General features: G+C 38.9%; 9 protein-coding genes across 13 annotated transcripts; 4 read left to right on the plus strand and 5 right to left on the minus strand.

Moving 5' to 3' along the window:
- Positions 1-49,985: 49,985 nt before the first annotated feature.
- Positions 49,986-83,634, plus strand: LOC307135660 (adhesion G-protein coupled receptor F1-like; the record flags this gene model as incomplete). Its single annotated transcript, XM_079832233.1, has 12 exons — positions 49,986-50,031; positions 52,801-53,277; positions 53,871-54,667; positions 56,383-56,447; positions 56,555-56,619; positions 56,863-57,060; positions 61,842-62,017; positions 62,235-62,405; positions 76,793-78,100; positions 78,356-78,397; positions 78,530-78,592; positions 83,626-83,634. 12 exons carry the CDS (start codon positions 49,986-49,988, stop codon positions 83,632-83,634), a joined length of 3,417 nt encoding a protein of 1,138 aa, XP_079688359.1.
- Positions 83,635-99,370: 15,736 nt separating this feature from the next.
- On the plus strand, positions 99,371-123,407 carry LOC307134971 (adhesion G-protein coupled receptor F1-like). 2 transcript variants are annotated; one of them, XM_079831082.1, is made up of 17 exons: positions 99,371-99,431; positions 102,649-102,755; positions 105,849-105,958; positions 107,713-107,761; positions 110,534-110,643; positions 111,232-111,296; positions 117,658-117,791; positions 117,900-118,094; positions 119,786-119,995; positions 120,098-120,238; positions 120,362-120,534; positions 120,626-120,796; positions 120,944-122,266; positions 122,559-122,600; positions 122,730-122,792; positions 122,889-122,952; positions 123,060-123,407. In XM_079831082.1, exons 2-17 carry the CDS (start codon positions 102,743-102,745, stop codon positions 123,143-123,145), a joined length of 2,949 nt encoding a protein of 982 aa, XP_079687208.1. In that variant the 5' UTR covers positions 99,371-99,431; positions 102,649-102,742; the 3' UTR covers positions 123,146-123,407. The 2 variants fall into 2 exon arrangements, with proteins under 2 accessions (XP_079687208.1, XP_079687207.1); XM_079831081.1 differs by lacking the exon at positions 99,371-99,431 and adding an exon at positions 101,706-101,806.
- A 4,246-nt stretch (positions 123,408-127,653) lies between these two features.
- adgrf3b (adhesion G protein-coupled receptor F3b) lies at positions 127,654-136,784 on the plus strand. Its single transcript, XM_079830531.1, has 15 exons — positions 127,654-127,788; positions 127,913-128,068; positions 128,174-128,223; positions 130,072-130,130; positions 130,280-130,416; positions 130,515-130,733; positions 130,819-131,052; positions 131,654-131,800; positions 131,987-132,186; positions 132,303-132,482; positions 134,018-135,334; positions 135,436-135,477; positions 135,569-135,601; positions 135,849-135,915; positions 136,200-136,784. Exons 1-14 carry the CDS (start codon positions 127,680-127,682, stop codon positions 135,885-135,887), a joined length of 2,922 nt encoding a protein of 973 aa, XP_079686657.1. The 5' UTR covers positions 127,654-127,679; the 3' UTR covers positions 135,888-135,915; positions 136,200-136,784.
- Positions 136,785-136,828: 44 nt separating this feature from the next.
- On the minus strand, positions 136,829-143,873 carry mep1a.2 (meprin A, alpha (PABA peptide hydrolase), tandem duplicate 2; the record flags this gene model as incomplete). Its single annotated transcript, XM_079832235.1, has 14 exons — positions 136,829-136,979; positions 138,524-138,710; positions 138,838-139,005; positions 139,442-139,888; positions 141,380-141,589; positions 141,974-142,120; positions 142,252-142,473; positions 142,593-142,768; positions 142,950-143,067; positions 143,150-143,225; positions 143,337-143,377; positions 143,530-143,583; positions 143,674-143,698; positions 143,823-143,873. The coding sequence occupies 14 exons, from the start codon at positions 143,871-143,873 to the stop codon at positions 136,829-136,831; spliced, it is 2,073 nt and encodes a 690-aa protein (XP_079688361.1).
- A 3,644-nt stretch (positions 143,874-147,517) lies between these two features.
- On the minus strand, positions 147,518-152,216 carry mep1a.1 (meprin A, alpha (PABA peptide hydrolase), tandem duplicate 1; the record flags this gene model as incomplete). The annotated part of the gene is made up of 13 exons (XM_079830900.1): positions 147,518-147,567; positions 147,651-147,824; positions 147,900-148,364; positions 149,617-149,832; positions 149,924-150,070; positions 150,146-150,367; positions 150,472-150,647; positions 151,157-151,274; positions 151,518-151,593; positions 151,716-151,756; positions 151,882-151,923; positions 152,014-152,038; positions 152,163-152,216. The coding sequence occupies 13 exons, from the start codon at positions 152,214-152,216 to the stop codon at positions 147,518-147,520; spliced, it is 1,806 nt and encodes a 601-aa protein (XP_079687026.1).
- A 3,630-nt stretch (positions 152,217-155,846) lies between these two features.
- Positions 155,847-175,598, plus strand: pla2g7 (phospholipase A2, group VII (platelet-activating factor acetylhydrolase, plasma)). 2 transcript variants are annotated; one of them, XM_079831149.1, is made up of 12 exons: positions 155,874-156,192; positions 156,664-156,806; positions 156,884-157,034; positions 157,223-157,316; positions 157,412-157,480; positions 158,004-158,175; positions 169,978-170,091; positions 170,192-170,283; positions 173,449-173,619; positions 173,702-173,850; positions 174,779-174,895; positions 175,113-175,592. In XM_079831149.1, the coding sequence occupies exons 1-11, from the start codon at positions 156,120-156,122 to the stop codon at positions 174,877-174,879; spliced, it is 1,329 nt and encodes a 442-aa protein (XP_079687275.1). In that variant the 5' UTR covers positions 155,874-156,119; the 3' UTR covers positions 174,880-174,895; positions 175,113-175,592. The 2 variants fall into 2 exon arrangements, with proteins under 2 accessions (XP_079687274.1, XP_079687275.1); XM_079831148.1 differs by having other exon boundaries at positions 155,847-156,192; positions 174,779-175,598.
- Positions 175,599-176,077: 479 nt separating this feature from the next.
- tdrd6a (tudor domain containing 6a) lies at positions 176,078-193,585 on the minus strand (the record flags this gene model as incomplete). Its single annotated transcript, XM_079832236.1, has 11 exons — positions 176,078-176,268; positions 180,071-180,125; positions 180,210-180,283; positions 180,406-180,463; positions 180,552-180,622; positions 186,903-186,957; positions 187,055-187,110; positions 187,260-187,314; positions 187,742-187,822; positions 187,958-188,082; positions 188,185-193,585. 11 exons carry the CDS (start codon positions 193,583-193,585, stop codon positions 176,078-176,080), a joined length of 6,222 nt encoding a protein of 2,073 aa, XP_079688362.1.
- A 30,068-nt stretch (positions 193,586-223,653) lies between these two features.
- sf3b6 (splicing factor 3b, subunit 6) lies at positions 223,654-227,899 on the minus strand. The gene is made up of 4 exons (XM_079832145.1): positions 227,735-227,899; positions 227,207-227,325; positions 226,961-227,099; positions 223,654-223,969 (listed from the first exon to the last, which is right to left on the minus strand). The coding sequence occupies exons 1-4, from the start codon at positions 227,762-227,764 to the stop codon at positions 223,880-223,882; spliced, it is 378 nt and encodes a 125-aa protein (XP_079688271.1). The 5' UTR covers positions 227,765-227,899; the 3' UTR covers positions 223,654-223,879.
- An 857-nt stretch (positions 227,900-228,756) lies between these two features.
- On the minus strand, positions 228,757-265,049 carry vsnl1a (visinin-like 1a). 3 transcript variants are annotated; one of them, XM_079831711.1, is made up of 5 exons: positions 264,776-264,939; positions 262,249-262,364; positions 258,661-258,827; positions 232,070-232,285; positions 229,039-230,672 (listed from the first exon to the last, which is right to left on the minus strand). In XM_079831711.1, exons 3-5 carry the CDS (start codon positions 258,820-258,822, stop codon positions 230,475-230,477), a joined length of 576 nt encoding a protein of 191 aa, XP_079687837.1. In that variant the 5' UTR covers positions 258,823-258,827; positions 262,249-262,364; positions 264,776-264,939; the 3' UTR covers positions 229,039-230,474. The 3 variants fall into 3 exon arrangements, with proteins under 3 accessions (XP_079687836.1, XP_079687837.1, XP_079687835.1); XM_079831710.1 differs by lacking the exon at positions 262,249-262,364 and having other exon boundaries at positions 228,757-230,672; positions 264,776-265,049; XM_079831709.1 differs by lacking the exon at positions 262,249-262,364 and having other exon boundaries at positions 264,308-264,788.
- Between the last annotated feature and the right edge of the window lie 23,309 nt (positions 265,050-288,358).

A 288,358-nucleotide genomic window follows, 5' to 3' on the forward strand; every position in this document is an offset into this window, starting at 1 on the left:
TCACGACTGGGCAAGGATCAGCCAGTCGTCGAGGTAGTTGAGAATGCGAACACCATGCTCTCTCATGGGAGCAATGGCCACCTCCGCAACCTTCGTAAAGACGCGGGGCGACAGGGACAGGCCGAAGGGCAAGACGCGGTACTGACATGCCCGTCCCTCGAACGCGAATCGCAGAAAGGGCCGGTCGAGGGGGATCGAGAAATGAAAGTACGCGTCCTTCAGGTCGATCGCTGCAAACCAATCTTGGGGATGGGCGCACCTGAAGATGCGCTTCTGCGTTAGCATTCTGAACGGCAGCCTGTGAAGGGACCGGTTCAGGAATCGCAGGTCCAAGACCGGCCTGAACCCGCCGCCTTTCTTGGGTACAATGAAGAACGGGCTGTAGAACCCGGACCTCATATCGGCTGGAGGGACCGGCTCCATCGCGTCCTTCGCCAGTAGGACTGCAATCTCCGCCCGGAAACGCCCCCAAACTTAGGGGGACGCCGGGCGAACTGAATCGCATAGCCGAGTCTGATGGTATGGCCCCGAGACGGGCTGGGAAGCTCTAGCCAGGCTTCCAGACACCGAGCAAGGGGATTAACCACAGACGTACCCGCAGCGGGGCAGCAACTCGGAATGCAGGGATCCGACTCGGACTGCATGGGAGCGGCCCGAAGTGGGATCTGAGTGTGCTGTGCAACACTTACCTGCGTCCGCGGAGGGGGCGTGCAAGTGTGGGGAGGCCGCTTGAGTGCGTCCCCACAGCCAGCGCCCCCTGCTGGCGAAGGGAGAGGCGTCTGAGGGTGGCGAGGCATGGGAGCGTCGACCACCGCCAAGCGCGCTCCCAAATGAAGGAGGAGCTGAGCGTGGCAAGGCTTTGTGGCGTTGCGCACGGTCTGCCTCACCTCCTTCCTCAGCGGGGAACAAGAGTGGCGAGGCATAGCGTCGCGCACTGTTGTCCACGCACCGCTGAGAAGAGGGGAATGAGAGTGGCGAGGCTTTGTAGCGTCACACACTGCCATTCTCGCCCTCTTGTGGGGAGGGGAATGAAAGCGGCGAGGCTTTGTAGCGTCACACGCTGCCATTCCTGAACTCCCGAGACCCAGAGGTATTGGAACTGCTCTTTTTTATTTGGGTACCACTGGCTGCTTTTTTTAACATCAGTGGCGGAACAGAATTACTAATGGTTTTCCACCCGGCCCTCCTTCGGGGAAGAACAGTTCCAGACCAAATCCGGGTCAATGGTGTTTGACAGATGAGAGAGCATAGACCACCCACAAACACAGTCTCAACATGCTTGTGATGCGATAGAGGAGTGAGGGGCCCACAGAGATGTACGCGGCAGGGAAGCCTCACTGTAATCCTCAGGCCACCCAGGCATATCAGCCAAAATAGTCCCCCCTCTGGTGCACCAGAAAAGAGACTAGATCGGGGTATAAGCCAAGGGACTCAACCCCGTTTGAGGCATCATAGTCTCGACCGCGCATCGGAGGCGCCGAGTGACGCGCGCTGAGTTGCCGTGGCAACCCGCGCTGTCACCCGGCAGCCAGACGGCACAGAGATGACCCAGAGCGCGTCGACGTGATCCCGTTCCCCTGAGAGAACACGGATCACCCACGAACACAGTCTAAACATGTTTATGCGAGAGGGATCGTGGCCGCCAGGACAGGAAACAACCGCATCCAGAAACGCACGAGTGGAATGACGTCTTGAAAAAGACGCAGTGTCACACCCGTGTTGCTCTTTTGTGAGAAAACGCTCTTTAAACAGTGCTGAAGCACCCAGGGGAAGACCGCGGCAACACACAGGTGGTAAGTGCAGTCCTGTGTTTGCGCTCACTGAAACAAACGCCCTCACCAAACCAACAGTTGCTGTGAGAACAGCAGTTTGTTATGCTGATGCAGCGGTGAATATGCGGTCGTGCTGATTGTGCCTTTTCGCCAACACAGAGCGTCCTTCTCGTTCTCTGGAGCATCGCTCTTGCAGATAGGCTCTCTTTTAGAAAAACAGTCTTGCTTCATCAACGCCGTTCGGCTCCGAAGTGAATGACAGCGTGCATTCGCTCTCGCTCTCGCTTCCTGTTTATACCCGCGGCGCGGGGCGGAGCGTGAGATGCAAATCTCGCACGCCAATGGCCCATTGGCCTGTTCTCTATATCTCGAAGCCGATAGGGGCTCCCTGAAGTGATCCCAATTCGTCGGTACGTCCGACGTACGTCGAACGGGACCGACTGAAAGGGAACTGGGATGTTCTCTTACATTACTTCAGGGTTTTCGTGCCTGGGGTTTGTGGTGGAACTGCAGGGGTTTGTGAGTTTAATGAAAAGTATTAAGTAATTAAATCACAATATTTTTAAATGAACATAAATAATTGTAAATTAAATGAAAATAAATTATTTTTAATTAAAAACAATCAAAATAAAACACTTACTAAAAACATTATTTGTTTACCTGCATGTCACATGACCATTAACCAGCATCAGAGAGAATTATTTATTGTTATTATTAATACTGACTTTATATTACAGTAATTGTATTACTGAAAATCTCAGAGGCTACTTAAATAAATATATTAGGTTAAAGAGGTTCAGCTGACAAAAAAGTAAGGGAATAACTGCCTTGCATGTAATTGTACATTTATATATGTTTGAATGACAAAAGCCTCCCAATACATGGTTAAATGATTCACAAAGTGACGATTCAAATAATAATGAATGTGTTCATCAGGACTTAAAAACCCTAAATTTGAAATGATCTTTTGTTGTCTTCCCAATATTATGTAAAATACCACTGTATTTGAAGGATAGAATTTGAAGGAAATAACTCTTCTCTGAAAACTTTCTCTGAAAAGTATTTTATACAAATTATTCTAAAACATGACAATGATACTAAATGATTTTAGGCAGCAATGTAATGTGACAGCCCAAATTGCATCTTTAGTCTGTAGGCCTATCTCATATTTTCCTAATGTCTTGTATCCTTTATCATGGTATCATGTGGATGGGAATATGTTTAGAAATGAAATGTAGATGTTATGCATAGTAAAACTAGACGTTGCAAGCTCCATATATGGTTATTTCGGGGAGGAGACGGGGTGGAGATGAATGTATGCACAATCCTCCACTGACTTAGTTTTATAAAGGGAATTTTGCGCAGGTTCTGTTATATGCATGGTTTTATAAATCTGAAAACTTTTGTGTGCACACATTTAGGATGAAATCTACAGAAAGTTTTATACATGAGGCCCCAGAGGTGTTTCAAATTACTTGTCCATGTATGTTCATGTGTTTATATGTTTTATTTCTCAATTTCTCAGATACTGGACAGATATTAAAGTACTTCACAGGAATCATTATGGTTTTCCTGCTGACCCATGAATGTGTGGAAACATTTGATTTTCCAGAAACAAGTATAGATATAGAGGTAAGGGAAGGTTTATTTAAACTACAGGAACATAAAAACAAATTATGCAATATGAAAAACAACAGATTTCTTAAATATTTTTAGATAAAAGAATAAATAAGATATTCATTTTCATTTACAATTAAATAGTTTGTACTCATTAAAAGCACATTTACAATATTTAACAAGGTATAGTATTTGGGTACAACAGGGCACACCTTAGGAAAAATGTGCTTTACACTACTCCCATATTGTATGGTTGCAGAAAAAATATGTTTGTATTGAACATTGATGGAGCAACAGGTTTTGTGTGAAATACATCATAAAAGTGGTTTATTTTGTTTAAAAATATAAATCACATGTATGAGGTGTCAAGGTGGGCCTTTTACCACAAACTGGGTAAGGCTCACAAACATGAGGCAAAATGTATAGTATTTTAAATAAATACTTAGCTTAGCTAAAATAATATGTTTTTAACAATACCAAGGAGTTCTGGCAGGTCACGTCAGTCAAGCTCGCATCAGCTGATCCACGTCTACCTATAGGAATATGATGTCTATCACAGCATACATACAGGTGCTGGTCATATAATTAGAATATCATCACAAAGTTGATTTATTTCACTAATTCCATTCAAAAATTGAAACTTGTATATTATATTCATTCATTACACACAGACTGATATATTTTACATGTTTATTTATTTTAATTTTAATGATTATAATAGACAACTAAGGAAAATCCTAAATTCAGTATCTCAGAAAATTAGAATATTACTTAAGACCAATACAAAGATGTACAAATACTAATACTAATACTAATACTAATACTAATACTAATACTAATACTAATACTAATACTAATACTAATACAAACTTGTTTAAGGTGTTAATTGTTGTCTTTTGGACAACTGTCCAGTCAGCAGTCTTCCCCATGATTGTGTAGCCTAGAACTAGACTGAGAGACCATTTAAAGGCCTCTGCAGGTGTTTTGAGTTAATTAGCTGATTAGAGTGTGGCACCAGGTGTCTTCAATATTGAACCTTTTCACAATATTCTAATTTTCTAAGATACTGAATTTGGGATTTTCCTTAGTTGTCTATTATAATCATTAAAATTAAAAGAAATAAACGTTTGAAATATATCAGTCTGTGTGTAATGAATGAATATAATATACAAGTTTCAGTTTGAATGGAATTAGTGAAATAAATAAACTTTTTGATGATATTCTAATTATGACCAGCACCTGTATATAAGTTCCCTCAGTATTATCAACAGCTATCATGTTTCTCAGATGCTAAATACCCTCCTCCATCCCCTGCTCCCCCTCTCGTCAAGTCAGGATTCGGCCTTTGAATCAGACTAATTCCTCGAATTATGTTGTATATAAAAATATTGAACATTAATGACATCTGCAATACATATATGTTGGTTCTGTTCTGTTTACCCTAAGTGGGGTTATCACTGCTCTTGCCCAGAACAGAACCATACCGCGCCAATACAAACTGTATGCTAATTTTGACGATAGTGGTCCTGACAGAAGATAATACTTGTGTTTTATTACATTTTTGCATCCTCATACTGTTTATTAGGGATGCCACAATTCTCAATATAATAAGGAACCGTTCGGTACGGCATTCACGGATCAATACACGCCTGTGAATTGCGTTTTTTTTTCGGTTTCGCATTTAATTAATTATTTTTCTACAAATTCTATAATTTGCCTCCATCCCAATACTGAACAACGCGACATACATTCACATCACACGTTCAAAATCAAGAAAGTTCATTATTTGCATGCGTTTTAAAGCCTTGCCGGTTTCATTCGCGTGCGCGGTTTTAACATGCACTTTTCAGAGCGCGCGCACTAAAAGCCTGTCAAACACGTGAATACTGAACTAAGTAGTCGTCTTACTGCGCTAATACTGTCAAATACACACAAGGTTAATATAAACACAGTCGGTTATGTCTAAAGTGAAAGTAAAATCGCAATCGTGTCTGTATATTAGATGTGTAGAGGTCTTAAACTGACAGCAGCGCAGACAGTGAACACGCTGTCCTTAAAGGGACAGTTCACCTATAAAATTGACATTATTTACTCAGTCTAATATTGTTTCAAACCTGTATTCAGTTCTCGATGACAGAATTTTCAGTTTTGAGTGAAATATCCCTTTAATGTTAATACAACAACAAAAGAGAGAATATCACTCACTGCTCTTGACTGAAAAACTAATACAGCTTTAATAAGAATCAGTGTATATTTTATAGTGAGGTCTATGTAGTATTTTATTTTTACATTCATTCATTCAATTTCATACTTAAATGCTGCTGAACAGCTCTGAGCTGCCAGTGTAAATCTTTATATATATTTATTTTATATTATCCAATACACTAGGAATGTGTACAAGGTTTTTTTTAACCCTTTCATGCATGGTGTCCACATTTGGGGACAGTTAATTTAACTCCATTTAGGGTTCATTAATCTTGGTAATTCTCTCCAAACCACTTGAGGGCAGTGTCAGTAGATTGACAGCAATATTTTAACAATGGCTACTGTCTTGTAACCCAAATATTCATTGCTTGGTGACATCATTAATCCAAGATGGCTGACAGCGATAGACATGTGCCAAATGCCCCAGGCATATCTGTGAAAAACTTTTACATAAGGAGGTCAATTGAGCTATAAAAAATATTAGTATGTACAGTAAAGTATGATGAATATGTTAGTATTTTAAAAAAATAAAATTTAGAGTAAAATGTCGTTTTTATACACCAAAAACTAACTGTCCACGTATGTGGACGTCTTGCAACAGTGGAGTCAGATTGCATAAAGTCTGATATCTGTACCCTGCTAGTATATCTGTTCTGTTTTTGCAAATATGTTTTGAATTGTCTTATATTGTAATAAAACAGACATTTAACAAATATATCAACATAAATAACCATTAAAAGTGACATTATTCTGCCCTAGATGCGTGTTCCGTCTACGCAACACTGACAGATAGCTAACAGGAGTCAGAAAAAGGGGCAGACGCAGAAGTAAAGTTGAGATTTTTACTGTAATGTTCTTTCCTCTTCTTTCTCTTTTTTGTAAAACTGAAACATGAAAAGACCACAGATGTCTTATTACAAAATGTTCTTAAAATAAACAAAAATGAATTTCCATTGTTTACAATATTCTCTTAACACGTATATCAAAGGCTACATACAGCTCCGCATACTGTTATTGCTGTTAACAAATTAGCATCACTGTAGAATAGTTCGTTTTTAAACTCAAACTTATGAATTACAAATATATATATATATATATATATATATATATATATATATATATATATAGTATAATACTGAAAAAGGGTATATATATATATAGTATAATACTGAAAAAGGGTAATAACTTACAGGCAAAGCCTTTCCAAGGCACAAAACGTAAAATAAACAGAGAGTAGCGATCTCTTGTCCAACCGCATGGAAAGAATCTGGAACACTACGGTTATTTCCTAGTTAACCTCTAACCTAAGCCACATGACCTAAACCAACCACTAAGAAAACAGCTCAATGTCCTTTTGCTGTTACACCAAACCGCCACAAGATGGTGCCAAGATATAATAAATAAATGTGCCATGACACTCCCCGCCTGGTATTGGGTGGATACCACTATAACCAATTGAGATAAAGGAATGATCACACAAGTAGACCCCACAAAGTATCAGTCCTCTGTTTGCATGAGAAGGACCGTTTCCGTTGTAGGTCTGAGGAATGTCTTGATTGTCCCATTCCTTGCAACTCTTAGTTCAACTGTTCTCACTTTTCCATCACTGCTGGCGAAAATCTTAGTCACAAGAGCCATAGGCCATTCGTTGCGCTTGGCTTGAGCATCCTTGAGAAGGACCACATCGCCCTCTCTTAGATTTCGTCGTTCCTTTTGCCATTTACTTCGACTTTGAAGTGTTGCAAGGTATTCTCGCCTCCATCTACTCCAGAAAGCATTGGCAAGATGCTGCACCCTTCTCCATTGCTGTCTGTGGAGGTCGGTCTCCTTGAAATCGCCTGGAGGTGAGACGAGTGCATGACTCTTTTGAGTTAGAAGCATGGCTGGTGTCAACAAGAAAGGTGAGTCTGGGTCTGTTGATATAGGAACAAGAGGTCTTGAATTGACAATTCCTGTAACCTCTGCCATCAGAGTAGATAACACTTCATGTGTGAAGCAAGAAGGACTGATCTGTTGGAGCATGGAATCCAGTATGCACCTGGAGACCCCTATCATCCGCTCCCAGGCTCCTCCCATGTGGGATGCGTGAGGTGGATTGAAGACCCAGGAACAACCTTCACCACTCAGGTACCTCTTTACACTAGGCTTTTGAGAATCTGTTAACACAATTTACAGCTCCTTACAGGCTCCTACAAAATTAGTCCCACAGTCAGAACGAATTTGTTTAGCAGGTCCTCGCATAGCAAAAAACCTTCTCAAGGCATTTATGAAGGTAGATGAATCCATGCAGTCAATCAGCTCGACGTGTATGGCACGAGTGCTCATACAGGTGAAAAGAACAGCCCATCTCTTACTTTGAGCTTGTCCTCCTCGTGTACGCCTTGCGACGACTGTCCAAGGTCCAAAAACATCCAGACCAACATACGTGAAGGGGGGTTCCATGCTTAAGCGATCGATGGGTAAGTCTGCCATCTTCTGCTCAGTTACCTTTCACGAAGCTTGTTGCACATGATGCACCTGTGTAGAGTGCTGTTTATAAGCTTCCTAACACCAATAATCCAGTACCCTGCATTGCGGATAGAAGATTCAGTAAACACACGTCCCTGATGCTTGACTCGTTCATGGTAATGCTTCACAAGCAGTTTTGAGGCATGACTGCGTCCTGGGACGATCAAAGGAAACTTCTCTTCGAGATCCAGAGTTGCAATCTTAAGCCTACCTCCTATCCTGAGAAGTCCTCTACTATCTACGTAAGGATCCAGTTTTTTCAGAGCGCTGTGCCTAGGGATGTCGTTACTTTCAGCAATGCAGGTAAGCTCTTCTTGGTAGGCTTCCCTCTGAACGCTTCTGATTACAACTTCCTCTGCTTGCGACAACTCTTTCGCTGTACGAGGCTTAGCACAATAGTGCCACGATCTACAGGATATTTTTCTGTCATCAGACGACTTGTAAGTCTGAGCGACATGTATGAGAGAAGCTATGGCTCCGATTAATGACCTCCAAGAAGAGAATCGTTCGAATCTTTGACATTTGATATAAGAATCGTCAGTGGATAGAGTAGTAGCGAGAGGACGAACCTCCGTGTCCAACTCTGGCCCAATGAGGTTGAATTCCTTTTCCTCCACAGATGGATTCTGATCCACTTGCGACAGGAAGGCAGGTCCTGTAAGCCAGGTGGTGGTGCTCAACAGGGCTGCTGGAACGGAGCGGGTGCCGTGGTCTGCAGGGTTATGCTTCGTAGAGACATAGTGCCATTGTGTTGGGCTTGACACTTTGCGGATACGCTGCACTCTGTTGGCTACGTATACGTTGAAACGCCTTGTCTGGTTAAAAATGTATCCCAGGATAACTCTGCTATCTGTGTAAAATTCCACAGCATCTAGAGTAAAGTCCGTCTCATTCATTATCGTCTCTGCTAACTCTGCAGCTAGAACCGCAGCTCCTAGTTCCAGCCTGGGAATGGTATGAGCAGCTTGCGGAGCCAACCTCGTCTTCCCTAGGACGAACCCGGTATGACATGCTCCTTCACTGTTGATGACACGAAGATATGCCACTGCTGCAATCGCTCTGACAGAAGCATCTGAGAAAATGTGGAGTTCCTTTCTCAGAGCCGTAGAGAGAGTAGTATGAACATATGGTCTGGGAATCTCAAGCTGTTTAAGATCTTGCAGAGATAACCTCCACGCATTCCATACTTCTTCCTTATCTTCAGGGAGAGGAGAGTCCCAGTCAAGAGCCTCACCTGAGAGTTCCCGTAACAGGAATTTCCCTTCAATGATGATAGGGGCAACGAACCCAAGAGGGTCGAAGAGACTGTTGACAGTAGCAAGTATCCCTCTGCGAGTAAAGGGCTTCCTAATGTCTGTTACACGAAAAGTGAATGCGTCCCTCTTCACATCCCAGCAAAGTCCGAGACTACGTTGGATGGGCGTAGGGTCGACTTCCAAGTTCAGATCTTTGAAACCCTTCGCATGATCTTCGGTCGGGAATGCGTCCATTACTTCCTTGCTATTAGAAGCGAACTTGTGCAGTCTCAAATTTGAAGTAGCTAGCATTTCTTTTGTTCGTGTCAACAGGTTGATTGCTTCTGCAGCTGTGGGTGTTGACAAAAGACCGTCATCGACGTAAAATTCTCTCTCTACAAAGTGTTTGGCGTCTGAACCATACTCCTCCATGCCATAAGCCGCTGCGCGTCGGAGACCATGAATGGCTACAGCAGGAGATGGACTATTTCCGAACACATGCACCCTCATGCGGTATTCGATGATCTTTTAGCTGGTGTTGTTGTCCTTGAACCAAAGGAATCGAAGGAAGTCTCTATCTTCCGCTTTCACGATGAAGCTGTGAAACATCTGCTCGATGTCTGCAGTTACAGCTACCAGCTCCCTTCTGAAACGTAGTAAGACTCCCAAGAGGCTGTTATTTAAATCTGGACCAGAGAGAAGAACATCGTTCAAGGAGATGCCCTGTGTTTGTGCGCTGGAGTCGAAGACAACTCTGATCTGACCGGGCTTCTGCGGATGGTACACCCCAAACATAGGTAAATACCAACATTCCTGGCCTTCTCGAAGCGGAGGGGCTGCTTTGGCATGGTCACGATCAAAGATATTCTGCATGAAGGTAACAAAATGAGACTTCATCTGAGGCTTCTTTTCCAGTGTGCGCAAAAGGGAGTTTAGGCGTGTCAGTACCTGCGCTCTATTATTAGGAAGTCGCTGGCGAGGTGTTCTGAATGGGAGTGGTGCAACCCAACTATTGCTCTCGTCCATGAACATCTCTTTGTGCATGATGTCCAGAAAGCGCCTGTCTTCAATGGACAAACCTACTTTGTTATCATCCTTTGATCTCTCAAAGATGGTATCCCCTATAGCGTAGTCATCAGAGATGAAGGTGTCACATGCTAGAGAGGTCTCAGGCAGAGGCTTGGTATCAAACTTCTCCTTGACGCTGAATTTGTTGGGACATGGAGGAAGTAGAGAAGGACGTCCATTATCAAGTACATGGGTGCGGTAAGTACTTAGTTCTGCAGACCTGTGTACAGCTCCTAAGCAAACATCTCCTTCTACGACCCATCCTAGGTCTAGTCTTTGTGCATAGGGTGCATTATTAGGCCCATTACGTTGCTCCCGTACTTTATGAACCTGAAGGATGTCACGACCCAAAAGAAGTAAGATTTGACTAAAATGCCATTTAGTTTTAGTCATATTTAGTCACCTGAATTGTTTTTAGTTTTAGTCTAGTCTTAGTCGACTGAATATCATAAGATTTTAGACGACTGAATCTACAGTAGATTTAGTCACATAAAATATAATGAGTTTAGTTCAACTGTAATACATTAAGCATTTAAGCCTTACATAACCGACTGTCACTTGAAATGGAAGCTTCAGCTTAAGTTCTGCCAGGAAGACTTAATCACTTCGTCACTTAACTTCATCTCTATCCAATCACGTCTTCATATTTTCTGTATAAAGGTCGTACTTACACATGTTTGAGTTCGCAGATGCCGATGCGACAACAACTGCGCAGATGCCGATGCGACAACAGATGACGATCCGGATGTTCCGTAGCGGTCGATCGCTGGTTCTATTATTTAATTAATTAAGTTAATAATGTGCATACAGTGGCATTCTAAGTCCATGTCAGCTATCATTCTGTTCACTTGGCTGTCGCGGCAACAGACACGAGTGCCTTCACTAAAGAGAGCAAAATTGCGCGTTCTGATTTAGAACAATCACTTTCATGGAGGACAATCTGGGCATGTTATCAAAAGACACGGCTGTGATCCTTATCGTCATCTGGCATCATCACTACCTCAGCATTCATCACAGCGATATATGATTTTGCATTCCGATGCCGATTGGGTGTAGTATTTACTCTTTCAATTTGGTCGCAAGCATGTTTAGCAGACACATGCATCAGACGCGCACCTGCTTGTGCAACGTATCGCTCGTGTCGTAACTTTCCATAGTACCTCGTAAATTATACGCACTACACGGTTACCGTTAATGATAGCTTTTTTTTTTAGATAAGCTGAAACCGAACAGATGGCACAGCATGTTAGCCTATCTCCCACGAACGCAATGGAACCTCAAACAAGAGTTTTAAAGCAACATGCACCCAAACGGGCTCCATGATTAACTGAGTAAAGTAATCGCGAATTGGCACAGCGTTATGAGATCGCTCGAGCTGAATTTAATTAATATGCTTAGAGTAGTTTTAAGCACTGCACTGGCATCAGTGCATTGATCTGTACACATTAAATGCTGCTAGATTCAGCTTTCCTTGCAAAGGCTGCAAGTTGTCACATATATGTATAATCGGAACTAACTAACAGTTTCAAGCTTCGAAGTGTCTGGGGCTGTCATCCAGCAGCGTACATGTTTTGCTCATTTACTGGGTATGTTGGATTAACTTCCCTTTGCGATCTGATATGGCTTCCCTCCTTAGGAGGAAGAACGTCTTGTGCTCCTATAAAGGCTGTCGTTGCATATTGCAGCATGAATATGCGCTATCTAAAAAATAATAATAAAAAATAAATAAATAAATAAATTAAAATTAAAAAAAAAAAAAAAACCCTATAGCATGTTGTGCTTTTGTCTTCTCGTACATCACGTTAATTTGACTCCATAGCGTTTCAGCTACTGTGATATCAGACGCCTCCATCAATTTTAGGAACTTTAGGATATCGTGTTCTGTTCTTCCTTGGTTTCGTGCTAGGACGTATGGCTACGATCATGAATAAAACTGAAATGTGCACTCTCGCTCATACTCACAGCAGCATATTCGGGCATATTAAAGGTTGCATTCATAACAAGGTTCGACTTGTCGTTCGACAGCAGCACAAATAGAATGTACATAAATTCAGTTACATAAAGATTGCGTTCTATATAGCTACTGAAATTGCAGCAGGGAAACACAAATACCCAATTCTTTTATGTCCAGTGAGCAGAGTGCGCTCCCTTTTAAATACTTAAAACCATTGAATGCTTCAGTTCAGCAAATTCTTTCTCTATAGCGAAAACTCTAGTCTTCCTACACTGCACTATGGATCTATTGACAGTCCCTCCAGAAAAACGCGATTATGCGATCACGTGATTTAACGCATAATCAGCCAAAGTCCGCATATTCATGCGGGGGCCGCATTTTTTCAAATACGCCGCACTTTCGCCGCATAAATTGCCTATTTCCGCGTGCAAAATATGCGGGGCTAGCATGATTTCATAATCCCTGCATTTTCGTTGCAAAAAAGTCATATATATTAGCAGAAAGTTGAAAAATGTCAGTCTACTTCACACAAGAGCCGCCATTTCCCCCTGTTGCCATGAGAACGTTTGGAAGTGACGTAATTACCCGACGCGAACGTCATCGAAAAGCTGCAAACCCCGTGGAGAAACCATAGATAGCGGAGAAACCATGATGAAGCACGCAAATTCCCATTTGCCAACAAAAATAACTGCAAAAGACCGCGCAAAGCAGTTTCCCAGTGTTTTACATGAAAGTGGAGGCAAATTATTTTGCACTCCGTGCAACTGCGTGTTGGACCACAGACGGAAGTCGACGCTGCACAACCACTTTACCACCGCCAAACATTTGAGGATGGTTGAAGCAACAGCGGAGGTAGCCAAGAAGAAGCAGCTCACCTACACCGAGGCATCAACTTCTAAAACAGTTGCCAGGGCTGAAAGAATCAAGGTCAGTAGCCTACAAGATTAAAGCACGTAAAATTAAGAAAATGTTGATAGTTAAATTGAAAACAAAATGAAACAGATAGAGGTGTGTGTGAGTGTTAATGAGATTTCCAAGTATGTTGTGTGTGGATGTAAGTTAACATTAGGTTTAGATAGCCTAACAGTAGTGTAATTTCCCATGCAAGATGATTGATTTTGCCATGAAATAATTATGTTTTATTTGTAGAAACACTACTGTTATGTGAAGGCTGACTGTAATTGATTCTGTTTTATACTGCAATTTTTTGTAGGTTACACTGTGTGTGTGTGTGTGTGTGTGTGTGTGTGTGTGTGTGTGTGTGTGTGTGTGTGTGTGTGTGTGTGTGTGTGTGTGTGTGTGTGTGTGTGTGTGTGTGTGTGTGTGTGTGTGTGTGTGAGGCACAATACAGCCCAATGATACAAAAGTATTTTTCTGTTTGTAGATTTGTGAAACCTGGGTTGCCACCTGCACTGCCATCAACATCCCACTGTCTAAGAGTGACCAACCTGCACTGAGGAAATTTCTGAATGAGAATGTCATCAATGGCGGCGCCATTCCAGGGTTTCACCAGCTTCAAGATATGTACTTGGGAGCAGTATATGAAAGGGAAAAAGAGGAGCTGAAGACACTTCTTGCAGGAAAACCACTTGCTGTGATATTCGATGAGACTCCAGATGTTGAGGGGAGATGTGTCCTGAATATCCTCCTTGCACCACTTGAGAAGGATCATTCTGGGAGGATCTTGGCCTATCTTGCAGATACTGTTTTCCTTGAGCAGTGCAATCATTCCACTGTATCTGTGGCTGTTGTAAGGTGCCTTCAAGAATACAGCATTAAAAACGAGGATGTGATTGTGTTCGACACTGATAATGCAGCCTACATGAAGAAGGCATTCACAGCAGCTCTGCAGTCGTTGTTCCCCAACTCACTACACATCACATGCATGGCACACATAATGAATCTCATTGGCAATGCCTTCCGCAAACCTTTTGTTCAGTTGAACAGCTTCATGCTAAGTTTCTCCCAGATGTTCTTCAATGCTGGTTCACGCAAGAGAAGATACCTCTGCTTCATGACAAACAAGCTTCCAAGAAAAAAGGCGGTCATGCCTCCAAACCCCTGTGCAACACGCTGGAACTCCTGGTTCTCTGCAGTGCAGTACCATGCACAGTACTTTGGACTGTACAAGGAGTTCATAGAGATGGAAATCGAGGTAAAAACTTCCTTCACATAATTCCTCAATACAATTAACACTTCCTTTTCTTCATCAGTTAACTTAGGAAGTGTTTTATATTTTTACAAATTAATTTTTTTTTTTTATGTAATTGCATTGAACAAAAATATTGTATGTTTGACCTAATTCCTCTATTTCTATTTGTGTTTTTTATTTATAGGTGTGTAGCAGAAGTGCTCCACAGTCTGTGGAGAAACTCCATGAGATGCTTCAAGACCCAGATCTAGCTCAGTCCCTGAATGTCCAGATCAACATCATGGCTGACAAGTGCAAACGCTTCCTAAGTCTTCTCGATGTCTTTCAGAGCAGACGTCCTGTGACCACAAAGATAGTCACTTATCTCGAGGATCTGCAAGTGTCTTTGCTGCCAACAAAGAATTGCAGTATGAGGCGTGTGCCGAATACTTTGAAGGGTTTGACTTACCACACACCACGAAGACACAGATCCTCTGCACAGTTGGTCAGGCATATGAAAACGCTGAAGAAAAGCTCACCAAGTACATGTCACACGGGCAGCCGGCCATTGAGTTTCTCCACGAGGTCAGGGTGTTTGACCCTCGCAACATCGCATTCCTAGATGACTCCGTAGCAACCTACAAGGCCATTCCAGGTTTCACTGCAGTGCCGGGGTATGAATTTGATTTTTACAAGACTCTTGGTCCAGCAGCACTCAGAGCTGCACCATCTGGCGTGGTAGATTTGGATGTGTTTTGGGATGGCCTACAGGAGAGACTTCCTGTGCTGAGTTCCTTGGCCAAACGGTACAAAGATGCTGTCTCAAACTCAGCTGATGCTGAACGCAGCAACAGCATCTACAAACTGGTGTTGTCTAACCGAAGAAGATCAACTACCAACCAAAACCTCAAAGCCTTGGTCTTCCTTTACCACAACCAACGAGTCCGCAGTGGAGCATTTGAGAGGGAGGAGATGGTGGAGGGGGAGGAGATGGAGGTAGAGGGAGAGGGGATGGAGGATGAGGATGGTGAATGATAGGCCAGTGTTAGAGGCCACACAGTTATAGTTCTCATTTTCACAGTGAACTGTTGTATCATCCAGGAGTTGATGCAACTTTACAGTTGTAAGTTTGCACTTTTTTGTTAGTATATTAGTAGTATGTAAGTTTACATTAACTTAAAGGGTTAGTTCACCCAAAAATGAAAATTCTGTCATTAATTACTGACCCTCATGTCGTTCGACACCCGTAAGACCTCCGTTCATCTTCAGAACACAAATTAAGATATTTTAGTGTAAATCTGATGGCTCAGAAAGGCCTCCATTGGCACAATGCACTTACACTCTCAAGACCCATAAAAGGTACTAAAGACGTCGTTACAAAGTCCATCTCACTACAGTGGTTCTACAATAACTTTATAAAGCGACGAGAATAGTTGTGCACAAAAAAAACCTAAATAACTATAATTATATAGTGATGACCGATTTCAAAACACAGCATCATGAAGCTTCGAAGCGTTATGAATCAGTGAGTTGAATCAGCGGTTCGGATCGCCAAAGTCACGTGTTTCAGCAGTTTGACACGCGATCCAAATCATGAATCGACTCGCTGATTCATAACGCTTGAAGATTCATGATGCAGTGTTTTGAAATCAGTCATCACTATGTAAGTCGTTATTTAGGTTTTTTTTGCACACAAAAACTATTCTCGTCACTCCATAAAGTTATTGTAGAGCCGCTGTAGTGAGATGGACTTTGTAACGACGTCTTTAGTACCTTTTATGGGTCTTGAGAGTGTGCAGTGCATTGTGCAAATGGAGGCCTTTCTGAGCCATCAGATTTACACTAAAATATCTTCATTTGTGTTTGAAGATGAGCGGAGGTCTTACAGGTGTCCAACGACATGAGGGGACGTCATTAATGACAGAATTTACATTTTTGGATGAACTAACCCTTTAAGAGATTGCACTTTGTGCATTGGAAGCACTCAAATGTCTGTTTTCTATAGCTACCTCTGTTAAACAGGAAATTATTTATAAATTTTTTTTGTAGCATATTCCTTTTGTAAAGCTACAGAACTGTTTGACTCAATGTTTTGTAAATTTGAGCCATGTGTTTAATGTCTTCAATAAAACAAGACAACTTAAATATTCCCAGCACTTTCTGTGATGTAGTGCTTTTTTTCTCTTTCTCATCAAACCGCAGTTTTTGCAAGTTCCCGCAATTTAATCGCATAAAATTGCATAAATATCCCGCATTTTCCATCGCATTTTTTAAGAAAACGTGCCGCATAATCAAGGATTTTTGCCCGCAACAATCACAAAAAAAAGCCGCATTTTTCTGGAGGGACTGTATTGAGTGTCTCACTTCATGGTTGATTGTATTCATTAGCAGGCTGATTAGCCAGAACAAGCGCTGAACCACTCGATCTTGATTGTGTATTCTGTTATGTAAAACTCCTCCATTGGTCATTGCATCAAATGTCTGCGAATTGGCTATGCTCAACACTGCAAAACGCATCGTAAATGCCAACATATGACTGTTTTTAAGACTAACACTATGCAGGGGAGTGAATATAGCGACGACTATTTGACACAGTCTGCACATGCTTATCGATTTCTGGCCACACCGTAAATGACAAGGCTCTCCTCTCTCACAGTAAGATTTTTCTCTTTACTAAAGCTGGCCCACACGGCGTGGCTATTGTCTTTGTGATATTGTCTTTGTGTCTTTGTGCAAATGAGATCCTCATGTCATACTGTGGGATCTCAGTGCATTAATGGCAGGCTGTATGATAATCAGACACACAAGAACTTGTCCGGAGTTTTACATCAACCCATTCAACTAGTGGAATTATTCAGGCCAAAATGTTATCATGGCGTCGGTGAGCATGTCAAACTAACTATTAAAGACATCAGATTTGATTCCAAGGTCAAAGGATTTTAGGATTGCGATATTTGTCTTATACTGCCAAACGTGGCCAAATTCACACAGTATTATCCTGGCTTAGGTATCCAACGATGAATCTCGCATTGATCTTTTGTCATGGGTTTGGTAGCTGTGCCGAGTTCTATATAGCTAGCTATGGTTTATTAGTTAGTAAAGCTTATCATTTAAAACATTCTTATCTTCTGCAAGGGCATCGTCGATGTTCTCAATCACATGCGCATGTTATGTATTTGTCATGCTGTTCTGGTTATTTTCTTTTGGGGGTTCTGTCAGCAGGTTTGACGGTTAGATGGTGTTCTATCAAGCTGTGAGCGGGAGCTACGCCAAGTGGTTAGAATTCTCCTAACTGCAGATGAAAAAAAAAAAAAAAAAAAAAAAAAAAACAAGCGTTCTCCAACTAACCGTGCATGGGACATTCTTCCAGATTGGTGTTGCTACGAACATAGTTCAATGTGTGGAGTTGGTATCCTCTACCAAGGACAGTACGTTTTGGGAGTTCATTTTAGTCCATCCTGAAGTCCGTTTTGCAGAGATGGACTAAAAATGAACTCCCAAAACGTACTGCCAGATTCTGGAAGATGAATTCTTCAGTGGTACAAGAGGATGTGGTGCTGGTCCTTCAAGAGTCATTCTCAACCTATCTGTCCATAAAGCCTATAAAAAAACCTTCTTCATGTATTTTACAACACTTCAGCTTGTGATTCTTATCTAGTGGGGGTCATTTTTTAGGATTCTTTACCTAACTGAAGTCTCTGAGATCCTGACACCTTGCACTTCTGGAGACTCCAGGTAGGTTGCAGCTCTGGAAAATGGTGGCGCTGGAGACTAAAGGGTTCCTGATGGTTTCACCCTTAATTCTTCACCTTAATTCTTAATTCTTTTGCAGTTAACAGGTGTCTTTTCTTCACCACCTGTTTTTGTCAGATCCTGCTGACCCAACGAGCATTTCACTGTCCAATGGTCATGCCTTAACTGCAATGTCTAGTATTGCATTAGTATTGCATCCTTCTCATGGGCATTTAATACTTTTTGACTTTTCAGTCTGAGTTAAATCTCTTTTTTGGCTCAATTTATCTGTAAAAGAAAACATGCCTAATAATTCTGCACACCTGAATATAAGGTGATTTTCATTTCCAGCCTTCATGAACAATTATATATCACTTATACATTATTAAATACTAAATCAATAGTAGTTATTAGGATTACTGTGGTTTGGAATTGGTCAAATGTGCCTGGAAAAAAAATATGATCAGAAAATCAACGTGCCTAATAATTCTGCACTCCCTGTATGTCTGGCCTAACGTGGCCTTATCTGTTGGTCTATCGAGGCCTGTCTATGTCTGGCCTAACGTGGCCATATCTGTTGGTCTATCGAGGCCTGTCTATGTCTGGCCTAACGTGGCCTTATCTGTCGGTCTATGTCTGGCCTAACATGGCTATATCTGTCGGTCTATCGAGGCTGTCTATGTCTGGCCTAACTTGGCCTTATCTCTTGGTCTATCGAGGCCTGTCTATGTCTGGCCTAACGTGGCCTTATCTGTCGGTCTATGTCTGGCCTAACGTGGCTATATCTGTCGGCCTAACGTGGCCTTATCTGTCGGTCTATCGAGGCCTGTCTAGGTCTGGCCTAACGTGGCCTTATCTGTTGATCTATCGAGGCTGTCTATGTCTGGCCTAACGTGGCCTTATCTGTTGGTCTATCGAGGCCTGTCTATGTCTGGCCTAACGTGGCCTTATCTGTTGGTCTATCGAGGCCTGTCTAGGTCTGGCCTAACGTGGCCTTATCTGTTGGTCTATCGAGGCCTGTCTAGGTCTGGCCTAACGTGGCCTTATCTGTTGGTCTATCGAGGCCTGTCTATGTCTGGCCTAACATGGCCTTATCTGTTGGCCTATCGAGGCCGTCTACGTCCGGCCTACGTGGCTATATCTGTTCGGTCTATTGAGGCCTGTCTATGTCTGGCTATGGAAGGCTAAACCAGTAGCGCAAAAAAAATAAAAAATAAAATAAAATAAAATACATTTTACCGTCATAGTACCTAACCGTCATTTTTCTATATTTCAGGAACCTCTGGATTCACGTCCGGTGTGTATTCTTTTCATCTACCATTTTGGGGGAAGGCTGGCCCCGTCCGGTGGATCTACAATCCACCTACTTTTGGGGGTCGGCTGCGCCCCTGCCTTTATCTTCAGGCAGGAATATGCTGATCCGCTACCCTCGGATTATAAACTATGGACGGGGCCTATGCCAAAACTTATTATGCTTGCTGGGCTGTCAATAAATGTATGCTTCATTCATCATTCTATCTCCCGAGTCTTTCTGGTAGAAATGGAAGCTTCAGCTTAAGTTCTGCCAGGAAGACTTAATCACTTCGTCACTTAACTTCATCTCTATCCAATCACGTCTTCATATTTTCTGTATAAAGGTCGTACTTACACATGTTTGAGTTCGCAGATGCCGATGCGACAACAACCTCCACCCTCCCCACCACCACCAGGATGGTTCCGTCCATACCTCAAAAGGGGGGTCGGCTGCGCCCCTGCCTTCATCTTCAGGCAGGAATATGCTGATCCGCTACCCTCGGATTATAAACTATGGACGGGGCCTATGCCAAAACTTATTATGCTTGCTGGGCTGTCAATAAATGTATGCTTCATTCATCATTCTATCTCCCGAGTCTTTCTGGTAGAACTGACATTTTGACATAATTTTGTTTTTGACATAAAAAATATGCAAGAGCTCAATTCACTTTTTTCTATATCTATATAGTTTTTATAACTTTGTATTTCTGTTTTAGTTAGTATATCATGTTAAGCTAAAGCTTCAAATAAGTTTGTTTATTTATTTTTTTTAATTTTAGTTAACATTTATTTAATTTAAAGTAATGAAGATTTTCTTTAATGGTTTTAGTGAACTATTATAACCCTGATACTTTATTTAATATGTGTCAAATACTTGTCTTTCCTCCTGACTATGAATTAAATGGGAATTAAATTAAATACAGTTTATTGTGTGACCAAAAACGAATATATAATGCGTGACTTTTAATTATAAACAGCTGGAAATACACCGGGACTCTTATTTTGAAATCTCGCCTTACTATTGCAGTTGCAGGAGCTCATTCAAGTTCAGATGAGGAGATAAAATATGTATTGTTACAACCGTCTAAAACATATTACTATATAAACATTGTAAAGTAAACATTGTCATTATTCATCAGCATTAGTTCATAAACAATTGCCTGGCATAAATGTGCGCTATTCATTGATTGTGAGCCGCTCTGGAGCGCTGGATTGGGGATGCGTGAGTGAGCCTGTAGCACGTGCAACAGCGCCGTGTTTTCCAGCCTTTAGATCAGTTCAAATCAAATGTGCACATCTGTTACACTTACACAGGATATCAGGTCTGACTGCATCTCTTTCCTAATCGTCCCTCCCTAACATTTTCGTCTCGTTTTTATTTGTTGACGAAAAATACAGTTGATTTTCATTATAGTTTTTGTCATTCAACACTGGTTTTTATTTAGTTATCGTCTCATTTTCGTCACTGAAAAAAGGTTGTTGACGAAAATTATGACGAAAATTATTTGTCAACGAAATTAACACTGTATTAGAGTTATCTTATCAATTCTGGTCAGAATATTACATGGCCATCGGAAATAATATCATTAATTTTATGTTCATTGATATGAGTCATATCAATGAACAAATGAGCACGGTAACGTACGATCAACAGTTTAATGCAACAACTTATGAGCATGAAGCACAAGACACGCGTTTAGATGAAAAATGAATACAAGACTTTATTGAGCTATTCTAAGACATACAATCTAAACTAATGAAAACACACACATACTCATTCATACAGTTTGCAGGAAAAGGGTGATATTTGTTAGAGGAGTTGAGTTAGCAGCTATTTCTTAAACCACGACCTGAGAGAATCAAGTAATTAAACCCTTAGTGTGTCTGCTCGACACAATTTCCATCAGCTCGGTCAGAAATGAAAGTTGTACCTGCGTTGTCGACTGCTCTTTGAAGCGCGGGCTCTTTTCATGAGGAAGGGCTGCGGCGCTGATTGGCTGGCGGGCGGTAGTTGCGTTTGCGGCTGGGCGCTCTGGTTGTCGAGGGTGGCTCCGCCGGGAGGAGCTTGTCTCCAGTTCCTGGTTGCGTTGAGTAAGGCTTCGTCGTTGCTGCGCAACAGGCTTTTTCTGCGTCTCGTGGCGCAACTGCTGTATGCGCTCACTGAAGTTTGTCGGCGAGGTTCAAACGGAGTTGTTGAGTTCGGAAAGAGCTTTGGTGGCTCTTAGTGCTGGTGAAACGTGCAGACAAGAAGATGATGAAGCCAGCACGAGTCAGCTGCAGCGTTGTCACTGCAAACAGTGGCTAGACGCACGAAACAATGTCTCAGCAAAAAGCAAAGTATCAACTGTTGATCCCTGTCTTAACAGATCCATTTGGTCCGCCCTTGGAGGTGTACCAGCCAATCAGATATTGTTGTGGGCGGGTCTCCCGCCCAGTGCTCCCATTCTCGCATATCATTAGCGTTTTGCCTCATGTGATAAGTGATAGCAGATTCCGCTGGCTTCTGACGAGCATTTCAAACGCATCTTTTTAATATTGCAAATGTGGTACATTATACAGAACTGTGCTCTGGACAGAAATATGGGTCATCATTTAACTATTTCATACATACCAAACAGCACGTTTTTCCCATATATGGAGGGCATGATGATAGCGATTATGATGGGGTAACTGTCTAGTTATGCATTAGACATCCCTGGTGGGACCAGGAAAATTTGTCTTCAAGAGATGTTTGTTTAAATATTTTGGAGTAGTCAATCCCTCAGTGTGAGGAAGATCTGTGTAGATCCGTTCTGACGGACAGCCAAGTTGCACTGTAATTGGGAGCACTGAAGCCAGGCAGTGAATCGGTGTGCAAACTCCCCCACGAGAGTAAAGAGACACTAGAAGGGGTCTAGTGTAAAATCGCACTATTTTGACTCTCAATATATTCCACTCCAAATAGGGGTACCCCAAACTTATTGATTCAGGTTTTTTTTTTTTTATCTCTTATGCATGTGCTGTGAGTATTTTATAATTATCTAATTTATTTTCTGTGTAAAGAACTTTGAAATACCATTGTGTATGAAATGTGCTATATAAATAACCTTCCCTAGCCTTGCCAAAACAATCACTTAAGCAAAGCCAACTATGTCATGTCAACAAATGGAAAAGTCAGCCAGCTGTTTATTATCATGTTAATTATTGTGCCTTTCGAACCAACACCAGGAGCGCTTTTTCTCCCAATTACATTTTACATTTTCTTCCGTTATTGAAAAACTGTTGCATCAATTAAAATCATTGGGGGGGGGGTGCTGTTTTATGCATAATGAGTTTTTTACACTGTTAAAGACTTGGATTCCCATGCTAAACTTGGACGTTTGATGGAGTATTTCTGTGCCAAAAATACTCCTTCAACGCAATAGCTGCGTGCGCTCGTGACTCTTTAGCTCCGCCCACATGATACGCCTCCAGCCGCTCGGTTTTTTTCTGTTAGACTCGGTACAACGTATCTTTCTTTTATAAATATAATAAAATTAAAGACTTTTCGGAGATATGAAGGATGCAATACTACTCTATAGGTACTTAATATTGACATGAGATTGACTGAACCTGAGTGTTTCACCCCCCCTTTAACAACCTCTATCTCAAAATATATTCAATAATTTTAGCGATTCTCATTTGCTACTTGAATCTACAACATTTAAAAAATAAATTAAAAAAAACATCAAATATTAGATCAAATTAGCACAGAATCTACTTTTGCATGTGATTTGCAGAATCAAATATCCATGTGCGGATGATTTGGAAAGTGCTACGGCATGTTTTTGTGCCATCTTGAGGTTTAGAGGAAAATAAAAACAAAGAAGCCTTTTACCCTGGTGTGCCTTTAGCCCCGTTGTACCCTATAGTAGACCTATAGTATAGTATAAATTAAAGTATGGAGCCCTGATCACATAATCAACTAACACTTATTGTATCAAAATACATTTATTGTATTATTTTATCTTTCCAGTTTAGCAACATAGATGGGCAACTGCATCATAGAATACCAAGAAGCTCAGGTCTGATTCACGGTTTTGTCTTCTACTTATACACACTGTCCTAATAATAGTTTGACGTTATTTATAGAAAAATCAAGGTACATTAATGTAATATGCTTTTTTGTGATTTTGTCTTGTCCTTTAACCCTAACCCTAACCTTTTAATTGAAAAGTACAGACCTGCATGATTATTAGAATCACGTAAATTTTCCTATATGTATAGTGCAGTTGGAGTTCATTGCGGTTTTGGAAGTGTATGTATCCCAAGCTGTGGTGATTGAACACATCAGAGCATTATTGGCCTCGATCACGTTTCCTCTTCTTTTGGACAACAGTACTGAAATTACAACTGCAAATATCACAACAGGTGAGCCTGTTAAACTGGTGATCAAAAGCTATTTACGTCATTCTTACTGCTTCATTTTCATCTTTAATGTTGTGTAAACATTCTGTTGTTAACCAGTTCTGTTATTTACATTAGTGTGCCAGCCAAATGTGACTGAATACCAGTGCGTGTGTGAAGATGGTTATGCATGGACATACAACAACTGCAAGACATATGAGGCCTGTGATGACATCAGTTTGGGCTCGTGTGGATGTATCAGTGGCATTCCGAGTGATGGAGAGATGTGTGTGCTGGAGAGTGGTAAGAATCATGACCAAACAAGCCAACTGCAAATGCACTGTAAAAAAAAGTTTGTTATTGTTTGTTAAAAGAACAATTATGGTAAAATGCTACAGTAAATTGGTTACCTGTAAGTTACCATAACATATACAGTAAAAAGTGTAGCTAACAATTAGGCATATCCCAAAACAAAATTAACATGAATTTCAGACCATGTAGATTGCAGAACATTGCATAAATATTGCCATAAAGAACTACAATAATAATCATTATTAATAAACTATCAATGGATAAAATGTTTTTATTTTTGTGGTCTAATGATCATCTAGTAATTGTGTCAAAAAGCAGAAATAGCATAATTGTGACTTCGCCTGTGAACTAAGATTAAGAGCGTCAAAGTAGTCATAGCCACAAAAATGGCTATATCCATGAGGCGCTGAAAAGTGGCCAGTGCCCTGTATAACCCAAATGGACGCGTGACAAATTTGTGTAATCCATACGGTGTCGTAAAGGCAGTTTTTTCTTTAGATAAAGGCGTTAAGGGGATCTGCCAATATCCCTTTATTAAATCCAGTGTCAAATAAAAACGAGCTGCACCTACCCGATCGAGCAACTCGTCAACCCTCGGCATTGGATATGCATCGAATTTCGACACAGCGTTCACCTTGCGGTAATCCACACAGAACCGGACTGAGCCGTCCGTTTTAGGAACTAAAACTATCGGGCTGGCCCAATCACTGTAGGATTCTTCTATTACTCCCATATCTTGCATCGCCTCTAATTCTTCCTGAACCACTTTTTTCTTGTGTTCGGGTAATCTATACGTCCGACTGCGGATTACCACACCGGGCTCTGTCTCGATATGGTGCTGAATGAGGTTTGTTCGACGGGGTGGGACCAGAACACATCCGAAAAAACTTCTTGCAACTGGGCTATGTCAGTGAGCTGTAAGGGTGAGAGATGATCTCCTCCCGGGGCCAAAGCGAGGGATGTAACTGTTGTGCTCACTTCTGGCCCGACTCCGTCTCGCTCCATTTAAGGAGGTTGAGGTGGTATATTTGATGTGCTCCGTTCCTTTCCGACCGAATTACCTCATAATCGAGATCTCCTATTCGTTGTGTGACCACAAAGGGACCTTACCACTTGGCGAGTAATTTTCAACTAGAAGTTGGGAGTAATATCAGTACTTTATCTCCCGGTGTATATTCGAGCATTTTAGTTCCACTATTGTATAGCCGGCTCTGTTTGTCCTGAGCCTGTAACAAATTCTCCATAGAGAGCCGCCCCAATGTGTGGAGTTTTGTTCTCAGGTCCATGACATACTCCTCCCAAGCCTCTCTGAGAACGTCTAACACCCCTCAGGGCTGACGTCCATAGAGAAGCTCGAAGGGGGAAAACCCGGTGGAGGCTTGTGGGACCTCGCGTACAGCAAACAAAAGGGGTTCCAACCATTTATCCCAATTTTTTGCGTCTTCCTGTATGAACTTTCGAATCATTGTCTTCAATGTGCGATTAAATCATTCCACCAAGCCATCTGTTTGTGGGTGATAGATGCTGGTGCGAATCGATTTAATGCCCAACGACTCGTAAAGTTCGCATAAAGTACGTGACATAAACGCCGTGCCCTGATCAGTGAGGATCTCCTTCGGGATCCCCACTCAGGAGATTAAGTGAAACAATGCGTCTGCAACACTCTTTGCCGAAATGTTGCGGAGGGCAATTGCTTTGGGGTATCGTGTTGCATGATCCACCAGGACTAATGCAAAATGATGCCCTCGTGCGGATCGCTCTAATGGTCCGATGAGGTCCATGCCAATTCTTTCGAAGGGGACCTGCATGAACGGTAGAGGGCGCTTTTGAAAGGGCCGGTGGATTTACCAGCTGACATTCACGACAAGCCGCGCACCACCTGCGCACATTAAATGCCCGGCCAAAAGAATCGGACCATTAAACGATTAAGTGTCGAAACTTGTCCCAAATGTCCTTCCATAGGATTACAGTGAGCTTTTCGGAACTAACAACTGGGTTGTATCTTGCCTTGTTTGAGTGTCTTGGGTCACTCGATACAACCTATCTTTCAAGATGGTAAAATAAGGATAGGAAATCGGTTGTAAAGGGTAGAGTAACTGTCCATCGATTGAGCGGACCTGAGAAATTTTTTTTTTTAATGACTCATTTTGGGACTGTTCCCGAGGAAAGTCATTGCGTTCAGTGAAGTTCAGCCTCTCCACAACGCTCAGTTCCTCTGCATCAGTACCCAGCGGTCCCAGCTCATTCTCTCCCACCTGTACAACCGCTCTCTCTCCCCACCGTGTTTTCTCCCAAGAGACATCCGCACATAGATACCCCAATAAACTACTAAATGGTGGCCAATTTGTTCCCAAAATCAGCGGATGTCTGAGGGGCTAACCGCCACCTCCACACTATATTTTTGTCCCCGAAATTGAATGACAGCAGTCATTAATGGATAATTCACCACATCCCGTGTACACAACGTACCTTCACCAAGCGGCTCTTATCCAATGCCAACGGCTGTATCAGACTTTGATGGATTGAGGTTTGGTTACATCCTGAATCCACCAAAGCTGGATAGGTACCCCCCCTGGATACTCACTGGTATCTGGTACAGCCCGGCTCGATCGGGGACAGCCTGTGGTGCGTCTGGGATCCGGATCAGTGTCCCCACCTCCATGACCGGACACCGATCTATAAAATGACCCGGATCCCCGCATCGCCAACAGGCCGGCCCAGACTTCCCCGCCGCCCCAGTGGCTGGAAGGGGGTCAAGGAATTGGTGTGGAGAGAAAGGGGACACAGGATCGGAAGACTGGTCACGGCCAGTCAGCTCTGCCCCTCTAGGCGGAGCTCGAGGTCCAGACGGTCGTTCCTGGACTGTCTCCGTTTGGATTATCACTTACCTGAAGCGTACTTAGCTCCTTGATCCTCTCACTGTCCCTGTTTCCAGTTCCTCGTCTTCCTCCGGTCTCCTCAAGACAGAACCTCCTACAAGAGAAAACGAAAGTTATTCAGTCCCTCTCATTGACTGTTTAAAATGTGTGTGTGGCTACTCACCATTTGTCATTCATAATCTTGTTCGGTGCTGCTTGCCATTTTCACTCAGTTTCCTGTTTCCTCATTTGTGTTAATAAAGTGTTTTAGATTTTGAATATTTACCAGTCTGTCCGATGTCCGGTGTTTCCACAAGTCACAAGCACATACAGCATGAATTGAGTGATGGTACAGAATAATGCAAAAAATATGCAATAAAACACCACAATTAACAGGGACACAAGGCACCTGCATGGTGATGAATTGAATGGTGAATAAACAATCTTAATTTGGTTCCTACCTGCAGGCCTCTGAGGTGAGAAATGTAAAGAGGACACTCTGGAAGATCCCATTTTTATGGTGTGGGAAGCTGCGCCCGCGGCAGCATGACTTTGTTTACATAAGATCTCGAGAGAAGGCAGAATGAAGGTTATCATCCTATTTAGACTGTAGTGATGGTCAGAGTGAGGTCGAAACAGATCTAGCATTTACAGAATTAAGTATTATGCATTATGTAATAATTTACTTATGGTGTGTGCTGCAGCTGTTGTCAATAGTTGGCTGCTTCATCTTTCAACAAACGTTTTTTTGCGAACTCTCCATTACACTATGCCTTGTTTACAAAACAAAATGCTCTGGTCTGGAAGGTCATTAAAATAAACCGTCCACTTGTTTCCGATGCTGGGATCCGTCCAAAGTCTGTACAGAGACGCAAACGAGTTGTCAGTGTCTAGTGTCAGTGATTATAATGGGTTCTATTTGCTTTTGACGCGATGCACACATCCTGTGTAGGCAAATGTCAATGCTCGTTGATGTCATTCTCTCAAGGCAGGCATATACAACTGAATTTGCCAGTTACATTACAGATCCTGAAGTATCAAAACGAGCCATTTTTAGAGTTTGATTAAATAAATGCTTTGTTTATAATGAGAATGTTTTAAGCTATGAAACTTGCAGTATATATTTTAATGGTACAAAGACCTCTTAAATGTCAAAAGATCAACGCAAATTTGATTTCTCATGTCATGACCCCTTTTAATCAAAGCTTGTGTCAATTGATTCGAAATTATATACAGCTTACCCGAGTGTGGCGGTTCAAGTTCTAACGTACAAGCTATTCTCTCAACGAAAGCAACCCCGCTTGATGAGCCTGTAATTATATCATTGGCAAACGTTTCACTGGGTTCTGTGTCTCGGGATCTGGGATACGTCGGGTGCTCCATTTGCGGCGTGTTTAGCAGCGATGGGCGGCGGCCGATCGTCACGGACGTGATCCTGTGAGGTGGCTGTCAGAGAGGTATTTATTAGTAAAAATCACTCACTGCTCAAATGCATGTTTTGCTTTAATACAAGATTTGTCAGGAGCTAATTAAATGAGGAATTTGGCAGGCAAAACAGATCATATCACAAGGATTTGTGCAGTGCGAAATATAGCAAGAGCAATTCGCCCCCACACGGTTCACCTCACATTCATTCAGGTTGTAAACTTGAACTCGCGATTTCGTCGCATGGTTCATAAACTGACGAATTTGGAGTTTGCATCGCTGCATTATTTTCATGGACTCTCTGAAGTTATACTAATAACGTTATGTGACTGACTCAAGAACAATTTCAGAGAAATCTGCACTCCACAAGTTAAGCATAACAAGCATATGTCTCAGCTGGCAATTTCACTCTTATTCATCTGTGTCTTCACGAAGCTAAGTAAATTTTTAACACCGTTTTAAAACTATCAGGTCATTGGCAACGTAATTGACAATGGTATCTGCATTGCTTAAGCTTAGTCGTTTTCAGTAAAATGCTAGGCTTATGGATCTGGATCTTGTTCTTGTCTCTATAGTTGCTATTTGTAAAATGTGCAACTCGTTTTAAGCTAAAGTTGCTATTGGGATATTGTCTTAAGCTATAGTTGAGATTGGGAACGCACTTGTTCTTAAAGCTATAATTAATATTGGAAGTGCTTGTTCTTAAAGCTATAATTAATATCGGAAGTGCTTGTTATTAAAGCTATAATTAATATTGGAAGCGCTTGTATTAAAGCTATAGCTAATATTGGAAGTACTTGTTCTTAAAGCTATAATATTGGAAGTGCTTGTTCTTACAGCTATAATTAATATTGGAAGTACTTGTTATTAAAGCTATAATTAATTTTGGAAATGCTTGTTCTTAAAGCTATAGCTAATATTGGAAATGCTTGTTATTAAAGCTATAATTAATATTGGAACTGCTCGCTTTTAAAGCTATAGCTAATATTGGAAGTGCTTGTTCTTAAAGCTATAGCTAATATTGGAAATGCTTGTTCTTAAAGCTATAGCTAATATCGGAAGTGCTTGTTATTAAAGCTATAATTAATATTGGAAGCCCTTGTTCTTAAAGCTATAGCTAATATTGGAAATGCTTGTTCTTAAAGCTATAGCTAATATTGGAAGTGCTTGTTATTAAAGCTATAATTAATATTGGAAGTGCTTGTCCCTAAAGCTACAATTAATATTGAAAATATGCCTTAAAGCTATAATTAATATTGGAAATCGCTTGTAGTTAAAGCTATAGTGTCTGATACATGCTTGTCTTAAAGCGATATAGCTACTGGAAAACAATTTTTTCTTAAGCTATAGATGTTGGAAATGTGCTTGTCTTAAAGTGATATCGTAAGCTATAGTAGAGTTTGGAAATGTGCTTGTTTTTAAAGCTGTAGGTGCTATTGGAAACACACTTGTTCTTAAGTTATAACTTTAGAACTTTAAAGTTAGAAGTTACTTTTTAGATTTGATTAAAGATTACCACTATTTTTACGGTGTATCAACTTACACAGATTACTCATTCACCCTTAGACTCAGGAAATAAATTTAAATCCATCCATCCATCCATCCATCCATCTTCTTCCGCTTTATCCAGGGCCGGGTCGTGGGGGCAGCAGTCTACGCAGAGATGCCCAGACTTCCCTCTCCCTAGACACTTCCTCTAGCTCTTCCGGGGGGGACACCGAGGCGTTCCCAGGCCAGCCGGGAGACATAGTCCCTCCAGCGTGTCCTTGGTCTTCCCCGGGGCCTCCTCCCGGTTGGACATGCCCGAAACACCTTCCCGGGAAGGCGTTCAGGAGGCATCCGGAACAGATGCCCGAGCCACCTCAGCTGACCCCTCTCAATGTGAAGGAGCAGCGGCTCTACTCCGAGTTCCTCCCGAGTGACTGAGCTTCTCACCCTATCTCTCAAGGGAGCGCCCAGCCACCCTGCGGAGAAAGCTCATTTCGGACGCCTGTATCCGGGATCTTGTCCTTTCGGTCATGACCCAAAGCTCATGACCATAGGTGAGAGTAGGAACGTGGATTGACCGGTAAATCGAGAGCTTCGCCTTACGGCTTAGCTCTTTCTTCACCACGACAGACAGGTACATCGACCGCAATACTGCAGAAGCTGCACCGATCCATCTGTCCATCTCCCGTTCCATCCTCCCCTCACTCGTGAACAAGACCCCTAGATACTTGAACTCCTCCACTTGAGGCAGGAACACTCCACCAACCTGAAGTGGGCAAACCACCCTTTTCCGACTGAGGACCATGGCCTCGGATTTGGAGGTGTTGATCCTCATCCCAGCCGCTTCACACTCGGCTGCAAAACATCCCAGTGCATGCTGAAGGTCCTGGTTAGAAGGGGCCACACGACAACGTCATCCGCAAAGAGCAGAGACGAAACCGCGTGGTCCCCAAACCTGACACCCTCCGGCCCCTGGCTGTGCCTAGAAATTCTGTCCATAAAAATTATGAACAGAACCGGCGACAAAGGGCAGCCCTGCTGGAGTCCAACATGCACCGGGAACAAGTCTGACTTACTGCCGGCAATGCGGACCAAACTCCTGCTTCGGGCATACAGGGACCGGACAGCCCTTAGCAAAGGACCCCGGACCCCATATTCCCCGAGCACCCTCCACAGGACACCGCGAGGGACACAGTCGAATGCCTTCTCCAAATCCACAAAACACATGTGGACTGGTTGGGCAAACTCCCATGAACCCTCCAGCACCCTGTAGAGTGTACAGAGCTGGTCCAGTGTACTACGGCCCGGACGAAAACCAGACTGTTCCTCCTGAATCCGAGGTTCTACTATCGGCCGTATTCTCCTCTCCAGTACCCTGGCATAGACTTTCCCGAGGAGGCTGAGAAGTGTGATACCCCTGTAGTTGGAACACTTAAAAAGAGGGACCAACACCCCGGTCTGCCATCCCAGAGGCACTGTCCCCGACCGCCACGCGATGCTGCAGAGGCGTGTCAGCCAAGACAGCCCCACAACATCCAGAGACTTGAGGTACTCAGGACGGATCTCATCCACCCCCGGAGCCTTGCCACCGAGGAGTTTCTTGACCACCTCTGTGACTTCAGCTTGGGTGATGGACGAGTCCTCCTCTGAGCCCCCAGCCTCTGCTTCCTCAATGGAAGACGTGACGGCGGGATTGAGGAGATCCTCGAAGTATTCCTTCCACCGTCCGACGACATCCCCAGTTGAGGTCAACAGCCGCCAATCGCCGCTGTAAACAGCGTTGGTAGGGCACTGCTTCCCCCTCCTGAGGCGCCGGACGGTTTGCCAGAATCTTTTCGAGGCCAGCCGATAGTCCTTTTCCATGGCCTCACCGAACTCCTCCCAGGCCCGAGTTTTTAACACCGCAACCACCCGGGCTGCAGTCTGCTTAGCCTGCCGGTACCTGTCACCTGCCTCAGGAGTCCCACAAGCCAACCAGGCCCGATAGGACTCCTTCTTCAGCTTGACGGCATCCCTTACTTCCGGTGTCCACCACCGGGTTCGTGGATTGCCGCCTCGACATGCACCGGAGACCTTGCGTCCACAGCTCCGAGCGGCCGCTTTGACAATGGAGGTGGAGAACATGGTCCACTCGGACTCAATATCTCCAGCCTCCCTCGGGATCCGGTCGAAGTTCTGCCGGAGGTAGGAGTTGAAGATCTCTCTGACAGGAGACTCGACCAAACGTTCCCAGCAGACCCTTACAGTACGCTTGGGTCTACTGAGTCTATCCAGCTTCCTCCCCCGCCATCGGATCCAACTCACCACCAGGTGGTGATCAGTTGACAGCTCCGCCCCACTCTTCACCCGAGTGTCCAAGACATACGGCCGCAGGTCAGATGAAACAACCACAAAGTCGATCATTGACCTACGACCTAGGGTGTCCTGGTGCCATGTGCACTGATGGACACTCTTATGCCTGAACATGGTGTTTGTTATGGACAAACCGTAACTAGCACAGAAGTCCAATAACTGAACACCACTCGGTTTCAGATCAGGGGGGCCGTTCCTTCCAATCACGCCCCTCCAGGTGTCACTGTCATTGCCCACGTGGACGTTGAAGTCCCCCAGTAGAACGACGGAGTCCCGAGTCGGAGCACTTTCCAGCACCCCTCCCAGGGACACCAAGAAGGCCGGGTACTCTGCACTGCCGTTCGGCCCGTAGGCACACACAATAGTGAGTGACCTATCCCCGAGCCGAAGGTGCAGGGAAACGACCCTTTCGTTCACCGGGGTAAACTCCAACACATGGCGGCAGTGGTGGGCCCACGGGAAGGTGTCCCCACGTCACTCCTTTGGGCTGAGCCCGGCCGGACCCCGTGGGGGAAGGCCCGGCCACCAGGCGCTCGCAAACGAGCCCCAACCCCAGGCCTGGCTCCAGGGTGGGGCCCCGGCTGCGCCATACCGGGTGACGTCACGGTCCTCGTTTTCCTTGTCGTCATAAGGGGTTTTTGAACTGCTCTTAGTCTGACCCGTCACCTAGGACCTGTTTGCCTTGGGAGACCCTACCAGGGGCATATAGCCCCGGACAACGTAGCTCCAAGGGTCATTCGGGTACTCAAACCCCTCCACCACGTTAAGGTGGCAGTTCAAGGAGGAGTAAATTTAAATAAATAAATAAAATTGGAAATGCTTTCTTCAAGCTATAGTCGCTATTGGAAATTTGGAAATATGCTTTTTCTAAAAGCTATAGACACTATTAGGAATATGCTTTTCTTAAAGCTATAGGCGCTATGGGAATTTGATATTATTAAAGCGGTAGTTAAAGTTGATAGAGGTGTTTTTGGGCCTTATCCTGATATATTGCTAAGATACGTTTTACTCGTGGTCACATGACCTCACATTTCTTATGTATCAATTTATTCCTAGCACTTCAGCATAATTCTAAGCACACTAAACTGATAGGAAAGGGGATGAACGGTAGCCTGGTTAAAACCAGACCATTCTCAGTGGTAACTGAGTTATGGTCTGGCAAAGCTTCATAGACAAATCATTTCCAAAGGGGTGTCACCAACGGGCGGCGCTCAAATGCCTCTTGGCGCAATTGGATAGACCTAAAACATCTGAAACTCTGGCCGTTTCTCAAAATGCGTTCTTGTCTGTACTTGTGTTCTCAAATGGGAAATGTCCCCGGTTTCCATTTCAGAAATCTGGTCACCTTACCTAAACTACATATTAATGTTTAATATATTATTTTTAAAATGTACACGAAAAGAGGCAGGTTGTTTTATACTTTGTTTTATTATAAATATATAAGATAATCAATGTAGGCCTAGCTACGCGTTGCCTGAACCACATTCGTGTGGCTATTATAATGTTTAAGATTTTTTTTTTTTATGAAATGAGGCAGTGGTGTTTTATGACATATTTCGTACTCGAACTTCTGACTTCCGTCCGTGACTTACCAAGTTAGACTCAGGAGAACGAACTCCCGAGGACGGGAGGACACTAGTCCGGTACTCTGCTAATGGACAAGCAGCGTTCTTGACAGTATCACTCAGTATATATGTAGTGCAGGCAATGCATATTATCTTCAATGCACGTTTATAACAAAACGAAATATAAAAAACCCAGCCTCTTTTCGTTTACATTTAAAAAAACACACACATAATATAGGCATAATATAGGCTATGATTATCACTGTAATAAATTAAATATGACAAAACACAACCCAGTCTCTTTTTGTTAAATGTCAGTTTATGTGTGATCATCAATAGCAATTATAAAAGTATAAGTAAAAGGTATAAGAAGCTATACAATAAATAAAGCAATTCAGTCAAAGTCAGCGCTAGGAGACAACAACGGTAAAGTTTAATATCTTAAAAATATAAAGTTATGAAACTTCACTTTGCCCTCAGACAAAACGATCTGTCTAGGAACAAATTATAGATTAATGAGAGCAAAGATCAGCCGAATCACATCTTATGTTTAACCACTACAGAGACTTCAGAGCCAGCGGCAGACGGCAGAAGGACTGGCCGAGGAAAGGCGCCTCTCGGCGGGCTCAATGAGCGATTGAGCGCCGCTGAACCACTGGAGCTCACAACTCCGAAAACGGCAGATCAAATTTTAAAAAAGGCACTCTCTTTATAAATAAACCACAGATTTGAGCTTTAAACAACTACATTCACGCCTGAAAAGGACTTAAAATTAAAAGGGCTCTCGCTAAGACCCATTCGTTTAGCCACCAAAGGGCCAAGCTGGTATCAGACTTTTGCCGAATCCAGTAGGTAAGACAGCGATAACATCTTTTTTAGATATGAAGGCTTCAAGTGTTGTTCTTTGCTCGGGTTTTAACGAAAAGGAAAAGTTTAAATCACTTAAAACAGACGCGATAGCTGATTCGAACGAGTGATGCTCCACGGCGGCAAATCTGCTTCAACGTCGCTGCTTTGTCGTCATCGTATAAAGCCCGCCCCAACGTTTCTAATTGGTGCCGTGATTTCTAGGGATTAGAAATGGGCTTGAATGGGCTCTTTGCCAGACTACTTGCAGAGCAAATCTAAATTTGCCGGAAGTTGTCTGGGTTTTCCCAGGCTAGATGAACGGCGTTTTATCTCTGAATCTGACTCTCCTTTTATGTCATCTATGTTAGCCTACCTGAGGAGTCATCCACAAGCTGGTCAGCAGGATCCATTATTTGCCTTGGTGTAGGGAAAGCTTGTGTCCAGAGCCTGGCTTGCCTCCTGTCTCCACCGCTATGCATACTGCAAGCTTCCCTCAGAGCGTTATAAGGCTCATTCTCTGTGCATAGAGGCTGCTACAACTGCAGCTTCCTCCATTCCTGTCTCTACATTTGAAGGCCATTCATGCGATTGTCTTCAGCTGCTTATGAACGTTTTATCTGGCCCAACGCTCGAGCCATCCATTAGAAAAGCTATGAGTGCTGCTCTCTGATCGTGGCTTGAGAAATTTAATATTATAGCTTCAGTAGCTGTTGATATATATTGTAGCGACTATGAGTCAGATAAAATAATAACTCAACGGGGAACTGAATTAAAATGAAAGACTCGAATGACACTATGTATTATAAATAATTCAGAATTAATGTTTACACCTTAACTTATTCGTCCGCCGATATGTAAGGACTTAAAGGGGGCTCTGTTAAAGGGAAACATGTATATTTAGCTCAAATGAATGAATTTAATGAATTCATAGGGAATTTTGAGAGTCTATTTTACAGCCGAGCAAATGACTCTTCTAGCGTTCATTTGAACGGGCCGTAAATATCAACTCTGCAGCGGATATTAATATCCGAACAATAGTGAAAAACTATTTAACAGCCAGGTAACTTAGATCGGCAGTTCAAGACATTAAATTGATAAGCACATAACACAAGAACAGTTATCTTTGAATACAAACGGAACTTTATTGATTAATCTAACACATCAAACTAATATCTAACATAAACACACACGCTCGCACATTCACACGTTGCAGAAAGGAAGAAGGTGAGGAAAGAATAAGTTCTAAGAGAGAGAAATTATGAAATCCTAAGCAATCTATGCATTTATGAAACATGACCTGAAGAAACCATTGATCAGTAATTTAACCTCCTATCGTTTCTTAGGCAGGGTTATTACATTTGATCTAATGCACCAGTTCAGCTTGGAATCAAAAAGGCGTTACTTGCGTTTGGGTTTCGCGTGTCATCTTACAAAGGGGGATTCCCTTCTCCTGGCTGTACAGGGATTTTCCCGGATCTTTGATTCGCTGAAGGTCTGGTTGACGTCTGGGGAAGCCGAACACGTGGCGTGTTGGCGGCTGGATGAAAGTCTTGTGGGCGTTGTTTGAAGTTGGAGCGCGCTGTTAGAAACTCGTTGTTGAGAGACTTTTGCGGCTAAACTTAACAGAACCCGAGACTTAACGGCAATAAAATAAACTTTAAGTAAAAGAAAGGAAAGTAGGAGAGAAAAGCAGATGGCCTGAATGAAATCGTTGTTAACCCATTTTCTCTGATGTTGGTCTGTCACGATAGTCAGACCGTCTCCTGGGAGCTCCGTTCAGAACTCACTCTGGTCAAACTGCTAGGAATCAGATCATCTCTGAACTGCGAACAGGCCGCGAACCAGCTCGAACCGAACTGGAACCGAACTTGAGCTGAACTCTGCACTGCTTCTGGTCTGAACTGTACAGAACTGTAGACAGAACTGCAGACAGAACCGTACACAGAACTGTACACAGAACTGAACTTTTCGTTCGTGTTCTGAGACTAAACTCAAACATTTGCCCATCCCCTGGATGGGTTCTGGCCAATTAGGCTTCAGGGGTGACTGTGTCTCCACCCCTCCCACAAAATTGGGTTATCTATAGAATTTAGTTTCCTGCTCTTAAGCAGAGAGTAAATTTAGACCTAATTTCTTACTATAAGGACATGACCAATTCTATAAAGATTTCATTCAGCTCATCTGTTGGATTATACCCATACGAACACACCGGTATCAAACACAATGCTTTTTCATCCACTCATTCAATAGTTACATAATTGCATGAATTGTGAGTAATATACATGCCTAATAGTCTAACTAACGTGTATTAGTTGTAAACACACTAACAAGTTATGTCGAAGGCTATTTGAATGAAAGTCCAATAATCAGTTATTTGATGTACTCCATAAGCTAACAGTTTCTGTGAGCTTACTCTGAGTTTTAGCTGTGTCGTGGAGTTAATTTACCGGTCATTGCAAAGACAGAGGTCTGGTTGTTTCTTTGTCTTGTGACAACCACGAGCCCTTTGTCCTCTTTTAACTGAGTTTGGTGGCGAGTCCATAGGAAGTCAGAACTAGTAGCTCTGGGCAGAATCAAGCCCCCATCTCCCTCGTGATGATGATGATTTCCCGGAGCTGAATTGTGCTTTGTTGAAAAGGATGTTAATTTGATCGAATCATTGGAAGATTAACTCATCTATATGTCTGCGTCCATAATTGCTACATATCCCCCCTTTCGTTAGGCGATGTGTTGGGATGAAGACATCGGCGAACGCTGTAGAAGCACAAGGAGAAGAAGCAGACACAATACACAACAAACAACAAGACAACACCTCCATGATTGGCCACTGTACTGGTGCAGGGCCTTAGATTATTCGAGTACTAACAGTTTTAAACTTTAAACTTAAGGTTAATTTGAAGTTTACGTTTTAACGTTCCTCGGTTTATCGTGTCGACGTAATGTAGTTTAACTTTGGTGTTGTTCTAATTTGGTTCGGTACGGTGACTCTTTGACCAAATTTTGTGTTTAACTTTTGTTTTGTTTGTTTTCTTCACTTCTAAATCGTACTAGGTTGAGACCGTTGTACCTTTCTTCATGACGTGGTGACATAATTTGTGGTACAAATGAGGTGACCTCTTAATCATGGAGCTCTCTAGCTCACATTGGTTCAAAGGTGGCCTGCCGATATTAGGCGTGGTGCATCAATCCCTATATCGTGACCTTGACCCTTATGGGGTAGACAGGCATTTTACCTAATAAAAGAAGAAGGAGAGGGAAGGAAGAGGTGAAACAAAACAAAACAGTTGAGTGTCTCTAGGTCTTGCCTACAACTACTCGTGCAGCTAAGGTGTCGTGTACCCTAACTTAATGAGAGGTGTTCGTCTGGTTGTTTGGATCTGGCATTGGCATGAGAGTCTTGTTCTTCGGCGTACTCAGTGCTGTGCTCGACTGAGTGGTGCCGAGGTGGGTTTTGTCGTCGCTTACCCACGTTAGATGCTCTGGAATGTGTGGGATGACGATGGTCTTTGGCATCTTTAGGGTTTCTTGAGAAGCGAGGCTGGTCCCATGGCTTTTCCCAGCGATTGGTGTGGTAGCTGTCATGGGAGTCACGTTCTCTGTACTCTTTAAGATGGACTGTGGTGTAGTCATGCCACTGGGTGTCGTCCAGTGCAAGGCTTGGGTCTTGGCTGACGGAGTTTGACACTGTGGATGTTTCCAAACCTTTCTTTGAGGCCATCTTTTGTTTGATGTAGGCCTTGTGTGTCAGGTCACGCAGCTGTTGGATTGTCATCGTGTCTGGGCAGGCCATGATGCCTAGATGACAACTCACTCCAGGGTGCATGTTTCTCAGGAAGATGGTTTTGAAGTTCAAATCCTCTTCAAGTTCAGGTTCGTTATATGCACCAAAGTAGGCTTGTCGGAAACGGCTGTAGTAGGCTTGGGGAGTCTCTTGTCGACCTTGTTTGGTTTCCCAGGCGATTAACAGTCCGTGTTCAGACTCAGGGCCTGTAAATTCTTGGGTCAGCGTCTCACGTAGTAGCTGGTAGTTGTACTTTACGTGAACAGGTTGCCGATCTAGAAAGCTTCGTACCTCGGGACTGGATGTGGCTCTGAGGAGGTATAACCTGTGTCGGTCGGTCACCTGAGGTCTTGCCTCTAGGTAGAAGTCAATATCTTGGAGGGAGGCCTGGATGTCGCGGCCCTCCGTGGAGTTTGGGTTGAACTGGGTGATGTTCTTAGCGAGCTTGTCGAGGTTTTCAAAGGTCATCTTTTGTGCAGGTTCGGAGTCTGCTTGGATGAGCTCTCTTTTGTTGGCCGGGACAAGTTCTGTGGTGAAGGCCGGTGACGCTTTGGGTTGCGGCCATTCACTTCTTCCGTTGTATGGCAGTTCTTGGAAGGAAGACTGTGTTCTACTCAGCAGTAGTGATGCTGAGGGAGTTCTATCCCTTCTTGGCTCTGGTCTCTGTTTGACAGCATGATTGAGTTCATATCTGACCGCGTAGAGCTCGTCGTTGGCGTCGTCTCGCTGTCGGATCAGATGGTCCATCTCAGTGCTGTACCTTTCAAGGTGGTCTTCCAGAGCATTGATTTTAGAGTTCTGGTTTTTAATATCAGCGTTGGCTTTCTCTAGCTGATGTTCAGCAGACTGGAGTTGGTTTAACAGGTGTTTATGTGCAGTCTTTGACTCTTGTTTGTCGCGTTCAGCGACTGCAAGGGCTTCTTGGAGCTTGTCAACTGGTTTCTTTGTTTCTTGCTCCACTTCGTCAGGCACCTTGAGTTTGTCTTGAGCTTTAGCCTTGAGCTGGTCTGTGCAGCGTTGAGTGTGCATCAGCTCTCTCAGGAACTCAGTGGTCTGACGCTTGAAGTCGTCCTGGACTTTCACTTCCAGCTTGTCTATGTGGTGTTGGGCACGTGTCAGCTCCTCTTGAAGGTGGATGATGTGCTTGTCGCTTAGTTTCAGCTGGGCTGTGAAGGCGTTGCTTAGGGAACAGGTGATCTTGGCTAGTTCCATGTGGTTGTTGTTCTGGCTTGAATCATGTGTCAGGAACCTTCTCAGAATCATGATTATTATTAAAAATAATAACAGTTCAATTGTCTTTGGTGTGAGGCAGTCTGTAATGCCTCTGAGACAGGCGTCCACATCTTCCCCTTGGGCAGTGGGGTTTGTCGTCTGCGACATGTTGGTACGCTGGGAGAAGAGACTGACACAGATCTGTGTGGGGTATAAGCCTATGTGTGGTGGAACAGCTAAGTGTCATTTCAGTGATTGTACCCCAATAGTGGCGTGTGGTGACGACTATGTGTTGGTCTCAGTGTAGACAGGTAGGCTAGTGATGTGAAGGCTTTGTCACTCAACTAGGTAAGGGAAAGAGAGAGAAAAGGGTTAAAACAAATCTCAATAGATTGAAACAATTTTCTTTTCACTTGGAGAATTTCTTTTTTTTCTAAAAAGAAAATTCTATCAATGAAAAGCTGTTTCCAAATCGTGATGCGAGGACTATGTCACTCAGCTTAGTAAGGGAGGAAGAGAGAAAAGGTTAAAAACCTATTTTAATTGAAAGAAACAAAAATAACTTTCACTGGGAGAAAAAGTTCTCTTTTTTCTATAACTACTTCCTATCAATGAAAATCTTTTTTCAAAACAGAAACAATATTATTGTTTATGTTACAGAGTAAAATAATACAATAACAATGCTGATACCTCTTTCCTTAGTCTGACAGGATTGACGCCACACACCTTACAGGCGGACCGCTTACGCAGGGATGCGTTGAAGGCGACGGTGGCTCAACACTTGTCTCTGTTAAATGAACTTAGATATGTCAAAATTTTAAATTGCGTTTACAAATGCAGGGAAAGCATGGAGAACAAAGGAGGGTTCGATTACCAATCAAATGCCTACTGGTTTGTTTCTCTGGGAAGAATTATCTTTCTCTTTCTTTTAGAAATGATCAATGATTCTTCCAGGCTTGTTCCCTATAAATATGAAGAATAAAATTGAATAGAGCAGGACAGAACAGGGAAGACGTGAGGAGAAGGGAGGAAAGCAAGGAGATCCGGCCCCACAAATGGCTCTGAAGCCTTTGTCTGACTACGAGTATAAAGTTGATAGTTGATGGTCAACTAATCACCCAAAATAAATATTTAGTCAATGAGGATTGTCTCTGATTTATTTTGAAACTCGTAGGAATCTGGCACTGTCTCCTATTGAGGCTCAGGTGTGTTACAAAAAGGGAAGTTAAATAAAGAGATAAATGAGTAAATAAAATAGAGTGGCTAAGTGAATAGCTACAATAGGAAGAGGGGATAAAGGAGGGTATAACGCAATAAAAATAATGAATAAGTGTGAGTCCAAAAGGTTTTGGTAATAGATATCAATTTAGTGGTTCACTTGAACTTCTAAAGTTCCAGACGAATACCTAAAGTAATTGGGTCTCAATGAGAAATTCTGAAAATGAGTAAATTCCAGAATAGTTAGAATAACTTTAAAATCATTTTACATGACTTTGAGGAATGAATCTTGAATTTTTTCTTTCATTAAATTCAAACTTAACAATTAATAATTGCAAACCAGTATCTTTCCTCTTCAAGTAAAATGTAGGTAAAGTAACTAACAATTGTGAACCAATATTTCCCTTAAAGTAGAGTATAACGTAATGTATTAGAAAGATAAGAGAAAAGTAAGAAAGACCAACAGTGTACATAAAGTTGAGGTGTTTAAATGTTTAAATCACTTTAAAGTGACTCAAACAGACACTGCATTTACACGTATGTTAATACGGTTGATACCTAAAACTAATGCTAAAGCTTTAGCATTTAGGCTTCAATGTAAACAACTGCTTCGATTAGCTTAGCCTGTAGCTGTTAGCTACCGTAAGGTTTGTTTACAAATATGGCTTCAACGCACTGCGCATGCGCTGGGTTTATCCGGAAGCGCTGGTTGACTTCCGTGCCGCAGTCGTGACTATGGCGACAAACAAACGCTAGCGGCAAACATGTGAATTGCAGACAGGGTAAAGTTAGGAGTAACTAGAAAAGTCAGCGCTTTTCACCCTGTAAAGTTACACATAAGTTTAGCACGTGCAATCGAGTGTATTACGTGAAACGTCGGCACATTTCATCAATGAAAATCAAAATAAGGAACACCACTCGTAGCTGGTTTTGCTCTGTGGGGCTTTTCACTCAGTTTGTTAAGAGTGAGATTAAACTTTACAGTTACAGTTCAATGTTACAGTTTTGCGCTGTAAATAGAACACTATTGATCTCGGCGGATCTATGTGCATATAGAACCACAGGGTTTCTTCTACTGTTGATTCTATCAATGTCAGCTTTACTTGGGTTCAAATCATTCTCCTTTAAATCACACTGGGACACGCAGTGTTTTTACGAGATGATATACACACCGGCAAGCTTTAACTGCTTAACATTAGCACAGGGAAGATATAGCTCTTCGAATTACAGTGGAACACGCACTGAATTAGCTATAAATAAGGCTTTAATACATCGATCAAGGAACACGCTTGATCTGACCGCGCTGTGAGGAGATTATTCCTCGCAGGGTATGTCAATTTATGCAGTTTAAGTTCGTTCAGTTCTCTGGCTGACTGATATACGTACAACGTTAGCTATTTAATGACACTGGAACACGCAATGACATCAATTCGGCTATAAACGAGGCATTCTAGAAATTAAGGAACACGCTTAATTCTTACCTTATCGTATAGTGTGAGATCTCAGATCTTAAATTACTCTAATGCAGTTTTAGAACAGGGACAGACTTGGGTTACACAGCGTTCCTCATTCATTCAACACAGCTTTCAAATAGGCGCGCGCGCAGCTTGCGTCACGAGCGCGCGCACACACAGACAGACGCGTCTAGCGGTCTGATCTCTCAAAATGTAATTCAAAGATAAAATCTCGATTTATATGCTTATAACTTAGGTTAAACTGCCCCGCGTTCTCCACCAAATAATGCGACTATGAGTCAGATAAAATAATAACTCAACGGGGAACTGAATTAAAATGAAAGACTCGAATGACACTATGTATTATAAATAATTCAGAATTAATGTTTACACCTTAACTTATTCGTCCGCCGATATGTAAGGACTTAAAGGGGGCTCTGTTAAAGGGAAACATGTATATTTAGCTCAAATGAATGAATTTAATGAATTCATAGGGAATTTTGAGAGTCTATTTTACAGCCGAGCAAATGACTCTTCTAGCGTTCATTTGAACGGGCCGTAAATATCAACTCTGCAGCGGATATTAATTTCCGAACAATAGTGAAACACTATTTAACAGCCAGGTAACTTAGATCGGCAGTTCAAGACATTAAATTGATAAGCACATAACACAAGAACAGTTATCTTTGAATACAAACGGAACTTTATTGATTAATCTAACACATCAAACTAATATCTAACATAAACACACACGCTCGCACATTCACACGTTGCAGAAAGGAAGAAGGTGAGGAAAGAATAAGTTCTAAGAGAGAGAAATTATGAAATCCTAAGCAATCTATGCATTTATGAAACATGACCTGAAGAAACCATTGATCAGTAATTTAACCTCCTATCGTTTCTTAGGCAGGGTTATTACATTTGATCTAATGCACCAGTTCAGCTTGGAATCAAAAAGGCGTTACTTGCGTTTGGGTTTCGCGTGTCATCTTACAAAGGGGGATTCCCTTCTCCTGGCTGTACAGGGATTTTCCCGGATCTTTGATTCGCTGAAGGTCTGGTTGACGTCTGGGGAAGCCGAACACGTGGCGTGTTGGCGGCTGGATGAAAGTCTTGTGGGCGTTGTTTGAAGTTGGAGCGCGCTGTTAGAAACTCGTTGTTGAGAGACTTTTGCGGCTAAACTTAACAGAACCCGAGACTTAACGGCAATAAAATAAACTTTAAGTAAAAGAAAGGAAAGTGAGAGAAAAGCAGATGGCCTGAATGAAATCGTTGTTAACCCATTTTCTCTGATGTTGGTCTGTCACGATAGTCAGACCGTCTCCTGGGAGCTCCGTTCAGAACTCACTCTGGTCAAACTGCTAGGACTCAGATCATCTCTGAACTGCGAACAGGCCGCGAACCAGCTCGAACCGAACTGGAACCGAACTTGAGCTGAACTCTGCACTGCTTCTGGTCTGAACTGTACAGAACTGTAGACAGAACTGCAGACAGAACCGTACACAGAACTGTACACAGAACTGAACTTTTCGTTCGTGTTCTGAGACTAAACTCAAACATTTGCCCATCCCCTGGATGGGTTCTGGCCAATTAGGCTTCAGGGGTGACTGTGTCTCCACCCCTCCCACAAAATTGGGTTATCTATAGAATTTAGTTTCCTGCTCTTAAGCAGAGAGTAAATTTAGACCTAATTTCTTACTATAAGGACATGACCAATTCTATAAAGATTTCATTCAGCTCATCTGTTGGATTATACCCATACGAACACACCGGTATCAAACACAATGCTTTTTCATCCACTCATTCAATAGTTACATAATTGCATGAATTGTGAGTAATATACATGCCTAATAGTCTAACTAACGTGTATTAGTTGTAAACACACTAACAAGTTATGTCGAAGGCTATTTGAATGAAAGTCCAATAATCAGTTATTTGATGTACTCCATAAGCTAACAGTTTCTGTGAGCTTACTCTGAGTTTTAGCTGTGTCGTGGAGTTAATTTACCGGTCATTGCAAAGACAGAGGTCTGGTTGTTTCTTTGTCTTGTGACAACCACGAGCCCTTTGTCCTCTTTTAACTGAGTTTGGTGGCGAGTCCATAGGAAGTCAGAACTAGTAGCTCTGGGCAGAATCAAGCCCCCATCTCCCTCGTGATGATGATGATTTCCCGGAGCTGAATTGTGCTTTGTTGAAAAGGATGTTAATTTGATCGAATCATTGGAAGATTAACTCATCTATATGTCTGCGTCCATAATTGCTACAATATATATATATATATATATATATATATATATATATATATATATATATATATATATATATATATATATATATATATATATATATATATATATATATATATATATGTATATATTATATATAACTTCTATCAATAGCTGGTTACATTCATCATGCTAGCTTCACGTAGATCAATTGGATCTTTACAATTAAATTCAGTTAGATTGCCTTCTCTCGAAACACTCTTTTGGATCCTCCATGGCTCTTCGATTTAGAAGGAAGAGCCAGGGAGGATTGCCCGGTATGGTCTGTTGGGGGGATTTATGCTACTCTCCAGTCTATAAAATAGGAGGATTGCCCCTAGAAGCTGCTGCTGTTCCCTGTTTTGGATTTCATGGAGCTCCCCATGATAATGAAGGGGAATTTAGAGTAGAGCCATATCGCCATTTTCTATTTATTTACTCGTATCATTAACTGTAGCTACATCCTCGTGCTAGCTTCACATAGATGAAAGTGCTTTTGTATCCTCTGCTGTCTCTTCAATTAGCTCGAAGAACCAAGGAGGATTGCCTGGTATGGTCTGTTGGGGGGGAATAGTTTCAGCTCTCCTAGTCCTAATTCATGTGAGTGTCCACTAATTCTGCTGCTGTCCCCTGACTCAATGCTATTTCATGGTGCTCATGAAAGGTCAGGAGACTCATCTGAACAGAACCATATTGCGATTAATTCGTAATTCAATCATAAGATTTCTAAGCATTTTAGTTGTCTAATTCCATCGTCTTGTTTTATCTCAAGAGGATTGCCAGGTGTGGTTTGTTTGGGGGGAATAGTTAAGCTCTCCCAGTCCTAAACTGTGTGAGCATTCCTTAATGCTGCTGCTGTCCTCTGACTCTCTGCTATTTCATGGTGCTCATGAAAGGTCAGAGGACTCCCTGAACAGAGCCATACCGCCAAAAACAAAATTTAATTCAGAATTCATCAACTGATTGCAATTCAATAAAAACATTTAAATAATTTTTATTGTCATGTGTGTTCTTGACTTTATGGATCTGGCAGAAATTGAGCGTCAGCGTCAGTTCTGGCAGACCAAGTAGTCAAGACACTGCTTACATGATTGACAACACCACGGTCTCATCAGCTGATTTGCATCCGATGGTTCAACTCCCCTCGCTGCTAATGGCTACGCTAAAAACAGGGCGCCTATTTAAAGCAGATTCAGTTTGCTCTTACTACTTGCTGCTCGCTGCTTTGCAACCCACTACCTCCCCACCTCCTCCTGTCGTGTATAACGTGGCATTTGTTTATGTCATTGCTGCTGCTCTGTTCATAGGGGGAATAGTTAAGCTCTCCCAGTCCTAAACTGTGTGAGCGTTCCTGACTGATCTGAACTGATTGCAATTCAATAAAACATTTAAAAAAAATGTATTGTCATGTGTGTTCTTGACCTAATGGATCTGACAGATATATGAACACAAAATATTTCATGTTTTGTCTGGTCAACTTCATGTCATTTGTAAATATGCATCCTTTCCTGTCATTCAGACCTGCAAAACATTTCAAAAAAAGTTGGGACAGGAGCAATTTAGGGCTAGTAATGAGGTAAAATGGTTAAATAATGATGTGATTTGAAACAGGTGATGTCAACAGGTGATGTCAACAGGTGATTGTAATTATGATTTGGTACAAAAGCAGCATCCAAGAAAGGTCAAATCCTTTAGGAGCAAAGATGGGCCGAGGATCGCCAGTTTGCCAACAAATACGTGAGAAAATTATTGAAATGTTTAAAAACAATGTTCCTCAAATAAAGATAGGAAGAGATTTGGATATTTCACATTCAACAGTGCATAACATAATTAAAAGATTCAAGGAATCTGGAGGAATTTCAGTGCATAAAGGACAAGGGCGCAAGCCTAAGCTGAACAACCGTGATCTCCGATCCCTCAGGCGGCACTGCATCAAGAATCGTCATTCATCTATAAGCGATATCACCACATGGGCTCAGGACTACTTTGGCAAACCTTTATCAAGTGCCACAATAAGTAGTTACATCCACAAATGCCAGTTAAAACTGTACTGTGCCAAAAGGAAGCCCTATGTTAACAGTGTCCAGAAGCGCCGTTGACTTCTCTGGGCTCGGAGGCATCTGGGATGGACCATCACACAGTGGAAACATGTACTGTGGTCAGATGAATCAGTATTTGAGGTATTTTTTGGGAGGAATGGACGCCGTGTGCTCCGGACCAAAGAAGAAAAGGATCATCCAGACTGTTTTCCAGCAACAAGTCCAAAATCCAGGGTCTGTCATGGTATGGGGTTGTGTCAGTGCCCTTGGCAAAGGTAACTCGCACTTCTGTAAAGGCACCATTAATGCTGAAAAGTACATAGAGATTTTGGAGCATAATATGCTGCCTTCAAGAAGACATCTTTTCCAGGGACGTCCATGCATATTTCAACAAGACAATGCAAAACCACATTCTGCACACATTACAAAGTCCTGGCTGCGGAGGAAGAGGGTACGGGTACTTGACTGGCCTGCCTGCAGTCCCGACCTGTCTCCAATAGAGAATGTGTGGCGCATTTTGAAGCGCAAAATGCGACAACGAAGACCCCGTACTGTTGCCCACCTTAAGACTTGTTTGCAGGAAGAATGGGACAAAATTACACCTGAAACACTTCATCACTTGGTGTCTTCAGTCCCTAAACATCTTTTAAGTGTTGTGAAAAGGAATGGCAACATTACAAAGTGGTAAATGCTTTACTGTCCCAACTTTTTTTGAAATGTGTTGCAGGTCTGAATATAAAGGATGCATATTTACAAATGACATGAAGTTGACCAGACAAAACATGAAATATTTTTTGTTCATATTGTCTGCAATGAAATACAAGTCAAAGTAAATTTAGAAATCACTTCTTTTTTTTTTATTTGCGCTTTCCATACTGTCCCAACTTTTTCTGATTTGGGGTTGTACATATATATATATATATATATATATAATGTTTTTCTTTTTTTACTTCATAGATACTAATGAATGTCTCGTCGGTCCATCTGTATGTGGTCCAAATTCCAAATGCACAAATGAAATAGGAAGTTACAGCTGCTCATGTTTGGATGGATTCACTGCAACAGACTCAAATCTCCCAATCAGCATCAATAACGCATGTAGAGGTAATTCCTAGAATCACTGTGATTTTGGAAAATAATAATCTAGCATTTTTTTTTTTCTATTTGCCCACACATAAATAATAAAAAAGATGTAACCCATAAGTGTTTATAAATGCAGCAATACTTTTTCATCTGTTTTTGTAATAAAGATGTGAATGAATGTCTGAAGACAACAGAGTTATGTGGTCTAAACTCTCTTTGCACCAACTCACTTGGGAGTTACAACTGTTCCTGCTTGAGTGGGTTTACTGTAACAAATAGAAATCAATCAGTCAGTATCAGTAACCCATGCAGTGGTGAGCATGAAAATATACTTCATAATTATTTATATGACATTTATTGTAAGTAAATTTGACAGAAATATCGATTCAGTCTATTATGACTGTTTCTGTCTACACTTTGTTTCTGTGAGTTTCTGAAAATGTTTTCAGTAGGGATGCAACAATACAGTTAGTCCACGGTTCAATACATACCTCGGTTTTTAACCACGGTTTTCGGTTCGGTTCTGATGGCTTGTCACATAATTTTTTTGTTATTCTATTCTTAGGCGACAGGAACAGCAAGAGAGGAGAAAAAAGAATTTGTTTTATTGCAATACTCTTTATTTTACTTAAAATAATTAAAAAACCTACCTTAAACTTAAAACTTTACTTTAAAAAAAAACCTTGTATTCCTAGTGTATTGTATAATATATATAAAAAAATAAAAAAATAAAAAAATATGTGTATATATATATATATATATATATATATATATAAGATTTACACTGGGGCAGCTCAGAGCTGTACAGCAGCATTAAAGTATGAAATTGAATGAATGAATGTAAAAACAAAACACCACATAGACTTCACTATAAAATATACATTGATTCTTATTAAAGCTACTGTATTAGTTTTTCAGTCAAGAGCAGTGAGTGATTTTCTCTTTGTCTTTTGTTGTTGTATTAACATTAAAGGGATAGTTCATTCAAAAAGGAAAATTCTGTCATCGAGAAATGAATACAGGTTTGGAACAATATTAGAGTGAGTAAATAATGACATCATTTTAGAGGTGAACTGTCCCTTTAAGGACTGCGTGTTCACTAGGCTGCGCTGTTGTCAATTTAAGACCTGCCTACATCTAATATACAGACACACGCGATGTTACTTTCACTTTAGACATAACCGACTGTGTTTATGTTAACCTTGTGTGTATTTGACAGTATTAGACAACAATTAGTCCTGTAATCACGTGTTTGACAGGCGTTTAGTGCGCGTGCTCAGAAAAGCACATGTTAAAACCGCGCACGCGAATGAGCAGGCAAGGCTTTAAAACGCATGCAAATAATGAACTTTCGTGATTGTGAATAACTATAGTGTTCCGTGAGTATAACTCTACCACTAACGTGTGATGTGAATGTATGTCGCGTTGTTCAGTATATTGGGATGGAGGCAAATGATAGAATTTGTAGAAAAATTATTAATTAAATGCAAAACCGAAAAAAACACAATTCACAAGCGCGTATTGAACCGTGAATGCCGTACCGAACGGTTCAATATTATATTGAGAATTGTGGCATCCCTAGTTTTCAGCTATGATAAAAGCTGCTTAAATACATGCTGGAGTTATTTATACATGCATTATATCCTTTGGCCTAAAAATAAATATTAACTGTTAATAATTTCCTTTGGTGAACTTTTGGTTTTCATATATTTCATATATTTAGGATATTTTCATTCAACGTTCCCTGCTGGTGGAACGATCTGCCCACCGCCATCCGAAATGCGGATTCATTGACAACATTCAAAAGTCAACTAAAAACTCATCTCTTCCGTGAGCACTTAACCTCCTAAAAAAAAAAAAAACTTTCTTTTCCTCTTTTCCTCCTCTTTCCCGCCCTACTCTAGCCTGTGCTACACTGAGAAATGTACACGGACTAAGTATTTCAGGCACTTGTTGCGCTCACTCGACTCTTCACGACCAATCGCTTATTGTACCCCCAAGTTGGAAGTCGCTTTGGATAAAAGCGTCTGCTAAATGCATAAATGTAAATGTAAAAATGTAAATATAACCCCCCCCCCCCCCCCCTTTTTTTCTACAGAGACTCTACCTTTGACTGAATATCTGATTGAAATTCAGATCAATAGGGTGGATAGCAGCATCACTGATCAGCTGAGGACCCTTCTGATGTCTTTCAATTTGCCCTACATGATCAGTGACAGCACTAACATTACGGAAATCAACATAACTACTGGTATGAGCTCTGTCTCTGCTTTGTAATGTTAACTAGTTAAGTTTAAACTTTATACATCATGAGTGTTTCTTCAGTCTGTGAGTCTGTTCTTCTGCTTTTCAGTGTGTTCATTGAACCAAACGCAGTATCAGTGTAAATGTGAGTGTCTGTTTGTTTGGCCAAATGACATGGGTCACTCATACAAGCTAAATTGCCCGTTTTTTACATCTAATGAAATGAATACTACTTTTGATTTTATTGAGTCGGAATTTATTTTCGTTAGAATCAGAAACCATTTTGACATGAACAAGCTTCAGACAAACTTGCCTTAAACTCTGACATTGTCTAAGAAAATGTATTTTGCTGTGAGTGTAGTCTAGCAACTCTCGGTTGACCTCAGAGCTGGAAAAACCAAACTCTGGTCAGGCCAATCACATCGTGTATAGAGTCGGTGGGCGGGCTTAACATAATGACGGAATGAGTTGCGGAGGTTCTTGGTGCCACAGGTAAACAAAGAAGCTGACGATCAGCGTCTTTCAAATCGGTTTTGGCCACGACTCTGGAAGACTTGGAGTTAAGCTTTTCTTTGAGGAAAGAACAAAGAACGGCACTGAAGTCATTCGTAAGAAAGTAGTGATGTGTCGTTCATGAACGATTCGTTCATTTTGAACGAATCTTTAATATGACTCGGGACTACCGAGTTGTCTCAGAGAGTGATTCGTTCATTTTGTGTTGACCGCGCATGCGCATTACGCTGAATCTGTACTGGAAAGAACAAAAATGATTATTTCATCTTTCGAGTCTCGAGTCTCGAGTTCGGGTTTGAGTCTTTCGTTCTTCCTGTCAGTCCCATAGAGTCTATGCTGTCAGTAGCGGAAACAGAAAAGATTTGTTCTTTCGAGTTCGGGTTTGAGTCTTTCGTTCTTCCTGTCAGTCCCATAGAGTCTATGCTGTCAGTAACGGAAACAGAAAAGATTAGTTCTTACGAGTCTTTCGGGTTTGACGTTTGAGTCATTCCACGTGACTTGTCACTGTATTGAACACTAGTTCACAACCTTTTTACTAACAAGCACGTAATTTTTTTTATATATAATTCTCAGTTAATATCAGACATATACAAATATGGGAAATATATTGACTATTCAAGTCTAACATCACAAATTCAAGTCAATTAGACTATTACTCATTTTGAATCAACTGTATTTTATTTTTCTCTATTGAGTTATTATTTTTTTTTGTTCTTGTGTTATTAATGAATAAAAATCAGTTTAAAAATGTTACCTAAACCTTTGTAACATAGCTTATAGGCCTATAGCACCTATATCTATCTATCTATCTATCTATCTATCTATCTATCTATCTATCTATCTATCTATCTATCTATCTATCTATCTATCTATATATATATATATATATATATATATATATATATATATGTATGCGTGTGTGTGTTTGTGCTATATGATTCAAAATGAGTAATAGTCTAATTGACTTGAATTTGTGATGTTAGACTTGAATAGTCAATATATTTCCCATATTTGTTTATGTCTGATATTAACTGAGAATTATATATATATAAAAAATAAAAATAAAATAAAAAAAATAACTACGTGCTTGTTTGTAAAAAGGTTGTGAACTAGTGTTCAAGACGAGAAGTCACACATGACAAAAGAACGAATGGCTCAAACGTCAAACCCGAAAGACTCGAAAGAACGAATCTTTTCTGTTTCCGTTACTGACAGCATAGACTCTATGGGACTGACAGGAAGAACGAAAGACTCAAACCCGAACTCGAAAGAACGAATCTTTTCTGTTTCCGTTACTGACAGCATAGACTCTATGGGACTGACAGGAAGAACGAAAGACTCAAACCCGAACTCGAGACTCGAGACTCGAAAGATGAACTAATCATTCTGTTCCCGGACTTGTGTCACATGGCCCAGCCCCAGATCAGAGTCAGACACAGACGAGTCGACAACTAACGTCTCGAGGAGTTCGAAAACACGAGAGGCGGAGAACAAACGTGATAAATATGAAGTTGCAAAAGAAAGAATGTCTTGGATCAGGAGGTGAGGTGAACTAACAGTTAGACTGCAATAGCCTGACCCAACAACTAATCAATTAATGAAACGTTTCAGTTTCTTATCATTTGGCTTTGGTTGCAGTACCGTATAGTTTATTTTTTTTATTTAGTTTTACAAATGTAATCAACATTTTCATAAGTACTAGATGGGTTGGGCTATTTAACATGTCATTTTAATTATATTTTTCTGAAATTAACGAAATGACTCGAAATGACTCGAAAAAAGGTTTGTTCATTTTGCTGAACGAGACTCAAAGATCCGAGTCAGTAAAATGATCCGAACTTCCCACTACTATAAGAAAGGAAGATGTAATCGGAGTTGAATCTATCAACTAACGTTAGCTCCGCTTCGGTTGGTTGTGGCGCTATCCAATTGCGTGCAGAGGTAATTTGACAGATAACCGTTTATCCCGCCCCTCGGATTGAGCCCTGTCAATGGTGAGTTTCCAGACCCAACATCTTGATGTGGGTCTGGCTTGTCAGACTAGGTGGGGGCAGCATAACTGTTGTTTAGGAAGAAAGAGGCAGCAAAGCATATACAGTATGTATAATTATTTAGTGCACCTTGTACTCTTTTGAAACAATTTTTTGTGAAATATATTTAATTGTACATTTACATTTCTAAATAAATTTGAAAAAGGTTCATAAAATGTATTGACTAATAATGTGTTTTTTTTTCTATTATTGATTGTTTATGGTTTGTTCAGTGCCAACAGTACCACCACCAACTACTCCTAATACTACAAATTTTCCTCCTTTTACTACTGCTGCTACTACGCTTCCCCCTACTACATCTGCTGCTACTACAGCTCCTACTACTGCTGCTGCTGCACTTCCCCCTACTACATCTGCTACTACTACAGCTCCTACTACTGCTGCTGCACCTCCCCCTACTACTTCTGCTGCTACTAAAACTCCTACTACTACTGCTGCTGCACTTCCCCCTACTACATCTGCTGCTACTACAGCTCTTACTACTGCTGCTGCTGCACTTCCCCCTACTACATCTGCTACTACTACAGCTGCTACTACTACTGCTGCTGCACCTCCCCCTACTACTTCTGCTGCTACTAAAACTCCTACTACTACTGCTGCTGCACCTCCCCCTACTACTTCTGCTGCTACTAAAACTCCTACTACTACTACTGCTGCTGCTGCACTTCCCCCTACTACTTCTGTTGCTAGTACAGCTCCTACTACTGCTGCTGCACTTCCCCCTACTACATCTGCTGCTCCTACAGCTCCTACTACTACTGCTGCTGCACTTCCCCCTACTACTTCTGCTGCTGCTACTACAGCTGCTCCTACTACTACTGCTGCTGCACTTCCCCCTACTACATCTGCTGCTACTACACCTCCCCCTACTACTTCTGCTGCTACTACAGCTCCTACAACTACTGCTGCTGCACTTCCCCCTACTACTTCTGCTGCTGCTACTACAGCTGCTCCTACTACTACTGCTGCTGCACTTCCCCCTACTACTTCTGCTGCTACTACAGCTCCTACTACTAACGCTGCACTTCCCCCTACCACATCTGCTGCCACTGCACCTCCCCCTACTACTTATGCTACTACTACAGTTCCTACTACTACTAATGCTGCACTTCCCCCTACTACTTCTGCTGCTACTGCACCTCCCCCTACTACTTATGCTACTACTACAGTTCCTACTACTACTAATGCTGCACTTCCCCCTACTACTTCTGTTGCTACTGCAGCTCCTACTACTACTTCTGCTGTTAATACACCTCCCCTACTACTTCTGCTGCTACTACAGCTCCTACTACTAATTCTGCTGCTACTACAGCTCCTACTACTACTAACGCTGCACTTCCCCCTACTACATCTGCTGCTACTACACCTCCCCCTACTACTTATGCTACTACTACAGTTCCTACTACTACTAATGCTGCACTTCCCCCTACTACTTCTGCTGCTACTACAGCTCCTACTTCTGCTGCTGCTGCACTTCCCCCTACTACATCTGCTGCTGCTACTACACCTCCCCCTACTACTTCTGCTGCTACTACAGCTCCTACTACTACTAACGCTGCACTTCTCCCTACCACATCTGTTGCTACTACACCTCCCCCTACTACTTCTGCTGCTACTACAGCTCCTACTACTACTAATGCTGCACTTCCTCCTACTACTTCTGCTGCTACTACACCTCCCCCTACTACTTCTGCTGCTACTACAGCTCCTACTACTACTAACGCTGCACTTCCCCCTACTACATCTGCTGCTACTACACCTCCCCCTACTACTTCTGCTGCTACTACAGCTCCTACTACTACTAACGCTGCACTTCCCCCTACTACATCTGCTGCTACTACACCTCCCCCTACTACTTATGCTGCTACTACTACAGTTCCTACTACTACTAATGCTGCACTTCCCCCTACTACTTCTGCTGCTACTACACCTCCCCCTACTACTTCTGCTGCTACTACAGCTCCTATTACTACTGCTGCTACACTTCTCCCTACTACATCTGCTGCTGCTACTACACCTCCCCCTACTACTTCTGCTGCTACTACAGCTCCTACTACTACTAAGGGTGCTGATCCATTTGTCCGTGCAACACTTCTGTCGCGCCGCACTCCACTTTATTCCTATGGGTGATGTCAAGCGACTTTAACGCGCACGCAAAGCATTCCGGGAAGGTGGCGCTGCATTTGAACAAATGTCGCGCGTCAAAAAAGCTGGCCGAAGCTCAACTTTATGCAAATGATCCGTTGAACGCAACGTGACTATCCAATAGAAGTAGAGCACATGGAGACGGAGGGAAGTCTCTCGCCGGTCCTTTGCTTTTCATTCCCCGCTGGCTCAAACGCACACCCATAGCGGTAAACTTGAGGAACGCCCATCAACATACACATGAGGGGAAGCGTCACAACACCACGCTTCAGTCGTGCCGCGAAAGTGGATCAGTTAGGTAACTCTGCACTTCCCCCTACTACATCTGCTGCTACTACACCTCCCCCTACCTCTTCTGCTGCTACTACAGCTCCTACTACTACTAATGCTGCACTTCCTCCTACTACTTCTGCTGCTACTACACCTCCCCCACTACTTCTGCTGCTACTACAGCTCATACTACTACTTCTGCTGCTACTACAGTTACTACTACTACTACTGCTGCACTTCCTCCTACTACTTCTGCTGCTACTACAGCTCATACTACTACTTCTGCTGCTACTACAGCTCATATTACTACTACTACTGCTGCTGCTACTACTACTACTACTACTACTGCTGCTGCTACTGTCGCTGCTGCTACTACTACTGTTGCTGCTACTTCTACTGCTGCTGCTGCTACTACTACTACTGCTGCTGCTGCTGCTACTACTACTGTTGCTGCTACTACTACTGATGATGCTACTACTACTGCTGCTGCTACTACTACTACTACTGCTGCTGCTACTACTACGGTTGCTGCTACTACTACTGCTGCTGCTGCTGCTACTACTCTTGCTGCTACTACTACTGCTGCTGCTGCTGCTGCTACTACTACTACTGCTGCTGCTGCTACTACTGTTGCTGTTACTACTACTGCTGCTGCTGCTACTACTATTGCTGTTGCTGCTACTACTACTACTGCTGCTGCTGCTACACCATATACTACTACTATTACTACTGCTGCTACTACACCTACTACTACTGAAGCAGCTACAACGGCAACTGCTGCAACAACAAAAGGTGTGTACTGTTAAATGCAAAACTGATTGCTCAAAAAACATTTGAAGACAACCCGTATAATATAACATTTTTACAGCTATTAGATGCCCAAAAACAACTTATTGTATGGACACATTCAAGATGCTGCCTTGTCTGGTATATTAAAACACTGCTATTTCAAAAGCTCTTACTTTTTTTTCAGTTCTTAAAATGTCAATGAGAGTAAATAAAAATTTTGATACCAGTCTCAACAGCCCCAATGAAGTGATGTACCAAAGATATGCAAATGCTATTAGGTCAGCGGTGAGTATTTTAAATTTCATATATAATATTTGTTGTTTATGGTTAACTTAAAATAATAAGAATTAAAGTTTGTGGGGGAAAAAATTAACTGAACAAGATATTCCAGTTCAACTTTCCAGTTTATTCCAGTTATTTCGTAACTGGTGTATGTTTAATACAATGTGTTTTTGTTTATTTCAGGTCTAGTCTAAATGTCTCTGATTCTTACTGTGTCATTTCGTTATGAAAACTACAAACTAACAGTTTTATCAATGTATTTCAGTTTTATCAATGGTCTTAGCATTGCTTACTTCTACTTTTCACAGATTGAAAATGGTTACAAATCTCTGTCTGTCTACATTGATGATTCAGTAAAAGTCACTAAATTCAGGTAAAGTCTACAATGTAAACTTTTACTAAAAGGTGCAAAATTAATGGTTTAAACATTACGTTAAAACAGCGTCTTCTCATTGTTGTGGTTTGTGTGTTGCTCCATAGGCCTGGTAGCATTATAGCAGACTATGAAATTAGAGTAAAAATCAACAGTCCCAACAGCCCTATAGGTACTAACAGCAATGATTTTAGATCAGTACATGAACTGGTTTCAGGAACTCTCTGGAAGGACGGAATCCCTGTAGCTTTAAATGCTTTTTCGGAAAGTGGTAAGGGACTGTATCTACTCTTAAAACATTTTATACAGTTCTATCACCACACCTTTGGTATTTATTGCTCATGGATTGTTATGTTGATTTACCAACATACACAGAAATGATAAGAAAGTTATATTGAGCTGTACGAATTTTCAGAACAAAAGAACCTGTCCACCGCGGAAAAATGGTATCCCTTTCAAAAGATGGAGCTTAGATGTATTCATCCAGAGTCTGTTAAGGGTGCAATGACATGGAGAGTGAATGACCAAGATCCTACACTAGACACCATTAGATACTTCATTTCACCTGACAGTAGCACTCTCATTGTGAACAATGTTACCGAGAGAGAAAATGGTGAGTCACACATAATTTATCTTTGTCGTATCAATGATATATCAATGATAGAGCATTTAATTTGGTATATTAAAAGAATAATTCAACCAAAATGAAAAAAAAAAAAAAATATATATATATATATATATATATATATATATATATATATATATATATATATATATATATATATATATATATATATATATATATATATATATATATTTCAATCATGACAACTCTCGGAGTGAAATAGAATCAACCAGCATTTTATTAGCATAGACCATAGAATGTACATAGGCTTGATTTTGGCGGACGAGATCTGCTACGCTACTACTGCTGCTGCTGCTGAGCAAATACATAATGTTCAGCTTAGTCAAGATAACACAAGGAAGGCTGCTACAGAATGATGTAACCCCGAGCAGATCTCTACAGGTGGCGCTGGGGAGGAGGTGGGATAACCGGAGTTCTCATAATTGCGCAGCGTGCGGATAGCTGCTAGGATACGGTATAAGTAAAGCCACGTAAATGAGGAAGTACCTCCGATTGGTTGGTGTCGTAGAACTGAATGAACCAATCTGCGATTAATAGAGTTTCATGATTGAACTTTGTATATATTCTCAACTTCATGTCATGAGTAAAACTCAAAGAAATGTCTTTCTTGCATGGAGCACAAAATGACAAATGTAACAGAATGTACTAGCCAATCATTTCCATACAAAAGTGAATGGACGCAGACCGTCAAACTATTTTTTTGTGACAAGAAAAAATCAATCATACATCTTGTGTACCATATTCCAGGTCTTCTGAAACCATAAAATCACTTTGTGTGATGAACGGACCAAAATGTTGTTATTCACCTGTGGTTATTGCAATGAAATTAGCTGAGGAAGATTTGATTAAGTGAATAACAGTACTTATATGTAAGAATTTTTTTTTTTGTAAGAGTACTATATATATATATATATATATATATATATATATATATATATATATATATATATATATATATATATATATATATATATATACAAATGATGGTGCTTTTTTGTCATTGGTTCCCCATTTACTTTGATTATATGGAAAAGAGTAGCCAGAACATTCTTTAAAATATTGTGTGTGTGTGTGTGTGTGTGTGTGTGTGTGTGTGTGTGTGTGTGTGTGTGTGTGTGTGTGTGTGTGTGTGTGTGTGTGTGTGTGTGTGTGTGTGTGTGTGTGTGTGTGTGAAAACAATAAACTAATTCTCTTGCAGGTAGATATTCTTGTATAATAGAAAGGGACACAATACCTTACATTCAGTGGCAAACTATAATTCTTGAAGAACGTCCCAATATGGTATTGGGTAAAAATGAAATAAAGTTTCAATGTGTGGACAAGATTGTCCTATTGACATGCTGTGAAGCAAGATATGATGTTGAGTGGATCCCAATTCCTTCTGGTGATGAAGTGACACCTCAAGGTTGTATATACAGGCAATATAAGCCGCGTTTCCACCGAAATTACCCGGAACTATTTGTACCAGGAACTTTTTTCCCAGGAACTTTTTCTCCCCCAGACCTGCTACAATCTGCGTTTCCACCGCGGTCTAATGCTGCCTTCACGTGCTATCGGAATTATCGTAAATACGAGTTTCCTAGGTAAAAATTGCACACGAACGCCCTCTGATGTCGTGTTTACCACTGGGAAGTTCGGAAATAATTTTGATACCCCAATTCCCGAGATGGGCGTGTCATAAGCGTTAAACATGGTGGCGGGAGCTGGACTGCTGTGGCAGGTGTGGTTTTATTGTTGTTTTTTTCCAAAACAGCTTGGTCGTCTTGTCTTGACATTAACGTAGTACATATTTACATGTAAGAGTAATCATATGAAGTGTATTGTATGTTTGGTACACAGCGAAAATAGCCTTCATTTGACTGAAATTACAGAATCAGCAGAAAGCGGACTATCTGTAATGTTTATATGGTTGTCGGTGCATGGGAGACTACAAATGATGATGGTTTTAATACGATTTTCCCAATAAATAGGCAAGAATAACCTGGTGTCCACCATGATTCCTGTTCACTCCGACAACAAAGCACTTGAATGCAACAAGCTCGTAATCACGACTTCTAAAGTGGGAATTAGGAAATTTCCGATAGCACGTGAAGGCAGCATTAAGTACCGGGGAGATTAGGCAAATTAGTCCGGTGACGTGGGAATGCGCGCGACTGCTTCTCCCAGTTACCGACGGACAGTAATCACTTTTGCGCGAAACTGTCTGCAACAATAACACGTGTAGGTGATGCAAGCAGCGCTGCTTTTGCTGATTATGTACACACATTACCAACACTGTTTATTTAAACGTGCACTTTCACCTGGTTTGACCATTTTAATGCAAAATGGGATGATGGGCAATCCAAAATCTGAATGTGTTGTAATAGCTCAATTCCAAAACATTTTCTATAAAAGGATAATGAGGTTTCAGTCATGACAGATGTGTGAAAAGTTAATTGAATGAAAACAATAGACTGAATTAAGCAGTTGAAAGATTAGGTACTAGACTGCAAGTATTTTATTTTTTATCACAATAACATCTCTTAACATTCACAAAAAAAAAAATCACGTGACTAGTATTACAATATGCTTCATTAAATGCATAATTTTAGAGACTTCTTCCTCAAATTTGAAATGAAGCAGGACCACACTTATGGCTTCACTTAAGTTGTGGTTATAAGTTATTATACTACATTCACATAGTTATACATTTAAAAATATAATATTTGGGGTTTCTAGATGTTTATGTGCATATTCAGAAAGACTTGCGAGCAGCAGCCCTTTTATTTGCTTCCTACACTATATGAATACAATTAGAATGTGGTTATATAGTTAGAATGTGGAAATTAAAGACACAGTGACATTTTACTTTATTTTAGACAGATTAGTTCTTACAAAATTTAAATAAAAGTGTGCAAAGACAAATAAATTACTAGAACAATAAAATGAAAATATAAAATGTGAAAACAACAATATAAAAAAAGTGTATTTTTCAGTAACCTTTCCAAGAGCTGTGCCAACATGTACAATATATAAAGTACAAATGTGGTAGAGCAAATGCTTCATTCAAGCGGCTGGTCATTGTGGCTACTTCTTGAACGACTGGACAAACTGTCCAAGAACAGACAGAAACCCGGTCTGAAAGTCCCTCTGCTGCCGTCTGCTTTCTTCCGCTTCTGACTGGTGGAATGCCAGCTCTTGCCTCCTCATCTCTCCTCGGCCTGGCTCTCCAGTAACAGCTGCATATATTGGTCAGGCTGTTCTTGTCCATGCTGAAGGATGGCCCGGTTAGCATCCTCCATGTCCCTCAGTGCATCAAAAAAGTCACAGTCCTTTTTCCTTTTCTCCAAGTAGAAAAATTGCACAGAAACACATGGAAATTAATACACAAGGCAACCATGAAACAATAGAAACCATCAATTAATTATTTAAAGTGTTTTCACTACAAATAATGAACAATTGTTTGCCCAGCTTGAACAATGCCCAGTGTGCAAATTTTATCATGGGCAATTTAAATTTACAATTAAAAACAACAAAACCATTCAGGATTACACATCAGTTTTTAAATATATACACATTTTTGTCAGCTTTATAACGTACTGGTGACCGCGGGGGAAAACACGCTGGTCTCCGTTGCCTGCGATTCATCAGGGCCACTCGTTACGTCTGGAAAAGCACGTTGAAAAAAGTTACTGCAACGTGTTTAAACACTGCAACGAGTTTAATAGATGATACAAAGATGATATATTTACCTTCAACCCACTCGGATTCCGGGATGGTTTCCAACAACGCACTAGCCGAGTCTTTCGTTACCGCTGCCCTAGAAAAGGACGGTCTGTGTCCCAGCAACGCGTCCAGGCGGTCATGCCACTTGTTGATACGCCGGTCGGAACCGCTCCGGTTGTTATGATCCTTTAATTTCTTGTAATCTTGTCTTAATTTCTTCAACTTCTCTCTGCACTGTTTTCCAGTGTGACTGGAACCGAGTCGATATCTTCAGGTATACCTTTTCATTACGGGTCGCCGTTTCTAGTTCCCGCTGGATGTCTCTCCGCATATATGCTCAATAAAGCCTGAACCTCGTCGTCGGTCCATCGGTCGAATTTTTTGTTGAACTCCATTGTTGCAAAAAAAATATTTACTGAACGCAAAACCCACGGAACCCACCTCGCAAAAGACTTGTAAATATGGCGGTGGAAAAAAAAATAGCTGCGAGAGCTCAACCAATCAGCATGTTCAGCGCCCAAGTCCCACCCCCGAAAGTTCGCGAACTTTTGAAAAGTCCCACCTCGCAAGCAGGGCCGTTTGGAGGGGGAAATATTTACCCGGAACTTCATTTAGACCCTGGTTCCTGCGGTCGAAACACACCGAGTTCCCCCCCAAAGTTCCTGGTTCCGGGGTAAAGTTCCTGTGGTGGAAACGTGGCTATAGTTATACACATTTACAGTTATCAGTTGCAGTAGAAAAAAATTTGAAATTATTTTATTTACTTTACGTTTTATGCAATCAGTGGATGGATGCATCACACTGAAACATAAAATCATGAATGGAAATTGTGAGAATGAAACCTTTACATGCCAACTCAAGGACCCGGTACTTAAAGAATTTGGTTATGGCTGGAACAGAGTCACAGTTCAGAAAGTGAAAGGAGGTGAAACTTTAATTTTGCATCCTTTTATTGGTGCAACACTTTCCTTTATCCATTTCAGTTGTAGAAATAACTGATTTTCTCTTTTTCTGAAACTCAATCAAATATTTTCTAATGGCAGAATTTAGCTGTGAAAATGACACACTTGGAGTTGGAAATGAAAATAATTTTGTGACAGGACCCTGTGAAAAAAAATGGGATGGCAGTATAATTTATCATTGTAGAGCTGGTAAATGGACAGAGTTCAGGAGGAACTGTATACTTCAAATAATTAGCATCCTTAAAAGAGAAGTTGAGGTAAGCTATTTGTCATCTTTTTACTGAATACTGGCAAAATAGTAAGCTGTTCATATATATATATATATATATATATATATATATATATATATATATATATATATATATATATATATATATATATATATATATATATATATATATATATATATATATATATATATATACATATATATATATATTATGTGTGCGTGTGTGTTTTTGTGTTGTAATTTAGGACTTGATTGTGGAGCAGATACCAGAGTTTGTGGCTCAGCTCAGTAATGCTGCAGTGCACAATAATCAGGAGGTAACACAGTCTCCTCTGACTGTCCAAACAATTGTTGGGATACTCGTAAACATTGCTAGTATCTCACAAATCATTATCATCAATAAGCCTGTTATGGAGGTATGTATATTTAAAGTATTGTGCAAATTCAACGTGTGTTCTATAAAGCTTATGCTTGTTGTAGCCTCTGAATTGAATACTTATAGCCTATAAAATGAGCCTTTTTTCTTGATAGAAAAAACAAAATGCCTTTATTTTTGTAACAACAATTGAGTTTCGGGGAATAATTAATTCAAATGGTATAAATATTCATGAGTCTATGAATATGATTTGCTTGTTGTGCAGACAATATTAACTTATAACGGAACCTTTAATCATGTAAAATTAACCTTTATCCAAATTGATTTCTTCATCAATTATCAATCTTACAAACTTTAAGAAACATTAATCTGCTTGATCAGGACAAATAATATTTCCTATGTTTGTACAATTTGTATTACTGAAATAGTAACAAGAAACGAGGGAGAGAGAGAGAGAGAGAGGTTTAACAAAACTTTATTATATCACAGAACAATTCATCATAACTTCACTCCAACATCTAACCTCAAATAAACAATATATATAAATAATCACTTAAAACATAGAGATGGAGAAAAAACAAAACAAAAAACAAAAAAAAACACTTTAAAAATGTAAAAACAGCATCATCATCTCCAACTTCACACAAAACATTTTCCACAGCCCAAATACTTGCAAATTCGAATACATTATTAACCATATTAAAGTATGAAAACTCAATATTAATTCGAGCAGCAACCAACCCTTTCAATACCATCTCTACATCAAGTGATCCAGTACCCAATATTTTATTCTTCCTAGTTATCCATATTGCCATCTTTGCTGATCCTAACAAATAGTTTATTAAACACACTTTTTTTCGTTCCTGGACATTATATTTCAGACCACTAATAAAACCTTTATGAGAAAAATTCACACCAAAACCATCAAACCAACTTTTTAAAAAGTCAAAAAGACCTCCTAATCTCTCACAATAAATAAACAAATGATCTACAGTTTCTTCTATTCCACAAAACGGACTTTGTTTTACTACTTCTGGATTCAGGTGCGCCACGTGTCTGTTCGTAGCTATGATACCATGAATTAGTCTCCACTGTAAATCTGCTGTACGCTTCTCTGTAGGAGGCTTGTACAGAGATCTCCAGCAACCCCTAAAGTCTGGCCCAAATAAATCTGACCACCTCCAAGCCTTGACTCTCTTCAAAACATGCCAATGGGACATTTTGACACACACAGAATATATTGTTTTTTTGCTGATGTCCTGAAACGGACATCCCAATTGTGGTGTTTTAAAAGTCAATATTGTGCCACTTTCTTCTTGGTACTCCTCCTTTGCCGCAGCAGACACTGAAATCAATGGGATCTTGCAGACTTTCCCTCTCTCTAGTCCTTGCTGAAGTTCTAAAGCTTTGCGGCAGACTCCTGGTAAAGCTTCATTCACTTCCTTCAGAAGCTGAGACAAGAGGCGTAGAGAGTTTATTCCTGTATCTTTCTGTAGTGATTCTGCCATTTTCCACCCTTTGTCATCTCTGAGATTCTCAATTTTTGTACATCCAGCTCTAATCAGACAGTTCCTCAAACCTCCTGAAGACAGACATTTCATCTGAATCAATGAATTGTAAAACAGAGGTTCCCCCATGATCCAGTCTTGTGGTTGATCAATTCCTCTGCTTACAGAAAAAGTCCTATTCCACGCTTGTAGCATGGAGCGATAGAATGGAGTCAAATTATTCAAGTCCAGTTCATCAGTTCTGATTAAAAACAGTTGCTTGTCATATTCAAGACTTGATGCCCTTCTCAGCAAAACACATGCCACATTGCTCCACTCTTGTCTCCTCCGCATACAGCAGCCTCTGTGCTGCTTGTAAACGAAATGTGTTAATCCGGCTTCTAATGTCCACAAGACCTTGTCCTCTTTCTTGAATTGGTAAATACAAAGCTGGCCCAGGAATCCAGTGTTGGCATGACCAGAAGAACTCCACCAACTTCCTCTGGATTTCCTTAATCAGTCCATCAGGTGGCTCTAGCACATTCAGCCTGTGCCATAACATGGAGGCAGCCAAATTATTTATGACCAAGACTCTACCCCTGTAGGATAGTTCAGGTAATAGCCATTTCCATTTAGACAACTTGGCTAACACCTTATCCAGCATACCTTCCCAATTTTTTTTTTCTATAGTTATCAGAGCCCAAGAAAACACCTAACATTTTAATACCTTCTTTTCCCCACTTTAACCCTCCTGGAATGTGAGGTATTCCACCATTTCTCCAATCCCCCATAATAAAGCCCTCACTCTTTCCCCAGTTTACCTTTGCAGAGGATGCTTTTTCAAACAGGGCTAAACTCTTACAGAGTATTTGAATATCTTCCTGCCCAGTTATAAAACAGTTACATCATCTGCATATGCAGATACGGAACATTTGAACTGTTCTGAAACATGAAAACCTTTCAATTTATTTCTTAAATCACCCAAAAGTGGCTCAATTACTAAGCTATATAGGTGCCCTGAAAGAGGACATCCCTGCCTAATGCCTCATTTAACAAATACTGGACTACTCAAACCACCCCCTACCTTGATCATTACAGAGGCCTTATTGTACAACAACTTTATCCAAGAGATCTTTTTTTTTTTTCAAAACCACAAACTTCTAAAACCTTAAAAATATATGCATGCCCAACCCGGTCAAAGGCTTTTTCTTGATCAATTGACAAAAGCCCGATATCACAGTTATTAATAGTTGAAACATCAATGACATCCCTTATTAAAAACAAATTGTCCATAATTGTACGACCAGGAATGCAATATGTTTGTTCCTTCTTCACCACTATATGTAAATATTTCTTAAGCCTATTGGCTAGACCAGCGGTTTTCAATAGGTGAGGCGCGCCTCCCCTGGGGGGCGCCCAAGAGCCACAGGGGAGGCGCGACGTGAAGAAAAAATAAACCATATACTCGCGTCGCGGTATACTGGGTAAAAGCTACGCGGGATACTCGCGTCGTGGTACAAACGAGTTGACTGATTAGTGACAAGTAGTAATGCTGACAGATTAAGCAATGGCTCCTTCTGGCTCAACGTGTGCACAGGTGCTCAAGGCACAGGCCTACTCGAAAACTGAAGGATTTTATGAATGGCACCTGTTTTCAACACAAACACTTTACGCAGAAAGAGTGTTTGTTGTACTTAGAAAAAACTGCAATACAATAATTTTTTTAAGGGGTAGGCTATGTTTATTTTTTTCAATCAATTTAAAATTAATTGGAGAATTAACTTGAATGTGCCTAATAGCCTATGTGTTGTAGCCATTAAATAAACGCATTTAGTTTCATATGTTAAAATATTATATGTTATTTTTTTCCATCTATATGTTGATTATGAAAAGTGAACACCATGAGTAAGATAGGATGCATCGGGGACATGGAGTGGGTCAGACATGATTGACCACTTCATTAAGTTTCGTTTTGTAGAAAGACTTTCTTTAGTTTAAAGTGAATTTCGTTTTGTATAAATTGTATCTTAATTTTAATAAATGTTTATTCAACAAATTGCCTGGATTTAATAAATAAGAAGCAAATATAGCCGCGATCAATTGCATTGCACGCGTGAACTGGAGCGCATCATAAATTCATATCTCATATCTCTAATTTTTTATTATAAATTAATCGAAACTCAGTTTATGCCTCATAGACATGAAAAATATTTAAGAAAGCTTTACATTTCTTTAAACGAAACTATTCAAAACGAAAAGAAATAGGCTAGCTAACGTTACTCAATGTAATCCGAATGGCCATGATGTGCATTTCTCTCTGTAGGCGTGTTCAATACGGAGATGGCGATCTTCAACTTAATTTTTGCAGCTGACACAGACAGAAAAGACTAGTGTAGGCCTACTAATACAAATCAATGCACGAAATCGAACTTTTTTATTTTAAATTTTTATTAAGCTTTAACAAAAACTGGTCGATCTCAGCTCGAATGTGGACTTGAAGCAGAGACTGGCAGAAATGCCGATCACGCGTTTCTGGTTGTCTGTGGAGAGCGAGTTCCCTCAGATCTCCACTAAGGCTATGCAAGTCCTAATCCCCTTCACCTCCACTTACTTGTGTGAGTGTGGGTTTTCCGCACTGACCATGATTAAAAATAAATACAGATCAAGGCTGCAGGTGAAGGACGACTTGCGTTTATTTCTCTCTGCAGTGCAGCCCCGCATCGAACACCTCTGCGCGTCAAAAGCGCGTCCTCATTGTTCCCACTGATATGGGCGGTTATTCAAAGTTCAAAATTAAAATTCAAATGACGTGAATGACACGTGCAAATGACGTGAATGACACGTGCAAATTACGTGAATGGTGCATTTTGTTTATTGTTTAAATCTGAATATGATTTTAAATAATTTTAGCCACATACAAATCTTGTATGTGGCTGAAAAAAAATTGTAATGCAAATCTTTTTGATCTGATAACATGCCTTCAATGCAGTTGACTGTTATGTGTTATGCGCTCCGTGAACAAAAAGCATTGTCGTTCATTGATCAGAGAGCTGTCCATTGTGCTGATTTTGTTCGAGACTATGTGCATTAAAATGTGCGCTTAAAGAGATAGTTCACTTTAAAATGAAAATTCTGTCATCATATACTCACCCTCAATTTGTTTCAAGCCTGTATGAATTTCTTTCTTCTGCTAAACACAAAGCAAGATATTTTGAAGAATGTCAGTAACCAAACAGTTAACTGGTCCCATTGACCTCCATAGTATATATATTTTTTCTTACTATGGAAGTCAATGGGACCAGTTAACTGTTTGGTTACTGACATTCTTCAAAATATCTTGCTTTGTGTTTAGCAGAAGAAAGAAATGTATACAGGCTTGAAACAAATTGAGGGTGAGTAGGCCTATATGATGACAGAATTTTCATTTTAAAGGGGCTATATGCGTTTTTCTGAAATTTAAACTCGCGACTGACACCTGTGGCCAAAAAACAGAACTGCTCTTATTTTCTGCTCGCTCTCGCAGCGGTGGTGACGTCACATCCGCAGACAGTGCGGGAAAAAACGACCCGCCAGAAAATAGGAAAAATAGGATACAGGCTTATAGGTGCACCCACTGTGAGCGGACAAGGTGTCAGTATGCTCATCAGGAGATGTTTGAGTCATAAATGGTCAAATAAAAAGGCTATTGTTACGTTTATTTTGGGGAAAAAGTTGCATATAGCCCCTTTAAAGTGAACTATCCCTTTAAGACCCAGACACAAGTTTCACACTTGTAACATTCAGCATGTTTTGTTGACTTATGGTTAGGCCTACTGATGTTCTGTGATTTTTAAAAGTAGCCTCAAATAGGCCTGCATAAAGTTGGAAGTTATTTGCTGTTGCAAAGATTTATGAATGCACTTCTTAAAAAAAAAAAAAGGAAATAAAATACAATATGAAAAAATATTTACATTTTATTAGTTGTTATTGAAACTCATCATTGCCAGGAACACACAGAAGATGGCATTTACTGCCGAGGCGTGTGTGGGTTAGAGCAGGCGGACAGGATTTTGGGGAAGGGGGGGCTCGGCTGTCCTTACCTACTCTAAGGGGAGGCTCACATTCACCCAATTTGAAAACCCCTGGGCTAGACACTTAGATGTAATTTTATAATCTAAACACATTAAAGACACTGGCCTCCAATTTTTCAACAAAGCCAAATCTCCTTTTTTTGGAAGTAGGGATAACACAGCCCTTTGACAACTAGTTGGAAGTAGTCCTTTTTCAAAACACAAATTACTTCATAAAAATCCATGCCTAAAATACACCAGAAATTCTTATAGAATTCTGCAGGCAGACCATCAATTCCTGGTATTCGACCTGTAGAGAGTTGTTGAATGGCTTCAGAAAGTTCATTAAACGTGATCATCTTCTCAAGCTTTTCTTTGTCCACATGTTCCAGTTTAGGCAACCCTTGCAACAGTTCATCCATTCCTTCAGAGTCACATTCAGTTGATCCAAAAAGTTCCTCATAAAAGTCAATAGTCATTTTTCTAATTTCCAATGGATTTGAAGTCAATGTCCCATTCTCACGACGCAAACAATTGTCACGGGGTGAGGAATCACACAACAAGGCAGGCTGAGTGAAAAAGGCCCGGAGGGTGGATTTTATTTACAGTGCGCGTGAAAAGGTGAAAACAGTCAGTGAGCCAGTGCGTGATGGCTGGTGATCCTTGTGCTCGGTGGTGCTCAATCCTCGTGAAAGTGGGTGTCCAAACGTGGTCCAGTGAAGTGGGCTGTCGGTCACTCGCTGCTTTCTGGGGGAGAACAACAAAGAGAGGTTAGTCCAGCAGTGCATTCAGCTCGAGACCAGAGTCTGTCTGTCTGCTCATCCATAGCTGCTTATATGCCTCCGGGCTGATGAGGTGCAGCTGTGACGATCAGCCCATGGTGATGACGTGCAGGTGTGTTGTTGCCAGGGCGACGCTGATTCCTCTGGGTGGACTCGTCACACAATGTAAAAATTTCTGTTGCGCAGCTTTACGCTCTAAATTAAAAAAGTAAGAAGTAGGAGCATCAGTATCTTTAATAGACATTATCCTTGCTCTAATCAAAGCACCCTTGACTCTTTCCTCCAAAAGAACTTTCAGATCCATTTTCTTATCCTTTAAACCCTTAATTATGCTTACATCATTGACATCAATCATACGTTCCATATCATGAATGTCTTTCTCCAACTGTATTATTTTCTTTTTTATATTGACCGTGGAATGACAAGAACACTCCTGACAAAATATCCTGAGCTTTGTTTTCCCAATCTCCCACCATTGAGTCAAACTTTCAAAATGTTTCTTGTTCAATTTCCACATTTCCCCCAAAAAAAACGAAATTTCTCACAGAAAGAATTATCTTGCAATAATTTAATATTAAAATGCCAATAATAATTTGGACGTGACTCTTTGATAATATTAAAATCAATTGTGACAAAATGGTCAGAAAAACCATTCGGAAAAATATTTGCATTCATGATTCTGTTGTTTTCATTCTTACTAACATATATTCTATCTAGTCTTGCACCAGTAATAGAAGAATCCAACATCTTAATCCATGTGTACTGTTTAATCATCTGGTTTCTATCCCTCCACACATCCATTAATTCAAACTCTTTGGTTAAATTGAGAAGTGCATGAATTGACTGTGGGTGAGACTCTTCTCCATTTCTATCTAATAAAGAATTAATGGTGCAATTCCAGTCTCCACCCATTATCACACAAAAATCATCATTTTGTTGTCTCAAAATATTTTGTAATTTTCTAAAAAGTTCTACACGATCTGGCCCTTTATTAGGAGCATAAACATTAATGAACAAAAATACAAACCCCTTAATTTCTACTTTAACTATTAAAACTCTTCCTTTTTCTAGTTCCATGGTTGACAAAACTTTCACATCCAATTTCTTTGAAAAAAGGATAGCCACACCCGCACTTCTGTTTGATCCATGACTAATAAAGCATTTTCCCTCCCACCATCTACAGTATACCAATCTATCTCATTGTTACAATCAGTATGTGTTTCTTGTAGAAATGTAACATTTATATTTTTTAAATTTATGATTTCAGCAACCATCGCTCTCTTGCTCCTGTCTCTTCCCCCATTGATATTTAAAGAGCCCACTCTTATAATCTCCATAAGAAGACTAAAAGTAAGAAGAGACAGACAGAAAAAGAAGGGTAGTAAAGTCACCTTAAGTGAAGTAAACCTCATTTAGCCCAGCTGAATTTACGTTTTGCATGACTTTTTCCTTTTCTAAGCTTTGAAAGTATCTTTTTTAACCGGAATCTTTTTCTCTGACTCAAGCCATCTTCCCCAACCCTCTTCTGCCAGTAAAGAACTGAGGTTTCAAACTTTTTCAAATCAGAAAAAAAATTCTTTACATCAACAGTTTTTCCAAAAGTCTCATCCATGAACTCATTTATTTCTTCCAACGAATATACTTGATCACAGGTAATCTGCGAGACATCAGATATATCTGAAAAATCAGATTGAACACTCTCATCATCATCTCCATCCTCATTACCCATTTCCTTATCAGTTTCCAACACTAACTTTGGTGAAGGAAAAACATCTCCACCTTCAGCCTTGGATTCTCCTTCCTCTCTGCTTTCAGTAACCATCTGATCTGATCTTCTCTCCTCACCTCTTCCTCACCTGTTCCTCAACAGGAACAACAATTAGTTCCTGAACCTGTTTACAACAAACTTTTACATCACTTACAACAGGCTTACCATTCACAGCACGTTTCTGCTTTTGAACATTACCAGAACTGATTTCCTTCTGCTCTTCACTTCTACACTGTAAAACATAATAAGTTGACTTTACTTAGAAAAAGTGAGGAAACCGATTGCCTTAAAGCTACACTGTGTGATATTTTCCCCCATCTAGTGGTGAACTTGTATATGACCATCCAGTGAATTTTAGTTTCTGTTCTGTTCAATTCCGATTTCGTTTTAACTCCTACGGTGGCCGATTTAGTCCAAGATTAATATGGCTTCCAGTTCGACCTCGTCCACATTCGACACGGTGCCTGTGGGATATTCTGTGCGCAGTGGGATGGTTGGAACTCAACTGGCCTAATTATTCGGCTAGAAAGAACTGCAGCTAATCCAGAGTGAACTTTTATGATAGTAATGTTTATTCAGTCATCCAATTGCAAGGCATAAACAGGTTTGCATGGATATGTACATAAATGTGGTTTCTGTGAGAGAACAAATTAGGATGGTAAATATAACGTTACATGATAATGACATGACAGAATATACACAGTTAAGAACTGTATAACTATACTTATAAGTTACATTTGTATAATGTAACCGTAAACCAGAGCTTATTGTACCACATATAGGCGCTAAATGCAGCTGCATTAAAAGGAGCGGAGCTGCCGCTGCTGTTAACAAGCGGTGTCGGATTACAAAAGTGTGTGCGCAGGTTTAGCTCTGTATAACAAGTGTTAATATGCCGATCAGACCTGATACATATTTCCATCAACATACATTACAAGCAAATATTTTCTATAAACGAATAAACATTGTTAATAACTGAATGACTATTCAAATAGGTGAGCATTACGCTATTGTATGTTGACACAAAAATACTTCTGAGGTAACATCAACTGAATTACATGATGACACACTCTGAAACACATCCACAATGACAATAACTATTATTACTTACGGAGTTATTAACGCACAGAAATACCACACAAGGAAAAACAGACTTTTGAGGAATAAACAAGCCAGGAAAACTCCGTATAACTCTGTTACTGGAGCTGCTGAGATGAAAACTCTCTGCGCATACACCAGACAAGTCTGAACAAGTTGACGCGCACAGTGTTAAAACCGGTTAAAACGCGAAAGGCGAAGCTTGAATTTACGGGTATGTCCCTCTTTGGCTAATGTACTTTCAAGATGGAGGGGCAACATGGCGACCACCGTTAGATCCCATTACCTTATGTATTTTCAATGGCATATTATAAACTTACGAGAATACTTTATTACTTGAAAGAAGTAAATATACATTAATGAGCACATATATTTTTGAAAGAACTAAGTGTTTTTAGCTAAGAATAGACTAAAAAAGTTACACAGTGTAGCTTTAAAATTTTCAAGCAAAGCAGAGTATTATTTTTTTGTCGGCTAAACTTAACAAAATTTGTACAGAAAACTTGTTAATGAAGTATACTTAACTCAAAATTATTAGTTATGTTAACTTGTTATTAGTGCTCACATTACTAGGAAAATATTAGGAAACCGATTGCCTTAAAATTCTCAAGTAAGCTGAACTTAAAAAAAATAAGTGAAGACAAAAAGCAACAACTGAACTCCATTCAACACTTGTTTATTACTTATCAATTGTCTACAGGTACTAAAAACAATTAAGTAAGCATTACTTAATTGCATTAAGCTGTTCTTACTTAAACCGTTTAAGTTTTGTCAACTTAATTCTATCTGGGATCTGAGGAAGTGTACTCCCAGAGTGCATTGTGGCTTCAATAAATTAATTGCTTCGTTTTACTATTTTTAGCTTTATTTTACTATTTGTCTTTTGTCAGTATAACCCCAATAATGACAGCAAGTAAAATAGTAAAGGTCGTATTAATAATAAAAATAAAAATTAATTAAATAAAAAAAAAACCTTGTTACCATTGTTGTGTTTTGCATGCTGAATGTTGAAGTCTGTGTGTGACACATTCAAGCATGGTCAAATGATATTGTGACAAATATAGAGAGATTATATCAACTCAATTAAAAGGTTATGCCATAAATATTAGCAAAAATAATGTTAAAAGATCATTATTTGACATTAAATATAGTTATGTTATACATCATTAATTGACATATATTATATATATATTTCCAGGCACATTTGACCAATTCCAAACCACAGTAATCCTAATAACTACTATTGATTTAGTATTTAATAATGTATAAGTGATATATAATTGTTCATGAAGGCTGGAAATGAAAAACACCTTATATTCAGGTGTGCAGAATTATTAGGCATGTTTTCTTTTACAGATAAATTGAGCCAAAAAAGAGATTTAACTCAGACTGAAAAGTCAAAAAGTATTAAATGCCCATGAGAAGGATGCAATACTAATGCAATACTAGACATTGCAGTTAAGGCGAGACCATTGGACAGTGAAATGCTCGTTGGGTCAGCAGGATCAGATAAAAACATGTGGCGGAGAAAAGACACCTGTTAACCGCAAAAGAATTAAGAATTAAGGTGAAGAATTAGGGGTGAAACCATCAGGAACCCTTTAGTCTCCAGCGCCACCATTTTCCAGAGCTACAACCTACCTGGAGTCTCCAGAAGTGAAGGTGTCAGGATCTCAGAGACTTCAGTTAGGTAAAGAATCCTAAAAAATGACCCCCACTAGATAAGAATCACAAGCTGAAGTGTTGTAAAATACATGAAGCCTGCTTTTTTATCGGCTTTATAGGTTTTATAGGTTGAGAATGACTCTTGAAGGACCAGCACCACATCCTCTAGTACCACTGTTTGAAGAATTCATCTTCCAGAATCTGGCAGTACGTTTTGGGAGTTCATTTTAGTCCATCCTGAAGTCAGAGATGGACTAAAAAGAGATGGACTAAAAATGAACTCCCAAAAAGGTACTGCCAGATTCTGGAAGATGAATTCTTCAAACAGTGGTACTAGAGGATGTGGTGCTGGTCCTTCAAGAGTCACTCTCAACCTATCTGTCCATAAAGCCTATAAAAAAACCTTCTTCATGTATTTTACAACACTTCAGCTTATGATTCTTATCTAGTGGGGGTCATTTTTTAGGATTCTTTACCTAACTGAAGTCTCTGAGATCCTGACACCTTCACTTCTGGAGACTCCAGGTAGGTTGCAGCTCTGGAAAATGGTGTCGCTGGAGACTAAAGGGTTCCTGATGGTTTCACCCTTAATTCTTCACCTTAATTCTTAATTCTTTTGCAGTTAACAGGTGTCTTTTCTTCACCACCTGTTTTTGTCTGACCCTGCTGACCCAACGAGCATTTCACTGTCCAATGGTCAGGCCTTAACTGCAATGTCTAGTATTGCATTAGTATTGCATCCTTCTCATGGGCATTTAATACTTTTTGACTTTTCAGTCTGAGTTAAATCTCTTTTTTGGCTCAATTTATCTGTAAAAGAAAACATGCCTAATAATTCTGCACACCTGAATATAAGGTGTTTTTCATTTCCAGCCTTCATGAACAATTATATATCACTTATACATTATTAAATACTAAATCAATAGTAGTTATTAGGATTACTGTGTTTTGGAATTGGTCAAATGTGCCTGGAAAAAAAATATGATCAGAAAATCAACGTGCCTAATAATTCTGCACTCCCTGTATATATATATATATATATATATATATATATATATATATATATATATATATATATATATATATATATATATATATATATATATATATATATTACTTCCCTTCTTTTGAAATCATACAACTATGATTTCTTGTTGCATTGCTGCATTAATAGGAAGTTAATTACTATAATATGAATGAAGTTCCAAGTGTCCAACCAAAGGGAACACTAATCACAATTATGGTGAGAGGAAGTGGAGGAAATGAGTGATAAGTCTATACAAAATTTCCCCACCTCAAAAACACTTTGCCCATCCGCCCGTCCGCCTGCTTGTTTTTTTGTTTTGGCAAAATGGTACTCAAACCAGTCAAGTAATGTTTACTTGAGTTTTCTAAGTAACGAAGGCATAGCATGCAAATAGTTCAGATTACTTAATTGTTTTAAGTAAGTTCAACAAATTATTGGACATTAAGTAAAGTTTACTAAAAAAGTCTTAGTAAGAAAAACTGTTGGATTTTACAGTGAGCGTCAGTAACACCTCCCTCTTGAAACTGTTCCAAACTATTTTCAACGCGATTCTCACTAATTAGCGATTTATCTTCACTGCTCCTAGTTTTTTCTATCACTGTATGCTCTGTTCTCCCGTCCGAAATATTACTCGGACCAGCCACACTCTCTTCACTTCTAAAAGGGCACGACAATTTTACATGTCCCATTGAGCCACATTCAAAACACTGCATTTCTCCAGCATTGGCATACACCATATACAACTTCCCATCAAAAACGCATCTAAGCGAAACATTCAGATTCTGTGAATTCAGAAACATATACACCTGTCGTCGAAACGACAACACATGCTTTAAAGCTGCACTCTTGCATCCGAGCCGGACCATTTTAATGCCGCTTGCAAACTTCCCAAAGCGAGACAGTTCTCTTTCTATATCCGCGTCGGGAATAAACGGCGGAACATTGGAGATCGTTACTTTTGTTGTCGGAGAAACCAAAGGTTGAACTCGAACAAAATTTCCACTTACCGTAATTCCGCTTTCAACCAATCGATTAACAAGTTGCTCATCTTTCAAAAACACCACTACAGCCTTGTTCATCCGAGACGCTGATATAATATTTCCATGTCCCACTCTTTCTCCTACATCCAGCAGTACATCTTCCACCGAAACTCCCGCATTACTAACACATCTAACCCCGTGTTTGAGTGACAAGGATGACGCTCCCACACTCAGGTGAGACGCCATCCCTCCCAAACATGAGGTCGGATTTCCAAATTCACAGTAAATTGAGAACTAACTATAATCCAATTGCAGATTGTCGCAAAATTTTCCAAAATGAGCTATACTTAAATAAGAGGAAAAAAAGAAATAAAGACAAGAAACAGTTTTTAAATTTCCCTCTCACCAACACGCTCACCCTCCCATGCACTAGCTTCCCACTTCCCAGCATGCACCAGAGAGAGAGAGAGAGAGAGAGAGAGAGAGAGACAACTTCACAGCCCTTTCACAAGAGACCTCAAGAAATTAACAGTCCCGTGAACAGGAATAATTCAGACAACCTTTTACACGCAGTTTGATTGTGAATTAAAATACTTGCATTACTATGGCTCCTCGTGTGTAAGTGTCTGAGTTCGAATCGTCAGGGAAGTTTGGTATGGATCTTCGGGTTCCGGGAGAATTTCTCTGAAGCTTAGGAAAGTCATTTGAGGAGGCTGCCGGTCTTTCTCTCCGTGGCGGAATGCAAAGAGTTAATGGTCAGTTCTCGTTCTCATAGATGAGATGACTGATGCCCAAAGAGTTGAAGGGATCCAATCACGTCCAGGGAGAAAGAAGGCACGAGTTTTCCTTTGTTCCTGGACCCCCCTCCTCTTGGCTAATCAAACGGGGTGCTCATTTTAAAGCTCTATTCTTAGAAAGCTGGTACTTTTGTAATAATGCATCTTGTTGTAATTTGTGAATGAGATTCGGTACAGTCGGGTCTCTGCGATAACAGCGATACCAAGAACTGTCATTCTGCGACTTGAGCGTACAGAGATACAGGATTACCACAGTTACTGGCATATAGAGTTTGATTCACATACAGTAAACATCCTAGTTATTCTAATACATCGTATAAAGATATTACATCAACAAAATATATATATTTAACCTGTTGTGGAGGCCGTTTGGTGAAAAGGCCCATATATGGCTGAATGGGTGTGTGTGTGTTGGACAGTTCAGTGTGCTCAGCTATGTATGTGTGCGCCAGAGGCGCGCATCTCTCGGGGCAATAACGCTCTCCAGTCTTCTTTGCGAGGCATTGTGGCTCCTTGGGTTGTTAATTAACTTAGATAGCCACATCAACACAAAGGCCTTTTGTTTACGTTTGATCTGATTAGGGCAATCACAAGATGATGTGAGGAGTTCAGGCTTTGGCCATCCTGCCAGATGGCTGATTGAATCAGTACTGTTACATTTTCATACATTTAGTTTTACATTACAGAAAGTCTGTTCATCTGTATATTATCATCATTGTCCCATCCTATGAAATACATTTGTTTTAACTAAACATGGTTCTATTTCATTTCCAGGATTTGCTTAAAACAGTGGATATCCTTGTTTCAGATAAAGCCGCTGCATCATGGCAAAGTTTGGCGAAAGAAAACACCAGCATTACACTTCTGAGCGCCATTGAAAATTTAACAGCCCGTCTCTCAGGTGGCAATTTTACGATTACTGCAACATCTATTGAGTTGAATAGAGCTGTAATAAAAAACTCATATATTGGGAAATCAAACCTGCCAAACTCAACTACTGAGATTCTGATACCGGAGGTTCCTAAAATGACCTCCTTAACCATCATTGTCTTCACAAATCTTGACAAAATCTTACCTAGTCGTGATGCAAGTAATAATGACAGTACGAAATCAGATGTGCGTATCAATGGAGATGTGGTTGTTGTTAAGGTTAATGAAACGCTTAACAACATATCTTTTGCGTTTGACATTACTAATCAGTCTTTGGGAAATCCTCAGTGTGTCTTTTGGAACTTCAATCGTGACGCATGGGATTCCACTGGATGTGAAGTAAAGCCCTCAGGGAATGAAACTGGAAAGATCACATGTGAATGCAATCACACAACCTCTTTTTCAATCCTAATGTCACCGTTTTCCCTTGATGATAACAAAGCCTTAGCCTATATAACTTACATTGGTGTTAGCATTTCAATGGTCAGCTTGATTTTGTGCCTCATTATTGAGACTATCGTATGGAAGTCAATGACAGGAGATGACACATCCTACATGCGACATGTCTCCATAGTCAACATTGCCGTGTCCCTGCTGATCGCAAACATCTGTTTTATCATTGGAGCTGCAGTCGCAGAACAAGAGCAGCCAACATCAGTGGGTCGCTGCAGTCCAGCGGTTTTCTTCATGCACTTTTTTTACCTGGCTCTTTTCTTCTGGATGTCAATTTCATCGCTGTTGCTCTTTTACCGGACAGTCATGGTCTTGTCCCAAATGTCAAGGGCCAAAATGATGGCCATTGCCTTCATAGTTGGTTATGGTGCGCCTTTGCTCATAGCGGTCATTACTGTTGCGTCGACAGGTGGACCACAAAATTACATCACAAAACAATATGCATGCTGGCTGAACTGGAATGAATCTAAGGCCCTGCTGGCATTTGTGATTCCAGCTCTCACTATTGTAGCCATAAACCTTATGGTTTTGATTGTGGTTCTGTATAAGATGCTGAGGAGAGGAGTTGGTGCCACAACTCAACCAGATGAGAAACATGCTCTGGTGGTCATTGCCCGATGTGTGGCCATATTGACTCCTATCTTTGGACTAACATGGGGATTTGGATTTTTGGTGTTTGCACTCCTCAATTCACTACAGGTATCAATTTCTTTCTTTCTATTTTTTACTTAATATTAAAGTTATATTTAGCTTTTTTTGAAATGCAGACTTCAATTGTAATGCAAATAATGCATTAATTGTAATATTCTGTAATTACAACACTCTGTTTTTAAGCCTCACAAAGATGCAAAATAAGTTATCTACAATATTGTTATGGATATGAAATTTAACAGTATTACAAGAATAATTATTTTCCCAAAACATTTTCCTCAAGTATTTGTAATACTTCTGCAGGGATTCTTCATTTTGGTGTTTGGAACACTTTTAGACAGCAAGGTATGAATTCATTTTTTTTTTTGCTTTTACAATTTGAAAAACCACTGTGTCAGAATCATTTTGTTAAAATGATCTTAGAGGCGTTCAGTTCTACTGCAGTGCTTTAACTCATTTTGTCACATATGGTTGCAGATCCGTGAGGCACTGGCAGGAAGGCTGTCACTAAGGAACCTTACCAGCTCTAACCGTACCAGGGTAAATGACGACAAAAAAATGTGTCTGATCCATTAGTTCTTCCTAATGAGAGATGTACTCAGTTTACAGCTGATATCTTAAATCTCTACATTACAGAGTACTAGTGCAGGACCATCATCTTCAAGCAGATTTGGTGTCTTTCAATTGATTAATAGGAGAAGTAAGTTGGTAAATTATTGTGTGTATATATATATTGAAGCAGGAAAAATGGGCAAGTGTAAGGATTTGAGCGAGTTTGACAAGGGCCAAATTGTGATGGCTAGACGACAGAGCATCTCCAAAACTGCAGCTCTTGTGGGGTGTTCCCGGTCTGCAGTGCTCTTCAGGGGTCTAGTGGAGTCCATGCCTCGATGGGTCAGGGCTGTTTTGGCAGCAAAAGGGGGACCAACACAATATTAGGAATTAGTCATAATGTTATGCCTGATCGGTGTATATATACTATATTGCCAAAAGTATTGGGACACCCCTCCAAATCATTGAATGAAGGTATTCCAATCACTTCCAATGCCACAAGTGTATAAAACAAGCACCTAGGCATCAGAGCTGCCAACTTTTCAAAAAATCATGGACTGAGATTTGGTGGGGCCAACGAAAATTTTGTCGCCGTACAAAGCAAAAATGTTTTGGCTCATTCAGCATCATTACCGTAATATATATATATATATATATATATATATATATATATATATATATATATATATATATATATATATATATATATATATATATATATATATATATATATATATATATATATATATATATATTAGGGCTGGGCAAATTAACGCGTTAACGCGGGCCATTAATTTTTTTCAGGTTAACGCATTAAAAATATTTAACGCAAATAACGCAGCGTTCGTTTTTATATCCATTTTTGCCTAGCGTGATCACGCTCCTATTCATGTAAATGCTTCCAAGTGCAACAAGACACGAGAACACGCTGTATGTCAATGTCAATGTCTGTGTGGCTGCGTGTCATGTTAGCTAATCGAGGGACACTCTGACACACACACACACACACTTGACGCACAGACAGACTCGCGTCAGTCTCCTGCTCACATCGAGTTCTCTTTTGCTCTTGAACAAACAATAACAACAACACAGAGAATTTTGAGTATTCTCATATTAGGAGCCTTAAAATAGTTAAATAACGTCTTAAATGAACTTAAAGAGTTGTGAGGAAATGTTCGTCAGCGGCCGTTCTTAAAGTGACAAGAGCACTGATGATGCCTGTCTGATGCCTGTAGCTTTAAATGATGATTAATCTATATTTCATTTATTATTTATGCAGTTAAGAAAGGTGTTTGATAAGTATTACATTTCTGTATATGTCTAAAAGGGAAGGCCACAGGTAAAAATAACATTTATTATAATGGGTTTATGTAAAGATTGTTTTAAGTTCACTTAAATTAAAAGTTGTTTTTTTAAAGCCTAATAAATGTTGAAATTAGGAGCTTTCAGTTATACTGTAATGTAACGTCATTAATGCACTCTAAAAATTGCTGGCTTAAAAATAACCCAAGTTGGGTTGAAAATGGACTAACCCGGCAATTGGGTTGTTTTAACCCAGCGGTTGGGTTAAATGTTTGCTTAAAACAACCCAATTGCTGGGTTAGTCCATTTTCAACCCAACTTGGGTTATTCTTAACCCAGCATTTTTTAGAGTGTGTTTCATAGAGACATTTGTATCAGTGATACTGGCCTTCATTCATAAAAAGATGCCATTCCAACACATTTAAAATATACTGTTGTTAAATTGTTTCTACATTAATTTGGAGAGTAACTGAAATTATTACAATATCAAAATATTAAAAACATAAAACATTAAAAACTTGCGATTAATCGCGATTAATTACAGAAAAAAATGTGATTAATTAGTTAATTTTTTGTATCGATTCCCAGCATTAATATATATTTAAATACACACACACATCAGTGGAAAAACACTCTCTCTGCATTAGCATTTGATTTGAATGGGGTAGTATTTTTTTTGTTGTTGTTGATTTATTTTTTGCCTTTGATAGATAAGTATAGCTTGATAATTAATTCTGTCTATTAAGACAAAATGCCTCTATATGACACTTTGTATATACAGTATATCATATAGACACACACACACACACACACACACACAATTTTAAAGCACTAGAGGCATGATTTTGTCTAAATAGAACTACTTTAACTTACAAGCTACTTAATTAAATTAATTTAGTTAAGTTACATTCAAGCTACCCTTTTGAAAAAATCGCTACACTACAAGTTACTATCAAAAAGTAGATTGCTTTTTTTACAATGACATTGTTACAAATAACTGAATAATTGTTCGTTTTAATATTTGGGGTTTCAAGCAACATAATGCAATGCAATTATGATTTAAAGGTCCCATGGCATAGCATTTTTCTATTATTTTATAATGTTTCCTGAGGTGTACTTATATTGTTAGTATGATTTTTACATCATAAAATGTCATAATTTAGAAATAAAAGGCATTTTTTCAATACTGATGTATGCCCTGTGGCTGAATGCCCTGTTTCAAGAGGCGTATCTGCTGTGAGACTTCAGTAAAAACGGCCACTGTTGTGATTGGCTGACATCTTTGCATTTGAAATGAGCGGAGGGGGCGTGGTTTAACGAGGTCTACGAGGCACGAGCAAGCACGAGCTGCTGCCAGAGAGACACGGATGGACCGGAGTTCACTTCACATCAGTTCTCAGCACGTCTCAGTCCAGTGAACTGTTGTAGTTACTAGAATATAATTCAGGTTATTCGTTTATTTCTAGTTGGAGGGACTGTCACTCATGTCAGAAAGTTAGTAACTTTAGTAAATTATGGATCAGCGCTGACTCGAGGCGCGAACCCTTTAAAACGATTCAGTCCGATTTGGTGAACTGATTCGGTTCACTAAAAAGAACCGGCACTAATGTACCAGAGACGGAGCGAACTACTAGCAACTACTGAGTTATGAGAGCGCTGTCAGCGGAAGTTTATTGTGTTTGTATCTGAGAGTTCTGAATAAACACGAGTCCCAGTCACACAGAGTCCGTCTTCCTCCTTATTCTACCAAATTTGTAACACATGCAATGTACCATTACAGCTGTCGAGATGAACGAGTTACGAGTAAGTGTTGATTATAGCATTATTTTTAGATATGTTCCTATCATATGAAAAGCGTCAGTGACGCGCATTGAGTACATGTTGAAGGCCGACCGGCCAGTGCAGCCCGAGCTTCGGCGTGCGTGAGGTTTATCTCTAAAGATGTTACTCTGCTGATGTTGAGCAGAAACGACTGTATGCACATTTTAGAACAGATAGACGCGATGAGGACGTACAAAAACACTGACTCACAAGATAGAAAACACGAAAACACCGTTCTGTCGGGAGAGAGAGAAACCGCAGCGTGTGCACGAATAATAAATAATTAGCTACACATAAGAAATCACTGATCACAGATCAGAAGGAACTGAAAAAGGACTTCTGTTTTCATTTGTACATCCAAACACTGAGAAACTGCCAGCATTCACTGGTTCACAAGCCATGATCTCTCGAGCGCTTGCATGGGCGTGCCAGATTCTCTGGGCGGAGGAAAGAGAGGTAACCGTTCCTGTTTTGACGGCAAAACAGGAGACTTCAAGATTAGCTAGTCTGGCCTGTCATTTTCTCAAAGGCAGAGAGAGACAGCCAGAACTCGGTTTACACCGATCAACATTTCTATCCACTTGGGGACAATATTCAGGCTAGGGGTACTCATACCCCTAGGGGTACTCATAGGGGTACTCATGTTGAAAAACCTCATAAAATGAAAATTTCATGCCATGGGATCTTTAAAATAGTATGGGGTGAATTCAAGGTTATTGGGACACTTTTTTGGCAAAAACTGTCAGAATTATTTGATTTTGTGAATCCGATACACACAATACTCAAAATCTCAGACTGGCTGTCAAAGAGCAAAATGGCTACAAATTTAGCATCAGTGCAGGAACAAAATGTATGCAACTTAAATGAAATACCCAGGAGTCAGGATTAGTCAGCATGCCGTGATGAAGCGTAGCATTCCGAACAGAACCGCTCTGAAACACCAGTCATGAGCTGCTCGTGTGAACTGTGTGCTTTGCTTGACTATTTCTTTTCATTTTGAATTATTTTGTTTAAAAATAAAAAAACACACTCCTAAACCTTGTGGAATATATATATATATATATATATATATATATATATATATATATATATATATATATATATATATATATATATATATATATATATATATATATATATATATATATTTTTTTTTTTTTTAAGTAACATACAAATAATTATTTACAGGTGTGAACAACATATCACCTATACCTTCAAGCAGCTCCAGTGGCTCAGATACTTTTATGAATTCATAATCAACAATGAACTGTGGTCTACATTATTAACCATAAAACAGCTTTTCCAAAGGCGCTTCCTACACTGCAAGTATGTAAACTGCATTGAAGAAATGTATAGATTTGATTTTTAATTAAGGAAACATTTGATAATAATGTCATTACAATTAATATGGTGTTCCTTTCTGTCTTATTTGTAAAATTAAATAAATAAATAAAAAAAGTTGTATATTTAACTGCATCACCAATAATGAAATGCCTCTTTATTTAACATTTAATTTGTAGTTGTTTTTTTAAGCCCATCAGCAAGGCCGTGCACATAGGAGTATCTACTGCCCTTTTCCACTCATGGGCTGAAGTGCCCCTCAAAAGCAGGCAGGGTAGGGTACTGTACATGAGCAGAATGGAGGAATGATATCAAATAATGGCTATCAATAAAATTTCCTTTAATCACTCCAGATCCCCTCCAGGGATTTTTTGCTTTCTTGCTTTTTCTACATCACAAGGACGTTCCGTTGTTATGAGAAAGTTTTCACTCAACAGTATGAGAACATCAGTCAAGTACAAAAAAACATCACAAGAACATCTTGTTAGATTGGATGTATTTGCTGTGTAGTTTTATGTTTGAGTTTGTGTTCTTTTTCCCTTGTGTTTTTGGTTTAGAAAATGTAAGCGTTGCTCTTTATGATTCCATGTTTTGGACTGTGTACTTCCCAGAGACTATTACACAGTTTACTGTACTACTAATTAAAATGTAAATCTTAAAGGCGGGGTGAAACACTCATTTTCAGTCAATCTCATGTCAATCTTGAGTACCTATAGAGTAGTATTGCATCTTTCATATCTCTGAAAAGTCTTTCGTTTTCGTCTAACAACACAAAGACATTTGAAGCATTTTTACTCACCGCCAGCTACCAACACACATCTGTGACATTGTTGATTTTGTGAAGTCCTGTGACTGCAGTGTAGCCGGCTTCCCTAAAGCGTTTGCTCTCTCGCTCTAGTCGCGCGCGCGCGCCCTTCCGGGAGAAGAGCCCGTACGGCCTGTACAATGACATTCGGCCCCATCTGACGTCACATATACCCATACTCTTTCCGAAACTTATGAGAAACCGGAAGGAGTATTTTTGGCACAGAAATACTCCATCAAACGTCCAACTTTTTTTTTTAAACTTTGTCCATGTTTAGGAGGGGAATCCAAGTCTTTAACAGTGTAAAAAGCTCAGTATGCATGAAACAGCATTTCACCCCACTTTAAAGTAGGCCTATTGTTTACATTACAGTTTTTTTCAGTCACTAACAAGTGCTTACCCATACTTCAGATAGTTTTTCTAAACTCTTAACCAGGGGCCCGTTCTTCGTACCTCGCTGAATACATCTAAGATGATTTGACAGATCCCAGATCTTTTAATCGTGATAACTGATCTCTGGCTAATTTGGTTCTTCAAACGAATTTGCGGATTGGATTAAAATATCTGGATTAAATGATCTAAGATTACTGAGCGTTCTTTTTTCCCCTGAAGAGGGCAGATGCATCGATACTCGAAACCACGATCAGCATTGCAGCGATTGGCTGGCGTCAAGACAGCAACGTAATGACATCATATAATTAAAAAGCCACCTGGCAAAAAACTTGACAAATTACACACAAAACCCCCACGAATTTCTGAACCTTTATAAGGAAACAGCCAAACGACCAAACCAACATAAAAGTTACAATAGATAAATGATAAATGTTTTTTTTTTTTTTTTTAAACATGATTACCAATTATTTATATTCACGATTTTATACAGTATTTGTACAGCCTTTACATTTTTATTTCAATGTTGTAATTTAATTTTTAATTTAATTTGAAGCAGATTTGTAACGTGACAGTTTTTAATTTCTTATGGGTCAAGATCAAATTATCCTCTCTTGCGCTGCATCAAGCCACTCCCATAATGTCCGTGATCACTTAATGCACGGCTCAGAGTAACTGTACAACATGTGTGTAAACCAATAAAAACAAAATTATATAAAGTAATTATTCCATCACAAATAAATCTCTCAATCAAGTGGCTGTGTCTATAGTATTATACACAACATTATACATTCTCATATACATATACAATATACAATTTTTATATTATTATTTAAAATTATTATTATTGCCCCTGGTTCAGTAATGCACTCTTGTAATAAAGTAGCAGTGGCTGGGACAGATTTTAAGTATCACCTCAAGATGCAATCTAATCCTGTTTACATGAAATAAGCCTGCTCCCGAGTAGGTTTAAGCTTACGGACCTGTTACTATGACAGCAAGTCCAGGATGAGCTTCGAAGAACCAAACAATCCAAGATCATGCCAAATCGTCAACAATCAAATCCAGCTAACTGAGTTAGCGAGGTACGAAGAACGGGCCCCTGGGCTCTGAACCGGTTCAAGGAACGAAAACGAAAACCGGAAACGAACGAAATTTTAAGAGGAACAAAAACGAAATCAAAATCAATTTGAATCGTTCTGAACAGAAACGTTAATTTGTAATGGCCATTAACTGGTTAATAACATTATTTATCGTTCTTTTAATATTTTAATTTGGCAGTGACAGCGTGTGACGTTGACAGATCAAGCGTGAGTGAAATGCCCGCGCACCAGTCATCTATGAATCTACCGGTACGCAAGTCAGTATAGAGCGTGCATTGTCATGCCTCAAGTACATTTCTTTCCCCGCTGAGGTCTACAATGAATGTGCAGGTATTGGAAGACATTCTTTTCGAACATTTAAATAAGCAGTACGGACTTTAAGCTCAAATAGTCTGATTTAGGCTAGTTTGTGGATTCCGTTTAAGCCTCCAAGTAGGTTACTAGCATCTATCAAACATTTTTCCTATAGTCTTTCAGATTGCCAATACAGGACAGGTCAGTGTTTTCTATATAGACGGTTGATGCTTCGTATTAAATGGTATGTTATATTGCATTAAATGATCAAGCTTTATTAGCTGACTGAATTTGATTATGTGATGCAAGGACGTGTTGCGCAGTGTTTGCTTTGAAATTACCAGTTGACGGTCAAGAGCGATGGTTATCCAGTTGATTTATTCTTTATTCATGCAATTTTTAAAACAAGTCGTGTTGAAAAAAAGTTATGTAGGCTACAAAGAATGTTATTACTCTTCTGAAAAGAATTGAGGCAGGCATAAGAGGCATAAGAGGGCCACTTTCGATTGTTTAACGTTCCATTAAAACAGTCTGCTGTTTATGCTTTGTAATTAATGCATGTAGGCCTATTTCTGTTGTTGTTGTTTTAAAAATGTTATGAAATAAATATTCAAGTTTAATTACCATGCCTATTATTATTATTGAGTGAAAAATAAGTCTATTTATACATATTTGTATAGGCTAAATTAAAATAACGTTATTAACCGGTATTTTTTCAAATCAAACCGTTTTCGGAACAGTAATGTTTATTGAGGAACGCAAAAACGGAAACGCTATAATATCGATTCTGCTCGGAGTGAACCGATTGATATTTTTTTCAGTTTTTAAGCCCTGCTCTTAACGCAGACTCACACCTACAAAACACAATTGGCCAAATGGATAATTTTCTTCTCAAAAACACACATTGTTAAATATATACTAACTCTTCATTTCAAAATAGAACACATCTTTCTCTGCACACACTAACTTTACCAAAACACTGGAAATCTGACTCAAAATGTAATTATTCTGTCAAAAGAATAACACTTGTTTTCACTTCACAAGGTGCATGCAGTCAATCAAAGTACACCAGGCAAAAAAAAAATAGCACAAAATGACTATCTAATCTCTGCGATCTTCAGGGTTAGGCCACATGTTTTCATCAACATCACATCTGATATTATCCAAGGCGATGCACCTGGGATAAAACCGCTTGGTATGTCGGATCCACCCTTGGCAATCATGAACTGTGATGTCCCTGCAGCCAGCATCCATGCCTTCAAGGAGGGACATCTGGTCATGTGGCTGATGGTCATAAACCTTCCACCTCCATGCAGAAAATAATTCCTCTATGGGGTTGAGGAAAGGTGAATAGGGTGGAAGGAAGAGACTTACCAGTCTTGGGTGGACTTCAAACCATGTTGTTATTGCTTGTGAATGATGGAAAGCCACATTGTCCCAGGTAATTACAAAGGTCCTCATGTTTTCACTCTCCTGACCCTGCTCTGGAACCAGGCGCTGGTGGAGATCATTGAGAAAGGCAAGGAGGTGCTCGGTATTATAGGGTCCAACCTGACATCTGTGAAGGAGTAATTTGCAATTGCTGCACACATGGTAATGTTTGCCCCTGTGTCCTGGCACATCAACTGTGGCCCTTTTTCCAATTACATTTCGTCCACGTCGACGCCTTTTGGCCAGATTGAATACTGCCTCATCTATGTATATGAATTCATGAGGGGCCTGGTTGGCCTCCAATTCCATAACTCTCTGAAACAAAGTTTATGTAAATCATGTCATTACTGTATACCATACTGTACTGTAACCTATTACTGTGTAGGTTACCTACTTGCAAAGTGCAAAGCTTATAGAACTGGACATTGAATTGAATATACACTATACCTGGACATATTGTCGTCGTAGCTCCTTGACTCTCTCACTGTTCCTCTCAAAGGGAACAGTGTAGAGCTGCTTCATCCGCACTCTGCGTTTGGACAACGTCCGCATAATGGTTGTGAGGCTGATGCTTTCGATATTGTCAAATATCTCATGGTCCTCCACAATTCTAGTTTGAATTTCATGCAGTTTTATGGCATTATTTGCAACAACCATTTCTACAATGGCAAGCTCTTGATCATTATTGAGGAGCTTTCCTCTTCCCCCAGAGGGTGGAAGACGTTGCATTCTTTAGAGGGACAAAAAAATAAAAAAATAAAATAAAATATTCGACATATGCATTACTGTATGACCTTATTGACATGTCTAGTGAGAAAAGAAACAATCCATGTAAAATGCAATACTTACCTGTTGGTTTGTTGAAAGATGCGTATAATGGAGGCAACCGTTGACCGCCTCAAATTGGGCTGCACTCTTTCACCAGCCTCTCTTAGTGAAAGGCCGTGGTTGATTACATGGTCAATGATAGTGGTACGAATTTCATCACTGACTACAGTTCGTGCAGCCCTTGGAATGCCACCACCACGCATTCTTACACCTCTACCTTGCCCTCTCCTTGGGCCTGCTCTTCTCCCTGGTCCTGCTCCTCTCACTGCTCCTGCATCTCTCACTGCACCTGCACCTCTCACTGCATCTCTCACTGCACCTGCACCTCTCACTGCTCCTGCATCTCTCACTGCACCTGCACCTCTCACTGCATCTCTCACTACACCTGCTCCTCTCACTGCATCTCTCACTGCACCTGCACCTCTCACTGCATCTCTCACTGCACCTGCACCTCTCACTGCTCCTGCATCTCTCACTGCACCTCTCACTGCTCCTGCATCTCTCACTGCATCTCTCACTGCACCTGCACCTCTCACTGCATCTCTCACTGCACCTGCACCTCTCACTGCTCCTGCATCTCTCACTGCACCTGCACCTCTCACTGCATCTCTCACTACACCTGCTCCTCTCACTGCATCTCTCACTGCACCTGCACCTCTCACTGCATCTCTCACTGCACCTGCACCTCTCACTGCTCCTGCATCTCTCACTGCACCTCTCACTGCTCCTGCATCTCTCACTGCATCTCTCACTGCACCTGCACCTCTCACTGCATCTCTCACTGCACCTGCACCTCTCACTGTTCACTGCATCTCTCACTGCACCTGCACCTCTCACTGCATCTCTCACTGCACCTGCACCTCTCACTTCATCTCTCACTGCACCTGCATCTCTCACTCCTCCTGCATCTCTCACTGCACCTGCACCTCTCACTGCACCTCTCACTGCTCCTGCATCTCTCACTGCACCTGCTCCTGCTCCTGCTCTTCTCACTGCTCCTGCACCTCTCACTGCACCTCTCACTGGGCCTGCTCTTCTCCCTGGGCCCCTTGCTCTTACTCTTCCTCGTCCAGACATTACAGTGTTTGTCTTTTTCTGTTTCCAAAAACATCACTCCTCAAAGTCCTCCTTTGTATAAGTGTCAATGTAATAGTCTAAGCCAGACTGGAATCAGCTGTGGTTGGCCCAATTTACCCAACATAAATCAGTTGTGTGTCAATTATTCAATTGTTTGTTTACAGTTTTTCTCAATTGCTAAAACACTAAACCCTATTGTTTGAACCAAATGCTCAGTTGCCTGAACCCACTGATTGAATCAATCACTCTTTTGGCAAAACCATAAGCACTTTTCACCTGTTTAGACACAACTTGTCAACACATTTTCATTGTGATGCACCCGTGCTGCAGAATGGTGAGCACAAGTGACAAAAGTCAAACACAATGAAAGCACAGGTGTCACCAGTTGAACACAACAACTCAAAATTGATCACACTTGTGGCTAATGATGTGAGGGAACATATAAGCCAGTTCAGAGAGCACTGGTTTGTGAGGTCTTACAATGGATAGAAATCTGAGAGGAAGAGTCCGTGTGAGAGGTGGTCGAGGTGGTCGAGGTGGTCGAGGTGGTCGAGGTGGTCGAGGTGGTCGAGGTGGTCGAGGTGGTCGAGGTGGTCGAGGTGGTCGAGGTGGTCGAGGTGGTCAGCAAAGACAAAGAACAGTAATATCTGATGAAATCAGAGCTACTGTGATTGACCATGTTCTTGTCCATGGTATGAGCATGAGGGAGGCTGGACAAAGGGTACAACCAAACCTTAGTAGATTCACTGTGTCCACCATAATCCGAAGATTTAGAGAAGAGAACAGGTAATAACTTTTTTTTTTAATTATAGCCTAGTATGTAAATGCTGACAGCAATTACTGTAAGACATACTATATACTGTATCACAGTATACTGTAAGTAAATATATGTTCCAGTACACCACTGTACCAATGTACTGTAGTATTGTAATGGAGGGTTGGTCTAACTGTTTGTAGGCCTAGTATTCCATGTATATTTTTTGTAACTCCATGTTCTCTTTTTGTAGAATTGAAAGACTGCCACATGGGGGTGGCAGGACAGGTATGTTCTCCCCACACCAAGAGACCCTAATTGTTGATATGGTCCGTGAGAACAATGCCATTACAGTTTTTCTCGATTGCTAAGACACATTTCTTGAAAGCTGCTCTCCTTTTCTCTAAACTGTGAACACAAAACCCAATTTTCAAGCTACATTCACAAAACCTCAGACTCTTCTTTCAAAACCAAACTTTCACCTCAAAACAGTCCAATCTGTGCTCAAAACTGAACTATGTTGTCAAATCGTGCCCCGCGTCAATCAAAATTAAAAACACTACTGAACAGTCACTAAACACTACGTAGAAAAATAGAAAACACAATGCTCAGGACATGAAGCTGGAGAAATAAATGTTTATTGTTCACTGTAGGCTAAATGCATGTTGCAAAACAAAAAAAAACCTGTTCATTTAGCACTTGTACAAAAAGACAAAACAGAAATCTTATGCATTTGCCACTTGTGTACAGTAAACCCATGTGAAAATAAAGTACAAAAATATACATGGAATACTTGGCCTACGAACAGTTAGACCAACCCTCCAATACAATACTACAGTATATTGGTACAGTGATGTACTGAAACATATATTTACTTACAGTATACTGTGGTACAGTATATAGTATGTCATACAATAATTGCTGTCAACATTTACATACTGTACTATAATGTCAAAAAAAGGTAATTACCTGTTCTCTTCTCTAAATCTTCGGATTATGGTGGACACAGTGAATCTACTGATGTTTGGTTGTACCCTTTGTCCAGCCTCCCTCATGCTCATACCATGGACAAGAACATGGTCAATTACAGTAGCTCTGATTTCATCAGGAATTACTGTTCTTTGTCTTCGCTGATCACCTCGACCACCTTGACCTCCTCTCACACGAACTCTTCCTCTCAGATTTCTATCCATTGTAAGGCCTCACAAACCAGTGCTCTCTGAACTGGCTTACTGTATATGTTCCCTCACATCATTAGCCACAAGTGTGATCAATTTTGAGTTGTTGTGTTCAAGTGGTGACATCTGTGCTTTAATTGTGTTTGACTTTTGTCACCTTGTTCTCACCATTTTGCAGCACGGGTGCATCACAATGAAAATGTGTTGGCAAGTTGTGTCTAAACAGGTGAAAAGTGCTTATGGTTTTGCCAAAAGAGTGATTGATTCAATCAGTGGGTTCAGGCAACTGAGCATTTGGTTCAGACAATAGGGTTTAGTGTTTTAGCAATTGAGAAAAACTGTAAATGTAGTGCCCTCACCGCCTGATGAGGGGAGAAATCAAACTCAATAAAGACGAGACACACGGAGCTGCTGCTTCAAATTCTCAGTCTGTATATTGTTTTTGGTTAATGCAATTATTTCAACATTTTTACATACTGATAACTGTTTAACATGAAACATCTCGTTCAGAAGAAAAACCACAATGTACATGTAAATACAGAATTACTCACATACAGTTTTTCATCAGGTTCTGTTTTCATCAGGTTCACATTTAGATGACTGTGTACATGACGTTATAGCACTCAATACTCACGTTTGACATTCTGCCTAGCCATTTAAACATATATACAATGTTCCATGTCAAAACTCTTTAACTACTTAAATAAACTCTGGATGCATTTGAAGTATCTACACTGTACACTGTACTTTGATACTTAACTGTTACATTGGCTATCAAAAGCACAAATCAGACAACGTTATGAAAATTCACCGTTTTCAGATTAGCATTAACACGTGCTACACACACACTAGGTGTTTCTCAATGTCAAGGATCCTTCCTCTGCAGGACTGATCCTTCCAAGTCACTTCCTTCAGAGGCTAGGCGAGGCTCCTCTTAAGCATTCGGAGAACAGGCAAATGGAACAGGCTAGCAAGTGCACGTCAGCCTCATTACGTCAGTGAAAAGGTCCGTTAGCGTCCGTTATCAATAACGTCATTTGTATACGGTTGTAATTTGTACTGGCATTTACAAGTTAAACTTTACTTATATTTACTACGGTTATAACAAATGTTTGGTAACGTAAATACTTACACTTGAAAGCATATTGCCCCGTTAATGCTCCGACTCTGCCAACGTCCGATAATTTGTATTTTTTTAACAAGATAGCAAAGCTGCGCGCATTGGATTGTGGGTGATTTGAGAATGCTAAGTGCGCGAAGTCTACTCGTATGCATCCTTTCCTGTATATGGCATATTTTTCGAACGAAGGACTCAGACCTTGGTTGAAATTCCGAGGATCCTCGACATTGGAACCGTCCTTCGACGGACGTCGATGACGTAGCATCCTCGGAATTCTGGCTTCCGAGGATCCTTCCTTGACATTGAGAAACGCCTACTGTTAACTTGAACCGAACTTTTAAACATACATCTTCAAATTATTTAAACATTTCACAGACATTTATCAACTTCACAATCTCATCATTTGAGTTTCTGTGACAATTTAAACATTTTATACCTGATGAGGGGAGAAATCAAACTCAATAAAGACGAGACACACGGAGCTGCTGCTTCAAATTCTCATCTGTATATTGTTTGAGCAGCGCGCGGCGCGGCCCCTCCCCCAACAGATGAACGAGACCAAGGCAAAAGTAATCAAGAATCGATCACCCATACCTCTATAGGCAAGATAAATCGTCATCAACAAATTCATATAGTAGTTATTCATTAATCACATTTTCTTATTGACAAAACAATATTGTTTGATAACACTACTTTTTATTTTTATTTATTACAAACTGTAACCACATAAACTGCGTGAAATTCAGCAGAAGATCATTGAGGACCATGTAAATTTTGAGGGTATAAACAGTGTCAGCCTCTCTACTGTTGATCGTGTCCTCAAGCGCAACAGACTGCGCATGAAACAGCTATACAGAGTGCCTTTTGACCGCAACTCAGACAGAGTAAAGGAGCAAAGATTCCAGTATGTACAGGTTGGCATACATCCAGACACATTCAATGTTGATTACTGTAGTGATTTACTGTAGTGGCCTAAATCACTTTCCATATCACTTACAGAACTATATCTATTTCTACAGAGGGTTTTTGAACTGGATGCAATGGAAGGACCCCATGAATACATCTATATGGATGAAGCTGGGTTTAATCTCACCAAAAGGAGAAGGAGAGGCCGTAATGTGATTGGCCATCGGGCCATTGTTGGTGTTCCTGGGCAGCGTGGTGGCAATGTCACATTATGTGCTGCCATCAGCAATCATGGGGTTGTCCACCATCATGCCAACCTGGGGCCCTACAACACTCACCAGCTCCTCATTTTCCTCAATAACATGCGAGATGCTCTGTTGGGGCAGCAGGATGAGCATCCCATCTATGTGGTTGTTTGGGATAATGTGAGTTTTCACAGAGCCCTCCAGGTTAGAGAGTGGTTCAATATGAACCAAGATTTTATCAATATTTTTTATCAATATTTGCAATAGTACGCCCCTTTCCTAAACCCCATTGAGGAATTCTTCTCCTCATGGCGGTGGAAGGTATATGAACGCCAACCTTACACCAGGGTAAATCTCCTGCAAGCCATGGGACTTGCCTGTGGTGACATAGGTGTGGAGGCATGCCAAGCCTGGATACGGCATGCCAGGGTTTTTTTTCCCCATTGCCTGGCCAGACAAAATGTGGCCTGTGATGTGGATGAAGTCCTGTGGCCTGACCCAGTACGGAGACATGATGCTGTGGCTGAATAATTCACTTGTATTTTTTGTACTTTATATATTTACAGTATACGTAGGCTTACTGTACACAAGTGGTAAGCACGTATGATTTCTGTTTGTTTTTTAAAGTGATACAGTACATGTAAATGCACAAGATTTCTGTTTTGTCTTTTTGTATAAGTGCTAAATGCACTTTTTTTTTTTTTTTTTTTTGCAACTTGCATTTAGCCTACAGTGAATAATAAACATTTATTTCACCAGCTTCATGTCCTGAGTATTGTGTTTTCTATTTTTCTACGTAGTGTTTAGTGACTGTTCAGTAGTTTTTTTAATTTTGATTGACTCGGGGCACGATTTGACAACATAGTTCAGTTTTGAGCACAGATTGAACTGTTTTGAGGTGAAAGTTTGGTTTTGCAAGAAGTGTCTGAGGTTTTGTAAATGTAGCTTGAAAATTGAGTTGTGTGTTCACAGTTTAAGAGAAAAGGTGAGCTGCTTTCAAGAAATGTGTTTTAGCAATCGAGAAAAACTGTAATATCAGCTGAGATATATTGTTTTTGAACTGATATAATTGCAGAAGCAGAGGTTTTTATACTGTATCTTAGGTTTGGAATTTAGTTTTTTCTATTGTGGGATGTTGTGTGTTAACATTCGTAAATACTACAAAAACAATCCATCATTTTGTTGGGAGGTATAGCTTGTCTGTTAAGAAAATGTAAGCAGTGTGAAAATGTGTTTACTGACTGCATATTGTGTGAAAACGACATGAAATGTGTGAATGGTATGGCCACAAAAGACTGATGCTGTGCTAATTGTGTTTAGAGTTTTGAAAATGTGACAACTGATTGGACAAACGCTTGTTAGCGACTGAAAAAAACTGTAATTGTTGAATTGTTGTAAATTAATTGTTTACATTTCAACTATTTTTATCACTTGAATTCATATAAACATAAATATAAACAGGGCAGGACAGTGGCTCAGTGGGTAGCACTATCACCTCAAAGCAAGAAAGTCCCCGGTTGGAGTCCAGTCGTAGCCAAGAGTTAAAAGCAGCGTGCAGCATGCAACAGAGGCAAATTAGCGATACTCAAGTGTCTGTGTGTGAGCCCGGTGATGGACTCGTCATCTGTTCAGGGTGTTTTGAACGTTCAGGAAACTTTCAGAAATAACGTTTTCATAACATTTTCAAAATTATAGAATTAACCAAGAAAAAACTTTCTTAAAAGGGGGCATATCATGAAAATCTGACCTTTTCTGTGTTTGAGTGCTATAATCAGGTGCCAAGTGCATCTATCAACACAGAATATGTTAAAAAGGACAACCCAGTAACTTTGTTTTGGTAAGCCTTTTTCTACAAGCACGTGAAAAAATTTGCCACTTAATCTGCACGTTTCCACACACAACGCTTAAAGGTCCCATGGCATGGCATTTTTCTATTATTTTATAATGTTTCCTGAGGTGTACTTATATTGTTAGTATGATTTTTACATCATAAAATGTCATAATTTAGAAATAAAAGGCATTTTTTCTATACTGCTGTTTGCCCTGTGGCTGAAGACCCTGTTACAAGAGGCGTGTCTGCTGTGAGACTTCAGTAAAAACGCCCACTGTTGTGATTGGCTGACATCTTTGCCTTTTATATGAGCTTAGGGGGCGTGGTTTAACGAGGTCTATGAGGCACAAGCAGGCACGAGCTGCTGCCAGAGAGATGGATGGAACGGAGTTCACTTCACATCGGTTCTGTCAGTCTCAGTTCAGTGAACTGTTTTAGTTACAGCATATACTTCAGGTTATTAGTCTATTTCTAGTCGGAGGGGCTGTCACTCATGTCAGAAAGTTAGTAACTTTAGTAAATTATGGATCAGTGCTGACTGGAGACGCGAACCGTTTAGAACGATTTAGTCCGATTTGGTGAACTGTTTCGGTTCACTAAAAAGAACCGGTTCAAAAGAAAGATCGTTCGCGAACCGGACATCACTAATGTACCAGAGACTGAGCTCAGCGATTGCTAACAAAGTTATTTATAGTAACTACTGAGTTATGAGACCGCTGTCAGTCAGCGCAAGTTTATTGTGTTTGTATTTGAGAGTTCTGAATAAACACGAGTCCCAGTCACGCCGAGTCCGTCTTCATCATTATTACCAACTTTGTAACACATGCAAAGTACCATTACAGCTGTCGAGATGAACGAGTTATGAGTAAGTGTTGATAACACCATTATTTTTAGATATGTTCCTATCATATGGAAAGCGTCAGTGACGCGCATTGAGTACACAGCGCAAACAAAGACACAACAGCAGTAATCGAATGTAATCCAGTTTATTGTGGGAATAGCTGGCTAGCCTAGCCGGATACCCTCACGCTTACCCCCCTTCTGCTTAATCTCGCGCCACGTTTGGTGCCTCCGCTGTGGGCGAGATGCAGTACTGGGGGTCGGGGATGTTGGAGGCCGACCGGTCAGTGCAGCCCGAGCCTCGGCGTGCGTGAGGTTTATCTCTAAAGATGTTACTCTGCTGATGTTGAGCAGAAACGACTGTATGCACATTGTAGAACAGATAGACGCGACGAGGACGTACAAAAACAATGACTCACAAGATAGAAAACACGAAAACACCGTTCTGTCGGGAGAGAGAGAAGCCGCAGCGTGTGCACGAATAATAAATAATTAGCTACACATAAGAAATCACTGATCACAGATCAGAAGGAACTGAATAAAGACTTCTGTTTTCATTTGTACATCCAAACACTGAGAAACTGCCAGCGTTCACTCGTTCACAAGCAATGATCTCTCGAGCGCTTGCATTTCTATCTACTTGGGGACAATATTCAGGCTAGGGGTACTCATATTAATGTTGAAAAACCTCATAAAATGAAAATTTCATGCCATGGGACCTTTAAGCCGCCTTTCCACTGCACACGACAAACGACAGCCGTTGTACCGGAAGTCATTCATTTCCAATGGAGTCGTACAGGGCTTGCGTGAGGTGCCGACCATCTGCGAATGCGGAATTTTCGGATACGATTTGAGTTGCGGATGCATTCAAATATTTGAACTTGAGTGACTACACCATATGCGACACGCCGACCGGATGTGATGTATTCCAAAGTTGTCCAATCAAATCAGTGTGCGCAAGTTGAGAATTATTAATCTTTTTGCTTATCACATTTTATTTTGTTTTAAAACATAAAAAAAATGCATAATAGATTAATATTACATTAGTAATTGAATTTTATTATTTTTAATGTCTTTATTTTCACTAAAATTTTTGGCGGTCATTTGTCCTATATAGCTGTTTATTGTTTGGCATTCAATTCATTTCACCATGGTGAATGTACGGAGGATAAAGGCTCTTGCTCTTGCACTCCTTTACTGGAGACAAAAAAAGAAATACCGCAAATCAGTGTGGGTAAAACACTATAAATAGCACCAGGGATTGTTTGCGCCGGAACACGCCTCCTTTTTTGCGCTGAACCGCCCAGGTAGCGCAAGTTCATTCACTAGTTTAGCGACGTGCTTCTGTGGAGGGAAAAGCGCGCTTTGCGCGGGTGCAAAATAGGAATGACACATGCGTCGGTGTACAAAGTCAATTGCGCTGGGTGCAAGATAGGGCCCAATATCTCACGATTCAAGTCCTGTTTTTCTGTCCAGATTCATTACTGATCTTGTACAACAGTTTAATAACATAAATAATAAGTTAATATTGAGTTGTTTTAGACACTATGTTGTCTGTTTTGCTCAGTTTTACCATTGAAAATACACAGCAGAACGGTTTTGAACGATCGGAATTGATTCAATGGACCATAAAGAGAGTCATTATTGAATGAATCACCGTTTAAACGAATCGAATGAATGAATGACTCAATATCAATTAGACATTTACCGCCACCTACTGGCAGTTCTTATTTGGAGAATAATTTCATTAATAAATAATTTCATATTTCCATATTAATAAAAACAAACATTAGATATAGTTCACCCAAAAATATTTCTTTCTGAAGCTACTTTTTGTAATGTCCATTTGACGACTTTAAATTATCTTTTGAGAGTAATTTCCCAGCCAAATTTGATGTGCGATTATTTTGTGATTAATTAGATTAATTAATCGTCACATTTTGTAGTTAATTAAATTGCAAATTTGAATCGCTCCCCTATTAGGGGTGTGACAGACACGCATTCATATCAAACCATTTTGGTACAGGACTTCTGGTAGAGTTCACATGTGTACCGAATGCAATATTTAATGGTTAAGTAGGCTTGTTTTACACACAGAACATAGGCTATACTTCAATGTCGTTTTGATGCTCTTTAATGTGATGTGACAGATCACCAGTTCAAGCGGCAGCGTGGCGCGCGAGTCCTATAGTCAAAGAATAAACATCAACATCTGAAGGTATGTTGAGAATACATTACAACTTACTGAAATGTATCACATGTCGTGTAATCGCTCGATCAGTGTTTCAACAGTGAAAAGATGTCAATAAAACAGCTTGTATACAATGTCACGTAGCATTATATTTACCTCAGGCAGTCATTCAGTGTCCACAGCTGTTAGTTCCCTAGAGAGAGATGAATGCTTTAGCTAAATATATGCAATATATTAGCCTATATTCATTATACTCATTATATTCTACTTAACCTGTTATTGATGTCTTGATTATTTATGTTTAAATAAATAAAATAAAAAAGATTAATGCAAGTTAATGCAAAAACTACCTTATGTGAAGTTTACATGTTTATATACAATGTGTTATTTGAGTGTTGATTATTATATCTAAAAATAAATAGTAACTGAATTTAGGCTAATAGTTTGGGCTCTGTTGTTAACCTTTATAGTACTGTGCAAGTAAGGGCTCCCTATATAGTTTACAGCATTAGCAGATATTTTTTTATCTTTAAGAAACTTTTAATTGTAATTGAATTAAATTAAGGACAGACACAATTGGTTCAGTAAACCACTATTTCAATAAAATTTGGATCAACTTGAGGGTGAGTAAATGACTGTAATCATTTTCATTTTGGGGTGAACTATCCCTTTAAGAATCCATTTGCCATACGGGACATACTGACATTTAATAATGTGTATTTAATAATGTGTATTCAGAATACAGTGTTATTAGTGATTTACAAGTCTCTGACTATGTAGGCTAGGGTCACAAGGTCTATCTCAGATTTATCTAAGTCTGCATCTAAAATTCCAGTGTAATGACATCATTGTATTTTCTGTTACTATATATATATTGCCATTTCTGATCTTGTGGGGGCTTTTTTTTTAATAATACGTTTTCTGTGAGGGTGTAGTTTGGGATTATGGTTGGGGATATAATATACTGTGTGTACATATAAAAATCACTATGTCTATGGAAAGTATCCATAAAACATAAAAACATGTACATGTTTGAAACGTGTGTGCGTGTGGTTCAGGACAGGTATACCCCACAATTATGTGAGAGAGAGATATGTGAAAATATGTGTTTTACTCTTGATAATGAAGCCCACAAGGCCTTACAATGTTTCTGTTAAAGTGCTGCTCTCGTCTTTGTCCACACAAGAGAACAAGGAAATAATCAAGAAAATTAAACTCGTCGAGCAGGTGAACCACAGAGTCACATTCTTGTGGTGACTTGCATAAAGTCAATTCCAGTCAGGGTAATTTTGTAGGTGGATCATTTGACAATGAAACAAAATCTCAGACCCTGAGACACAAGTTCAGCATCTCTTTATGGCTGTTTCCAGGTAGGAGTAACAAATCAGAGTGTGTATTCTTCTAAACTGCCTTTTTAAAATAAATTTGTAGAAAGAAATGCTTGATATTGAATTGACTTTTGAATACTGTTCAATGTTGTACTGCTGTGAGTTTGTTATTAATGTAAAAGAGCAGAAATTGGCCTAAATTCAGGTAAAATTCCAGTTTGTTGGTTAACTGGTGTGCAACCAGTATTTGTGCTTGCAATTTGTATCATTGTAATTTATAATTAATTAATCCTATTATATATGATTGATAAGTACTTCTATGACAGATTTGACCCTAAAATGTAGCCTAATGTAACATTTTGTTTTAAAAATTAGTGGATACAATATTGTTTTAGGAATTGCATAAACATTATGCCCACTGACAGTTGAAGTGAATAGCACTGATTATCTCTTCATCACAGCATCTGTTAGTGGATGGGATATTTTAGGCAGCAAGTGAACATTTCATCCTCAAAGTTGATGTGTTAGAAGCAGGAAAAATGGGCAAGTGTAATGATTTGAGTGAGTTTGACAAGAGCCAAATTGTGATGGCTAGACGACTGGGTCAGAGCATCGCCAAAACTGCAGCTCTTGTGGGGTGTTCCCGGTCGGCAGTGCACTTCAATTATAAAACAAACAAACACAAAACGAAAGTAAAATGGCAGTCCCTCACGGACAACTGCCACACACACACAAACATAAACAAAACACAACATAGATTCCAGGCCTGGTCTTCTCTCGTTCTTCACTGTGGTTGCTCCCCCTTTTATGCTCCTGGAACTCGAGGCCGGTGTGGTGCACAGGTGATGCTCATTAAAACTCGTCCTGTTTGTCACAAAAAGGATAGTAAAACCTGAAATTTCTTACCCTTTTTTTTTTTTTTGTGGATAATAATAATTCAATAATGCAGAAAGTTTTCTGTGAGGGTTGTGTTTGGGGGTAGGGTTAGGGATAGAATATGCAGTGTGTACTGTATAAAAATCACTGTCTATGGAAAGTCCTCATAATAAGACATGAAAACCTAAAATGTTGCGTGTGGTTCAGGTATACCCTACATTAAATTGTGCTGAATTGTGTTGTGGAAAAAAATTAGCTTGTGAGAGAGAGATGTGTGAAATATGTGATTTACTCTTGATAATGAAGCCTACAAGGTCTTACAATGTTTCTGTTAAAGTGCTGCTCTCGTCTCTGTTCACAGAGAACAAGGAAATAATCGAGAAAATGAAACTTGTCTATCAGGCGAACCACATGCAGTCACATTGTTGTGGTGACCTGCATAAAGATGCATTCATTCCAGCCAGGGTGATTTTGTAGGTGATCATTTGACAATGAACACAAGAGACACAAGTTCTACCAGAAAGACTCGAGAGGCCAGATGAAGTACAATGAAGTAACAAATGTATTAACAGACCATCAAGTATTATATTTAGAGTTTCTTTGGCGTAGGCCTCGTCCGTAGCTCCCATCTCGGGGGTAACGGACTCTGCATTTAGGGCCTGGAGATGAAGGCAGGGGCGCAGCCGACCCCTGGGAGGTAGATGTAGATGTATTCTTTATTGTCCTCAGTAGAGGAAATTTGTTTCCACAGCTTGTACCAGGAGCAACATTCAGCACACATAGTATACACATACTGCACATAATACACATATTATTGTACACATAAATAAACATGCTGCACAAAGATGGCATTAGCAACAAAAACCTATAAAAAATAAACAAATAAATGGAAATTATGCATTATGTAAATTTAGCGCTCTTATAGCTGAGAGTACAAAACTTTTCCCTAGGCGTGATTTTTTTTATGGGGCAACTGTCTGTATCTAAGGCCTGAGGGAAGAAGGGTGAAACATGAGTTGAGAGGGTGGCTAGGATTTTGTATTATAGTGTTTGCTCTACGAATGATAGCAATGTCAATAAAAGCCGACAAGTCGGGAGTTGGGAGACCAATTATTTTTGCAGAGATGTTGGTGATTTTAAGGAGCTTGTTTCTATTAGTTAGAGAGAGCATGGTGAAGTAGGTGGCACAGTACAGGAGGATGGGTTCAATGATACTACGGTAAAGGAGAAACAAGAGGTGTGGTTTGACAGAGAGAGTCCTGAGTTTACGTTTGACAAATAGTCTTTGTTGGCAGCGTCTATGAATGTCTGTGATGTGATAGCCAAAACTTAATTTATTGTCCATAATAACGCCAAGGTACCTGAAACTGTTGACAATTTCTACTGACTGACCATCGATGGGCAGTGAGAGGTGGAGAGTTTTTGACGTGTGTCAATAATGAGTTCCTTTGTTTTTGTAACATTGAGGAGAAGATGACTGTCTGTACACCATTGGGAGGATGGAGGTAAATGTTGGTGTCAGCATCTGCGAACTCAGACGTGTAAGTACGGATCTATTATGCTCCACGTATTAGGACATGATTGGTTAGGTCTGATTGTAATAAGTGACGTAACACTGAATCTTCCTGGCAGAACTTATGCTAGAGCTTCATTTCAGTTCAGTTCACACAATTTTGTATCGTACCGTTTTTAATAGCAGGGTATCGCGATACCTTTCTAGGACTGGTATATCATTCAATATTAGTCGTGATTATGATGTTGTTTTGTTTCTGTTTTTTCTAAATGTGAGTGTTGTTTTGAGTTCTTTTTGAATAAATACTATTGCTGCTGCGAATAGATCCACTCTCTCTACATTATTGAGAAACAGGCCATGACAAAAGGACTGACCAATTTCAAATGGATCTTGTGGCAGTACAAATTGTTCTCCTCTCACAGGGGGATTGTATTTCCGGAGTTTGGACAAAGTGACCAAATGGTGCAATGGCACCTATTGTATCTGTTAGTTTTCTTCTTTTTCTTCTTCTTCTTCTGCATTGGGAGTCTATGGCATAGGACCATATGGTAAAAAGTTAGAGGTCTGTCCAAACATTCACCACAGCAAATTTGAAGTCTCTGACTCGGTCCCTCTAGCGCCACCAACTGTCCAAAACTTCACTTACATGTATGCTAATAACTTTTGAACCATAAGGGCTAGAAACAAAATTCATTTTCCTCTGATTCCCTGGTTCAATGCATTTCAGACCAAACTTGGTATATGTCATTCCAAGCATGACCTGAGGCTATATGCAGTGTTTTGACGCAGTGCCACCTACTGGTCAGAAGATGTGTATTGTGCATGGTCCTGGTCCCATTGTTACATTTTTTCATTGTTCTCTGATTTCAGATTTTACAGATGCAATGTGTCTGGATGAGCCATACCTGTATAATTGTTCTGAAGAAATCTGTTGATGTGATTTTGACGTACATCAGTGAGAAACATGGCTGGACAAGGTACAATAGACCACAGATTATTTTTGGTTCACTGTGTTCGTCAGGAGCTCCACAGGGTCAATGTTCATGGTCGGGCCGCTTTGTCACTTCTGCCTGTGCCAAATGTTGGTTTCAATGGTTTCAGCAGGGGAAGTCTTGAGCAGTGATGGGAATAACGGCGTTACAGATAAACGGCGTTACTAACGGAATTGTTTTTTTCAGTAACGAGTAATCAAACGAATTACTGTTCCTCCCGTTACAACGCCGTTAGCGTTACTGAGGGAAAAAAAGCGGCGTTTGTCGCGTTACTATAATTGAGCTCACTGAAGCGCTTTTCATCCGAACAGGCTCTCTGTCAGTCGGACCTGCAACGAGTGTGTGTGTGTGTGTGCGCGCGCACCAGCCATGCGTGTTGGGGGTGGGTGCAGTGGTTCACATAACTGATGATGATTGGTGGGTGGGAGACAAGGTTGAAGTTGATAGGTTGAGTTCACACCTATTTTTTTCACGGTCTATGGTTCACACACACACACACACACACACTCACACCAATGACGCACACGCATATGCACATTCAGCGATGGTCCAACGACTTCAAAGGTAGCTTTCGCAAACTGGAAGTATAAGCGCTACTTTTCCCTTGTTGAGGTGAAAGGTAAGAATATTTATGTAACATGCAACTTATGCCCAGGAAGAAAGAGTCTCTCCACGCCGGTGGCAAGTGATTCTGAAGCGCCTCACATCATCATATGCCACAAAATTAGTGGCTAAAAACCCAGGTGATAACGTGAGCTCCACTACCAAAGGAAAGTATAGTACTGATAATATTTACACAATATTTACACTATAGTAGGCCTACTGATAATATTTACAATAATGCATTGAATTTGATAGGTGTCTCTTACATTGTCCCACAGCAACATTACAATAGTGTACATTAATGTACAATGTTTTATAATAATAATTTATTCCATTTAGTGTCCAATTCATTCATTTAACATATCTATTGGGGGCATCCAAGTTATTTGACATATTTGAACATTTGGGGGAAAAAAAAAAAGTAACGCAGTAATTACTTTCCCTGGTAATTAGTTACTTTTATAATGATGTAACTCAGTTACTAACTCAGTTACTATTTGTAAGAAGTAACTAGTAACTATAACTAATTACTTTTTTAAAGTAACGTGCCCAACACTGGTCTTGAGCTACAATGTGGAACATGTATTGTTTTCTTGCAGTACGTCAGAGTTTCCCAGACTAGGGTTTATGATGGAACTGCAGGGGTTTGTGAAATTAATGAAAACCTATTAAGTAATTAAATCATAAAAAATAAAAATAAATAATTTGATAATAAAAACAATCAAAATAAAACACTTACCATTTTTTTTATTTGTTTACCTGTGAACTGTGTTGAACTTAATTGTATTATGTATTGTTATAGTTTATTATTGACTTATTTTTATTATTGACCTAACTTGTTAACTTCAAATCTCAGGGGCTACTTTAATATATTGTCAAAGAGGTTCAGCTGACAAAAAAATCTGGGGAAATTCCTGCATTGCATTGTAACACCAAGTTCACTGGAGGCAAGTTTCAGAACCCAAGTGTAGTTTAATGCAGTGATTCAAAACAAAACATGAAATAAAGACTTAGCCTTAAATAGCATGGCAGAACAGAAAACTCAAACGGATTACAACGTTAATACAAGACAAAGACACATGGCAAACATGAGGGCTTAAATACACTGAGACTAAAGACTGGACAAGGGACACCTGTGAACAATGATGAGACAATTAGCCAATGACATGACACAACACATGAGGGCATGGGAATCACATGACAATGAAACACATGACAAAACCAGGAAGTGCATAGCAGTGAACAAAGCAAACTATAAGAAACAAGACAGTGAACATGGCAAACTAAGAACATGAAACAACACCCAGAACACACTGTTACATGCATGCAAATATGAAATGCCATGAATTTGTACATTTTAAAGACAGTGATACATGGTTAAATGACTCACTAAGTGATAATTCAAATAATAATTAATGTGTTTGTTATTATTATCTATAACTATCAGGACTTGAATAGATATCCAATTCTGAGAAATCACTTCTGAAAAGTGAAATGATTTCTATAAATCCAGTGATCAATTATTGCGTGGGATCAAATACTGTGTGGGTTTTCAGTGATCGGCACATAACTAGCAGCTGGTCTGTGTGTGTGCAATTCAATTCCACAAACCTGGAAGAACTTCTGAATGTAAAATGTAAAAGAGAGGAAAAAGATAATAATCTAACTACAAATACTTATTTTTTGGAATCTGATTACATAATCCTGATTACATGTAATCAGTTAGCCTACTACCCAGCACTGGCCGTGGTGGCAAAAAGGTGTAATGAAAGAAAAAGGTAGGAAAAGTTGGCACACCACAGCTCCAAAAATAGAGAAATATTTATTTAATGTTCTCACCACAGGTGATGTTCTGAGCCAAGTGGCTATTTGATGAAGACTGTCTGATGAAGAGCCACTTGGCTCGAAACGTCACCTGGAGGTGATCGAACAGTCCATTGGTGTTTTTATGTAGATTCAATGACACTTAAATAGGCTGGCTGGTTTAAATAGGTTATATATAACTGTTCTCTGAAAAGTATTCTAAAACAAGACAAGTATACTGAATGATTTTAGCAATGTAATGTGGCGGTACAAAGATAATTTATAGTATCTCATATTTTCCTAATGTATCGTTAAACATGGCATCACGTGGAATATTCATATTTTGGGGATGAGAAGGGTAGACAATCTTCCACTGAATGGGTTTTACATCAGATACATGTCACTTTACTCATAGCTGTTTCGGTTTGCGATCTCTAACCCAGAATAAAACCTGCTCCGGAGCAGGTTAGCTGTGTGGTATAAGCTACCATGGTGATGAACACTGCTAAAAACCAATCCACCGTCTTGAGCCTGAAAAACCAGAGTTTGATCAAACTAATCTTGAACTTACCTGCATCTGAAACCAGCTTCATGCAACAGGCCACTGGAGTGTTTCATTTTAAATGTCCATGTATGTTCATGTGTTAATATGTTTAATGTTCAATTTCTCAGAAACTGGACAGATATTAAAATACTTTGTGGGAATTTGTATGGCTTTCCTGCTGACCCATGAATGTGTTGTGGAAACAATTGATTTTCCAGAAACAAGTGTAAATATAGAGGTAGGGGAATGTTTGTTTATACAGCAGAAACATAAACACAAATTATACAATATGAAAAATGTATGGAGCCCTGGGGCCCGTTTCAGAAAGGAGGTTAAGTGAAAACTCTGAGTAGGTTAACTCTGAAATGAGGGAAACTCTGGGTTTTCTGTTTCAGAATGGGAGGTATGTCAAACCCGAGAAAGCAGGGTAAGTCAAGCCCGTTTCTAAAAGAGAGGTAACTTATACTCAGAGTCTGTTACCAGGGTAACTTACTCTGTGAACCTAACCTGGTCAGAAGCAGGTTTTCTTCGGTAAACCCAGAGTTTCTTTCAGTCTCCTCCCCTTTTTAAAGCACCAGCAGTGTTTAAATACTTTATTCATTCATTCAAACGCCACAAATGCTTTTCTTACTGAGTATTTTGGTTGTATTTCAAGTATAAATATAAAAAAATATATTAATTTAATCTAAATCTAAAGTAAGCAAAGTTTACTTAAAACAAATTAAATTATCTGCCACTTGACAAAAATACATAGTAAGAAAAGCATTTTTTGCAGGAACATTCATTGCTCATATTTTCATCATGAGGACACTGTCAAACTGACAAAAATGTCATGTCCTTTTATACAGGATCCCGACCTTCACTTGATAATCCTCTAGAAGTATCCTAATAATTAGATTTTCCTTTAGGATTTCCAGCGGTTGGATGCATTTATGACATATTCCCATCATCACATTTTCTGAAAACGGATAACTGTATGGAAGGATGCTGCCAGATGGTAGTACGAGATATATGCCATAACCACCACCACAGCTGTTAAATACATTTATTTACAATTTTTATAGTCATCTTTATTTCCTACAAATTCTTTATTCAATTAATATATATATTTTTGTGTCTCCATTTGCTCAAATAGCAAAAGAAAAACTCCACAATAGGGATTTCACAACTTTCAAAAAGGGAAAAATAGAGTGAGATTGATAACTGCAGTGAAAAGAGAGAAAGATGTTAATTTTCACCATCACTCCCATAGACACTGTATTAGAAACACCCTCACAGCAGCGGTATCTTGATTTTTGTAATTTGATGCAAAAGTAATATAATACAAAGTATTAGTGTTATAAATGTACATACATAAAAAAAAATACAAAAAACGTTGCAGGATTTACGATATTGATGATCGTTAAAACGCGTCATCACAGTCTGTGAAAAGGGTCTATGTGGGAAAAGCTGCTGCATTGGACACTGAATGATTTATTTAATATGGCAAATGTTTGTAAAGTCATTAAACCAACACCCATGAACATTTTATGCTTAAAGCTTTACCTGATTGAATTATGTTTTTTTTTTTTTCATTTTTAGCTGCTGCCACATTCTTTGTTTGCCTTTTGGATACCATGAAAATTAAACTTCATTAAAATAATTAAGAATTAAACTTACATATTGACCCGGAAGTATGCAAACGTCTTTTTGTTGGATGCTGTTGCCATGGTGAATCGTAATTTCGGAGCTCCATTGATCATGGCTTTTCATAGTTAGAGTGCATGTGTTTAACTCAGAGTCAGTCAACTCAGAGTTGATTAAACTACCTCAATTCAGCTGTTCTGAAACCCAAAACTCAGAGTTTCCCATCTCAGAGTAAGTCAACTCAGAGTTCAGGTTTAAACTCAGAGTTGGTTGAACCTCCTTTCTGAAACAGGCCCCTGATCACATAACCTACTAACATTATAAAACATTTTTTTATGTATTTCTGTGTTATTTTATTTTTTTCAGTTTAGCAATATAGACGGGCAACTGCATCATAGAATACCAAGAAGCACAGGTCTGATTCACAGTTTTGTCTTCTACTTATACACACTGTCCTAATAATAGTTTAATTAGTTAATAATAATAATAATAATAATAATAGTAATAGTTATTTATAGAAAAATCAAGGTACATTAACTTAATATGATTTGCGTGTGTGTGTGTGTGTGTGTGTGTGTGTGCATGTGCGTGTGCATGTGCATGTAGAACCGCAGCTTGTGAGTTGCAAGAACAGAATAATTGAAGGGTCAGAAAATGGTCATTACTGTATTGACTTAACTTTCAGGAAGAATGATGTCATCATATTAATAGGTGCCTTGTTGTACAACGTTTAATGAACTTGAAAAGAAAGTTCAGTGGGAACTAGGAGTTTCTAGAAGAGTACACAGCTTTTCTCACTGATGTTATTGATAAGGGGGATGCTCAAGCAGTCCCACAAGATCAAGTAGTTCAGGATGATGGTAAGGTGTCCCACACTATCGGGTATGCCATCCTAAAAAGAAGACGATTGGAGTTGTGCTGATGGATGGTTTTGTTGTTGGAAGACTTAGTAGAGCAGCAATGCCTGAGGAGACAAAATGCCCTGTTATCCTGCCAAGGAAACATCATATATCCAAACTTATTATGCAACATGTTCATATACATCTATGTCATGCGGGGAGACACCACATGTTGTCAACATTACGAAAAGGTATTAATGCAAACTCTGCTTGTAGAAAGGTAATCTCTGAATGTGTATGTCAACGTTTTCAAGGCAAAATTGTGGAACAAAAAATGTTTGACCTACCAAAGGAAAGGATCATGTTGCTTTTCATCCTTTTACCAATGCTGGTGTGGACTACTTTGAATTTATTGATGTGAAAAAAGGTTGTGGAAAGATATGGAGTTATGTTTACCTGCATGACCAGTCGAGCAGTACATCTTAAAGTAGCCAACTATCTGGATACATATTCCTGCATAAATTGCATTCGCCTTTTAATGTGTCATTGTGGGCTAGTATTGCATTCAAGATCTGATAACGGCACAAATTTTATTGGAGCAGAGAGAGAGTTTTGGAATACTTTGAAGACATTGGATCCAGCATACTTTCCTATCAGAAGGAATAAGATGGACCTTTAATCCCCCTGATGGATTACATCACGGAGTGTGCAAAAGGCTCATTCATCTTGGAAAGAAAGTGTTGTACTCTACTCTTCGACAACAATTCTTGTCTGAAGCTATTCTTAATGACCCTATCTCAAAGCCTTCTGATGATCCAAACGACTTGGAAGCTTTCACACCCCAATCATATCTTGCAGTTAAGATCTAAACCTCTTCTTCCACCAGGACTAGTTCAATATCTGTCTGATCCCCTTTGGAAAAGGTGGATAAGGGAGTATATTCCATTGCTTCAGGAACAAAAACAAAAAAATGAAACCACATAGAAACTTTGCTGTTATGTGATATAGTCATCATTGACCCAACTGCTCCACGTGGTTCTTGGTCATTAGGCAAAGTCCCTCAGACATATGCTGACAAAAGGGCATTTGTTCAGTCTGTACGATTGAAGACAAAAACAGGATTACTGGATAGACCTGTTTCCAAAATGTGCCTGTAGCTTGAAAATACAAAAGACTGATCTTCAAAGAAGAAGTGCACATACACCCCTTTTGGCTCATTTGAATAATTTAAGAGATAATTCCATGGCTGGTGTTTAGGAGCAAGTGTTTATGTAAATGTATCTCGGGCTTTCACCAGGTGGGGGCAGTATGTGCACAGAGGGTTTTGAAAGAGTTAGAAGGCTTGGTGGAGGGAACCCAAAGTTTTAAGCCACACATACACACGAAGCAACAAGTTGGATGTCCACCATCACCATCAAAGTATGTCATTGCCCAATGTGTGGCCATATTAGCCATGTTTCCAATATCGGGCTGAAAGCGAGCGTGTTATGGTGATGATACACAGGGCAACTTTTTGAGCAATGTTACTAGGCAATGTTGCCGTCAATGGGCAAAGACAGAGGGCCCATGACCGATCTAAAGTATCCAGATAGAAATTTGTTGCCCATTCCCAATGGGAAAGTGGCCAAGGAACATTGCTTTGTAACATTGCCCAGCAACATTGCTCAAAAAAGTTGCCCCATGTATCATCACCTTTAGTGTGTGCCAGGGCCAGTGGCTACTGTCACTTCCGGGGCTTGATCGGACCTCATTGGTGCTTTCTCGGGAGCAATGGCCTGGGGTTTTTGGCCCGCTGAATACCTTGGACCAACGAGAAACAACTAGGAACAAACGAGAGACCCTTATTCAAGATAGATTCTTCTTTTTTCATCAAAACTTTATCAGTTTAACTGACTTGTCTTGCTGGTATAATATTGATCTCAAACCTCCAACCTTGCTTGCCCTGTTTTCTTGGCGTCGCGGATTAATTGGATGTTGGCTTCCTGGATCTGTTGATGTTTCTTGACCTAGAAAATCCGAAAAATCTGAATCAGAATCCAATGGAAAATCAGATGTTGTTGAGCCTGAGGTCTATCTGCCATGTTGAAAGCAAACTTGTTTCTGGTGTGTTTGGCAATCTGATTTAAGCGAAGGATAAACAGTCTCATTCTTATAATCAAAAGTGTCTCGTCTGAATTTTTTATGTTTACTTAGTAGGCCGCAGATACACTGAGATTCTTGGTTATTCTCTGCTCATGTGTTTTTGAATCAACCTCCATTACTTTGTCCTGCTGATGGTCATAAATATGTTGGGTGAATGGAAAAACCGAAACAGATTAATAAATGCACTTGTTTTTTGTCTTGTTTAGATTTGTTTACCATTAAAATGTCAATGAAAATAGATGAACCTTTTGATACCTGTCTCAACGACCCCAGTGATGTGAAGTACAAAAGCTATGCTAAACAAATTCAGTCAGTGGTGAGTGTTTCATATTTTGTGAATAAAATGTAAAGATTGTTTATGCTTAATTAAAGTTGAATCAAATTTAATATAAAAAAACATTCCAAAAAAACTGTGAAGAACAAGATATTCCAGTTCATTTTGAACTCTTGACCTCTAGAAGGCATGCAAATGATTAATGCAAGGTTTATAATACAGAGTAAGATATATATACATATATATATATATATATATATATATATATATATATATATATATATATATATATATATATATATATATATATATATATATATATATATATATATATATATATATATATATATATATATATATAAAGAGAGAGAGGGAGAGAGTACTTTTTGAGTGCTTTTCAGGCAAATATATTTATTTATTTAACATTTCTTCCGTTTCATGTTAATAAAAATGTACACCATGGTTTAACTAGTCTTTTTCTGGTGATATATGACTAATTATCATGCTAAAATATATTAGATACATAGTTAACTGTCCAGATGACAAAGATATCATACTTTTATTTCAGTTTTATCAGAGGTACAGTAGGTGCACTTCCTAATGTCCAGTTGTTACTATTACTTTGTACAGATTGAAGACTGTTACCAAACTGTGTCTCCCTTCAGTAGGGGATCAGTAAGAGTCACTGGCTTCAGGTAAGGTCTACAATCTAAATTTTCACTCAAAAGGTCAATTTTAGTTCCCTTTCAGTCGGTCACTACGACGTACGTCGGTAATACCGACGAATCGGGATCACTTCAGAGAGCCCCTATCAGCTTCGAGAACTTAAGAACAGGCCAATGAACAATTGGCGTGCGAGATTTGCATCTCGCGCTCCGCCCCGCGCCGCGGGTATAAACAGGAAGCGAGAGCATCGCACTGACGTCATTCACTTCGGAGCCGAACGGCATTGAAGTTTACAGACTGCTTTCCTGATTCATTCAGCGATTACAGAGAACCTGAGAAGAGGAAGAGGAACGTTGTGCTGGTGTGACGGCACTCTCCAGCGGGACCGCGAACTCAGCTGCAGAGAAACAACTGCTGTTATCACAGCAAACCTGTTGGTTTTGGTGGGCGTTTCCATTATTGAGTGCAAACACAGGCTGCACTATCCCCTGTGTGTTGCCGCGGTTTCTCTGGGTGCTTCAGCACTCTCTAAAAGAGTGTTTCCTCACAAAAAGAGCAACACGGGTGTGACTGCGTCTTTCTCAAGATGTCATTCCACCCGTGCGTTTCTGGATGCGGTCGTTCCCTCTCGCCCGCTGACGGCCACACTCACTGCATCACGTGCCTGGGCTTACAGCACGCTGAGGCAGCGTTTGTGAATAGCTCGTGTTCTCACTGCGGGAACATGACTATTGCGGTGCTTAGGTCTAGACTCACCTACCTCCGGGAAGGCGGAGTCCCCCTCCCCATACCTCGATCTAGAGCTATCCCTAACCAGGATAGACCTACTTCGACGGATGGCCGGGGGTGACCTGAGGATTACGTTCAGGACAAACCGCCTAGTGTCCCTACGCAGGTCCCTGAACCCTCTGAAGCACCGCTGCCGGTGGCGCCCCCGGAAGAGATCGCTGGTCCCGCCCACGGGCGCCCAGTCATCTCTTTCGGAGCGCCCGCGGACGAGCAGATGTCGATTGCAGCATCGGAGGGGGAGTTCCAGTCCTCGGAGGATGAGGACTCGGCTGTACTGCCTCCCTCTGGGAGAGTGGCAACGGTTGAGTCGGACCCCGAGTTGACGGCTATGCTTTCCCGGGCCGCCGAAAAGGTCGGGCTTGTGTGGAACCCTCCACCACGTCCCGAACCTTCTAGGTTGGATGATTGGTTCCTGGGGGGGGGTCGCGCTGGTTCTCAGCGTCCCGCCCAGTGCCATTCTTCCCGGAGGTGCATGATGAGCTTTCCAGGTCGTGGACGACACCCTTTAGTGCCAGAAACAGACCTGGAGGCTCCTCCCTCCTCACTACCCTTGACGGTGGACAGGGCAAGGGTTACGAGAGGATCCCGCCGGTCGAACGCGCCGTTGCGATGCAGCTGCGTCCGGCGACCGGCTCCAAGTGGCGTGGTGATCCTCGTCTCCCGTCCAAAGCCTGCAGACTTTCGTCCAGTCTGACTGCGAAGGCCTACAGGTCCTGCGGACAGGCCACGTCTGCCTTGCATGCCATGGCGTTGCTCCAGGTGCACCAGGCCCAGGCACTCATGGACATGCACGAGGGTAGGTCTGACCCAGAGCTCCTCCAGGAGCTCCGGGCGGCGATGGACCTCGCCCTCCGGGCGACGAAAGTTACCGCCCGTTCCGTGGGTCAGGCGATGTCCACCTTAGTGGTCCAGGAACGGCATCTCTGGCTCAACCTGGCCGACATGAGGGAGACTGACAAGAACCGGTTCCTGGACTCCCCCATATCGTCGGCCGGGTTGTTCGGCGACGCGGTTGAGAATTTCGCCCAGCAATTCTCGGCCGCCCAGAAGCTGACGGAGGCTATTAAACATATCCTGCACCGGCTGCCCGCTGCTGCCTCCACCCAGCCGCCGGCCGCAGCACCTCCGCCTGCCCGTCGCCGAGGACATCCTTCTGCGGCCGCCCCCGCTCCCACCCCAGCCCAGCAGCAGCCTTCCACCGGCCATGGCCGTGCAGCCGGTCGCGGGAAGAACGTCCAGCCCGCTCAGGCCACTGCCAAGCCAGGTGGCAAGCGCCGTCGGAAGAGACCCTGAGACGGGCCGCCCAGAGATGGAGGAAACTGCTCGTCGGGAGATGGCTGCAGCACCACTCCTTCCCCCGGTGGAGGGCCGGGGGAACACTATTTGTATGTCTGTTCCGCCACTGGCACCCAAATTTTCAATAAAAGAGCAGTTTCCAACATCTCTGGGTGCCAAGAGAGCGCGTCTGGCGGTATGCGACGCTACCATGCCTCGTACCCCTCAGACACCTCTCTCCTCGCCAACAGGGGGCGTCGGTTGTGCGGATGCACACAATGTGCCTCCCCACGCTCGCCCGTCCCCTCAGCGGATGCAGGTCGTGTGTCAGACCCAGACCCCTGGACGGACCACTCCCATGTCGTCCTGGGGCCCCTGCGTTCCGCTGCGCTGCCCCGCTCCGGGTACGTCTGTGGTGCCGATGGTCCCGCTTGCTCGGTCTCTGGGGGCCTGGCTAGCGCTCCCCAGCCCGTCTCGCTGGATCATCCGCACCATCAGACTCGGCTATGCGATTCAGTTCGCCCGGCGTCCCCCGAGGTTCAGGGGTGTCCACTTCACATCTATACCGAAGGAGGACGCCCCGGTGCTTCAGGCGGAGATCGCTGTCCTATTGGCGAAGGACGCGATAGAGCCGGTCCCTCCAGCCGATATGAAGTCCGGGTTCTACAGCCCGTACTTCATTGTACCCAAGAGAGGTGGCGGGTTACGGCCGATCCTGGACCTGCGTTACCTGAACCGCTCCCTCCACAGGATGCCGTTCCGAATGCTAACGCAGAAACGCATCTTCAGGTGCATCCGTCCCCAGGATTGGTTTGCAGCGATCGACCTGAAGGACGCGTACTTTCATGTCTCGATTCTCCCTCGACACAGACCGTTTCTACGCTTTGCTTTCGACGGACGGGCATACCAGTACAAAGTCCTGCCCTTCGGGCTGTCCCTGTCGCCCCGTGTCTTCACAAAAGTCGCGGAGGCGGCCATTGCTCCCATGAGGGAGCGTGGTGTTCGCATTCTCAACGATCTCGACGACTGGCTGATTCTTGCCCAGTCGCGGGAGCAGTTGTGCGAACACAGGGACATGGTGCTTCGGCACCTCAGCCGGTTGGGTCTTCGGGTCAACTGGGAGAAGAGCAAACTCTGTCCCGCACAGAGGATCTCTTTTCTCAGGATGGAGATCGACTCGGTCACCATGACAGCGCGCCTCACAGAGGAGCGCGTCCAGTCGGTGCTGAGCTGCTTGAGTACGCTCAAACGCAGTACAGCGGTTCCACTGAAACATTTTCAGAGGCTCCTGGGGCATATGGCAGCAGCAGCCGCAGTAACGCCGCTAGGGCTGCTCCATATGAGACCGCTTCAGCACTGGCTACACGACCGAGTCCCGAGATGGGCGTGGCACAGCGGGTCCCTCCGTGTCCAAGTGACGCCGAGATGCCGCCAAACCCTCACTCCGTGGTCGGACCCTTCATTTCTATGGGCAGGAGTGCCTCTAGAACAAGTGTCCAGGCATCATGTTGTCTCCACAGATGCCTCACCCACGGGCTGGGGTGCCACGTACAATGGGCTTGCAGTATCGGGTCTGTGGACGGGGCCCCAACTGCAATGGCATATAAATTGCCTAGAGTTGCTGGCAGTTCGTCTTGCTCTCAGCCGCCTCAAAGGGTCGCTCAAAGACAAGCACGTTCTGGTCCGGACGGACAGCACGACGGCCGTTGCGTACATCAAAAAACAAGGTGGTCTACGCTCCCGCCGTTTGTCCCAACTCGCCCGCCATCTCCTCCTGTGGAGTCAGAAGCATCTGAGGTCCCTTCGTGCTATTCACATTCCGGGCCTGCTCAATCGTGCGGCCGACGAGCTGTCACGGTTGCCAGTGCTCCCCGGAGAGTGGCGACTCCACCCCCAGGTGGTCCAGCTGATTTGGAGTCGCTTTGGGGCCGCACAGATTAATCTGTTTGCCGCCCACGACACGACCCACTGCCAGTTGTTTTATTCCCTGACCGAGGGGAACCTCGGCACGGATGCACTGGCACACAGCTGGCCCCGGGCTCTACGCAAATATGCGTTTCCCCCAGTGAGCCTTCTTGCACAGACACTGTGCAAGGTCAGGGAGGACGAGGAGCATCTCTTCTTGGTAGCTCCGTACTGGCCCAACAGGACGTGGTTCCCGGAACTAGTGCTCCTCGCGACAGCACCTCCTTGGCCCATTCCTCTGAGGCAGGACCTCCTGTCTCAGAGACGGGGCACCCTATGGCACCCGCGTCCAGACCTCTGGAAACTCCATGTCTGGTCCCTGGACGGGACGCAGAGGTTCTAGGTGACCTACCGCAAGCGGTAGTCGACACCATCGCTTCCGCCAGAGCCCCCTCTACGAGACGGCTATATGCGTTGAAGTGGAACCTGTTCGTCGACTGGTGCTCTTCTCGCCGAGAAGACCCCCGGAAGTGTTCGATCGGATCTGTGCTATCTTTCCTTCAAGACGGGTTGGAGCGAAGGCTGTCTCCCTCCACCCTCAAGGTATATGTTGCCGCTATCGCCGCAAGCCATGACCTCATTAATGGTGAGTCCTTAGGCAAGCATGATCTGATCGTCAGGTTCCTCCTCTATACCCTCTTGGGATTTGACTCTGGTGCTGACTGCACTGCAGAGGGCGCCCTTCGAGCCTTTACAGTCAGTAGAGCTTAAGATCTTGTCTCTAAAGACAATCCTCCTGATTGCATTGGCCTCAGTTAAGAGGGTAGGGGACCTGCAGGCATTTTCGGTCGACGAATTGTGCCTGGAATTCGGGCCGGGCGACTCTCAGGTGACCCTGAGACCCCGGCCTGGATACGTGCCCAAGGTTCCCACTACTCCCTTCCGGGACCAAGTGGTGAACCCTTCGGGGGGGCAGACCCAGCCCTGGCTTTTCTCTGTCCAGTTCGCGCTCTGCGTGTTTATGTTGACAGAACGCAAAGCTTTAGGACCTCAGAGCAGCTCTTCGTCTGTTACGGAGGACAGCAGAAGGGAAAGGCTGTCTCCAAGCAGAGGATGGCCCACTGGATAGTGGATGCCATCGTCTTGGCGTATGAGTCCCAAGACGTGCCCTGCCCGCTCGGGGTTAGAGCTCACTCCACCAGGGGTGTAGCTTCTTCCTGGGCGTTGGCTCGTGGCGCCTCGCTGACAGACATTTGTAGAGCTGCGGGCTGGGCGACACCTAACACGTTCGCTAGGTTTTATAGCCTACGTATAGAGCCGGTGGCTTCTCGTGTGCTCGCTTCCCATAGTCAGCTTCACTGAGGTGCCCGTTCTAAGTGTCGGCTTGCTGCGCCATTCCCTTCCCCATGGAACGGATACGTGCGCTTATTTTCTCCAGTCGAGTTCCCCAGGATTGGCGAACCCTGTTGAGTCCTCCGCACCCCTCGGCAGTCGGATGTTGCGGAGCGTCCGACGCCAGGTCTGGCATTTGTATGCATTGGTGGAACTTGTGTCAGACTGGGTTCCGTATGTCGTGACCCCTACGGCGGTCCAATACGTGTATTCTCCACGGTACAGCTCCCTACGGCGAGCTCGTGTCTTTCCCTTGGCAGAGTTCCTCTGCCGTCTCAGTACGGTGTCGTCCCCCGCCTGCATTGGGCCGGGGCCACCCCAGGGACTTCCGTATGTTGAGCTGCCCACGGCCAGCCCATACGTTTCTTTCCACATGGTAACTCCCTCTGGGCATGATGTGGCTCCCGCAGCGTCCTTCGGGCACGCTTTCCCAGCGTTATCCAATAAGTCTGCTGAATGGGTCTTGCGGAACAGCAGTGTGACTCTCCCTGCGTGAATCTCCCCGCCCGCATCAGAACGGGGTCTGAGGGGCTCTTGCTGGGCACTGGTAGTGGTAGTAACTGTGGCGCTTTCCATAGGGATCCCAATTCGTCGGTATTACCGACGTACGTTGTAGTGACCGACTGAAAGGGAACGTCTCGGTTACGTATTGTAACCCTCGTTCCCTGAAGGAGGGAACGGAGACGTACGTCCCGTCGCCACAGTTCCTTCCATCACTGCATGGCCGAGTCACTGGTTCGGCTCCTCAGTGAAAAACATCAGTGCGATGCTCTCGCTTCCTGTTTATACCCGCGGCGCGGGGCGGAGCGCGAGATGCAAATCTCGCACGCCAATTGTTCATTGGCCTGTTCTTAAGTTCTCGAAGCTGATAGGGGCTCTCTGAAGTGATCCCGATTCGTCGGTATTACCGACGTACGTCTCCGTTCCCTCCTTCAGGGAACGAGGGTTACCATACGTAACCGAGACGTTTTTACTGCTTGTATTAATACAGTGTCTTCTCATTGTTGTGGTTTTTGTGTTGCTCCAAAGGCTTGGTAGCATTATAGCTGACTATGAAATGAATTCAACAATCAACAGCCCAGCAAATTTTGTAAATGCAAACATTAAGGTTGCTGAAATACTCAGATCCACTGGATTTCTTGTATCTATGGTTGCTGAAAGTGGTAATGTATCAGTATTTAATCTGAACAAAAAAAAATCTGACAGGGCCTACTAACCTTTAATAAAAACGTGAAAGATAAAAAAGGTTTATGGATTTATTTATTTTTTAGAACAAAAGACCCTTTCCCTTGAAAGAAAATGGTATCCTCATCAAGATATGAAACTGAAATGTAAATGTCCAGACAATGTTGTTGGTGAGATGAGTTGGACAGTGAATGACAGAGTTATACAACGGAATGAAAAATACACCTTTTCACAAGATGGTAGCATTCTCACTGTGAAAAACGTTGATGAGAAAGACAAAGGTGAGTCACATGTATATTTGTCCTATTAATAATATCTTACTTGTTGACTGTTCCTAGGTCAAGATTAAAGCTATGTGTCAGTTGTGCTTATGTGTTATCTTGCCCAAAGCTATGGAACAGTCTACCTTTGTTTATTAGGTCTGATTCCACTGCACTTGATATGAGTCAAAGCTTGAGACTTACAGTATTTGTTTGCTCTGGCTTATGAATCATGATCCATTATGTACTTTGTGTTAATTCAGAAATAAAAAGTTTCTTCCTTCCATGAAGCGCAAAATAAGAAATAATTGACCACTCTTTTCCATACAATGAAAGTGACCATGGGGACTACAAAATGACACAAAAAAGTACCATAGACTCGCATTGTGTTAATCTACCAATATTTGGCATTTTTTTAAGTTTTCAGCATCAACCAGTATAATTAGCATTACTTCATCTTTATTGGATAAAATGCCATTTCTAGTGTGCACAGACTTACTAGATTACTGTGTTTTTAATTCAATTTTTTTATTTTTTTATTATTATTTGTTTAAAATACTTTATAGCATAATCAAGATGTTGTAAATATTTTTGTTCACAGGGGTGAACATCGGCAGTTTTTATATATATTCACTAATTATTTTAATTGATTAGGGGAAACTGAATAGAATAGAAACTGATTAGAATTTGTGAAGGATCATATGTAATACATGCAATAGGCTACACATTATTTGATAATGTTCTATTCACACACACACACACACACAAGATTTTTACTAAAATGAATGAGCTGAATGAGATCAGTGAAGGGGAAGATTATTAGAATATGAAAAAAAAACGAGTCTTATGAACTACTTTTATAAAGCTTTCATGGTGCTATTTGTCATTTTGAAGCTCATTTACTTCATTCACTTACAAAAAGTGATCAGTACGTTATTTAGCTTTTCTTACACAATTTTTGGCCTGATTCAAGGTCTGAAGGGGTTGATGCTAGTTGCCAAAATTCAGAGCTTGAGTGCATATTTTGGACAGTCGGAGACCTAATTCACAGAAAATCAGGTAGTGTATGATGAGGGACAGACTCTCATTTTTTAGCTTTAGACTTTGATTCCATCCAGTCAGAGGATATTTTTGAGTTGATTTTAGAACACATTGTTTTCGTTGATTGTGCGTCTCCTAGAAACGAGGCGCATGTTTCTGTGTTATTTGTTGTGTTCTTAATGACTCAAAAGTCTAGTATGTGCTTCTCAGTTGTTTAGTGATGCCCGGTTTGTGATTAACCTGGCTCCGCCCTCCTACGTACTTCCGCTCAGTTTTCATTTTCCTTCAGTACTCCGTCTGGGATTGTGGTATATTCTCTGGTTTTCTCCAGTTAAATTTTAACCGGTCCAATCAGCGAACAGAGGGAGTAGAACGATGATGTTGATGTCGTGCTAGTTTGAGATGACATACATCACAACCAAACGTTAGCGATTGGTTATGGCAGATCCAGAGTGGCTCTGGGCAGATCCAATAGTTTTAAACTTCAACAGAGTACACACCTTCAAGGAAGTTAATGCCAATGGAGAGTGGCCAGACTCTTTGTACAAATGAAATGTCCGAGAGTCTGGTTGGACCAGGCTAGTTTGTGATGTCTATTGTTTTAAAATCTGTTCATATTTTAAAAGTTGTGTATACATTGTTTATATACTTTTTTTCTCCTTTACTTGCAGGTAGATACGCATGTGTCATAAAAAGGGACATACCTTTACCTTACATTCAGTGGGAAGATATAGTTATTGAACCACTTCCTAATATCATAGCGAGTAAAAGCGAAAGACAGTTTCAATGTATGGATCAGACTGTGGTACTGACATGCTGTGAAACAAAATATGATGTTGAGTGGATCCCTATTCCTCCTGGTGATCAAGTGACCTCTACAGGTTGTACTTACAAACAGACAATATATTCTGGAAGTTTTGTTGTATTCACCATGTTTTAGTTTTTTTTTTCTTAATGATTCTATTTACCTTTTATGGAATTAGACAAGGGATGCACCAAACTAACTCATAAAATCAGGAGCTCAAATTGTAGTAGTAAAGTATTTACATGCCAACTCATGATCCCGGAACTTCGACTCTTCTCTTATGGCCAGAGCAAAGTCACTATTCATAAAGTCAAAGAAGGTAAACCCTTAGTTTTCATCCTTTGATGCAGCAGAATGTTCTTTTATTTGTTTCAGTCTTCTGAAGAAGTGTTTTTTCACTTTTTTTCAAATATTAAATCAATGAATCAAATATTTACTCTAGAATTGCCCTGTAAAAATACATTTGGAGATGGAAAAGACGGTGACATTTTGACCGGACCCTGTGAGAAAGGCGAGGAAGGCACCATAACTTATCGATGTACATTAGGTTCATGGATGGTGATTAACAGGGACTGTATTCTTCAAGTTATCAAAGACATTGAAAAGAAAGTTGAGGTAATCTTCATTATGTATTGGTGAAAAAAATGAATAATGTCCATTTAAAATATTTCTGATATTTACAATTCTTCTTTACTTTGTAATTTAGGACTTGGATCCACGGGACATCCCAGCAGTTGTGGCTGAGCTCAGTACTGCTACAAAGAACAATACCAACGAGATCACACAGTCTCCTGTGACTGTCCAAACAATTGTTGGGATACTCGTAAGAATCACTGATACATCACAAACCATTATCATTCATAAGCCTGTGATGGAGGTAAGTACATTATGTATACGTGAAAGACAGTCAAATTGTGGCTAATCAACTTTTTTTTATCATGCTAAAATATTTGTACACAATCTTTATTTTCCCCTCTGATAAAAAATTGTTTGTACTAAACATGATTTTCTGTTTCATTTCCAGAATTTCCTCAAAACAGTGGATATCCTTGTTTCAGACCTTACTATTAAATCATGGGACAGTTTGAACAACGACAGCAGGACAGATAGCACCAGCATTGCACTTCTGAGAGCTATTGAGAATATAAGTGACCGTCTCACAGATGCCAATTTTACGATTAATCACGGATCTATTGAGTTGATTAGAACTGTAGCAGACAGTTATAGTGGAATATCAAACCTGACAAACTCAACCACTGAGATCCTGATACCACAGATTTCTAAACCCACACCCATAACCATCATAGTCTTCACAACTCTTGATAATATCCTACCTACTCGTAATACTTATTACTATTCAGATGTTCGCATCAATGGAGATGTGGTTGTTGTTAAGGTTGACCAAACAATTGACAACATTTATTTTGCGTTTGACATTACTAATCAGTCTTTGGGAAATCCTCAGTGTGTCTTTTGGAACTTCAATCGTGACACATGGGATTCCACTGGATGTGAAGTAAAGCCCTCAGGGCACAAAACTGGCAAGATCACATGTGAATGCAGCCACACAGCCTCTTTTTCAATCCTAATGTCACCGTTTTCCTTTTATTACAAAGTCTTAGCCTATATGACTTACATTGGTGTTGCTATTTCAATGGCCAGTTTGATTTTGTGCCTCATTATTGAGATCATGTGTAAATCAATAACAAGAAATGACATGTCATACATGCGACATGTCTCCATAGTCAACATTGCCGTGTCCCTGCTGATCGCAAACATCTGTTTTATCATTGGAGCCACAGTCGCAGAACAAGAGCAGCCAACATCAGTGGGTCGCTGCAGTCCAGCGGTTTTCTTCATGCACTTTTTTTACCTGGCTCTTTTCTTCTGGATGTTGATTTCAGCGCTGTTGCTCTTTTACCGGACAGTCATGGTCTTGTCCCAAATGTCAAAGGCCAAAATTATGGCCATTGCCTTCATAGTCGGTTATGGTGCTCCTTTGCTCATAGCAGTCATTACTGTTGCATCAACAGCAGGACCACAAAATTATATCATGAAACAATATGCATGCTGGCTGAACTGGAATGATTCTAAGGCCCTGCTGGCATTTGTGATTCCAGCTCTCACTATTGTAGCCATAAACCTTATGGTTTTGATTATGGTTATGTTGAGGAGAGGAATTGGTGCCACAACTCAACCAGATGAGAAACATGCCCTGGTGGTCATTGCCCGATGTGTGGCCATATTGACTCCTATCTTTGGTCTAACATGGGGATTTGGAATTGGAACGGTTGTGTCCCTTGAATTAGGCATTCATGTGATGTTTGCACTCCTCAATTCACTGCAGGTATCACTTTCTGTCTTTGTATTTTGACTTTATATTAAGGTTATATTTTGCTTTTTTAAATGCAAACTTCAAAATTGTAATGCAAATAATGCATTAATTATACAATTCTGTAATTAAAACGATCCATTTTAAAACCTCACAAAGACGCAAAATAAGTTATTTCCAATGTTGTTATTGAACAGCATTACAACAAGTATTATTTATCCAAAACATTTCCTTTTCCATTTTTCCTTTTTCCATTTCCATTTCCATTTCCATTTCCATTTTCCAAGTATTTGTAATATTTCTGCAGGGATTCTTTGTTTTGGTGTTTGGAACGCTTTTAGACAGCAAGGTATGAATAAAACATTTTAGCTTTTACAATTTGACAAACCACTGTGTCAGAATAATTTTGTTAAAATGATCTTAGAGGCGTTCAGTTCTACTGCAGTGCTTTAACTCATTTTGTCACCTATTGTTGCAGATCCGTGAGGCACTGGCAGGAAGGCTGTCACTGAGGAACCTTACCAGCTCTAACCGTACCAGGGTAAATGACAACAAAACAATGTGTCTGATCCATTAGTTCTTCCTAATGATAGATGTACTCAGTTTACAGCTGATATCTTAAATCTCTACATTACAGAGTACTAGTGCAGGACCATCATCTTCAAGTGGACCAGGTTTCTTTCAAATGATGCATAGGAGAAGTAAGTTGATAAATTGGTAAATTATTGTAAACTATATTATACAGTATGGTCTTAATATTAAATGTGTGCGTATAAATTTTAAGTAACATACAAATAATTATTTGCAGGTGTGTGCAACATATCTGGAGCCAGTGTTTTGTCAACGATATCTTCAAACAGCTCCATTGGCTCAGATACCTTTATGAATTCATAATCGACTATTAACTACAGTCTACATTATTAACCATGAAACGGCTTTTCCAAAAGCGCTTCCTACTCTACAAGTATATGTAAACTGCATTGAAAAAATTTACAGATTTGATATTTAATTAATGAAACATTTTATAATAATAATGTGATTGGATGGGTCTACTCTACAGATTTGCTATCCTGTTAGTGTCATTACATTTATGGAGTTCTATTCTGTCTTATTTATTTAAAAATAACAATAAAATTGTACATTTAACTGCTTTGCCAATAATGAAATGCCTCTTTATTTTACATTTAATTTGTAGTTGTTTTCTTAAGCCCGGCAGCAAGGATGTGCACGTAGGGGTGTCTACGTTGGGCAACTGCTAAAGATTTTCCACTGCTAAAGATCAACCTCATTTGCTTAATAGAGCAGTTACACAATCATGGAACACACTGGTCAAGAGTTTGGAAACTCTAAGGTTTTTAATGTTTTTGAAAGAAATCTCATCAAGGCTGCATTTATTGGATAAACATACAGTAAAAACAGTAATACTGTAAAATAAAAACAGTAATAACTGGTTTCTGTTGTAATATATTTTAAAATGTAATTTATTCCTGTGATGGCAAAGCTGCCATTATACCAGTCTTAAGTGTCACATGAACTTTCAGAAATCATTATAAGATATTTTCTTATATTATCAATTATATTTTGTTTTGTTTTTGATACACTTGATACACAGCTGTTCAAAATTTTGTGGCAAAAAAATAAATTAAATAAAAAATAAATTAATACTTTTATTTAGCAAAGGCACATTAAATTGATCAATAAGACAGTGAAGACATTAATGAAATTGATAAGTATTACAAAAAAGTTATATTTATAGGAAAAGCTGTTCTTTTGAACTTTCTATTCATCAAAGAATCCACAAAAAATATTAAGCAGCACAAGTGTCTTTAATATAAATAATAGTAAGAAATGTTTCTTTAGCACAAGATCATGTGACTGAAGAGAGGAGTAATGATGCTAAAATTCAGCTTTTGCCATCATTTTGCCATCATATTTTTTACAATAAACAATACATTTTAAAATATATTTCAACAGAAACCAGTTCATTTAAATTGTAATAATATTTCACAGTATTACTGTTTTTACTGTATTTTTGATCAAATAAATGCAGCATTGGTGAGATTAAGAGACTATCAAGTCAAGTCAAGTCAAATTTATTCATATAGCGCTTTAAACAATGCAGATTGTTTCAAAGCAGCTTTACAGTGTTAAACAGGAAAATAATGCAGCATAATTTTATTCAGCCGTCTAGCCATTCTGGATAAAACGGTTATGTCATCAGTTCATTTCAATTATCATACAATGACAGTGTGGGCTTTAGATCAGTAATTAGATCAGTAATTTAGTTTATATGGTTAATTTAGTTAAATAATTAGATTTATTTATTAAAAATTTAGTGTCCCCAACTATCTAAAAACTACTGTTTTTAAAAAACGGTACTATATAGGACTAAAATGGACTACAATTTATCAACTGTGCACAATTTATGTTGTAGAACAAAATGTGAAAAGTCCCTTAAAGTAATGCAAACTAGACAGCCTCAAGCAGCGGTGGACAAGCTCGTTGTAGACAGGGTGTAAGAATTAAAGCAGCTCACACTATAATAATAGATCAAACTCTTCTGCATTAATGCAAACTATATAATTTTCTTAAATTGTACCTGTGGATCATAATCCAGAAGATCAAACACTGTAAGAAACGATACTGGTAAAGCACCTGTGAAAATTCAACACAGACTTTTCTGTGAAGAAATATATTAAATGATCTAAATTTAGAATACAGAATTGTGAATAGTGCTAATATAATTATTCAAATTAATCAAAGAAATTGAATCACAATTGGTTAATTACTTATTTGACAATCTCTGTTGTAAATATCAATCCACAGCAGATTTTAATTTGAATATGAGCTCAGTGTGAATTTTGCATATCTCTGCTGTGTTCCTTTCATGTATACAAGATTATTGCTGGATTAGCCTCTGGTTTGACGTCAATGTAGGTTTAAGCGTGTGGTCTAAATACACTGGCAGAGATGTAAATTGTTGTGCTGCAGGTTAATTTCTACTGTGGCTGTGATGCACCTAATGAACCTGTTTCCAATTGAACTTCTTTTTAAAACACTCCCCCTCATAATCTAAGTGCTAAAGTTGATTTAAAAGCACTGTTTTTATTCTTATTATTTAATGTACAAGCTACTGCATAAAAACTATGTATTAAATGAGTAAATTAAGTGTTGAAAGCTGATATAGAATGTTGCAGTTCTGAATGGAATGCCACACTGCCTTTGAACATTATAAATAGAACAGTAATAGAATACAATAGAATAACGTGAATGATAGGAGAAAATTCACATTTTACCTGGTTTCTTCAATGGAATTATTAACCTTCATGGGCATGTTTCCTCATTTTGAATGTGCATGCAAAACAGATACATTTCCATTGATGCTTATTTAACAAACAAATATGTATGGAGAAAACAAGACACTTATTTGCATGTGTGTTCCCTAACAATAAATATTTTACAAACTTGTCTTTTATTAAATGTTTAACTAAATGTACGTAATTATCTTGAAATTATGATTTAAAAACCATACACATTAATAGTGGTACATGTTTATTATGCTTTTAATTCACTATACACTTTTACTCTGACTTTTCATAACATTACGCAACCGTGATTTATGTTCTCTACAACAGCCAAATGATGAGGTTCAGTGATTTCAACTGCTGAATAAACATGGTCAGTGTGTGTTACCACATATTACCATAGTCATGTGTGGGTTAGGTGAGCTAGATGCGGTAGTGGTCAGAATAACGGGGAAACACAACCACATCAACACACAACCGGGGTCGCAAGTTCCCATGTTCTCAATACAGTTCAACAGTTCAACTTGCAGCCGTAGTTGACTAACAATGCTTTTGGGAAACGCACTCCAAGGGTTTCAAACAACAAATCAAAACACAATTTTATATTAGTGTTTACATAAGAGAATATAAAATTTCCCCTTGAACTGAGTGCAAATATAATCTTTCAGATTGGAAACATTAGGGTTTTACTTCTCTAGTGTGTAGAAATGGGCACTTTTTAGTATATTTTCAATAAACAAAAAGTTCATTTGAATTGTCTATATGTACCACACAGCTTGAAAGCCTGAATTGGAACAATTTTATACACCGGCCACCTGGATATTCGACAATCAGTAACAGCAGAAATTCTTTCTAAAAGTCTTATTTCTGAAGGTTTATACATGAAAATGATTTATCTAAATCAGACACAAATGACAATCTAACCAAACATAGTTGGACAAGGCAGGCCTGCAGCTCTGAGCTACATTTGTTAGCCAAATCTCAATGGAAAGTCTGAAGCTATGACTATTGTGTGCTAACTTTTCCAGGTGGCCTATGGACGCGGGGAATGTAAAATGCAAATGTGAGAGAGAGCTTTGTAAATTAGCAAATTAGCTTTTGCCACCCCCACTGCATTTGTCAACTTTCCCTAATTCTCATTCAGCACCCACTTTCACTCAAGAAACTGGTCCTTCACAGGGAACATGTTGTTATGACAGATAGCATTGCTTAAAACTTGCTGATCCTCTCTTTTAAAAATGCAGATTGTAAGGTCAGTATTTTTTTTGGTTCGTATGTCCATATATTCTTTTGTCTATTATTAAGGTACAGCAGTTAAATAAGATTATTAAAGAATTAAAAAAGTCTCATCTTAATATATTCAATGTTCATAGAATAATCAGCTCACCAAAGGATTTGAATCCTCATTGTGGTTTTTTTTTTTGTGTGTTACTTTTATGTTATCTTACATATATATATATATATATATTTGTGAAAACAATTTCACTTAAGTGCAGTGAAAAGTTTAACTTTTAAGTTACTTTTAGAGGTAGGCATTCATTTTGACTGTCTTTTAAAAAAACTCAATGCAATCTCCCTAATAGGATCAAGACACTGTCTGGTGCAGGAATGCTGCTTTTTGCTGCAATATTCGTTTTTAGCCAGGTAAATTCATAAAAGCCAATATACAAGATAACAAGTAAAACAAATAGTGATCGCCTGACTGCTACATACTGTATAATCACCCTCAAAATTCATATTTTCGCTGATCTGACTGATGACCATGGTATTGAATTAATTTTTAAACACCACAGTCATCAGCTGCTCATTTATTTAAATATATTGTCTATGCTGTTCAATATTTTCTAACACATAAGAATTTGAATTCACATTATTGTCGTTACACATCATGATCATTTGTTTACAAAAAAAAAAAGCAGAACTAAAATACTGACTATCTTCTTCTTCTTCTGTTACCCAACAGACTTCTCATGTGGGTAAGTTTCCGTTTCACCAGACACAGTCCTTTCCGCAATAAAATCCACAAACTATATACATCACACACAAATAAAGCATGCAGCAAATTTATAATTTTACATTTTATGTTTTCAGAGTCCGTAGATGTGACACATTGGGCAGAGGTCATGATTGAGGGGAATAAAACCTTAAATGTTGCAGTCCAGCTGCCTGGTCTTATAGGAACCGTTCTAGATACAACAGGGGTAACTATCACAAATGCTGAAATTGCAGCAGGTAAGAGTTTTAACAACATCTATTTGTATGTGAAATGTTGGGTATCATTAAACTAGTCTGCCAGTTTACATTTCAAAACAGAATAAATATGCTGTAAAGTCATTATGATAATGTGTTGTTGTAGAGTGTGAGATAATTGGCCAAAATACAACATGCTGGTGTGGACCAGAGTACGTTTGGAGCAATCTTGTGTGTGACACTGTTAACAAATGCTGCAATGTGCAAACATGTGTGGCAAATATATCATCCGTCACGCCTATGTGTCTGCCCAAAGTGAATAGTAAGTTGTCAAAAATAGCACAAATTTAAGTTCATAATTTGCACGAGTGCACCTTATGGTGGACGGCTTATATTTATGATTGTTTCACTGCTGTGATCCTTATAGTTTCACTCATTGGCGTGCTCACTGGTAGCTCCGCAACAGTCACCACCCTGGTACGTGTGCATCTCCTCATTTGATAATTGATTACTTTTTCTGAAATGCATATCTAAACAGCTGCTATTAAAGTAATAGTATAATATGTAAGGGATATTGTACAGTAAACCGGTCTTATAGGGTCCTTATATTGGAATTTTTTTGCAGTAATGACCGATTCACTGACTGTACATTAGCCGGCTTTTTAAATGGCAACTTACCAAATAAATAGAAGTGAACACTAAATGTTGGTTTGCTATCTTAAAGCTTCCGCTATGGATAAAATGGTCCACTACAATGTACAAAACAATCAGTCTAGCAACAACATGAATATTGTGTCAATATCACTGATGATGGGCGCTTTCAAAACACTACTGCTTGAAGCTTAGAAACATTTACAACTCTTTTATTTGGTTTGGGGCTTGTGTCGAACTTGCCAAGTCACGTGATTTCAGAAAATGAGGCTTTATTATGTCATACTGTTTAGATGTTGGTTTCAAAACATTTCCAAATTTGGATCAAATATCGGAGTTATCGTAAATACGAGCTTCCTAGTTAAAAATTGGGCATGAATGCCCTCTCAAGTAGTATTTACCACTGGTAAGCACGGGGGGTCGTTTTGATACCCCTTTTGATACCCCTTTTTGATAAGTTCCCAGGTTGGACGTACTGTAAACTTTAAACATGGCGGGGGAATTTCCGATCACAGATAGCCTGTATATGTAGAATCCACATTTGACCGCTCCAGACACATTGACGCGTCCGCCATCTTGGAACGGTCAACATTTCAGATTTACTCGTAGTAAAAATCAATGAGTTTTCCTAGATTCATTAATGATCAATGAAATCATCTGCTGAAGTCTATTGCGTATATAGATATTTATACATGCGTACAACTACGGTTGCAGATGCAAAGTCAGCTTATTGCTTTTGAACAGTCATAGACCGGCTTTGACCGTTCCAATATGGCGGACGGCTTACATATAGCAGCCCAAAGAAACAGACACTCATGGTTTTAACCTATTCTTGGTTAAGCATTTTTTAATTAATTGTATGAATTTTAATACTTATGCGTGAATAATAAAAAAAGGAGAATCATATTTAATTGCATCTAATTGAACTATTTTGCCATGCCCTGCCCAAAACAAGCACTGTACAAACAAAGAATACACATTTTCCAGAACCGTCATTTTTTATTTTATGTGAGTTCGAGCCATGTCGATTCTAAATTGTAAAAGCTTTCACGTGCTTGTGTAACTTGTGACTACAACGTGTAAACTCTTATTTTTCTGAGAGCTACCACTTGTACCAAGTGGCCGTTGCACCGTTTCGAGTGATTCGTTTTGCTAAGCTATAGGTACTATTAATTCAGAGTTTGGAACACTTCGTTTTTTTTACCGCCACTAAATATCATAACCTATTAAAGGCACAATATGTAAGATTTTTGGATTAAAATATCCAAAAAAAACACTAGAACAATGTTATATATTTTTGTTGATTTGTGTACTTACATTATCACAACTGTTTCCAAGAATTTTGAAATCCATAGAAATAAGCCAGAATTTTAACCAGAAATTTGAAATCTCGTTTTCTTGATTTACCGTGAGTACCATGTTTTACCATGCCTAATATCGATCTAGCTTGACAGTGTGCAACAAGTGTCTCTTAGTAGTCATCGAGCGAATGATGCACGGATGAGTACTTGGAAATATCTACTGCTGGATGGAGCTAAAAACTCGACAGAATCAAGTATTCCAGAGAGCCATATAATAAAGCAAGATTATGCTAGAACCCTAGAAATGCAGAGGAGCTATTTCTTCAGTTATGACACGTCTCTTACTCTTCATTCTAACCCATTTGCTTTTCAGCTGCTGAATGCTTTTAATGTGCTAAATGCCTTCAACTCACTGACTATGGAAAGCAGCATGTGAGATATTTTTCTTAAACTTTTTAATTAATTTTACATTTTTATTTTATTATTTGAAAGTAAATCAAGTACAAAATAAACACTCCTTCATTTGATAACATCTACAATAGTTTTTCTAACCAAGATGTTTCCCCTCTTTTGTCTCACAGTCTCACAGGGGCATATACATACGCTCACAATTTCACAGTGTCTCTCAGTTCTGTGTTTTCCACCCTCAAAGTTCAAAACATAATTGCTACGTTGTTGACGAATGCAACCATTTACAGTCTCAATGTTAAGACTCTAGGTAAAACACTGCAACCACGCCAATATTTTCATCACTTGTTCTATCTATCCATTCATACCAATCTTTTCACCATCATAGTATTTTATAATCATTTACAGGAATGGTATACATGGAGGCACCTGTAGGAAAAGTGTGTTATAATTCGAAACAACAGCTGAATTGTACCAGTATGGAGGCTATGAGCAAGTGTGTGTGGCAGATGTCAAGAGGTGAAGAAGTGCCATTGATTCTGGGACCAGGGAGTGAAGTATCACTGTCAGATACTTGTACAGAACTGTCAACAATCACACTTCTGAAGACGAATGGATTCTGGTCAGGTGTGTTTTGCAATGCAATCATGAGTGGAATGAAACTGGCTTCCATTTACATAATTGTGACTTGTGTCATTTTTTGATATTCCAGGAAAATACATCTGCCTTTTTGTCAGTGGAAACATAGCTCACATGGCCATGGCACCTATTACAATTGCACTGCTACCAGAAGTCATTAATGTGACAAGCACTCCACAAACTGCAGATTGCTCTGCAGCAGCATCCACCAAAGTTAACATCGTATGTTCCATCGAGAACAGCACCGAAACCTACATGTCCCGGATAAAACTTGGAAGTATGGAAAATGTTGCACCAATTAAAGACGGTAAGGCTCTAATTATTATCTGTATGCAATTATATTATATATAAATCTTTCATGTGAAGCTGACTTTTATCTTTCATAGAGCAAATAATCCACTGAAGCTTCAAATCACATAAAGTTTATACTTACTTATTCTATAAAACTACATATTTGACAGGTTTTATAATCAAGCAAGGTCAAGTATTGTTAAATTGTGTCTTAGCTCCTCATTTGTGAAGTGCAAGCGATCAAAATCTGGCTTGCAGGGGCCCCAAAATGTATTTAGACGTAGTATGTAATGCTTTTAAGTCATGTCTTTTCATTAGATGACAAAATATTAAACTAAGGGATATTTACATTTATTTATTATAAAAATTAGCTGCACAAGCATATCAAAAAGACATTGGTTTTAAATGATATAATATAAAAATATAGGCTACTGTACAAAAAAGTATTTGGACACTTTATGGTTGTCAAACTTGAACATTCAAATGTGTGAAACTACATTTACAATCATCTAATTTAATGAAATCCATCAAATTTGGAGTGTGTTCACATACATGTTTTCATTTGCACCTGCCCATAACCTGTGAACACAGGTAAACATGTTACCCATTTTTTACAGAGCGCAATGGTATAATCAAGTATACAGCAGACTTTACTGTTGATTGTCTGGCAGTCGGCAAACCAAGTTCACTTGAGGCCAGTTGCACTTTAGAGAACAGTTTGAATCAGCTGCGAAATCGCACAATAAAAGTACCAATAATTTACCGTAAGTATTGTTCCTTGAATGCAATGTAAGTCGCTTTGGATAAAAGCGTCTGCCAAATGCATAAATGTAAATGTATTGAAAGTCATATTCCACTAATGCAAATGTATGCCATTTTACAAAACTCTTTGGAGGCTGGTAATGTAAAAATTCTAATGTTTGGATTTCTTTTTATTTATTTTTTTGCAGCCTCTGACCTGTTTTGTGCAGGTGAAACAATTGAAGAGAGAATATGGCCAAAAACAAAGAATAACGAAACAGCCATCATAGATTGTGTTGCATTTGGGAGACAGGGCACAATGAAACGCAAATGCAATGGAAATACTTGGGGTGAAGAAGTCTCACTGTGTGTTAAAGCAGTCCTGAATAATGTAGCTTTGCAAGCAAAGGTATGCAAATCTACAAGATCTGACTGATGCCGAGTGACCTGAAAACTTAAAGACACAACTATGGTATGTGAACTATGTCTTTAATGTGAAAATGTCTCATTTTTATCTCACTCCAGGATTTTGAAAAAGGACTTGGAGCAACACAAGAAGGCGCTAGGTTAATCTTTCAGAGTTTGAAAAATAGCACAACCGAAGAGAACGAGAACAGTTTTGGTGATGTCAAAACTGCAGTTACTGTTTTCCAAACTATGAAACTGGCATCAGCAAACATGCCACTAGGCGAGAACCTTCTTGGTGTAAGCATTTCAACCATTTCACTCACTTTTGACAGCTACCTTATTAAATAAGTATATTATATAATGAAGGAATTCAAGTAATACATATATAATAATATTTGTATTACTTGAATACTTATATAGTCAATGTAATATAACATTTTGAAAATCTGAGGTACCCATATTGACAGCAACATCTTCAGGTTCTCATAAAGGGGTCCTTTTATGTTATTTAACTTTTTTAACTTTAGTTAGTGTGTAATGTTGCTGTTTGAGCATAAAAAAAGATCCAAAGGGATATTTTATTTAACAGAATCCCCTTTTTAAGGACTACAACGAACGGCCCGTTTGGACTACAACATATTTTTTTCCGGATCTTGTGAAGTCACAATGTTACTCATTTAAGTAATCTCCGCCTGTGAAATTCACAAAAAAAAGATGCGAGGCCTGGTTGAGCTGCATTAGAGAAGACAGTGTTGTTGCTATGTTGACGATACGCTGTTTTGTCCACCCTATTTCCAAAACTCATTTGTTTGACCTTCCTAAGATTGACGAACTTAGAGTGGTTAAAACTTATTTTAAACACTGTTCCTGAACATTATAACCCCGCAATTTGTCTGTGCACCACACATTTTACGGAGGACAGCTACCAGAACCTAGAGCACAAACGCTTCTCCTGAAATGAACCATTTCCCACTTTGTCGGGACAATCTTGTTGTATTTGGATCACAAGTTATAATTATGTCTTATTATTTGTAGTTGCATTTTCTATTAACAGTTCCAATTATACGTTTTATGTTGTTGCTACAATGTAAACAAAGGGCAAAGTTGTTTGCCTCCGCTCGCCTGCTAGCCAACATTAGTGTTGATGTAGTGTTTACTGTAGCGTTTTTAAGCTATTGCTTTTGTAAGACTGTTCACCACCCCTTAGGAAAACTATCCATGATTTTGTGAGTGGTTACTGTTTGTATTACCATAGTTTTCCGACAAGTATCATGATTAAATTGTGTATAACTTTGTATCTAAAATGAATAAGAAAATTACAACAACGTAAAAAAAAGTCATGAAACACGTCATGCATGAAATCCGTTCTGCGTGATCCTCTTGTTTGTTAACATTCTTAAGTTTGAATCAGGCTTGAATAGGTTAGAAATTGACACCATCCTTAATATTGACTCCTGAGCATATGAAACTTGCGGTTATGGTAAGGGGTGTGAAATTTCCTGAACAGCGCTAAGCAGTGCCAATCACTGGGCCAGCTAACCAATCACAGCACATTTCGTTTTTCGGAAGGAGGGGCTTCATTAAAACAGGAACTGAACGCGTTCAAGCTGCCAGGCTCTGTAGAGAGGTGCTGTAATAATGTAAAACACGTGAAAAACAATGTGTTTTTATGAACAATCAAACAGGAAAGCATATTCTAGTACACCCCAAAAACAAAGGGCGTAATAGGACCCCTTCAAAGTCTGAAACGCAAATCAGGCTGTAACATAATCAAAATGGTTGTATACTTTGAGATATTTTCTGTTACAGTAGAAAATGTGTTCTCTTTAAAGGATTTCATTGACTCAGCCAGCAGCATGTTGAACGTAACCTGGGATGGGGGAGATGATGAAGAGACCGGTAAACTGGCCTCACAATATCTATCATCTGTAGAAGGCCTTGTACACAGCATCAGAATAAACAACAGTGAGGGCTACAACTCATCAAACATTCAGCTTCAAATCTGCCGAGGCGGCTCCTCTTGCAACAAAACCGTTTTCAATGTGGATGTTGAGCTGAACGCAACAGCAGCTATAGTGAAAACAGTAGGCTTACAGAGCTTGGCCAACCGCTTGCCAAAAATGGGTTATGAGGATGCAGTGTTTCCTAGCATAGTCGTATCCAGCACAGTTGAGAACAACACTCAGCAGTCGGTGAACATCCGACTGGCTTTTCCAAACGATGAGGGTGGCAGCGCCTCGATGCAATGCGTCTTTTGGAACGTCTCAGAGCAGAGATGGTCAGACGAGGGTTGCGAATACGTTCAAGGTCCCGGTAACATCGGCTACTGTAAATGCAACCATCTCACCTCCTTCTCCATGCTCATGTCCAAGCATTCAGTAAGCATGCCTTTTCTAGATCAGCTCACGTACATTGGACTGGGAGTCTCCATATGCTCTCTCATTGTCTACATTATCATCGAGTGTTTGGTCTGGACCACCGTAGTTAAATCCAGCCTCTCCCACTTCCGGCACACTTGTCTCATCAACATCTCTCTGTGTCTGCTTTTGGCCGACTGCAGCTTCTTAGCATCCTCTTTCCCATCAATCCTAAATGATGCCCTGTGCCTTGTTTTGGTGGTGGCGAAGCATTACTTCTTCCTGGCGATGTTCTTTTGGATGCTGTCTCTGAGCATCATGTTGTCATACCAGCTCATTTTTGTCTTCAGCCACGTTGGGAAAAAGGTATACATGATCATCGGATACACCATTGGCTATGTTTGTCCAACAGTGACTGTGGCGGTTACATACGTGTACTACGACAAAGCAACGGACATCCCATATTACAGCCCGAAAACGTGCTGGCTTACCTATCAGTCAACTATGCAGGGATCCATCCATGCATTTCTCTTTCCAGTTGGGTTCATCGTGCTGGCGAACATTGCTTCCATGATGGTGGTCATTGCAACAGTTTTGAAGCCGTCTGGAGCTGAGACCAACAAAAAGGGGGACAAAGATGCAGCAAAAAGCATAATCAAAGTCATTATCTTTCTCACACCTATTTTTGGTGGGACTTGGATTCTGGGGCTTTTTGTGTTTCTGATGGACGACTTCACACAGTTTATTACATACCTAGTCCATTACGCATTCACCATAGTCAACTCCCTGCAGGTATTCCCGTCTCTCCACAAAAATTATAAAACTTCAAATAGTACAACAGATCTTATTGAATCATATATAATTTATGCCTCTGTATCGTTTGTACCTTCTAGGGCTTCTTCATCTTGTTGACAGGATGTTTTGCAGAAAAAAGGGTATGCATTGTTATTGACATTAAAGATGTTTAGTACAGTTAGGACCACAGGACACTGACTTCTTTCTTTCTTTCTTTCTTTTTTTCTTCAGGTCCGAGATGAAATATTGAAAATAGTTCTGGGGGTAAGTTCTGGGGAACACATCAATTTTTTTTGTAAATGCCATGCCACAGCAAAACTAGGGGGGAAATTCCATTTGAGTGAAAAATTATAATACAAATAATAACTACAGAATATATTCAAATAATTTTTGATGTTAATATATATATATATATATATATATATATATATATATATATATATATATATATATATTTTTTTTTTTTTAAATAACATAATGACATATAACATGATTTCTCCCCCACCCACAGAAATCTGGAAAAGATCAAGCAACATCCACCACAAAATAAACGATCCAATCAAGTAAATGCACGCAAGGTATGTTTTAGATACAGCTTAATTCCCTTGTTTGATTTACAACCAGGAATTATTATATGAGGAAAAATTCAAGTCAAATCGCTTTTATTTATGTAGCTTTTTATACAATACAGATTAGTTTTAAAGCAGCCTCACAGGAAAAGATAACAATGTTAATGTTGCAAAATGAATAAATAATGAAACAACTTAAATTTCAACTGTAAAGCAGCTCTACAAAAGATAATCGTGTCATTATTCAGCTCATTTTATTTCAAATGTTGATTCGATTCCGATTTGTATTGCAGAAGGAGCACGTAAAACGCTATAGGACATTGATCCACCTCTGAGCCCACAGCGGAAACAAAAAGAGGAGAGGGAGCACAACTGTTTGGTGAAGATCTAAAAGTACTTTTTGTAAAGACTTAACATATTTGAAACAAAGTATAGGCTGTGGGTGTCCCTTTTTACTTACTGCATACATTTAGGAACAAATCAAGAGAAACCAAGAAAAAATATAATAGATGTTCGTTTTTGTGGTTTTAAAAGAACAATATAAGTGCTGCTGTATATATATATGTAGCGATTATCTATTGTTTTCTACCCTGATTGTTGTTGTTATATACCCTGATAGATGTCTATCTCTCTAAATGCAATGTAAAATGTGGTCATTTACCTTAGCTGTAATCTGATTAGTTTTAGCTCTGCTTCTATTTTGCAAAACATATAGAACTATGACATCGATTTCAATGTGCTATTTAGTAATTCTGACAAAATATCTGGTGAACTCAAGAAGCACTCTACTTGAGCTTGACAATAAGTTTTATTATGAATAAAAGATCTTAGGCATACTATTGTAAAATGATTCATCAATAAAAATACTTTTATCATTTATCATAGAGTGGTTATTCAGATGTCAAATATGATGAATATGTGACTAGTTCCGCCTGTAGATCACCGTTATAATGGCAACAGTAAGAGCTACAGTTCCTGCAGCACCACCGATCAAAACTCCCAGAATTCCTCCATCAATGTGCTGTTTCTCACAAGTGTCTCCTGCGTACATAATGGCCTGTCCAGAGACACATCTGCAATGACATGTAACATCTGCAGTCCCCATATAACCCACACAAACATAAGCCATTTTGTTTTTCTCTTTGTTTTATAATTACTGTGTTCACTTTGGTACTATTTTCACAAGCAAGGTGTACATTTTCAAAACTCTTAGTACTAATATCACAACATATCATCATAAGTGCACTTTTTTCAAACATTTCAGCATATTTTCAATTGTGTTAGTACAATACACAAAACCACAACGTATACTTTTCACTACACAAAATAACTGTTTCATCTATATAAATGTTTCATTCACAGTATGCCTCTTATAAAGCTCTTACTATCAAACTTTTGATTTGCATCTCTTCTCATTCAGTTTAATACATTTGTCTATTATTTAATCCAACTGATCTTATAGTTAATCAATGAATCATTTGGTTCACCTATAGATTTCTTTAGATATTGATTCTATAGAAATCATTTCTACTTTGTTTGCAATTTCCGATGTGGATAACCATATGTAATTAATTCATTACTTTTTACATTATAAACAATTTATTTTATATTATAACCACTACCCCACTACCACAACCTGGTAAACTCTACATTATGGGGACAAAATGTCTGTATAAAGATATCCTATATAAAAATATTCGAAATCCTTGTCCTTACGGGGACATTTTCTGGTCCCTGTGAGGAAAAAAAGCATATAAATCATGCAGAATGTATATTGAAAATGTAAAAATGTAAAAATGCAACAAGCGTTGTGTGATAGGTTTAGTGTAAGGGGAGAGAATATATAGTTTGTACAGTATAGAAACCATTACGCCTATGTGCACACTATGGGTATGAGTGTGTGTGTGTGTGTGTGTGTGTGTGTGTGTGTGTGTGTGTGTGTGTGTGTGTGTGTGTGTGTGTGTGTGTGTGTGTGTGTGTGTGTGTGTGTGTGTGTGTGTGTGTGTGTGTGTGTGTGTGTGTGTGTGTGTGTTGTGTGTGTGTGTGTGTGTGTGTGAGAGTGAGTGAACAGAGCAGAATAGAGTATAAGGGATGGATAAGACAGATGGCATCAAATACAGCATAATCAACTTAATCACACCTTTTGACCTTTTGAATAGATACTATTACAAACATTATGGATTCAAATACATAAGCTAGGTAATGTAAGCATATTTTTTTATGTGGCATCTGTAGCCTGTTACTATAGGTCATATGCAGTAGATAATTCAGCAACGAGGGTGATTTGAAACATCTATCTTGCATTGTTGCTGTTGAATGAATGCTTGTTAAAAGTACTAAACTGAAAGAAGATCATACTGTTGTGTTTCGGTGATTAAACCAAATGTTCTCATTACATATTACAATAATCTTGTGTTTGAAACAATGATTATATGGAATGAAAATATGTGCTACTGAATGAAAGCATTACATCAGGTTTTGAAAGAATGACTAGCTGTGATCAGTTTGGAATTTTGTACAAGGAGTTTTGAAAATGTACACCTTGTGAAAATAGTACCAGCGAATAAAAAAAAACTGTAAACACGCTGAGATAACTGTCAGATCTAGGTGCTCTAACCTGCATGTTGCTTTCCCCTGATGTATGACACATGCTCCTCCATTATGGCAGGGGTTTGGCTGACATGGGTCGCTGATCGCTCGTGGCACTCGGACTTTTGGGCTCTCAAAGCTTTCTTCTGCAGGCTGGGGGTTGCTTGAGAGTTCGAACTTGGTTGGAACTTCAGACTTTACAAGATGTGCCAAATGTGGTTGTTAAAGAAGAACACACTTTTAACAATTAACATTTATATTTATATGTATATATTTATCCCAAAAGCTGTAAATATTCTAATTATAGTAATGGGTGGGACAGTTCTGTATGATCAAAATTACCATCAAAATTAACAGTAATGATCAGGTCATCATTCTTGAGGAAGTCCCGTCTCTGGAGCTGATCGTGTGAGATGAAAGTGCCCCAGCCAAACTCTGAACCTCTGAAACACATGCAGCTTTCGTCCCATTCTTCAAACGTAGATGGTTTACTCCACCGCATGTCAGCATCTAAGTAAGGGATTTAATGGGTTCCATTAAATCATTCATAAGATAGATAGATAGATAGATAGATAGATAGATAGATAGATAGATAGATAGATAGATAGATAGATAGATAGATAGATAGATAGATAGATAGATAGATAGATAGATAGATAGATAGATAGATAGATAGATAGATAGATAGATAGATAGATAGATAGATAGATAGATAGATAGATAGATAGATAGATAGATAGATAGATAGATAGATAGATAGATAGATGATAAGATAGATAGATAGATAGATAGATAGATAGATAGATAGATAGATAGATAGATAGATAGATAGACAGACAGACAGACAGACAGACAGACAGACAGACAGACAGACAGACAGACAGACAGACAGACAGACAGACAGACAGACAGACAGACAGACAGACAGACAGACAGACAGACGCACCAGTGGTGAAGCTTCTGCTGTCAGACATTTGAAGTGTTGTGTCTGGATTTTGATCCATAGCCGTAATAGTCACCTGCCGATTTGCTGCAGGCCATTCTAATACTGCATCATTCTCACCAGAGAAAAGGTTAAAGGTAATCCCAACAAACTCTTCAGAGGAGTCTATCCTGCCATTTGGATAAACATTAATTCCATAAGCGTAACCCTCAGAGTTGTAAAAACGAGCACTCTGAACTCTGTGACCTTGTGGGATAGTATTAAGGAGGCTGGTAAAATTCTGAATCCTCCAGACAGCATTTGGGCATGATGTCTCAGTCAGTGTAATGTCATCTATAAAGATCCCTCCTGATGTTTTGTTGGAGCCCACAACACCCTGGAAGAAGTAACGGAACTTTTCCTCAACATTTAGAGTGACGTGTGCAATATTCCATGACTCATCCCCATCCCCTGAAGAAATCAAAGAGGTGCACAGTATTCAATATCTAATACATAATCATAGTATTGATAATATGTTGGTGATATCAGAAGAGATATTTTGATCCAATTGTCAGTAGTCAAGTCAAATCAACTGTTTACTCAAAGCAGCTTTATAGGAAAAACATGATGTATAATATGGTATCTTTGAAGAAGAGATAATCAGTGTTATTCGCTTCACCTGTCAGTTAGGCTTGTGCACAATTCAGAATTGAATTGAGAACGACTCCTGAATTCCAATTCAATTCTTGAATTTGAATTGATGTCAAAAACAGGATCTAGAATTACGATTCGAATTTGAATTAAAGGAAGCAGAATTGAAATTCAATAAAAATTCAAAGAAATGCCATTGAGGTCCGTTGCTCAGTGAGTTTGGAATGAATGAAACCTGCATTTAGGTCCGTGTACTTTTTCGTTCATTCGATTTTCCTTATAGAAACGGGTATTAAAAAACAAAAAACGGCTCTTTTTTCGTTTTTTCATTTTTTAAACAAAACGAAAAACAAAAATTCAGCTTGATTTTTAGTTTTTTCGTTCAGAGGTGGAAAATTAATAAACGGCTTGAATATTCGATTTCTAGACCTGGGCGGGAATTATACGCCCCTTTCTGCTGATTGGTCAGCCGAAGATCAAATTGTTTAGTCATCAGTTCTTCCTCAGTACAGCACAGCAGAATAATATTCCTGCGCTGCTACGGATCGCGTTTATGCAGCTACATTTCATCTTTTATTCATAAAAAAATCAGATTAACGAATGGCTCGACACAACCAGTCCGAAAAATGAGCCGTTTTTTGTTTTTTAATACCCGTTTCTATACGGAAAATCGAATGAACGAAAAAGTACACGGACCCATTTACAATAACTTTGTGTTATTTGATTACTTTGAAATGAAAATAACATTGGAATTAAACAACATTGAGGGGGTAATTTATTTCAAGAATTTGATCATTATCTATATTTTAGAACAAAATGTATGCAGGGTTGAGGAGTGACTAGTTACGTGTATTGAAATGATGTTATTACATTACAAAATTAATGTAATTGTATTTAGTTGTATTACTGAGGTAAAATGTGTAATTCAATAAGAAAATGGCTTTACATTGATAAAGTAATCCAAATAAAGTAATCCAAACCACATTTTTAATGGGTAACTTATAACAGTAAGCAATTACATTTCCAAAGTAACCTTCCTAACACTGAATGTATGTGAGATTCAACACTGAGATTCTGTTGTGCTGTGTGGAATTTCTTTGAATTGCCATGAATTTAATTCCACTGTCTGTCATTCCAATTCAAATTCCTGTTGGGCGGAGTCGATTCAATTAAATTTCCAATTCATGAATTGAACGGAGGCCAATTTTGAAATGCCGAATTTTGCACAAGACTGCTCATAATGTTATGCATGACCGGTGTATATTGCTTTACATGAGTGTACATACACAGTAACTTTTGGCCGTAACTGACCTGTGATTGTGTGAACTTTCTGGACTTTGCGATCAGTGCCAGTTCCATCATCCCTTTTGACCCAAATAATGAGCTGGTCACCTTCACTCATCCTGTAGAAGAACTCAAGGCACTGATAGTTTCTCTTGGGGTAAAGAATTCGAGACTCCAACAAAGCACTGTGTCCCTTAGCCTTGTTAGCGGTGTCAAACTTCATAAAATAGCCTGCATCTATAATAACAATAAATCATTGTTTATGCAAAATGGCAAAATAAAAAATTGTACTTATCACATTTTTAAGATAATTTCTTGAAACTGCAAGAGAAACTTGTGTTAATCTTGGAAATGTCAGTTAAACACAAAAAATAAGGTTGCACTTTATTTTACAGTATGACATGTACTTACAGCGTTCTTACCAAATTAAGTACTTGTTAATATAAGATAACTACATAGGTTAAAGTTAGGTTTAGGTTTAGGTTCAGGGTTAGCCCTAGTTATTACCCAGTTATTGCAATTACTATAATAAGTACATAGTATGTACATGGGGAACAGGACTGTAAAAATAAAGTGCTACCGAAAATTACTATATAAATAAACATGTTCAACTGAAATGACCTCTGCAGTGTCCTCCAAGTGTGTGGTCATTTGCATCTGTAGAGCTCAAAGTCTGGACCCAGTCAGCATCGTCTTCATCATACTGAATCATTCCGCAAATGTTGACCTGCTCAAAGGCACATTGATCCAGGAGAGTGTGGGTTGCAGCTGAAAGAAACCAAGTCTGTATGGCAATACTGCAAATATGGAACGTTTACTTTTTATATGTTTTTCATGCACAAAATATGGTAAGCATTTGTATTGTTTGTAAGAGGCAGTTGTTGAATATCCTAACTTACTGCATTCATACATGCGATTCAGCCTTTCCAGATCAAGAGCACTGAAGTCTAAGCGCTGTCCTATTACGTTATTGAAGGCAGGGATATTGGTGGTTATGGTGGGAATATCAGGGTCCTTGTTGAAAGACAGAGGCCTGTAGTGCATGATGGACTCATAATCATAGGGGGTGTTCAAATTGGTTATAAAATCATCCTCAAACTTAATGAAATTGTGCTCCTTTCCTGCACAAATGTGGATGACAAAAGGAAAGAGGCATTACATTTGCCCCATCCTGTTTTGCAATGCATGCGCAATCAAACAATGAAAAGAGAGATTTATGAAGAAAACAGATCAAAATAACCTGGAAGGATTTGATCCCACCAGATTTGAACATAGTCATCTCTGTCTGAACGAGACTGCTCATGGAGGAAACCCAGTGCATGGAGAAGTTCATGCTCTACGATGGCCTTGGTGTCACATCTGTCCCCTATGGAGACGTTCTGCCCTGTCTTTAAATCTCCCACAAATGACCAACATCTGTAACAATGACAAAAGCAAAGATATATTTAATATTGAAAATGGGACTTTGTAGTGATTTTCTTGACATTTATTAAACATGGCTGCATTTCCCAAAAGCATTTTGAGCTAATGGTGCCAATGCTTCTACGATTGCTTACGATGCTTTTGGGAAAAGCAGCCCAGGTTGAATTTGACTTACCCATCCAGCTTTGTGAAAGATATATAGGTGCTCTCTCCTTCATAGGGCTTAAAGTCCACACAAGACTTGAGACGATACATTTCCAATGCTTGAAGGATCACTCCTTTTGCATTAAGATCTAAACAAGTGAAGCTATATGAATATTCTCATCCTGGAATCAGTTTGTAGATTTTGCATTGGAAAATAATAAATAATCTCACCCAAACTATCTGTGAGTATGTATGGAATAGGAAACTCCCATCTTGCTTTTTCATCTAATATTGCATTTCTTCGTGGCTAAGATAAGAGTTCATTTAAGGAATTAAAATATTAAAATACGATAAAATAAAAACCAAAGGCAGTAGAAATTTGGACAGTTGACTTTTGTTTCTAAAAAGAAAGACTTACATCTCCAGCAATATCTCCTTCAAACAAATCTCTCTGGGAATCTGAAATGTTTAAATTAAATTTAAACTTTTTTTTTCTTATTGAAATGACAAATATTATATGTTTAATACGATTGTATTGCATATATAGCACTTAATATGCTTATATGGCAAACTTTGTTTGTTTGCTTTTCTAAAAATTCATTTTCACTAACCTAAATTGATTTCAAGAATGTCCTCCCGTAATTCACCTGCATCAACATCCTTGCCTAATATTTAATAAAGCATAAAAACTTGTAAGAAGCTCTATGAAGATAAAATCCAAATTGAACATGATCATTAAAATGTCTAAAATGTACCATATTGTGTTGGAAGAGCATGCACCTGCAAGGTAGATTGATTATAGATTAGATTAATACATTTTCATTGGATGTGTTTGCTTTACCAACACTCAAAATGTCAAGAAGTTATTCCAAAAATATAATAATAATAATGAAGTTTGAAATACCTTGAAAGTGAGAAGTACTATGAAGAGAAAGATTCTCCACATAGAGTCCATGTTAACTCCAGGAGATGACAACAGGGTTTAGCGCACTTATACAAACATACCAATAAAGTCAGAGTTAGAGTAGAACTTTGATCTGAGAAGCACAGACAATTGCCAGGTGAAGCAACACACGTGGATGGACCAATTAGTTAGTGGACTGGCATGTGTTTTGTAAAGTGTCTCTCTATACTGCATGCATCAGCACTTCTATATCCATCTTCTATCTTTATCTTTTTCTTCTTTATCTTTATGACAACAGTATCAGGATTTAAATCTCTCAAAATGGATAGATTTACTTTATGACTAAAGAGAGCCGCTCATAACATCTGATGAGCAGAGAAAAAAGTGATTCCGATTTATTTAGATTATTTTTTAGCAGCAATGTAGTATTTAATGGGCTACTTTACTGAGAAAAACACATCGATTATGCTTGAAGTGTTGTAGAAAATAATACAACTATGGAGCTAAAGCCATAAAAACACTTTTTTATGTTTAACCCTTAAAGATCCTGCGGTCATTGGAATGGACATCACATGTTTTTTGGTTTAAACCAATAAGATTTTATGTTTTTATAATATGAGCGCTGCCTGATTGGTCCCTGATCAACCAATCACAATAAAAGTTTGACCCATAACTTAATCTGATTGACCTTCAGGCATCACAAAAGTCAGGGCTGCGTTCAGCCCCGACAAAACGTTGCAAAACGTTTTAAACGGAAACGGTGCTGCGTTGAACACCCTGTTCTGTTGGCGCAAGAGTTGCAGCTACGGCAGCTGAGAAGGCCATTCTTTGTGTTCTTTTCGAGGAATTTTCGGAGTCTGATGAAAGCGATATAAATACGTGTTTAATACTGCAAAATACATGCAATCACTGCCCTTGCAGTCCAGAATAAAAGACAACATCACAATTCCATTTAATGAACTTTTTTTATCTCCTGGTAATCAATTCTAATTAAATTGTATTTTATTTCTAGTTCTTACTTTTTAAATAGCTTGTATTTTCTTTCTCGTTTTTATGTAAAGCACTTAATTACCATATGAAATTTGCCTTGCAATGAAACTAGAAAATATAAATAAATACATCGTCATGTTGATATATATACTGTATCTTTTTTTTACGACAATCATGCCTTCTAATTTCTTCAATTATTGCGTATACATACTGAGCTGCAGGCGGACACATTTGTAAACATCTTTACTTGGACACATTTTGCGAGCTGTCTCTTTAATACCGCGTGGTTTATATACATGGTGCTGCTGATTGGGCTGACATATTTGACACACCCACCAAACGAGAAAAAACGCATCTCAAACCCGTTGCACACCGTTACACACCGTTTCCAGGAAACATGACGTTCAACCGGAAACCCTAGCAAAACGTTGCGCACCGGTTTGAGCTTTGAGCGTGCCCCAGGCATGGCTAACCAACTAGACAGGAAGAGGAGGAGCTCCTTATTTACCTTTTATATGCAGATTTATGTTCATGGTAGCATCATTAAATTACACCTATTATAATCTTGATAGTATCAAGTGATAATATTCTCTTTCAGAGCTGTAGAACACAAGATTTATTGAAAGTTTGATGTCCATCCCAATGGACATTAGGTTTTAATAAAATTAAGTATTAATATTTTAATTGGATTTTATATCTTCAATGTTGTGACCATAAACTGTCATTCAGTTTTTCATTAGTTTTAGTGAAAAACAGAAATAGCAAATGTGAAATGAGTGAATACACCACAACACACACACACACACACACACTGATGCCTTGATATGCACACAATCATATATTTATCAAAACCAGCAAGTACACACAAACACACCCACAAACACACACAGACATATACACACTACTCCCACTCACCCACTGCAACCAACAAAAAAGAATCAAACTAGTTTTTTTGTTATTTTATTCTATCATCTTACCTTTTTTCTACATTACTATTGCATTGCTCATTGTTACAGTATGTGCTCATTTCAAAATCTTCCATGAAAATAAATTCCATTAAAAAAAAACAAGATTTGGGCATTTTAATTTCATGGTGACAAAAGCTTATGTGTAAAGGGGCTTTTTGATATCTGATCTGCAAACTCAAAATAAAAGATAAGAGGAATAGAGTTAAAGGTTTACTGCAGGACAAGATATGGAGATGAGTATAATCTCAGCACCCACTGCAACATAGGTGAATACAGTCATATCAGGGAGATTTCAGATAAGATTAAGATATTATCATGTTAACATTAAAGTGCACACAGAAAACAACAAGGCTTCAACTTGCATGCAGGTGTATCACTTCAGATATGAGTGAAATGTGTAATAAGGTATTCACAATTATTCACTGTGGTAAAATGACATTTAGCAAAAGAGTTTAATTAGAGACGATTATTTTGATGGTCCCTTTTGAACATTCTGTTGATGGCTAACTCTCATTAGAGTAATAGTAGACTGCCTAATATCTGCTAACTCTTTATTGTGATGGTCCTCCAACAGACATACTACTGACTATAAGTAACATTACAACTACATGTCAACTCATTCTAACCCTAACCCTACCAGTCTATTATACTCTATATACTCTAATGAGAGTTAGTACACCTGTAGGTGCAACTTTACTCATAGTCAACTGAATGTGTTAAATGGACCATCAACCAAGTGAAACCAGAGACTTTATTGGGAATGTTTAAAAAGTAAAAGCCCAGAGTGAGTATATCAAACACATTTTTGTAGTACTCATAATTCCATTTTAAAAATGTTTTAGATGACGTTCTCCACAATGCACACAGCTTTCTCTCTTCACACTGGCACCTGTTTCAAGAGATAAAGTAAATGCTTTACAGTTTCACAAACGTATCATACTGTATGTCATTTATCAAACATCTGATTATTAATTAGTTATTGGGAGTTCAAAAGGGTATGTATAGTTTAACCAATAAGCTTCAAAAATAAAGCTTGGCAACACTTTATTTTGATAGTCCCCTTTAGATATTTTACTAACTATAAGTATTCGTTGTATCTACAGTATGTCAACTAGTCTACTTAATATCTGCTATCACTTTATTTTGATAGACATTCTATTACATGTCACTTATACTAACCCTAACCTAAAAGTCTACTTTACTCTAATGAGATGTTGTTGACATGTTGCAAAGTTACTTATAGCAATTTTGCATTTTAAAGACGTCGAATAGCCATCCAAACACAGCCCTGACGTCTAGGCTAAAACAAGGCAAAATTTGGGTTGTCAGTGAAAATGGGCAGTCAGTCTAACCATAGCCCAAGAATAGACAAGTCATATACATTTTAGAAGAAGTACATTTAGAACATTTCAAAGAAATAAAACCAAACACCTTGTAATCACTGTTGACTTTGCTTACATGATGGAATATCATACATCTCGCAAGTTATTTTGGCAAAAACGATGTAACCAAATTCAAGGTTATTTTGCCTAGAAGTGGGTTACTCTAGCCGGCCTATATCGGGTCTATATTTAACCTACAAGGTGAAGTGATGGCTATTGCTTGCTGGGTAGTAGAATGTCTCAGGTGGACTATCGGAATAAAGTGTAAGATAAATCTTACTGCAAGTCCTTTAGGACTGAAAGATTAAAACTGCTGTATTTATGGTAACTGGGCTCACTTACAGACTTAGCGGCCTCAAACCATTGGTGCAACCGGAACTTCACTATTTATCAGGCTTGTTAAGTCTTTAAAGAGACACATAAAACCAAAGTATTAGACAATAACACTATTAATGTTCAAGACAAAATGTTACTCAGTGTAAACGTACCTTCAAAGTCAACAAAGATAATGAGGTCATCATTTTTCAGGTAATTCCGTCTACGTAAGTCGTATTGTTTTATGAAAGACCTCCATCCTATTGACTCTCCTCGATAACACTGGCAACTTGAGTCATAGGTCCCAAACTTTCTTGGATTGTCCCATATTAGTTGGTCTCCATTGACTAAGGAACAGGAAAACAAAAATAAATGTATATACTGTATATCACAATAGAAGCATCATAACAGTCAGGGCATACCTGTGGTCAGGTCAGTGGTGAGGCTACGAGCGGAGGACATCCTCAGCTTAATGTCTGGATCCTGGTCCATCACCACTATGGTGGCCTGGCGGTTCACAGCAGGCCACTGCATCACAATGTCGTTGTCACCACTGGCCAGATGGAAGTACAGACCAGTGTAGTTGCCTGTGTAATCGGAGTAGCTAGAAAATGGGCGTACTTGAATGCCATAACCGTAACCCTCAGGACTGTAGAAACGAGGGCTGTTCAGCACAGTGTTGTAGTCGGCTGTTTCCAGGATGCTCGAGAAGTTCTGGATGCGCCAGACAGCGGCTGGGCAGTGTGTCTCTGTCAGGCTGATGTCATCGATGAATATGCCTCCTCCAGAATTGGCAGGGTCTCCTTTCACTGCCTGGAATGCATAGCGGAATTTTGCCCCTATTTGCATTGGCACATGAGCAATCTTCCATGTTTTGTCTTCGTCAGCTGGGTAAAAAAAGCCTTTTGTTATCAACACATTCATTTTATGATGAAGGATTACGTAAAGGATCATTTAAGGGATAATAAATTAATACGTACATTATTTTGATTATTATACAGCTACTTACTAAATGAATACACACTGTAAAAAAAAGTTGCTGTCTTAAATTTTTAAGTACAATCAACTTGGATGTTTAGGTAATTTCAACTTAATAAATGAGTTGAATCTTTTGTATAACTTAAAAAAGCAATGTAAAAACATACAGAATGTTGTCATAACTTATTGATCATATCATTTTTTTATAGTGTATGAATACGTGGAGATAAATTGTTGATTTAAAATTATTTTAAAATCTTACATGTATAATATCTAGCTTTCCTGCAGTTACACTTACAAATTGGGGGTTTTCGCAGCAATGCCATAGAAGAACCATTTTTGGTTCCCCAAAGAACAGTTCTTAAAAGAACCATTTTAAAAATTTAAAGAACCTTTTGTGGAATGGAATGGTTCCCAGTGTTGGGAAGGTTACTTTGGTAATAGGTTATAGATTACAAGTTACCCTATTTAAAATGTAATAAGTAACGTAACTATTTCAATTACTTTATCAAAGTTATTTAACTGATTACTTTTGGATTACTTTTCAAAATTTCTAACAAATTTTTTCAACTGTTAATCATTTTCAAACATTTAAACCAGGCGGGGTTAACCTTACAGTAGATTACTGTCCTTAATTTGAACGCATAGCCACCACAAAAAAATCTGACCAAATCAGACTCTTTTCACTTTGAGATAATTCTGAGGTTAAATACCTATTTCTGGATTAAACGATTTTCTAAATTCCAGCACTGGAATGCATTTTTTAAATCTCAGACAAGCCTAAAGCTTTCAACGGCAATGTGGATTGATGTAATAGGCAGATGTGGTGCTCTGCAAATTCAAACAAGAGAGCCAATCAAAAGCATCAGAAGAGCATTGCTTTACTAAATGGCCTTTAAATGGCAGGAGGCGTTGTGCTCATTAAAAACAGGCAAAGCAACAAATTAATATTATTCAATATATCCTAGCTTTTTACAGAAAATATTCAGATGTAACTCCCTTTTTAACATTTTTATTAGTAACTGATTACGATTACATTTATTCTGTAATTAAATTATGTAATCCCATTACATGTAATTAGTTACAACCCAACACTGATGGTTCCACTGGTTCTTCCTTTTTAAGAGTTTAACATAGTAGTTCAAAAAGGAAAACAATTACCCCAGATTGTATGCAGTTTCTTTAATTTTCGCACGGTTCCTGTTCCATCATCCATCTTGGCCCAAATCACTAGCCTGTCGTTTACACTCCCTGTCATTTTGTAGAAAAACTGGAGGCATTGCAGCTTCCTCTTAGGATATAGGATGCGGGACTCAAGGAGAGCGGATTGTTCTGCCTTTCCAGTGGTGGTGTCAAAGTGCATAGTATATCCTAAATCTAAAAATCACAAGACAAAATGTTTTATTTGTATTGGCCAAACTTCAACTACAATGGAAAATGTCTATTTCAGGCAATGGAGATTTGTAACCTCTGCATAGTCCACTGAGAGTATGATCTTCGGAGCCAGGGGAGCTCTTCAAATGGACCCAATCGGCATCGTCAGTCAAACTCTGTACCATCCCACAAATGTTTATGTTTTCAAAAGCGCACTGGTCCAGCAGGGTAAGAGAAGATGCTGAAGAAAATAAATAAATATATATAAATATATATCTTATGCGTTAATATTAATATATTAATATTATTAACCTACAGCAGTTGTACATTCGATTCAGTCTGACAACATCCATCTCACTAAAGTCCAGGTATTGCCCTATGATGTTATAGAACTCTGGGATGTTGGTCGTGATGGTAGGAATACTGGGGTCTTTGTTGAAAGCAAATGGACGATAATGCATGATAGACTCGTAGTCATATGGTGTATTTAGATCTGTGACAAAACTGTCATCATATTTGTTGAAGTTATGCTCCATGCCTAGAATCGAAAACATTATGTGATAAGTAAAAGCCACATACAAAATTGTAAGAGTGAGTGATGAAAATGAAACACAGGAAATAATGCAAAACAAATGACCTAACCTTCAATGACCTGATCTAGCCAGATCTTCACATAGTCATCTCGATCCTGGCGAGACTGCGTATGGTAAAATCCCAGGGCGTGCAGCAGTTCATGCTCAATCACAGCCTTATGGTCACAGCCCGGCCCCAGAGAAAGCACCTGCCCGTTCTGTAGATCTCCAACATAAGACCAGCACCTGTACCGCAATTACAAGTCCTGTTAGTGTGATTTCCTTTGTTTTATAATATATTAGGATAAGTGTTGTCTGATGGCCGAATCCCATTTATAGGCTAAGCACCGTCATTTGAATGTTACAATGGTTTATGTTGGGTGCGTCTCAATCAATTCCCTAGCTCCCGAGCTTGTGAATCAGTATCATGTACACAAATTCAGGCTCTGGAAAGGACAGTAAAGGACACAGACTCACTACACATTGGGACACTGACTCTATTTCACTGACTCTATTTCAGGCAACGTGACAACGTCCTCATTGTACAACATCATAACTGTTATTTATGAACAACAGCAGAGCTGATATCTAGGGAGCTTACTGAGACGCACCCGTTGTTTATTAAGCAAAGCTTATTATTATCATATACAGAGTTCTTATCAAGCCCAAATTAACTGATTGTGTGGACCTGCTCAACATAAATATGCTGATGTTATAACGGAGATATTTTTTGCAATGTTTGGCTGCACACATACCCATCTCTTTTCTCAAATTTGATGAATGTCTTCTCTCCCTCATAGGGTTTGAAATCAACACATGACTTTAGACGGTACATTTCAAATGCCTGATGGACAGCACCTTTCGCATTAAGGTCTGTGTAAAAGGGACATAATTTATCCATTAAGAAAATAATAATTAAGAAAATAATTTATAAAGAAAACAGAGGTCCTATATTATGAGTCAAGATAGTAAAATCAATGCTAAAAGAGTGGCAAGCAACACTGTAAAACGCAAAATAGAAGAATTTAAATTCATTATATATGCATATTATAATTAAAACACAAATTAGTTTGTTTTGTTTTTGTACGATTTAGGAAATGACTGAATATCACTTACCCAGGCTGTCAGATAGAATGTATGGAATAGGGAACTTCCACCTGTATGTTGTGTTAATAAGACCAACTCGACCAGGCTGTAAAGGGATGTGGGATTATTAGACATTTTTTTAAATCAACAATAGATACTGAATAATATTATAAGGAAGATTTCAGCATGTGCAACAAAATGTAATTATAACATTGATTGTGCACTTACAGGTATAGCTATGTCTCCCTCAATCAGCCGGGTTTTTGCTCCTGACAAACAAGTTAAAAGAAATGGTTTAGTAATAAAATAATGCATTCAAACTCAAAGTATTACTTTGAATATACAGTAGCATCAGTGTTTTGTAATATAATGTATAAAAGTTGCTTCAGGTTACCAAGATTAATGAAAGGGTTGAAATTTGGTTCATCTTCAACCTCTGTAGAATAAACATAGTGTTATACATTTATTTAGACTAATCAAATAAAAATGTATTACTTATACAGTAATTAATTAAAATCAATCTTACCATGAACACGAGTTGAAACTGGAATCTGAAAGTCATGGCAGGAATACGGTTAATCCCAATGCATTTAGAGATAGCAATCACTAGATATCCCGATTAGTGCATATGCAAATATTATAAAGGTTAAATACAAAATACAGAAAATAACTTACAGCATGAAGTGCTGCAGCCAGCACTGTAAAGATGAGCAGCCTCTGTAAAAGCATACTGACAGTATGTGAGGTAAAAGATATTGCCATCGCTTAAATGATATATAGAGAACTTTAACCTTTGACCATGTTTATTGGAACAATGGATTTGAAGTGTCTCATTACTGCCAGTAGTTCTGTGATAACCCAAAAGACACATGTCTCCCATAATGCAGTGTATGCAACCCAATGCAGCCCAACGTGTAACACCTCAAAACAATCCTTATTCTAGTAAATGTTTCTAATTAATATGTACAGAATGAAAACAAAAAACAACTGGACTATTTATAAAGCCCAGAAGACTGAGGTCCATTTTATGAGTCAAGAAAGTCAAATGTGACCCTGGACCACAAAACCAGTCCTAAGGGTCAAATTTTTTAAATTGAGATGTATACATCATCTGAAAGCGTTCCATTTATGTATGGTTTGTTAGGATAGGACAAAAAAATCTAAATATTGAGAAAATCACCTTTAAAGTTGTCCAAATGAAGTCCGTGCACAAAGTAGTTTCATACATGGTCATTATGAATGACTGGATTCATCACAAGTTATGTTCACCCCAAAAAATTAAAATTCTGTCATCACCCTCAAGTTGTTCCAAACCTGCCTAAATGTCTTTCTACTGCTGAACACAAAACAAGATATTTTGAAGAATATGTGCCTAAACATGGGCCCCACTGACTTCCATAAAGTTCAAAATTAAGGGTCATTCCTGTTATACAGTGACTTTTCTGTCCCTATGATTTACTTACTCATATATTGTATAAAATGAGTCACATATTTATAAGAAATGGCTTAAATTATAAATGTAGGTCTTCTTTATCACTTAAACAGATAAAATAGACATTAAAAATACTATTTTGTATTTTACACTCCTTATTATTGATATATGCATTCAATTTTATCATGTCCTCAGTGCAAAGTAATCAACTTCCACAAGAACTATTAACCATGAAACGATAAAAATCTCAAAATATTTTTAGATTATGTTATAGAATAGGCTAAACTTAGCCTGGTTTTACCAGACTCTCGTACATAGGCTAAACTGCCTCTAATCATAAACATAAATCATGTTAAACTTTAGTTATTTTTTGAACAATTTTCTTAATTAACCATGTCCCTGAAGTCATCTTCCACCCTGTTAGGATGTATTTCTCGACTTCCAAATAAGACCACAATTCCATTTAGACCATTTTCAGGAAATTACATCATTTATTTTTCCTGCTGGAATTCAACCGTACAAAATGAAGTAAGCTTCAACTCTCACCTCTACCATTTTTTTTATTTTTATTTTATGTTATCCTGCTTGTCCCACTTTTAAAGTTCCACCCTGTTAGGCTATGTTAAGAATGTTTGTCCGGTCAAAAAAAATTCAAAACATCTGACATGGTTATAAAAGTTCTGTTTATCTGTAGAAGGTTAGCTAGCTAAACGTTGATCAGTCCAAGAGCTATGGCTAACTTAGCTTAAAATTTTCCACCCTGATTCCACCCTGTTAGGTCTATAAACCTAACAGGGTGGAAATTCTAATAGAATAAATTGTATTTAGTGTATATTGCAAATTCTATATACATATATGTGTATATATAAATATTATATATATAAAACAATATTATATAGGTGCAGTTCCACACATTACTGATGGCAAATCATGCAGGACAATGACGGAAAACTCATCCACTGTTATGGTGTTCCACCCTGTCATTCTTGGTTCCACCCTGTTACACTCTAAAAAATGCTGGGTTAAAAATAACCCAAGTTGGGTTGAAAATGGACTAACCCAACAATTGGGTTGTTTTAACCCAGCATTTGGGTTGTTTTAACCCAGCGGTTGGGTTAAATGTTTGCTTAAAACAACCCAATCGCTGGGTTAAAACAACCCAATCGCTGGGTTAGTCCATTTTCAACCCAACTTGAGTTATTTTTAACCCAGCATTTTTTAGAGTGTAGGCGGGTCATTTTTAAATAATAATTTGACAGCAACGTTAAATGTTTTTGCATACTTATTTTGAGAGGTGAGGAGCATTAACAGCATATACAGTATATGTTTTTGAACACATTGTTTTATTATTTACCATCCTGTTGACAAAAATGGGTACAAAAAGTACCTGTTCTTAATAATCAATACATTCTATTCATCAATAATAGTTGTTATTGTTTCAAGAATAAAAAACAATACCATGACGGCATAAGGGACATATACTATCCAAGAAAAGCTCATTATTGTTTGACATTTACATTATTAACATTTTGTGATAACTATCCCTAACAGGGTGGAACACCTTCACTGCCAGTGTCTGAACAATGAATCTACCCATAATTATTTTTTTAAGTCCCTGAGCTTGACCAATGTGTATTCCTGATAGTTAAACGTGTCACTATTTTGGGAGAATGCTAAAAACATGAAAATCATGTACTTTTCCCCCCAACATTTATGAAGCCAAAATGTTACCGCATACCATGAATGACCCTTATGTTTGTGTACCGATATTCTGTGTTCAACAGAAAAAAATCATACAGGTTTGGAACATAGACTGTAAAAAAATATGGACGACGCGACTCCATTGACTTCCGCTGACCAAAGTTGAAGCTTTCATAGGCCCGCTCACGGCGCTGACATCTTGGGACCGAGTCTGCGCAGTAGCGATCTCGGGACCGGAGTTGCGCAGTAGAGAGCAGGAAGTAGAGGCGCGATTATCAAAAGCCCGCCCACACTCTCACAGATGCAGAATAATTAATTATGTTGGTGTGAAATAAACAGTTATGGAAGTGTAGAAATGAAAGCTAAAGCTCCAATCTCCTCACAAAAATCCAGAAAAAAGTCTGTTAGTGCCTCAGTGACAACTTCACTCAGAGAAGCCGTCAATCTCAGCTGTCAATCATGACGTCACACCCCCGTTTTTATAGCATCAAATAACTCACTAAAACTAAACTTATTTAAAAAACGAACACTTGAAATGAAATTATTGTAATAAAAACTGCCTAAAATGACAGAAACCATCTTTAGGAAACAATTATTTGAAGTGTAATTAAATAGTTTAGTGTGTCTCGCGCCCATTGAAATACATGGAGAGGCGGGGTTTAGGAGCTATACTGGGACCGGCCACCGGGGGGCGATCGAGGCTCGAAAGCTTCAATTTCTGACTGGAGCACTACAGGCTTGGTTTGGAACAACTTGAGGATGAGTAAATGATGACAATGTTCCTTTTTGGGTGAAGTATCCCTTCAAGACAGTCAAGTTCGTTAGGCTATTCGTTCACTTGCCCAATTGACTCAACTATCATTCCAAAACCAAAGTCCTTTAATAAAATGTTAAAAATTGTCTACAAATCTACTAACAGCCTTTACACACTTTACACACAAATCTTCGGCTTAATTTCTCTCATCGTTTTACATGAAACTGACTCGCAAGTCTGGCATGATGAACTGAACGAACATGGCTGCTTTTTTACAGTCTGACTCTGCCAGTGCCAGCAGAGCAGATCCTCATTCACGAAAAAGTGACTAATTTCTTTCGTCATTGACGACATTTCCTAGTTTATTGCGGGTTGTCCACAAACCAGCTGTTTCGCCTGTCCGAATCTTGTTCAGACTCTGAAAAAGATCCTTACTTTCTGAACTGAAATGAAAAGATTTGTTCAGTAAAAGGGGCGTGTTCGTTTAATGAGTCCAACCAATGAAATGCTCCGTCACAACCCGCACTCGAAAGCTCTTTGAAAGCAGGAAAGCAAGCATGTAGTTTTTTTTTGCGAATCGTTCTTTCGACGAATCATTCATTTAAAAGATTTGTTCAAAAACACTGATCCTTAATCAGCATGATCTGTGACTCAGTTTACACTTGTGTCGAGTCGCGGTCAGGATGAGGCTCCGCCTGCTCAGTGGGGTTTTCAGCTGACGCTTAATGTTGCACTGCTAACGTCGATGTATTTTGTCGGCAGACACGTTCAGCTCACTCTGGTCAAGAAGATATATGAATGGTCAAAGTCAACGTCGGGTAAGTCATTACAAATTTGATTTAAATGTAGTTCGGCACTTTCGAATAGCAATGGCCAGTTATGCTAACTGTAAACAAGCTGGTTGTGTCAATGGGTTCGCTGTTTTGACAGCCACTTCCTATTACGTCACTAGTTTTCATAAAGTTTTTGCATATTTTTTTATAAGTGTCAGACCATTGCTTTAACTGCTTGTCTTTTTATTTATGTAAGCCGTTACAGTTGTGGACAGTAGCTGTTACACTAACACGCACAATGAACTCACATGAGTGGAGGGGGAGTACTTCTCTAAGAGGGGGAGTACTTCTCTAAGAGACAGTATCCATATGACTAAAAACCAAAATGTGGTTATTCACAAGCACTGAGTTAACTAAAAGGACACAGAACGGTGTCAACTGAGAGAGTCCGAAAGCTTGTTTGAGCATGTCATGACATTCCATGCCTTGACATGAAAACTGGTTCTTGTTTTTCAGGTTTAAAGTTTATTCCAAAGTGGAGTTGGTTGGGTATTTTCGCAATGGGCAATTCAAGTGGGCACAACGATATGAGTATCCCGCCAGGAAAAGGACCCCACCGAGTGGGATGCACAGACCTGATGGTGGGCCCCACAGTACATGTAAGTGAGCACTTGAATTGTGTGTACATGAATTGTCTTTGTGTCATCATGATATTTAAAATTTGTATTTCTTCAAGGATACGTTCTTGAGACTCTACTATCCATGCCAAGCATCTGAGAATCCTCACCTGCCAGACTGGGTCCCGTGCAGAGAGTATTTCAACGGCCTCGCAGACTTTATGAAGATTAACAGAGCACTGAGTGAACGAATTTTCAACTACCTCTTTGGTAAACATTTTTTTTATATATATATAGGCTATGCAGTGCTGGGGCTTTTGAAAATGTCATTTTTGTTGTGACACATTGGCAGCTTATCATGCCAGTGATGCCACTTCCTGACACTTTGAGATGTGGTTACAACATCGGTTGCCCCTGTTGTCATGCTATGGCCATTTATGTATGTTTGTTCACATTAGGGTCTTGTAAAATCCCAGCAGCCTGGAATGCATCATTTAAACCGGATGGGAAATATCCTGTCATTATCTTCTCTCATGGACTGGGAGCTTTCAGGTGTGGTTGATTTGAAGATGTAGGAGCAAACATGATCTCAATCCTTGATGCAGTATTTTACATTCCCACTGTGTTTTTCTGTGTTGTATGTTCAGGACAGTGTATTCAGCCATATGTGTTGAACTGGCGTCGCAGGGCTTCATTGTTGCAGCCGTGGAGCACAGGTGCTTGCTTTCTTTCAGTTGGCTATTATTATTAGCTGTAAAAGCTTTTTTGCTTTCCAACAGACCAGTATGTTGAGATAAGAGATATCCGCTAACCTCAAACTGACATGATCACAGTGACAGCTCAGAAATTCTCCTTGCCCTGTGTCACAAAAGGTTTTGTATGTTGTAATAGTCAAAGTGTGTGAGGAGTGTGCAAACAATAGTATAAACTAGGTCATCACATTCTTAACAGTGTTTACCGGTGGACTGACACATTACACAGGACTAACAGCAGCGACGGTGACACACTGCCTTTCAGGTTATAAAACTGGGATCGGAATTCAAACTAGTGTAGTGATAATTATTTAATCAAAATGGAACAATTCAAATAATTTGTAGTTTTAGGGAACAATTTTATTTATAAAGAGTAAGTTAGGTCGATGATGATGTGTCGAGTCTTACTATTAACTAGAAATGTATTTGTGTTGTCTTTGGCCTGTGTGTGTTTTTCTTTCACTAAAATTTGTCTTTTCAATTTCAGGGATGAATCTGCCTCTGCAACATTTCACTTCAGGGAACACACTGAGCCAGGAACAAAAAAGCATCCGTCATGTGACATCGCCAAGCCTGTGTCTGATAATCTGGAGGAGGTTTGGATGTACTACAGGCCGTTGAAACCAGGCGAGAATGAGTTTCCTCTAAGAAACAAGCAAGTGAGGAAAATCTCATTACTCCACTGATATCTACAACATAGTCTTCATATGCTAGTAGTCGGCCCTAGTCTAATATTTGTTGCCCAAAATGACCCCCGTGTTTGTGTTGTTTTGTATTGAAAATAGACTGGGTAAACCCAGCCTGATCTGCTGGCTGTAAAGGCCCTTTCACACTGGACGTGTAATAAAAAAGCGAAGCGGAAAAACGGATATTTCGTGTCCGAATAGTTCGCATCAAAACCATTCACATCAGCCGCAACGCGAGTTTGCGAGCTCCAGCATTACAAAACATTCATGGCGACAGCTGAGAAAACACGGACACTTCCTCATCCAGTGAAGATGAGCTTTTCATTTTATTTAAAATACAGAGAAGAAGGTTTTGGGTGCACCTAGTCTTAAAGAACAGAGAGTCTGAAGGGAAGTATCATGCTAATCTTGTACAGGAGCTAAAACTTTATCATGGCCGGTTCCGCACTTACTTCAATTGTCCGTGTGACAATTTGTGGAGCTCGAGAGAGAGAAGGTAGCAGCGCATCTGACGAGACAAACACACACTTCAGGAACCAATCGATCCAGAGCTGCTCTGTTTCCAGTTGAGTCACAATGTAAACATTTTGTGCCACAGTCGTACTTGATGGAAACGCATTCACTTTCCATAGTCGCGGACACAATTAGGTTAGAAAAAAAATAAACGAGTTTTAACTCAAAAGGTTATGTTATCGTTGTCTGTAGCCTACAGTGGGCAAACAGCTGCAGCTGCACAGCTGTAATCTCATGAGAAATGCGATACCTGGCCAAGGTTAATGTTGATTGAATAGCTAATGACATCAACTGGACATTTTCGTGACCTTTGTTTCCTTGTATGTGATTGGTTTAAGCCTTTTCTGTCGCTGCGAGTGTAAAAAAAAAACATTGTTTTTTCGCCGCAGCATGGCGTTCGGTGTGGAAGCACTCATTACACAAACAGCTGATCAAAAAATAAAACCATTGCGCGTGATTATTCGCGCGTCAAAATCGCGTCCAGTGTGAAAGGACCTTTATTTGAATTATGCTAGTTTATCACGCTTTTTGTGGTCTGATTGGTTGATTGGTCCAATTGCGCACAGTCATTTAATTTATGCTTGTTGATCATGCCTCTTGTGCAGTAGAAAATAAATAGCAGACTCCCTAGTTCAATGTTAAATCTTAAAGGTGCCCTAGAATGATTTGAAACAACATTTTAAATTGTTCTCTGGTATCTACATAGAGGGTATATGGCTTATATAAGGTCAATAATTGTCCAGATACGGTTTTACAGGTCCATTTACAACTCTAGAAATCTTCCCCAGGATGAAATGGTCTCTTTTTGCCTCATTTGGAAGGGTCATGAATATTAATGCAGAGTTCTACTCTGATTGGCTGTTTCACTGCGCGGCTCAATGATAGCAGGCACACTCTGACTGTCATGACGATAGAGAGATTAGGCATTCAACCTCATATGTTTGAGCCTGTTTCTGACGAAAATGCAGATTTTGAGGAACAACAACATGCTTTGAGATTGGAAATGAACGCTTCTGAATGGTAAGTTAAAGGGTTAGTTCACCCAAAAATGAAAATTCTGTCATTAATTACTCACCCTCATGTCGTTCGACACCCGTAAGACCTCCGTTCATCTTCGGAACACAAATGAAGATATTTTAGTTGAAATCTGATGGCTCTGAAAGGCCTCCATTGGCACAATGCACGGTACACTCTCAAGACCCATAAAAGGTACTAAAGACGTCGTTACAAAGTCCATCTCACTACAGTGGTTCTACAATAACTTTATGGAGTGACGAGAATAGTTTTTGTGCGCAAAAAACCCCTAAATAACGACTTGTATAGTGATGACGATTTCAAAACACGGCATCATGAAGCTTCGAAGCGTTATGAATCAGTGAGTCGATTCAGCAGTTTGGATCGCCAAAGTCACGCGATTTCAGCAGTTTGACACGCGATCCGAATCATGATTCAACTCACTGATTCATAACGCTTCGAAGCTTAAAGTCCCTGTAAAGGCAATTCTGAGATTTGTTTCTAAACACATTATAAATGTTAGAAATGTATTGCTGAAACACATTACAAAGACTGTGAACTATGAAGTACTGAATTCAGAAGTTAGACCGTTAAACAGTTTTTCACCGTTGCTGTGTTCAGGATTTTCTGGGCGGGGCTAAAACGGTGGCTGGATGACGCACTGGAGCCACCGAGCCTGGCTCCTCCCCTAACACGATCATAACTAGATCAAATTCGCATCAGTTCGATCGCGAGTTACTGTTAGTACTGTTGGTTACTATAGTCAACAACTTACATAACAGCTTACAAAACAAAAAACGATGAAGAGGTGGATTAATTTTGTGAACAGCAACCTTGATGGAGAGCTGAGGATCATCACCGACACCTACCTCTGCAGTGACTTTACACCGGATCGTTTTACAAACTTTCACCGGAGACAACTGGGATTCACTGATAATCCGCTGCAGAACCGACTATCCCCCGCCCAGGCCTTCATCCTCCCGTCCCGCCGACATCTGGTGCGTCGTGATCATAGACGCTCGTGATCAGTGAGTGTTGTCTTGTGTGCTACTGCCGCTTTCCCGCGAGTGGGCGTGGTTTCGGCGCCGACAGCGGACACACCCCCAGCGTTTGAGAGCAGAGAATGCTGCTCATTTTTTCAGGTTTTTGATAAGCTATTTTATGTACTTCCCGGATTTTTTTATGATTCAAATTTGGCTGGGTGGTTAATAACACATTTATCTGTGGTGTGAGGAACTCAGAACACATGTTTAGTTTTGACTTTACAGGGACTTTAATGACAGTCTTTAGTACCTTTTAAGGGTCTTGAGAGTGTACCGTGCATTGTGCCAATGGAGGCCTTTCAGAGCCATCAGATTTCAACTAAAATATCTTCATTTGTGTTCTGAAGATGAACGGTGGTCTTACGGGTGTCGAACGACATGAGGGAAAGTAATTAAAGCTACACTGTGTAACTTTTAGTTTATTCTTAGCTAAAAACACTTAGTTCTTTCAAAAATATATGTGCTCATTAATGTATATTTACTTCTTTCAAGTAATAAAGTATTCTCGTAAGTTTTTAATATGCCATTTAAAATACATACGGGTAGGGGTTCGAATGCAGGTCGCCATGTTGCCCCTCCATCTTGAAAGTACATTAGCCAAAGAGGGACATACCCGTAAATTCAAGCTTCGCCTTTCGCGTTTCACTCGATGGCACTGTACAAAATTCCCTGCCTTGTGCATGTGCGCGTCAACTTGCTCAGACTTGTCTGGTGCATGCACATAGAGTTTTCATCTCAGCAGCGTCCAGTAACAGAGTTATACAGAGTTTTCCTGGCTTGTTTATTCCCCAAAAGTCTGTTTTTCCTTGTGTGGTATTTCTGTGCGTTAATAACTCCGTAAGTAATAATAGTTATTGTCATTGTAGATGTGTGTCATCGCGTAATTCAGTTGATGTCACCTCAGAAGTATTTTTGTGTCAACATACAATAGCGTAATGCTCACCTATTTGAATAATCATTCAGTTATTTTTTTATCAACAATGTTTATTCGTTTATAGAAAATATTTGCTTGTAATGTATGTTGATGGAAATATGTATCAGGTCTGATCGGCATGTTAACAATTGTTATACAGACCGCACGGCAGTGCTAAAGCTGCACACACTTTTGTAACCCGACACCGCTAGTTAGCAGCAGCTCTGCTCCTTTTAATGCAGCTGCATTTAGCGCCTATATATGGTACAATAAGCTCTGGTTTACGGTTACATTATACAAATGTAACTTATAAGTAGGCATGTGCCGGTATCACATTTTCATGTTGCGATTAATTGCTGAAGCTTTTATCACGGTATACGGTATTATCACGATATTGAAATGTGTTGCAAAAAAGTGTTGTCATACTATAACAGGTTTAATAACTTTCTTATAACAAAAGAACCAAACATTTAAATACAATAAAGCAACACACACAAATGTATAAAGTAAACAAATATTTAAAACAGATTAAAGTGCAAAAGAATTATAAAGAACAATAGGTAACACTTTACAATAATGTCTCACCAGTTAATGCATTAACATTAACAAAGAATGAATAATTACATTTTTACAGTTATTATTCTTTGATAATGTTAGTTAAAAAAGCAACTGTTAGTTAGTGTTAGCTCAGGTCCATTAAATAATACAGTTACAACTTTTGATATTAATAATGTGTTATTAAATGCTGAAATTTACATCTAACTAAGATTGATACACGTTTTAGAAGTATTTTTCATTGTCAGTTTGTTAATGAATGAACTAACGTTAAATAATAGAGCCTTATTGTAAAGTGTGTGACTGAATAACAATCAGAACATATTCAAACAATATCTAGGGCATGTAATTTAGTCCAGATTAAAATATAAAATGTTTAAGTTTGAAAATGAATAGTCTTAAGTCTTTAAGTATTTAGGGGAAACGGCTGCATTTCTGCTGTTCCGTCAGCGCCCTCTGCTGTCAGAGAGTGAATGTGCACTTCAGCGTGTCTCCTTCACGCGCTCAGCCATGTGCTCATGCACATTGAGTTTGTTTACATCAGTGCGCGGTCCTCTTTTACATATTGTTCATTTTAAACGGTTGATGGGTAAAGTATTCTTAAAATGCATTCTAAAAATCTGAATAATTCGTAATAAATAATTATTCACGGTATTTTGAAGTGCCCACGATAACAATATTGTGCATGTTCATTATTGCGGTATATGGTATTACCGTTTACCGGCACATGTCTACTTATAAGTATAGTTATACAGTTCTTAACAGTGTATCTTCTGTCATGTCATTATCGTGTATATTTACCATCCTTATTTGTTCTCTCACAGAAACCACATTTATGTACATATCCACGCAAACCTGTTTATGCCTTGCAATTGGATGACTGAATAAACATTACTATCTGAGGTCGAACTGGAAGCCATGTTAATCTTGGACTAAATTGGCCACCGTAGGAGTTAAAACGAAATCGGAATTGAGAGGAACAGAAACTAAAATTCACTGGATGGTCATATACCTTTTCACCGCTAGATGGGGGGAAAATATCACACAGTGTAGCTTTAATGACAGAATTTTCATTTTTGGGTGAACTAACCCTTTAACCCTTAATCGCCCCTCAAGTAGGGTTTACGTTTGAGTCCCTTGGGGTCAGATAGACCCCAAACTTTTACAGAGCGATTGCATAAGGAAATATAATTTTTTTTTACATGGAAAACTATATATCATTTTTTTTATTTACTTCTCAACTATACATTTATGCTGTGTTTTTGTGGGTATTTGGTAGTTTTTTACCTATTTACTGCACAAATACTTAACTATGTCAAGTCAAGTCAAGTCAACTTTATTTATATAGCGCTTTTAACAATGTAGATTGTTTCAAAGCAGCTTTACAGTGTTAAACAGGAAAATAATGCAGCATAATTTTATTCAGCTGTATAGCCATTCTGGAAAAATTTCAAGTATCATACAGTGACAGTGTGGGCTTTAGATCAATAATTTGATCAGTAATTTAGTTTAAATGGTTAATTTAGTTTATTATTTAGATGTATTTCGATGTTTAGTTGAAAAATGTAGTGTCCCCAACTGAGCACGCCAAGCCAGAGGCAACAGTGGCAAGGAAACCAAAACCCCATTAGGTGACCTAATGGAGAAAAATAAACCTTGGGAGAAACCAGGCTCAGTCGGGGTGCCAGTTCTCCTCTGACCAATTAACAAACAGCGTATTATTATTATTATTATTCTTGCAGTTTTACAGCTCGGAGGTCATAATAGATCAGAATATTCGAGGGACCGGGGGCAACATGCTGGAGACGGGTTTATTGATGATGATGTTGATTAAATAATTATTAAAGTGCAATATTCGAATGATCGGAGGCAACACGCTGGAGACGGGTTTATTGAGATGCCGTGTCGATGAGGCAGTTTCAGGGGGAGTCTAATCACGGTCTCCCAGACACTTCGGGGTCCTGTGTTGGTCTTCTCTGGGCGCAGGTCCACCATCTGATCTGGATACGGCCCGGATCCAGCTGACTGCAGTAAACCTCGGGATAAAACAGAGAGACTAACATTAGCGTAGATGGCATTCTTCCGATGATGTAACGAGTACATCAGGTGTTATGGGAAGTGTTCCCGGTTCCGGCTGACCTAGTTAATGCAGCCTAACAATCATTTCATTGAAAAAGTGTTTTATGTGTATGCCACAGTAAAGAGATGTGTTTTTAGTCTAGATTTAAACTGACAGAGTGTGTCTGCTTCCCGAACAATGTTAGGAAGACTGTTCCAGAGTTTAGGTGCTAAATAGGAAAAGGATCGACCGCCTGCAGTTGATTTGGATATTCTCGGTATGATCAACTGGCCAGAATTTTGAGACCGCAGTAGACGTGATGGAGTATAATATGTTAAGAGCTCGCTCAAGTATTGGGGAGCTAAACCATTTAGTGCTTTGTAAGTAATAAGTAAGATTTTAAAATTTATGCGATGTTTAATAGGCAGCCAGTGCAGTGTTGACAGAACTGGGCTAATATGGTCATACTTCCTGGTTCTAGTAAGAACTCGAGCTGCTGCGTTTTGGACCAGCTGGAGTTTATTTATTAAGCGAGCAGGGCCACCACCCAGTAGAGCATTACAATAATCTAACCTTGAGGTCATGAACGCATGAACTAACTGTTCAGCATTTTGCATTGAGAGCATGTGCCGTAATTTAGATATATTTTTAAGATGGTAGAAAGCAGTTTTACAGATGCTAGAAACATGGCTTTCAAACGAAAGATTGGTATCAAAGAGCACACCCAGGTTCCTCACTGACGACGAGGACTTGACAGAACAGCCATCAAGTGTTAGACAGTATTCTAGGTTACTACTTGTGGAGCTTTTTTGTCCAATAATTAAAAATTCAGTTTTTTCTGAATTGAGTTGCAGGAAATTACCAGTCATCCAATGTTTTATATCAGCTATGCATTCCGTTAATCTTGTGAATTGGTAAGTTTCTTTAGGGCGTGAAGAAATATAGAGCTGAGTATCGTCAGCATAACAATGAAAACTAACGCCATGCTTCCTAATGATATCTCCCAGTGGTAGCATGTACAGGGTGAAGAGTAGCGGTCCTAGCACTGAGCCTTGTGGTACTCCATACTGAACTTGCGATCGGTGTGACATATCTTCATTTACTACTACAAACTGATAACGGTCGCATAGGTATGATTTAAACCATGATAATGCAATTCCACTAATACCTACATAATTTTCGAGTCTATTCAAAAGAATGTTGTGGTCGATAGTATCAAATGCAGCGCTAAGATCGAGTAACACTGATAGAGAGATACAGCCACGATCGGATGATAAGAGCAAATCATTTGTAACTCTGACGAGAGCAGTCTCAGTGCTATGATACGGTCTAAATCCTGACTGGAAATCCTCACAGATACCATTTCTTTCTAAAAAGGAACATAATTGTGAAGACACTGCCTTTTCAAGTATTTTTGACAGAAAGGGTAGATTTGAGATTGGTCTATAATTGACTAAATCTGTAGGATCAAGTTGCGGTTTTTTAATAAGTGGTTTAATAATAGCCAACTTAAAAGTTTTCGGTACATATCCTAATGACAAAGATGAATTAATGATATTAAGAAGAGGATCTATGACCTCTGGTAGCATCTCTTTTAATAGCCTAGTTGGTATAGGGTCGAGCATACATGTTGTCGATTTTGATGATTTAACGAGTTTAGCCAATTCTTCTTCTCCTATAGCAGTGAATGAGTGTATTTTTTCCTCAGTGACACTACAATGCTCTGTCTGATGTGATGCTGTATTAGACGGCTGCATGGTTAAAAAATTTTTCCTAATATTATCAATCTTCCATGTGAAGAAGTTCATAAAGTCATTACTGCTGTGCTGTTTACAATCATCAGAAGTTGAAGCTTTATTTTTGGTTAATTTAGCCACTGTATCGCATAAATACCTTGGGTTGTGTTTGTTTTCTTCCAAGAGAGTTGAGAAATAAGCAGATCTAGCAGTTTTTACAGCCTTTCTGTATGTGATCATGTGCTCTTTCCACGAATTACGAAATACCTCTAATTTTGTTTTCTTCCAGCTGCGCTCCATTTTTCTGGCTGCTGTTTTAAGGGCCCGGGTGTGCTCGTTGTACCACGGCGTTGGACTATTTTCTTTAATCTTCTTTAAGCGCAGAGGAGCAACTGTGTCTAAAGTACTGCAAAAGAGAGAGTCAATAGTTTCTGTTGCAACATCGAGTTCTTCTATACTATCTGGGATGCTGAGCAGATGATACTGATGAGGGAGATTATTTAAAAAGCAATCTTTAGTAGCGGCAGTGATTGTCCTGCCATTTTTAAAGCGAGGGGGCGGCTTTGCAACCTTAGCTAAATTAAGTATACATGATACTAAGTAATGATCTGAGATGTCATCGCTCTGCTGCAGAATTTCAACGGTATCAACATTTATTCCATGTGACAATATTAGGTCTAAAGTATGATTATGGCGATGAGTGGCTCCTGACACGTGTTGCCTAACTCCAATAGAGTTTAGTGTGTCTTTAAATGCTAATCCCAATACGTCTTTTCCGTTGTCAACATGGATATTAAAATCACCAACAATTAGTACTTTATCTACGGCCAATACTAACTCTGATAGAAAATCAGCAAATTCTTTGATAAAGTCTGTATTATGCCCAGGTGGCCTGTATACAGTAGCTAACACAAATGTTGAACGGGTTTTATCATGTACACTACATAGCGTTACATAAAGCACCAAAACTTCGAAGGAATTATATTTGAAACTAGACTTCTGAGTAATACTGAAGATATTATTATAAATTACAGCAACCCCTCCCCCTTTACCTTTCAGACGCGGCTCATGTTTATAACAATAATCTTGGGGGGTGGACTCATTTAAGGTAATGTAGTCGTCAGGTTTTAGCCAGGTTTCTGTCAAACAGAGCACATCTAGATTATTATCTGTAATAATATCATTAACAATAAGCGCTTTTGGGGAAAGGGATCTAATATTCAGCAACCCAAGCTTTATCAATTGTTCATCTGTATTATATATTTTTTTTATTTGTTGGACGTCAATTACATTTTTACTGTTGAATGGTTTTGATGTTTTTTTGTATTTACTAATTCGGGGAACAGACACAGTCTCTATATGATAATATCTAGGTGAAAGAGTCTCTATGTGCTGGGATTTATCTGACTCCGGTAACGTGAGACAGCTAGCAGACGGTCGGTCATAAATTGGCTCATTAAAAATTATTTTTTAATGAAAAAATCACTTGAATGATGATCTTAAATAAATATAAATAGTTTTTGGACATTGCTCTATGTGTTAGGGATAGAATACCGCCATCTGTAGGTTTGTGGAAAAACTTTAGGAATTATAGTTAAAGAGAGAGAGAGTGCAATGACCACATTATCCAATAGAGGTCCATAGAGAAGTTATGCAAAAGTTAAGCTGCCTTTCATCTTTCTTTTATTTGCCCTTTTCCCTCTCTTTCTCATGATTGTTCCATGTTGCATTTGTTCTCTAGTATTTGTCCTTCATTTATGTATGGATTTTTTTCAGATTTATGCCAGTTTTGTTGATTTTATTTGCCAGTTTCTATAAAAATGCTCTCTGTTGCAGTCACACACGTGTGTGTTTGTGTGTGTGTGTGTGCGTGTGTGTATGAGACAGAAAGTTCGTTCCACTTTGTGTTTATGCTCTAGGACCAGATCTTGATATAAATGTAGACATTTTCAGATTTATACTGGATTTAGTTGATTTTTTTTTACAAACAAAGTGAAAAAAAAACATTTTTTACATTTTCCCATTCATTGCCAAAATCCCCCAAAATGCTCCAGACACCTGTGTTTGTGTTTGTGTGTGTGTGCGTGTGAGTGAACATGCTTGTTCCATATTGCATTTGTGCTCTAGTATTAGTACTTCATTTATGTATGAAAATCTTTCAGATTTATGCCAGTTTTGTTGATTTTATTTGCCAGTTTCTATAAAAATGCTCTCTGTTGCAGTCACACACATGTGTGTGTTTGTGTGTGTGTGTGTGTGCGTGTGTGTATGAGACAGAAAGTTCGTTCTACTTTATGTTTATGCTCTAGGACTAGACCTTGATATAAATGTGGAAATTTTCAGATTTATACTGGATTTAGTAAAAAAAAATTGACAAAAAAAGTGATTTTTTTTTATTTTTTACACTTTCCCATTCATTTTCAATGTGGGGTCAATCTGACCCCGAGGGACTTAAACGGTAAATTTTTTTTTACACACCTTTAGAACAACCAAATAAAGCCCAGATTTTTTGTGCATGTTGAGATAGATTATGTAGGAAAAGTCACCGAGTCTCATGGCCCTGAGATGAAGGGAACACTTTTAAAAAATGGAGGAAAAGTCCAGTGGGGTCAGCTGGACCCCAAGGGACGATTAAGGGTTAAGTCTTTATTTTAATTAGGAACCTGCAAAATCATTACGTCCATACCAGAACTTCAGCCTAAACGATAGCTAACATATAGCATTAAATATACACATCAGCAGTCACAACTTTTTTAGCATTGTAAAAACATTTCAATTATTGTAATATGTCCCTGTATGATTTTACAATGATAGCTTCTTCACTTTGAATCACAAACTGAACTGGGTAGCGCTTAAATATGTTGTTTGTACAGTAACGTTTGACAGTAGAGTACTGATTTTATTAACAAATTGAATAGAAGCCTTATCAAATTACTATCGTTTCAACTTAAATGGTGGAGAAGGTGACGTTAGCTAGAAGGATCGAGTGAGCTATGTGTAAGCAACCAAACTAACGTAGTACGTTACATATCTACGGTTGTATTTTGTAATTTATGACAACACTGGCATGAAATAATATTAACCTTTGTCATTAGGCATACTATTTAGTTATGTAAGCTACTTGGATTATCCTATTGTTACTGTACTAGCATCTTGCGTTGGATCTAGACAACAACGGGGATATTATCGTTAATGTTGTCTCTCTCTAAGAAACTTTCAATTTAATCAGAAATTGTTTAGACAGTCAAGAAGTGGATAAAATCACTACTTACTGCTTGCAGGTATACGGTTGGAATTGCCCCTTTCTTCAGTGTCGGACGCTGAGCAAAGCCTGCTTGATATTGTCCCAGGTTTGAAAAACTGTCCGTGGTGAAAGGGGCTGAGCAAACTAACAACTTTGAATTAAATTGTTGCGGTATCCGATTATAAATAAACATCAACCATGCCTGTTGACATGTTTTATCTGTGGGAAGAGTATGAAACTTATTCACATCCCCTGTACAGCCTGGAACATAACATTTGTTTCCATGATCTGCCATGTTCGCTATCCTCTTTCGCCTGACAGCAAACATGTGCTTGCATATGCAAATGTTGGGGGCGTACATATTAATGATCTTGATTTGCCTATTTTTAAGGAGATTTACATATGAAGGAGGCAGTGGTGTTTGAGACTCACTGTATGTGATTTACATGTACTGAACTCCTGTTATTTAACTATGGCAAGGATAATTAAATGTTTCCTTCTAGGGCACCTTTAAATTGAGCTTGGTCTGGTGATAGCCAGACAACATTAAAAACCCACCAATAATCATTATGCAATTGGTATTAGTGTAAACTGTACTTGTTTGTCCATAATTACTGAAATAAATTATGGTCCTGGCTAGTGCGCAATTGATGAAACTGTGTTCCATGCAAATTAATCAAATTTCCTTTATGTTTCAGGTAAAGCAAAGAGCGAATGAATGTATCAGAGCCTTGGATATTCTCTTTGAAATCAATTCAGGAAAATCTGTGGAGAACGTCTTACAGTGTGACTTTGATTTGTCAACAATGGAGGTGAATAAATTGCTTGATCATATTCCGTGATACTTTATTTATTATAGTATTGTAAATAAGTGATGGAGAGCTGTTGGTAATGCACCTTTCTGCATTTCAGAATTCCATGGACTTGTGTAGAATAGCAGTAATGGGACATTCCTTCGGAGGCGCGACGGTGATCGAATGTTTGTGCAAGGAGGTCAAATTCAAGTATGTTTTGTGCTGACTAGCATGTCCAATACGTATCGTGACACTGTGGCTGCGTCCGAAACCTGCAAAAGCCTGCCTTTCGGAGGACACATTTCAAGGCAGGAAGGCATCAAGGCACGTCCGAATCGAATGTTAGCTTCACTTCCTGTCTCCTGAGATACCTTCATCTAATCGATTTTCGAAGGCAGCACTTATGTATCCTTCGCTGCTTTTGATATTCCACAATCCTGTGCTTTCCATTCTGTGACAGTTAGGCCGTGTGTCCACCAAAGTGTTTTTTCACGCAGCTGGCTGGTGTTTTCAATGGGAGCGCTACGTTTTTAGAACGCCATGAGGGTAACGACGCACTGAGCGAGTATTTCACGCTCAAGCACTGAGGAGTTCAGCGTTTTTTTACTGGTCGCCGAGTTGAAGAATGTTCAACTCTGAGTAATGCTGCATTCACACCAAACGCGACTAGAGCGTCAGGAGCGATTTCAATGGAAAGGCACGTTGACACGCGTCTGGAGGTCCTGCGGTACGGTAGATGCGTTTGCGCAATGCGATGGACGTGGTTCCGCCTCGATGCAAATTGAGCGTCTTGCTTGATATGCACGAGTGGTGCTTTCTGTGCATTCACGCGTTTGAAGCAAATTCACATCTGACCCCGAGTTGAAAAATTTGAACGCGTTAACCAATCAGGAGCCTGCTTGCTGCTATCACGTGGTAAAGTGACGTGATGAGAAACCCTGCATAATTTAAAATACTACTATTGTCACAAAATGTAGTTTTAAGACTTTTTCAGGTGAGAATGTAGTCATTTAAACCTCAAATCTGTGTTTTTTTTATAAAGAGAGCGCCTATTTAAAAAAAATAATCTTGCGTTTTTGGAGTTCAGCGCTCATTAACCCCGGCGAGAGCAGCCTTTCCTCGGCTTGTCCTTCTGAGCAGCTGGCTCTGATGTCCTGTAGTGGTTCGTCTTGTGTGGATCTAACAGGCGATCTTTGGTGTCATGAATCTATAATTTGTTGTCTGCCAAATCGTTTTGACTGAGGGCCTAGAGAAGTTTCATAACTTTATTTTTTTAAGGATATTTAAATATACATGCAGTGACGATAATGTAGGAGTTGCCTGGACCACATTCGTGTGGCTATTAATGTTTAATATATATTTTTTATGAAAATGAAAAGAGGCAGAGTGGTGTTTTGACATATTTCTCCTGGAGCGCCTTGAACGCACGTCTCTTTCGCTTCAAACGCTCAATTTACAAGCGCGTCCAATTCGCTGTGGACGCGCGAATGGATTCAAAATGTTCAAGCGTCCAACTAGACGTGATTTTGACGCTCTATTCGCGTTTGGTGTGAACACAGCATAAAGCGCAGCGCTCATCACTGTCACTTTTCACACAGCCGTCCAATCAGAGTGGAGGAGGGGCGGGACAAATACAACACCGACCAACCGCCACATTCTGCTTGTACTGTACAACGTCAGATGACAACAAGCAGTATAATAACGGAACAAAATAATTTTTAAACGAGCCAGAGCAAATACTTTACATTGTATCAGCATTTTTATATAGAATCAATACAGAAAAAAACTATCTGTGAAATGAGATGCTAGTAACACTTCCACGCATATTCCGTATCATAACAAGTAAAGAGTCTCAACTAAAAAAACGCTGCCAAAACGCTTTCAAGCGCCCACAGCGAGATGTTTTCAGCAGAGCGCCTATTGTTTTCAGCCGGTTAAAATGCTTTGGTGGACACGCGGCCTTAAGCTGGGGAAAAAGATGCCGTCAGAAAGTTGCGTTTGCTGGTCAGTTTGTGTGTAAATGTACGTTTTGTTTTTTTTACCAACATTTTCCACTTCTGATGTAATTTCTAGCGAGAAATTACTAATGTAGTAATTAAATATTTGTTTAGTTCTCACCAAAACTGTAGATCATTAAACGGTTACACTAAAGTAAAGTCTGTCCAAAATTAGTTTTGTGAGGTGCCTTCATGCACAAACGCTGCCTTACAAGCCATTGTCTGATAAGGCAGCGAGGCAACGAGTCAGTTGCCTAGGTTTTCGGACGCAGCCTGTGTTACAAGATCTTGTGGGTAGATAATTAGCATGTTTTGCAGGCTGTTTGTGAAACGATGCTTTCAGTCAGTGCGGTTGGCCAATATTTTATCCTTGACGCTGATGTGTGTGAAAACCTCTGCAAGTTTCCGTTTTTTTTTTTAGATGGATTTTTCATAAAACATCCCACACTACTTGAAAGCTTGTAAAATAGAAAGCTAAATAGAGCGAATCATTTACACAAAAAAAAGTTTATGAAAACATTATTAGCATTACATTCAGAGAAACAAAATACATTAATTAGCCACGAAAGGCATTTACTTTCTAAACAATTAATTATAGTAATATTAAAAGGATAGTTCTCCCAAAAATGAAAATTAGCCCATGATTTACTCACCCTCAAGCTATCCTAGGTGTAAATGACATTATTTTCATTTCAGACGAATACAATCGGAGTTATATAAAAAAAATTCCATTATAGTTCAAGCATTATAATGGCAGTGAAAAGCAGCCCAAAAAAGTTGCATCCATCCTTCATAAACTTACTCTACACGGCTCCGGGGGGTTAATAAAGGCCTTCTGAAGTGAATTGATGGTTTTGTTTAAGAAAAATATTCATATTTAAAACACGTTATAAAGTAAAATAGCTTCTGGCGAAGCTTGAGAAGAAAGTGTAACTCCTCTCGCAGTTCAAACGCTTATGCTATGTCCGACGTCATCGTCGCGCCAGTTAGGCTTTTTCCGTAAGTTGAATATGGAAGGTGGTCCGCCGGAAGCTTGATATTTTACTTTATAACGTGTTAAATATGGATATATTTCTTTCAAAAACCCATCGATTCACTTCAGAAGGCCTTTATTAACCCCTGGAGCCGTGTGGAAAGTTTATGAAGGATGGACACTTTTTTTTGGGCTTCATTTCACCATTCACTGCCATTATAATGCTTGGATTAGCCAGGATATTTTTTAATATAACGCCAATTGTATGAATCTGAAAGAAGAATGTCATATACACCTAGGATGGCTTGAGGGTGAGCATTTTCATTTTCGGGTGAACTATCCCTTTAATAGCGCTATGTAGCTTGTAAAGAGAATAATTATCCTCGCATCAACGTTGCCTCTTAGGTGTGGCGTAGCTCTGGACTCGTGGATGTTTCCCCTGGACGAGGAGATCTTCCCAGGAGTGAAGCAGCCAATCTTTTTTATCAACTCTGAAAAATTTCAGTGGATTGGGAATATCATCCGTATGAGGAAGCTGGACTCTGCCATCATTCCCAGAAAAATGATAACTATCAAGTCAGTAATTTTTTTTCCACCCCCAAGTAATTAATTCAGAAAAATTGGCTTAATTTAATTGTGCTTTACAATGTTTTGGCAGGGGGACAGTCCATCAGAGCTTCCCAGATTTCACCTTTCTTACTGGGAACTGCATTGGAAAGCTCCTGAAGCTGAAAGGAGAGATTGATCCACATATAGCCTTGGATCTTTCCAACAAAGCAACTTTGGCTTTTCTTCAACGCCACTTACGTGAGTTATTTACCTTATTTTTTTTTGTATGAATGGTTCAGTGTTTCAGCTTTTTCGTTGAATCTTTTGTAATAGACTACCGTTTAGAAGTTTGGGGTCAGTAAGATTTTAGAAACAATTAACACATGCAAGGATGTATTACAAAGACATTGCAGGAATAAATAGCATATAGTAGTTTGTACATAAAATGTAAATAGTTTAAAGCTACACTATGTAACTTTTCCGTCCACTAGAGGTCGCCTGTTCAAAACAAAGGCGTAGTTTGATGACTCCACGTTTGAGCGCAGAATCTTGGGAAATGTGGTCTTCAGCTCACAGCCGGTGGAAAACAGTCAGGATAGGACTCGGGCAGAAATCATGTTCATGGATGCGATTATTAACATTACTGTAGTGAAGCAGAGCAGGACCGAGTGTTGTGGAGCGGAGCAAGGCCGCAGGAGCGATTGAAGAGCGGGACTTTTATTATGACACGGTTGCCGGCGCCACTTCCTCTTTTCCAGTCATGAGTGAGGTAACGCAACTCTGTTTATCGTATTAGATATATCTAAGTGTGTTGAAAAGGAAGTTATGACGTTCGCTCGGTGGCTGCTATGACACTTGTTCACACTGCAGTGAGTAAAGTGTTTCACTGAATAAAACCGGAAACCGAGGGTGACGCATATATGACGCAATCGACAGGCGACTCCCTCACACGCATAGCTCACACATCCCGGTTCCTTGGTTAAAATAGCAATTTCTCACGATTTACAAATAGTTGGAAACATTTGGGATATTCTAAGTACTCAACTGAACAAAATATATAACACTGGCCTAGTGGTTTCTGGATATTTTACTGCAAAAAATCCTACATAGTTCACCTTTAAATCGAACCGACCCGAGACTTTTAAAAGGTAGTATATGTAATAATTTTTTTTACTTTATTTCCCAGCTCTGGACAGAGACTTCAATAAGTGGGATCCTTTAATTGATGGAAAAGATGACAACTTGATTCCAGGAACCAACATTGTTATACCACAATCATCTATTTAATCATCTATTTAATCAAGTAACATGAAATGTTTATCAGTACAATGATTTTGTAACGTTGCAAATGCACATGTAACCGAGTTGGGTGGTTACATGAGAACAGGGCAATCTATTTTTGAAATTTCATAAAAGGAGACTAAATATTGACTGCGGTGTATGAGTACGATTGAATTTGCACTATGGATTAGACAGTGATCTTATGTAATTTACATTTAGTATTTTTTTTTTTTTTAAAGGGCAAAACTACAAACTTCTGGAAGTTACCTGCTACATTTTAAACACTTCACCATCCTGTCATGTGCCTTAATGTTTTTACAACCATGTAAAGCAGAGGTTTTTATATCAATTAAATGTTTTCAGTGAATTCTGTGCCTGACAGAAGCAGACAACCATGTACAAATATAAGTACCACACTGTGAAATGTATTCATCATATCCTGTTTGTGTGTTGCCCTATATTGAGAACAGTTGTAACACATTATAGAAAACAACCTTATAGAGGAGTCTAAGATCATCTCTGGATCTGTAACTAAAACCTGTAATTTCCTGATTTGTAAGTTATTGAAATCAATTTTTACACTACTAATCTCTGGTCAGTAAGATATTTTTAAAGCTATAATGTAGGATTTCAATATCTCTCGCTGGATTCCAGTACAGCCACAAAAATGCACAATTTTCTTACGTATTTGTGATTTTGTTTATTAAACAGAATATCTTACCTTTGGTGTTTTTTTTTTTTTCCATTTACACAAAAAGTCTGAATAACAAAGAAATGTTCGTAGAAGTGCTACACACAAAGGGTGCATATTTATTAAAGAAAAATTTCAACCAGTTACCACAAAATGCAGAAAATTGCTTTTTCACCACAAATGTAAACTTTTAAGAGCATCTGAACAAATAACAAAATCCTTGGACAAAATATAATTCAAAAACAGTTTTAGAAAGCCAATGAAACGAAACAATGAAAGACTGTAATAAATTGAAAAACAAAACAGCCTTCATATCTGCAATGAGAAATCAGTGAACAGAAATGAAAGGTGAAAACTACAGCTCTACTCTGAACAAGAAGCAGTGCGTACTGTGCTACTATACGGTTTATGGTATCAAGTGGACAAAACCACTTATTACAAATTTAAATGTGATTAACAAAAAAAAACATGCACATACAAAAGCAACTCTTTCAAGGTACATCAAAGTTTACATTAGTCATGTTTCTGTTTTTCTTTTTCACTCTCCGGCTCACATACTTCTGCATGGGATTCTTGCAAAACACCAACAAAAATGACATCATCATCATCATCATCAGATGCATCCTTGACTTTCAGGGTCAGATGAGTGACTTGTGATTCCTCTGAGTTGGTGCAATCCGATGCATATGACTGCTCTTGTAAGCCTGTGAAGCAAACTACCATCAGTTCACAGTGGGGCAAGAGTTTACATAGGCCTGCAACAACTAGATCGATAATAAATAAATCGACAACGAATTTGATTAATCAAGTAGTCGGGTGTCTGCGTGCGGTGCCCGGGAAACCATCAGCCAGTCATGGCATTTTCCAGTAGTGAAGAACCCATTTCTTTGGACAAAACGCATACAGGAAATAGCGAAGGACACTGCGGGAAAGGTACATGATCCAAGTTACCCGAAACATGAAAATGCTTTATATTTATAAGCGCTTCAAACTAAAGTATAAGCGTTTATCGCGTCTTGCCCTGTCATGCTTTGACAGATGCGTGTGCTTAATGCCTCTGACAAGCGTTTTCCTCATGACTTGCAATTTGATAGCCTGGATGCCAGCCGAATTTAGCCCCGCCCACAAACTTTTTTGCTCGGGCAATTCGGTCTGGACTCGCTCCATAGAGGAGTAATTATGCCCGAACAGAAACTGTTCGGACCAATGAAATTGTCAGGGCGGGCTTTAGACGATGATGGACAGATGATAAACAGTAACGTAATCATCCACGTCATCGAAGGCTCTTGGGTTGAATTTGCTCTTATCCTAAACGGAGAACTTGTTCGTATATGCATTCACCTTCACTATTTCTCTCAGAAACGATGATCGTGTTGGTAAGTACTCTGTGTATCCTTAAATTATTTTATTACTGGCAAAGATCGTTTACACTCATCTTTTTCTTGTAACGTTACTTAATCCAGCGTGCGTGCAGACAGGGTTTCCAAGTGTTTTTGCAATGTCGCGCACAATTGCTACTCAAAACTATAGCCCAAAACAATAACTTTCCGGAGGGGTTCTCCGGAAAAAAATGGCGTTTGGTTGGCAAAATATGTTATTTTGGCAAGGTTGCCTGCTAAAATTCGCATTCCTGGGTTTATATAATCACATAATTGGGGTCGCTTCAACCCGCGGACATGGAGAAAAACACGGACTTGGCAACACAGTGCAGTTGAGTTCTGTTGACATTTGACAACTAACGTTACGCGTCGCTCCGTTGCTCTGATTGGTTGTGGGTCTATCCAATTGAGGTCTTTCCTGGCTCGGTTGAAACACGCCCCATAATCAAAGCTCAATGGAGCGGTACCAGACTCAAATTCTGACTAGAATTGAGTATGGCCACGCCAGGCTAGCAATTTGATGGTTATATCCCCATTTTGCATTTTCAAGCAAATCTTGTTAAACTTCACTGACTTCAATGAACGAGCGAACAGATCAAACAGACGGAGCGCAGACAGTTTTCATTGAGGATGGTAACTGAAAACTATGAATAGGAGCGCAATAATTCTGACTGAAATGCATATTTTGCTAAAATATCTGTTAGAAATTAAAGGCATAGTTCAACCTAAAATTACAATTCTGTCATCATGGAAGTCAATATGGGGACCATCAACTGTTTTGTTAGTGACATTCTTTAAAATATCATCTTTTGTGTTCAGCAGAAGAAAGAAACTCATACAGGTTTTGAAGTTGAGGGAGCGAAAGGATGACAATTTTCATTTTAGGGTAAACTATTCCTTTAAGTGTAGTTTTAAAAATATACATGTGTAATCATATTTATGAGAGCAGTAACAGTTAAGTCACTATTGTTGGAATATCCCATTAATGTAATTACTATATTCATACGAGTGATTTGTGAATGTGTGTGTTCTTCATGCCTCGAAAATTGAGCTTTTGTTCATAATTTAATTTATTAGTTTCTATTTCTGCTTTAAAATTGTAAGCGATCAGTTGTTTTTAAGTTTAGAATGTAATTGTAAAATGTAAAGTTGTATGCAGTGTTCATTGTGACAGACAATTTTGATTTAGTTTTAGTCATATGCTGCGTCCCAATTCGCATACTATTTGTTCTAAATAGTATTCGAAAAAAGAATTAGTATGTCCCCAATCGTAGGATATTGAAAAGAGTATTCCAAAGATTCCCAGATGGTTTACTATTTCCGGTCAGAATCCGAAGTGCAGATCGATGCGCACTCTAACGGCTGATATTGCCCACAACCCATTGCGAGATGGACGAGGATTCGATTAGAACTACAAACGCGGATAAAAAAAAGTGTTAAAAAACTACAAACATGACGGTTACGCGAGTCTGATGGTTAAGTGGAGAGGATTAGATAAAGTGGTTTGAGTGAGCAATTATCAGTATTTAACCTGACGAAAAGATATTTATTCAATATTATCCACATTATATTTCTCCTTCAGCAGCATTGAGAACTTTTGTAATGATACGTTTTGCCATTAACTTTGCAAACACATGAGAGGAGTCTCTGCATTAAAGACCCACGAAAGGCAGATCAACGAGCGACTATATTTCTCTCCGATACGGTAGGAAATTAAATTGAAAGTGGGGGATTTGAACTGTGACGATGATTGACAGGGCAGTTTAAACGGTGACGGGACGCACAGAGTCCGTTAAAGATGACGAAGTAGTATGTCCCAAAGCTTGCATACTCTTCTGCTACACACTCAAAAGTATGTACTTTTTCTTCACAAAAAGAGTACATACTTTTAGGACGTAGTATAAGTAGGCGAATTGGGACGCAGCAATAATCTTTTGACTAACATGCCACTTAGTTTAAGTCATATTTTAGTCACCTGAATTGTTTTTAGTTTTAGTCTACTAAATCTACAGTAGATTTAGTCTCCTAAAATCTAATGAGTTTAGTTAAATTGTAATACATTAAGCATTACATAACCGACTGTCACTTGAACTGACATTGACATTTTGTTTTTGACATTAAAAATACACGAAAGAGAGCTCAATTCACTTTCTGTTTTTTAAAAACAGCTATATCATTTTTATAACTTTGTATTTCTGTTTTAGTCAGTAGGCCATATCAGGTTATTTTTATTTCAGTTAACATTTATATAATTTCAAGTAATTAAGTTTTTTTAAATGGTTTTAGTTAACTATTATAACCCTGATACTTTATTGAATGTGTCAAATACTGGTCTTTCCTCCTGACTATAAATTAAATGGGAATTAAATTAAATACAGTTTATTGTCTCACCAAAAACAAATATATAATGCGTGACTTTTAATGATAAACAAGCTCGAAATACATCGGGACTCTTATTTTGAAATGTCTATGCCTCTGTTGCAGTTGCTCATTCAAGTTCAGATGAGATAAAATATGCATGGTTACAACCGTCTAAAATATTACTATATAAACATCGTAAAGTAAAGCACGTGATGTGCGTAACGGGAGCGGCGGCACTGGATCAGCATGTTCAAATCAAATGTGCGCATCGGTTACACACAGTGTTGCCAAGTCTGCGGGCTACTTTAACACCATCTCCGCGGGCTGTTTTTCATGTCCGCGGGTTGATGCGACCCCAATTATGTGATATTTAGCCCCGGGAATGCGAATTCTTGCAGGGAACCCTGCCAAAAACCCCCCCACACATTTTACCCCCCGAACGCCAAAAATTTGTTTGTATGTTAATCCTTTTTTTGACTATAATGTACAGCATAACTAATAAAGTGAGTGCATATATTAGTTTTCATAGGCTTTATATTACACATTATTTGGAAGACAACACTGGACAGGATTTGGAATAATATGGTTTAAAATAATTAATAAAAAACAAATAGATTTAAAAAAACATTTTTAAATGTAAATATTTTTGTGCAGAGTGTTTTTTGCAGCCCTAGGTCACAGTTCAACCAGAAATTGTCTTATCACTTCAAAGAAAAGTAGGGCTCTTTATGACACTTCCATTTAAATGTATACTTAAATTACTTACATGAAGATTCTTCAGCATCAGGATGGATTTCTGTGACCATCACATCTCCCTGAAGCTGAAATATTCAAAGTAAAGAAATATTAATCAAATAAAATAAAACAAAACTCAAATGTTTGTGGTTCAAGTAAGCTTATAATACCGTGCCATCAGATGCCGTGTCAGACTCTGCTCCATCATCACTCGTCAGAACAATAAGATCTTCAGTAACATCTACTTAAATAAAAAAGTCCATTGTTTCTATTAGAATGCTAAACATCCATTCTTTATGTGTTCAAATAGAAATGCTTTACTTTCAGCTATTTTCTAATTGAATAAGGAATTCAAAGATGACATACCATTTAACTCCTCAAATAAGGGATCTGTTTCAAGATCAGTCTCGCATGCATCCTGTACCTGCAAAAACATGATGAGAGGAATATACCTTCAGCCACTGGGTGGTGTAGGTCTTTAAAAAGACAAACAAGAGAAAAAGACAAAACACCTTATCATGGGGAGCAACATCAAGGAAATCCATCAGCAAGTCCACTCCAGTACTCATGTTGGCACCATCTTCTAAACAATCACATTTTTTTTTTTAAATTACACAAAAAAAAAAAAGTAAGTCACCTACTCTTCAATGCAGTTAAAATAAAAAAACTATTAAAAAGTTTGAAGGGTAACCTCTTTGCTCTCCAACTGAAGTATTCAAGTCATCTTGGGAGTCATCCTGTTCAAGCTGGAGTACAAATATATTAAGGGATAAATATTATAAGGGATAGTTCACAAAAAAGAAAACAAAAGAAAATGCTGTTAATTTATTCTCCCTCAGGCCTCCCTCACTTGTCCATCGTGGCACTACGGCCTCTGTCGTTTTGATATTTTATAGTAGTAAAAAAATCGTTTAGTTCAGTTAGAAAACTGAACGTGCAGCATGAGCCGAACGAACGAGAATCAGATTTCATTCATCACGAGTGAGAAGCTGAATGACAAGATGATCGCAGAAGATTTGGTTTCAAAGCAAAATGTAAAAGCGCCTATTTAAGGGAGTTTGTCATTGTACTGTTTTGTTTTTGTGTTTTTCATTTAATAATAATAGGCTAATTCAAGCAACCCGGCCCTGAAATGGTACTAATTCAAAACCGAAACTAAATGTGCACAGCTGCAGTTTAATTTCCATTTTTCAATGGGTAAAAAGGCGAATACATTTTGATTCTGTTATTCTATTTTCCCCAATATCAAACGAACGCAGCTTAACCCAAAATGCAAGCTCAGGCATGCACTTCTTCCATATAAGCTCTGGAGTTGTGCGCTATAGACAAAGAATACTCCGTTGCAGCCTTGCAGGGAAAACTTAGGCTAAGAAGAATAATAATATACTTAATAAATATATTTTATAGAATATATTACAAGATTATAGCCTAGCCAACAGTTGAATAGGAATCTAAGATAGTTGTTAAAAAAATATATATATATATATATATTTGAGTATTGTATTTCGCCCATTTCAAGGGGTATGCCAGGTGTGTGGAAGGGAGAAAAAAAAACTAAGACTCGAATCACAAATTTGAAAATCGAATACCAACCCACCAAAACGAATATTCAAATACAGCCATAGTCATTATGCGAAAGGAATCTCAAGCTCCAGACTGTCATTGAACATGCTCAGGACTGTTTGTCTTTGCTGTGGATTAAAGGGATAGTTCACCCAAAAATGAAAATTAGCCCATCATTTACTCACCCTCAAGTCATCCTAGGTGTATATGACATTCTTCTTTCAGATGAATAAAATCTGAATTATATTACAAAAGTCCAGGCTAATCCAAGCATTAGAATTGGATTCATAGTTGCTTTGTTTTCAGTCCATAAAAAGTGCATCTGCCCGTCAAATAACATGCTCCACGCGGCTCTGGGGTGTTAATAAAGGCCTTCTGAAGCGAATCATTGAAAAATTGTTGTAAGTTCCCCTGCCGATCGAAAGACTAACGCGGCCAGGTACGCTCGTCATGTCACGTACGCATCTTGAGTTTCACTTTCAACACTTTTCCACGGAAGGCGGTCGGCCGAAAGTTTACTTGATAAAGTTTTAAATATGGATATTTTTCTTACACAAACACATCGATTTGCTTCAGAAGGCCTTTATTAACACCCCAGAGCCGCGTGGAGCAGTTATTTGATGGACAGATGCAGTTTTTATGGACTTCAAAAACAGAGCAACTATGAATCAAATTCTAATGCCTGGATTAGCCTGGACTTTTGTAATATAACTCAGATTTTATTCGTCTGAAAGAAGAATGTCATATACACCTAGGATGACTTGAGGGTGAGTAAATTATGGGCTAATTTAAATTTTTGGGTGAACTATCCCTGTAATGTAATAATAATAAATATTGTAAATAATGTTCAGTTTCTTGCACAGACAGATCATTTCGGTTCATAAGACCTTAATGTATCATCAGATATTAATTTTGTTTTGCCAGTATGTTTTTTTTTTTTTACGGTAGCCTTTGACTTGCATTATATGAAATCACCAAGGACCATGGTTTCAGTTAAAAATCTTAACTGTTCTACTGAGAGAAAAAGAGTCACCTACATCTTGGATGGCCTGAGGGAGAGGAAATTTAAATTTTGGGGGGAACTTTCCCTTTTAAGATGAATTTTTATTTTATTATTACATTTTTATTTTTTATTTTAATTATTTTAAGTAATCCATCTCATCTCAGTCTTCCATCTTAATATGTGTACTTACACTCAGTACTTCAACAAGCGGCTCTTCTCCAAATGTATCTTCAAACACAAACAAGAAATACATGATACATGTCTTGAAATTCATTCAGATATCAAATAAAATCAGAACTTTTCATATGTATTCATATTTCATTCTGTCTTACCATATAAAAAGACATTCCTTTTTATTAAAGTGCATATATATACAGGGAGTGCAGAATTATTAGGCACGTTGATTTTCTGATCATATTTTTTTTCCAGGCACATTTGACCAATTCCAAACCACAGTAATCCTAATAACTACTATTGATTTAGTATTTAATAATGTATAAGTGATATATAATTGTTCATGAAGGCTGGAAATGAAAATCACCTTATATTCAGGTGTGCAGAATTATTAGGCATGTTTTCTTTTACAGATAAATTGAGCCAAAAAAGAGATTTAACTCAGACTGAAAAGTCAAAAAGTATTAAATGCCAATGAGAAGGATGCAATACTAATGCAATACTAGACATTGCAGTTAAGGCATGACCATTGGACAGTGAAATGCTCGTTGGGTCAGCAGGATCTGACAAAAACATGTGGCGGAGAAAAGACACCTGTTAACTGCAAAAGAATTAAGAATTAAGGTTAAGAATTAAGGGTGAAACCATCAGGAACCCTTTAGTCTCCAGCACCACCATTTTCCAAAGCTGCAACCTACCTGGAGTCTCCAGAAGTGCAAGGTGTCAGGATCTCAGAGACTTCAGTTAGGTAAAGAATCCTAAAAAATGACCCCCACTAGATAAGAATCACAAGCTGAAGTGTTGTAAAATACATGAAGGTTTTTTTATAGGCTTTATGGACAGATAGGTTGAGAGTGACTCTTGAAGGACCAGCACCACATCCTCTAGTACCGCTGTTTGAAGAATTCATCTTCCAGAATCTGGCAGTACATTTTGGGAGTTCATTTTTAGTCCATCTCTGCAAAACGGACTTCAGGATGGACTAAAATGAACTCCCAAAACGTACTGCCAGATTCTGGAAGATGAATTCTTCAAACAGTGGTACTAGAGGATGTGGTGCTGGTCCTTCAAGAGTCATTCTCAACCTATAAAACCTATAAAGCCTATAAAAAAGCAGGCTTCATGTATTTTACAACACTTCAGCTTATGATTCTTATTTAGTGGGGGTCATTTTTTTAGGATTCTTTAGTCTCTGAGATCCTGACACCTTGCACTTCTGGAGACTCCAGGTAGGTTGCAGCTCTGGAAAATGGTGGCGCTGGAGACTAAAGGGTTCCTGATGGTTTCACCCTTAATTCTTCACCTTAATTCTTAATTCTTTTGCGGTTAACAGGTGTCTTTTCTCCGCCACATGTTTTTGTCAGATCCTGCTGACCCAACGAGCATTTCACTGTCCAATGGTCATGCCTTAACTGCAATGTCTAGTATTGCATTAGTATTGCATCCTTCTCATTGGCATTTAATACTTTTTGACTTTTCAGTCTGAGTTAAATCTCTTTTTTGGCTCAGTTTATCTGTAAAAGAAAACATGCCTAATAATTCTGCACACCTGAATATAAGGTGTTTTTCATTTCCAGCCTTCATGAACAATTATATATCACTTATACATTATTAAATACTAAATCAATAGTAGTTATTAGGATTACTGTGGTTTGGAATTGGTCAAATGTGCCTGGAAAAAAAATATGATCAGAAAATCAACGTGCCTAATAATTCTGCACTCCCTATATATATATATATATATATATATGAAAGTAGGGCTGTCACGATTTGACCAAAAATAAAAACCTCAATTAATTGAACATTTTACCTAGGGTACGATTAATGAACGATTAAGTTGCTTTTTTTTGTTTTTTTGCCCTCATTAAGGTTGAGTAAGTTCCTGATTAGGTTTTTACTGTAAAAAACTACTATTAAAAAAGGTGGATTTTTTTTTTCTAATGAAAAAGTGCATTTCTTTGTGATTTTAAAATACTTGATTTTAGAAAACGTTTCACTTTCAGCAGTTATTGTCTATGGGGCAGATTTCTGTTTGTCGTACATCAGATACAGATAAAAGAACACAGTAGGCCTACATTACATTTATGTGTGTGAATTACTCATACGGTCTCTATTCATTATGAAGCTTTGGTTTGTACTTACTTCAAAGGTATTAAAATATATGCCTATAACGGTTGAGTTTCTAAGCTACTTTAGGTGACTTTAGTCACAGGACCGCGATGACACAAACTGGCAGGCCTTAAAACACATACAAATGACAAAACTTTGTGAGGACGCAGGTGAAAGAGGTCTGCCTTCAGGCTAGCCTTCATGCTTTGTCAGAGACGCAACACGGCTCGGCTCTCTGTGTCACAGAAAAAAGCTGAGCACTGAACGGAGAAGTTTTCCGTATTGTTGTTTTTGAATAATGCACAATTCCTTTAAATGTTCAAGCCTTTAAACACATTTACTTGACAAACTTTATGAGGACGAAAGTGAAAGCAATCTGGTTTCGGGGCTTGCGCGCGTCGTGTGTGGCAGCGCGTAGGCTATAAGAACGGCAATTAACTTACCTGTATAAACGGTGTAAAACATGCAGTTACTATAGTGATTTTGGGCATCTATAAACAAAGATAACTGCTCCTGCATCTCTCCATGTGCCTGCAAACTGCACTTGATGTGACTGACGGGGCGGAGTCACGTGACTAAAACCGAAATAACCGACATGGAGAAAAATACGTCGGTTAGAGGTTCTGAATTTCGGTTTCGATTAATCGTACAGCCCTAAAATAAAGGGATAGTTCACCCAAAAATGAAAAAATTGTCATTTACCTGTAACACTGTCATTCATCTTTGGAACACAACTGAAGGTCTTTTTGAAGAAATCAGAGATTTCTGTCCCTCCATTGACAGCTATGCTACTACCATAAAGAGATCGTAAAAGTAATCCATATGAATTGTAGCCTGACAAGCCAGACCCACATCAAGATGTTGGGTCTGAGAACTCACCATTGACAGGGCTCAATCCGAGGGGCGGGACAAACGGTCGTCTTTCAAATTCCCTCTGCACGCAATTGGATAGCACTACAACCAACCAGAGAGCAACGTGAAGTGGAGTTGATGGATTAAACTTTCGCCGTATCCAGGCGACAAAACTCAGAACACATCTTCCTTTCTTAAGAATGATTTCAGTGCCGTTCTTTGTTCTTTTCTCAAAGAAAAGCTGAACTCCAGTCTTCCAGAGTCGCGGCCAAAGCCAATTCGAAAGACCGCCATTCGCCAGCTTCGTTGTTTACGAGTAGCACGCAGAACCGCAGAAACTCTGCAGTGATGTGCCGTCATTATGTTAAGCCCACCCACCGACTCTATACACATGATTGGCCTGATCAGAGTTTGGTAGACTACAACCGCGGCAAATTAGATTTGCTGCCGCTAGGGTGCGTCTAGATTTCTAGGCTATATGAATTGAGCAGTTTAGACTCGATCGCTTTATATGATGAACGGATTGAATATAGATTTATTTCACATAGAAGCATTCATAAACATACATATCAGTTATGATAAACGGAAGCTCAAGCATGTTCGCTTGATGTGCGAAAACCAATGCGGTTCATTCTCGTGTGACACAGCACATTTGAAGTTCCGCAAGAACCAATGAAATTTGTTCTCACGCGACAAGCAGGTTCAGTTGAGCTTCTGATTATGTTCGCTGATCAATGTTTATATGATAAACCGATTGACTTTAGTCTTTATTCACATTTAAAGCAAACGTGTCTCTTCAGAAAAGTTGAGCTAAATCACTCTATTCATATGAATTAGTTTCACAATCTCTTTATGAACTTTTTGATGCGTCAAAGTGGTAGTTGCGTAGCTGTAAATGAATAGTACAGAAATCTCTCAGATTTCATTTAGAATATCTTCATGTGTGTCCGTAGACGAACTAAAGTCTGACAGGTTTGGAACAACATGACGGTGAGAAAATGGCGACAATTTTCATTTTTGGGTGAACTAACCCTTTAAAAATTATTTTATGCAAACAGACATCATACAAACTATAGAACATTCATAGAAAAAGTGTACCATGCATAATAACTGAGGTACCAATGCTTTGTAATAAATAGGTATATCAAGCAAGCTCACTTACCCTCAGAGTCATCAACCACAACAATTGAGCAGGATGCACACTCCTTGTCTTGAGGCTGCATTTATTTACATGAACACTTGTTGAGTCACTGCAAGTTATCTGATTACTCTCAGTCAATTGTTTTTGAATGGCAAAACAGCATCACACTGTACCTGGTCTGCAAGTTCATCAACTGGATCCATTTGGTCAATGAGCATTACCTCTTCACCTTGACATATTAAAAATGCTATTTTGAACAAAATTTTGCACTTGTGATTTACACCACAGTATAAAATAGTAATGCAAGTATATATCTTTCTTCTCTTCCTTGGTGGTATGTGATGCAATAATTCTGTAAATAGGTATAAAAACTCATACCATTTGGTTCTTCAGACTCTAAAGCGACTGTAGTTCCATATTCCATATCTTCTGCCTGATGTAAACAGATACAATTGGTTTCTACATGTGGTTCTATTCCCAACTGCTGAAAACTTTCTACTTACCCCAATTACACATACATTTACATTTGAAGCGCTGTTCTGCAATGAGGTACATGCTCCCTTGCTGAGATCTTGAATAGTTGCAATTTCAAGGGGGGGATTGGGTTCAGAAAAAGATAGAGAGAGGGAAAAATGCTGTCATCTTTTAAGGTATTGGTGGAGAACAATAAGAACGAGAAGTATGTGTGTCCTCTATTTTTTCCTTGAATAGATATAAAATAGATTAAATATAATACATACCAATTGGAACTGCAGCTTCAGTGCTCGAAGTCTGCCATTAAAACACTGTATGAGTAAATAATGCTTTCTAATTTCTACATACAAAAACTAAATACAAAAGTAGATTCCAGTGTTCCACACCTGCAATGGCTTCTCTGGTAGAATTTCAAAGATGTTAAGTGGATCTACTACCACCTCAGAATCATACTCCACAAGCAAAACCTGAAACACAGAAAAAAATAGCCTGAAGATGATTTTGAAGTTAGACAAGACAAAAACTGCAGCTGTACCAGAACAACAACAAGGGCAGCTCTCAAAACAAACATTTTGTGATTTCGAAGAGAAAGATGTACTCACCAACGCAGCATCTTCAGAAACTTTTAAAATGCGTGCTGTGCACCAATTCCTCCTTAAATGAGACCAGATCACACATTCTGACCCAACAGGCTTCTTCTCTGTCGATCGCCTCAAATAGCCCAAGTCTTTATTAAAAAAAAGAAAGAAAGAAGGGAGACCTCATGCATAAAGTGAACACCATATCTTTAAAAGTTGTACCACAAAATGTGTCAAAAATGCAGGCTTACCTGACTGAATGATCTCATTTGATGGTAAATCTGGCTCTTCAACAATGCATAATTGAGAATCAGTGTTATTCACCAAGAAGCTATCTATATTCTCTGTGGAAATACTAGATGTTGCTCCCTCAGAATGCTGTGGCAAAACGACAGGAAAAGGTGCTGGATCAACATCTGTCTCTTTAGCAAAGTCATGCTGGTTTGTGTCAGACGGACTTGTGGAATCTGAAACTGGTTCATCTTCTGTGATGCATGTGGTATCCAGGTTGCTTTGTGCTTCAGAGGGCACCATACTACAAGTATCAGGTAAGGCAACATTTTCAGTTGCCATCTCAAGTGGGCCATCCTGTGCTTCATTTTCAGCTTCTGTATTTGTCAGTAAATCAAGCTGCTCTTGTTCAGAAAGTTGCATTTCAAGAACTGAGGTGCACATTTCATTGTCAACATGCTCAGTGTCTGCATCAAGTGTAACTTCTGAGTCAATATTAACTTCAGCAGCCACAGAGTCATTGGCAGACACCAGTTCTGTTCCACTTAAGAGTTCAACTGATGGACTTTCAGGATGTTGACTTTTCCAATTGCTTCTCATGGCATCGTTGATGACAACACCATTACAATCCAGCTTGACAAAGTGTGGCGTTTCAGAGCTCCCCATTTTCTCAATAGTGATATTTAAAAGTTTGTCATTGACTAGATCAAAGAAAGCATCATCTGCCTTTTCATCCCAGAAACCCTTGGAAAGATCAAAACCTTCAAGCTGGCAGTTAAATGCCTGAGGGGGCACATCTGATACCTCGGGTGGAACTGCTTTGACGTCAGCCATATTGACTTTTGATTCATTTCCATAGTCTATGAAGGTAATGGATAGTGTGTCAAGGTCCCTAGATGTTACTTTAGCTCGATACCACAAATTGTCTTCAGTGAAGAGAGCAATGCAAGCACTTCCAGCTGGCACAGAGTCCTCACTCAAACTTAAATCTGATGCATTACCAGCATTCTGCAAAGCATCTGAAATCTCTTGAAGTTTGTCGATTGCCGCATATTGGCACCAGAAGAGCTGAGGACCCTTGATAAAGGAGGTGTATCCATTGATCATTTGACCAGATGATATGTCAGGGTCCTTGTAATGGGTACAGACCTTGATATCAGACGTCTGATGTTTGACACCAGTAGTCAAAAGCTCAGCTGCTGGTGCAACTTCATGCTTGCAGGTGGATCCCAGCACTACACCATTAACATCAAGTTTCACTTCCCACACGGCTCCTGACATTTTAACGAACGTGCACATGACCTTTTCAATGTTTTGATCAATTACTTGTTTGAAGTTGGGTGCAATTTCTTGGTCTACGCTGTCAACATTTAGCTTATGTACCGAGCAGTGGATGCTGTACCTAGGAAATGAAGCAAATGATTGATCAAGACGACATATTTTTGAGGCAGAAATCACAGCCGTGTTTCCAAAGTCAACAAATTCGACGTTGATTTTGTCAATGCTTTTTCGTACCGCTGCACGATACCAAGAGTTATCATCAGGAAACATTGCACAGACCAAGTCTCCCTCACGAATGTCACTAGAATCAATGTTTGCACACCTTGACTGGTCAGCATTCAACTTCTCTACAATTGAGTAAATTTCATCCTCTTCTGCTGCAAACTGAACAAAGAAGCTACAAGGGCTATTGCAATGAGAGATGAATACCTCAGCTTCTAGACCAGGTTCAATTAATTTCATTGGGAGTGCCGATTCTCTGAGAAGAGCCTGGGGCTTTGGTTTAACACCATCAGTTTTGTCAGATGTACAAGTGTGACGTACATCAGCTCTATCATTTGACTTTCTTTGTGGTGCATTTTGCTTCTGGGAATTGTGGGGTGTCCCAAAATCTCTTGTTGGTTCTTGTCTACCATCTGCCTGGAATCCCCATTTGCTTCGTGGCTGTTTTGACTCAACAACGCTTCCTTGTCGCGCTGCATGACTTTCCCGGTATTGTGAAACTTGATCTGTGGGATCTCTCTTTAGACCACTGGAACTTTCCTTTACAAGGGCTGCCGGAACTTGTGCACTTCGGTTCTTTGAACTATATCCTTTGAGTGGGCTTGGGTCATTTCTATGGATTTCATTGTGAAACTTCTGTCTGATCAGTGCATTCACTTGAGTTTTTCCCTCATAAAGTTCCACCATAAGCTTTCCTCCAGGTTCTTTTGCCACGATCAAAGCAGTGAAACAATGACTGTCCGCAAAATTCTGAAACCAATTTTCTACTTCACATGGCACATTTTCAGGCATATCTGACAGCCCACATTCAATTGCCTGCACTGGGACGGACATAATCTCTCCTGCTTCAATTGGAACTGGCAGCAAGTCTGATTTATCAACTTCCAATGTGTCGCCGTAATCCACAAAATTGATCACCACTGACGGTTTTGAAGACTTTATCTGGCCTCTGTACCAAAGTGCATCTGTGTATTTTGCGAAGCAAACTGTTCCGAAAGTCTGAGGACACTTGGTTACCTCTAGCTGACGGCATAGGGAGTTGACCTTGTCTGTAAGTTTCTCAATCTCATCTGAATTCCTGGCAAGATGGCAAAAGAACTGAGTGACACTTTTCACACAGGTGACACTCACTTCCTCTTCACATCCAGTCTTGACTCCGTGTGTGGAATAATAGTATGTGTCCAGGCGAAAGGGTGGAAGAGGAGCTCTCTTAGAGGGTGCACGATCAGCTAGGCGTCTCTGGACAAGGAGATTGCAAATGCTTTGGAATGGGGTCTCCAAGTCCACCACATTGAACACAACTTTCTGGGAATCATACATTACAGCAAAAATTGTGCATTTCAAAGGCACGTTCATGGATGCTGCTGTATCAACAAACTCTTGAAACTGCAATGTGGCTTCAGGGCTCCAGTCTAAAGCTGAGTGGGAAACCGGGTGGATCAGATTATATAAACTACATCGAAAGGCTTGTCCTTTCATCTTCAAAAAGCCTGGACTGATCTTTCGAAGATCTTCAATGGCAACCTTCTTTGTCTGCCCATAGTCAACGAACAAGACATCAACATGAGGCGTTTGGTGTTTTTGAATGACCAAGGCTCTGTACCATATCCCAGTTTCAGGATGACGAGCAACACATGCTGCTTCCAAAGGCGGCTGAAATTCACTGTGAGCATAGAAACGCTGAATATCTTGCATTTGCACTTCTAAGCATGCAGCATTTTGGGCTTTTTGACACCAGAAGTCATTTGGACTCTCAATGTAGGACACTGTTACCTCCAGTGAACTTCCAATCGGAAATAAGTATTCCTTGAAAACAGATGCACTTTCAGCCACAGCAGAAGAACTGGAAGGCGTCTGAGGTCGAGCGCCTGTCAAGAATATGCCAGAGGTGTGTGTGGTTTTTAAAACACAAGATCTTACAGCAGAGTTATCCACAAGGCTCTTTTCACTATCTGCCAAATTTGCATTGCACAACAACTTGCTCACATCCTTTTCTCCATCCAAACTCGGGTCTACCAACTGAACCATGAGAGTGTCTTGATGCTTTTCTTGTACCTGCAAATCAAGTACTTTGTCTTCAACAAGTTTTGAAAAGAACAATGTAGCCCTCTCGTCCCAGTGTTTCAGTCTGGATTTAATGCCATGGAGGCAGCACTTTATCGCCACAGCTGGCAGCTGCTGGAATCTCAGAGGCAACTGTCGGAGGTTGAAACAATCAACAAGTTCTGTGTTGCCGTAGTCAAGGAAGTATACTTCTGCTTTCTTGTCAATTACCTTATAGACAGCCGCTCTATAGAACACACCATCTTGGGCTTTAGCTGCACAGAGGAGACCAACAACAGGCTTCCTTATCAATCCTTCAGTGCTTGTTGGATTAATGTACAGATTTCCAAGACCATTCATTAGCTGATCGAATTCATCTGCGTAATTCTGAGTTTGAACCCAAAACTTTCCAGGGCTGTCAACGTGCTGCACAACAGCCAGATGTGAAGTGTTAGGTGTAAGACTTTCAGTGAAAAAGACTGGTTTGTCCCCTTTAAGGTCAGAGTAGGTTTCGTCAATGTGTGAGATCTCGGTTGTCTCCACAATCTTTTGAGATGATGGGCTCTTCTGAACAGCGAAGTCTGCAAGGGTCATATCAGAGTCCAGTGAACATTTCTGTTTCAGTTCAAACAATTTGTTGATGTTTGTGTTCTCCTCTCCATAAAGCGTGACATAGTGGACACCTTCAGAAAGGCTTTGATACTGAAACTTGGCAATCACGGTGCGGTTGAGCAGAAGAGATTTCAGGTAATCAATCTGTGAAGCTGTCCAACCAACACCTCTGTCAACTATTCCATGAAGGGAGCACACGTACGTTACGACAGGCATCCTGAAGAATTCAGAGGCAAGAGGCCTGACATTCTCAACTTGTACAAATTGTTTCTTCCCATAATCCACCTGCAAAACCTCAACCACATTGTTGGCAGACATGACCTGCTGCAGCACCGAACGGTACCACTTGCCGTCACTTCCTCTTGATGCGCATGGGCTGCCCAAATTCTCAGGTCTTGCAAAATTTCTTCCAACTCTTCCCTCGTAATGGCGAGTTATCTGTTCGGTTAACTTTTTCAGCTCCTGAGAGAAAACCTTAAGCTGACAAAATACTCGAAATGGACTTGTTACTTCTGTGACCATGACAGTCTCAACAGTATCAGTTTGCAGCTCTGGGTACATGTAAGCTTGCTGCTTCTCAATTTGCTCAATGATCTCAACTGGTTTTGGTCTAATGGAAGAAATTCTCTGAGGTTCTCCAGTTCCATTGTTGGCCTGTAAAGATCTTGCAACAAACTCCTTGAACTGATCACTGTACAATTTCTTTGCAAAGCCCATTTCAAACATCTGTCTGGACAGACAAGGAATGTCAAGAAGGAATGTTCGATGAGGCACAAGAACATCTTGAACGGAAGCATTGACTCTTCGACCACAAAAGGTCTTCATGAACTCTATGGCCATTGTTGACCATTTACTTTCAGAAGACAGTGGTAACACATTGGCAAGAACACAGAATTCAACTTCAGGGGGAAGATAGAAAAAGTCACTTTTTCCCCATGCTAGAGTGTTAACGGTGGCACGCAGTGTTCTGCCTTCATCGATTAAAAACACGCTGTACTCTTCAGTGTCTCTGGAAACTATACGGGCTCTGTACCATGTTTCATACACTTGTACGAGGCACAAGTCACCCGGGTTTCCATCGGATTCACAGAAACTCTCTCTGGGGTATTGAATCTCCTTTTTCAGCTGCTGATAAGCAAATTTCCGGTCTTGGTCAAAATTTCCCCAAAACTCTACCAGAACAGATGATGTGTTCATATTAACTCTGGTAATAAGTACAGGTACATTTGAACCTGCTGATGGGAGCCCCGGTATAGAACACATTGTGATTTCCTCTGTGACTCTCTCACTCTGGTGTCTAGGTGTATCTAGAAAGAGATGTGAAAAGTTACATGTATTAATAGTAGTCCATAATCAAGGCTCATATTTATAAAAAAAACATTCCCATCAGAGGTGTAATCCTGGGGCACATTACTGAAGAATCCTAACTTTAGAATCCCCTCTTATCTGTTTGGTAAACATGCCAATTTCGGTTAAGACCTCATTTAGGACTAAATCTATTACAGAATGACATTTCTTAAATGCATAATCGTATCTTAAAGGGTTAGTTCACCCAAAAATGAAAATTCTGTCATTAATTACTCACCCTCATGTCGTTGGACACCCGTAAGTCCTCCGTTCATATTCGGAACACAAATGGAGATATTTTAGTTGAAAGCTGATGGCTGAGAAAGGCTTCAGACAGGCCTCCATTGGCATTCAGTACATTGACACTTCCAAGATCCATGAAAGGCACTTAAAACGTCGTTACAAAGTCTATCTCACCACAGTGGCTCTACAATAATCTTACGATGCGACGACAATAGTTTTTGTTCCAACTTGTTCTCGACTTCCGTGTGTGCCTCCACGACGCATGCGCGAGAATATGACGCAGATCCGGCATTCGGACACATGACCCAGAAGCGATTTGTTTACGAGCAGAGGAAGACGCGCGTGTCTAAGCTGTTGGATTCTACATTGATCGTGCTTTAGGTCTCGGCGTAGTGCTCAAAATGGGGCTTAAGTGTGTATTTCATGGATTCCCGAACACCGGCGCTACGTCATATTCTCGCGCATGCGTCGTGGAGGCACACACGGAAGTCGAGAACAAGTTGGATAAAGGTGTTATTTTGATTATTTTTTTTCGCACAAAAACTATTGTCGTCGCATTGTAAGATTATTGTAGAGCCACTGTGGTGAGATAGACTTTGTAACGACGTTTTAAGTGCCTTTCATGGATCTTGGAAGTGTCAATGTACTGAATGCCAATGGAGGCCTGTCTGAAGCCTTTCTCAGCCATCAGATTTCAACTAAAATATCTCCATTTGTGTTCCGAATATGAACGGAGGACTTACGGGTGTCCAACGACATGAGGGTGAGTAATTAATGACAGAATTTTCATTTTTGGGTGAACTAACCCTTTAACTATGGATAGGAAAAGGGCATTACAGAAGCATCCCAGCTCAACAACAAAAAAAAAAATCCTTAACTTTAAATAACCCAACTGGTGTCCTAATTTCAAAGTAATTTGAAAGCCAACTGTGTATTTGTGTATTTATATATATTAGAGCTGTCAATAGATTTAAAATTGTAATCGTGATTAATCGCACGCTTATAATTAAATTAAGCATACACCATTTATCTTTTTAAAAACATACATTTTCATAATTTGCTATATCCAAAGTAAACAATCAGATTGAAGGATGATTCTCACAAAACTGTATTTTCTGCAAGCTTCAGGGATCATTGGAGACTCAAAAAGGACACCAAATATAAGAAGTCCATATAATTATATTATATAATACATTTATACACAACTAAAGCCCCCATGAAAACAAAAAACATTACAGAAAAAAAACTTTACAGAATTCAGTGTAAAGTATGTAGAGGTCGACCAATAGTGGATTTTACAGATAACTAGGTTGGACCACACTTGCCGATAACCGATTAATTGACCGATAGTTTTAAAAATGGATACTGGATAAAAAAAAAATAAGTAAAACAGTGCTGAACTTTATAACAAGAAATAAAAAAACAGTACTGATGCATGAAAATGTGCTAAATTAAAAACATATAAATATGAATATTAAAATGAGAAGTTCTAACAAATTCTTCAGAAAATAATTTAAACATTAAAATATTACAGGTCAAATTTGTTTCTTTACCTATAACCTAGAAACATGCATGTACATTTCATGCACGTACAAGTCCCTATGCAACAAGGATGTATAGCTTACATGAACTATATGCATTATGCATACATTTTTACAGCATGTATTAATATGACCAATGCAATTGTACCTTGATCATTCATGTTAGTTCATAGTAGGGCTGAACGATATGGACAAAATTTCATATCTCGATTTTCATGCCAGATATCTCGATATCGATACAATACGATATGACTACGCGTTCGGTGAAAACCAGAATCTGAATAAAAATGTGTTTGATTTAAGCCTACATTTCAAATTTTTGTGTCAGAAAATGTGTTTTTAAGCCTTTCGCACGTACGATCACACAGGTGTAATCAGTCTTGGCTGGTCCCTGGAGCGTATGATCAAGTGCATCACATGATCAACTGCTAAATTCAAATGTTGAATTTAGCCAGAGACAGGCCCGCTCAGAGCTGTCATACATCACAACTTTTCAGTGTTTTCAACCACATACTGTTTATTTTATTTTTCAAACATATAAATTCACATAAGTACTAAAAAAACAATACATTTAGAGTTTGTAAAATACACACTGATGTCTATGGAAGAGATAATAATTATCCTTTCCATTATAATTCGACACGTGTTATTCATATCAGATAAGCATTGTGTAAGTAACTTCAATGTTTACTCTATTCTATTCCCAGTTCACCAGCCACTTACTTTTAAGTATTTCGGGAGAAGTGGATGAATTCACGTGTTGTAAACATAGAGGTTGTAAATCCAACAGATCCGATTCTCTGAACTGCATCTGCGGCACAAACTAACACGGCGGCGCCCATCGCGCATACAGCTCAACTAACGTGATCGTTATAAAGGTGTTTAAACAACAATATACTTCCACTTGCATGTATTTGACAATCGGAATATCAGATATTTCATGCCATAGCTAACACATTTGTGAATATTCTGAATAAAAAAAGGAAAAATGACAAAAGCAGATCATCATTCATTCAGCGCTGTTGCTGCTGCGGTGTGTCACGTGACAAGCAATGACGCGTCACCATGGAAACTTGGAAATTATGTGATATTTTGTTTATGACAAAATGAGACGCGTTTCACTGTATATACATTCTTTATCGGATCAATTTTTTTTTTTAAACCAGGTCCCTCCTACTCGGTCCTAACTGTCACTCTCTCACTTCTCCCTCGCTCTACACACACACACACTCACTCACTCTTGTCGGGCCGGCTCGACGCACACACCAGCGCACAACAAAACGAAGTGAAAGAAAAGAAAGGACCTAAAGAGAGAGCGAAGGGAGCGAGTGGAGCAAAAAAAAAGAACAAAAAAGTAAGAAAATGAGTGTGCCACTTTATGATGAGTGGTTTTGCATTGAATTAATTATTTTTATTTCTCTCAGTTTTAAATATTTCTCGTTTATCTTGGCTCTGTTTGAGTGTGCCTTTCAGTATGCGCTGATACGAGCAGATATCCGATCATATGCACAAGTTAGGGGGTGTTTAGCAACGCTTGCAATGCTGGTGTCAGAGAGTTATACTCACGGAACACTATAGTTATTCACAATCACCAAAGTTCATTATTTTAATGCGTTTTAAAGCCTTACTGGTTAAACGTTTCATTTGCATGCTCATGCACTGTTTTAACATGCGCTGAGCGCACGCACTAAAAGCCTGTCAAACATGTGATTACTGGACTAAGTAGTCTTATCGCGCTAATACTGTCAAATACACACAAGGTTAACATAAACACAGTCAGTTATGTCTAAAGTGAAAGTAAAATCGTGTGTGTCTGTATATTAGATGTGTAGAGGTCTTACATTGACAGCAGTGCAGCCTATAGTGAACACGCAGCTGCTTGTCCTTAAAGGGACAGTTCACCTCTAAAATAATGTCATTATTTACTCATCTAATGTTCTTCAAACCTGTATTCATTTCTTCTGTTGAACACAGACAGTTGAATACCAGACAGCTGATGGTCGCCATTGACATCAATATTATATTTATGCATTTGGCAGACGCTTTTATCCAAAGCGTCTGCCAAATGCATAAATATAATATTGATGTCATATTATAATTTCCTACAATGGGGACCAGCAACTGTTGGTGTCCAACATTCTTCAAAATATATTTTAACAGAAGAAAGAACTTTATTCAGGTTTAAAACAACTTGAGCACCAGTAATTGATGACAATTTTCATTTTCGAGTGAACTCTTTAATTTTACATTTATTCATACAATTTCATGCTGCTGTACTGCTCTGAGCTGCCACTGTAAATCTTTATATATATATTTATTTTATATTATATTATATTATGCAAACATACACACTGCTGTTATTTACCTGTTAATGCAGCATCTAGTCAAAAAATGTATTACTTTATAATGATTTGAAAACAAGTACTGTAGTGTTCTGTATTCATACTGTTTCGCTGTTGTGTTTTAAACGCGCATCTGATGTGTCAGCTCAGCACTCTCCGCTCAGCGCTGCCTGCAATCTCACGTGTGAATGTAAACACAAGGCGTCAGTGAGTTATTTCGCCTCTAGAGGCCGCTCTCATGCTATATAATGCCAGCAGAGCAGACCCTTCTCAGAGCTCTTGTACTGTGTAATGACAGCACACCCTTCTCAGCCGCTCCAGCAACGGACGCAACACGGAAAAAGTATTGGTGTGGATTTTTGCTGATAACCGATTGTTCCACCAATCAACTATCGGTGCCGATTAATCGGCAAAACCGATGAATCGGTCGACCTCTAATAGTATGTGTACAGAGCAACAACAAAGAGATTGTTTTAATTTTAGACATTTTATGTAAAATGTCAATTTAAATGTTTACACACGAGACGCCAAAAAAACGTCCTAAATCAACCGCTTTGACGGCATTAAGTCAGTGTAGGAGTAACTGAATAACTTGGTTTATTTTGAGTCAGAAGAGTTAGACACATATAAAAATGGAATAACTTTACAGTTTTGCACTAATCCACAAGTTTCTAAACTGCTGTTTGACCGGTTCACTAAAAAGAGCCGGTTCAAAAGAACGATTTGTTCGCAAACCGGACATCACTAACGTACACATGACAAATCAAACATTATCCTTCCTTTCATTTTTTCACTTCAGATCCAATCCCGATACCTGAATTTGTATATATCGGCCGATACCGATACTATTCCGATACCAGAGCTGTGTTTGCATTAATATTATTATCATTATTGTTGATTTTATATGATGCTGAAATAAACTCCTCTCAACAGACAAGTATGATATGAACGTGTTAGGGATGAAATGGTATGGAAATTTCACATCACGATAATATTGACCCAATTTATCACGGTTGTCAATTTATATTTAAAAATCAACAAATAAATCAAGCAGCTCTAAGCACTTTTTAAAGTTAGATTCTGAGGGATTTCCTTCCTTATAATGTCCGTTGTCAATGGCAACGCATAAATCTCTAATATTATATCTCTAGTCTCTAATATATACAGGGAGTGCAGAATTATTAGGCACGTTGATTTTCTGATCATATTTTTTTTCCAGGCACATTTGACCAATTCCAAACCACAGTAATCCTAATAACTACTATTGATTTAGTATTTAATAATGTATAAGCAGGGCTCCAGACTTACTTTTTTCACTAGGAGCACAGTGGCCCCCAACTGAAAATTTTAGGGGCACAACCAGAAATTTTAGGGGCACACACCGTAAATAAACATGCTAACCAAATCTACTAATTTCCACTGTATAGCTAATAGGGATCGGTATCGTTAAGGTTTTAATGGTATTACTACTCTTACCCATACTGCTTATCGATCCGGTACTTTAACAGTATTCTTACCGGTTCTTTTTATTATACTTTTTTTTTTTTTTATAAAAAAAAAAAACATAATTAAGAACATAATTAACATGGCTTTATAATCTGAAAAGTAAAATATATATAGCAAAAGAAACCGCAAAGTTTGAACAAAAATATAAAACATCTATTTGTAAATGGACCAGTGTGCAGGCATTCGGAAGGTCTGCTAACATTAATATTACAGTAAAGAACAAACCTACAAAGAAATCTAATAAAGTAAATGAAATGTAAAATAACACTGCATAGTTTTCACTGTATAAATTGATAGATTAATGCTTATAAAAGCTAAAGTTATTAATTCAAGAGATGTGAATATTTTCTATTTGCCTTTTGTTCGATTCGAATCAATGGCTCAATCGTCAGCAGGTTTATTAGACGCTGCCCCTTTAAGACCGATCGAATGTAGAACTAATAATATCGTATTCTCCTATTTCTCCAAACTATTTACGCCCATTTAAGATATAAACTGTTAAAATAACTACTCTCCAATCCGGTCAATTTGACACCGGCTATTTGTTGTTTATTTGATGGTTTAGACGCGCACACGAAGCCTACAATATTAAGTGCAAGTCGGTCCATTTTGCAGCACACACACATAAGCCGCCTTGAAGTTGGAAACAGCGTCTCTTGCTCTTAGTTTTATTTGTGTACACTCACGATAACAGCAAAGGCCTGGACTCAGGGAACAGATTATTTTGCACTCCACTCCAAACGCTGTCTTCATTTCAAAAATATATATTTTGTTTATTAAACGCAAAGTTTTTCATTTCAAAAGCATTTCAAAATTCAGTTTATATGTCCAAAAAACGAAATTCCGAGCCAAAATAACGAAGTGGTAAAAAAAACGTTGAGTTACCACCATGCAAATTCAAACTTTTCGCTCGTCTCTGTATGTGGCAATGCGTCACAATAACCTGTCGTGTGTAAAAGTCGATCTTTCTTTACAGATGATGGTATGTTTGGACAGAAGACGAGTTCTTTATTAAACTCATAAAAAAACAATAGAATATAAAATGCCACAATTTATCATAACACCTCAAATGTGCCGCTCAAGTATAAAGTGCTTTCCTTGCCATCAGTGCTATAACACGCACGTCTCTTTCCATTAAAAATAATGGCGTGCGGTGGCTGGGATAGGCTACATAAACCTAACAACATACGTAGCATGATTTTTGGAATGATTTATCACGAGAGGAAAAAAAATGTTTTAGTCGCATAACATCAGTTAATGGAAACGCTGTCATTTCGCAATATTTTTTTGTCGACTTTTAGAAAATATCGCAAAAGTTTTGCGCAAATCTGTAATGGAAACGCGGCTACTGAGAAATGACAGCGCAAGGCTGTGAAGGGAAGGAGCTCGACGGAACACGGCTATAGGAATAGTTTTACCTCATATCATCTTTTTATAATTCTTGGAAGCCAAAATCGAAAATAAAATTAGATTAATATCACAGCACATCCCTAAAGTTTAAGCAGACTAAACTTCTGTATAGTTCTCTTGGCCATCGTCACTCATTAAGCTGACTGTGGTGTTGTGTTCGCTGCAGCTCCACGTGAGAGAGCTCTCGCTCGCTTTCTCTCTCTCTCTCGCTTCTGGATTGCGAATGGCAAAAATGCATCACGGACAAATTGTTTAATATTATCTCATATAGAAACGGCTGGCAAAGATAGAATTTGCCAGACATAACGTCTATCAATTATAATTAGTAAGTGTATTTTCTTAATTTCTCCAGTACCGACAGCAGGCAAATTTATTGGTCGCACATGTGCGACTGGACGTAAAATTCAGTCGCACACTCTCAAATTTTAGTCGCAAAATGCGACCCTTTAGTCGCACTCTGGAGCCCTGATAAGTGATATATAATTGTTCATGAAGGCTGGAAATGAAAATTACCTTATATTCAGGTGTGCAGAATTATTAGGCATGTTTTCTTTTACAGATAAATTGAGCCAAAAAAGAGATTTAACTCAGACTGAAAAGTCAAAAAGTATTAAATGCCCATGAGAAGGATGCAATACTAATGCAATACTAGACATTGCAGTTAAGGCTAGGGATGGGCATTTTTGTCAATTTCTCATTTCGATCATCGATAGGTCTCAAAAACGAGTACTCGGGGGCGGGGCATGTGCAGGGGGCGGGGCTTGTCCGTCATTGAGATAATGAAAACTTATGAAAATGGTTGTTGACAAATACAAACGTGACATGAAAACAGGTATATGAAAACATGAACATATAAAACAAAAATAATTGCTAGATTATTATGCATAAATGTCTTTGAAAAAGAAACATCTTTATAAAATGACCGTCTCAAATAACCAAGTCAGTAATATCGAGCATTGCCTTTGAGCTGAAACTGTGAAATAACACCACCCTGCAGAGCCTGCAAGCTGGTTAATAAACTCAACCAAACGCACCCTATATCAATATTAATATGAAGATTATTATGAACCTATTACGACATAAATCAACACAAAAGGACGTGAATGCGCACGTGAACTTCAGCGTGCTAGATTTTACAGGCTATGGTCTGAAACGGAACATTTTGAATGCGCTCTTCCCTTAACAACGCTGATACACGGACAACGAAAGCACACAGAAACTACATTTTATTAAAATCCTGTTCTCATTATAATGCTTTGACAGATTGACTCTTCAATCATGAATAAAATTAAGTGCATGATGTGCAGTGTTTACAGACATCACTGCGCGTTTTAAAACTCATAACGATAAACAACTTTAAATAAACTAGGTCTACTGTTAAAAAATATGAGAACAGTGTAGCACTGCTGCATTACTAATATCAATGATTCTGAGAAAGAAATAGCCTATCTAAAAAGAATATGACTGTCTCTAAACCATAATGTCGAGCATATGCGTTTGAGCTGAAACTGAAAAGAATGAACAACAAACGGTATAACGGCAGCGCTTTGCTATCTTATTAAGCTCAACCAAACGCTTCTTATATTAGATTAATCAGATATAGACAACATAAAAGTAATCTTACAACGTGCATCTGCAGACAAGGACGCGAATGCGCACATGAACTTCACGCGCTAGTCTGAGTGTTCTCGTTTCTCTGTGGATCAGCTGATACACGGGGAACTAAGCACAGATCATTACAGCATTCTAATTTCCATCGTGTTCTCATTATAATGCAATGTAGGCTGTGACAGATTGGCGCTGCACATCTTGCACTAACCATTCAATGATCACAGTGATTCGATTCCAGACATCACTGCAGTGCACGCCTCAGTTTCGCTTTATTTCGCCGCGGTCTGGAGGCGTGCTGTATAAAGCTAACCAATCAGACCTCCGGTACCGCGCAAAACGACGCAATAACCAATAAAAAAAAAAGAGACAAATATTTTTTTTTCAGGGCGATCATCGTTCTCATGATTAGGGCTGGGCGATATGGAGCAAAAAAATATATCTCGATATATTTTGCTATATCTCGATATACAATATATATCTCGATATCTTTACAGGAAAAATAACCCCCCAAAAACTACTGCAAAAACAAATATGCCAAATACCACAAAGTCTTTTTTTTTCATTGAAGTGCAAAGAGGTAGGCAGTTCATGTAGGAACAAAGTAGGGATGCAACAATACAGTTAGTCCACAGTTCAATACATACCTCGTTTTTTTTTACCACGGTTTTCGGTTCGGTTCGGTTGGCTAGTCGCATCAGATTTTTGCTATTCTATTCTTAGCCGAACAGCAAGAGCTTCAGGAGGAAAAAATACTATTTTTTTATTGCAATAGTCTTTCTTTATTTTCCTTAAAAGACTTGAAAAACCTTACTTAAACTTAAAACTTAAATTTTTAAAAACCTTGTACACATTCCTAGTGTACTGTATAATATAAAATAAATATATATTTATAAAGATTTACACTGGCAGCTCAGAGCTGTACAGCAGCATTTAAGTATGAAATTGAATTAATAAATGTAAAAATAAAACAACACATAGACTTCCCAATAAAATATACATTGATTCTTATTAAAGCTACTAGTTTTTCAGTCAAGAGCCGTGAGTGATTTTGTCTTTGTCTTTTGTTATTTTATTAACCACTAAAGGAATAGTTCACTCAAAAATGAAAATTCTGTCATTGATTACTCACGCTCAAGTTGTTTTAAACCTGAATAAAGTTCTTTCTTCTGTTGGACATAACATATATTTTGAAGAATATTGGAAACCAAACAGTTGCTGGTCCTCATTGTAGGAAATAATAATATGAATGTCAATCGCTACCATCAGCTGTCTGTGTTCAACAGAAGAAATTAATACAGGTTTGGAACAACATTAGAGTGAGTAAATAATGACAATTTTAGAGTGAACTGTCCCTTTAAGGACAAGCGGCAGCGTGTTCACTCGGCTTCCCTGCTGTCAATTTAAGACTTTCACGCATTTAATATACAGACACACGCCGATTTTACTTTCACTTTAGACATAACCGAGACTGTGTTTATGTTAACCTTGTGTGTATTTGACAGTATTCGCGCAGTAAGATTTAGTCCAGTAATCACTTGTTTGACTGGCTTTTAGTGCGCGCGCTCGTGAAAGCGCATGGCGCCCTAGGCTTTAAAACGCATGCAAATAATGCATTTTCATTCAAAAATAAAACAACTCAAATCAAGGGCATAGTAAGTAACCTTCTCCAGCAAGCAAGCCGCTCTCTCTCCGTAGTGTACAGTCGCGGGAGTTCTTGTCTCGCAAAGTAACGTTAATGCTGCCTAGGTAAACTGTATCTTGGATCAAGTGTTTGAGAACCAACTGTCGGCATTCATGGCAGTAGACATCTGTCTGCTGTTCGTCCGACGCCTTAAAACCGAGGTATCTCCATATAATGGAGCCAGTTGTTTTTAATACGAGTTCTGTAGCCTCCGAGCTGGTTGCGGACGCCGCCATGACAACACGCGAGGGGAGGGGGAACAAAAGCAAGGAGGCGGGGGGCGAGCGAGCGGGGGCGAGCACAGCACAGAGAAGGCAAACAAGCAAAGTGGCGGAATCAGAATTAAATATAAACAATGTATCGATATATACGATATGTCAAAATCCATATCGTGTTTAAAAAATATCTCGATATATTTTAAATATCGAGATATCGCCCACCCCTACTCATGATCGATGATCGCTGTCACGTTCGAGTACTCGATTACTCGACCACTGTTGCCCATCCCTAGTTAAGGCGTGACCATTGGACAGTGAAATGCTCGTTGGGTCAGCAGGGTCAGACAAAAACATGTGGCGGAGAAAAGACACCTATTAACCGCAAAATAATTAAGAATTAAGGTGAAGAATTAAGGGTGAAACCATCAGGAACCCTTTAGTCTCCAGCGCCACCATTTTCCAGAGCTGCAACCTACCTGGAGTCTCCAGAAGTGCAAGGTGTCAGGATCTCAGAGACTTCAGTTAGGTAAAGAATCCTAAAAAATGACCCCCACTAAATAAGAATCATAAGCTGAAGTGTTGTAAAATACATGAAGAAGGTTTTTTTATAGGCTTTATGGACAGATAGGTTGAGAATGACTCTTGAAGGACCAGCACCACATCCTCTAGTACCACTGTTTGAAGAATTCATCTTCCAGAATCTGGCAGTACGTTTTGGGAGTTCATTTTAGTCCATCCTGAAGTCCGTTTTGCAGAGATGGACTAAAAATGAACTCCCAAAACGTACTGCCAGATTCTGGAAGATGAATTCTTCAAACAGTGGCACTAGAGGATGTGGTGCTGGTCCTTCAAGAGTCACTCTCAACCTATCTGTCCATAAAGCCTATAAAAAAACCTTCTTCATGTATTTTACAACACTTCAGCTTATGATTCTTATTTAGTGGGGGTCATTTTTTAGGATTCTTTACCTAACTGAAGTCTCTGAGATCCTGACACCTTGCACTTCTGGAGACTCCAGGTAGGTTGCAGCTCTGGAAAATGGTGGCGCTGGAGACTAAAGGGTTCCTGATGGTTCCACCCTTAATTCTTCACCTTAATTCTTAATTCTTTTGCAGTTAACAGGTGTCTTTTCTTCACCACCTGTTTTTGTCAGATCCTGCTGACCCAACGAGCATTTCACTGTCCAATGGTCATGCCTTAACTGCAATGTCTAGTATTGCATTAGTATTGCATCCTTCTCATGGGCATTTAATACTTTTTGACTTTTCAGTCTGAGTTAAATCTCTTTTTTGGCTCAATTTATCTGTAAAAGAAAACATGCCTAATAATTCTGCACACCTGAATATAAGGTGATTTTCATTTCCAGCCTTCATGAACAATTATATATCACTTATACATTATTAAATACTAAATCAATAGTAGTTATTAGGATTACTGTGGTTTGGAATTGGTCAAATGTGCCTGGAAAAAAAATATGATCAGAAAATCAACGTGCCTAATAATTCTGCACTCCCTGTATTCTCTAATATTATCTCTGCAAATATATTCTCAAGCAATATTCTCATCAGTGTTCTATCAGCTATGACACATTTAAATCAGCATATTTCAGGGTTTTTCCTGCATTGAAAATTGTTTGGCGGCCGCCAAAACAAATTTTTGTCCTGCCAAAGCCTAATTTGATGAGTTATTGTGATTTATGAATTATGTAGAATAGATGCTGCGCTTGTGACTGAGTGACAGAGAGAACGATCAGAGCTCCTCCCCCGCGCACACTCGCTGGGTCTTCATAATAATCACTGTGTTAGCTGTTAGCTCTCGCTCATATTTCACATATTAATCCAAATCAAAAAGGTCAGAAGACCGAAACCATGTTGTATGAGGCGCCACGTAGGATTTAAATCAAACTTCGCTTATCAATACATACATAACACACGTGCATATACACCTATAAATTACTTGCATATACATGTATACTATTGGATGTTCAAAATACATATATGAAATACACGTGCACACTAATATGAAATCCACACCAATACATATTATGTTAGTAATGAATGCATACACACTTGTGAATAACTTGCATATACATATAAACTTGACGCACGCATAGACCTATAAATACTCGCATACATATAAACGTCCATGCATATACACCTATAAACACTCGCACACACATATACACTCACTGCACGCAGACACACCTATACACACTCGCACATACATATAAACGTCCATGCACATACACCTATAAACACTCGCACATACATATAAACTCGATGCGCGCATACACATCCATAAAACACTCGCGCACACATACAAAATAAAACGTGGATGCATGCTTTAGTTGTGTATATATTAGGGATGGGTCGCGATTTTCGCATATTCGATTAGTTATTTAATTATAGAATATCGAATAGTATGTGCGATTATCGTCCAAAAAAAATCCCCATGTTGTTGGTGCTGACGCGTTCATGTAACCAGAGGCGCTGCCAATAACGCACCTAAAAGCTGCCAGTCAGTTCTGTTCTCAGGGTGTTTTATACTGGACACGTTTGCTGCGGTCCGAGTCTGATTGTTCCCTCCGCCTCCGCAGTGTTGGTCTGGTTTCACACTTAACTTGAACCCTGGTGCGTTTGCGTTCATCTTACGTCATCACAAACGTGCACGGGCGTGATAGAAAACAGAACGCGGGTCAATATGGGCTTTTTTCAATTAATTTGGTGCTATTATGTGCAGCTGAGTAAACGACACTTGGGTTTACCGTATGTGTGTCGCTTGAAGGCGGCTTTGCTGCTTGCAAACAGACTCTTTTGAGGAGACGGTGAATTAGGGCTGTCAACGAATATTCTAAATTCGAATATATATTCGAATAGTTTTTAAAAAACGAATTTCGATGGTTGAAAACTAATATTCGAATAAATAAAAAAATGTGGGGAAAAAAACGCCCGCGGTAGTAGAGGCGTGGCTGTCTGCTTTGCGAGTGGGCGCTAGCGCGCCTGAAGCCTTGTGTACTTTGGCCCGTCTCCAGAGCGCGAGCCTCCGCTGACTGCGCGCGCTCCTCCCCAAACGGACGAGGTGTTTATATTTGACGCGCTCGCCGTTGTGCTTTTTTTTGAAACGACAGATGGCGACTCGGAGTAATTGTTCTATAAACTATCAGGAAAAGCGTCGAGAAGAAGTGGGCTAATGTACACAGGTGACTATTTATTTTAGTACACTTCACCGAAAACCACACTACAAAAGAATCATGTAAAACAGATCAAAATAAACCTTGATATAACTTGTGACATGAGAACAATATGTATGTAGAAATGTAACGTTAACTTATACAACTCAATTTATGATATCTAAATGTTTCCTAATTTCACTAAACACTTTAGTGAGTTTTCACTTAGTGTCGTGAACTTTTCTTTATTAAACGGCCTTTTTTATGCTTTTGTAGGCTCGTTTTGTAAATATAAGCAACTAATTTGTATGTGCAAACTGCTTTGCATCGCCCGCCACAAGTTCTCTGTCTGCAACACGCGAGGCCATAACGGAGAAATTAATTTTGTTCATTTGTAAGGACATGAGAGCGATCAGTGTCGTGGATGGGGCAGGCTTCAGGGAGTTCTGTCAAGCAGTGGAACCGAGGTACTGACTGAATAGATATTGCATGAATAAAGGATAAATGCACTGCTTCCACTGGTTTGATTATTTACCGTTTCATGTCAAGGAAAAGTTCCATGTTTACCACAGCACAGCTCGCTCAGAGCGTTCAATAATATGCGGTAAAACTTATATTAATATTTGTTTCAATCACTGAATGAAGCCTGCTATATTTGGGACAAGAGTCGCGACCTTAAATTGCTTGCACAAAACTCTTGATCAGCACTCAAAATGCGTTTGTTCATTTAAACCGAGCAGAGAGCGTGAGGGCGAGAGAGAGTGAGGTCTGCGGTCTTTAGCCATTAGTTGTAGGGCTGTAATCAACCAAAGAAAATCTTGGTCGACTGGAGTCCTGAAATTTTCGACTAAAAATCGACTAAAAATGACGTTAGGAAAAAAAAAGTTTAATTAATTAGCTGCGCACTGTGCGCAGTACTTGGTAGCCTTGTTGTCTGCATAAATTAATTATAAATAAACATAAAAAAACTAGTAGGCTATTTGCAGTATATTAAATAGTTTTTGAGCTGATTATTTTGCACTGAAATGAGTCTGACACACGAGTCTGTCAGCTCTGACAGCGTCGCATCAAGTGCACCTGTGCAATATCATAGCCTATGACTTCCCAAAATATAGTACTATTGTCAACTAGATATCATCACAAGAACTTTTGAGGAATATGCAACATAATTTAGACAATTGTTTTTGTCATATGTATCATAATAACTGACAGACAGTATAATTTCAGCCGCTCTGTGCAGCTCGAACGTTAGGAGCTCAGCTGAGCTCAGCTTCGCGGCTGAGACACGAAGAGACTATTAACTTAAAGCTTTTACTCTTAAACACAAAAGGCACGTCCACTTTAATAAAAAAGGAATATTTATTAAACAAGCCAGATCAAGAGCAGAAAAAACGCTCTCACAATTAAATAAATAATATAAGTTACAGAAAACTAGCCTTCTTCAATCTGTCTCTCTTCTCCAGTGGGTTGGGCTAATCCAAAAGTGAAAACAATGGGGGTGTTCTGAAGGCAGACTCATACCTGTGAAACAGGGGTGCTCTGAAAACACCCCCATTAGCAATTAGTGTTTTCCACCTGTTGAAATGAACGCGGCGCGGCAAAACTGATGAAATGAACGCGGCAAAACGGACAGTACAGATCCACTTTTGCGGCACGACTGAAGCGTGGTGTTGTGACGCTTCCCCTCATGTGTATGTTGATGGGCGTTCCTCAAGTTTACCGCTATGGGTGTGCGTTTGAGCCAGCGGGAATGAAAAACAAAGGACCGGCGAGAGACTTCTCTTCGCCAGTTGGTTGGGCCAATCCAAAAGAAGTGAAAACAATGGGGGTGTTCTGAAGGCAGACTGATACCTGTGAAACAGGGGTGCTCTGAAAACACCCCCATTAGCAATTAGTGCTTTCCACCTGATTAAATGAACGCGGCGCAGCAAAACTGATGAAATGAACGCGGCAAAAACTAATGAAATGAACGCTGAAAAAAATCGACCAATCAAAATTTTGGTCGAGCCAGAACGTATCGACCAATAATCGACTAATCGACTGGGAGATTACAGCCCTAATTAGTTGATTTACTTGTTTTTGTGTAGGTAATACGTTGTCAAATATGTTTAAACTTAAATAGACTACCTATATAAGTAGTTATGTGTCTTTGTATTCATTTGTCCTGTTATTGACGTAATGCGCGTCATTGATAAAATGCGCAACCAGATGTCCGAATAGTCCGAATATTCGTGCTGTTTTTAGAGGGAATATTCGAACGTCATTTTTGGGCAATTTTGACAGCCCTACGGTGAATTGCCATTAATTTGCTGCCCTGATTGCACTCTATGCGCGAGTACACTGCAGGCTCGCTCTCGCGATCGTATCCAGGGTAAATCATCAACACTATCATCTCTTACGTGTATGTTATTGAACTAATGACATTGTAATCGGCTAAAACGCATGCGCTGGTTACTTTCTTCCAGAACAAGTGCCCACCAGAGTGTTGTTTGCACATTCACGTGAATCGTGGCACCGCGCCGAGAGCAACCGAACTCCGGTTGTGTGTTCTCGGGTTCGGTACCTCAGTGCACACCAAGCTCTGTAGGTAAGCTTTCACATTAGCAATTTTTCATGCTAACCGTGCCCCATTCCGAACTAGTTAAAACGCCCTGAGACAACAGAAGAATAACACATCGTCTCACGCGCATGATGTAGACTTGTGGCATTTATCAGGTAACTTGTGGCGATGTCACATTACAGTCATATGTTTCAGCATGTTACAATAAATATATGGCTTGAGTTGATATAGCCTATTCCCTAATGAATTAAACAGTTTGTTATCCTACAGATTGAGAGCGTGAATGGTCTCTCTCCCTCTCTCTCTGTTTATACGCGTGTAGCCTTTACATGCGTGCATGCGGGGGAGGAGTTCGAAAAATCGAATAATTCCCAGCGATCGTCGAATATAATTTTTGCTTGAAATGCCCATCCCTAGTATATATGTATATGCGAGTGATTTCATATGTAGATGTGCGTGAACTTTTCAGTGCAAACGGAAGGCATTTCAGTGTAAAAGGAAGTCATTTCAGTGTAAAAGGAAGTCATTAATGGGGTCTTCCTCATGCAGATCGACATGAATTTCAGAGTGACCTTAATAGCTGTTACGTTTGTTAGTGTTTTATTTGCTTTTTCAAGGTGCAATGAAGACGATATCAGGCCTCTTAAGTTTTGAACTGAGTTCAGAGTGAGATTTTGGCGACGGCAGCAGGGGTTTGGGTGGGGACGAGGTTCTGATCTGAAAAATGACACTAATTTGTATAAATAAATAAATAAATGATATATTTTTTTATTTAATTTAACATTTCTGTGTGTGTGTGTGTGTGTGTGTGTGTGTGTGTGTGTGTGTGTGTGTGTGTGTGTGTGTGTGTGTGTGTGTGTGTGTGTGTGTGTGCATAGTATTAATTCTCGCATTTCTCTATTTCCAAGAAATATGTCAGGGAAGAGGCAAATTAATAATCCATAATAATTTGGAATATTTCTTTTCAGAATTTACTGTGTTGTAAATATAATTTATTCTGAAGCAAGAGTCTCACTAGTGTTCAAACAGCTTTGAGATATTTAAATCTGCATATCTTTGATATTTTTTCCTTTTTATGAAGTGCATTTTCCCATAATCTTATTAAATATAGGCTATGATTCAGCTTTCATTTTATATTCTTAAATTTGATCTATAAATAAGACACTGTAGGGCTGTTGCCAATCAAATTAAATCATTTACACTGAAAAATGTTATGAGATTGTTTTAAATATTTTTGAATATACAATTAAGAATATTTTTGAATATACAATTAAGAAATGTTGGAAAGAAAACACTAAACTAAACCACCAGTAGGTGGCAGAATGTAAACGTTGTTGTTGCGGGAATATCTAAATCTTACCCGGATACAGCAATGCTATTTTCTGATTGGCTGTTCGGTAGCTGTATTTTTTTATTTGATTGGCTGGTGCGAGCCGAGGCAGGGACTTCTGAACTCTATGTGGAACTCACTTGATTCCTCTCTAATAGCAGCGCAACTTGGTGGGCATTATCCTGGAAATTTCTCTGCGTGAAAAAATACAAGGTGTGGCGTGTGAACAGGTTGAAATGCGTGAGAGACTTGAGAGCCCTGCGATATACTTTGCCGGCAGATGATGTTGGCCTGTTATTGATGCTTTGTACAGCAGGCGCCGATGGCCGAAACAAAGTGCGCAATTCAGTTTCTGATTCTGACTGCAGTTGAGCAGAAGGCGACACATTCGATTCAACTGAATTAGCAATTGATCTTATAATAATAGTGGGCGAAGCAAGCACATTTCGCAAAATGCCAAAGTTGCAAATGCGGTAAATAGGCAGGTTACTTCCGAGTACACACAAATGACTTCCTTTTACACTGAAATGTCTTCCGTTTGCACTGAAAAGTTCACGCACATCTACATATGAAATCACTCGCATATACATATATACACAACTAAAGCATGCATCCACGTTTTATTTTGTATGTGTGCACGAGTGTTTTATGGGTGTGTATGTGCGCATCGAGTTTATATGTATGTGCGAGTGTTTATAGGTGTATATGCATGGAAGTTTATATGTATGTGCGAGTGTGTAAAGGTGTGTCTGCGTGCAGTGAGTGTATATGTATGTGCGAGTGTTTATAGGTGTATATGCATGGAAGTTTATATGTATATGCGAGTATTTATAGGTCTATGCGTGCGTCAAGTTTATATGTATATGCAAGTTATTCACAAGTGTGTATGCATTCATTACTAACATAATATGTATTGGTGTGGATTTCATATTAGTGTGCACGTGTATTTCATATATGTATTTTGAACATCCAATAGTATACATGTATATGCGAGTAATTTATAGGTGTATATGCTCGTGTGTTATGTATGAATTGATAAGCAAAGTTTGATTTAAATCCTACGTGGCGCCTCATAATGTTGCACGTGGCACATTCGGACAATTTGTTCATTTTTAATGCTACTTTTTAATATTGATATGATTATATACCAAAACAATTCTGTAAATAGTGTAAAAAATGAGGATCAAAAGAAACATCATACATCAAGAGATCATGCATAATATGAGATATCAAAATAAGATAATCAAAATATCTAGCATTTTTTAAATGTATTGTCAGTATTGCGCTCGCAGATCACGTGTGTGTCAACCATATATATCGATATATCGCCCAGCCCTAATTAAAATAATTTTCTCATCTTCCTTAAGTTTATCTAGCGGTTTCTGAACGATGTTGGTACTTGCTACCGGGTGACAACTAGGGCTGGGCGAAATATCGCATGACATTGTTAAGCGCATCACCTGCTTTCAGATGGAGCAGCATTTACTACACAGAGCCGTAGTTCACTGACAAGCTGAGCCATATCGCATTAATTATCACGGATATATCGCCTGCGATAATTAATGCGATATGGCTCAGCTTGTCAGTGAACTACGGCTCTGTGTAGTAAATGCTGCTCCATCTGAAAGCAGGTGATGGCGATTTACTACTAATCAAGGAACCGGCTTTACTGATGAGATGCGCTTAATGTCATGCGATATATCGCCCAGCCCTAGCGACAACACAAGGACTATTAATTAGGGCTGGGCGATAAAACGATAACGATATGTATCGCGATAGACACGTAATCGTAATAAATCGTAGACACGTAATATCAATAAAAAATGCGTTCGATAAAACGTTCGATCATTTTTTTTTTTTCTTCGTTGGAAGAAACCAGAGGTTGCATGAACAAAGGCACTCACTCTCTGGTAACCAAGCAACGTAGGGAGCTACGTAGGGCTGCTCGATTATGGAAAAAATCATAATCACGATTATTTTGGTCAATATTGAAATCACGATTATGTAACACGATTATTTCACATGACTTTGGGAATGTGTTGTATTTATTAAAAATACACCTTTCAACAATTCAATTGAAATTGTAACATTTGTTGTACTTTTTGAACTATTAAAATAAATAATATAACATATATTCAAATCAAAGTATAAAAGTATTCACGTAAAAATGATAACCACAAATAAATAAGATCAACAATATGGTTCGGCTATGCTTTTCATGTACGTCTAACATTAGTTTTCAGGTACAGAAATGTATCAAATGTAAAATAACATTGCATATTTGAGTGCATAAATTAAAGATTAATCCTATTAAACTTACAAAAGCTATTCAATCAAGAGCGGTGAGTGATGTCCTTGTCTTTTGTTGTTTGACATTAAACAGACAGCAGTAAAGGCTACTGCCCCTTTAAGACCTCGCGTCTTCTTTATCGACTGTATAAAGTTCACTTAAGGCATATACAGACTATGTCTGCTAAGATACTCATCAAGATGGACATGTTGACATACGTTTTGTGTGAGTTTGTCCGTTTAAGAGCAAGACTTGAAAGAGAACTCAATATTTGCGCGCTGAGAGACGTGTGCGCGCTCTCGGATGACACAGAGACACATTTTCTCACAGCGCGCGCGGCTTCTCATTCTAAACCTAAACCCTAAAGCACTAAACCCGGGTGATGACGGTGAAAACGACTGGTCATATTCGAAAATATGGCAGCACTCGCAATCTCGCATGCATTGAACAAAGTTTACAAAGAGAGAATTATTTGAAAAATATGAAGGAAAAAAAGGACGTTTACACGGCTCCCCTGCTCTCGTCAGTTTTTGTTTCTTTATTAGATTGTCATAGGTCACTCTGTTTAATTTTCAAGTGGTTAAACAAATTCGTGGTGTTCCCTTGCGTTGCAGCCACTACCATGTAGAAAATCTTAGCATGTTTCTGCTCGTCGTCTGATTCCTCGAAGCCAAACTGTTCCCAGACAACGGAGTTGGTTTTGCCTTTTTTGCTCACCAAACGCTGCTGTAACTGCCCTCCTTCTGCCATCTTTACTCGCGCCGAGTTTTTAAATTCCAGCGGATGATATGCACACGAGACTCACGACCTGAGATAGATTTGTGGGTTCGAGAGGGGCGGATGTGCGCGTGCGCGTTTCATTCAGAACGCAAGGCAAAATAATCGTTTTTTCTCGATTGTACTATTTTGGTGATCGTTGGGAGGCAAAATCGAAATCGAAATCGAAATTCGATTAATTGCACAGCCCTAGAGCTACGTACAGGCTAACAGCCAATCATGTAACTGCAACATGTCTGGTTGCGCCATATCGTGGTCTCGTGTTGGATTAATTCTTCAGTAAACAGTGGAGTGATGAGTGGAAAATGAGTGCCGCAGCGAGCGAGGAAATTGTTAATAAAACAGGAAAACAAGTCAGCTCGCCAGTGTGGCAGTTTTTTGGATTTCATAAGTCAGGGCTCTACGCTAACATTTTTCTTGAGGAGCACTTGGGCTCCTAATTAAAAAAAATTAGGAGCACAGTCAAAAATTTAGGAGCACTTTCTGATCAATAACACGCATTCCAATTATAACTTTCCCATTACAGGATGATCTTTGTCCCTTTAAATTAATGTCCAGGGGCCTTTTTACCATTATAAGAGCAATGTTTTCTAATCTTATTAAATGTATGCATCATCTTTAGTCAATTTCTTCAATTAAAATAGAAATGTTGTTTTTAAAATGTTAATTTAAACAATAAATTCAGTTAGAGCAATAAGACACAACCAGACTGTTACCAATCTAATTAAATCAGCATCAAAAGATCAATCTTTGCACTGTAGAAGTGGCACAGCAGCTCTATCTGAAGTGGTGTTTAGACACATTTACATAGACTTAACGCAGCTAATGGTTAAATAATGTTGTATGAATGTTTTAAATATAATTTTTTGAATTTAGAAATAGGCTATGTACCTACAAGTTAAACTTAAACTTAGTTAAAATATTTATATTTTAAATAAAAAGTCCATGCAAAGTATAAATATGAAAATAAAAAAGCCAGTAGGTGGTGTCAAGTCTGTGTCATTCATTCAATCGTTCAAACCATAGACAGTAAAATAAAGGTTCAAACGCAGATTAATTCGAATCGAACCGCTTGGAGATGCGCAACAGTTCTGGTGTAGTTTTAATTTTCACGAAATATACAGTATTGTGGCTAAAACGTTGTTATTTAATATCAACTTGTCTATAGGACTTTTGTACAAGATCAGTATCATATTTGCAATCATGCCAATACTCGGAGCAATAGCAATCCGTAACTTTTGGCGCTCTGGCGCTTAATAAACATAAGTTCTTGTTAGGGCTGAACGATTTTGGAAAAAAATCTAATTGCGATTTTTTTAACCAATATTGCGATTGCGATTTAATATGCGATTATTTTTTAAACTCTTTATCTTCTGTATTATTCAACAATACATCATTGTATAGTAATGGTGGAAATCTTGAATTGGTACCTCACGATCCGATTACGATTCTGGGAGTCACGATCCGATTCCAAAACAATTCTTGAACTTTTTCCTTATTAATTAATCTTATTAAATTATTAAAAACTTAAAAAAAAAATATTATGATATATGTAATAAGCTTTTTAAAATAACTAGGACATTATAACATTTTAATTAAAACAATTGCATGTTAATAATTTTAAATATATAAACTAATATAGCTGCAAAACATAAGCTAGTAAATCATAAAGAGGAACAAAAAACATATTACAAGCAATGAACAAAGAGTGCTTTCAGTATTTAAGAGTGTCTGAACTGTGAGTGATTTTTCTCTTTCTCAGCTTTACTGTTGTTTGATTATTAATCATGACATCATCATAGACAGCGGGAGACCTGCATTCACAATAATACACAGATCTCTTTTGAAATATAAGATGTTTTTGCCCTGTCTGTTTAATTCATTAAGACATTACTGACGATGTTTACATTAATTTTGCGTCATAAAAGCATTTTGAGACTCACACAGACGCGTGCTCGCGAGCACTCTTCACAAAGCGCCGCGTGAGCATTTGAAATGGAAAACCTTGTCAGTGAGTTACTTATTTTTTAATATACAAGCACACTGCATTCCTAACGACATGAATGAAGCCTTCGTTGAGCGTTTGTAAGGAAAATACCGGCGGGCGAGAACACACTCTGTAAGCGTGACATCAAAGCTAAGTTTTTCACAGCGCTTATCCTGTGCAAAGAAGCCTGCGAATGTCATTGCGATTCGCGCCGTCAACCTTTCCGGACGTTATGAAATATTATTTTATGGTTCGTGTGTGATTGTGTGTGTGTGTATGTGTGAGAGAGAGAGAGAGAGAGAGAGAGAGAGAGAGAGAGAGAGAGAGAGAGACAGAAAGAGAGAGATAATGGAAGCAATCAGAATACGGGTGTTTCTTAAACACACGCAGCGCCACCACGCACCTGCAGTTAAAATCTAAGCTTAGAATCGATCCAGAATCATTGGAGAAGAATCTTTTCTCCCACCTCTATTGTAGCCTATAGTATGAACAACACAATATTAGATAGATCAAACACAAACAGTTTTTTTCCCCTTTTAGGCCAGGCATATATGTGTAATGTGCCAAGTTGCTTCTTCTGCAAACTTTACTCTCGCGTGTCACGTGACCAGACTGTAATCGCAGCCTTTGCGGTTAGGAAATCGTGTTTTATCATATCGCGATATTATCGCAAATGCAATTAATCGTTCAGCCCTAGTTCTTGTGGAAGAACATTGCAGCCGGAGCTACTTCTCTCTGTTTATGTCTATGGCGAGTCACACGCTCCTCCGCAGCTGGGAATAAAATAGTCTGAATATTAACACTTATTAAATGTGTACCGTAGTGATTCATTTCATGGTAAGATAAAAACACGGTTTGGAAAATGTATTCATTATGTACTCACTCATATATATACTAGGGCTGGGTAAAAAAATATCGATTTCTCGATTTTAATCGATTCTCACCTTTACAAAACAATATCGATTCTTAAATCCCAAGAATCGATTAGTCATCCTGTTTTCAGTTACTGAATGAAATAAACATTGTAGCGCACCTCCCATCCAATAAATCGCTATAATCTTTGTGCTTTATTACTATTGATATAAAACAAAGTCTCAGATTTCAAATTATGTCTATTTTTTTACGGAATTCAAAAGCATAAATACCGCTTTGGCGCGAGATCGCTCTGCCGCAGCTCGGCTCAAGAGAACCGGCAAAGTGGAATGCACATGAACTGATCTTCTCTTCCGCCTTAATACCAGTTACAGCGCAAACTAAACATGAATAAGCATCTGAAAGTGTGTTAAAAGATACAGGATAACTTACTGAAATCCATATCATGTCACATGGAATAGCTCAAGTTTCAACCGCAGAAATGTAATGTAATGTGTAATGTCACATTTACCCTGTTTTTATGACAGCCAAATGTTTATATTTCAAAAAACTAATTGGAGTATAAATATGATTATGTAATTGTAAAGTTAATATTATAACTTTATTATTATTTTATTTAAAAAAAACAATTTAGTGTAATTTAAGTGTTTGTATACAAATCAGTTCATTTTTTACCTTCAATATTAGTAGGCTAATGTAGTACAACTGACTCCCATAGTTTACAACATAGTTCAAAGATTTGTTTTTCTTGAGAAAATTGGCCATGTATTGTACCTGATATATATCTAAAGTAACTGTGCGTTCACACCGCCGCCGGCGAGAGCGTCAAACTTCGCTCTGGCCGCCCTGCCATCGACGCTGTAGAAAGATTCGTGGACGCGCTGCCGCTCTGACGTAGATCGAATGCTTGGTCTTTTTTGAAACGGCATTTAAAGGGGCTGCAAAGCAAACATTCATGTTGACCGGCATTTGTGCTGACTGACCACAAGTAGGGTATAACCGTATAATATAACCTCATGAAATCATTTAAATATGAAAGTTTAAAAAAAGCAGATTGATGGAAAGAACTTAACAATTATAGTTACATGTTTGCTAACGAAATAAACCAATTAAAAGCCTTTTGTGTGGTGGATAAATAATGTTGCACGTCTTCTTATCAAACCCGCCGCACCAGCAGTGATCAACCTCCTCTATTTTGCTTAGGAACTAATGTGGTAGGAACCGAAGTTTACAGCGCTGCGTTCTCTAGAATCATCTCAAGCGGAGCACTACTACATTCCCATTGGTTGCCGCCGGCTGCCGCCGAACCGCGTCATAGCTCATTACCATAAAGTTGACCTGACTTCAACTCTCCTTGACGCCCAAATCGTCCAAGACGCGCTGCGCCGCTCTAGCCGGAGCTCGCCGCCGGGCTCCCATTGAGAATGAATGACTTCCGGCCACTTTGACGCTCTCGCCGGCGGCGGTGTGAACGCACAGTAATCGATATTGAATTGAATCGAAAATCGAATCGAATTGTGAAATTTGTGTCAATACCCAGCCCTAATGGGTCCATAACTAAAAGTTATGGACTGCAGCTGATAAAGATTAAATCAAGAACTCATACAGGGTTTTTTTTATTAATTTATTTTTGGTGGCATTTTTGCCCCAAGCCCCCGTTAATTTCCGACCTTGTTTATGATCGTCCAAATGTGGTATTTCTAGTTAATTTGGACTTGGCTGCAAAGATACATCAGCGCGAGGGGGTGTGGTAAGTGCGCATGGCGCACCCGCTCGGGTTTCACCTGGTAAACAATCTGTGAAGTGTAGACCGTCGCACACGCTTGCACATGCTCTGCTGGCAGAAGGCATGAAAAGCAGTCGATCGCAGAACGAAACGTAACAGTTGCTCAGTAGGGCTGTAGCGTTACACTAATCTCACGATACGATACACGATATTCAGCTCACGATACGATATATATCACGATATTCAGCCAATGATTCGATTCGATATAATTCGATACACTTACATAATTTTCTGAAAGATTTAAAGGGGACAGAGTGATTTTGGTGACATCTTGTGAGTGTTTCATTTACTTGGATTGAATTAACTGAACTGAAAACTAAAATCATCAATTACACAATATATGTCTCTGACTGGACAGAGTCTACAGCTTGCAAATGCTGGACAAAATGAATCAAAGATGTGCTGAGAAAATTAGTTCCATTTATTGAAACAGTGCAAACTGCAGCTTACAAGCCTTTGAAAAGGTAATAAAGTGCAGTATTGCAATTAACAATGGAGTTTTAAAAATTGCAGCAAGTGGCCTGTTCTGAACAGTTTCTTTGACAGCTTTTTTAGCTTGACACTGACACTTGGTATTTCCAGAGTATTTCACGTTTGTGTCACACAGCTTGCAAACCAACCGCGATGCTTTGTCCAAGTCATTTGAGAGCTACTTCTTAAAAATGAAAGTCACAGAGAGCTACTCATGTTATATAATACTTAAAACTCTTAAATAATGCATCATAATTCTCATATTAACAACTAACTATCCAAACTGTTTTACACCTGAAAGAGTATAGTAGTAGTTCCAGTAGTCAGTACAATACCACTATTTTTTTTAAATGTTTTATTATATATGATATATATGATAATCATCATAAAAGTAAATAATACATAAACATGTAAAGGCTGTATGCTGTTTAAAAGTAAACATTGTTTATAAATGAAAGATCAAGTGAAAAATAAGCAACCATTAATAATTACATAATTATTATTATTTATTTCATAATTATTATTATTAGAAGAGACGTATTATTATTACATAGAGACGTAGCTAAATTTACTGTAGGCTACAATCTGTAGTCAATCTCTTCACATTAAACCGAACTTTTATTTATTTTGACGGGTTGCCGTGATTACCAGTGTCTGTGTTCATGATGATATGACAGTGGGTTGCGTCTCGTTCAGCTCCCTAGTTCAGTCAGGGCACTGATCAGGGATCAGCCCATTGACTTGTGTCCTGATCAGTGCCCTGACTACTGAACCAGGAGCTGAATGAGACGCACCCAGTTTTCTCAAATGAAACTGTAAATTCTCATGAAGTGACGGTTTATGCGTTCGTGTCGGCAGAGACTACAAGAGCGAGTGCCCGTCATCCACACAGACACAGAACATGCAGGAGTTATATTTAAATAGTATTTTGCAGTTTATTATTTACAGACACTAGTATATATTCGGCTTCAGTCTGGAGCCCTACGGAAGCTATGGTGAGCTATTTTTAGAACAGACCCGCGGGCAACTCGTGTGGTCCTTGCGGGCGACTGATGTTGTTGACCCCTGAGTCTAAGTCGTCGCTTTCCTTCTTCTTTTTAAACCCAAAGTGCTCCCACACATCTGCTTTTAAGCATGAAGGTGCTGGATTTATATTCGCCGCCATTTTCTTTAATCTCCTCGCTCTGACTCCGTAAACAAGAAGAGGTAGATGTCGGCGTCTGTGTAAAGTTAGTAGTAACTTGCTCTACAGCGATACTAGCGGCTGGCTGACCAAATCGCTCTTCCTGCAACGCAAATGGAGGTAAACACGGGGATTTGAATGGGACTGTATCGATACTCGCGGCTTAAAAATCAATACTTTCTTGGGAGAAAAAATATCAATTTATACCGCAGAATCGATAAAATTGCTCAGCCCTATTGCTCAGTCAGTGTTGATCCACTTTGGCAGTTGTAGTTTTTATTCCGATTGTATTATACATCTATTCATGAGAATCGATCGGGTCACTCGCACCGGTGCGCCTAAATATTTTTTCGCAGTCGCACGCAGTAATTTTCAGGCGCGAATGCGCCCGAAGCGGTCGCTATGTAGAGCCCTGGAATATATTGTTTTATGTGAATGAGTAGGCTCAATGATTCTCACATCATTTTGAAACAAAAACTCTAGGCAAATACACACATTATTCAAAGGGCTTGTAAACGCATATCTATTGTGTGTTTTGTAGCCTTACTTTTAAAATTTTGTTTTTTAAAAAAATCATGCATAAACACTATTCTCTCAAAAAATGTTGCTCAGATATTATGGTAGCCCAGTTTGTGCTGAATACAGTGTTACACTTTTGCCATTAATATGTTTATAAGCAACTGAAAATAACACAAATGTCAGAGCATGTCAAAACTTCTAAAGGGCCCCAAAACAGCTCAGACTTCAGAGGGTTAAACTTTTAGTTTTACAAATCGTCACATTAAAAATAAGTATTATATTACTATAATATAATTTTATTATTATTATTATTATTATAAGTATAAGTATAAAAATTATATTTTGAGCTTTTAAGTGCTGGAAAAGTTTTTTAAAACATGAGACTGGTATTTCTGTCACTATAGTCTAACATTACTCTGTAAATGGACAAACATTTTACAAACAAATGTCAAGATTTTAGATAATAATGCATTAAGGTAAGTTTAGGCCATTTCACCATTTAAAAAATAAATAAATAAAAATTCACCTTAAAGTTACTTTACAGTCCAATAGTCTTGCACTGTGACTACTGAATTTATAAAAGTACAATTACTACATTTAGTTGATGTGGAGCCATACAAACTGCATTTATGGATTTAATATAACAAATTACACAAAATAAAATAAAAACCAATTCAAAGAACAATTACATTTTACAATGGTTTAGGAGATAAATAAATGACATGACTTAATGCATGAAATTCTATATAAATTTGATACATCGGTCTCAAAACTACTTTTCTTTGGGCAGTCACATCTAACAATTTCAATAAAATATATCTACCCCTGTATTTGGCAGCAGCACAGTAATTCAAAATGCGTGTTTATTTGCATGCTGTTCATAGAATAGGCCAAGCAGTTCACAAGGTTGAATTGAGTAACTTGTTTGCCAGCTTCATATTCATTCAACATTACAAGGATTCTCAAGGTTATGTTCATTTCAACTGTGATGGACAGGACACAGATTACACATTAACCCCCAAGTTTATCTCAAGGCGCCAGCTAAAGTTACAGCAATTTGACATTAACAGTATTAAAGTTACGAGGAAATTAGAAAATGTGCTTTTGGAAAGAGTCTCTCAGCTGACTTCACAGGTGAGATCTGAGCGATTACAGGCAACAGGTGCAGCCTCTGATTACCGAAACAAGAAATACAGAAGTCAAATAAAGTGATTTGACATTCTATATAGGATCACTAACGTAATCAATTGATAATCAGACATTTTCATCGCTAGATGCCTCAGGTCTGACAGGGTGCTGCAAAAGACAGCGTGAAAGAAAAACTGGCAAACGTTAACGTAACTGAATTCCGCATATAGCACAACAAAAAGCAAACTGACTTTTACATCCAAATGTATGACTAACAAAACTTTATCCCTAACGTTACACCAGTAACGTGAAGTTAGATTAAAGTTACATAAACTGAATAATATAAGTTACCATCCATAGTTGAGACTTTGCTAAAGTTAAAAAACGACAAAACAATCTCGACAAATGTCGATCATTTTGATTAACACAGATTTAATAGAAATGGTCTACATAAAACGAACATGTATTAAACTCACCAATTTAGGGTAGATTCCGCTTTTTTTCACTGTTGACCGACGACATCTTGGCTTCTTGTCAAGCGTCGAGGCGGATTAAAGGCACGCGAACCGAAACATGGATTTTTCACCCAGTGATACTTAAATTAGTTATAGAGAACAACTAAGATTAAGCTATGCGAAAATCAGAGAAGGCATACCATTTCAACAAACGATGTTTAAACGGAGAAATTAAGAGATGCGTGACTAGAAACTACTGTCGCTTTCGCGCCTAGTTCTCGCGCGTTTAGCTGATTGGCTCATTTATGGTCAGACGGAAGTGCATTAAAAACGCAGGCAACAATATGGCGTTTCCACCACTCGTTTCTGATGTGAAACTTCAAAATGCGCATAAAACAAATTGATTGAAACCATTGCTAATATGTAATGAGAATTAATTCCAAAACAATATATTGAATACTGGATTACTAAAAAAATAGATTGGTTCATTTCAAATACATTACATTATTGTATACAACATTTTAATATGGAAAATAGGGGTCTGCATTAAGGTAAAAATATTTTCCCTCATCTCTAAAGCTAGCTAAATTTTATTGCATAACCAATAACCAATGTCATTTATGCAATTATTTAATAATTTATATGCAATTAGAGACCAAAAAAACCCCACATAAATGACTAGCATTATCTTCAAATATAGTAATATATACATTGTTGTTATACACTATTCTATTGACAATCAGAGAAAATGTAAATGTGTTTACCAATCAAGACATTATATTCATTTTAATTTGTAAACACTACTTTTTAAACTCTGGAAGTGTGAAACTAGCGTAATAAAAATTTGCAATAAGACACCAGGCAGTTATATTAAAAAAGGAGATCACTAATTTAATAAAACAAATGCTGATGAATAAATGACATTTTATTCAATACCATAATAACAGAACTCACAGAAAAATTAATTGGGTCAATATATAACAAGACTTCAGGCCATGTCATGAACACTGTTCAACAGACATTAAAAAAAATTTTTTTTTTTAAAAACAAGCATTACTTAAAGGGGTAAAGTGAAAGAGATGGATGCAAGGTGGGGGAAACAACAACAGAAAAAAATATATATATGTTGACTATTTCGGTGGGTCTGTGTTTATCCCGTACTTCTCTTTGAGAAGTTTCAGCTGCTCCTCCTTTTTCTTTGTGTCCATTTTTTGGAAAGCCTTGGGGGGGGGAACAGAGAAACATTAAACTTTTGTATCACATTCTCATTGCTATTAACATGTCAAAGGAATAGAACAGCTTGGACACTCTGCATAATATTCATCTTTCTATTCCCACGAAGAAAGATATCATAAGTGTTTGAAACAGAAATGAGGATACATAAAGGACAGAATCTTAATCCTCTTTGGTGAACTACTAATTTAAGAATCCTTGAAGCATGATAACATTTTGAAATTCACGCAAAATCAAATTAGTGATTGAAAAGTGTTGGGTAATAACTGATTATGATCATCTAGATTATGCAATCAGATTCCAAAAATCAAATTAGATTATATTACATATTAAAACACTAATAAACAGAATATGTTTACGTTTTTTATTTATTAAATGATTATTTAATATTCTTAAAATGGCAGTAAATTCATTTATTCTCCCCAATTCTTTTTTAACTTTAAAATTTTTCAATCACAAAAGATGTGAGGAATTTCACAGACATTTGGAAAACTGAGAAGCCACACAGCATAAACAAATAGAATGGTGTTAGAATTAGTGTTTTGCTTTGATTGTTTTTGTTTGTTATAATTATTTTTTTTATTTCCTACAATTCATCATTTTATGATTTAATTAAGCTTGTCATAAATTTATGAACGCCCTGCAGTTCTTTCCCAAGTCCTAGTTAAGCAAACCCTGCCGTAATGTAATGTGCAATGCACTTCATTTTGTTGATTTCATTCATGTTTGAAATAATCAATAGGCTACAAGATTATACGATTCAAATCATTATAAACAAGTCAAAAGTAATCAAAAAGTAGTCAGGTTATATTACCTAAAATGTGAAATATAATTTACATGTACATTTCATTACCATCTACAATTAGGGCTGGGTGATAAAAGAATAACGATAATTATCGCGAAATAATTTTCCTCGATAAAACGATAACAGTTAGATAAATGCTCGATATAATGCTTACGCGCTATGCGTAATGCTGCACATGCGTTTTGCAGACCAGGCTTCTGGGTGCCGCATGCGGTGTTGTTGACAGTCACGGTGGCCGACAGGCTGACAGACTTGGAGCGGAGTGGAGCAAGAAAAATGAGCGATAGTGAAGAAAATTCAGCGCTCACGACCAGCTCGGAGGACACAGATATTTTGGCTATTTGCAATCTGACATAAAACAGAGCATAGGGATGTGACGGTGAGGAAATTTTCCCACCGGTTAATCGACGTGTGACAACACCGGTAATACCTGTTTCACCGACGCGGCTTTTAAATCACCAATTCTATCTAACCGAAAGTAACATGCACACGTCAGCTCTGGCTTTCATCGCGCTCTGTGAGGCCCTGAATGAATGATAGTTCGTCCGTAAATGCGCACTCTATGAGGCCATGGGTGCGTCTTAATCATCTCCCTAGTTCAGTAGTAAGGGCACTGATCGGGCATTGACTACTGAACTAGGGAGCTGATTGAGACGGTTCGTCCGTAAATGCGTGCTCTGTGCGGCCGTTCATTAGCTTATTATTTTTAATGAAAAACACAACAACAAAACAAAATGACAAACTCCCTTAAATAGGCGCTTTTACGTTTCACTTTGAAACCAAATCTTCCGCAATCATCTCAGTCAGCTGCTCACTCTCTGATGAATGAAATCTGATTAATGACTCACGGTCGGATCATGCTTTATTAAGCAGACACGTTCAGTTTTTATTTGTATTGTCTGTTCTCTAACTGAACTAAATTATTTTATTACTATAAAAAAATCAAAACAACGGTGGGGTGGTGCCACGGTGGGCAAGTGATGTAACCGGTGTTGAGTCTGAACACCGGCAATCGTAGCAAGCCTAACAGAGCGACATGCACATCTTATCATAGGTTCACCACACGGTAATAAAATTACTCTTCAATTCTTCAATTAGCTTCTTCGAAGTTCTTCCATATAGCATTGAGCCCAACACAGCGGTAAATATACATTAGCCTAATATCAGTTCACGCATAGGCTTATCGCCTTGTTAGTTGTAGAGGGTGACTTACAACAAGCTAACGTTACCAAACTATAATCACTAAAACATCGGACTTATGGAAAAATACATCGGTATCATAATGTTTGGTCTTTGGTGATTTATTAATAACTCAGCATCGCCTGTATTAAAAGAGAAATAAAATAATTTAATCCGATGTTTAAAGTGAATAAAATAGACTTGACAGCCCTTACTGGAGTTCCACAACTAATGAACTTTGTACTCTCTCTCAGGCCACCGCAGTTGTGTGTCGGTGAGGTGTGTGTGTGTGTGTGTGTGGGTGAGGCCAATCCAATGTAACGCAAGAGAGGGGGTACTCAAAATGTTTCTAAACTTAAAACACATTTTTGCCCTTTTGTGTTATTGTTTTACTACTTACACAATTATTTTAATTAAGTATATATAATTACATTATTGATATATAGAGTGTAAAAATGCTGACCACAGTTCCGTTTTTATTGTCAATGTAATTTATTTATAAGGTTTGGCATGCTGAATTCTATTTGTGTTTCTTGACAAACATTATCTTTAAAGCACTTTAACTTTGCATTTGCAGTCAGCAGAGCCAAATTTAAGATTTTACAATAGATATTTATTTCATATATTCTATTTATATTAATAATATTCTACTCTATTAATATTGATTTACCTCAGTTTTGATAAATTGTTCACCTGTTTGGGAAGTGTTTGTCATGTTTTGACAATAAAGGATAGTTTAAAACCACAGTTAACTCTGTTTTTTACATCTTTCACTCAGGAGTCAAAATATGCCTTTAAACGTTAAAGAAATAAAAATTAGACATTTATCGTGCTAATTATCGATATCGACTGATATGGAAAATTATATTGTGATAATTTTTTGGCCCATATCGCTCAGCCCTATCTACAATTTATATCATGTCATTTGTATTCAGTGATGGACAACAATTTGTGTGATTGTGATTGAATCAAAGGCAAAAACAGTTAAACTCACCCTGTTAGCATTATAGTACAATACAACCAAGTATCTGTTGCAGACGTTGAATCCAGAAAGGTGATCACAGGCATTTTTGGCATCAAAGATATCTTCATATACAACATAGGCCGTTCCTCTTGACTCTGGCGTGTTCCCACTGAAAGAACCACAGAACAATAAAATATAAACATGTGATTAATGACACACAATCAGTGTCTGTTAAGGATATGGGCATGTTAATGTAACAAATAAACTGATACTCACACTCTGATTTGACGAATTGGCCCATACTTTCCAAAGATGTCATACATCTCCTCTGCAGTGATCTTGTATGGAAGGTTACGTATATACAATATCCTGTTCACCTCTGGAGGTAAACGAATCTGAAACATGACAGCAAAGAGGAACATTGAGATAGACATACGTAGAAAGATATAGTTTTATATCATTAAAAAACAAACCACGCCACAAATCCTTCCAATGACATTTAAGTATGACGATTTAAGTATTTATAAATTTCCACATGGACGTAACATGGTAAATATTTTAAGCACGTTTCCATATTAAAAGATTGAATTCGAGTCCTAAATATGTCCAATAGCATATACCAAAGCAGGGCATATATTATTTGTATCATACCACCAGCACTAGCGCTTAATTGTTTGTCTTAGAGGTAACCGATCACTTTTATACCAGGAAAACAACAATAACCATCCATCTTGATCGTGCGGATTAGCCATTTGAGGGCCAAACTATCAAAATGACGGTAATTTGAACCAAAGCTGGACTTACATTCGCACGTTTAGCTGCTTGCATCGCCATGGTTGGATCTGTTTAAAGGACACAACACACCAAAACTTTGGGAGAAAAACGCTCTAATAATCTACAATCTGTAGCAGCTAGCACAAGCTATGTAGCTGCGCACTTTGCTTGCAACGTTTGTTCGCGCAGTGCGATGACGTTCTTCCGGGATGGCTGCGGTCAGGCTCCTTTGAGGTGACGTCAAACTGCGATTCTACTCGTGTAACTATAGATACAAGTTGCTCTTTTTGTGCTGCCCGCAAGGAAATGGCACTTCAAAAAAAAATTTTAATTTTGCCATTGTCCTTATACGTAGTTATTCTAGTTATATTTTTGGTCTATTACACACATTTTGGTCTGTTTGGTTTCCATAACGTGAACTAACAAACCAGCAAAAACATTACTACTACTACTTCATTATATTTTATTGCTTCTTACCAAATCACATTCATCGTAGTCAAAAGCCCCTTTTTTATTGTCTTTGCAAGAGCAATAGGCTATATCCAAACGATTTAATCTTCAAAAAACCCCAAAGCTCTTAAGACAGTAAATCTTGATTTATTGTGTTAAAGAATCCAGTAGTATTTTCTCGCGATGTAATTTTTTTGTTAACTATTTTTATCTTTTTTATAGGCATACTGTTTTAAGTCATTGTTCATTCAAGTAGATTTGCATTTGTTCTTTATTTACATACTTTTTGTGATGTCTTGGCAATATAAAAATCGAAATAACTGAGAAAAAATATTATATTAAATATATTTACTACTTAGGTTTTTTAATGTTAATAAACAGCACGGAACAATACATCCAGTTGAGCTGCAAATAAACTATAAAACGTATTGTGTAATTCGAATTCAACACTCTGCTTCCATCTAATGGATCTCTTCTGTTATCACAGTTTATTGTAGTCCAGAATGATATGGGTCATTTCTGTTATGCAGAAATTTCCATTTCCCCATCATGTATTGGGTGAAATAATAAACTTTTTTTAAAAAATGTATTTATTTTTTCTTATATCATAATATCAAAATAATAATGTCCACAGGCACTTCTAACATGAAAAACTGACAATTTGTTAAGAACTATCCCAGGTGTTTCTTGATTTTTTTTTTTACTTTCTCTAATTAAAATGATAGCATTTCATAGATGTTTTTACAGCAATTAAGTATATTGATTTTTAAAAGTTACTCCAAACTGCATAAAAGTTACTCGTATCTGTCCCGACATATATATGGTAAATGCAGGTAATACATTTCAGTATCTACATACATTCAAATCAAACTCTGACATTGAGAAAACATCCCATATACTCTTTTATTAGTTTAAACCACAACACAAGGAGTTAGTGCAGCCATGGCGTCAGGGGCACAATACATGCTACATGTACAAAATAACTTTTAAATTGGAAAAGTTTGCCATTGCATGAATTTGGTGCGGTGCCTACATAGGTAAACATTACAATGACAAAGGTTATGCTTATGTAAAGCTCTTGACACTGGCAGAATGTACTTTCAAATGGAGCACAGAAAGTGCATATTTAGAAATCGTGTCAGTGCTCAAATTGTGCAGTTGGTGCAAATGTCTGGATTTAAAAAGCAATAACGTTAGGGTAAACCTTTAAAACAATCAGTTGGAGTTCTCCTTAAAGAGCAGCATGTAAAAAAAACATATGAATAAATACAGTCTTGGACGCTTCAGCTGTCAAGAACGAGTTGGGAGTTCAAAATCATATTTAAACCTAATGACACAACTCAAAAATGATCTTCATAAATTCATTCCATGTCCGGGTCCCACATTAATCTGCACACTGATATGCAATTCATTTCAGTTGATGACGTTCTGAAGTGCATTCTGAAAATGCACAGCTATTTTTTATGGCATAATATTCTGACCATGAGAATGAATGTAAGGTCTCAGTGGTGGAATTGTTCTCACCGATTACATTCGGCCACATTAAACCCCCCTCACATGTGATGTACATGCTAGACATAGAAGGTGTAGTATACTAGCCTTTTCCCATCAATGCATCACTAATGCACGTCTAGTGCGCCACATTTGAAGATCTTCACAAAACCAGTTAATTATCCATCTAATTCTATTGCACACCTCGAATTTTCTTTTAAATAAGGCTTGTTATCATTCTTTATGCAGGATGCAAATGAGGGAAGTACTCTTAAGGCAAACCTAATGGCATGCAAATAAACTACATTTATATTCACCAACAGTACAAGCACATTTGAAGGGAAAAGTTCGATGGACATGAACTTATCTTTTTGTCCATCCAGATGAGAATTAAGAATCGGTTCGGTTGACATTACGCAGTATATGGTACACATTGTTAGCATCAGTACAATAAATAGTAGCTCGATTTAATACAGCACATCAATGATGCGCAAGCTCCAGTGGATTCAGAAGGTACTTTGCACACTTTTCACATTTTGGCAGTTAATTTCGACAATTTAATATATATGTATATTAATAGTCATATAATTCTATGTGTGCATGGCATGGTCTGTATGTATGTATGCGTTTGCAATGTATTTGTGGGTGTTTGTGTGGGTGCGTATGTGAAATTCGTTAGCAAAGAACATTCTCATGCACACAAGTGTTTCAAACACAGGAAGCGGATTCATTGAAAGGTAGTCCAAGCAACTTTTTTATCAGTGGAAATAGCTGCAAACTGAATGGAACATTAATCATTTGTGCAGTCCCTGGCTCTTTTCCGAGACGCTCATTTTTGCAGGTCACACTGCAGCAGTAATACAATGGACGGGTCACCCTTTGCTGCTTCTTTGAACTCATCCAATGAGATCTGGTCGTCGTTGTTCTTATCCATTTTACTGAAGATTTTGTCGACCCGCTGCTCGGGTGTCAGGCCGTCCTCGTTCATCTTCATCATGATAACAGTCCCCACCATCTTGTAGATTGCCTTGAAATGAGAAAAGCAGAACAATTTAGATTCAAATCTTTCGGAGAGTCAGAGGCACATCGGACTGTGGCAACATGAATCAGTCCCACTTCATTTCCTGTCCACGAGGGGGCGACTCACTCCACATAGAGCTGTGGTTCTCAAACTTTTTGACTCCTAGGCTCCCCATTGTTCACAGCAATTTTTGAAAGCCCTTTTTCTTTTGCAATTGTTTATAATTCTCTGGATAAGGATTAAGAATTATTTTTACCTACAATTTCTAGCTGCTTGGAATAAATAGATATAAAACAATGGTTTTCTCAAACAGCCGGCCTCAGCAAACTTCCAAGGGGGCCTCAAGATGACAAATAAGACAAAACAAGCATTAAAATATAAAAAAAACAAGACATATATTTTAATTCATCCCCTTTTCTTTGAATAACGAGGATTCTTAGTCTTAAAAAACCTGGCTATACACCGATCAGGCATAACATTGTGACCACTGACAGGTGAAGTGAATAACACTGATTATCTCTTCATCACGGCGCTTGTTAGTGGGTGGGATATATTAGGCAGCAAGTGAACATTTTGTCCTCAAAATTGATGTGTTAGAAGCAGGAAAAATGGGCAAGTGTAATGATTTGAGCGAGTTTGACAAGGGCCAAATTGTGATGGCTAGACGACTGGGTCAGAGCATCACCAAAACTGCAGCTCTTGTGGGGTGTTCCCGGTCTGCAGTGGTCAGTATCTATCAAAAGTAGTCCAAGGAAGGAACAGTGGTGAACCGACGACAGGGTCATGGCCTTGCCACAAGGCTCATTGATGCACGGGGGGAGCAAAGGCAGGTCCGATCAAACAGACGAGCTACTGTGGCTCAAAATGCTCAAGAAATGAATGCTGGTTCTGATAGAAAGGTGTTAAAATACCATGGAGACACTACCTTTAAACTTACAGGACTTAAAGGATCTGCTGCTAACATCTTGGTGCCAGATACCACAGCACACCTTCAGGGGTCTAGTGGAGTTCATGCCTTGACGGGTCAGGGCTGTTTTGTCAGCAAAAGGGGGACCAACACAATATTAGGAAGGTGGTCATAATGTTATGCCTGATCGGTGTATGAGATACCCTCATTTTAAAAGTGTTAAAGTGTGAAATGCATTCTCATGGTCGATTTCTAGACTTGGAAATTCATGTAAATTACCACATTAACACATTTTATAATGAATATTAATTTTTCTCGTTATGCCAAGCTCTAAAATATTTTATCCAATAGAAATTGTCCTTATATAATCCTTGGGGTTGACAACCACTGATATAAAATGAAAGATCTTTTTCTTATGTGACTTAAATTTAATTTAGTTTTGATTATCTTTCGTTGCTTTAAGCAAGTAAACAGGAGAACAGACTGAATCGAGTACCTCGATGATCTCAAGCATTTCAACTCGTGTGATTTTGCCATCTCCGTCCAGGTCGTACATGTTAAAGGCCCAGTTGAGTTTCTGTTCGAAGCTGCCTCGTGATGTGATGGACAGGGCACAGATGAACTCTCTGAAGTCGATGGTGCCGTCTCCATTCTTATCGAAGGTTCTGAAAGCGTGCTGAGCAAACTTTGAGGCATCACCATAAGGGAAAAACTGAAAAAAAGGAACAATATTATGATTAATCAATATTGTTTTAATTGATAACTTTCCATCTTGATTAGCCTTTTGAAAAATGCCTTTAAAATAACATGAATTAACATTAACATTAATTTCAAGCTAACCCTTGTGTAAGCTTACTTAATTCTTAAAGGGATAGTTTATGAAAATTATGTCATTAATGACTCATCCTCATGTCGTCCCAAACCGGTAAGACTTTTGTTCATCTTTAAAACACAAATTAAGATATTTTTTATGAAATGTGAGAGCTTTCTGTCCCTCCATAGGCAGCTACACAACTACCACTTTGATGCTATAAAAAAATCATAAAGAGATCGTAAAACTAATCCATATGAATTGAGTGGTTTAGTCCAGTGGTTTTCAAACCTGTCCTGGAGGACCCCCAGCCCTGCACATTTTGTATGTCTCCCATATTTGTCACACCCACTTCAGGTCTTGCAGTCTCTAATAATGAGCTCATGAGTTGAATCAGATGTGTTAGATGAGGGAGACATACCAAATGTGCAGTGCTGGGGGTCCTCCAGGACAGGTTTGAAAACCCCTGGTTTAGTCCACATTTTCTGAAGAGACTTGATCCTTTTACATGATAAACAGATTGAATTTCGGCATTTATTCACATATAAACATTGTCCAGCGAACATAAACAGAAGCTCAACAGAACCGGCTTGACGTGTGAGAACAAACCTCATTGGTTCTTGATGAAGCTCAAACATGCTGCATAACAGACAAGAATGAACTTCATTGTTGTTGCACGTCAAGCAAACATACTAGAGCTTCCGTTTACCAGAACTGATGTGTGCGTTGATGAATGTTTATATGTGAATAAAAGCCTAAATTCAATCTGTTCATCATATAAAACGATTGTGTCTAATTTTGGTAAAATTTAGACAAAATCGCTCAATTCATATGGATTAGTTTTACCATCTCTTTATGAACTTTTTGAAGCGTCAAAGTGGTAGTTGTATAGCTGTCAATGGAGGGACAGAAAACTCTCAGATTTCATCAAAAAGATCTTCATTTGTGTTCCAAAGATGAACAAAAGTCTTACAGGTTGTGAACGACATGAGGGTGAGTAAATTATGGAAGAATTGTAATTTTTGGGTGAACTATTCCTAGTCCCTGAGCTTGAGAAAAGCATATTCCTGAAAGTGTAATTTGGGATCAGTAAAGAAATTAATACTTTTATTCAGCAAAACCACAGTAAATTCATCAAAAGTGACAGTTACAGACATTTAGAATGCTACAGAAATGGCATTTTTTAAATTAATCAAAGAACCCTGGAATAAAAAAAAAATTATGGTTTCCACAAAAATATTAAGCAGCACAACTGTTTTCATATTTAGCATATTATAAGGATTTCTGAAGTATGCGAAAATTTCGAAAAGTTTCTGAAATCATGTGAAAATCATCATACATTTTTAAATATATTCAAATAAAAAACTCATTACTCAAGAAACCCTCCCTCGATCCTCAAACTCCTGCTAATTATGTTTAAGTATGTTTAATTATGTCTAATTACTCCTGTAACCATTACAATGGTTTGAGTCATACCTCACAGACAGATCTGAATTTGTGGCCATGGGTAGCTCAAGGTCCCTTTCACATGCGGTTGGTTGCGGGGTACCTCAGGTCTCAGTTCTAGGACCTCTCTTATTCAATCTCTACATGCTTCCTCTCTGTAAAGTCATCAGTCGCTTGGGAATTTCGTTTCACTGCTACACTGATGATACACAATTATATCGGAAACTTGACACTCATCGTCGTCGTCATCATCATTATCAACACTTTCTGCCTGTCTGGAAGAGATAAGGACGTGGATCAACCACAACTTTCTCCAGCTGAACAGCTCTAAGACAGAAGCCATCCTCATTGGTTCCCCTCATCAGATCAGATCATCCACCATAACCTGTTTTACATTTTCTGGCCAGGACATTCCTCTATCATCCATAGTCACCAATCTCTTTGTTAGGTTTGATCCGCACTTAACCTTTGAGGCCCACATTAAATATCTTTGCAAAACATCTTTTTTTCACCTCAGGAAAATAGCCAGACTCTGTCCCTCACTCACCCTTCATGATGCTGAGAAACTCGTTCATGCCTTTGTCTCCTCGAGACTGGATTATTGTAACACTCTTCTCTTTGGGATTCCTAGCAAGGGCATCCAGAAACTCCAGAAAATACAGAACAGTTCCGCTAGGATCCGGAAGAGAGTGCGTAAATATGAACATATCACATCGATTCTTCAGTCTCTACATTGGCTTCCTATTTCCGCTCAGATCGAGTATAAAGTTTCCCTCCTCACAGATCAGTGCATTCATGGCAATGCTCCCACCTACCTTAAAGAACTCATTACTCCACAGATCTCAGCACGTTCTCCTCGCCCCACAAACACTCATCGGCTCCATCCCCCTATGATTAAGACCCGCACCATTGGGGACAGAGCCTTCTGTGCCGCTGCTCCACGCCTGTGGAATTCCCTCCCTTAACACCTGAGGGCTCCACAAACGACTGATGCTTTTAAAAAGGGACTAAAAACGTACCTGTTTAGAAAGTCTTTCAATGTTTAAATGGTTTTTTAGTGTTTACATTTTTGTGTTAATTTCAGTTGAAACTTAAAGGGTTAGTTCACCCAAAAATGAAAATTCTGTCATTAATTACTTACCCTCATGTCGTTCGACACCCGACACATCTTCGGAACACAAATGAAGATATTTGAGTTGAAATCCGATGGCTCAGAAAGGCCTCTATTGGCACAATGCACTTTACACTCTCAAGACCCTTAAAAGGTACTAAAGACGTCGGTACTAAATCAGCGAGTCGAATCATGATTCGGATCGCGTGTCAAACCGCCAAACTGCTGAAATCACGTGACTTTGGTGATTCAAACGGCTGAATTGACTCACTGATTCATAGCGCTTCGAAGCTTCATGATGCATTATTTTGAAATCGGTCATCACAATATAAGTCGTTATTTAGGTTCATAAAGTTATTGTAGAACCACTGTAGTGAGATGGACTTTGTAACAACATTTGTAGTACCTTTTATGGGTCTTGAGAGTGTACAGTGCATTGTGCCAATGGAGGCCTTTCTGAGCCATCGGATTTCAACTAAAATATCTTCATTTGTGTTCCGAAGATGAACGGAGGTCTTACGGGTGTCGAACGACATGAGGGAAAGTAATTAATGACAGAATTTTCATTTTTGGGTGAACTAACCCTTTAATTCTTATTTGCTCTAACCTCTTTATTTAATTGTTTCCTTCCTTTTGTAGCCCATTGAGATTTTATTTAAAATGTAAAGTGCTTTATAAATAAAATGTATTATTATATTTATAATTATTTCTACATTGTAATAATATTTCACAATATCTTTTTTGTGCTTTCAACCAAATAAATGCAGCCTTGGTGAGCATAAGAGACTCCTTTCATAAAAATCGTTAAACCCTTTAAGACCTAAGGGTATTTTTACAATTAATTTTCCGCCTGGTGTTATTTACTAAAAAAGCTTGTAAAACATCAACCCTGTTGTGCACAGACAATTGACACACCTCTTTTTTTTTCAAGACAAGTTGCACTGTCAGTATATTTGTGTTGCATTGATGTCACCTGAATGTAAAATAAGTTATGGGACCATAAAGACAAATGAAAACATAAAACGGAAATTGAATCACTCAAATATTTATTGAAAACACACACAAATAAATAAAAGCTAAGCATATTTCCTCTGGAAAACAGTTTGTTCAAGTCTTTGGAGTCCTGGAACTCAGGAATAAACATGATAACTTATACAGAACCAAAACTATTTACATTTTTCCAAAAAAAGTCCAGCGCTTTTGGCCTCTTTGGATTTTGGATATTTACTGGTGCCAAGCCTCAAAACAGTTCCTATCAGGAACTTCTCCTCAAACTTTCTCCTCAAACTTTTTCCTCAAACTTTGTCCACAAAACTACTCAAAACTGCAGCGCGTCTCTCTCTCTATCTCCTCAATACTAGCCGTGCGTCTCTACTCCACAATAACAGAGCTGTGGTTCATGCGTAATGACGCACACCAAAGTGGATGACGGATCAGCCAGTCATTGGTCAAACCCTCATCCAAAATGGCAGCTAGCATCGCGCTAGCGGCAAAAATGACGGAAAATGTATAAATTATGGACATCAAGTGGATATATCTTGGATGTAAGCGTTTTGATTTATTGCTGAACAACTCCAAAAAGATGCACATGTTCCAGGCTGGATAGAAAACCTTCTGTAAAGGCTACAAAGACACCAAAGACACCCCCGTGATGGCTAGCTCGTTAGCTTTCTGCTGGAAAAAAACGGTAAGAAAATCGATAAAAGTTTCATGAAATAATATAGATATTTATCGGAGGTGCCGTGTGACGTCGTGGGCGATGCCGTCGGGCTCTGAGGGTTAAAAAAAATCTAGCATTTTTGGACACTAGCAGAAGTCCTTAATTAAGTAAAATTACTTTTTTTTAAACCAGAAGAGTTGAAAATGTGTTGAATCACAGGAATTCCCTAAATACTGTTATTTCTGTTGGTCAGAAATGCTCATCTTTATATTTTCTCCTATAAAAAAACTGCTTCATTTTAGGGATGTGAGGCTTTTCAACTGTCATTTTGTTGCATCAATCTAACACAACAGTAACTTCACAGATTCCACTATGTATGCATGATCTTAGTGGAAGGTGGGTGAGTGTATGTGTGCGTGTGTTATAAGGCCATTAACACCCAGTGCAGTGCCTGTCTCATTGCAGAAGAGGGCTGCAATGCGGACGTGAGCTGTGTAGTCTGTCTGTGCCATTACAACAAGTGCAGCACACAGCTCCTCTTTGAAGGAGGGCATCATTCCCCTTCTAATATTGTTACTCTCTCAGTGACTGACGGTAAAAATTACATTCACCCGTTCCCAATGCAGTCCCAGCCAAAACACTATTTGTCACCTATTGTGCCCAAAAAAAACACTGATTTCCAATCTAATGAGCAACAGGGGGAGATAAAGGGTTTTCATGCTGACGCCAAGATGCCGAGACTCAAATAAAGTGAAGATTTATAGGCCCCACTGACAACAGATATAATATATGGTGTTTTCTAACCCAAAAAGGGAAATGCAGATATATAGGAAGGTCTTTGCGGAAGCAATAGCTGAGAATTGGAATTTTATCACAAGATATTTGAGAAGCCGTAAATGATTTAAATGTTACCTAACCTCACATTTGAGTTATTTGACTGCTAAATATTAAACGATGGAATCACTGGAGTGTGATGGCAGGGCTGAACTAAGCTAATAATAAATTCTGAGCACTTAGGAACAGATGCCATGCTCAAAGACTGGGAAATGAGATTCTCATAGTTTGCACCAAATGAGAGAAAAGAGTGTGTGATTGTGTACCAAATGTGCCCGCAACAGCAAAACTTGAAATCACCTACATTGTGGGGAGCTGCAAATGGTCCTCATGAGGAAAATGGCTTAGTAAACATACTAAATAATGTCTTTATGAAAATATAAATATGCAGAAAGGTTTGTGTGTTTGTTTAGGGTTTGGAAGGGTTATAGAAAATGTCATTAGCTCAGTATAACAAAGTTGAATATTCTATAGAAGCAGCTGAGATGATGTGTTGGAGCTGGTAGATTTCCCAGAATGCACTATTGAGGAAAATATGTTATTTATCTTCTGACTTTATGCTCTTCTTCATCTCTTGGATGACTAGAGCGTCCAAATGTCAACATATAACATCATGATTATGGTAAACGTGTTCTTCTAAGATGCATTTAAGTTTATTTAGCTATGGAAAAAAATATATATATATACAAATGCTAAAATATCATGTAAAACAATACATTATTGAGCATTACCAAACTTGCATGAAACTAATAAAAACTCTCACATTACTGCAAAAAAAAATATTTATCATTTTCTTAATCAGTATTTTGGACTTTCCTTAGTAATACAATTTTTTTTGACACAATAAATGTACTTGAGAAGCAAATTGTGTAAAATATAAAATACTTGTTTTCAGATAATATACTGTGATTTATAATTGTATTATTTAGGCATAAACGTAACAGAGATTATACCTGAAAAAGAAAATAATAATATTTGTCAGTGTGGGAACAAAAAAGCTTAATACTATGGAATTATGCCATTTTACATATTGCATTGCTATTTTGCATATTACATTTCAAATTGAATATTTCTACCCATATTCTTCCATATAATTCAAGATGAATCCTCTGTTAACAAGTCTGTAACCCAAACTAAAATTCTAGCATTGTATCTGATACACTTTGCACTGCACATATAGTTGAACACAAGACACCAACCCACAAACAGCAGTGGTCTCTGATTTCATCCGAACTCAGGCAGCCAAATATCAAACAAAATCAAATGATCGACCACAGTGCCACCCTGTGAAGATGCAGCGTGCTCACATATATCAAAGAGTTCACACACTGTAAAACTCCAGAAAGCAGGAGCCCTCTGGGAAAGTACAGGTCTGGTCATAAGCCCCTGCCAGACTGGCACTGGGTGGAGAAGAGAGAGCTGAGACAGGAAGTAATGCACACTGTGATGTACCCTGCACACATGCAAAATGATTCTCTCATGGGGTTAGCCCTTCTGCTCCATATGGCCTTGCCCTTCACCAAAGTAGAGGAGAGCAAAAGAAAACAAACAAAGTGCAAGTCATGAAGAACTGGAGAGCTGCTGCTGGGCTGCCCGACCCCCTCCATAAGTTCTTCCGTGCGAATCTGGCAGGTTATGAAATGTTTCGTTATGTAAAAAATAGGGTTTTTTTTATAACTATCTAGGGCAAGGCTGTGTGATATTCTCAAATTTCACATTACATTAATATTCTTCTTTTCACTTGGTTTTGGATCCAAGCACAATCCGAATGTAGAAATAGATCTCCACATGTATAAGATCTGTCAGGGGACGTGTTATCACATGGGAATGCCATTCTCTGATGAGTCCATTAAAGTAATTTGCCATAATGCATATATAATCTCATTGTACAGTACTTTAAACTTACTGAACTTAACTAAAATGACAATTCTGCCATCATTTACTCACTCTAATGTCCTTCCAACCCTGTATTATTTTATTTCTTCTGTGACACAAAAGGAGATGTTTAAAAGGCTGCCCAATCTGCTTTTTTTTGTTGGTTTTTTTACATATAAGGAAAGTGGACAATTTATACTATTTTCCAAGTTCCAAAAAGGACCATAAAAGTAAAGGATCCTACAATTTGTGTATACACTAACGTTTAAAAGTTTGACGACAGTAAGGTTTTTTTTTGTAAGAAAATAATACTTTTATTCAGCAAGGGTGCTTTAAATGGAAAAAAAGTTATAAAAAATAAAGAAATGCATAATGTTACAAAATATGACTCTTTCAAATAAAAGCTTTTATTTCTAACTTTCTATTCATCAAATAATTCAATAATTAAGCAGCACAACTGTTTGAACATTGGTATTGTTAATATTAAGAAATCACCAAATCAACATATTAAAATGATTTCTGAAGAATCATGTGACTCTGAATTGCAACACAGGAACGGTAGTGTACACATTGAGCTTGACAGTATAAATCTCCATCTACTTTTGCTGTACAGAACATAGCAGCTCAGAAATGTTCCTAACATCTCCTTTCACAGAAGAAAGAATGAATTATGGAATGACATGAGGAGTAATTGATGATCAAATCTTCATATTTGGGAGAGCGATCCCTTAAATGTATGGATACATATACATACACTATATAGCCAAAAGTATTGGGACACCCCTCCAAATCACTGAATTCAGGTGTTCCAATCACTTCCATGACCGCAGGTATATAAAAAATCAAGCACCTAGGTTTGCAGACGCTACTACAAACATTTGTGAAAGAATGGGTCGCTCTCAGGAGCTCAGAGAATTCAAGCGTGGTACCGAGATGGTTCCATTCGTGAAATTTCCTCACTACTATATATTCCACCGTCAACTGTTAGAGGTATTATAACAAAGTGGAAGCAATTGGGAACTACAACAACTTGCCTGACTGCATTGTGCCGAGTGTAAAGTTTGGTGGAGGGGGGATTATGGTGCCGGGTTGTTTTTCAGGGGTTGGGCTTGGCCCCTTAGTTCCAGTGAAAGGAACTCTTAGTGCTTCAGCATACCAAGACATTTTGGACAATTTCCTGCTCCCAACTTTGTGGGAACAGTTTAGGGATGGCCCCTTCCTGTTCCAACATGACTGCGCTACAGTGCACAAAGCAAGGTCCATAAAGACATGGATGAGTGAGTTTGTTGTGGAGGAACTTGACTGGCCTGAGTCCTGACCTCAACCCCACAGAACACATTTGGGATGAATTAGAGCGTAGACTGCGAGCCAGGCCTTCTCATCCAACATCAGTGCCTGACCTCACAAATGCGCTTTTAGAAGAATGGTCAAAAATTCCCATAAACACACTCCTAAACCTTGTGGAAAGCCTTCCCATAGGAGTTGAAGCTGTTGTAGCTGCAAAGGGTGGGCCAACTCCATTTTAAACCCTACGGATTAAGAATGGGATGTCATTGCATGTGCATGTAAAGGCAGGTGTCCCAAAACTTTTGCCAGTATAGTGTATGTAACACATACATTTAAAACTCTGAAGGACCTTTTTCAAAATAATGACAACTGTAAGACCAGGAGAACAAACTTTCAAAACTGCTCTAGACGAGGGGGGTGAGTCTTAGTGGTTAACGTTCTGGGCTGTTAACTGAAACTGAATTGTGTGTTTGAACTTTGATTCATTAGCTACCACCACTGTATCCATATAAGACAATTAACCCCAAACTGCTCCAGGTTGACTGTCTCTGTAGAAAATAAATTGTGTAAGTCACTTTGAATGAATGGATCTGCTAACGAAATAAATGTAAATGAGTGCGAAGAGCAAAATAGAAGGTGAGAAAGAATCCCGGTGAGAATACAAGGGTGAGAGAGACAGCCTGCCCTTACACAGCTGTTGAATTAAACTGATGTAGGGTGTGAGGCAAACTGCACGACATTTAACAGTGCAAAAGTCATGGATTATCCCTCCAGGTGCAGACTAGGATATGAGAGTACCTGAACCTATTAAATGTGCACAGCAGAATATAATGCCTGAACATGCAGGATAGTAGCCTGACGTCGTCGTACTACGATTTTAGTCAGAATATGAGTCTGATACTGCTACATTGGGCTGTGATTATGAGGCGTGTTTCAACCGAAGCAGGAAATAAAATGCCTCTGCACTCAATTGACCTATCAGTAAACCCCTCCTATCAGTGAGCCAATGGCAGTTGAGTATCAGTTGCACGGCAACCGGAACTTGGACATCTTTAGGTTTCAGCGCCATAGAGAAACATTGGAAAATCCGAAGCTCTCATCGGTTTAATAGTGTTTATGAATGGTAAAATGATGTGCCTGGGGTACTGTAACACTGATTCCAGGAATCCTGAAAGGGTTTTATGGTTGTTATACTTTATATTTCTGTTAGTTTAGATGTTTAGTGGTCTGCATTATCTGTCTTACTAAGGAGGACTCCTATTTGATGGGTATTATCGTCCACAGGTAGTGAAAGGGAGAGCTCACGTTAGCAGTTTATCGGAGTTGTTTTGCAGTTTATTAGCACCCCCGAAAAGGCATATGGTCTGTATATGTTTGTTAACTGTGTGTGTTTTTATATCATTTGCTGTGTTAATGATAATGCAACTGAAAGAGAGAGTTTGTGAATGAGACATTAATGCGCACTTCTTATGCTGTGAAAAACGATGTAATAAACTTCATAAACCATCAGTAAAGTTTGACCATCAATCGGAGGGGGTACGCTACATTCTGTGTCCAAAAACATCTTGGGATAAGGGTTTCACGCTGACAGCTGTCTGTTTGTTTGTCCGAGTTAGCAACAGTAACTAGGGGGGGCTTACCGATAGGTCAATTGGATAGACCTACAACCAATCAGAGCAACAGAATAAGTTGAGCAACGCATAATTGTCAACAGAACTCAACTGCACGCACGCTGGAAGAAGTAGGAGAAGATGAGTGTAAACTGTCTTTGCCGGTGTTGTAAAAATAATTTAAGGATACGCAGGTACTTACCAACACGATCATAATTTTTGAGAGAAATAGTAAAGATGAGTGTATTTACGAACATGTTCTCCATGTAGTAAACAAATTCAACCCAAGCGCTCTTTGGTGACGTGGATGATTACATTACTGTTGATCATCTGATTGGTCTGAACAGCTCTGGTTCGAGCATAGTTGCTCCACAACGGATCAAGTCGGATCAGACCGAACTTCCCGACCTCAAATGTTGTGGGTGGGGCTAAGTTCGGCTGGCATCCAGGCTAGCACAAACAACAGCTTTTTTCCTTCTTTAGATTTTTTATACAAAATTGTGTCAATTTTATTATCTAACATTTGACTATTGGTCATAACAAGAAAACAATTAGCGACTCTGTATTGGCCAGAATTTTAATATCTTCGACTAATCAACCTCACTAATTGACTACTTCAACCATCATGAATGCATCAGTGTGTTCCCAATGAACGTGGCATTGCTACATACCACTAGTTGACTTACAGGAACAGAAGACAGCACTACAGGGTATAAGTGTTCTCTGCAAGAAATACAGATTCAGATTCTTCTGTTTGCCATCAGGCATGCACCAAAAGCACATTCCTATGTCACATGCCAGCTGTCCTCACTATCATCACACATATAAACCTCCACGATGAGCAACGGAGAGAGACAGCTGTTGAGGGCTCAGCATGCAGTTCAAATGAACTGGCTTCTACAGCAGGTCTGACCTCAGTGGTGATAATACTAACTGGGTGGATGGTAATGCCTGTGCTGGAAGACTGCCATATCTCAACAATACACACGTACGGTACATACAGTACCGAAACACTGCATACTGGTCAACATAATCAGACACTTAACCATAAGAAACAGCTGCTAGATTGTGGCAGCACTCATTTTGTATTTCATAATCAATGAGTTCTGTCTATTTATTTGAGCTGATTAATTCTTCATCAGAATACCTTTTATAGATACCTGCAATGTGCACTCTCTCTCAAACCCTTTGCTAATGACTATCCCGAGTTGGTTACTATAAGTCAGATATAAGGGCCCTATAAAAAGGAATTAGACCCTGGTAAAACATTTTTTTCACTTTTGCGGCCAAAACAGCCCTGACCCGTCCAGGCATGGACTCCACTAGACCCCTGAAGGTGTGCTGTGGTATCTGGCACCAAGATGTTAGCAGTAGATTTCTTTACCTGGGGTTAAAAGCAGTCTTTAGAACGACGATAACCCAAAATTAAAGGATTGGTTCACTTTTAAATAAACTTTTGCTTATAATTTACTCACCCCCATGTCATCCAAGATGTTCATGTCTTTCTTTCTGCAGTCAAAAAGAAATTAAGGTTTTGGATGAAAACATTCCAGGGTTTTTCTCCATATAATGGACTTCAATGGGCTCCAAATGGTTCAAGGTCCAAATTACAGTTTCAGTACAGCTACAAAGGGCTTTAAACGATACCAAACAATACCAGACGATGAATAAGGGTCTTATCTAGCGAAACGATAAGTTTCTGCGAGAAACCGAGCAGTATTTATGCTATTATTTTACCTCTTAACAGACAAACGTGATCGTCTCTGAGCTCCACCATAACTTCCGCTAAGTGAGGTCAAAATACGAGCATGGTCATAGATTTATACGTAGATTCCTCATTAGCGCCTGCACGGATCAGTAGAATGAGGCATCTACGATCGATATATCTATGACCACGTTCGTATTTTGACCTCACTTAGCGGAAGTTATGGCGGAGTTTTTCAAGTTTAGGTTTTTCATCAACATTTTCAATCAACAATTGAATGTTCATAGTTTTAGTTTTGACAATTAACACTGGTTTGTTGGCATTGTGTTGTCAAGTTTGCGTATACTACCCCCTGCCTGCCTTGGGTTGGATAGACAGGAAGTCCAGGCCCAAACTCACGTCATTGGTTGATGTGTCAGACCATAACGTTTTGAAAGCACCACAGTGTTTTCTTCAGGACAAAGACAGCTCAAGAATGGCTTATTTATTGTTGTCATTACACAAATTAAATTGAAAAAAAAGAATCCTAAAACATAGCAAGCTGTCAGCACACTAAAATACTCAGAAAAGTTATTTTGTCTCTAAATGTATCCTTTTTCAAGTATCATCCCTCGAAATATTCAAGCTAAAACAAAGACCTAAAACAAAAACTGACAAAAAAGAAACACACTTCTCCTTTTAAGATGAAAAATTATACACTTTATCACAGAATATTTTACTTCACAGCGAAATAAATGTACCAAGAAAATGAATTACACATCACTGGTTCTCATCCACTCCTCTGTACGAGAACATTTTAAAAGCCTTTTTCATTCGTTACAGCAAAGTGCTTCTCTTCAAGCGCATGAATCATGAATAAACAATGTCCTATAATTTATGCAACCTTGCCTTTCCACCCAACATACACACGTTAATTCACGACAGGCCAAGGAAAGCGTTCAGAAGGTGAATGCCACAAAGACATGATGTCATCCTCCTGTGGAGAAAATGAGTGAAGTTAAATAACTCTCTCATTCAGCAAAAGACAGTGCGCCATCTGTACTACGTTTAAATTAGCATGATAACGAGCATCGCTAAGCTCAGATATGGATTATGTAAACTAATGGTGGCATGTTGTTCTGGGTTTGGGCTGTTTTTACACTTGAGTTGGAACTAAAAAAAACAAACAAATCAGAACAACTGTATACCTATTGAATTGCTAATCATTGTCTAGTTTAATGACATGCTTTGGCAATAAATGCCACATTAACATAGGGATATTTAATGGAAATTATCTAATAAACAGTTTGCGTTTCTCCTAAGATGACATCTTTTTTTCTTTGCTGTCTATTAATTTTTTAGGTTTGGTTCTCGAAGCCAAGTTTGAATTGCCTGGGGAGGTTGCAATGTCATGCGAGTCATGGTACAGATTATCATATTACAGATTTGGATTTTCTCAGTTTGGTGTAGCTGCACTGTAATTCTTGATGTGATTAGTGTGCTTGATGTGTGCAAGTGGTGCAACTATGAGAATTACATTGTCAATGGCCAAAAGATCCACTGTGACCTCCAAAGCAACACAGTCATTGGGTTGCCTGAACGACTTGTTCGACTCTTTAGTCTTAAGGAAGTCCTGAATAATTAGGCTGGCAGTTAGACAGAGTGCAATGAATCATTCTAATATGCTGATTTTGTGCTCAAGAGAGACTTCTAAGGGGCTGTTTACGTGACACTGTTTTCAAATAAAACCGTAAAAACTTTTTATGCGTTTTTGCTGTTCATTTACACGACAACGGCGTATTGGGGGCCTAAAAATGCAAAGTTTAAACTGCAACTTTCGAGAACCGTTATCGTCTTTGTGTACACAAAACAAAATTTGAATTTGTGAAAACGGTGATGTCATGAGCATGCGTTTTACGTGTTTAGTCTACAATATAGGTGTGGGACCCCAAGCGATCCCATTGGTTCAAACTGCTTTTAATAGGTACTCTCTTTAAGCGCCTGATTATGAAGTTTGTTATGATAAATGCTGTTTCAACTATATTATAATGACCATTTATGTCTGTATTAGTTAGCTTATATACTAGCAGCATACAGATAAGCGATTAGCCTGATAGCTTAGTTTATACACACATTCGCACTTACCCTACATATATTCTCCATCATCTTTAATGTAACTAAATGTTAAATGTCCAAATATTTCAGTTAGAAAGAAAACAAATGCACGAAAAATACAAAAACAAGTGAAAACGAATTCACTTAATAGGCTATTATTATTATTATTATTACACTGTAAAAAAAAAAATTCCCATTAAATTCACGGTAAAAAAACGGCAGCTGTGGTTGCCAGAACTTTACTGTAAAAAATACGGCAGTAACGTTTTAGGTTTCACGGGACAGCGTCATATAATTTAAAGGTTTATATGTAATAATTACGGTTAAAAAACTTTTATTTTACAGTTCAAAACCATATCATTTAAAGGTTTATATTGTAATAATTACGTGTACACTATAAAAATTTGCGGTAAAAACCCTATTTCATTAACTGTTCATTCTGCTATGCACCTTTGATACTGACAAGCACCAATCACAGTGGAGATGAGAATCACGTGATGAATCAATGCTCATCACAAGAGGACAATACTAATATATAGAAGGTGCACAGTCATTCACACAAACACTAAACACCATCATGGTAACACAAATGAAATTTTAAAAATGCAATAAACATTAATTTAACAACATTATATGTAACATAAAACCCTAATGTACATAATTGATTAGAACAAACTAAGACGAAACAGTTATTTCAACGAAAATACATCAAATGCAAAGTGTCACGCAGGGAATTCTGTGAATGTCAATTTACGGGTTTTCACTGTAAATTACACAATGACTGGTTCTTTTTCACTTCCAAAAACTGTAAATTTAACAGTATTTTACTGTAAATTAAATGTAAGGTTAGTCACCATATATAGTACGGAAACTTTCTGTTAACTAATTAACTGTTTTTCACCGTAGCATTTTTACAGTCTTTTACCGTTAAAATCACGATGATTTTTTACAGTATATTATTATTATTATTTATTAACAGTTAATCAAGTGTAAGAAATTAAGTTTTATTATGCAGTAATGTGTTTTTGTACGCATTGTATAGTAAGCTACGCATATTTTAAATTAATATCATTCATATATACTTAGGATGATCATTTACTGAAAGTTTGGGGAGACCCGATTTCGAGGGAGGACCCGATTTGTCATGACACCGGTCCAGAGACACATTTGACACATTTGAAACATCTTTAAACCAGCAACAAGGTTGATTTAAAAAAATTATCTGGCAACTTATCGTGACAGACATGGTGTATAGACGTATAGAAAAGCGCAATTCATACTTCAGAATTAACTATGTATATCAAGTGACATTGCTAACTGCTGGCCTGGCATGCAAAATAAAGATCTGTGTGAAAGGGGATCGTTCTAATAACACTGTCAACTGTACAAAGAAAAAAACATTTTCATTTTTAGTACATCGTTGTAGTGTAAACTGCTTAATATTTCTGTGGAAACAGTGATACATTTTTTAGGCTTCTTCGATGAATAGAAGATCAAAAGAACGGCATTTATTTGAAATAGAAATTTTGTCATGTTTTGATTAATTTAAGGTGTCCTTGCTGAATAATGTCACTGCTTTCCCCCTCACCATTTTATCGCAATCAGAATACAGAAAGAAAATGCACCAAATTCCAAAACAAAATTGCATTCTTTGCTTGCCTTTCGCCTCAGCGATTTTACTTTCAGATGCAAAAAGCACTATAAAATCCATCATTATCAGTGAGTTGCAAACTAGAACATTTGATTATATAGCTAGCCAGTACAAACTAACCTCTCATTGTTGAGATTTTTCCCATTTGTATGATGCATTGCATCAAATCGGCTACAGATAGCCCTTAGGCCTCTGTAGTGCAAAGCCTTTCAACAAGCAGATAATAGGGTCTCAAAGGAGCAGGACTAGGTTAAGGTAATGTCCTAAGAAGGAGGGTTAGCACCACAAACAGAGCTGACTTCACTAACACGGGTCATGGATAATCACCCTCCCCTCTGCACTACTGATTGAATTATATGGGCAATGTGCCCAAGGGATAATTGAGCTTGGCTGGCACAACCCTTCCATTACTACAACAGCCCCCAATAGCATTATGTAAACACTTTTTATTCCTAACCGCTCACTTCGGATCAGATTCTGAATGGGAAGAAAAAACAAACCATTTATTTATTTCCATGAACGGCCAAGGTTGATTTAAAGGCTAATGCAGATGCAGTGCTGCTGCAATGCAATTTCCTTAATTTTCTGGAAATGACAGATTTGCTGACACTTCAGAGAACTGCTTTTCTTTTCAGTGCAATCAGACTTGATTTAAAACTGAGGGCTCAATAAGGTCGGCATTTGTAATGAGAGTTGAATCAATACACAGCCCAATAGTTCAGCTTCAGTGAACTTTCACAAATAAAATCAAGAATACAATCAAGCAAATTCATGCTAATACTATTTAAGTTGTTGCTTCCTTACATTGTGTTGACTGTTTATTAGGGGTGTAACAATACACTCATGTCACGATTCAATACATGATACTGATCTCACGATAGTTTAAACAAAGCTAAAATAAAGTCATTTGATATACAGTTAACAAAAAGTATTGTTCATTAAAATGCTAAATTTGGAATGGGGCTTGAATACAATGAAAGAAAGAACATACATACATAATTTGATAATTTGCTTAGCTAAAAAAAATACATAGTTATGTTAAAAACATATGCTTTGACTCTACATACATTTTAAAAATATATATATTTTATTTTTATAATAATTAACAAACATGGGAGCTCAAATGTGTGGGTTTCTGGGTTTACCATATTTGACGTGCCACTACCATAGTATCTGATGCAAAATTTTAACTATGCACAATCAGTGTTGGGAGTAACGCGTTACAAAAGTAATGCATTACAGTAACATATTACGCAGTAGTGTAAGGCATTACTAATCAATTTTCAGTAATATTTTACTCGGTACATGTTCAGTAACGCTTGCGTTACAACACACTTTCAGCGCAAAATGTAATTGTAAAAAAAAAACAGGACAAAAAAACAAACAAAAAACAGCAAGACCGCGAGACATTAACGAATGAAAAATGCACGTAAGTTATAACCTGTTCGTGGTCAGTCAATAGCCGCGTGTGGTGTCCAAATTTGTAAGTAAAGAAGGCTTAAAGGCTCATTTCAAAGAATAGCACAACGCAGAGCACGCTGAATATAAACACCTCCCCAAACGGACGAGGCGCGCACGCGCAGTCAGCGGAGGCTCGCGCTACAGAGCCAAACGAAATATAAACAAGGCTTAATGAATGAAGATGGCAGAAGAAGACTGTACATTCGCGAGATGGATGTATGCGCATTACTTCGAGTTTGTCAGATCTAAGGACAAGAAGAACATAATAGTCAAATGCAAATGCAGTCAAATGCAACCTTTGTCTAGAACCAAAATAACTATCGACGTCCCGAAATAGCACTAGCAATTTAAAAAAAACATCTCTTGCACCTTGTGCATGACGGTTTTGTGTTGTGCAGTGAACATCTTAAATTCAAAGAGAATAAAATACTGACAACAATAAGAAAAGAACAAATGTGCAACTTGTCATGGAATTAGAGTTTACATAGCCTACAGTTCTGTTGTGTCTAAGATAGACCCAAGCTATTCCCAGACTTGGATCGTTTGTGATTCTGTCGGTCATCCTTTCTTGCATTGTCATGAGCCTTCACTTTGCAAATTATATGCTATATTGTTACAGTCATTATGCTACATCATATCGCTTTCTACTGGATGTAAAATGCTCTGTAGTACATTATGTAATTTTAGAATGTTAAAGGGGTGGTAAACCACGATTTCACTATTCTAACTTTAGCTAGCGTGTAATGTTGCTGCTTGAGCATAAACAACATCTGCAAAGTTACAACGTTCAAAGTTTAAAGCAAAGGGAGATATTTGCTTTTAAAGAAATCAGTTTCTAAGAACTACAACAAACGGCCAGTAGGCGATTACAGACATTCCTCCAGGGTTGGTGACATCAACAGGCTCAATATTTACATAAACCCCTCCTCCGAGAATATTAAATAAGGGGGGGTGAGGCCATTTTGTATCGTGGCGCTGTTGTGGTATAGTTAGGCTGGAGTGGTGTTGCCGCGATGCAGAGGAAACGCTGTTATTTTCATCCGGATTGCAGGTCTGGGGTACTTGCTTTGTTCAGCCTTCCTTGTGGGACGGGGGTGCGTTTCAGAGCGTTTAACATACAAAATGTTATATGCACGTGTGTTTGAGACGGAGGGAAACAGGCGCGCGCGGGGCTCCCGCAGCACATCTCACGGAGGAAAACTTCCACCGTCTTCGCGAGTTCAATGCCGGATTTGAACAACGTCAGCTGCGTAAGACAAACACTGCAAGTGCGTGGATGCACGACACGCGTGCTGCACATTTCACGGAGGACAACTTCCACCATCTTCGCGAGTTCAATGCAGGATATGCACAACGGCTTGTCCTGAAAGCTGGATTTACAAACAGAAGCTGTTTACGGGCCACAACCTGTAAGTCTGATTTATTTTTCATCGATGTGTTTTCCTGTAATAGGTTGTAGCAAGGAAGTAAACAGATGACAACGCTATTCTGCAAACCAGTCTGTTAAATGCTCATTCATACTTAACGTTATCCGACGAACACCTAACGTTACAAACACTAACGTTAAAATCTCAACAGCGAACTTGGCATTAGTGTAAATTATTCTTTGATTAGAGCTTTTATGTATTGTTTATCTACAGGCTTGCTAAACATGGTTCTGTGTGTGATTTGGCTAACTTACTAGTAAAGCCAGTGTTTAGTGTTCGTTTTGGGTTAGTTCTTGCGACAGATATTTGGCTATAATCGTTCTAAAAATACAAAAGTAACAGTGCCATTCAGTAGCGATCACTATAGACCCGCAGTCTTTACTCTTGAGGAATGAACAGGTTCTGCTCGATCATCTTCACTAAAATGTTCTGGGTCTGATTCGGGCTCAGATTGGTATGGTTTTATTGACGCCACTGTTTCTAATACTGACCAAAGCACAGCCTCCAGGTAAGGGGCGTGACGTTTCCGACAAACGTGCACTAGGCGGTTAGCGAATCACAACACACTGGGCCAGCTAACCAATCTGAGCCCATTGCGTATTTTTAAGGGACTGGCTTCATACAACCCGGAAAGCATCAGACCGTTTTACAAGGAGGGACGGAGCAGTGTAGAATAATGGTCAAATATATGAAAATTAATGTTTTTTTTTTAAACTAAGCATGAACACATGTTACAGTGCACCCCACAAACACAATCAAGCCTTCAAAAGAATGTGTTTTACCACCCCTTTAAGTTCTAGTTCTGTAGTTATTGTGGTGAAAGTAACTCAAAAGTAATACAGGAGTAATGTAACGCATTACAATTCTGAGACAATAATATTGTAAGGTAAAGAATGACTTTTAAATAACAGTAACAAGTAATCTATAATGTATTAAAGTTTGGAAGTAACTTGTACAACACTGTACATAATACATATTGTCACATTTTTTGTGATGCGATATACCGTTGCACCCCTCTTAAACTCTGCTATTCCATCTGCCCTTTAGTGGTTGCAGTGGTTGCATTAATAGTGGTTAAGGTCCAAAGGTTGTATGTTCTGACCCCAGTGGCAGTGACCTTTGAACTGGAGAGAGCCACTGTGCCCCTGAGTAAGGCACTTAACCCCGGGTGAATATGTCAGATAAAATAAAATAGAAATCACGCAGAGTAAGAGGGTGGTACAAGCCCCCTTTCATGTGTCTGGCTTATCAAAAGCCCTGCTCTGAATGATGACGTATGACGCATTTCCGTCCCGACTGACCATAGATCACAGGGAAGCACAGTACTCTGCTGGCGGGAGACCTTGAGGTGACATTGGGAAGAGGAACACCGAGCTGCTGTAGTGACCCACGGCTAATCAAGAGACCCATCAGAGCATTTTCCACCCAGCCCTCACACGTCACAGGAAGTCACATGGGGCAAGGCTGCGGTCAAAACATAAACACATATGCTAGCCTTCCAGTGATGGTAAAGAAGAGCTCCTCCAATAGAAGCAATGTGTGTTTGTTTGTCCCAGCCCCTGTTCCCCAAGCCCCAGCATTCTTCGGTCTACAAATCAGAATGTGCCAATCTAGTCATCAAAATAAGTAATAAATAAAATAAAATTTCAAAACCATTTTAGATTATTTACATAGTACACCTCAATCTGCACACTGAAAATGAGTGACTGAAAACTGACTGGCCTGATACAGAAACACCGATTGTCTGACCAATGGAAGACAGGGGGTGTGTTTCAGAAAACTTGTTTGATGCATTATCTTTGCAATTCAGTTTGGTGATGCTAGTGACAAACATACATATTTCACCTTAAAATACTATAAAAGTAAATATAATTAGTTGAATATCTACAAGTTCTATTTGTACTAATGCACTATGTAACTTTTCCATCCACTAGAGGTCGCCTATTCAAAACAAAGGTTGTAGTTTGATGACGGCAAGTTTGAGCGCAGAATCTTGGGACATTTGGCCTTCACCTCACAGGCGGTGGAAAAGAATCGGGATAGAACTCGGGCAGAAATCATGTTCATGGATGCGATTATTAACGTTACTGTGGTATGAAGCAGAGCAGGACCAAATATTGTGGGAGCTGAGCAAGGCCGCTGGAGCGATTGTTAATAAGATGAACGCAACACACGCCTCGCGAGCAGCGGGACTTTTATTATGACACAGCCACAGCCGCCATTTCCGCTTTTCCGGTCATGAGTATGAGGTAACGCAGCTCTGATTATCATATTAGATACATCTGAGTGTGTTGAAAATGAAGTTATGACACTACTCTGTGCGTTCGCTCAGCGGCTGCTATGACACTTGTTGCACACTGCAGTAAGAGTAAAGAGTTTCTGCAAAATAAAACCAGAAACCGAGGGTCGTCCCGGTTCCTTGGTTAAAATAGCAATTTCTCACGATTTACAAATAGTTGGAAACATTTGGGATATTGTAAGTACTCAACTGAACAAAATATATAACACTGGCCTAGTGGTTTTTGGATATTTTACTGAAAAATTTTTTACATAGTGCACCTTTAATAACTTTTTTTCTGCTACTGCAGTAACCTCTGCCCCGTGCATGCCACACCTGTTATGCCCAATGGCCAAGGCACATCCGAATCCAATGTTAGCTTCACTTCCTGTCTCATGAGATACCTTCATCTGATCGATTTTTTCTAAGACTGCCTTTGATATCCCACAATCCTGTGCTTTCCATTCTGTGACAGTTGAGCTAATAAATTAAGATGGCATCTGAAAGTTGCGGTTGGTGGTCGGTTTGTGTGTAAATGTCAATTTTTGAGCAACATTTTCCATTTCTGATTCATTTCTAGCAAGACATTTCTATTGTAACAATTAAATATTTGCTTAGTTATCACCACCAATGCTCGCTCTATTTTGCTGTAGATCATTGAACCGTTACGCTGCCTCAGAAGTCTGTCCGAAATCAGTTTTGTGAGGTACCTTTGTGCGCAAACGCTGCCTGCAGAGTCATTGCCTGATAGGGCACGAGGCAACAAGTCATCTGCTTAAGTTTTCGGACATAGCCAATGACTCGAGAGCATCACTTTCTTGATATTATAGTCATTCTGCAAAGTACACTGTCATTATCAAAAATAAAGCTAAACTAATCCTCTGATATTAAAGCTTATGATTGCTTTTTAATGTGTGAGTCATACATTGCTTTGTGAGACTAACAAATATTCTTTTGATAGTGTAATTCCAAAACACTTTAACAGTTTAAAAAAGCCATTTTTTTGATTATTGTTATAATTAAATACATCAAGTGAATAAATGCAAATGAACTGATAGACTGAATGTAATGTCTTATCAAGAACAAGGTTCTAGGGGAAAAAAGGAACTTCATATTAAGGCTTGTTATCCTTTATAGGTCATCTTACAAGATCTGTGGATGGGGAATAAGATGGCGTCCTATTGATCGCAGGGAGGCAATTTGTCTCCTTCACAAAGACAACCTTGTGTGACACCAAGATCCTCCATCTTCTCCACAAGCTATCATTAAACAAAATGGATACTTCAATAAATCCAAAGTACGTAGATCATTCATTACTGCATCGCTACACAAGGGAAGATTCCACCCGTTTGCTGCTGTACTTAAACACACATGAACTATTGTTCAGCCTCCCCTGCCACATCTTAACCGTGACACATAGGATCCTTTAGGATGGTTTCATTTTATTACTGCATGTAATCTGATTTTGCAGCAAAAACCATGAATCCGTCCACATTCTTCAAACATCACACCAGCATCTACAATAGAAGAGCACTGGTGATGCCATGATAAAAAAAAGAACTCCTCTTGTTCTTGTGTGTAGCTTTGACCTCATGAAGGAATTTTCTGTCCTCGGTATTCAATTCTACATTTGACAGATAATCTAATTAATCTCAAATTCCCATGACACAGTTAAAGTAACATACTATTTAAAGTGATGTCTTCATTGTGTTATAAATGAAGCACTAGAAACTCCAGAAGCCTGCTTTGATTTTTCTGGTCTTTTTGTACATATAAAACAAGTGCAAAGAAAAACAGGTTCCGACAGCCTATGCACGTTTTTCATGCTCAGCATGGGAAAATGAAAGTGCATAAGATCATTCACTAATTTAAGAAAATCTCCTGGTAGTGACTGCAATTGGAGTCAAATTCAATGCTGTGCCTGCTTGTATCAGACCTGACTGTGTGTTTTTTATGTGTGTGTTTGATCGATGGAAAGGGGCAATGACAGACAACCATAAAACGAGTAAAAATCCCCATAAAATGTCTTAACGAACCCTTTTGTTGTTGTTGAAATGATTGTTACAATTCATTTGAAGTAATAATTATTATAAATTAAAAAATAATTACACTAATAATTAAAATGAATTTAAATCAATCAATCAATTTGACCCATTTCCTTGAAGAAAAAAATATCTGGGAACATTTTACCAAGGTACCATTAGGTACTGCATTAATTAACATTAACTAACAATAATCTTTGTTATGTTAGTTAATAAAAATACAAATGTTCATTGTTAGTTCATGGTCCATTAAATAATAAACAGAAAAAAAATATTGGTAAATTTTGAAATGTACAGTACATTAACTAAAATGAATGAAGGCTTTAGAAGTGTTTTTCATAATGTTTACATGGAACCTTATTGTAAAGCGTTATCTTTACACTAGCGATTTAAAAAATATTACACTTGGATTAAAAGAAGTTTAACCCATTCGTAATGAAGAAACCTTCACATTTTCACCCATCAAATAAAAGAAAGAAATCAACATGTTTTCCCAGTATTTACCATTAAGATGTCTAGCCACATCATTGTCTATGCCACACCAGGGCCGCAAACCAGATGCCATCCTGTCATTCCATATTCATGTGCTGTGAGATGAGATCTGGGTCGATGTTCGATCCACCACAGCCCTCCATTTGGCCACATGACCAAGGTCTGAGCTGTCTGCTGAGGGTGATGTAACAAACTGGAGTCAAACTAGAGCACGTTGGAATCCTCTGGTAAATCTAATGTTCCCTGCACACCCCCATCCCCCCTTCTACTCAAAAGATTTACAATCAAATTTTTGTGTCCAACCAACCACCACATCAATGCGTAGTATGTCATCGTTTTAACTGCCAATTAGATTTAACACACGCCACTGAAGTGCTTCATTCAGCACAAACCTAAAGTCCCTTACACAGCATCTCATCACTGTTGTCATAGTATTACCACCTGAAACTGCAGCAAACAAGCAACCCCCAGGAGACAAAGGGATCACTTTACTGACACCATGTACAGCCATCACCTCTGGATACTATTGGCAGATTAATCACAGAGGCGATGCACAGCGTTCAGCCGCAAGGTTAATAACTCCCCATGTACTGTAGTTAGTGTGGCACTGTTATAGTATGACAAGATATGCACTGAGGTATTGAGTAAAATGCTATAAATAGAAATGGGAACTTTGCCACATATTATCTCTTTAAATAGCCAGCCATTTTCATGACTCCATGTTCATTCCATTGTTTAGATTGTTACACATAAGGAATAATGTACAGTCATCCATTCAAACCAAGTAATCCTGTAGTCAACTGAATGGAGGGGTTTTATATCAAGTATCAAGGTATTATTTTCCCATGATGACTTGCTGACTCGTTATCCCAGTATTTCATGGCTACTTGCTGTATATACTGATGAATTTACATGAAAATATTTATAATTATAAATATATAAATTATCTACAATTATCATACAATCTCTGAAATCAAAATACATCTAAAATATTCCCTTACAGTGTAAAAAAAAAAACAATCAGCCAACCAAGAATATAAACACAACAACAATTTTATATAAATGTATATTTTATATTATATAGCATAATGTACACTACCATTCAAAATTTTGGGGTGAGCATGATTTTTTAAAATAAATTAATACTTTCATAATAATATAATTAATAAATTAGCATATCAGAATAATTTCTGAAGGATCCATCCCAGGAATAAAATAAATTATAATAAAACAGTTGTAACAGTGTTTCACATACTGTTTATACTGTATTAATCTTACAGACCCCTTAGTGTATATATTAGTGTATATATTATTATTATTATTTGCAACTCATCCAGCTCTTTGTGTCTCATACTGGTTCCATTTCCATCTGACCACTCAATACAACTATTGTCCAATCTAATCAGAATCAAGTATTCCAGAGAGTCTTATAAACACAAAAGGAACAATGATACATTTTGTTTAGTAAATGTTCATATATCGGGTCACTCCCATATCGGAATAACCTTTGATGCTTGTTTTACCTGCAACAGGCTGGTGGTTTTTTATATGATCTCCCGCAGCAATAGATATGGCCACATAATTTTATTTCAGTTCTATCCTGTACGTCTAAGTGGATAGATCTAACCCAAATGACGACTACAAACTGTATCAAATGTCTGCAGAAAACAGAGTGAGTTCAGAGGATGGTTTGTTTGTCCATAGAACTGATCTCATCCCCAGTCTAGTCTGGCAACCTATTATTGAAAAAGCATGAATCAGTGGAAAAAAGATGCTAAATTTAGCAACAAGACAATGCCAGCAACCTCCTAAGCTTGGTCCACACAAAGCATGCTAATTTCCAGGCACATATTATTGCCTCTATATACCATATAGAGGAGCTCAGATTATTGCCTCTAAATCTATAGAAACATTATATTAATACAGAGAATACCTTAAACCCAATTAGTGGTAAGGAGAAAAGCATTCATTTTAAATAAAATATCTGAAAACATTCACCTAGCATGCACAGTTATAGGTTCGTGCTGAAAATCCATATGAATACATGTAAATTAAAATAGCGTAGAGTTTTCCATGGCCGAGCAGCTGCATCCAAGCCTTACATCACCAAGTGCAATGCAAAGCGTCGGATGCAGTGGTGTAAAGCACGCCGCCACTGGACTCTAGAGCAGTGGAGACGTGCTCTCTGGATTGACGAATCATGCTTCTCTATCTGGCAATCCGATGGACGAGTCTGGGTTTGGCGGTTGCCAGGAGAACAGTACTTGTCTGACCAAGTGTAAAGTTTGGTGAAGGGGGGATTATGGTGTGGGGGTTGTTTTTCAGGGTTGGGCTTGGGCCCTTAGTTCCAGAGAAAGGAACTCTTAATGCTTCAGCATGCCAATATATTTTGGACAATTTCATGCTCCCAACTTTGTGGGAACAGTTTGGGATTGGTCCCTTCCTGTTCCAACATAACTGTATATTATATATATATATACAAAAATGTCCCAACAAGGGAAAAGATTTCCGATATTGCCATTTTTGTAGGGGCATTTTGTCCCCATTACATAGGATGTACCTGAACCACACACACACACACATATACAAACAATCACTCAGTCCGCAGGGACTCAGCGCCCTGCTAATGCAAGTTCATCCATTTCCTCTCCCTTGGATTTTAATAAAACTCTCTCACTGATATCTTTTTGCAAAAAATAAAAACAACCACGCTATCCCTGATCACTAAAAGGCTTGGCCTACAACATGTTTCTATTCTTTCTTTTCATTTCAGGCCAATTCAAACCATTGTGGTTTCTGTGCAGAGCTGTGAGACGTGTGGTTATTTACTCTGGCTGTTAGTAGATGATGTAAATGATCTTGCATAATGTCTTTACATAATTCATATTCATATTAAGCAGCAGGTAGTGTCATGTTATAATTGGAGCTGCAAATTAAGACTCAGCAGACATTGTGCTATATGCAGCAAAATGTTTCAAAACTGAAATGTATAACCTCATAAATCTAAATGACTAAACTACTAAAGAGAGTAGAACATGTCACAACAACTATTTGTGCTTGGCATGCCATAAAGAAGCCAGCTATATGAATAGCCAGCTAGCGTAGCCCTGGAGATCTGAATTGAATTTGGTGCCAGTTATACATCAGACTATCCAACTGAATGACTCAGAGGGCTCTTCCAGCCGCTTGTAAATCACATGGTGCATCTGATGCACTCCTCAATGACCTCTTCAGTCTGGAACAAGACCAACAAAAAGCCGGCACATGTAGAGAAATGTATGAAAGAGCGACTAGGGTCTCTACCTTAACATAAAGCTGCTGGAACTCATCCAGGTTGAGTCGGCCACTTGGACAATCCTTCAGGAAGCCTTTGTACCACTGTTTGAGTTCGTGTTCATTAAATTCTGTGTTCTTCACCAGGTCCTCCATTACCTCAGGGGTCAGCTTGCTGTTCTGTTTCCCCATGGTGTCTGCAAGGAACAGAAACATAAAATAGCTGTGATCTCACTTTGCCTGGAGCTGTAATTCATTTTAACTGCATAAAGTTTGTTCTACAAAAAGGCCATTTATGTCCCTCACATATACTACCATTCAAAATTTTGGAGTTGGTAAGAAGAAATAAGTCTCTTATGCTCACCAAGGCTGCATGTATTTGATCAAATACAGTGAAAACAGTAATACTGTGAGATACTATTATAACTGTTTTCTAATTTAATGCATTTTAAAATGTAATTTATTCCTGTTATGGCGAAGCTGAATTTTTAGCAGCCATTACTCCAGTCTTCAGTGTCACATGATCTTTTAGAAATGCAGATTTAGTACTCAAGAAACATTTCTTATTATTATCAATGTTGAAAACAGTTGTGCTGCTTAATATTTTTGTGTGATACTTTTTTCCAGGATTTTTTGATGAACATAAATTGCAGATTTTGTAACAAATGCGGATGAAACACTTTTATTTTATAAACACATTATTTGTCTGACAAAAAGTTTAAAACCGTACAAAATTCTGCGAATTTCACCTTCATAATCACCTTTAAAATCAACCTTAAAAAGGCACGTTTCATAGAATGGACCATACATTTGTTCAAATAAGTGCCTTAAATAAGAGTCTGGATCCTCCCATGGATTCTTCTTCAAACCGCCTATAGAGTCTTTCCTTGCCATTGTTGCCTTTGGCTTGCTCACTGAGGTAAAGCACAATTCTTTGTAAAACTGCTTTAGAAAAAAAATACACTACATATGAGGAAAAGTACTATACAAATTGAATTTGAGAAAATTGAATATTAAAGGGGTACTTCAGTGCTGGGAAGATGAATGTGTATTTAAACTGGGTCATTTATGTAGTAGAAATGTGAAATTATTTTTAAATGTGGTGCCTTCTAGACTGAGAAAAGACAGAAAATGTATTTTTGTCTCATGTGGATGAAAGACAACAACTCTCAGAATCCACTTGCTTCGCAGCTCAACGAGGTCACACCCAAAACCACGACTACTGGTTATCACTTGCCCACCATGACACCGCCCCCACCGTTGTTTTGATTTTCAAAGTAATAAGTAGTGTCTTTTCAATAAAGTGTGAGTGAGCCGAACGAAAGTCACGGCACAGATGCAGCCGGAGTCAGATTTCATTCATCACGAGAGCGAAGTAAGAGCTGAGCAGAGCTGAGGTAAGCGCGGCATTCATTCTCAGTGCGTGTCCAGTCTGGCGCATTTTCAGATCATGCCTATGGAAGCTTAACTTTAGGAATTCATTGAAAAGTTGAAACGCTCACTTTGCTCCGCACCGCTCCGTTATGAATGCCTGAGGCCGAGCGGCCGTACGCATTTACATTCTGTGAGGGAGATCCCTCCACTGTGGGCGGGTTGAAAACCTGCGGAACTAGCTCCTTCTACTGGCTGTAGTCTCTAGCCTCTGGCCAAAAAAATCCTCAGATGACGCGAAATGACGATATTTGCGTCATCTGAGGATTTTTTCCAGAAATAAAATGCATAATTCTCTCATCTCAGGGGGACATGGGGGGGGGAGTACGATAATTTGAATATACTACCGGGTTTCTACTGATTCAAAAGCTGTGTCCCAAATGGCGCACTATACACTATGCACTACACTATGTACGTATGGCACTATGTACTCAACCGTGTAGTGTATGTACTTTACATGGTTATCTTGTCTTTCAACATCGGAATCTGGTAGTGCCTCCCCCTCCACTAGGTAACACACTTCGTTTTTTCCGTCAATTTAGTGCATCATCCGGGTATTTCAACTTTTTCTTTTTGGAATTTTCAGTGTGAACACACTACTTACACTATTTATACTTAAAAACGTTAAAGAATAGTGCATAAGTATGCGAATTGGGACGCACCTAAAGCTTAATGCTAATCGCTGAAGTAACCCTTTAAGTCATTTTGCTAAGCGCACACACTAATATACTAAATGTATATAGGTGGAAATACTCATTTCATAATTAATATCATGGCTAAAGACTAAGCAAGCCATGCAATTCAATAAATATGATGGCTTGAGTCAGTCATTGTGGATTATATAATTTCATGCTGGCTGAATACATTTGAAGTAGGCTTAGATCAATCGGACAAACACGTCCACCAGTAAAAATGCTTCTGTTGCAGATTTTTTTCCTTGAAAGATACAGTCAAAACGTGGTTATGCTCCTTTTAGCACAGAGAAAATGAGAAAGCGCTGAGAGAACGTTCCAGCGTCAGTACATAATATCTCACTAAGGATGAGAGCATCTTCATAAGAAATCCCTAATTTCAGCTTATAATTATTATAACAAATTTGCCTGTGCCTTTGGAGGACGTTTAGTGTTCTATCCTGCCCACATTTGCTGGTGAGAGCAGCCCGCAGCCCTTTCCCCCTAGATGGCTCACACACAGTGTGTGCGTTACTGTCAGGGAAATGGGATAATTAAACAAAGTATCAATCACATAATTACCAAAAGGTCATCACATCCTAGCTTCAATGTGACATTTACTTTTTTTTTTTTTCAAAATCGAAAAAGCCGATTCCTTCTGTTACATTAATATTGGATACGATGAAAGCACAGAGACAGATGGAGAGAGAGTGCTGCGGATGAAATGCTGAGTAATTCTGCTGCTTTTTAATTTGTTCACCACTAATAAATCATAGAGATGAGCTCTCATCACACTCATCGAGGCTCACGTAAATACTAGATGAGAACATTGCACTTCAAAGTTCATTACAATTAATATTCAGTCTGAGACTGACAAACGAGCAGCGACGCTGGCGATAATGAGTGCTAATTTAGTTTCCCACACAACAGCATTTTATTTTTCAAGCAAATGGCTGAGTAAAAGACTGCTCTCTAAAGACAGGGATGTAGAAAATACTACAAACAAGGTGAAAATGAGGCCACCAGCCCATGCACAACATCAGATTGTGACCTGGTGAGCTTTTAATGGCAGGAGCGTAACCCTCCCTGATCCGCAGAGTGCATCGGAGGCCCTGTTTCCTTGGGGAATACCGTTCTTTATGAGGGATCCACCCATGAGAAAAAAAGCACAGCATAGCAAATTCAGAGTGCTAAAAACAGCTGCCCCGAAACTGTCTATGAATCAGCGATAATGCATCGTCATATAGCTCGTTGTGAGTGTGATTTACGGTTTCAAACTAATTCGATGATCAGCATCGTTCCTAATTGAATCCTCCTCCAGCTGATCCCTCCATTGTCAAAGATTTACATGATTTATGTCAGGCAGGACAATTGAAGGTTCAAATGATTCATTGGTCAATAGGAATGGTAAAAAAAGAAACGTTTATTCTCTTAATTTCAAAGATTTACAACGTTTCTGCCAATCAACTATGGAATAGCTTGCTTGCAAATGAAAATTCAATCATCATTTACTCACCCTGATGTCATGTGAACACCATATGACTTTCTTCTGAAATTTCAGTCGCACACAAATCTATCATATGGGTTTGTCCTTTTTGGAGTTTTACAGCCCCTGGTCATCATCCATTTTCGCTGTACAGAAAAGAGCAGCTTCATGAAAGAAAAAGTCATATGGGTTTGAAATGACATGAGTAAATTATGACAGAGCGTTTCTCTGAAGGTAAATTTCCCCCCAAAATTGCAAATTCTGTCATCATTTACTCACCCTCACGTCGTTTCTCTCTTTTCCGTAGAACATAAAGGAAGATATTTGTCCACACAATGGAACTGCGTGACTACTAACATTCTTTAAAATGTCTTCTTTTTGTGTTCCACCGAAGAAAGAAAGTGATACAGGTCTGGATCAACATGAGGGTGAGTAAATGATGAAAGAATATTCATTCATGGGTGAACTCTCCCTTTAAATGTAGCTGACCCACCAGTCTAAACTGTCCAAATTTGAGGTTACTTTCCATAAACTCTCCGGAGGGTTGTTTCCATGTGGCACAACGATCAGAACTAACTACATAATTTGCAAATGCAGTAATAATTTCCAATTCAAATTGTCCATGTTGCAGTGTCAAAGGCCTATTTCAACTTTTAGCATTTGATTTGCCCAGTACAAATAATAAGACGCACGAATGAGATATTGCTACTTGTTGCATCATTCTAGGTGAACAATAAGGTAAGGTCCGTCTGTGCATGAAGCACTGATCAACTGATGCTGTTGAAAAGAATCGGTCACCGCAGGCTATAAACGGAACCGAAGAGCCTGTCTACCTAAAAAGCAATAGTCCACTCCATTTTCCATTTAGGCTGCATCAGTGCTATTTCTGCTGCAACAGGAGACCAGAGAGAATACTCTGTCCCCTGTGACTATAACGCACAGGTTGAATCGATCTTTTAAAATGATTTTGCCTTTTCACGCGACACTGCTGTAATGCAGATAGATTAAACTGATCTTCGACGTACACACGGACTATCAGTGGGGCATTCAAAGTAGTAGCAACGAGGTAGAACACACGCCATATTCTGATCTGCTTTAAAATCAGATTAAAACATCTTTTGTTTGTACCACAGAAAATGCTGTTTCATGAATTATTATTATGTGTGTACACGCATTCGTTTCACCTAAGAACTGACTAGCAGGCTTTATGATGACTTCGCAAACTGAGCCCTGTCCAGAGATCAAAAGGCATTTTAAACCCTGAGTCGACTCATCACAACTGTGTTCACATCCACACAAGCCTGACAGATTATGTCACATGTGAATTTAGCTAGTCAAGTGATTTAGCACATCCAGCTTGTTCAGAAAGGCACATTATATAACAAACATTTAGTTTATTTCAATATTTTATAACATGACCTTGAGACTGTAAGATTGTGGTTAGCTGACTCTAGGAAATACATGATTAAAATTTCACTATGCTCTTATTTATGCTCCTATATCGCCCTTGCACATTATAGCTGCATTGATCCAGCAGTGTATAAGCTGTATTGGTAGTGAGGAAAGTCGATCCAATTCATTTTTTAAATCTGAACTATAAAAACAGCAACAACAAAGCATCGTGATATCCCCCCTAGTCCAAAAAAATCCTAAAGTAATCTTGTTAGAGTTTCATAATCATAATTTGTAATCAAATCTAAGTCATGTCAATGGGAATCCATTAAAACAAAAGATATTTTAGAACAAATATTACAGGACGATTATGATTACCAAAAGGATAAACTCCCCCGAAGGACATTAAAAATTAATTTAAAATGCATCTTCAGGATTTTAATTAATCCATCGGCTTTGGGTTTTCTTTAACTGTCCAGAAGAAAAACGTTATACAATACAAGCAGAGTTCTGATAAATATGACACAATATCCATATAACACTCGCATAAGAATCAAAGAATGGATTGTATTTGATTCTTATTTCATTCTTTTAGAATCCTGTGAGGTTGGTTCAAAATGACAATACAGTTCCGAATACGGTACACATTCTTTTGGGATCTGTCAAAATGCATGCAAAACAATTGAAATGCACCAACCTGTGCGGACAGATTTCTCACCGAGCCCTAGTATGACAGTGTAGATATGACACACAGCTGTCTCAGACATGTACACCTGAGGCCATTGTCAACCAGTGTCCATTTATTTGACATAGCAAGCCCACATTTTTGACCTCAACTTTACTATCCTCTGGTCCTCCTTTGGTGTTTTTAACTCATGGCATTTTTTAAATCAACATACATTGATGCTTATAAATGTTGCTAAGTGTCCATTTGAATAATCTTAAAATATATAACATCTAAGAAAGTGGTTTTCCAGGGTGAGGAGTTATGCTAAAGTGTTCTGAAATATCATAATCATGCACATTGCATCCTCTGTGAAGAATCAATGCATTGCAATGCTGCAGGTAGCCTATATGAGCCAGCTCAGCCATCGTCACGTCAATCCATAACGACTTTCTAAAGGTTTCCTATTCCAGCGAAAACACATATCATAGATGGGCTTACCGAAAAGGAGTCTGACGATTCCTGCTTCGGGCGACTGTAAAAGGTAAACGCGATGGAAGTGCTCACTAATCTGCTGACAGCTGCGGTGAGGTTTCTTTGGGGTGAAAGGAGAGGCGCAGCGATTACTGCAGCGAGGACAGTCCACGCGCAGCGCTCGAGGTGATGTGACGCTATAGAGATACAATAGAGCTCAGCCAGCGTCGGTCTGTGTTCATCACCACCACCAACCTATCTCGTGTTTGCCCACTGCTCTGTGGTGTGTGCTCTTTTGAGTGAGCGCAAATTGTGCCTTCTCGCTCTGACCGAACTCGGATAGAACAATGATAGAAAATGACATCAGCAAGTCAGCTAGTATATGAAAGTCTGAGATGCACGCATTCCACCTTTGTGGTTTCTATAAAAAAATAAAAAAGAAAGTAGCCCGTGTGTGACATAGCCGACAATGACTTTCAGGGGAGTCTGTTTTTAAAAATGCACAAACATCAACTAGACTAATTCATATTAGGTCTGTGAAATGTAAACAAGGTGCGGTCACATTAGCAAAATTTCGCGTGTAAAAAAAAAGTAAACGAAATCTGGGAATCGCTCTAACATTGCCTGTTTTTGTCAACTTAACGTAAATGATTTAAAAAGTGTTAACATAATGTAAAATGATTCAAGTATATCAGATTTGTTCAGTTTGAAAACGAACGTTTCACTGCTGTAGGCTACCACCATATGTGACAAAACTTTAGTCAGTAACACAATTTTGACAATATTATGAGGCGTTTAAACTGTCAGTTTTACACCCAATGTAACTTCAACAACCCAAACTCAATTTAGAGCAAATGAAAGCTTAGGTCATTGGATATAAAACAGTAAACAACAAAAAATGAAAATTGTGCCAACTGAAGGGGGTGGATTTACAATCCCTCTACTTGTAGGCTATTATATAATGAATTGGAAATCATAGTTCTCTTAAAACCAGTGTATCTATTCTGGTATTTATGTTATAGGCAATGTCTGTATTTAGTATCTGAGAGGTGACTGAGAGTCTGACCCATGTCAGGAATGCAGTAACAGTGTTTACTCATTTAGCCCGGCTTCCAGGGAATAATTATGTACTTGCTTTGTACTTAATTAATTTGCTCGTACAACCAAATTAACCAAGAGTCATATTTTGTAGAAAGAGAATTGTCAGTTTGAACTTAATTTGGTTATACTTTATTTTAAGGTGTCTGTGTTACAGTGTCATTTTACAATTAAGTAATATGTAATTAACTATAGTATGTATGTACTTACTATAGGGTTAAGGTTAGGTTTGGGATTGCATAATTTACTGTTATTACTATAGTTACTACGTGTAAAATGTGTAACAGGGACACTGTAAAATAAATTCCTTTATTCTTATGATAGCTGTATGAGACAATTGCTAAGTTCATGAAGGACAATAACGTATCCACGAACACATATGCCTTCTTAGTGTGTAATTCATGTATAATTCTTTATAGGATTTATAGCACCATTGGTCACTATGTTAAAGGTAGGGTAGGCAGTTTTTTTTAATAAATACTTTTTGTTATAGGCTACTGGTTGATACTCTCTTCGCATCCTGTTAGCAATCAATAATAGAAGTGGTCTAAATATTAAAACATGTACATATATCTTCTGCGGAAGTCTTAGGACTAAAAAATGTTTGTCCAATCATTGCATTGGGTTCCGAAAACAATATGATGTCCTACTTGCCTGTCAACATACACTATATTGCCAAAAGTATAGGGACACCCCTCCAAATCACTGAATTCAGGTATTCCAATCACTTCCATGGCCACATGTGTATAAATTCAAGCACCTAGGCATACAGACACTTCTACAAACATTTGTGAAAGAATGGGTCTCAGGAGCTCAGTGAATTCAAGCGTGGTACCGTGATAGGTTGCCACCTGTGCAATACGTACATTCGTAAAATTCCCTCACTACTAAATATTCCGCGGTCAACTGTTAGTGGTATTATAACAAAGTGGAAGTAATTGGAACAAACAGCAACTCACCCACAAAGTGGTAGGCCATGTAAAATCACACATTTTTGTCAGATTTTTTTCAGTGCATGCTGAAGCGCACAGTGCACAGAAGTCACCAACTTTCTGCAGAGTCAATAGCTACAGACCTCCAAACTTCATGTGGCCTTCAGATTAGCTCAAGAACAGTGCGTAGAGAGCTTCATGGAATGGGTTTCCATGGCCGAGCAGCTGCATCCAAGCCTTGCATCACCAAGTGCAATGCAAAGCGTCGGATGCAGTGGTGTAAAGCACGCCGCCAATGGAGACATGTTCTCTAGAGTGATAAATCACTGGGTTTGGCGGTTGCCAGGAGAACAATACTTGCCTGACTGCATTGTGCCAGGTGTAAAGTGAGTGTGGGGTTGTTTTTCAGGGGTTGGGCTTGGCCTCTTAGTTCCAGTGAAAGGAAGTCTTTGCTGCTTCAGCATATCAAGACATTTTGGACAATTCCGTGCTCACAACTTTGTGGGAACAGTTTGGGGATGGCCCCTTCCTGTTCCAACATGACTGCGCTACAGTGCACAAAGCAAGGTCCATAAAGACATGGATGAGTGAGTTTTGGTGTGCAGGAACTTGACTGGCCTGCACAGAGTTCTGACCCTCAACCACTTTGGGATGAATTAGAGCAGAAACTGTGAGCCAGGCCTTCTCGTCCAACATCTGTGTCTGACCTCACAAATGCGCTTCTAGAAGAATGGTCAAAAATTCCCATAAACACACAGTTGAAGCTGTTATAGCTGCAAAGGGTGGGCCAACTCCATATTAAACCCTACAGATTAAGAATGAGATTTCATGTGCATGTAAGGCAGGCATCCCAAAACTTTTGACAATATAGTGTATGTATTTCCATACCTCTGCGCACCCTTGCGCAGACATCGCACGTCATCAATGTGTTCCGTACGGCTATGCAAAGTTGTAGACAGATCACTGAGCATCGCAAACAAACAGCAGCCACCGACAGTTCCTCCTGAACCAAAACAATGAGCTTATGCTGCAGTCACGCCATGTCGTAACCATAATTACGAGATGGCAACCCATGACCTTCTACCCGGAGCTGTTCATGTCCTCAGACGAACGCCGAAATTAATCTGCAGCAGTCAGGTGGTACAAGCCAGAGCTCTGCAAGTTGTTTACATTCATTATTAATATAATGTTTTGTGCTTTTTTTGAGACATGAGGTAATTTCTTGAGGTAATCTCTCGTCTCATGGCGTTTTGCAGACTCTGCTGTGCACGTTCATGTGTTTTGAAAGCGCTCTGAATCTTATGCTTTCAAAGCTAGCTTGCTATTGCTTGCCTCTCCGAAATTGCCTACCTTACCTTCAAACTATGATAGTGAATTATGTGTAGAATAATAATAATTTGTTACATTTATATAGCGCTTTTCTAGGCACTCAAAGTGCTTTACATAGAAGGGGGGAATCTCCTCAACCACCACCAATGTGCACCATCCACCTGGATGATGCGACGGCAGCCATATTGTGCCAGTACGCCCACCACACACCAGCTGATTGGTGGAGAGGAGACAGGGTGATGATACCAATCGTATATATATATATATATAGGAGGCCATGATGGACAGGGGCCAATGGGTAAATTTGTCCAGAATGCCGGGGTTACACCCCTAGTCTTTGATCGAAGGACATCCTGGGATTTTTAATGACCACAGAGAGTCAGGACCTCGGTTTAATACCTCATCTGAAGGACGGTGCTTGTTACAGTATAGTGTCCCCATCACTACACTGGGGCTTTAGGACCCACACAGACCACAGGGTGAGCTGAGCGCCCCCTGCTGGCCTCACTTACACCTCTACCAGCAGCTACCTAGTTTTCCCAGTTGGTCTCCCATCCATGTACTAATGGCTCAGCCCTGCTTAGCTTCAGTGGGAAACCAGTCTTGGACTACAGGGTGATATGGCTGCTGGTAGAAGTTTGTATCAGAGCTCTGTGTGGATGCAGTTTTCATGGTGTGTTCTAGTGAAGTCTTGACAAAACTCTTGAAGTTTTGAAGGGAAAAGATATCGCCAATGTTTTATCGAATTGTGCTTGCAGGGTTTTTTTATTATTATTATGAGAGGCATGTGACCATGCCAAAGGAATAGTCTCCAGGAGAATTGTCCCAGATGACAAGAGCCCTTCCTGAATTTATGCCTCACCTGTGACCCATACGAATATAGAACAAAGTGTGTCAAAGATATTGTATCATTTGCTTAAAGAAAAGAATACCATGTTCGGATGCTGCTAGAATGATCTGTACTGTTAACCTATCAGAAATTGAATGCAGCCTACAATAATATTGACCCTGCCACAGACATGTCACATCTTAATTTGGTGATGATCTATTTTTTATCATTACAGGACAGGCACTGTATCTGGGGACAAATAGAAGCAGTGAATCTTTCTCTCTAGGATGTGGGCTCTCTTAGGGTATATGTTTACACGACAACGATGTACTAAAAACAGAAACGTTTTTCCTTTATGTTTTTCGTGTGTAGACGACAACGTTGTCAAAGCGATCCCTGTTCACGCTGTAGTACATGCCAGGCCCGTAGTTGGCAATGTCACTTTGAAAATAACATTATGCGCCTATAGGCTGAACATGTAATATGCATGCGCATATTTTTTTACACAAATTAGCATTTTTGAAGTTCACACGGAGACAATATCGTTATTATATTGTTAGGCCCCCCAAACGGCATTGTCGTGTAAATGAACTGCCAAAACACATAGAAAGTTTTCAGTTTTTAGTTGAAAAAGGTGTAAACAGCCCCTCAGTTTCTTCAAAATGAAATGTGGCATATGGTTGTTAAAGCACAGTAGTGTCCCATGACAGTTTGTCCTTTTAAATTGTGTACAGATTTTCCACTCTTTTAGCTGCAGCTTGTTTTGAAACTAACCAATTTTAAAATGTTTTGTTACCCACCTACTGAGAATAAAAGTGTCAAATGGAACAGACGAGAAGAGAAAAGTGAAACATTAGCTCTTTGGTGTGCTATTATTTGATGGAAAGCCTCACAGAAATAAAATTGTTGTTTTGAGACCATCTTTCTTATAAAAACGTTTGGTAACACTACAATATGGTTATCATAAGTTAACATTAGTTAATGCATTAATTAACATGAACTAACAATGAAGCTAAATGAGCTAACTTGTAAATTAACTGTTGATAATGTTAGTTAATAAAAATTTTCAAATTAGTTCGCATGCATTAACTAATGTTAACAGATGCAACTTTTGATTTTAAATATGTATTAGGCCTATTAGTACCATAAATGCAGAGAATTACATTAACTAAGTTTTAATAAATGCTGTAGAAGTATTGTTCATTGTTAGTTCATGTTAACAAATATTGTAACCATTGTAAAGTGTTGCCAAATGTTTTGTTTTATGCACCAAAACTAGTTTTAAATTCATGCATTCACTTTCATGGAGGTGTCTTCAAAATTTCATGAATAATTTATGGATAGTTATGTGTAATCATAATGCTCATAAAACTCTATTACACCTCCTGCAGTTTTACATTGAAAGAGAGACTAAAATCACTTCCTTTGATGTATTGCATCCTGTCAAAATGTGCTGTTATTTCATTGTCCTACTTGTGTGGACAAAAATGCAAACTGTACTAACACCATGCATGCTAATAAATTCAGTATCACATGGCAGAAAATGAAGAGCAGCTCCTGTTTACTAAAGAATTACTCTGTAAATAGCTTCCATTCTGCTAGTAGCTAGACAAATAGGCCCGCATATCATTTGAACATCAGTACATGCAGACATCCAAAGCATCCTCATGTAATCACATCAAACTCCGTTGGGTCACTGCAAATCACAAAGCTTTGATGACTGATTCCACTTGTGAAAAATTCCTGCTGAGAGCTTACAGTACAAGTGAGGAGCCTGGCAAGTGCAAAGGTTTGTATGGCAGGAATGAAGAGGGGATTTAGTCTATTATAATCAGAATCAGAGCTGTGGGAATGAATCAAGGGGTTATCCAGACCTCACTGATCAGCCAGCCTCAAAATGACGCCTTTTTTATAGCACAATGAATCCTAGAGCAGAATACACACCCAGGCAGGGAGAAAAATCACAGTGCTGCCAAATTTGACAGTCGTTTTGAAAAGAAATGCTAAAGCCTTGGATTGAGAAACAACGATGGTAATAAGGACTGAAGAGTAATATGGAAATTGCAGCAAGGGTTATGCAAAATTCAGAATTGGTTCCGTTTCAATTCATGAGTTAAAATTTGAATGGAATTGGCCAAACATCATAGGGATAATGTGAATAAGTTATTTTATTAAATACAATGAAATATATTAATATATTTACAGTCAAACCAAAATTTATTCAGACACCTTCAACATTTTCTCACATTATCACAGTTTATTCGCTAATATTGTAATAAAATATGACAAGAACTCAGTTCAAGAACTCAAATATGTTCAAGAACTCAGAGTTAAACTGTGTCAGAACAAATTCATCTAGATAATGTTAGATAACTTTGATAGAAAGGTTTGTAATGGTTTACAATCAATCAACCAATCAGCTGTCAGCTGTTACATTTAAATACACAATTAGATTATAATGATTTTGGTCAACCAATTACCAAGCAATGCTGGTGTCTGTTGTGTAAAATGTCGCATTAGAAATTAAAGAAAAAACACTTAAACAAAACATGGTCAGGTATGGGCAGTTGCCCGGGCAACCTGAGCAACCCCCCTTTGCATGTCCCTGGTCAGGTCAAAGTGTCTGATTAATTTTGGTCCCAAATTTTGATAAATCTTACTGGTAGTCCACTGTATGAAGAATTTTGGAGTATAATATGTCACAGTTTACTTTATTTTGATATCCTCACTTACATAGTGTCCTGCTGCCACTAGTAAAAAAAACATATATATTTAAATAAATTATATATTTGTGGTTTAACTGTATGTCAAAATAACTACATTCTACATTTTGTGACACAACAACAGTAGTATTTTTTAAAATATGGTGGATTTGCTTGACCGGCATGACAGTCGCAGCAAGCGGAGTGAAAAACAAGCAGTGCTGATGCTGGGGAATATCGCACAGCCCTCAGCCAATCAGATTTGAGAACCAGAAAGAACTGTTGTATAAATATATATATAGGCAAAACAAGGCTTTGTCAAGCCAACATTCAAAGTTTGTCTTGTTAGTTAAAAATTTGTTAAACCTCTTTACATTCTAATTTAAATTAAATTCAAATTCAGAAGCAGATTTGGAATTTAAGAGGCATTTCAATAGCCTGACAAGCCAGACCAACATCAAGATGCTGTGCCTGGGAACACACCATTGGCAGGGCTCAATCCGAGGGGCTCGGATAAATGGTTGTCTTTCAAATTCCCTCTGTAAGCAATAGGATAGTGCTACAACCAACCAGAGCAATGAAGAAGGTGAAGCTAGTTGATAGATTAAACTTTGCCGTATCCGGTCGGCAAAACTCTGAACACATTTTCCTTTCTTAAGAATGACTTCAGTGCCGTTCTTTGTTCTTTTCTCAAAGAAAAGCTTAAGTCTTCCAGAGTCGCGGCCAAAGCCGATTCGAAAGACTGCTGTTCGCCAGCTTCTTTGTTTACAAGTAGCACACGGAACTGCGGCAACTCTGCCGTCATTATGTTAAGCCCGCCCACAGACTCTATACACGATGTGATTGGCCTGACCAGAGTTTGGTTTTTCCGCAGCCCGCAAGCCAAAGGAGAGTTGCTAGACTACCCTGGCTGCAAATTAGATTTTCTGCCGCTAGGGTGCGTCTAGATTTCTAGGCTAGCATTTCAATTCTGAATGGCAAACAATCCCATGAATGAATGAATGTGGCAAGAGGATCCCATAAATGGTTTTATGTCATCTGTGATGTAGTGGGGCTAAAATTATTATCGCACAAAAAGAAAGGTTCATGAATTGCAGTGTTTTACACAACAGTTAGTTCTGGTATTGTTTGGATATTTTATTATGATAGATTTCTTATAACAGCATTAAAACATTTCAGAGTTTATGTCACTCCACTGTTTGTAACTGCTACACCCAAATCCAATGATATTCGGCACAAGAGCTCTTTTGCTCATATGACAATGGCAAACTAACACTATTGTATTGCAACAGACACGACCTCACAGCAATTTGATGCATACACTTTGAATCCTGTTGAGGGAATTATAGAGAAATCAGATCACGATGACGATATGTCAGCTTTGATAAAATCTTACGCCTGCTATTCAGCCACTTGAGTGGGTAACAGTCTCCAAAGACAGCTGTTGCAAGATAAGTGCATGTGAAGATGTCACAGATAAAATACTGATACAACAATGGCTCGATGGAATGGAGAGGTCAGAGGAGAATAGAAGACATGACCTCTGGGGTTGAGATTTGACATTTTAAAAAAATGGGCAAAATTTGCCTTTTGCTGTGTAAAACAGACCACGTGAAATCATGACTTAAAGTGCCCATGAAATCATAATGTAAGGATTTTTTGTCTTTTAGTATGAATATGTTAGCCTTACTGTTATCTATAAAGTAGTGTGCACCAAAAAAATTACAAAATTAGCATTTAAAATATATATGCGTTCAAAACTTACAGTCTCTCTCTTCCGCCTATATGGATTAATGATTTTGATGACATCACTCTGCACTTCAGCAGATTTTCTGTCCAATCAGATGCTCTCTAGAATCTAAAGCGTCCCGCCGCCTTATAAATAGACACTGAAGCTGCGGCTAAAATCGGTAACTTGTTCACACATTTGCTATTTTCTGAATGGCAAATGCACTATATATACGTAGGGGATTAGGAACGATTCAGACGGTGTAAATATGTTTTCCATCGGGGTGAATGTCTGGTTTCAAACAAAACTTCTTTTTACTATTTTAAAAAGGGGAGGAGCTGTTCGATATGTCCTGCCCTGTCTTCCTGTTTCGGTGGAAATTACGTCAACACATTGAATAATGCTGCGCATTTCAAGGCACGTCAGTAGGCCTTTAAGACTACAGGGTACCTTAGTAAAAACTCAACATGTAGATGATTATGACAATCTGTTATAACTGGAAAAAACATGGTGGCACAAGGGTGGCCGCTGACTCAAGCCGAGCGGAGGCGATCCATCATATGGAATTCTCTTAAGGCCTGTGGAGAGTTTTGATGTTATTGGAGAGGTGCAGACTAATTCAGACCCAGCAGGTGTGGAGGCGGAGGACACCGACCCATGCGGGTCAGGGCTACATTCATACAAAAACTGAAATACATTTGAATTAATACAAGGAAAATGAGTGCTTTTTACAGTTCATTTACATTTTACAGAATGCTACTATACAGTGAACAAACAGTCCTGAAAACATCCTCATTAAATACAATCTGAAGATGGCCAACAACATTGCTTTTAATATTGGTAATGGACAAAGCTAATGAATACAAAACAACCAGCTATTGTGAGTATTATTGATATGATGGTTAAAGTCAAAGGTTAAAGTTTTGACAGGAAGGGCATGCCATAAACTTTAAGGTTATTGAGACCCAATTTCTCTCAGGATGCTCCAGAGGGACTGTCCGTATAATTAGATTACCACTAGTTTACTAGTTTCTTGTGTAAAATGCTTCATAATACATAACATTTAGCGTTTATTTCTCCTTTCATTATTTTTTTTTAAATTATAAATTGTATTATCCTATTATCCTATGCGTTTGCCTTATACCGACCGGCTTTTTCGCTCTGCAAAGTAGCTACGTCACCCGGATCGTTGGTCTGATTGTTTAAAGGACTATCCAATTGCGTACAGAGTCATTTGAACTATGCCCATGGATCACGCCTCTTGTGCAGTATAAAATACAGAGCTGTCTCCCCAGACTAATGTTCTTAAAAGTTTGAGCTTGGTCTGGTGATAGCCAGACAATGAGTTTGTTGTTGTAAGCAGTGTTGGAGGTAACGCATTACAAGTAACTTGAGTTATGTAATCAGTTTACCTTTTTTCAAGTAATTAGTAAAGTAACGCATTACTTTTAAATTACCAACGAAATATCTGAGTTACTTTTTCAAATAAGTAACACAAGTTACTTAGTTTTTTCATTTATTGACTGACAGCTCTCCTGTCACTATGTTGAGAGACATCGTGAGTAAGTGCAGAGGCTGCTGAACATGATGGTTATTGTAGTTTTTGAATAAATGTGTGCAGGCATTTACTCATCTCACTTGCGAACAAAACAGATTCAGTATTTCTCAAAATGAATAAAAACAGTGAAATGTAATTGCAGAATATCACACAAACCTGCAATAATTAAATATATTAAATTAAACAAATATACTTTATGTATTTGATCTCACTTTATTAACCAATGTCTTTGCTGCTGACCTTCAATGATCCACCATACTAATAAGCAATGACTTTATATCAGTAGTGGGCACTTCCAGTCCTGGAGGGCCACTGTCCTGCAGAGTTTAGCTCCAAACCTGCACTGCAAAAAAGAAAAATGCTTTTCTTACTTAGTATTTTTGTCTTGTTTCTAGTCTAAACATGTAAAAAACAAGTAAAAAATATTGTCTTGTTTTGGGGGGAAATAACTCAAAGTAGTTTTTGCTTAAAATAATTCTACACGATGTAACTTTACACATCATAACATGTAAATAGGAAAATGTTGGCTTTATTTTGTCACTTATTGAGCAGTAGGCTAGCTGGAGCATTTACCTCCAGTCTTTGTGCTAAGCTAGGCTAGCGGTGGGTGCATCAGACAGAGTTATGGCACGCACAGAGATGAGAATGGTATGTATGGACTAACTCTGGGGGATATGGTGAATAAGCTAAAGTCCCAAAAGGTTGGCGTGTTCCTTTAATAAAGCCTGAACCTTGTTGTCATTGTCATATTTTTTAAACTCCATTGTTGATTCGTATAGCAAACAACTCTTACTGCACGCACTGCAACAGACTTTAAAAAATGGTGGTTGAAATAAAATGCTTTCTGAACTCAACCAATCAGCATGTTCAGCACCCAAGACCCACCCCCAAAAGTTCTTGAACTTTGAAAAAGTACTACCTTGCGAGCAGGGACTATTTGAGGAGAAAATGTTACCTGGAACTTAATTTAGACCATGGTCCCTGCGGTCGAAAACCACCTCAAAGTCCCTAGTTACTGGGGTAAGTTCCTGCAGTGCACTGTAAAATCCAACAGTTGTTCTTACTAAGACTTTTTTAGTAAACTTTACTTAATGTCCAATAATTTGTTGACCTTACTTAAAACAAGTAAGTAATCTGAACTATTTGCATGCTATGCCTTCGTTACTTAGAAAACTCAAGTAAACATTACTTGACTGGTTTGAGTACCATTTTGCCAAAGCAAAAAAACAAGCGGGTGGACGGGCGGACGGGCAAAGTGTTTTTGAGGCGGGGCAATTTTTTCTAGACTTATCACTCATTTCCTCCACTTCTTCTCACCATAATTGTGATTAGTGTTCCCTTTGGTTGGACACTTGGAACTTCATTCATATTATAGTAATTAACTTCCTATTAATGCAGCAATGCAACAAGAAATTGATTTCAAAACAAGGGAAGAATATATATATATATATATATATATATATATATATATATATATATATATATATATATATATATATATATATATATATATATATGTAATATTTGTCCATTAACGATATAGAACATAACTATTTTTCATGTCAAATAATGACCTTTTAACATTTTTTTTGCTAATATTTATGGCATAACCTTTTAATTGAGTTGATATAATCCCTCTATGTTTGTCACAATATCATTTGGCCATGCTCGAGTGTGTCACACACACACTTCAACATTCAGCATGCAAAACACAACAATGGTAACAAGGATTTTTTTTTAATTTTTTTTTTTATTATTAATACGACCTTTACTATTTTACTTGCTGTCTTTATTGGGGTTATACTGACAAAAGACAAATAGTAAAATAAAGGCAAAAATAGTCAAACGAAGCAATTAATTTATTCATGCCACAATGCACTCTGGGAGTACACTTCCTCAGATCCCAGATAGAATTAAGTTGACAAAACTTAAACGGTTTAAGTAAGAACAACTTAATGCAATTAAGTAATGCTTACTTAATTGAATTAAGGCAACAAGTTTGCACAATTTAATTAAGTAAACTAAACTAATTAGTTTATACAGTGTGGAATCTCGGCTTTCTAGTAATCTAGTGATAAACATCCCGTTTGTGTTTAATTTTTGTATTTATTTCATATATTTAACAAGCAAGCCCAGCCCAGGAGAGAAAAAGTAATGCAAAATTAATGTAGCGCATTACTTTCCATAAAAAAGTAACTAAGTAATGCAATAAGTTACTTTTTAGGGAGTAACGCAATATTGTAATGCATTAGTAACTTTCCCCAACACTGGTTTTGAGTATTGCAGCAGTTCGGAAATTAAATGCTCGTTAACTTCACCCTTCACTTATTATTTTCTTATGTTTCGGTTTTATTTAATTCCTTAAACTTTGTTTATTTCCAAAAACTAGATGTAAGGTTAGAACACTGAACCAGCCGTCTAGCAACCATTAACTGTCTAAGCACTTGAAGCATTTCTGTATGAACAGTCAGGATAATACAAGGCCACAGCGATCAACAGAATCAACAGAGGGGGAGATTCATAAAATGATTTTATTATGGCAGTCAATGGTGCTGAACCACTAGAGAACATCCACTCACAGCCATTGACTTGTGCAGTTTTGTATTCACATATTAGTTTCACAAATAGATTTTATTTATATTGAAGAAGTGCAGAATAAATCGTTCACTTTAACTTCAAAATTAAAACACAGTTTATCCTTGATGAGGATGTGAAGGAAATTGTACTCAAATGAAACTGACAATTCTGAATGATATAATTTAGTTGTTTTACTTCTATAGAAGTTATTAGATGAAATAAGTTACTAGCCTTATGATGAGCATTAATTCTGTCACAATCAGTTCTTCACTTTAAGCTTTAAGTGTCTTTGGCTTTAAGTGCTTATAAATTACACCCACTGTAGAAAATACATTTGCTGTTGTGTCTCATTGGAGAGAAGCCACTAAGAAATGCATTTGGCAGAACATTTATTAGACAGGAGCAAGACATTGAAACTTCAGAGCTATTTAAGTAAGGACCTATTCATTTCGTGCCGACTGCAAGTCAGACCACAGTGGTTTAACATCATTGAAAGTTTGTCTCTTGATTGTTTCACTTTTGCAGAAAGGTAACTGCTTACATAATGTTGTTCAACAAAATGAAACCATTTGCATATTGATTGTTAGATTGCTGCATTGCCTCTTCTGGCCGGTTCATATGGAAATACAGTCCAAACCCTCTCATTAATGATAATAGCTGCTTCACATTCAAACAAATAGGACCACTGCAAATGACAAGTATGTCGTGCTTCATTGTTGGGTTTGTGATCAAGGTTTTATGCATAATGTACAACAAAAATACGCAGTCTGGTGCATCTCATGTCATATTCACTTAGAAAGCCCATTCATTATTAGAGGAATAACAGTGCCAGGGTGCTGGTGATATTCAATGATGTAACCCCCTGCTAGATGTCAGGGAGTATGCGGCCTTGATTTCATTAATGATCTCATTTGGTTTATCTAAAATCAATAAACTGCCTCTGTAACATGAAAGAGACACATTACTGATGGGACGTGGAGACATCAAAGTTTCCCGCCGAGCCAGAAGGTATCCCCATCCTTTTGAAGTTCTTAAAAAATGATGAGCCGTTCTCCACGCAGATGCTTCTCTCTGTCATTCATTTGCAGATATAATGAGGCCCAGTAATTATTTAATGTGGTTATTCAACATAGAAGATCAATGAGGTTGGTTGGTCTCTATTTTGAGACAAAACTGAATAAAACTATACACTTACCTAAAGGATTATTAGGAACACCATACTAATACTGTGTTTGACCCCCTTTCGCCTTCAGAACTGCCTTAATTCTATGTGGCATTGATTCAACAAGGTGCTGAAAGCATTCTTTAGAAATGTTGGCCCATATTGATAGGATAGCATCTTGCAGTTGATGGAGATTTGTGGGATGCACATCCAGGGCACGAAGCTCCCGTTCCACCACATCCCAAAGATGCTCTATTGGGTTGAGATCTGGTGACTGTGGGGGCCATTTTAGTACAGTGAACTCATTGTCATGTTCAAGAAACCAATTTGAAATGATTCAAGCTTTGTGACATGGTGCATTATCCTGCTGGAAGTAGCCATCAGAGGATGGGTACATGGTGGTCATAAAGGGATGGACATGGTCAGAAACAATGCTTAGGTAGGCCGTGGCATTTAAACGATGCCCAATTGGCACTAAGGGGCCTAAAGTGTGCCAAGAAAACATCCCCCACACCATTACACCACCACCACCAGCCTGCACAGTGGTAACAAGGCATGGATCCATGTTCTCATTCTGTTTACGCCAAATTCTGACTCTACCATCTGAATGTCTCAACAGAAATCAAGACTCATCAGACCAGGCAACATTTTTCCAGTCTTCAACTGTCCAATTTTGGTGAGCTTGTGCAAATTGTAGCCTCTTTTTCTTATTTATAGTGGAGATAAGTGGTACCCGGTGGGGTCTTCTGCTGTTGTAGCCCATCCGCCTCTAGGTTGTGCGTGTTGTGGCTTCACAAATGCTTTGCTGCATTCCTCGGTTGTAACGAGTAGTTATTTCAGTCAAAGTTGCTCTTCTATCAGCTTGAATCAGTCGGCCCATTCTCCTCTGACCTCTAGCATCAACAAGGCATTTTCACCCACAGGACTGCCGCATACTGGATGTTTTTCCATTTCCACACCATTCTTTGTAAACCCTAGAAATGGTTGTGCGTGAAAATCCCAGTAACTGAGCAGATTGTGAAATACTCAGACCGGCCCGTCTGGCACCAATAACCATGCCACGCTCAAAATTGCTTAAATCACCTTTCTTTCCCATTCTGACATTCAGTTTGGAGTTTTGTGGAGTTTGGAGTTTTGATTGTCTTGACCAGGACCACACCCCTAAATGCATTGAAGCAACTGCCATGTGATTGGTTGATTAGATAATTGCATCAATGAGAAATTGAACAAGTGTTCCTAATAATCCTTTAGGTGAGTGTATACTGTGTATATATATATATATATATATATATATATATATATATATATATATATATATATATATATATATATATATATATATATATATATATATATATATATATATATACACTGTAAAAACAATTCTAGTGACTGGTCACATCTACATATTTCAGTTGGCCAAATTGAATTTCTGTGAATAAAATTGTATCAATTCACAGAAATTAAATTTGGCCAACTGAAAAATGTAGATGTGACCAGTCACTAGAAAATGTTTAACTGGAGAGGCCTGACATTTTTTACAGTGTATATATAAATATGTGTGTGTGTGTGTGTGTGTGTGTGTGTGTGTGTGTGTGTGTGTGTGTGTGCGTGCGTGCGTGCGTGCGTGCGTGCGTGCGTGCGTGCGTGCGTGCGTGCGTGTGTGTGTGTGTGCATGTTGAAAAACAACAAATTAAATTTTTGAAATATTGCCTTGGCAATTAACAGAAATACAGTTGACGAAATAAAATTACTAACTAAAATAAACTAAAATAAAACTATTTACAAATATTTGATAAAACAAACTAATGAGAAAAGCACAACTGAAGATTAAATAAAAATATAATACAAATGAAAGCTAATTTAAAATATGAATAAAACCTTTAACAGTATATAAATATAACTAAAATAACACTGCTGTATGGAGGCCAATATATCTTTCAACTAATGTGATGTTCTAGATTATGATTAATTTAATCAGAGAAAAGTGATCTCAGGGAGAAAGAGAGTGGTTTAGAGTTCTACAAAATAATTATTAAATGCAAAAAAAAAAAGAGGATCATAACACAACATAATTTGTATTAATGAAACCATCTGTGAGTGCAACCTACAGGCTCTGTTAATGCACAAAATGTGGGAGTCAGATAATTACAGATTTGCAACTTTGCAAGACCTCTGCAATTACCAAAGGGGGAAATGTTCCACAGATTTTACCAGAAGCTTCCAAATGCTGAATTAGGATTACATGTACAAACACAATGTAAAAATTCTTCCATAATAGGTATTTTGTAACTTGCCAGTGTTCTTGTTTTGCTGTTTGGTGGAATATTGAAATAGATGAGAGTGATGAATGCCTTCACTCAATAGCCAAGCCTCTCTGTAGGAATGTGTACAGGCTTTTCTCTTAGAGTGGAAATGGATAGTTAATGTGAGTGTCTAGAAACCAGATGTGTCCATGCCATTTCTCATAAAAAGCTGTCAATTTTGGCTGTGGGGCTCAGGGCCAAGACATTAAGCCATGCCTTCTACAAACATGAACTAGCGCTAAACACCCTTTATATTTTAAGCTTATATGTTCTCATTTTATTTTACATGTATTTCTTGTTTGCAGCATGTGAATGACTGTGAATGATATCCGCTCTGCACATAAACCCCAGATGTGTCATCTGGCATTATTAGATGCAGTTTATCTCAGGGGGAGCACCTCTCAAACACACCGTTCATTCAATCAAAAATTGATGGAGTAATGATTCGAAAGCAATTCTAAGCTGCCGAACCACCTGGAGGGATTTCTCTGAAAACAATCAGACATTGTAATAGATCATTTCAATGCATCTGGCTCTGTTGCCGTTTTAGCTGTACCTAATAAATTTAACAAGAGAAAGGTAGAGGCACCGAGACTGATTAAATGAAATACTGCCTTGTTGTCAGGCCTGAGAATACATCAGAGGGTCAAATAAAAACGACTTTTATTTGGCTTTGGGACAGGAGCATGTTCCTTTATGAGAATTTCGGATTAAGAATACTATATATGATGTGGGCAAAATATTACAAATATAGCTAACATATTAACATCAAAGCAACTACATCTAGATAAAATAATCTGGTGCTGCGTTTCTCAAAAGCATTGTGATCTAAGTTGATCGTAAACCACAGGCGATCTACTTAGGCTTACGATACTTTTGGGAAATGCAGCCCTGGTATTTTACAGAGAAGGAGGTGAAAATCTGTCCATTTTCTGATATTATCTTTAGAGAAGAAGTCCAGATTCTTATTCTGAAAAAAATAAAAAATCATTGAAAAATCTGAAAATTCTGAACACTGTATGTATATAGTATGTATTTAGAGAGATTGGTAGCTAGATGAGATGCTTCTTACGGAGCCACTCCTTAGTTGCCCTGGCTGTGTGTTTTGGGTCGTTGTCATGCTGGAAGACCCAGCCACGACCCATCTTCAATGCTCTTATTGAGGGGAAGGAGGTTGTTGGCCAAGATCTTGCGATACATGGCCCCATCCATCCTCCCCTCAATATGGTGTAGTCGTCCTGTCCCTTTGCAGAAAAGTTTCCACCTCAATGTTCTTGGGGTTGTACTCATCCTTCTTCTTCCTCCAAACACAGCGAGTGGAATTTAGACCAAAAAGCTCTATTTTTGTCTCATCAGGCCACATTACCTTCTCCCATTCCTCCTCTGGATCATCCAGATGGTCATAGGCAAACTTCAGGCGGGCCTGGACATGCGCTGGCTTGAGCAGGGGGACCTTGCGTGCGCTGCAGGATTTTAATCCATGACAGCGTAGTGTGTTACTAATGGTTTTCTTTGTGACTGTGGTCCAGCTCTCTGCCGGTCATTGACCAGGTCCTGCCGTGTAGTTCTGGGCTGATCCTTCACCTTCCTCATGATCATTGATGCCCCACGAGGTGAGATCTTGCATGGTGCCCCAGACCGAGGGAGATGGACCGTCATCTTGAACTTCTTCCATTTTCTAATAATTGCGCCAACAGTTGTTACCTTCTCACCAAGCTGCTTGCCTATTGTCCTATAGCCCATCCCAGCCGTGTGCAGGTCTACAGTTATATCCCTGATGTCCTAACACAGCTCTCTGGTCTTGGCCATTGTGGAGAGGTTGGAATCTGTTTGTTTGATTCAGTGTGTGGACAGGTGTCTTTTATACAGGTAACGAGTTCAAACAGGTGCAGTTAATACAGGTAACGAGTGGAGAACAGGAGGGCTTCTTAAAGAAAGCTACACTGTGTGATATTTTCCCCCATCTAGCGGTGAAAAGGTGTATGACCATCCAGTGAATTTTAGTTTCTGTTCCTCTCAATTCCGATTTCGTTTTAACTCCTACGGTGGCCGATTTAGTCCAAGATTAACATGGCTTCCAGTTCGACCTCGTCCACATTCAACACGGTGCCATCGAGTGTTAAAACGCGAAAGGCGAAGCTTGAATTTACGGGTATGTCCCTCTTTGGCTAATGTACTTTCAAGATGGCGGGGCAACATGGCGACCGGCATTCGAACCCCTCACCCGTATGTATTTTCAATGGCATATTATAAACTTACGAGAATACTTTATTACTTTGAAAGAAGTAAATATACATTAAAGGTCCCATGGCATGAAATTTTCATTTTATGAGGTATTTCAACATTAATATGAGTTCCCCTAGCCTGAATATTGTCCCCAAGTGGATAGAAACGTTGATCGGTGTAAAACCGAGTTCTGGCTGTCTCTCTCTGCCTTTGAGAAAATGACAGGCCAGACGAGCCAATCCTGAAGTCTCCTGCTTTGACGTCCAAGCAGGAACGGTTTCCTCCCTTTCCCCCGCCCAGAGAATCTGCCACGCCCATGCAAACGCTATATTTGTCCTGGAGAGATCATTGCTTGTGAACGAGTGAACGCTGGCAGTTTCTCAGTGTTTGGATGTACAAATGAAAACAGAAGTCTTTCTTCAGTTCCTTCTGATCTGTGATCATTGATTTCTGATGTGTAGCTAATTATTTATTATTCGTGCAATTATTTATTATACCCGACAGAAAGGTGTTTTCGTGTTTTCTATCTTGTGAGTCAGTGTTTTTGTACGTCCTCGTCGCGTCTATCTGTTCTAAAATGTGCATACAGTATTTTCTGCTCAACATCAGCAGTCACATCTTTAGAGATAAACTTCACACACGCCGAAGCTCGGCCTTCAACATCCCCGACCCCCAGTACTGCATCTGGCCCACAGCGGAGGCACCAAACGCGGGCGAGATTAAGCAGAAGGGGGGTAAGCGTGAGGGTATCCGGCTAGGCTAGCCAGCTTTCCCCACAATAAACTGGATTACATTCGATTACAGCTGTTGTGTCTTTGTTTGCGCTGTGTAACGTTACTCAATGCGCGTCATATTCATATGATTGGAACATATCTAGAAATAATGCTATACTCAACACTTACTAACTCGTTCATCTCGACAGCTGTAATGGTACTTTGCATGTGTTACAAAGTTGGTAATAATGATGAAGACGGAGTCGGTGTGACTGGGACTCGTGTTTATTCAGAACTCTCAGATACAAACACAATAAACTCGCGCTGACTGACAGCGCTCTCATAACTCAGTAGTTACTATAAATAACTTTGTTAGCAATCGCTCCGTCTCATGGGCTCCGTCTCCGTGATGTCCGGTTCGCGAACGAATCATTCTTTTGAATCGGTTCTTTTTAGTGAACCGAACCAGTTCACCAAATCGGACTGAATCGTAAACGGTTCGCGTCTCGAGTCAGCGCTGATCCATAATTTACTAAAGTTACTAACTTTCTGACATGAGTGACAGCCCCTCCGACTAGAAATAGACTAATAACCTGAAGTATATTCTAGTAACTACAACAGTTCACCCTGAACTGAGACATGCTGAGAGAACTGATGAGAAGTGAACACAGGTCCATCATCTCTGGCAGACTCGTGCCTGCTCGTGCCTCGTTAAACCACGCCCCCTCCGCTCATTTAAAATGCAAAGATGTCAGCCAATCACAACAGTGGGCGTTTTTACTGAAGTCTCACAGCAGACACGCCTCTTGAAGCAGGGCATTCAGCCACAGGGCAAACAGCAGTATAGAAAAAATGCCTTTTATTTCTAAATTATGACATTTTATGATGTAAAAATCATACTAACAATATAAGTACACCTCAGGAAACACTATAAAATAATAGAAAAATGCCATGCCATGGGACCTTTAATGAGCACATATATTTTTGAAAGAACTAAGTGTTTTTAGCTAAGAATAAACTAAAAAAGTTACACAGTGTAGCTTTAAAGAAAGGTCAAATAAAATAAAATAACAGGTCTGTGAGAGCCGGAATTCTTACTGGTTGGTAGGTGATCAAATATTATGTCATGCAATAAAATGCAAATTAATTATTTAAAAATCATACAATGTGATTTTCTGGATTTTTGTTTAAGATTCCGTCTCTCATAGTTGAAGAGTACCTATGATAAACATTGCAGACCTCAACATGCTTTGTAAGTAGGAAAACCTGCAAAATCGGCAATGTATCAAATATTTGTTCTCCCCACTGTAGATAGATAAAATATGGCGAGAGAGCTAGATAGATAGATAGATAGATAGATAGATAGATAGATAGATAGATAGATAGATAGATAGATAGATAGATAGATAGATAGATAGATAGATAGATAGATAGATAGATAGATAGATAGATAGATAGATAGATAGATAGATAGATAGATAGATAGATAGATAGATAGATAGATAGATAGATAGATAGATAGATAGATAGATAGATAGATAGATAGATAGATAGATAGATGCACTGTAAAGCAGCTGGTGTCACTCGCTACTTTTGATATGTTTAAATCTATGGACATTTATCCTCTCCAGTTGGCAAAGTTGTTTTTTTACTTGCACGCTGTAGTTGGGTCTCTGTGGGCATGATGTGTACCGGGAGTATTCATTCCTGAAGGCAGGTGGGACTGCGGAGAATGTATATTGATCGGTAAGCAATTCAAATTCCCCACAAATCCTGTTTCACTGTGTAACACGGACTTCAGGATTTACTCTCCTGTCAGCAGCACAAGATAGATCTGGAATGAAATGGCCTGTAGAAATATACAATACAGTGATTTGTGACCTTTGTGATCTGTGTTTAAAGTAGTTGGTTTAAATCCAGCAACCTAGACGTATAAGGAAAATGAATGTATAAATAACCTTTAATAAATTTGTATAAATATTGGTTTAACCATCAGAGATCCAATTATTGATATTATAGATATATATAAAATGTATATATAGATAAGATATATATTGATAAGAGCCACTGGTCATAAATATTGTTTTTGGAAGAAAAAAAACATTTCGGGAAAGAAGAAAAAAACTATTATATAAGAAAACCCTATTCCAAAATAATTTGGAATAATTATTCATGACTTAAAAAACATTGACCACTTGACACAGTTGCATTTTTATGGAACACTTGCAACATTCAGTAAAAACAGCTTATATTTATGCAATTTTCTATACTTTTTTGCTAAATTTGATCCAAAAACAGTTAGGAATGGTGGTCAGTGTCACATATGCAGCAGAGGACAGACAAGGTTATCACAAATAATAAGTCTTTATTGCAGAGGGAAAGGAAGCAGAGCGGGGATTCAACAGGTAAGAGATATATGCAGATGAAATGTCACTGAAGGCTGCTGTAATGCAGTGGTTTCTCTTGCAGATGGTGACTTGTGAAGCAGGCTGGTGCACTCCTGGTGGGATTCCAGAGTGATGACGATGGGGATCAGAAGATGACAGACAGACAGACAGACAGACAGAAGATAGCTCTGGATAAACGGGTAGGTACTCAGGTGAGTCATACAGACAGGTTCCCTGGTGAGCATAGCTGTCTGTAGCTTGGATTAGCAATGAGACCAGACCAGGAGCTAATGTTGTAGTCAAGACTACCTAAACCGAGACCAAGTCGAGACCAAGACCAGCGTGTGCCGAGACTAGACAAAGACAGGGCGAGACCGAGTCAAGACCAAGACCAGACCAGCAGACCTTAAATTTATCTAAAAGATCCATATACTGTCTGAGAAATTACTTATATTTAATGAATAAATACAATTACAATAGTAAGACACTATAGCACTGTTACCAATCAAATCACTAACAATAAAATTCGTGGCACAGAAGTTGCATCTGAATTGGTACAATTACACCTGCATGAATAATGTTCAGATTAATTTAACATTAAAACATTAACATTATTTAACAGTCACGGAATCCTTTATTCAACCGATTTGTACAAAGCAGCTCATTTAATAACGAAATGTTGCCGAATTAGCAAAGACACAGTTTAAAATGTAACTTTTTAATATTAACTTCTTGTTTACTGAATGTTTTAAATCAATATAATTTGCAATCACGGTTATATTCATGAAAACAGCTCTCTTGCTCTTGTGATATTGCTTAATTATATTCTGTTATATAAAAAAAACTAAAAATAAACAAAAAAAACTAAATCTCAGAATTTTGTGGGCATTTAAATTAATTTTGGACATTTGTGAGACAATGCTGCATTGATGTTGAAACCGGCAACACAGTAACAAAAGAAAATCCCATTACAAAGAAGTTACTGATTGCATTCTAAGCAGTAAGTTTTACATCAAAGCACATTAATGATGTTAAATCAGACAATGCACCAGCAATTTAGTGATATCCTTCAAGTTGTGGTCTTGAGATAAAATCCTGAGTCCTCTAAGTCCAAGACCAAGACAAGGCCGAGGAGAAATGCAGTCGAGACTGAGACAAGACCAAGGCCCAATCTCATTTCTACCCCTTAGCCCTTAGCCCTTCCCTTTCCCCTACCCCTTCGTTTTGCGCGTTCACGTGAAGGGGTAGGGGTGTCTCGATTCTCTTTTGGCTGGAGTGGTAGGGGTAAGGGGAAGATTTTTCAGGACCACACTTCGAACGAAGGGGTATGAGGAGTTTCCCTCCACTGACTACCATGCTGCTAGAATGTGTGTATGTTGCCACTCGGGATTGATCACTTGCGTGTCGCCTGCCTGCCAGTTTCTCCGTAGCTTGCTAAACGCACTATTTGAGTGATTTGAACACATATTAATAATAGTTAAAAATATATATATATATATCTGGTCATCCTTCATAACACAGTCGATATTTACAGTACAGTATTGTCTGTAAACTCTTGCGTTACCAAGGCAATGACTGACTTGACGTATAACGTATGAACATTATCGCAGCACTACATTAGATAACGAAAACATATCCGTACCGGCTAGCTCGGATCAGCACGGAATGGAACAGTTAATAAACAAAGAGAACAGTTTGGCCTGATGGAAAAGCTTCACCAGGCTTGTTTGTTCTGTATCATTCTGTATCATCTTAGGAAACTCTGGCTCATACATTTTTTAACTGAAAATGAGCGCCATTTTATTAAGTCCAAATACAGCGCAAAACTCTGGAGTGAGTAATTTGTTAAACTTGCTCGCGCCTGATTTCTGTTAGATATAGCCTACGCACTTCATTGCTGTTTATACTGGTTAAATGTCACAGGACACTAATAAAATAAACGGGGTATGATGACGTGTAATGGTATAGTAGTGGTGTCCCATTTCTTAGGGGAATATTTTCACCCCTATGCCTTGGCACTCTGTTTCAAGGGCCAAGGGTAACGCGCAGGGGTAGGGGAACG

Source organism: Gobio gobio (assembly GCF_949357685.1).
Source record: "Gobio gobio genome assembly, chromosome: 12".
Taxonomy (NCBI): domain Eukaryota; kingdom Metazoa; phylum Chordata; class Actinopteri; order Cypriniformes; family Gobionidae; genus Gobio; species Gobio gobio.

Excerpts from the sequence above, each read along its gene's own strand:
- vsnl1a (XM_079831709.1), bottom strand. The coding sequence starts at position 264,377 with ATGTCTGAGACAGCTGTGTGTCATATCTACACTGTCATACTAGGGCTC. Across the intron at positions 258,828-264,307 it reads TGAGAAATCTGTCCGCACAG|ACACCATGGGGAAACAGAAC; the intron begins GTTGGTGCATTT and ends TGTTCCTTGCAG. Across the intron at positions 232,286-258,660 it reads TCCAGCAGCTTTATGTTAAG|TTTTTCCCTTATGGTGATGC; the intron begins GTAGAGACCCTA and ends CCTTTTTTTCAG.
- LOC307134971 (XM_079831082.1), top strand. Across the intron at positions 105,959-107,712 it reads AAACAAGTGTAAATATAGAG|TTTAGCAATATAGACGGGCA; the intron begins GTAGGGGAATGT and ends TATTTTTTTCAG. Across the intron at positions 120,535-120,625 it reads ACATTGAAAAGAAAGTTGAG|GACTTGGATCCACGGGACAT; the intron begins GTAATCTTCATT and ends TTTGTAATTTAG.
- pla2g7 (XM_079831148.1), top strand. The coding sequence starts at position 156,120 with ATGTATTTTGTCGGCAGACACGTTCAGCTCACTCTGGTCAAGAAGATA. Across the intron at positions 157,317-157,411 it reads CATGGACTGGGAGCTTTCAG|GACAGTGTATTCAGCCATAT; the intron begins GTGTGGTTGATT and ends TTGTATGTTCAG. Across the intron at positions 158,176-169,977 it reads TTCCTCTAAGAAACAAGCAA|GTAAAGCAAAGAGCGAATGA; the intron begins GTGAGGAAAATC and ends TTTATGTTTCAG.
- sf3b6 (XM_079832145.1), bottom strand. The coding sequence starts at position 227,764 with ATGGCGATGCAAGCAGCTAAACGTGCGAAT. Across the intron at positions 227,326-227,734 it reads AAGCAGCTAAACGTGCGAAT|ATTCGTTTACCTCCAGAGGT; the intron begins GTAAGTCCAGCT and ends GTCATGTTTCAG. Across the intron at positions 227,100-227,206 it reads CCAATTCGTCAAATCAGAGT|TGGGAACACGCCAGAGTCAA; the intron begins GTGAGTATCAGT and ends TGGTTCTTTCAG.
- adgrf3b (XM_079830531.1), top strand. The coding sequence starts at position 127,680 with ATGATTGAGGGGAATAAAACCTTAAATGTTGCAGTCCAGCTGCCTGGT. Across the intron at positions 128,069-128,173 it reads GTGTCTGCCCAAAGTGAATA|TTTCACTCATTGGCGTGCTC; the intron begins GTAAGTTGTCAA and ends TGATCCTTATAG. Across the intron at positions 130,417-130,514 it reads TCTCAATGTTAAGACTCTAG|GAATGGTATACATGGAGGCA; the intron begins GTAAAACACTGC and ends AATCATTTACAG.